This window comes from Narcine bancroftii, chromosome 7 (genome assembly GCF_036971445.1).
Source record: "Narcine bancroftii isolate sNarBan1 chromosome 7, sNarBan1.hap1, whole genome shotgun sequence".
Lineage (NCBI taxonomy): Eukaryota > Metazoa > Chordata > Chondrichthyes > Torpediniformes > Narcinidae > Narcine > Narcine bancroftii.
The window spans coordinates 24,048,372-24,289,843 of NC_091475.1; the positions used below are offsets into that span (position 1 = coordinate 24,048,372).

Consider the following 241,472-nt stretch of genomic DNA (forward strand, 5'->3'; position numbering starts at 1 on the left):
CGTGAAGGTGCAAGCAGAGCTGTTTGCCCAGCTGGAAAAACACAATTATGAGAAATGCCAATTTCTGAAGCCGACTATCACTATCAGATACCTTGGACACATTCTCACTGCTCTCGGCATTAAGCCATTACAGCACAAAGTAGAGGCAATCAAAAATAAGTGAAGACCAGATTGATATAATGTTGTTCCTTATCAACAGAGCCACACCGCTCCCTCTGCTTACCTGCCTATCCTTTGATACACAGTGTATCCTTGAACATTCAGCACGCAATGACATCCATCCTTTCGCCATGGTGGCTACAACAGCATACCTGCTGAAGTGTAGCTGTACTACAAGGTCATCGACTTTATTTTTTGCGCTGTGTGTGTTTAAATACAAAACCTTTTGCCCTTTATTTGTTACTTTTTGCCTCTGTGTCCCTGTTGCATTACAACTCATCTCACTGGCTGCAGCTTTGCCCTCTCCGCCTGTCCTTCGACACAAACTCCCTACCAGCTGTCCCTACTTGTGCACTAACCGCCTCTTCCTCTGCTTCCCACCCCCCTGCAAATCTAGTTTAAACCCCTGCCCAACAGCATTAGCAAATCTCCCTGCCAAAATATCAGTTCCTCTCACATTCAGGTGCAACCCGTCCCACATGTACAGGTAATCCCTTCCCCAGAAAAGGTTCCAATGATCCAAGAACTCAAAACCTCTCCCCCAGCACCATATCCTCAGCCACTCATTTGTCTGCACTATCTTCCTATTCTGATGTTCCCAAGCTCATGACGTTGGGAGTAATCCAGAGATGACCACTTTGGAGGTCCTGCTCCTTAGCCTCTTTCCTAACTCCCAAAACTTACTTTGTAGGACCTCTAACCAATTCCTGCCTATGTCAGTAGAATATGTACCATGACCTCTGCTGCTCACCCTTCCCTTATGTTAGGTCCAGGAAAAGATAGTGAATCCCAAGAACTTAAATTCTGAATATTCTGCACCTGCTCAGAGACATCCTGAACCCAAGCATCCGAGAGGCAACAGGCTATCTATCCCAGAGACTCTTTCGCAGCTGAAGAATCTCCTATGTTTCCCTGACTATTGAGTCCCCCATGATTTTCATTCTACCTGTCTTCACCCTTCCCTTCTATGGCTCAGAGCTGACCACAGTGCTATTGGCCTGGCAATGGCCTGGCCCAGATTAATCATGCCAAGCCCCATCTGTATTCAAAGGTGTATACTTGTTGCTGTGGGGAACAGTCATAGGGGAATCCTACATTGTCTACTTATTGTTCCCTTTCCTTTTCCTGACTGTCACCCAGTTACCTTCCAACTGCCTCCTGGTGTGATAGTGTCCTTGTAACTGCTGTCTATAACCCCCTCAGCCTTCTGAATGATTCGGAGTTTATCCAACTCCAGCTCCAATTCCCTAACCTGGTCTGTAAGGATCTGCAGTTGGATGCACTTCTCGCAGATGATCACCAGGGATACTGTTGGCTTCCCTGTCCATCCACATTCTGCAAGAGGAACATGTCCCTGCCCTGACTGACATTCTCGCTGTCTATGTAAGAGGAAGGAGTTAGGAAAATCTGTCCTTACCTTGTCTCAACTCTTATACCTCCACCTCAGACTCTGCTCACTGAAGCTTCTCAAACCAAAGTCTTAAATTCCCACTCCTACACTGAGCCGTTCCACAATGGTCACTCTTCTTAACCTGACCTTCCTTTTATTGGCTATAACTAATTAGCCAATGGAGACATTTAAGGACTTCTCTCTGCCGCTGCTTTCTAAATGCTTCTCCACTCGTTCACTGTCCTGATCTCGCTGAACGCTCCCTTTTAAACTCTTCTCTCCAAACTGTGTAACTCTCACTCTGTGAATTGATTAGTCCACCACTAATGCCAGTCAGTGCTTGCAGAGGTAGATTTTAGAGTTCTGATGGTGGTGACGGCTGCTGTAATCTCTCTAATGGTACACAACAACCACTCAACACTCAATGTCATCCAAACCAACGAGCTGATTGTTGACTTCAGGGAGGGAAAACCAGAGGTGATCCAGTGATCATTGGGGGATCAGAGGTGGAGAGGGTGAGCAAATTTAAGTTCTTGGGATTCACTATCTTTTCCTGGACCTAACATAACTAATGGGTGAATGACATCAAAAAGCCCTGGCAAATTTCTATATTTGTGTGGTGGAAAGTGAACTAACTGGTTGCCTGATGGTCTGGACTGGGAACCCTCGAGGTAAAGCCCTGCAAAAGGTAGTGGACACAGCCCAGGAAATCACAGGCAAGCTCCTTCCCACCATCAAGAACATCGACGGGAATGCTGCTGTCAGAAAGCAACAGCAATTATCAAGGATTCACACCACCCAGAGCATGCTCTGTTCTTGCTGCTGTCATCAGGAAAGAGGTGTAAGTGCCACAAGACTTGAAACATCAGGTTCAGGAACAGCTGCTACCCCTCCACCATCAGATTCCTCAACAACAAACTCAATCAGGGGCTCATTTAAGGACTCTTACTTGTGCACTTTATTAATTATTTTCCTCTCTGGATTGCAGTGTGTTTACATTTTCTTATTTATTTACAAGTGTACATTATATATAGTGTTTTTTATTTGCACTAACAAAAAGTAATTCTACCTCACCCACAGGACAAAAAAAGTATCTCAGGGTTGTATGTGTTAGAAATTAAAGTACCTTTAAAGAAATTGCTCGAGACAAAAATTGAGAACAAAGAACATTTATTACAACAACAATGCAAAGTTGGGTGCTTCCCCTTACCCTGGGAATACACACACACACTGGGGCTCACCCAACTTTTATACAGTTGATTTCAGTGTAGGAATACCCTCCCCCTTACATTCTTCTGCCTCCTGCTGGAGAGGTTTGGCATTAGGCAATCCTGCCTGCCTACGTGCAATTTCAGTATACTTGGAGAACCAGGGGGGGGTATCCTGTCGGTGTCCCTTCATGTCATTGTCCTTATTCACACCTTCCTGATTCTCGGGGCTACAGTCTCTTGATATGCAGAGTTGACTCATTCTATCTAGGGTTGGCTAATTTCATATGTATAAATCTGTGTATGGTTAGCTAATTAGAAATGTATGACTTGGTACTTCTGTCCAGGGCTAGGAGACCCTTATCTGATCCAGACTACCTCAACTTCCTACATTCTATTGTACCTTACCATTCCTTATCTTAGTCCTATGGTCTTGTCACAAAGACTAGAAGATTCTTATGTTAATCGTGCTGCCTCTGCTTTCCTGCATCCTAAGCCCCAAGCTTATCCTGTTTGAACTGGTTACAGCCATTTTACTGATGAACTTTAGTTTCTTCCATGTTCATAATTTTAGATCAATTTTCCCATCTCTCACATATGCGATGTTGTGTATGTAAATAAATTTGAAATCTGGGTACCAGCTATTAGAATTTGGAGAAGGTGCCGAGGGCGATGATGGGTACCTGATCATGTTGGTGCGCAGGTTGCATTGGACTCTGCATGGCTGCAGGGGCTGCAGCAGCGCTGGAGGAGAATCAGCAGACACTCCAGGACTCTGAAGGGACACTCTTTTGTATCTCTTTCTCTGACTGTAAGAGGTGCTTCAGGCAATTTCTGCTGATGGTGAATCTGTCTGCATTACAGAAGACAAAAACAAATTTCGTGTAATATTGCACTGACTTTGTTACATGTCAATAAAAGGAATCCTGAATCTTGAAAGTCTCCACAAACTCTCAGCATCTGTCTGCCGACCAAATGTAATTTTATCTAAATTACATCTGTTTTCTGACATGACAATGAAAGGACCTTGACTCTGTGCTCTGGCTGTGAGGGGGCCAGTGTGGACTCCCTGCTCCAGGGAGCTCACTGACACTCACCTGTGCCAGGTAGGGGCCCGGCTCGTGACGTCAGGACCCCGGAACCGCAAGGCAGTTTCCGCTTGCTACCCGGGCCACTGCTGCGGTGGACCGGATGTATGTGCCGGCAGGAGGGCGGAGGTGGTGGCTGTGACAAGCTCCTGCTGGTGAAGGAGGTCCAGTCCCAAATCCCCGGTGGTTCGGTCCCCTCGCCCGCTCCTCGGTCCGAACCCACTGGCGGCAGAACCCGGAGTGGCGACGGAGCAACTCCCCAACGGAACCTGCAGGCCCCAGGTCGAGAGGCGAGTCTCGAAGCAGGGAGGGAGGAGTGGTCAGGGGATCGTGGGGTGGGGGTGGGGGAGAGGGAGAAGGAGGGTGGAACGGAAAGGGGGGTGGACTGGGGGAGTGGAAGTAAAGGGGTGGGAGAGAAGGAGGGAGGGGTACGGTGGGAGGGGGATGGGAAAGAATGAGGGGAGAGAGGATGGAGTATGGGGGAAGTGAAGGGATGAGGAAGGAGACCGGGGAGGGGTATTGAGAGAAGGTGGGGATGGTGAGGAGAGAGGGAGAGTATGGTCATGTATCTGATAATCAGATGCCCAGAATCTGTGGAGAGAGAATTGAAGCTCAAAGGGTGGGTGAGGGGCAGTGAAGCTGCGTTTGGGAGAGGTGGGGGGGGGGGGGGGGGGGTCAGAGAGTGGAGGGAGATGCAACAGGGCACAGAGGAAGGAAGGGGTGAACAGATGTATGGAAAAAGAGGTTGAAGAGTTTGTATTTAGTGATCATTGCGGAGTGAATTGAGTTTCTCAGATGCAATCAGAGGACAAGATCATCCTAAATAAAGTCAGGGACCCTCTGGCAGAGCAACTGAGCTTTTGCTGCTGTCTCAGGTAGAGAATTGCAAATAATCACCACCACTCATTCTGAGGGGAAAAATAATCTTTTTGTCTTTGAGTGGCCAGGCTCTATTTTCTAAGACAGGTGATCCTGGTTCCAAGATGGAGACATTTTATCCATGGTGCTTCTTGTGATGGTTTTGTGTTTCCATGAGATCGTGTCTCATTCTGAATTCGAGAGGCTCCTGGCCTAATTTCTACTTTGTTGACAACCCCTCTATTTCAAGTTTTAATCTGGTGAAGCCCATTTATCAGCCCTTGGTCCATAAACTTCGATACCTTGTATTGAATTGCTTTACAGTCATGATTACTGATATATACTAAAAAGTGTGCTATAAAGGACCCAAGTTGATCTGGACAGCAATAATAAGTATATTTGCAGGGATTAATGTTACAATTGGCAAATAGTGCATGGTAGAGACCATAGAACACTGCAATACAAAAACAGGTCCTTCTAGCATGTGCTGAACTGTTATCCTGTCTGGTCCTACTGACCTGCACCCAATCCACAGCTCTCCATACCCCTCCCATCCATGTACCTGTCCAAATTTTTCTTCAGTTAAAATTGGGCCAACGTTTAGTTCAGCAGGCAGTTCATTCCACACTCTCACCGTTCTCTGTGTAAAGAAGTTCCCTTCCCCCAAATATTCCCTTTAAACTTTTCCCTTTTCACCCTTAACCCATGTTCTTTAGTTTTTAATCTCACTTAAACCTCGGTGGGAAAAAAGCCTGCTTGCATTTACTGTCTCTCTATACACATCATCAAATTCCCCCTCATTCTTTGCGCTCCATGGAATGAGGTTCTAACTTTTCCCTGAGTCCGTTCAAGATCCTTGTCAATCATCTCTGTACTCTTATCTTATCCTTTCTATAGTTGGGTAAGGTTAAAATGGTGCAAGGTCACCTTTTGCCAGTGAGATATCTATTTTATAGTCTGATAACACCAGGAAAGAAACTCTCCTTCAATCTGGATTTTCATGTTTTCAAATTTGTGCATCCTCCTTCTGGAAGAAGTGGGGGTGGGAGGGGGGGGGCTGTGGTGCGGGGAGGTGGGAAAGGTCCTTTTAATATGATGGCAATTTTCCTGAAATAGCAGGAGGTTCAGTCAGAGTCGGAGGTTGGTTTGCATAATGGCCTGATCCAAGTTCACAACCCTTCGCAGTTTTTTGTGGCCTTGGGTGGAGCAGTTCCCGCACCATGCAGTGATGCATCCAGACAGGACACTGAAATATCATGTGGTGCATCTGAGATATATACTTTGGAACATACTGAATTTCCTCAGGCTTCTGAGAGAAGTCGAGTGACTCGTGCATCCTTGTATCAGAATGAGAATTTATTGTCATGAATGTGCGTCATGAAATTTGTTGTTTTGTGACAGTATTACAGATGTAAAAATTGCTGTAAATTATATTTAAAAAAATAAATTAATTAATGCCAAATAAGAGAGAAGGTCTATGGTTCCTTGTTCATTCAAAAATCTAATGGCGGAGGGGAAGAAACTGTTTTTGTATCATTGTGTGTTCGTCTTCATGCTCCTGTACCTCCTTCCAGATGGTCGCAGTGGGAAGAGGGCATGGTCTGGTGGTGAGAGTCCTTACTTTCTTGAGACACCACCTCTTGTAGATGTCCTGGATGGAGTGAAGACTGGTACCCATGATGGCACTGGCTGAGTTCACAACTCTCTTTAGTCTTTTCCTGTCCTGAGCATTGGCACCTCCCTACCTGACAGCGATTCAACAGGTCAGAATGTTCTCCATGGCATACCTTTCGAAATGTGTAAGAGTCTTGCAATAGTGCCATGGTTAGACCAGAACAGGTTGATGAGATTTATTGTTCCTCTCCACTTCCTGTAGTCAATGAATCTTGTCAGATGCTTTCTCACTGTGAGAGTCTCTGCCTCCCCTCTGACACACTCTCAGGCAGGGCATTTGAAACTCCAACCTCTTCCTCAGATTGTGTTTAAACTTGCTCTTCATCTTAAACCTTTACCCTCTGGTTAGTCATCTTGTTTCCTCCCGTCCACCCGTATGCTTTTATAGTTTTGTACACTCCTGTCAATTGCTATTGCAGCCTCTTCCACTCCAAGGAAAAGCACACTAGCCTTTTTACTCTCTCATAACTGAGGCACACACCCCAGGCAACATCCTGGTGAATCCCCTCCAGAGCAACTGGATCCTCTCTCTATTGAGGCAACTGCAACTCTTCTCAATATTACAGATGTAACTTAACATCATTAATAAAGTTCTTCCGTAAGTTTTATATTCTTGTATTCTCCACCACAATTCATAAAAGTTCACATTCCATGTGCTGCCTTGTTGCCCTGTTATCTATGTTGCTACCATCAGGGAGTTTTGGACTTGGACAGGAATGTTCCTCATTCCCTCAGTACTCAGGGCTTTACCAATCCTGATATGACCTCCCAAAATACAACACTTTGTACTTCTTAGCATATGTGACAACAATCAGGCCAACTGTCAAAAACATTGTCCTGTTCTTACTCTCTTTCTATCGTTAACTAATTCTTGCTTTGTGTTTCCCCCAGACCCATATGCTTTACTTTTTGTGGTACTTTGCAAACCTGTGGTGAAACATGCAAACAAACCACATCAAATTTATCTATTTCAACAGTTTTATCACAAACACATTTTTTTGAAAATTTTATTTACAGTTTTACAGACTCGTATTAGCCAGGTGTTAAAGGGGAACAATCCTCCCCTTTTACACATTGTTTGCTGAGGCTTCCCCCCACCCCTTGCATCCTTCACTCTCCCTCCCACTTCAACCCAGGTAAATGCATAAAAATCAATTATTAAAAATAACAATACAAATTCATGAGGGGAAAAAAGAAAAAAAATGGGGGGGTGGTGGGGCGTGCCGGCAGGACTTCCAAATTGTCTCCTCATTCTCAGTATTTCAGGGTTTGCGTGATCTTGTTATTCCTATTGAGAAATCACTTGCGTTTTGTTGTGTCGCAAGTATGGCTGCCACACTTCAACGAATGTGTCACATCTCCCTTCTAAGTTGTAAGTCATTTTCTCCTGGGGAACACAGCTCTGCATCTCTGTGTTCCTTGCTCTGCTTAGTTGGGAGTCAGATTTCCAGGTAACCATTATGGATTTCCTAGCCACCGCCAAGGCAACCATCACAAATTGAATTTGATGTTTAAACAATCTTGAACTCACGTCCATAATATCCCTCAGCTCCTGCAGATACTCCACCCCTGTAATTTTTTTTCAAGATATCCCCTAATTCTACCCAGAAGGGTCTCGCCATGGCACATAGCCATGTTGAATGCACAGAAGTTCCTGTCTCTTCGCCACATCTAAAACACAATTCTGAGTGTTCTGGTTTGACCTTACGCAATTTTTGTGGCATAAGGTACAACTGGTGCAAAAGATTGTATTGCATCAGCCTATATCTGGCGTTAATAACCACCTTCATGCTGTCCTGGCAGAAGTTGGACCAGCATCGCTCAGGAATTGCTGTTCTCGATCTGACTCCCATCTTTACCTTGCTTTATGGAGACCCAGTTTTGGGTTCTCATTCTGGAACAGGAGATACATAGCTGAAATTAATTTATGTGTGATCCCCCTTCAAATTAGAGTCTCCATGTCATTACATAGCAGCAGGGCCATAGATGGCCCTAATTTGTTCCTCAAAAGAGATCTTAATTAAAGATAGTAGAAGAAAATCTTGTTTGATGAGTCAAATTTGCTTTTTAATTGCTTGAATGACATAAGCTTCCCCTTCTCATAACAGTCCTCAATACACCTGATCCCTTTCTGGCACCAGGTATCCATGATCTTGTTACCCATAGTTATAGGGGTAAATTTGTTCTGGGTTAGGGGTGTTTTAGGGGACAAGCCTACTTTTTAACCCAATAATCTGGTTTATTTTTTGCTCTGTTCGGAATGCTTTAGTATTGGGTTGTCTGTTTTTTGCATTATTAACGGTATCCAATTTGTAAATAATTTCTCCTGCTACCTCTTCCCCTATCACGTGTAGACCAATTTGTGCCCAGAAGGGTAAACCGTCCCCCTCAAAGAACGAGGCGATAAACCTTACCTGGGCCATCCAATGATATTTTTTAAAGTCCGGGAGCCTCATACCTTCCAGGCTATAGTCCCAAGTCAATTTTTCCATGGAGACTCAAGCTACTTTATTCTGCCACTGGAATTGTCTGACACATCAGTTAAGTGTCTTGAAAAAAACTCTGAGGCAGCAGTATGGGCAAAGATTGAAAGAGTTCTTGTAGCTTTGGCATCATGTTTATTTTAATGCAGTTAACCCTGCCCATCAATGTGATAGGCAGGTGCATCCACCTGTGTAGGTCCTCCTCAATATTTCCAAGTAGAGGGTGAAAATTCAATATATTCAGGTTTTGTACATTCTTATCTATTCATATTCCCAAATATTTCAATTGTAGCAACTTAAATTTACTCTCCTGCTGGCATTTCTCATACTTCCCTTTTGTTAGTGGCATTATGTCTCTCTTATTGTAATTAATTTTATATCCTGAGATTTTTCCATAGTCCTTCAGTATAGTCTGCAACCTGGCCAATAACCCTACTGGCTCTGTCAAATATATCAAAACATCATCCGCAAGCAAATTAATTTTGTGTTCTACCTGGCCCACTCTAAACCCTTTGATGCCTCGATCCCGCCAAGTGGCTTCCTCTTATGGTTCAACAGCCAATATGAATAGAGCAGGGGATAGTGGACAACCCTGTTTACTAGATCTGGTCAGTGGGAAGGCTGAAAATGTCTGTCCATTGGTGACAACTTTGGCCTTGGGTTTATGGTTCAGTGGTTGAAACCAATTAATGAATGAATGTCCAAACCCAAATTGTTCCAGCACTTTCACCAAAAAAAAATCCCATTCCAGTCTATCAAAGGCTTTCTCAGCATCATGTGACATGCTTATCCTTGGATCTGCCCTTGACTGTACCAGGTGCATTATATTAAGTAGCCTACTTATATTGTTTTCTGATCGTCTTTTCTGCACAAACCCATTTGGTCTGGATTTACTCATTTTATTAGATACCAAGCCAATCTATTTGCCAAAGCTTTAGCTATTATTTTATAATCTCTATTCAAAAATGAGATTGGTCTATAAGAGGACAGGTTTAGTGGGTCCTTATCCTTTTTATGAATTATTGTAATTATTCCCTTCAAAAAAGACTCCAGAAGGGTATGGGACTCAGCCACCTGTTCCACCACATCCATAAATGGTGGCATTAACAGGTCCTTGGATTCTAAATAAAACTCACGAGGGAACCCATCCTCCCTGGAGATCTGTTAGTCTGCAGCGAGCTCAATGCCTTTACTATTTCTTCCTCTGAGAAGGGAGTATCTAACCCTTGCCGTTGCTCAGATTTTAAGTTTGACAATTCCGAGTTGGACAAGAATTCCTCATTTAGCCTAGAATCCCATCTCTCCCTGTCTCCCTTGGATTTTCTTTGGGCAGGGGACAAAATATTAACATATTTCAAAGCCTCTCCAGCCTCAGTAAAACAAAAAATCCTCCTTCCGGAATACTTTCAGGGTTGCTGGATAAAATAAAGTTGATCTAATTCCCTTGTCTCTTAACATTTTCCTGACCGGATCAAATTCTTTATGTCTTTTAAGGAGCATCGTGGTGACGTCTGGAGAGAAGGAGGACTTTGTCCCCCCCCCCCCCTCATATTTCACAGGGCTGCCCCTCCCCCTTGCTCCCAGAGCAGGAGCCCGCAAGATTTTTTTTCCCTATCCTGGAATGTGGCCAATCTAATCAGGACAGATTGGGGTTTGTGTCCCAGACCCGACTTTAGAAAAGGAGAGCGACTAGTCCTTTCTATTTGGAGGGCTCACCCCAATATTTTTGGGATCCATTCCCTAAAGAATGTTATTGGATCCCTCCCTTCTTTCTCCTCTTTCACTCCTACAATTTTTGTTATTTCTTACTAAGATTCTCAAGGGTGTCTAGTCTATCTCATTTTTTTCTTTCTTCCCCCCCCCTTGCCCAGGTTTCCCTGTCATTTTCCAATCTCTCCATGTAATCTTCCATCTTTTCCACCCTTCCTAATAATTCTCCCATCGCTTTCCTAACTTCTCCCAGCTCCTTTGATGAATCTCTTAAAACTTTTGAAATTCTGTTTTCTGAGGCTTCTATTACTGTTTCCATCATCACTTCCATGTTTTTCATGTCCTTCTTTTCCTCTCTGTTCTGGTTTTTTTCCTCCTGTCTGTCTGCGAAGTCGGGTTCAACATTGCATCCACGCTGCTTCCCGTGCTGCTACTGCCTGATGCCGTCCCTGCTGGGTCGGGGTCAACCCCCACTGTTGCTAGAGCATCGCCATTGTGCCTGGGACTCTGCAGGCAAGGGAAGTCTGTGGTGCTATTTCCATTTTCTTGCTCACTGTTCTTTTGGTACTGAGCCATGAGCGCTCGTGCCTTCCTTCGCCCCTCTGTCGATCCCCATGCCAGTGGTGCCCTCGGCCCTCATCCCTCTCTGTGTGTGGGGCTCACCTAGTAGCGCAGGCATTGTTTTTTCTGTCGCAGTGCCTGCCCGCCCACTTGGTTCTGCTTCCTTTAGATCTCTGGGAGATGGATTCAGCGGCCCATCCGCCTGCAGAGCAGGTCATGACTCCATCATCTTCTTCTCCCTCGAGTACTTTGGGCGGCCTCCATCATTTTTGTCACCACGGGGCCATTGCATGGGATCATATTAAGGCATTAATTTCTTTACCATTTCTTCTTCCCCATCATTTTGGCAATTATTTAATTCTTTCTATATTTTCTTTTAAAATTGAGGTCTTTTTGGCCTTTCTAAAAACAAATTCACTAGGTTTTCCTTGGAGCTCCATTTTTCCACTCCTACTCCCTCTCCAACATTATATGACACCCCCCCCCCACCCTCCTTTTTAATGGATCTGTCAATTCTGACATGTCCCAATTCTGTGATCATTTTAAACATGGTCACATATCCATTTCTCTTTGGAGTGATGAAGAATGAACGGTCACTTTATAGAGGTCTACAAGATTATGAGAGGCATAGATAGGGAGGACAGCCAGTACCTTTTTTTACGAAGCCACAATAGCAAATACCAGAGGACATCTGTACAAGGTGAGGGGAGGATAATTTAGGGGAGACATCAGGGATAAGTTTGGTGGTGCCTGGAATGTCTTGACAGGGATGGTGGTGGAGGCTGGAACAGTTGGGACATTCCAACGAAATTCCAAAGAATTTTTGACAGGCATATGGATATAAGAAAAATAGAGGGTTATGGGTGTGATGGAGGGAAAAATTGGTTAGCACCATATGATGGGCCGAGGGGCCTATACTGTAATGGTCTACATGGTGGTGTTTTCTCTGTGATTAATGCCTATAATTTCCTATTTTATCAATTTCTCCAATTTTATTAAAAAACAAGGCTACTTTGCCTTTTTCTCCTCTGTTCTGATCATGAACATTCAATGCATCCACTCTCTCCACTGCTGTCACGTTCAAAACCCTGGAATGCAACTTCTGCAGATTTATTGTTCAGTTCTATTAACTTCAATGCACTTTTTCAATCCATGCTAGTGTTCCTCAGTTCCTTGCTTTCTCACTTCTGGATCTCCACTATTTGTTGGAGATTTTTTCTTGTCGTTTTCCCTGATGTTAGGTTCAATATAATTGTTTAATTCTTTGATGCTTCCTTTTTGTGCAAAATACCTTTTTCCATCTCAGTCTGTAAGGAACTGCATTAACATTTTAACTCATGTTTTCCATTTTAGTATGTACAGAAGTTGCTGATTTTACTTCTTGGTAGATTGTTTTTGTTCTCGACTTCCTCTTATCAGTGTGATGGTGGTCCTTAACGTGTCTGAAATGTTGCACGTCCTCAGTACTGGTGTTATTTATGGCAACTCATGAGCCCTTTTATCTAATGCTGTCGCTAACATTCGGCATTGAAGACCTTACACAGATTATTGGTGCTCTTGCCATTCTTTGTGGTGTTTAACAGCTATTGAGGGGTTGCAGCTGATGATCAGATGGAGGTTTCCTCAGGATCTGGTAGGTCTACCTTGCTGCTTGGGTTCGGTCTGTGACAGAGGGTTGAGGAGCATCGGTGGAAGGGTGTGACTGAGTAAAAGTGTCTGGCTAAACTTCACAGCTCTTTGGTTGGGACTCTTGTCCCCAGATGTCTGTGTCAGGGACTTTACAAGGTTGTCTGTGCTTGTTGTTCGTTTACCCTTTCTGTCTGAGGTCGAGATCAGCACTGGGCCATCAGTTTTTAACTGCATTGACAACTGGCATCAGGTGATATTGAATAGGTCATGTGGGGCCAATGGGGATTGAGACTGGCTGTGTTGAGGCATCTCCAGTGTAGTAAGCACCTCTGGGAACAGAGGTCATCAATGGTGGCTCGGACAGGAGCAGTGTCCATTACTTCTCCGTAGAGTGAGGACACGTTACATCCCTAATCCTGAGTCAGTCCTTAAAAGGAGGGGTGGGGGGGGGGAATGCATTGCAATCACTCCCTCCACCCCCCAGTAGCAGAAAACGGTCGACTTGGATGTGATGTAGTCACTTTGTAGTTTCTCAGTATGAGAGAGACATACCAATTAGAATCAGGCAAAGTTCAGCAGTGGTAATGCTGGTCGTATAAGAATTTTGTTGTCTCTAATTCCAGTGCAGCAGATGCAGAGAAGATAATTTAGACCTTGGACCATAATTAGAGTTTAAATATTTATGATGCCCTGCAATGTTGTACAGACACTAGGATTTCAGTGCTGTTGTGGCAATGAAGAGAGTTGTGCCAGTGAGACCTGATCCTGCAGCTGGGTTACATTTCACTTCAATGCTGGAGAAACTCAGCAGGTCAAACAGTATACTTTATATAGCAAAGAAAAAGATACATAACCAATGTTTCAGGCTTGAGCCCTTCATCAAGGTATGAGCTAATTTTTAAAATTTAATTTAAAAAAAATTTAGACATGCAACACAGTAACAGGCCCTATCGGCACAAGAGCCCATGCTGCCTTGTTAACCTTCAACCCTGGTACATTTCAAGCGGTGGGTGAAACTGGAGCCCCCGATGAAAACTCATGTAAGCATGAGGAGAACATACAAACTCTTTATAGAACAGTGCAGGATTCAAACCCCACGCTGTAAAGGTGTTGCACTAACTGCTACACCAACTGTGCCGTGTTAAAGTACACTGTTTGACCAGCAGAGATTCTCTAGCAGTGTGTTTTTACTTCAACCATGGTATCTATAGACATTTTTGTTTTACTTCCAAGTTTTAGTTCAGCTTTGCTCAGGAAATGGGTCAAGGGATCTGGTGCTGTGGCTTCAGTGAGGGCTGAAGGGGGAACAATACATTAGGCCCCTCCCTGTCAACCAGACCACCACTTGTGGCGGGAGGCGTCCACATGGTTGTTGGGGGTGGGGGGCGCGATAGCCCTGTAATTAAGTGAGGGGACAAGACAGCAGGAAGATGGGAATTTTCCACACTTGCGGTCTTGTGGGATGAAAGATCAATGCCTCAAGATTCGGGGAATGGATTCAGGATGGAGATGAGGAAGGGCTGTTTTTCCCAGAGAGCACTGAATCTGTGAAATCTCTGCCCAATGAAGCAGTACAGGCTGCCTCATTACATCCATTTAAGATACAGAGGGATATATTTTTTACATAAGAGGAAAATTAAGCATTAATTTAAAAAATTTTAATTTTAAATTTAGAATTACAGTAACAGGCCCTTCTGGCCCCCCTTAAATCAGAATCAGAATTTATTGTCATGAATAAGTAATAAATTAATTGTTTTGCTGCAGCTTCATAGTGGAAACGTTCATATAAACGTTCACCTGACAACAATAAATAAAAATAGTGCATGAAAAGTCAAAGTAGGGCAGTGTTTTTGGCTCATGGGATCAATCAGGAACCTGATGGCAGCTGGGAAATAGCTGTCCTTGTGCCACTGAGTGCTCGTCTTCAGGCTCCTGTACTTTTTTTCCCGATGGTAGCAGAGTGAAGAGGACATGACCTGGGTGGTGGTGGTCCTGGTGGATAGAGGCTGCTTTCTTATGACACCGCCTCTTGTAGATGTCCTCGATGGAGTGAAGTCTGGTGCCCATGATGTCACAGGCTGATGCCTCCATACAAGACAGTGATGCAACCAGCCAGAATACTGTCTATGGTAGTTTAGAAGTTTTCAAGAGTTTTTGGTGACATACCAAATCTCCTCAAACACTGAACAAAATATATCGTCTGGCGAGCCTTCTTTGTGATTGGATCAACATGAAGGTTCCATGACAGATCCTCAGAGATGTTGACACCCAGGAATTTGTAGTTCTTGACCCTCTCCACTACTGAACCCTTAATGAGGACTGGGTCATGTTCCTCTGACTTCCTCCTGAAGTCCACATTTATCTCCTTGATTTTGCTAATGGTGTGTGAAAAGTTGTTAGTGTGACACCATTCAACGAGCTGATCTATCTCCCACCCTTACGCTTTCTCGTTGTCGTCTGTGATTTTGCTGACAACTGTGGTGTCGTCAGCAAATTTGTAGATAGCATTGGAATTGTGCCTGGCTACACAGTGTCATGGCTGTATAGTGAGGAGAGCAGTGGGCTAAGCACGCATCCTTGAGGTGCATCTGCGTAGATAGTGGGGAAACGACTTTGTTTCAAATTCGTACTGACTGTGGTCTTCTGATGAGGTCAAGCATCCAGCTACAGGTGACTGCAGAGGCCCAGGGTTTACAATTAACATGTAGACACAGGGAGAATGTATAAACTCCTTACAGGTAGTGTCGTGTTTGAATCAAACCCTTATTACTGGTGGAGCTGGTTCAATGGGTTGGATGGCCTCCTCCTGCTCCTATATCTTGTGCTATCTAGGTACACATGACAAATCACTTCAGTGGAAGGTACAGGGTTGAGAGGTGCCATAGAGTATAAAGCTCAGCCTTGTCCTGCACTGTTGGATATCCTTGGGCAGGTCCACATACTCTGCCTTGGCCTTTTGTACGAGGGAGAGGTGCATTCCTGCTTGTAGTGCCAATCAAAGCAGCAAAACAGGAAGCAGTCTGACCCTGCTCCATCATGACTGCCTCAGCCATGTCTCCTTGCTTGCTCCCTTAACTCTCCTTGAGTCCCTGCCATGGCCTAGCCAAAATGTTGGTTATGTATTTTTACCTTTGCTATTTCAAGGACACTGCTTGACCTGCTGAGTTTCTCTGGCTTTGTGTTTCTACTTCAATCACAGTGTCTGCAGATTTTCATGTTTTACCACTAATAACTGGAGCTGTAAGTGTCTGCTGGCATGAAAGGCTATGTGCTGATCTCCCACTGCTGTTGATGTAAATTCAGGGGGACTGATCCAGGCCATGAGGCTGCTCACTGCTAATCTGTTTAATGGATTAGCTGGCAAGCAAGTGTAACGCACTTTTGAGTGAATTCTCATGACAGAAGGAGTTTTTGATTTCTTAAGTTGCAATGAGGCATTGCTGGGTTTAATCCTTGTATTAAATGAGGAATGTGAGAGGCCCTGTCCAGGCAAAGGAATGGCCTATTGAAGCCTGCTTCTGACTGAATAGTGGTGGGAACTGTGCTGCTCTCGGCTTTCTCTCCAAATACTTTGTCATAATCCACTGTGGATTTATTTGGCTTGTGAAGCCGTGACAGACCAGAGCCTTTGTTCTTTGGAGTGAGCGTGCTGAAGATGACGGGGAATCAGACAGCCTACCTTCTGTTCTTTGGAGTGTGCCTCACTCTCCTAGTGCTGGCTCTGGCATACTATACGTACTGGTAAGGCAATGCGGGCACTGGTCTGAATCTCCATTAACGTAGCTCATGCAAGTTCCAACATTCCTTCAGTCCAAATCACTACAGGTTTGTATAATGCGACCAGCACTGGTGGAGATGGGTCTGTCATTGTGTAACACTGGGATATAGTACTGGTAGGGACAGATCTGTAACTGTGTAACTCGGTGGGGATGGGTCTGTCATTGTGTAACACCGGGTTAAGTACTGGTGGGGACTGATCTGTCACTGTGTAAAATGGGTACAGTCCTGGTGGGGACTGATCTGTCTCTGTGTAACACCGGGGTACAGTACTGGTGGGGAAGGGTCTGTCACTATGTAACACCGGGGTACAGTACTGGTGGGGAAGGGTCTGTCACTGTGTAACACCGGGGTACAGTACTGGTGGGGACTGATCTGTCACTGTGTAACACCGGGGTACAGTACTGGTGGAGCGGGTCTGTCACTGTGTAACACCGGGGTACAGTACTGGTGGGGAAGGGTCTGTCACTGTGTAACACCGGGGTACAGTACTGGTGGGGACTGATCTGTCACTGTGTAACACCGGGGTACAGTACTGATGGGGACTGATCTGTCACTGTGTAACACCGGGGTACAGTACTGGTGGAGCGGGTCTGTCACTGTGTAACACCGGGGTACAGTACTGGTGGGGAAGGGTCTGTCACTGTGTAACACCAGGGTACAGTACTGGTGGGGAAGGGTCTGTCACTGTGTAACACCAGGGTACAGTACTGGTGGGGACTGATCTGTCACTGTGTAACACTGGGGTACAGTACAAGGCAAAATACAGACCCAGAATCTGCTCAATTTGATTCTCAATTGTCATTTTAAAAAACGGAGTGGAGTGAACTGTGTTGCAAAAAGAATGCTGAGCTATCATGTAAATTATTCTCCGGGATTGATTGTGGTGAGAGAAGTGATGTCACTAAAAATGTTGGGTTTGGAAAACTGTGTAGGCTTGAAAAGCATGCGTGGTTGATGGGTGGTCCTAATTTGTACCAGCTCCTCGAGTGGCCTGATCTGAGTGTGGAACATTGCCCTTTGCCCCACTGGTACATCCTGATCAACTGACTGTGAAAGTTTAGAGTGTTGGATTTGTCCCTGGGTGATCAGCTTATCCTGTGCAAAGGTCTCTTCCTTGTGCTAAGTGCCACAGAGTTCGAACTGACACTCCATGTCACCCTGTAAATGCTCTCTTTGCAACCAAAAATATATTTCTCTTGTGAATCATCTAATTCGACCAATGCCAATTACTCTTTGAATATTTTGCTGGGACTTGGGAACTCTGCTGTAGACTTCTGATCTCTGTGTTCGGCTGACTTCAGCTCCTGACTGATCTGTGAGCTGTGTCCTTGATGACTGCCTTACCCCGAGGATTGTGGTGTGGCAGCTAATCTTGCAAGGCTGAAGTGGGAGGGATAGACTACAAGGTTGCCACTCACCTGCTCTTCTGTGTAGCTGATGTGCTGACTCAGCAGAACCTGACCTGGCTGTGGGCTGTAAATCCACAGAAACCGTTACCCATATCTCTCTCTCTCTCTCTCTCTCTCTCTCTCTCTCACACAAACACATAATCAAACAGTGGATAAATGTGAATATAGTTTGTTTGTGCGTGTGTACATACATACCCCCCACACACAAGCAAATATATATATGCATTCATTCACACATCTTCACTTTCTCTCGAAACTCAGCAGGTCAAACAGTGTACTTCACCAGCAAAGATGCATAACCAATGTTTTGGACCTTTCAGGTGCCTGTCTACATTTTGCTCATGCAAATTAAGGACTCAGGCCTGAAACATTGGTTATGTATTTATCTTTGCTATATTAAGTACACTGTTTGACTTGCTGAGTTTCTCCAGCATTGCGATTTTACTTAAACACTGTCTGCAGACTTTCATGTTTTACTTGAGGTACTTTTGAAGTACAGTTACTGTTGTAATTCAGGAATTTTATTTTTTACTTTTTAAAATAAAATTAATTTTTAATTACACTTTTTAATAAATTCAATTTTTAATTTAAAAAATTTAAACATACACCATGATAACAGGCCATTGCAGCCCATGAGCCTGTGCAGTCCAATTGCATTCAATTAACCTACAACCCCTGGTACGTTTTGAATAGTGGGAAGAAACTGGAGCCCCTGGAAAAAACCCAACGCAGACAAAGGGAGAATGTACAACTCCATTACAGGCAGCACGGGGTAAGAATCCCAGTCGCTGCCGCTGCAACAGCATTGCGCTAACTGTGCCGCCCCATTGAACCATAGAACACTACAGTGCAGAAACAGGCTCATCTTGTCCATGCCGAGCTATTTATTCTGCCTCATTCCATCAACATGCAGGCGGATCATATCCTTCCATACCCTATCCATCCATGTACCTATCCAATCTTCTCGTGAATGTCAAAATCAAACTTGCATTTGTTGTCTCTGCTGGCAGCTCGATCCACACTCTCACCACCCTCTGAGTGAAGAAGTTCCTCCTCGTGTTCTTGTTAAATATTTCATCTTTCACCCTTAACCCATATCCTCTAATTCTTGTCTTGCCCAACCTCAGTCTAGTCTAACCTGTCTGAGCACAGCTTGTCCCTGGTTGGTTGCTTACCCCGCACCCACCCCCTCCACCCCCTAAAACAAAATCCAAAGCAATATATTATTGGGGGGAACGGCCGCAGGGGTGCCCTGCACTGACTGCCTCTTTCTGTCCCTTCTCCTGACAGTCACCCAGCTCACCATCTGTCTCGTGCATCTTGTGTGTGGCTGTCTTCCTTTAACTCCTGTCTTGCACGCTTCTTTCTCCTGAGTGATTCAGAGTTAATCCAATTCCCTAACAGCCTTGTGAGTGGGAAAGGGTGCTGAAGTAAATGGACTAGAGACTGGCAGAAGGAGTACAATTGGTAAGTGTGAGGTTATCCATTTTGGAAGGAAAATGGAAGATTAGATTATTATTTAAATGGCAAGTGATTGCAGCATACTGCTGTGCAGAAGGACTTGGGAGTCCTTGTGTATGAATGACAAAAGGTTTGCAGCTGGCTATCAAGAAGGTACCTTCATTGCTAGAGGGATTGAGTTTAGGAGCAGGGAGGTTCTGCTGCAACTGTACAAGGTGCTGTTGAGGCTGCATCGTGAGAACTGCATTCAGTTCTCGTCTCCTCACTTGAAGAGGATGTACTGACTTTGGAGGTGGTGCAGAGGAGGTTCACCAGGTTGATTCTAGAGATGGGGGTGGTTGGCCTGTGAGGAGAGATTGAATTGTCTGGAACTGTACTTGCTGGAGTTCAGAAGAAAGCCCTTAGAGAAACATATAAAATTATGAAAGGGATAAATAAGATAGAGATAAGTTTTTTTCTGCTGTTAGATGAGCCGAGAACTAGCCTGAAGATCTAAGGTAGTAGATTTAGGATGGAGATGAGGAGAAACTGCTTTCCCAGAAGATGGTGAATCTGTGGAATTTGCTGCCCATTGGAGTAGTGGAGGTGACCTCAGTAAATATATTGGACAAGGTTAGATAGATTTTTACATAGTAGGGGAATTAAGAGATATGCGGGAAAAGATAGGTGGAGATGACCCTGTCATCAGATCAGCCATGATCACATTGAACGGTGGAGCAGGCTCATTGGGCTGAATGGCTGACTTGTTCTTGTGTTCTTCGCATATGCAGGTGTAGTCATCAGGGACACTGGTAGCTTCCCTGATTTCCCACATTCTACAAGTAGAGTGTACCAGTGCCCTAGCTTCCATTCCCACTGCTCAATCTGGCAAAAAGACCTCACCTGCTATTACCTGTACCTTTTTATTGAAGCCTTTTTTTTCCCCCCTCTTTAGGGCTGCTGTCACTTGCTCAGTCTCTGCTCACCGGATCCTCAGGAGGCAAAGCCTCTGATTGTCCTCACTCACACTGGGGCCACACGGACAATGGTTGCTTCATTAGAGCTTCTCTTCCCTTTATTGGCTGCTGGCTCAGCCTCTCTCAGTTATCTTCCTCTGATTGCCAAGTCCCTGAAGTGTATATAAAATCATGAGGGGCAGAGGTTGACAAGGTGACTAGTCATAGGGTTAGAGTTTTAAAATTAGTGGGTGTCGATTGATGATGAGAGGAGAAAGATTTAAAAGGGAAGTGAGGGGCAAGTTTTTCATACAGATGGGGGTGGGTGTGTGGAACGAGCTGCCAGAGGAAGTGGTTGAGGTGGGGACAATTCCAAGACAAATGCATGGATAAGGAAGATAGAACAATGTCAGCTGGACGCATGTGACATTCAATAAGGTCATGACTGATCTTTAAATACAGCATTGCTTCCCTACTCTTAAAACAAAATTTAGGAGAGAAATAGGCCATTCAGCCCATTGAGTCTGCCCTGCCATTTCATCATGAGTTGATCCATTTTCCCACTGCCTGGCCGTCTCCCCATAACCTTTGCCTTAAATGCACCCAGTGACTGGCCTCCACAACCGCCTGTGACAACAAATTCCTCAGAGTCACTGCTCTTTGGGTGAAGAAATTCCTCCGCATCTCTGTTCTAAGCGGACGCCCGTCAAGCCATCTCATTCTCATGGTCAACGTGGGCTGACAGATAGAATAACTTGATGTGGTGGCCAGGAAGTTCCCAGATGCAGCAATGCAATAACTAGCAACAAATCTGGGTTGCTTTGTTGGGAGGGGTGGGAGGTCTTTTTTTTTCCTCTTTGCTTATAGTCATAGTGTTTTCATACTTACCTGGAGCTGGAAAGTGTGGAAACTGCAGACACTTGTGTGTTGGGGAACTCGACTGGAGGCTACAGCTCAAACACAGCTGGAAAAACTCAGCAAGTCAAAAGGTGTACTTTATATAGCAAAATAAAGATGCATAACTGATGAACATAATTCATCTAGGTGAAGGGCTCAAGCCCAAAGCGTAGGTTATGTATTTTTATCTTTGCTACATAAAGTACACCTTTTGACCAAATGAGTTTCTCCAGCTTTGTGTTTTTGTTTCATCCACGGTGCTTGGAGACATATGTGTTTTACTAAAGCTCATTACAAGAAGGATGTGGAAGCTATGGAAGGGATGCGGAGGGGATTTACCAGGATGTTGTCTGGATTGGAGAATGTGTCTTATGTGGCAAGGTTAGCAGAGCTGGGACTTTTCTTTTTGGAGTGAAGGATGAGAGGTACTTAACCGAGGTCTATAAGATTCTGAGAGGCATAGATAAGGTGATCAGCCAGTAACTTTTTCCCAGAGCAGGAATAGTAAAGCCAGAGGACATCTGTACAAAGTGAAGTGAGGGAAGTTTAGGGGAGACATCAGGGGTAATTTTCTTTTATCACAGAGTTGTGGGTGCCTGGAATGTGTTGCCAGGAATGGTGGTGGAGGCTGAAAATTAGGGGTACCTAAGAGATTCTAAGGCAGACATTTGGATGAAAGAAAAATTAGAGGGTTACACAGTAGGAAGGGTTTAGTACTTTTTTTAGGAGGAATATATAGGTCGACACAACATTGAGGGCTGAAGGGCCTGTGCTGTAATGTTCTAAAGCTGATCTGTCAATGGGCTACAATGCTGGGTGATATCTGTGTATGGATTCCTGATGCAAGAACGGCCACAATCTTGAGCTTGTTGCATTGTGACAGCTGAGCCAAGACATGGGGGAAGGAAGGGAGGGAGGGAGTTTATTTGTATTGGGTTGTTCCCTCCTGTACTCAGTGGTGACAGTCTTGTGATAAAGGACCTGCAACTATACGGGGACAGTTGTGTGTGTGTGTACTGAACAGCTGCCAGATCATCCTAATCCTCTGTTTGATGTCAAGCAAAGCTGTGGGTTTTACAATTTAAAAAAATATTATTTATTCATTACTGGCCACGGGTAGGCATTGTTTGATCAGGCTTGGGTTTGTGTCCAATCCCCAATTACCGACAGAGCAGTGGATGTGAGTTGCTTCCTTTTCCTGCAGCAGTCCTGGTGGGTGGGGGTTGTTCCTGGAATTTGAACAAGAGAATGAAGGACTGGAGCTGATAAGTCTGGGTGGCAACCACCAGTTCTTTGCTGCCTCATCAGTCATAGGACAACAGGCACCTGTTGTGAAATTCAAGATCCAGCCTGATCTCTGAGCTCATTTGTACTTTTCTCGTTCAACTCTCCACAACCCACAATTGCCTTCTGTGCTCCAGCGTTTTGATGAGTTCCTGTGCAGTTCATTTCTCTCCATCAGGTAAACTCACCAAATGATTCGAATGATTCCTGCATTCAATCACCAGGTATATCTTTCCTCATGGAGGGAGTGTGGCTCTGATACGAGGAGGAAGGAAAGAGGGTGGGGAGCTGGAGGAAGGGAGACTGGGTATGGGAAAAGAGAGAGACCAGGGGAAAGGAATTATTTGAAATGACTGGGGAAGGTGGTATTAGGCCGTCTGGGTCTCGTGTATTTTAAGCACTGTTGTTGTCCCTACCTCTGCCATCACTTCTGACATCCCCTTCCATATCCCCACCTCAGATCTTCTTGCATTTCTCCCCTCTTACCTTGGACCTGGATCTTCTGGAGCTCGTCTGTTCTACACTGGGTGGGGGGGGGGGGGGGAATACTCCAATCTATGCATGCCCTTATAATCTGATAAACCTCTGAAAGGTCACCCCTCTGCCTCCAGCGTTCCAGTCTATCCAAAAAAAAGTGCTGGAATTGCAGTGCTGCTGTTGATGTGGACCCGGGGAGAGGAGACACAGCACTACTGCGCATGGTCCTACTGCCTGGACCTAATTATGATAGAACCGTCCATAAATTTCCTGTTAAAGGAGCCAACAATGGTTTTTAAAAATCCTTCAAACACTGGTTTGCACTTGAGATGGTGGTGCATGCACTCAGCAGTGTACCATGAAGGGTTGCAGACTCTACAGGAGCTGCAAACCAGCTCAGGGCACCAGAAATAGGGAGAATACCTACCCCTCCCCCCACCAGTTGAGAAGAAGTATAGGAGACGACCCTACAGGATGGTGACCATGGTGGTGGTCCTGTGAGGAGCTCTGTGGCTGGAGGACCCACACAGGCTGCGTGTTGTGGTGACTTGCGGTCGAAGGGCCCTCAGAGGCTGTTGGCAACTTGCAGTCAAAGGACCCTCACAAGCTACGGGCTTCTGGAGACTGGCGCATGAGGATCAGGAATCAGAACCGGGATTCACGAGGGTGCTGAGGACAAGAATTAATTATGTATCTGTACTTCTAAATTTTTAAATTTAAATTTAATTTAAAAATTTTTTGACATACAGCACAGTAACAGGCCAGACAACAGAAGAATTGTATTCCTATTGCAACTTTCTCATCTGTCAGTATCTCCCAAACTGCCTTACAGCCAAAGAGGTACTTCTGAAGAAAAATCACAATGTTGGAGAAACTCAGCAGAAGTTATTTATGTGCTGCTTAACGTCCATGATACATTCTGTCAAATTGGGCGTTATGCAATGTGGATGTTGTGCGAACATCATATAACTGTATATACTTAGCAAAGCTATATGGAATACTGAACTTGCGCTAAATTAAACTGTTTAATCTATTTTCCACTTTAAAGCTTTTATGTAAACAGTTTCTTAGCCTGTATCACACACAATTTAACCAAGAGGATTAGGATCATCTACATCACTCTTCTCAACTTCCTCATAGTGTTCTACTGGAAGAGTTTCAGGTCGAATAACCTCCATAGATGAACCTTCACTCTATGATGCCTGAAGGACCTGGCTGAGGCTCTTCTTGGGGAGGTGGTGGCTTCTTCAGGAACATGTCCAGTGTTGTTTGTCTCGTTTGCTTTTTCTTTTCTTCATAAATTTCTTTATATGGAGCAAACAATCATGAGCCTTCGTCTCTATCAGTGAAAAGTGTTCAGTCTTTGGGTCCATCTCTTCAGCAAGCTGTTAAGGTCTGCAAAGAATTTGGCTAATCCCGTAACAGTGACCCTCTTCCGCACCTGTTTAAATCAATGCTTCTCCTTTGCCTCTTGCTGCTACTATCACTAGCTCTGGTTTTGCTGTGTTTTGGAGCCATGATAGAAAGTACAGTACCTACCTACATAAGCCATTGTATACTAAAGACACAAGTTGCATGAGAAGATGTTGTGTACGTCCGATTACGTCTGCTCCGTCCCATTCTCCGATCGGGATTTCTGAACCATCATAACTTTATGGGACTATGGATGTATTTGGGGTTGGATGTTGCCTGAATGGACGTTAAGTGGTGCATTCCTATACTTCAGAAGCAAAGATACATAACCAACATTTTGGACATGAGCCCTTCATCAAAATGTAGTCAGGTGCCCAAATTTAGATGTCTGCCTACATTTTGCTCATACCTAGAAGGGCTCAAGCCCGAAACATTGTTTATGTATCTGCTATATAAAATATGCTGACCTGCTGATATTCTCCAGCAGTATGTTCTTACTTGAAATATATCATATTGAATTTTATCATGTATCTCACTTTTTTTTAAAAATTTTTTATTTTTCACACCATAAACCACATTAACCATGATACATACTTTTTCCTTTTCAAATATATACAGTGCCATTTTCTCCCTATCTCACATTTTTAATGTATTACTATGTGACAATAAAAGGAACCTTTGAACCAATCTCTCCATCTTACCACAGCCCTCCTTTTACAGTCAATGCGCCTTCTGCATCTCTTCTATACTTTGTGGGAACTGTTCAACAATCAAAAGGATTGGAAGTACCCTATCAAAAGCCTCCACATACTTTCTGCAATGGGGTGACCAGAAAGGCATTCAGTACTCTAAGTGAGGCTTCGCTAAAACTTTGTAGAGCTGCATCACATCTTCTTTACTCCTTGCACTGCCCATTGAAGGCTGGCCTGCCATGCACCCTCTTTACCCCCTCCGCCACTGTCCTCTTACATAGTCATATTCAGGATCTTCAGTGCTGCTATCTGTTCCATTGGCTGTGCATTGATTAGAAGGGGAAAGGCAACGCTGTCTGATGAACTGTCACTTAACATTGAAGGCAGTGCCATTGACTCCTTTGCATTACTGTTTCTAAGCAAGTGATTGGCTGTAGAAATGTGCAAGCTGAGGCTCTTTTGCTGGTCATGTGTGCAGGCGGGCAGGAAGAGAGATTGAAGCTCACCCTGAAGTGAGTGGGTTATGGCTTTTAAATGCAATGAGTTAAAGTGTATATGAATGGCATCAGTCAATGTGTTCAACCAGGAACCTCCATTTATCAGACAGTAAGCTGTTAAAACAGGTGGTCACAGAGTTGGATGTATGTCTGTGTGCCAGCTGTATTCCTACAAAACTGTGAAACTATCCAGAGCATTTTGGCATTGATTTCACGAGGGAGGCCGTCCCTGCAGGTGCCAAACTAAGATGAAGTTCTTGGTTTCAGGAAGAGGCAGAGTCCATGTTGCGCTCCCCTTCAAATATCGAGTTTTACTTTTGTACCTGCATTGCTCAATTATCATTAGCTGCAAAGCTCAGATCTTGAAGTGAAAATTGCTGAAATTTGCAGCTTACAAAAGGAAATCAAGTTACTGAGCGAGGCAGGAACACTGTCTGGTGCTGTGCTGACTGCCTTTGCTCCTCCATATGACAGCAGGTCTGTTGTTTGGGAGTTGTGGCTGTCAGTCGGTGATTCAGCAGTCATATATATATACTTTGCTTCAAGGTGGGGGGGGGGGGGATTTTCCTTACTGTTTTGTGACATTATCTGTATATTTCTCTTTATAAGAGCTCACACTCAAACTGAGTGAAAATAACCAGGCATCAGTGTGAAGCTTTGTGTGTCAGAAAGGTAACCAACCCTCTGAATATCAATGTCCCAACACTTCCTCACACCCTGACCCCGCAAAGATTCTATTCCCTTCTCTCAATTTCTCCATTTCGGCTGCATCTGTTTCCAAGATGCGGTCTTCCAGTCCAGATCTTCTGAAATGTCTGCCTTCTTCCACAAACATGGTTTCCCCATCAACTCAGCCCTCACCTACATCTCCTTCATTTCCCACTCATCTGCCCTGGCCCCCTCTGCCCCCAGATGCATCAAACACAGAATCCTCTTTGTCCTCACCTACCAGCCCACCAGCCTCCACATCCAATACATTGTCCTTTGGAATTTCCGGCACTTACAATAGGATTCCACCACCAGTCACATCTTTCCCTCTCTGCCTTACGTAGGGACAGTCTCCTCATAATTCTCTCGTGCACTCATCCCTTCACCCCCCCCCCCAGCACCTTCCCCCGTGGATGCAGGAGGTGTCACACTCATGCCCATACCTCCTCCCTTCCCACATTCCGGGGCCCCAAACAGGCCTTTCAAGTAAACCTGGAGACAGGCAAAACATAGGTGAGACAATCTGCATCAGCCTTTGGGTTGAGTGACATGGACGGGAGCCAGGAGGCTCTGGCTGGTCTGTGGTACTGTATGTTCAGTGCTGTATTTGAGTGCTGTAATAAGCAGGTACAATTCATTTGCCCCCTTGTGAGGTGGCACAGTTAACATAGTGGTTAGCGCAAAACTGTTATAATACCAGCGATTGGGACCGAGGTTCAAATCCTACGCTGTCTGTAAGGAGTTTATACATTCTAACCCATGTCTGCATGGGTTTTCCCTGGGAGCTCCAGTTACCTCCCACCCTTCAAAATGTACTGGGGGTTGTAGGTCAGTTGGGTGTAATTGGTCCGCATGGGCTCATGGGCCAGAAAGGCCTGTAACTGTGCTGTATGTCTAAATTAAAATTTTTGTTTCTGGCACCCCATTCAGTGAGATCGTGGCTCTGTGACCATGACTCTATCTCTTTATTTGATGTTTATCAATGACCTGAGAGTGGTGAATGCACTGACTCACAGTTGCATTGCGAATCCGTATTTATGCTGAGAGTTTGTTCCAACTGAACTTTGTTCTGGTGTTGCTATCAAATACAGGGCTTAATGCAAGACTTGTCTAGAACAGACTTGCCAGGAGCCTGCACTTTTGTCAGTCCTGGCATCAGGAGGCAAGTTTTCACCCATTTATTTATCACATTTTATGTTTCTTGCAGAGGAATCTTTTCATTACATGCACAGATTATCTCGAATGTTGCAAGTGAACTCTGCTGAACCTCGGGGTAATTGTGAGGGCAGAGGGGCTACAGTGAGGATTCTGTAATTGCAAGTTTGTGAATACATAGTTCCTGTTAACCTTGCTTGTATTTTGGTAAGAACTTCTGGTCTTGAAGAATAACAATATTTCTTGCTCAGGCTTTAGTTGATAACAAATCCTAAATGCTGTGGTTTCTCGTAACTTTTCAACTCAAATTTTTTAAAAAAGTATCACTCATTTCTCCTGAATACCTCTGATCTTTTGGTGATCATTTTATATTTGGGGCTTCAAGTTCTTGTCTCCCTGACACCTACAAATCTATTTCCGTCCAGTCAAACATCTTCATGGTTTTCAGTATTGTGGGTCTATGCCTCTGCATGAGAAGGTGAAGACAGAAATCCTTACCCGAGTTTTTAAAAAAAAGGACCCTGTTTTGTATGTATCTGACCTGAATATGACCTGAGCTGTTGTGGCTAGGAGTTGGGAAATGAGAGCAAACTCATTTTTTTGGCTGGCGTTAAATCAATTGACCTCATCTGGTGTAAGTATTTCCTCTGGTGAACGAGAACATGGTGGGTCAGGTAGCATCTGTGGAAAGCAACATTTTGGGCTGGAACCCTTCATTATCTGATTTACTTTTGTTTGTCTGCAGATCTCTTGCTCCTCTTCATTATGTGTCCTGGAGATTTTCCACTCTTACCTCAATTGGTCTCTTGTTAGTTCTGACTCACTTTGTTTTCATCACAATCCTCACCTTGTCATTGTGTTCTGCGGTTTTCAAAATCGTGCTAAGAAGCCAACATTGCTCGACTAGAATGTGTGGTGCCATGGAAGGTTGTCCAAGGTTCCAACAGGATCTAAATCCAACTGGGGAAGTGGCCAAAGGAACGGCAGGTAGAGATTATCCTAGCCAGGAGCAAGGTGTTACACTTTGGGAAGTTAGTCCACATTGACCGGTAGGGAGATTCGTTGAGCAGAGAGATTTCGGGTACATAGTTCACTGAAAGCAGCAACACAAGTAGACAGGGTGGTGATGAAGGCGTATGGACCACTTGCCTTCATCAGCAGAGGTATTGAAGATAGGAGTTGGGCTGGTCATGTTGCAGCTTTCCAAATCACTGGTCAGTCAGCACCACAGGAAGCACGTGACTGAGGATGAGAGGGTGCAGAGAAGATTCACAAGGATGTTCCCAGGAGTTGGGCTACAAGGACCAAATCAGTTGGGACTGTCAAGTTCATGTTTATTATTATCATACATTTGTAAAGTACAACTGGACAAAACGGTGATCTTCAGTCCTCAGTGTAAAACCAGACACATATATATTGACATAGCGTGCATATTTACAAGCAATTTATAGTATATATATATATATATATATAATATATTGTGACAGATTATGTTGTGTTTTATATTGTATATAGATATGTTTTTGGGAGCTAAATTGTGGCAGGTTTTTTAATGTAGGTCACACTTCAAAACACATCTCATTTAAAATACTGGAGTTCTGTTCAAGCTAAATAAGCCTGCTCTGAGCACCTTTGCCAAAGCTTTGAGGAGTGCCTATAGAGACTTCACTAATGGATTATTGATTTGAAAAGCAACAGATGAAAGAACTCGGAGGATTAGGTCCGGAGCCACAGGCTGTCTGATGCAGTTTACTGTTCTAAGAGGATCATGTGGTTTTGCAAGCAGAGACAGGGGGAAAAAAACAGGTTTTTCTTTGTGTGAGAGAGAGGTAGAGAGAATTGAGTTCAGCAGCAGGAACTGGCAAGCTTGTGGAAAAACCCCATTTGGAAGATGGGTTGTGAGTTCTTAATTCAGCCTGGTCAAAGCCCTTGTGGTCCATACCTGAGGAGAAGACTGGCTGCCTAATGTTTTACTTGTGAAATAAAAGAAACAAAAAGGAACTCTTTGGTGACCTGAAAGAAAAAGGTTATCATCTGGAAAACCCTGATGGGACAAGTTTCTTTGGCAAGACAGTGAAGTGGCTGATTAGAAGGGATCAGTTTGTGTCCAGTGAACAACAAATCTCTCTCTAAAAACTGACAAGAACCTTCCTGAGTAGTAACCATTTATCTTTCAAGTATCAAAGCCTGGTGAAATTCATAAATGTTAAATTCTGTGCACTGTATAAGAATTGCCTGCAACCAGTAGACCTGGAGGAATGAGAAGTGAGATAGGAGTGTGAATCAAAGAACTTTTTTAAACTTACACACACATTACATAGATGTGTGCTTATAATTAGAAGGGGATTAAGTAAGTTAATAGTAATAAGATAAAGTTTGATCCTGTTTTCATATTTAAAAATAATTAAAGCAACTTTTGTTTAAATAACAATTTGTCTTGGTGAATTTCTGTTGCTGCTGGGTTTTGGGGTCCTCTGGGTTTGTAACTAGTTAAATAATAATAGAGTCAAGGAGGGATTTCTATGAGTAGTTCATCAGTCGTTCCACATTCTCGCTGCCCAGGGGAAGAAGCTGGTCCTCACCCTGATGGTGCTGGCTCTGATATTCCTTTACCTCTTCCCCGATGGGAGCAGCTGGAAGATGTGAGCGGGGTGGTAGGACTGTCCTCCCTGGACTGATGGAGGTTAAGAGCTGATACGATGAAGGTGTATAAAGTTGAAAGGCTTGGAGAGCCAATGTCTGTTTGGCAAGTAGGGATAGCTCAGTAGGGGGTGTGAAAAACTGTGATGGCACAAGTTTAAAGTGATGGGGAGGTGGAAAGGTTTCACCCAACAAATTGTTGGTGTCTGGAATGAGTTGGCAAAGGAGGTCATGGAAGCAGGAAAGACTTTGACTTGCCACCTGGACATTATTGAATGGGCAGGGCACTGAGGAATATGGAATCATTGCAGACCTGTGATATGCATGTATTGGCATGGTATAGGTGCAGAGCTGTTTCTCTGCTCATACAAACCCTCAGAGATTCTGCTATTTATTAAAAAATATTTATTTTAGACATGTATATATGTACTGCATTTATATCATTAGTGTGCGTGTTTACATGTTTTTTCACCAAGGACTGGAGAACGCTGTTTCATGGGGTTGTACTTGTATTAGAATGCTGTTTTGTTGGGCTGTACGGCATTAATATTGTCTTCTCCGGTTTCTGCTAACCTACTCACCATTCTCCCTCCTCTTTCCCTCAGCTCTCCACTCCCTTCCCTCTCCATTCACAGAGCCATCCCTCCTCCCCCTGCTTGCTGGTGCTGTGTCCTCCCTCCCTTCTCCTATTACCTCCTACCTTAGGGACTGTGCTCCCCCCACCCTCATCATTTTGTTTGGATACTTGTCAACATTTTTCCAGACCTTGATGAAGGGCTCAACCCCAAAATCTTGGTTATGTATCTTTATCTTTGCTACATAAAGGACACTGACTGACCTACTGAGTTTCTCTAGCACTGTTTCAATCAGAGTGTCTGCAGACTTTCATGTTTTACTTTTGTACTTGTATAATTGAATGGTAATAAAGTTGAACTGACTGGTGAATGGTTTGTCTTGTCCTTATTGAGGCCAGTCTGCCTGTCAGCGTGTAGTTGGACCGTGATGATGCAAAACTTGTAATTCATCAAATGGAGTGTGTTTCACCTCTGAATACCTCCTGGTCAGATCCTTTACACACATCTTAACTAACATCATCATCTTTTCAGAAGAAACAATTGGGGGAAGGTATCACTGTCTCTGGGAACAGACAGACCTTGTAATCCTGGTTCCTTTGTGAAAGCTGTGGTTTTTCATGTTCACAATTGACTGTGCTGCACAAGGACATGAGAAATGGGAGCAGGAGTCGGCCATCTGGCCTGTTGAGCCTGCTCTGCCGTTCCCTAAGATCATGGCTGATCTATCTGTAGGCTCAGCTCTTACCCATCTGTTCCCCAGTTCACAATTTCCCTATTCTTCAAAAATCTAACTGTTTTTGTAAGAATTTTGGTGCATCTGTGCAAAGTGATGTCACAGATGCATATCAATTCTCATACCCTTGATTACAGTTAATGAGGCGGCGTCTCATGCTTCATTGGGCAGAGAATTCCACACATTGCCTACTCCCTGGAGAAGCAGTTCCCCCTCATCTCTATCTTAAATTTATTCCCCTGAATCTTGAGGCGATATAGAGACAGGTACAATAACAACTGAAAGGCAGTCAGTTTGGTACATGGAGAGGGAAAAGTTGAGAAGGCTATAGGCCAAATGCAGGCCAATGAGACGAGCTCAGGTAGGTAACTTGGGCAGCATGGATGAGTGGGGCTGAAGGGCTTGGTTCTGTGCTATAATACTCTGACTGCAGTGATCACCATTTGCACCTGCAGGTTAACTATGTGTTTGCCCGGGTCCTGTTGCCCCAGAGTGCAGTGATCTGCACTCACTCCTCACTTGCCTCTCACTTGTTCCCCATTGCTCATGTCTCTCTCCTGAACCCTCTTCAAGTGGCAGGGAGATAGGTCACTCGAAGAGCTGTGGTGAGCCTGGTTCCTATCCTGTGAAGTTTGTTTCCTTTATGAATTATTGTGTTTTTTTTTCTCAAGTGTGCCAGAATATAGAACTCTACGTCACAGGAACAGGCCCTTTTGGCCCAAGTGTCTGAACTGAACATGATAGCCAAATGAAACTAAAACACTGCTTGCACCTGATGGATATCCACCCACCCCCTTCATGTTTGCGTATCAACCTATAACAGCCATTAGCAATCTTTTTTTTGGCTGTGGCACCCTTTGGACTCTGCTCAAAGTTTATGGGCCCCTTCCCTGTGAAGCAGTCAAGTTTAGTAGGTCTTCCAAACTTTCCTTCTACCACCTTAACAAAATGTATGAATTCAGTTCGTTAAGGCCCCCATTGAGAAAGGCTGATCCAGAATCATCTTAAATGCCACTTTGTATTTGCATCCACCAGCACCCCTGGTAGGCTGTTCCAGGCAGTACAAATCCACCCCCCCACCCCACCTTAATCACGTGTTCTCTGGTAAATGATGCTTTTACTTGGGGGGGAAAGGATTCTGATTGTCCATCCTATCTGTACCTGCCTTGATTTTATAAACTTATGTCTGGTTAATTATACTTCATTAATGTGTTAATTAATGGAAGAATGGTTAGAGCAACACTGTTACAGCACCAGCAAATGGGACCGGGGTTTGAATCCTGTGCTGTCTGTAAGGGGTTTTTTGTGTTCTCCCCGTGTCTGCGTGAATTTTCCCTGGGGGCTCTGGTTTCCTTCCACCATTTGAAACGTTCCGGGGTGTTGGTTAATTGGGTGTAATTTGGGTTACTGTGCTGTATATATGTCAAAATGTCTAATTATATTTGTATACTTTATTTACCTGTGTGAATGCAGCAAATAAAGGCTTTCATTCCATCTGGAGTTTGCATGCATTCAATTCAAAGCAAAAAATTAGACCTGAGAATTGCTAAGTAAGTGGTTGATATCAGGAATGTGATTCAAGGATCTGGGAATACATATACATATTTCCCTGAAAGTGGCATTACAGATGGATAGGGTTGTAAAGAGAGCTTTTGGCATATTGGCCTTCATAAATAAAACTATTGAGTATGGGAATTGGGATGTTATGGTAAAGTTGTTTAAGATATTGGTGAGACCAAATTTGGAGTATTGTGTACAGTTTTGCCAACTAACTACAGGAAAGTTATCAATAAGATTGAACAAGTACAGAGAAGATTTACTAGGATGTTGCCTGGACTTCAGGAAATTAGTTACGGGAAAGGTTAAACAGGTTAGGACTTTATTCCCTGGAGTGTAGAAGAATGAGGGGAGATTTGATAGAGGTATTTAAAATTATGAGGGGGAGAGACAGAGTAAATGTAGGTAGGCTTTTTCCACTGAGGGTAGGTGAAATACAAACCAAAGATAAAGGTGAAAAGGGAAAGGTTTGGGGGAACATGAAGGGGAACTTCTTCACACAGAGAAGGTGGTTGTGTAGAATGAGCTGCCAGCTGAAATGGTGAATGTGGGCTCAAATTTAACATTTAAGAAGAATTTGGGCAGGTACATGGATGGAAGAGATATGGAGGGCTATGGACTGGGTGCAGGTACCAGGCTAAAAAAAAGTGGCTTGGCATAGACTAGAAGGGCCAAAGTAACCAGTTTATGTGCTGTAGACTTCTATGGTTCTAATAGGACATTTACATTGCATTGGAAAGGATATTTGAACAGGAAATGTTTTGGGACTCAACAGAAAGCAGGAGAGTGTGACAAACTGGGTTCCTGCTTCAAAGGGCAGGCACAAAGCACTGAATGGCCTCCCAATGGAGAGTTGAGCAATTGTGTTGTGGGGACAGAATTGGTGATTTGTCCTCTTGTTCCAGGTCGGTTATCCTGAGCGAGGGGCCTTGTAAACGCTTCTGATCGGCCATGAGTGTGATTGCCTACCTGAAGACTCACTTCATTGTTCACCTTTTACTGGGGTTTGTTTTTGTGGTCAGTGGCTTCTGCATCAACTTCATCCAGCTCTGCACTGTCCCCATCTGGCTATTCAGCAAGCGGCTCTACCGGCATCTGAACTGCCGCCTCGCCTACTCTCTGTGGAGTCGTGAGTATACGTCGCTGCATCTGCTTGTGGGTTGAACAGCTGCTGAGATGTGATTTTGATTGGGAAGGTCTGGGAGGTCTCCAGCTCTTTGTCTCAATCTCACTGTTGTATTGTTGCCTTTGATACCACCACAACTCTCTGTTATGGATGTGCACTGTACAGAACACAGGAGACTGCAGAGGCTCTAATCTGGAGTAAATCACCGTCGAATGGAGAAACTCAGCAGGCTGAGCAGCATCAGATAGATTGGATGAGTATCTCCCACTGACTTTGATTGACCTGCTGAGTTCCTCTGGCAGCTTGTGTTTTCCGCACTCCATGGAGATTTGCTTTCGTCCTAATCCAGAGGTCCTCGATCTTTTACTAACCACAGAGCACCTATGGAATCCTATGCCATAGGTGCTCTGTGGTTAGTAAGGGATTACTTAAGATGGTAAGTCGGTGAAGAAAAAAATAAGATTGAGAGCCAGTGTCCTAATTCATCTTGGACTGACTATAAGAGGTGCTTCAGGCATTATCTGCAAATGGCGAATCTATCTGCAGACAAAAGGCAATTTTGTGTAATGTGACACTGTTTTGATTATATAACAATACATCGAATCTTGACCTGTCCTGAATCTGCATGGAATCTGTGAGGAGGGGAATGCCTTCCAAAGTGGGCAGAATGAATAAAGGCCAAATGGTGCTGGAAATCTGAAATAAAAACCAAGACTGTTAGAGAGAGCCAGCAGGTCAGGCAGCGCCTGCAGAGAGAGAAAAACAGTCAGTGACTCATTTTAATGAGCTCTCATCATATCTCTCTCTCTCTGACAATGCCACCTCACCTGCTGAGTGTGACCTGTTTTATTTGCCGACTTTTTCAAAAGCTGATGACCTTGATGAGCGAGCCCCTGCTGCAAGATCCCCACACTTTCCCCAGTTTAAGTGGTGATGCTTCGCTTCTTAAGCTTTGGGTGGGAAAAGGATTCCTGTTAGCAATTCATTCCTTGGGCTGGCTTGGTTCGGAGTAATTGGAAGATCTGTCCCTGCTGCAGCACACTTGTTAACCTCCCCTTCTCCGCTTTGTGTCTCTGTCTTTAGAGCTGGTCCTGCTGCTAGAATGGTGGTCCGGCACGGAGTGCACGCTTTTCACGGACCAGGCCACCGTGGACAGATTTGGCAAGGAGCATGTCATTGTCATCTTAAATCACAATTATGAGATAGACTTCCTATGTGGTTGGACCATGTGTGAGAGATACGGCATTCTGGGGGTCAGTAACCATTTGCCTCTGTGTCCTCAGTTTCAACTTGCAAAGCCTGCTGGATAATGATGCCTCTTCCTGCTGCAGGAATGATTCCTGCTCACCCTGACCTCTTGCCCACTGCGGCGTGTGCGCTTTCTTTTCGCTTGTGCATGATCGTGTCATTGTCACAGAAACAAGCCCGTTGTCCACACAGGCAAGTGTGAGGCATTGCACTTTGGTTGGTTAATCCAGGGCAGGAACCAGTAGAGGCTGTCTCATTGGATAGATTTTTGAATGGGAGGGGAATGAATCATTGAATAGATTTTTGAATGGGAGGGGAATGAAGGATTCTGGGGAACAGGCGGGCAAGTGGAGCTGAGTCCACAGGCAGATCAGCCACAATCGCATTCAATTGGTGAAGCGGGCTTGATGGGCCAGATGACTGACTCCTGCTCTGATTTCTTCTGTTCTTGTGCATGATTCACACAGCAAACAGTTGGGTCCTTGGGAACTTTGCAGAACCGAGAGTCTTGAGGGTACAAGGACATCATTCTGTGAAAGTAGCAACACAGGTAGATGGTGGTGAAGGCGTTTGATGCCAGTCAGGGCACCAAGGGCATGAGTGGGGAGGTGTTACAGTTGTGCAAAATGTTGGTGAGATCACACTCGGAGTATTATGCACAGTTTTGGTCACCAGCTGGAAGGAGTGCAGAACATTTGCAAGACTGGCTGGCCTGAATTATAAAGAGAGGCTTGGACTTTTCTCCCTGGAGTACAGGAGGCTGAGGGGGAACCTTCTGGAGGTTTCTAAAATCAGGAGGGGCATCGATCAGGCGAGGGAAATCTAAAACAAGAGAGCAGAGATTTAAGGGAAAAGAGAAATATTTAAAAGGAATCGGAGCGACACTTTCTTTACACAGAGGGTGGTGGGTATGTGGAATGAGCTGCCAGAGGAAGGGGTAGAGGCAGGAGGGGGTGTGGAATTCTAATTTTCAAAAGATAGACACATGCAGGAAAGGTTGAGGATATTGTCCAAAAACAGGCATCTAGTTTGGTTAGCATGGACTTGCTGCGCTGAAGGGTCTGTTTCTGTGCTGTAGAACTCTATAACCTATCTTCTCATCGTATATTCCTGCACTGGGTGTGTGACCTTCTGTGCCTTGTCGAGATACTTAAATGTGGTGAGTCTGCCTCCATCACCCCCCTCAAGCAATGTGATAAACTTCTTATCCTTTCTGAACCTCTTCCGCCTTACTCTAAACCTCTTGCCTCCGTCACAGGAAAAGGTTCTACAACAATCTACCTTAATCAATGTCCCTTATGCGTCTTTGGTATTCAGGGTTTTGGGTTGGGCTCTCAGCGGTGGGTTTTCAGGACTTTCAGCAGAATCTTGACATGCAGGTCAATGTAACTGAGTACATAGAGCAATAACTAATGCTGGGTTGATGCCAGGCTTTGTACACTGCCCACGTTTAGTGAACACGTTGATTGCACTTGCTGAGGTTGAGTGTTGGAGGTTGGCCTGGTGATATTGATGGGCTTTGGAGGGTTGGTGGGAGGGCTGGAGAATAAGGGGTGTGATCGATTCAAGCTGATCAGGTGCATGTACTTCATTTTTTTTAATTCCTGAGCTTAGAGTTCCAAAGTCCTGGCAAAGCAGGAGCTGCTCTACGTCCCTCTGATTGGCTGGACGTGGTATTTCCTGGAGATTGTTTTCTGTAAGCGCCGTTGGGACGAGGACAGAGACACTGTGACGAGGGGGCTGCTGGCTCTACGGGACTACCCAGAGTTCATGTGGGTGAGTATTGGCAAGTGGAGCAGGGAGTGATTGGGATGGACCACAGTCTTGGGGGCTTTCTTTTTTTAAAAATTTTGTCAAACAGCACAGTAACAGGCTCTTTCAGCCCACGTGTCTGTGCTGCCCAATTGCACCCAATTAACCTCCACCTCTGGTATGTTTTTGAAGGATGGGAGGAAACCAGAGCCCTCTGGAAAAATGCGCAGAAATTGGGAGAACTTACAAGCTCCTTACAGACAGCGCAGGATTCGTACCCCAGTCCCGATGGCTGGCACTGTAAAAGCAATGCACTAACTATCATGCCATTTGTCGAAGAAGCTCCCAAAAAAAACAATGGGAAGGGGGTTGTATTTAGATACAAGAAGGAGAAACATTTCTTTGCCTTTTACGATCATGTTAGCTCATGAAGGATCTGTGGAGATTGACTCCCTCTGTCCTCCGGATCTCTCATACCCTGCTGCTAATTTGTCTATTCACTCAGCTCATCACTGTACACCTCTGGATTAACAGAAAAGATATAATGAGATTGAAAGAGTGCAGAGGAGATTTACTCAGATGTTACTAGGACTTAAAGAACTGACTTACGGGGAAAGGTTAAACAGGTTAGAACTCTATGCCCTGGAGCTGAGGCAAATGAAGGGAGAATTGATAGAGGTAAACAAAGTTGTTCAGGATTTACTTTATTGTCACATAATCATACAATACAAGGGCCAAGTGGTCAGGGCTATTGGTGTCCCCATACCAGACTGTGATGCAGCCGGTCAGCACACTTTCCACCACACATCTGGAGAAATTTGCCAGGATTTCTTATGTCATACCAAACCTCCACAAACTCCTGAGGAAGTAGAGGCGCTGATGTGCTTTCTTCACAATGCCATTTGTGTGTTGGGACCAGGAAAGATCCTCCAAGATAGTGACATTCAAGAACTTATATTTCTCTGATCTCCCAATGATCTCTGGTTTTCCCTTCCTGAAGTCAACACTCAGCTCCTTGGATTTGGTGGCATTGAGTGCAAGGTTGTTATTGGTGCACCATTCAGCCAAGCTTTCATTCTCCATCCTGTATGCTGACTCATCGACTCTTTATTTTCAATCCACTACCGTGGTATTGTCGGCGAATTTGTAGATTATGTTATCGTACTGATCCACACGGTCTTCAGTGTTCAACGAGTAGAGCAGAGGGCTAAGAGAACAGCCCTGTGATGCTCCGGTATTGATGGAGATTGTAGAGGGGATGTTCTTACCAATCCTCACTGACTGTGGTCTGTAGGTGAGGGAATCAAGGATCCAAATACCCAGTGGAATATTGAGTCCTAGGCCTAGGAGTTGGGCACTGTACTTAGGTCGAAGGGCTTGTTGCTGTTCTGCAGTCTCTACACCTTCTCCAGTCAAGCCACAATGTTTCAGTGACATATAGTAAACCAGAACACACTTTAACCTAAAGATCCATAATCTCCTTCCCCTCGTGTTCAAGAATTCATCTAAAAAAGAGAAACATCACTCTGCTTTACAAGATCATATCAGCTCATGAAGGATCTATGGACGTAGACTCCCTCAGTTCTCCACATTACTTGTCTTCTTCTTTGGCTTGGCTTCGCAGACGAAGATTTATGGAGGGGGTAAAAAGTCCACGTCAGCTGCAGGCTCGTTTGTGGCTGACAAGTCCGATGCGGGACAGGCAGACACGATTGCAGCGGTTGCAAGGGAAAATTGGTTGGTTGGGGTTGGGTGTTGGGTTTTTCCTCCTTTGCCTTTTGTCAGTGAGGTGGGCTCTGCGGTCTTCTTCAAAGGAGGTTGCTGCCCGCCAAACTGTGAGGCGCCAAGATGCACGGTTTGAGGCGTTATCAGCCCACTGGCGGTGGTCAATGTGGCAGGCACCAAGAGATTTCTTTAGGCAGTCCTTGTACCTTTTCTTTGGTGCACCTCTGTCACGGTGGCCAGTGGAGAGCTCGCCATATAATACGATCTTGGGAAGGCGATGGTCCTCCATTCTGGAGACGTGACCTGTCCAGAGAAGAAACAAGCCTTCCGTCGCGCATGCAGCCATCTTCAGCGCAAACTCCGGGAGATCCAAAATGAGTGGTGGACTAGCCTCGCCAAACGAACACAGCTCAGCGCGGACATTGGCGACTTCAGGGGTTTCTACGAGGCTCTAAAGGCTGTGTACGGCCCCTCACCCCAAGTCCAAAGCCCGCTGCGCAGCTCAGACGGCAAAGTCCTCCTCAGCGACAAGATCTCCATCCTCAACCAATGGTCAGAACACTTCCAATCTCTTTTCAGTGCCAACCGCTCAGTCCAAGATTCCACCCTGCTCCAGCTCCCTCAACAGCCCCTAAGGCTAGAGCTGGATGAGGTTCCCACCCTGGATGAGACATATAAGGCAATCGAACAACTGAAAAGTGGCAAAGCAGCAGGTATGGATGGAATCCCCCCAGAAGTCTGGAAGGCTGGCGGCAAAACTCTGCATGCCAAACTGCATGAGTTTTTCAAGCTTTGTTGGGACCAAGGTAAACTGCCTCAGGATCTTCGTGATGCCACCATCATCACCCTGTACAAAAACAAAGGCGAGAAATCAGACTGCTCAAACTACAGGGGAATCACGTTGCTCTCCATTGCAGGCAAAATCTTCGCTAGGATTCTACTAAATAGAATAATACCTAGTGTCGCCGAGAATATTCTCCCAGAATCACAGTGCGGCTTTCGCGCAAACAGAGGAACCACTGACATGGTCTTTGCCCTCAGACAGCTCCAAGAAAAGTGCAGAGAACAAAACAAAGGACTCTACATCACCTTTGTTGACCTCACCAAAGCCTTCGACACCGTGAGCAGGAAAGGGCTTTGGCAAATACTAGAGCGCATCGGATGTCCCCCAAAGTTCCTCAACATGATTATCCAACTGCACGAAAACCAACAAGGTCGGGTCAGATACAGCAATGAGCTCTCTGAACCCTTCTCCATTAACAATGGCGTGAAGCAAGGCTGTGTTCTGGCACCAACCCTCTTTTCACATTACTTGTACCCTGCTGCTAATTGTCTATTCACTCAGTTCGCTGGACGCAACATTTAACACCTCTGGATTAACAGGAAAGATATTAATGAGATTGAACGAGTACAGAGGAGATTTACTCAGATGTTGCTGGGACTTAAAGAACTGAGTGACAGGGAAAGGTTAAACAGGAGAGGACTCTATTCCCTGGAGCCTTGGAAAATGAGGGGAGATTTGATGGAGGTATACAAATTATTTAAGATTCACTTTATTGTCATGTAATAGTACAAAACATTTAATATTATACAAAATTGCCTTCTGTCTGCTGTAATGCAATCAGAGACACTGAGTGTCACTTGGCACCCCTCACAATGAGAAAGAGAAGTGAAAGAGGGTCCCTTCAGAGACCCTGAATGCCAATGCATTCACCTCCAGCACTCCCACAGCCTCTGGAGGCGCACAGGCTCCTGTTCAATCCATTAGCAACCTGAGCTCCAGATCCAAGCCTCCAACGCAATTAGGAAGCCTTAGCGCTCAAGGCCCTTTGGGAGCCCTCCTTCCCCTCAACGACCTCTTGAATCCCAGAAAAGTTTTGGGGAACATTGGGGGAACTTCTTTACTCAGAGAACGGTGAGATTGTGGAATGAGCTTCCAGCTGAAGTGGTGAACGTGGGCTCAGTTTTAATATTAAAGAAAATTTTGGACAGGTTCATGGGTGGGCAGGCTATGGACTAGAAGCCATGTTTCTGTGCTGTTATTTTCTCTGGTTCAGCTCATCCCTTTCCTACCCCCCACCTGACCATCTGCATCATGCTGTAGTCCAAAGCTTCACTTGGACTCAGCCACACAGTCAATTCTTGCTTAATAATTTTTACTGAGAGCCAAGGATCAAACAGGGACCTCTGAGGAGCTCAAGTTGTCCAAGCATTTTGATCAAAAATCACCCTTTGGCTGTTAGATTCTGCTTCCTGCTGCCAAGCTGATTTAATTTCGATTTCAGAGTTATTGTCAGAATATGTACATAACATCACATATAACCGTGCGACTCTTTTTTCCTGTGGCCAAGCAGATTTACCACTTATTGGTAGTGCAAAAAAACTACACAATGTGCACATGTAAACAAATAAAGATCTGTAAACAAACTGTGCAATACCGAGAATTTTAAAAAATCAATTCAGTGCAAAAAGTAAGAGTCTTTAAATTAGTCCCTGATTTGAGTTTGTTGTTGAGGGACGTAGCACAGGAAACTGACCCTTTGGTATGCCACGTCCATACTGACCATTGGCCCCTCGACATCAACCCCATTTGCCCACATTTAGACCTAACTCTCGCCAATCTGAGTGTCTCTCTAAATGTCTCTCAAGTTTGATGACTACATTATTCCTCTGCTCTGGCAGAGAGTTCCAGATATCAAGCACAATGTATATATTAAAAAAGAAACTTGCCTCTCAGATCCCCTGTAAAACTTCTCCCTTCATCTTGTTTTGATCGCCCGACCATCACAGAATGACCTGTGCATTTCCTTTCATGCCTCTCCATCTCGTGGACTTCTCTCAGGTCATTCTCCGCTTTTTTCACCACCGGCGCAAGTCCAGACCATCCAGTCCTTTCTTGGAACTGAAGTCCTCCAAAACGGGTGAATCTTCTCTGCACTCTCTCCACCCCAACCACATCCTCTGGTCAGTGACCTAGCAATTCACCAAGTGTAGTCTCATCAGGGTTTTGTCGGGTGAACCCACAGCCTTGATTTTGAGCAGTCTGCCATATGGACTATATTTCAAACACACCACTCCCGTTGCCACTCTGGAGCTGGTGTCTAAGCTCTGGGCATGCAGAGAGCAGGCCTTTTACCCCTGTCCCTTTTCCATTTCAGTTCTTGCTGTACTGTGAAGGCACACGGTTTACGGAGAAGAAGCACCGGATCAGCATGGAGGTGGCTGCATCCAAGGGCTTGCCGAAGCTGAAACATCACCTGTTACCAAGGACCAAAGGCTTTACCACCACAGTGGAGTATCTCAGGGGGACAGGTGAGCTAAAGTTGGCGCACCACAGGCACTTGTTTCTCTCATAGCTAAGCCTCTACCCACTCCCCAGCCTTCTATCTCACACCAGCTTCCTGTCTCTTATGCAGAGGGGACTCTTTAAACCCTTTGCATCTTTGGCTGGGTCTTTAGTGAGCGTGTTGAGAAGCTGTGGCTTGGAGACACTCCCTGGGGAAGGCCACGTGTGACATCCCTTCAGAGTGAGAATGCTCCTTCTACCCCTATCTTTGCGGAGGGAACTATTACCTCAGGAAGCAGTCAAATGCACGCTCCAATTTAAAGACAATTAAACCTGTGTCTCTAGTAAAAACACAAAAATGCTGGAGAAATCTGGTGAAATTTATGTATACCGACCGTATATACTCATATAATCGTTGATACCGTGTAATAGTCGACCCCCCTTTTTTATGCCCCATCTGAGCTCCTGATGCCCTGACTGCGAACCCTCGCTCTGCCATCCTCCCATCCGAGCTCCCAAAATCCCAACCACAGATCTTCGACCCGGCTCCCTGCCCATCTGAGCTCTTGACACCCCGAATATTAACTCACCACCCGGTCCCAACTGAGTTCCCAATGCCTTGTATAACGCGGGTATTTACCACGGTCAATATTACCCATGTAAAAGTCGACCCTACCCCAACCCCCCCCCCAATATTTGACCTGAAAAATCAGACCAAAATTTTTGACGATTACACAAGAATATATGTTATCTTCACCTCCTATGGTCTCTGCAAGACTTGCTGAGTTCTTCCAGCATTTTTGTTTTTACTCCCATCCCAGCATCTGTAGACATTCGCGTTTCAAACCCTTGTCTGTTGGGGGATGCTTCCCTAGGCTTGCGGTCACCACTGCCTTTGACAAGTGGCTGCTCATGTCATTGGAAGTCTCTGGGGTTTGCTCTTCATCTGCCTTCTCCAGAACTGGAAGCCACCACCACCCCCCCCCCCCCCCCCCACCCCCTGCCCGAGTTTACACAGAATTTTCCGTCACTGTTGGCCATCATTTGCTCTGACCTTTGGCTTTGGCTCCCGGTGATCGCTGCAGTGTACTTGATCGCACCCTTGTCATGCCCCTGCTTTATGTTTCAGTTACCGCTGTTTATGATGTGACATTGAACTTTCGAGACCAGGAGAACCCGACGCTACTTGGAATTCTGCACGGCAAACAGTACCACGCAGACATGTGTGTCAGGTGAGTGGCAGATGTCACCTCATAATGCAGACACCTTTCATCGTACCCCTCCAGCTTGCTGAGACTGCGTATAGCGATTACTGATGAACAGCATGCTTTTCCACTGCATCCTGTGATCTAAAAGGTTCTGCTCAAAAGGTCTGTCAATTAAAACTTTCCAAGAGCTGAAGAATGCTGGATGGTATTAAATGTCCAGAGAGTGGCTAAGGACTGGGGAATAGACAAGTGGAAAACTGAGCATCCTGTGACCAACCATCCATTCCCACAGAGGTGTGTCTGTCCTCAGCTTCATCTGTGTTCCTCATAAACTTGAGGAACAATGCACCATATTTTTCATGGATCCCCTGAAGCCCAGTGGCCAGAACATCTTTTTTTTTTCTCTTCTTTTCCTACCCTTGTTCTTTTCTATTTCTTCCCCCACTTCCAGTGTTTTCTACCTCTACTTATTTTTCCACCTCTGCTCTGTGCTGGAGCCTCCATGTCGATGCAATTACGACACTCTGCTTTGCTAGGAGTTTGAGGAGATATGGTATGTCATCAAAGACTCTTGCAAATTACTGCAGGTGTACTGTGGAGAGCATTCTAACTGGTTGCATCACTGTCTGGTATGGAGGGGCCAATGCAGAGGACAGGAAAAAACTTCAGAGAGTTGTGAACTTGGCCAGCACCATCACAGACATCAGTCTCCACTTCATCGAGGACATCAACAAAAGAAAGCAGCCTCTATCCTCAAGGACCATCACCACCCAGGCCATGCCCTCTTCACACTGCTAGGATCAGGAAGCAGATACAGGAGCCTGAAGATGAACACCCAGCGGCACAAGGACGGCTTCTTCCCCTCTGCCATCAAATTTCTGAATGGACAATGAACCACAGACACAACTTCACTTTTTCTCTTATTTATTTTTAAATGTAATTTTATAGCAAAATTTGCACTGTGACTGCTGCCACAAAACAATGAATTTTGTGTCCTGTTCATGACAATAAATTCAGATTCTGTCCAATACCCTCCCCAGATTCCTTCCCCTTTCATGCACAAAACATCACCCTCTTACTTCTTTAGTCTGGATGAAGGTTCCTGACTCAGAACATTGACCAACCCTGCCCACGGATGCTGCCCGGCCTGCTAAGTCCCTCTAGCAGCTCGTCAATTGCTGCAGTTTTCTCTTTGGAAAATGGATGAGCTTGCTTTGGCAGACAATATGAAGAAAAATTGCAAGGGTTTCTTCAGGTATATTAAGAGCAAAAGGATAGTAAGGTACAAAATACGTAGCTTTGGAAGATCAGAATGATCAGCTTTGTATGGAGTCAAAAGAGATGGGGGAGATCTTAAATGGTTTTTTAAAAATCAGATTTCATTTAGGAAACTGGGACAGTCGAGGGAAGGAAGAAAAACAAGCAGTGAGGTCATGGAATTTATACAGATTAAAGAGGAGGAAGTGCTTGCTGTCTTAAAGCAAATTAAAGTGGTTAATCCTAGGGCCTGACAAGATATTCCCTTGGACCTTGAGGGAGGAAAGTGTAGAAATTGCAGGGGCTCTGGCAGAAATATTTAAAGTGTCCTTGGTTATAGATGTGGTGCCAGAGGATTGAAGGTAACTCAAGTTGTTCCGTTGTTTTAGAAAAGGTTCTAAAAGTAACTCTGGAAATTATAGGCTAGTCAATCAATTGTCAGTAGTAGGTAACTTATTGGAAGGTGTTCTAATAGATTGGATGTACAATTATTTGGATAGCCAGAATCTGATTACGGATACTCAACATGGCTTTGTGCATCATAGATAATATTTGGGTTTTTTGGGCAGGTTACCAGGAAAGTTGACGAAATAAAGGTTGTGGATGTTGTCCACATGGACAAGGTCCTGCATGGGAGGTGAGTCAGGAAGGTTCAGACACTAGGTATTCATGGTAAAATCGTGAACTAGATTTGATAATGTCAAGAGGGGAGAAGCTGGAAAGTAGTGGTGGATGATTACTTCTCAGACTGGAGGCCTGTGACTAGTGGTATGCCTCAGGGATCGGGACTACAATCTTTGTTGTTTGTCTATCAATGATCTGGATGATAATGTGGTAAATTAGATCAGAAAGTTTGCAGGTGACACTAAGATTGGAGGCGTTGTGGACAATGAAGAAGATTTTCAAAGCTTGCAGGGGAATCTGGACCAGCTGGAAAAATGTGCTAAAAAGTGGCAGGTGGAATTTAATGCCAACAAGTGTGAGGTGTTGCATTTTGAAAGAACAAACCAAGAAAGGACATGCATGGTAAATGGTAGGGCGCTGAGGAGTGCAGTAGAACAGAGGGGTGTGGGAATACAAATACGTAATTGTCTGATAATGCTGTCACAGGTGGATAGGGTTGTAAAGAGAGTTTTTGGCATATTGACCTTCATACATCAAAGTATTGAGTATAGGAATTGGTATGCTATGGTAAAGTTGTATAAGACATTGGTGAGGCCAAATTTGAAGTATTGTGTGCAGTTTTGGTCACTCAACTATAGGAAAGATATCAATAAGATAGAAAGAATGAAGAGAATTACTAGGATGTTGCCTGGACTTAGGAACTGAGTTAGAAGGAAAGGTGAAACAGGTTAAGACATCATTCCCTGGAGCATAGAAAAATAATGGGAGATTTGATAGGTATTTAATATTCTGAGGGGAAAAGACAAAGTAAATGTAGATAGGCTTTTTCCACTGAGGTACAAACCAGAGGACATGAGGTAAGGGTGAACGAGGTAACGTTTAGGGGGAATATAAGGGGGAACTTCCTCAGACAGAATGGTGGGGGTGTGGAACAAGCTGCCAGCTGAAGTGGCGAATGCAGGCTCAATTTTAACATTTAAGAAGAATTTGGAAAAGTATGGAGGGCGATGGATTGGGTGCAGGTCAGTGGGACTAGGCAAAAAAATGATTTGGCACAGACTAGAAGGACTGGAGAGGCCTGTTTCTGTGCTGTAATGTATGGATTCATGGCTAGCATAGTGCAATGGATCAAAGGGAACTGGTCAATCAGAAGGCGTCGTGCAGGGCAGATAGTGTCTCCTCTCTGATGCAGAATTCCAGCTCGAAACAGTGATTGCTCAAACTCTAGCACAGATGCTGCTCGGCCTGCTGAGTTCCTCCAGCACAGATTTTGGCTTCAAATTTTCCAGTCCCTGCCATGTCCCATGTAGCTCCTTGCTTTGAACTTGCGTGCTGCAGTGTGATTTTCTTTGGAAGACCTAGTCTCCTTTTGATGTCAGGACACACCTGAATTTTTCCTCTCCACCTTCAACACTAAGTTCGTTTATTTGTCAAACAATTACACGAGTAAAACCCAATGATCCACGGTGAAGAACAGGACAGAGATGGTACACATTATATATGTACATATATTAAAATAAATATTCTTAATAAATAGTAGAAGCTGTTCCTTGGCCAAGTGGGGTGCTTGATTTGATAATCCTGTATCTTGAAAGATACTGTGCAGGGTGCAAGGAGTCCTCACAGATTTTGTGCATCCTCTTCATGCAACGATCCTGGTAGATCATGTCGATGGCGGAGAGGAAGCCCCCAGTGATCCTCACTTCTGCTCTTATGGTCCTGTGGATTGACCTCTGATCTAATACTCAACACCAACCGTACCACACTGTGATGCAGCCAGCCAGAACACTCTTGATAGACCTCCTGTAGAAAGTTGACCAGAGGAAGCTGCAGAAAATGTCCTTGGATATTTTCTCCACCATAACCCACTCTTGCAGTGAATTGGTAACTGTTGTAATGAGTGTATGAATGTGATCAGATTTATTGTCAGAGTACATACATGACATCACATACAATCCTGAAATTATTTTTCCTGCAGTTTGTTTGCCACATTATTACCTCGTTCAGTGGGAAGAGTTCTTCTGAGAGCTCATTGTCTCTAACATTCACACAGCCATGTAAAGATCATGATTTACAGAGTGTGGGATTACAATGAAAAGAAAGATCAATTTGCACCAAGCAAGGGCAGCGTGAGAGCACTGTTGTTGCGTTCATTCAGGAGCCTGATGGCTGCGGGCTGGAACTGTCCTACCGTGCTAACGGGCTGGGAATCTGGTTAATGTGTCCTGCTGAGGTTTTCAGTAGCTGCAAGTCTTTCCTTTTATGCTTTGTGTGACAGGAGGTTTCCTCTGGAGGATATCCCTGAAGATGAGAAGGAATGTGCTGCTTGGCTTCATAAACTGTACCAGGAGAAGGTAATGACCAGCCTGGTCCTGCTCCCAGTGGCTCCCCAGGTGGTTTGGGTGTGAGTGCAGCTCTCAGCAACAGCAGAATCACAGCACGTGTGACCTCACTGGCCCTGTCCCTATCCCCAAGGCTCCCTGCCCTTTCAATGCAAACTCATGCCTCCCCCCCCCCCCCCCCCCCACCTTGCCCTGTCGCTGTGAATCCCTGTCCCCATGGCCCCACCCTGGCTTTCGACGTCCCATTGCTTCCTGGCCCTGTTTCCACAAACCCGTCACTACGGCCTCCTCTGGCTCTTTCACCAGGGTCCCATGGCCCCCTGCCCCTGACTCTGTGGTACCCCCACCTCAATCTTCCAAACTCCAGTGAGACTAGTCCCAACCTATTTAATCTCTCATGAGCTAACCCCTTTATCCCCAGAATCAACCTGCGAAGTCTCTGCGCTGCCTCCAAAGCCAGTATATCCTTCCTCTGGCAGCTCGAATGCAGCAGGGAGATTCCTCCCAGAGAGAGTGTGCATGAGAGAGATTTCGTAGAGATGATGCAAAATGATGGAGGAATTCAGCCAGTCAGGCAGCATCCATGGAAGATAGTCAATGCTTTGTCTGTAACCCTTTGCCAGAGTTTCTGGCCCAAAACATTGACGGTTTCCTTCTACAGGTGCTGCCTGACCTAATGAGTGCCTCCATCGTTTTGTGTTTCCCAGCATCTACAGTCTCCCTTAACCTCCCTCTGTCCTGTGACTGGAACCGCTGTATTTTTCCATAGAACATTACAGGACAGAAACAGGCACTTTGGTCCTTCTAGTCTGTGCCGAATAATTATTCTGCCTCATTCCACTGACCTGCATCCAGTCCATATCCTTCCATACCTCTCTCATCCATGTACCTGTCCAAACTCTTCTTAAATTTTAAAATTGAGTCTGCGTTCACTTCAGCTGGCAGCTCGTTCCACACCTCCACCACTCTGTTTGAAGAAATTCCCTCAAACGTTCCCCTTAAACTTTTCCCCTTTCACCCTTAACCCATATCCTCTGGTTTGTATCTCACCTACACTCAATGGAAAAGCCTGCTTACACTGACTCTATCTGAACCCATCATAATTTTGTATACCCTTCATTCTTCAATGCTCCAGGGGAAAAAAATCTTAACCTGTTTAACCTTTCCCTGTAACTCAGTACCTGAAGTCCAGGCAACATCCTAGTAAATTTCCTCTGAACTCTTTCAATCTTGTATCTTTCCACCCGAAATGTGAAGAGTGTTTTAGTATCAAAATGTTCCTGGCCCCTGAGCTATGTCTGCCTTATCCCTTACTGTTGTTGCGTGGGAATGAGATTTGCCTTCACAGGAACACTCCCCACCTCTCCCGTGCCTCTAAAACCATGTATAATTGGCATGTTGTTTTCCCCCGCTTGTGCAGGATGCTCTCCAGGACCAGTACGCCAAGGAAGGCACTTTCCCCGGGCAACAGATCAAACCTCACCGTCGGCCCTGGCCCTTCCTCAACTGGCTCTTCTGGGTGATTGTTTTGCTGACCCCGCTCTTTAGCTTCACGGTGGGAGTATTTGCCAGTGGCTCTCCGTTGCTGATAGGTTCCTTCCTGCTGTCTGTGGGTGTAGGTAAGCTTTCCGCCTCCTGAACCCTTCACAAGTAGGCGGAGGGTGGGGGGGGGGTGTTGCATAGAGAATGCTGGCTGCTGAGGGAGAAGGAGGGGAATTGAGGAGGCAGGAAGTAAAGCGTAACGTTATCCACTTTGGGGGGGGTGTGAAATAGTTGTTTAAACAGTGAGATTTTAAAATATTGCTGGAAAAAGTGATCTGGGTGGGAACCCTAAGCTCTCTAGTTGTGAACTTTCCTGCCCTGAGAAAGAGGAGGAGGATTGATGGCAGGGTTCAGAACCAGAAACTGTTTTGGGACGAGAAGCTGATCCTGTGTCAGCCGAGGCAGAGGGCACAGACTGGGATTGGCAACGGGAAGCCCTTGGAAAGTTGGTCAGTGGGAGCCAAGATGGGTGGAGCAAAAGCCATAAAGGTGCTTTATTGAAGAGCAAACAGACACAGCCAGTTGAATGCTCACCTCTTGTGGTTCCCCACATGCGACAGTGTGCAACAATCCCAGATTGAGTTCAAGAGCTGTGAGGTATCGTTGCTGCTCAACAAAACATTGGTTAGACCCCTCTTGGAATATTGTGTTCAGTTCTGGTCATCTCTTCACATGAAGGATGTGGATGCTATCAAGAGGGTGCATAGGAAATTTACCAGGATGGTGCCTGGAGTGGAGTGCATGCCTCATGATAGAACACTACAGCACAGTACAGGCTATTCAGGCCTCAATGTTGTGCTGACCCATATATTACCCACCAAATAAACTCTAAACCCTCCCTACCTCTATGTTTCTTCCATCCATGTGCCTGTCTTAAGAGTTTCTTAAATGCCCCTAATGTTTAAGCCTCCACCACCACCCCTGATGAGGCATTCCAGGCACCCGCAACTCTCTGTGTATGTGTATATATATATTATATATATCAAAAATTTACTCCTGATTTCTCCCCTTAGCTTCCCTCCCTTCTCTTTGTACAGATGTCCTCTGGTATTTGCTATTCCTGCCCTGGGGAAAAGGCTCTGGCTGTCCTCCCTTTCTGTGCCTCTCAGAATTTTGTAGTCCTCTGTTAAGTACCTCTCATCCTTTGTTCCAAAGAGAAAAGTCCCAGTTTTACTAACCTTGCCTCATCTCCAATCCAGGCAACATCCTGGTAAATCTCCTCTACACCCCTCCATAGCTTCCACATCCTTCCTATGATGAAGTTCTGAGTACCAAAAAGATCCAAAAACCAAACTTTCTTGCGGCGCCAACATGACGTCACAAGTTGAAAAATACTGATCACCCAATTTGCCCATGTGGGTCTCTGACACTCTGTTGGAGCCAATTTGGTAACAACAGAGCTCAGAACCGGTCGCAAAGACAGACACTGACAGCTGGATGTGGGCTCAGAGAAGCAGGCAGGAATCTCGAGCTATCAGTGAGTGACTAGAGGAAGTCAGCGAGTCAGGCAGGACATGGGGAAAAATTAGGTGCAAGGGTCAGCTCTTAAGCCAAAGGGCATGAACGCCGATTGTGTTTCAGGTTACTCCCTCCCCTCTCTCTTTCCATTTCCGCTGTACTAGTTTTACAAACTGCCTGCCGTTGTCTCCCAGCCAAAAGCAGTCGGAAGAATCCTTTGTTATGGCCTCCTGGGCAGGAGCGAGGACTGTAGTATCAAAACCTGCGGTGGTGGGGTGGTGTTGGGGTCCGATAATGGTTGATGGATACTCCTGTGCTGTTTTGGGGGTTTTTCAGTTTTGTTCTAATGACTGAAAAAAACCCCAAAAGCCAAACCAGTCTGGATCTGGAGAAATGTACTGTATTCCAAGTGTGGTCTCACCAGAAAGTTGGAGAGCTGCAACATCACCTCATGATTCCTGAACTCAATCCCCAGATTAATGAAGCCTAGGATAGGTTCAGTCTTTTCTTCTTGGTTTGACAGAGGATGAGGGGTGGGCGACTTCATAGAGGTATACAGGATGATAGGTATTGATCACGTGGATGGCTAGAGGCCTTTTCTCAGGGCTGAAATGGCTGACACATAGGGGCATAGATTTAAGGTGCTTGGGAGTAAGTACAGGGGGATGTAAGGGGTAAGTTCTTCACACAGAGAATGGTGGATGCATGGAATGCACTGCCAGCAATGGTGATGAGGGCAGGTACAATATGGTCTTTCAAGAGTCTATTTGAAAGGAACATGGAGCTGAGAAAAACGGGAAATTCTAGGCAGTTGTTATTAGGTCTGAACAAGGTCAACCAGCATCTATGGAGAGAAGTGGTCAGTCACTGTTTCAGGACTGGACCCTTTCTCGTTGGGCTGGCGTGAGGATGCTGATCTTCACCGTTGTATGTGATCAGTGTTACCTGCTCCAGACATTGAGGTGCACCTCTCCCTGCTGCTTGCTGACCCTGTCTGTCTCTTCAGCCGCCTTCACCCCTTCCTTTCCCTGTTTCTGCAGCCTCGTTCTGTGTGCGCCGGCTGATTGGAGTGACGGAGATTGGAAAGGGGTCAAGCTACGGAAATCAGGAATTCAAGAAGAGCATGTAGAAATGTTAACCGACCTGCAAGCTGCTTACCGAAATAACTCTGTGACACTCGGGTCGCCCTGTTCTCAACTGACAGCAACTAACTCGCCACAGGAGCCAAGAATGGGTCATTCAACCATCTGCCAACCAGCAGCGACCATGCTGAACCCACAGTCCACCCAGATCCAACCCCTTTACTATCAAATCCAAGCTCGCCCCTCCTTCCCAGTCCACTGAGGACTCCTCTCCCCTTCCCCAAGCCAGTCAACTCTGCAGCCCAGCCACCACCCAAGGGCTCTGTATGAGATGGCACTTTGTGATGAATGGTACTCACCATAAACAGGTTGATCTCTGCTGGGGAGTGCAGTGAGGAACACTCTTTACCTCTGTGCACCTTTCCCTTCCTTTCTCCTTAAACTGTGACCTCTCACTCACACGCCATTCCTCTCTAACCATCCTCATCTCTCTCTTGCACGAGCCCCTCCCTCTCTTGCCCGCTCCCCTTCCTCCTGCTCCTTTCCCCATCCCCTTTGATTTCTACCTGGACTCACTCGCAGACAGATCTACGGAGTTTCTTCAGCACCTGTGTATTAGCTTCAATCACAGCTTCTGCAGACTTTCTTGTTTCACTCAGAGATCTGAGGTTTAAACCTTTTGGTCTTCAATGGTGAAGAAGTTTGGTCTGATGTCGGAGCCTCTGTGTCTGCCACTCGTGACTATCATGGATCAGGCCAGCAGTGGTCTGTGTGTGTTAGCCCAACGAGTGGCAGCTATTTTCACACAGCACTGGGAGTGTGGGAACAGATGAAGGACTGGTATTCAATGGAAAGTATGAGCATGTAGTCGACTGCATCTTCAGCAAGTTCCCCCATTTAAACCTGTGGTTTAATTCCTCCCACCAGATTCAGCTTGAAAGGTCTGAACACTGCCGGAGAAATTGAAAACACAAATGCTGGAGGAACTCAGCTGGTCTTTTAGGGGGTAAAGATACATAACCAATATTTCATGCCTGAGCCCTTCAAGGTATGAGTAAAAATTGGGCAGGTGTCTGAATGAAAAGACTAGGGGGAGAAGGGAAAGGTGGAGGGAGGAGAACAGACCAACAGATGAAAGATGTTAATTGAATATGGAGAGGAAAGGTGAGAATTGATTAGGATGGGGGGGTGTTTATTCTATTCAAAGTCCTTTGTTAAGCATTCTCTCCATACCTTGAAGAAAGGCTCAGGCCCGAATTGACAGTTATATGTCTTTGACTCCCATGGACATTGCGAGATTGGCTGAGTTTCTCCAACATCTCAGTGTTTTTAACTGCAATCACAGCGTCTGCCAGACTTCAGTGTTCCACTCTTCTGGAGAGAAGTTTAGTTCCATGTGTGGCCCCAGTTCATCTTCATCTCCATCCCTGTATCGGCCAATAGACCTGCTCTGTGTCCGCTCCCATCTTCGGGATTTAGTGAGCATCCGTAAATGGAGAACTTTCAGAATGGTCTGCACCCTCCCGGTGAAGGCAGTGATTGGATCTCGCCATCTCTCCAGTGATCTGGGAGAGGAGCAGGCCACAGCTCCTAGGTCAAGCCACTGCCTGCACTCAAAGTACAGACACTGGCTTGGCCCCTGGCTCTGCTCCTCAGACAGCGTTAAGGGTGCAGCTTTCCCTGGGAACGCCCTCCCTGTCCATTCTCGCTTCCCCATCACTTAGTTTGCTCATGCTGGATGGACCTGGGAGAGTGTGATGGGACAGTGTAGAGCGAGCTTCACTCTGTATCTAACCCATGCTGTTCCTGTCCCCAGCAGAATATGATGTACAGTATATTCTAGAGCCTTTAATGAAGAGAGATGTATTCTGCACTGACAACCCTCCCCTTTGTGAATAGACAATTCACTTGAAATATTAGCATTATTTTTTTTATAATATGGTAATTCATTTCAATAAAGAGGTAATATAATGACTAAACAGGGTGTGGGTAGATTGATAAGGAGAGGCCACATTCTGCCTCAGAGAACTTTAATCCTTTGGGTTGAGGGAGGGTGGAGTTGTCTCCAGCCAGTAGTGGGCCTGGATTTGAATCACTCCAAACCTGCTTCCAGTGAACCCGGATTTAATGGCCTCTGTATGAGTGGCCAGCTGTAGCCCTGGCATGAGCCTGGCCTGTCTTGCTTGCCTCCATCTGCTGTCAGGTTTTGTGGAGGCTCACCGGAGAGGGGTTGGAGGGGTACAGATGTGTCCTTGTCCTGACACCCCTCCCTGCCTGGGGAGCAGTGATGAGGTTGGGGGCGGGGGGGGGGGGGGGGTGGGCAGGGAATGTCCCAGCTTGATAAAGGGTTTGGCCTTGCCTGCCTTTAAATAGGTGAAAGACCTGTTCTGAAGATCGGGAGAGTTCACCCCAGTGTTGGGGATTATATTTATCTGGTTGGTGACTGAAGTAGAAATATAATGCTGGAGAAACTCAGCAGGTCAGTGTACTTTATATAGCAGATACATAAACAATATTTCAGACTTGAGCCCTTCATCAAGGTATGAGCAGGCCACCTGCCTATATATTGCTCATTATCTTGAAGGGCTCATAGGGGGTATCTCTACCTTTGCTATATAAAGGATACTGTTTGACTAGTTTTTTTCCAGCATTGTGTTTTTGTGTCAACCAGTGTCTGCAGACTTTTGTGTTTTACTTCAATGTGACTGAAAACAGTTTTTCTAGGCAGTCTCTGTGAGATCTTGCTGTCCACACATTGGCTGCATCGTCATATGTAGCAGTGATGGGCTTTTATTGGCTGCTGGTGATCTTCAGGGAAAGTGAAAGAGGAGGCTGGCTGTGCTTGGCTCTGCCCCAGAATGAGGAGGGGGTGTTACTGGCCAGTTGGAAAATTGCCTGTAAAAATCTATGGGGCCGAGTGTGTTTCAGAGAGGTGTCGTTGCTGAATCTGGGTGGGGGAGGAGGTGGTTCTCACTGCCTTCTGAGACTGAGCTCCCCCCCTTCCCTTCCATCTTTCACACACTTCCACAGGACTTCAGGGAATACTGCATTTTGTCAACGATGAACCCATGTCCAATCCCAGGCCTGTGGGCATCGCTGTGTTGATCTTGCATTTCCGAATAAAGGAGTAAATGATTCCACTCTCCCCCCGACTCGCGTTTGGTGATGTGAGTGGGCAGGGTTTACTCCTCCACAAGGGTAAAGATTAAAACCCCTGGCAACCCTCTCATATACCGTGTACATCCCACTTTGCCCTTCAATTAAACTCCATCTGCCGACTCTGGGCCCAACCTTCCACCTTATCTGTGACTTGCTCTTAGACCAGCGTTTGTTATTCTTGGTGAAGGGGAACATTGGCTAGCCTTCTGATAGACGCTGCATGACCTGTTGTGTTTTTCCAGCACGTTTGTGCATTGAATGTTTGTGCATTGCACTTGTCCCCAGTGTATGCTGATTTTGTTTAATGAAGACGAGCCTTCTGTGCTTCTCTTCAGTGAAGGTTTGTTAATTTGGACGTGGTGTTCCGCACAGACGTGTGGGCTGCTCCAATGCTGTGCAAGCTTCCTCATTAACCACCTCCAAAATTCCGGGTCCTACCGCCTGCTGTCGTCACCAAGGTATTAATGTCCACCACGAACAACAAAGGTCCCTGCAATACTCTTGTCACACTCTCCCAGAGAGAAACGGTTCCCTCCTCCACACACCCCCTTCTACCCTCTATTCCAGATCCAATTTCCCACCTTGTCTTGGACACCAAGGATCCAACAGGACCTTGGGTCATGTCCACGTGGTCAATGCCTGCCACTATCTCCTCACCATTATTCTTCAAGCTATCTGTTGGATCGGTGGGGAAGTGTTTCCCTCCATCCCAAGTCAATCACTGCCTTCTCAGGAGGCAACAATTTCCCTGCCGCTCACATCAGGATCTCACCTGCAATTAGTTACCTGGCCTGTCTGTGCTGACCTTCGAGAAGAAAGGAGCCGTGCTTTGTCTGTGGTTAGTGAAGATTCTCAGCTGTGTCAGGCCCCCCCAGCTCTGACCTCCAGAGTCTGCTGCAGCAGCTTGGAATGCATCTCCGGGAAATAGGGGCAGGCCACTCAGCCCTTTGAGGAAGCCCTGCCATTCAACTTGATCAAAACTGGCTCAGATCTGTGACACTTCCCACAATATTCAATCCCTTGAACTTCCAAACACTAAATCGACCTAATGATCTGAGCGTAGAATAGTAGGAGCCCATCATCCCATGATGAAATGCTGACCTATATAAATTATTCCATAATTAATTGAATCCTTCACTCTCTCACAGATGTCCGACTCTGATTTCTGACAAGTTCAAAAAGCACTCAGCAATGTGACCTCTAAGAACCATATAACCGTTTACGGCGCGGAAACATGCCATATCGGCCCTTCAAGTCCGCACTGGTTCACTTGAACAACACCACTAGCTCAACCCTCCCGCTCTCTGCCCATCACCTCTTGTATAAATCTATGCCAGCTTCAATAATTGTGGTTTTTCTGATAGTCCCTTGCCATGGTGAATGGCAAGTAAGGAAGGGAGCAAACATTTTGGAGAATCATCAGAATGAGGCTGATTAAGTTGAAAGCACCCTCCTGAAGGAGGTAAAGGTGTGATCATGTGGGCTTCAGAGGATTGAAGGTGCACATGGGGCAGGAAGAGACAGTGTGGCGGAGTCCAGGGCAGGAGAACATCCCAGAATCAGAATCCATTCTGGAAGAAGCCCAGGATCAGGATGTGGAGTTCTGATTCCGGGGATTGTTGAGAACCCCTCCACACTGAACCAGGTCTTGGTGGGTGACTGAGTAAAGCTGAGTAAATGGCAATATCAAATGGTGGAACATTGCAGCAGAGAGGATTGGGAATTAAATATCCAAGGATATCAGGTAATTGGAAGGACAGGCAGGAAGGTAAGGGAGGTGAGGAAGCACTTTTAGTTAAGGATGTGATCAGGGCAATAGTGAGAGATAATACAAGTTCTAAGAGGCAAAATGTTGAGTCCATTTGTTAGAGATTAGGAACAGTGAATGATGGAGGGGGGGGGGAATCACGTGGGAGTTGTCTACAGGCCACCCAATAATATTTCAGTGGCACAGGCAATAAACCAAGGATGGAACAGCAGTTATCGTGGGGGCCTTTAACATGTACATAGATTGGGTGAATCAGGTTGGTCGAGGCAACCTTGAGGAGGACTTCATAGAATGTATCTGTGATAGCTTTCTTGAACATTATGTTACTGAACCGACAAGGGAACATGCTATCCTGGATCTGGTCCTGTGCAATGAGACAGGTAGAATAGGATCTTGTAGTTAGGGATCCTCTTGGAAAGAGTGATCACAGTATGATTGAGTTTATCATACAAATGGAAGGTACAATAAACCAGTCTAAACAAGTGTGTTATCCATAAACAAGGGAAACTACAAGGGGATGAGGGAGGAGTTGGCCAGTATAGACTAGGAACGCTGGTGATATGGAGGGATGGTTGAGGAACAGTAGAAAACTTTCGAAGAGATTTTTCATGGTTCTCAACAAAAGTATCCTCCAATTAAAAGCAAAGATAGTGAGGGTGGGGGCAGCCAGCCTTGGATAACTAAGGAGATCAAGGAAGGTGTCAAACTAAAAGCTCAAAAGTCACCAAGATCAGGGAGAAACTAGAAGATTAGGAAAACTTAAAGAAGCAACAAAGAACTACAAAGTGAGCAATAAAGGAAAGGAGGGATTATGAGAAAAGAGGAGCACAAAATATAAAAACAGTAAAAGTTTTTATAATTGTATAAAGCTCAAAGAATGGGAAAAGTGGTTCCTTGCAGGTGGAGAAGGGAATCTCGGTGAGGACCTGGATGTAATAGCTATCACCAATTAGGTTATACTAAGCAAACTTGTGGGTCTAAAGATAGATAAGTCCCCAAGTCCTGATGGAATGCATCCAAGCTACTGAAAGAAATGGCTGAAGTTAAAGTCAAGCCTTTGGTGAGAATTTACCAAAATTCTCTGGACTCTGGGCAGGTCCTGGTGGATTGAAAGATGGTGAATGTCACACCACTATTCAAAAAAAGGCTGTAGGCAAAAGGCAGGGAACTGCAGGTCAGTTAATTTAACATCTGTAGTTGGGAAAATGCTTGAAGCTATCATTAAAGAAGAAAAAGCAAGGTTTCTGGAGTGAAATGGATCCATCAGGCTGATACATCATGGATCACCAAAAGTAGGTCCTGTTTGACTAACTTACTGGAGTTCTGAGGATAAAACAAGCATGGTAGAGGGGAGCAGATAGACATTGTTTACCTGGATTTCCAGAAGCATTTAATAAGATGCTGCAAAATTGAATTTGAGAGCAGGGAGGATATATTGTGCAAGGTACTAGAGGTCTGTGTGCAGTTCTGGTCTCCTTACTTGAGGAAGGATGCACTGGCTTTGGAGGCAGTGCAGAGGAGGTCACCAGGTTGATTCCAGAGATGAAGGGGTTAATAGGGGATCACGTGGAAATGTATAAAATTATGAAAGGCATTGATAAGGTAAGTTTCCATTGGTGGAGGAACTAGGGAACGCAGCCTCAAGATTCAGGGAGGTAGATTTAGGACAGATATGAGGAGGAACTGCTTTTCTCGGAGGGTGGTGAATCTGGAATTCACTGCCCATTGAAACAGTGAAGGCAACCTCCGTAAATATATTTAAGACAAGATTGGATAGATTTCAACATAGTAGGGGAATTAAGGGATATGAGGAAAAGCCAGGTAGGTTGAAATGATCCAATCATCAGATCAGCCATGATCACATTGAATGGTGGAGCAGACTAGATGGCCAACTACAGCTATTTCTTTTGCACATGCCCTTCAGCCCACGATGTTGTGTTGACCTATGTACAACTACAACAACTGTAATTTTTCCAAACCTCATACCCATAACTCTCTCATCCACAAGAGTCATTTAAATGTCCATATTGTATCATCCACCACCAGCCCTGGCAATGCATTCCAGGCAGCCACTACTTTCTGTTAACCTCTGATGTCTACCCTGAACTTTCCTCCCCTCACATTATACACATCCTCAGCTGTTTGCTTGTTGATACCCTGGGAAAAAGGCACTGGCTGTCCACCACATCTATGCCTCTCATAATCTTGTAGACCTTGATTATGTCACCTTTCATCCTGTAATGAGAACTGAATGCAGATACTCTACCCTGGGGTCTGTACCCCAAGAGGGTCTGCACCTCTGGGAGAGTCACCCTCTCAGGTCTGTAGCCCAGGGAGAGTCAGCCCCTGTGTTGGTATTCTGACTGAGAGAGCCCATGAGCCAATGTAGGAGACTTGATTCAGGAGCCTTTGGTCTTGTTCTGAGGGTTAAGTCGGGTGATTTCGTTTTGGAGGGAAGAGTTGTGTTTAATACTGATGTCTCACACCGGAGTTGGCCCCCTCCCTCATGCTGAGCCGGATGCCCGTGGTCCCAGGAGGATGTCCATTACACCAGCAGCCACCAGTGTGGCCATTCCAGCCCTGAATCCAGCATCTTGACACTCCAGCACACTGCAGGGTAAGGAGAGAGTCCATGTTGAGTCCAGTAGGAGCTCCCACCATCCTACACTGCCGGATCCATTCCCTCTGGACACCCTCTCTCATATCAAGTCTGCTGCACAGGCATCCGCAATCATGGGACCTCCCCTCTCTCCCCCTCCCCAATTGTGGAACCCCCTCCCCAATTGTGGGATGCCCTCTCTCTCCCCCTCCCCAATCATGGGATGCCATCTCTCTCCCCCTCCCAAATCATAGGACCCTTTTTCTCCCCCTCCCCAATCGTGGGACTTCCTCTCTCTTCCCCCTCTCCAAACATGCAATGCCCTCTATCTCTCTCCCACCCCAAATTTGGGATGCCCTCTCTCTCTCTCTCTCCCCCCCTCCCCAATTGTGGGATGCCCTCTCTCTCCCCCCCTTCTCAATCATGGGACGCCCTCTCTACCCCCTCCCTAATCATGGGATGCCTTCTCTCTCCCCCCTCCCCAATCATGGGACGTCCTCTCTCTCCCCCCCTCCCCAATCGTGGGACACACTCTCTCTACCCATCCCCATTCTTAGGACACCCTCTCTCTCCCCCCTCCCCAAACATGTAATGCCCTCTATCTCTCCCCCCCCCCCACCCCAAATTTGGGACGCCCTCTCTCTCCCCTTCCCAATCGTGGGATGCCCTCTCTCTCCCCAATCCCAAATTGTGGGATGCCCTCTCTCTCCCCCTCCCCAATCATGGGATGCCATCTCTCTCCCTCCTCCCAAATCATGGGACCCTTTTTCTCCCCCTCCCCAATCGTGGGACTTCCTCTCTCTTCCCCCTCTCCAAACATGCAATGCCCTCTATCTCTCTCCCACCCCAAATTTGGGATGCCCTCTCTCTCTCTCTCCCTCCCCCCCTCCCCAATTGTGGGATGCCCTCTCTCTCCCCCCTTCTCAATCATGGGACGCCCTCTCTACCCCCTCCCTAATCATGGGATGCTTTCTCTCTCCCCCCTCCCCAATCATGGGACGTCCTCTCTCTCCCCCCCTCCCCAATCGTGGGATGCCCTCTCTCTCTCCCCCCTCCCCAATTGTGGGATGCCCTCTCTCTCTCCCCACTCCCAAATCATGGGACGTCCTCTCTCTCCCCCCTCCCCAATCATGGGATGCCATCTCTCTCCCCCCTCCCCAATCATGGGACCCTTTTTCTCCCCCCTCCCCAATCGTGGGACACCCTTTTTCTTCCCTCCCCAATCGTGGGACTCCCTCTCTGTCCCCCCTCCCCAAACGTGCAACGCCCTCTCTCTCTCCCCCCTCCCCAAATGTGGGACACCCTCTCTCTCCCCCCCTCCCCAATCATGGGACGCCCTCTCTCCACACCCATCCCAATCATGGGATGCACACCCTCTCCCCCTCCCCAATCGTGGAACCCCCTCCCCAATCATGGGACCCCCTCTCTCTCTCCCCCCTCCCCAATTGTGGGACACCCTCTCCACCCCCATCCCAATCGTGGGACGCCCTCTTTCTCCCCCTCCCCAATCGTGGGACCCCTCTCTTCCCCTCCCCAATCATGGGACCCACTCTCTCTCGCGCTCCCCAATCGGAAGCCCCCCTTTCCAATCTCTGCTCCGTCCTCTTCCCCAATTTCCTTCTCTCTCTCTCTCTCCCCACCTCTCCTCAATATATGGCCCCCTTCCTCAGCCTCTAGTCTTCCTCTCTTCCCTGGTTCTTTGTCAGAACCTTCCCTCACTTTATTCTCTCATTTACATCCAACTAACTATGCGCATGGTTCTGGGAGAGGGGGAGGAAGGAAGGAAGTGAGGTGAGGGGGGTGTGAGAGAGGAGGTAGTGAGGGGTTGAGAGGGAGGGGAGTAGGTGGAAGAGAGGATGAGGCAGAGTGAGGGATGAGTTGGGAAAGTGGGGGAAGGTGTGAGGGGATGAGGGGGAGTGAGGGATGAGATGTAAGGGAGGGGAGGGGGTATGAAGAAGGAAATGTGATCACCGTTCAGCCTGTCCAGGGTCTTGGCTCATTTCCCTTAGGGTGTGCCTGAAGCCTGGGTCACTGATCGCTTCTTTGATGTCCGGGTGCTCCGCAATGTGGTTCAGCTTCTCTGCGTCCTCACAGCTGATTCCCAGGGTCTGGTCAAAACCCTTTGCTGCAGTCTGGCTACTCTGTCTGTGAAGGAGTTCCCCTGGAGGGAGGGACAGAGGAACATCAGACAGTGGGATGGGGCAGATGGGGGCAAGGGAGGGTGGGAATGGGGTGCAGGGGTGGGGGAGGTGTGGATATGAGGGAATGGGGTGGTGGAGGTGAGATATGGGAGGATGGGGTTGGGTGGGTGGGGGTACGAGGGGAGGAGGTTAATTGGGTGTAATTTGGCGACATTGACTCGTGGCCCTGTTGCCGTGCTGTATGTTTAAAGTAAAATGAACTTTTCTGAACTCCAAGCAAAGCACGCTCAAGGTGGCACGGTGAGCACATTGCTCTTTCAGCATCACCAACTGGGGTTTGAATCTGTCTATAAGGAGTTTGTACGTTCTCCCTGTGATCTGAAGGGCTCCGATTTCCTCCCAACTTTCAAAATGTACCGGGGGTCTTGATTAGTTTGGGTGTAATTGGATGGCATGGGTTTAAATGTATGGAATCAGCTTCCACCTTGCAAGAAAAACATTTAAAACTTGTTACAGTGCTGTATGTCTAAGTTTAAATGAAAGCTTCTCCCAGTGTGAGAACAGAGCATTCCAGCTCACTATGATGAGCTGACATATGTAAACCGACTTCACAACAATTTAACCTTACCCTCCCTCACACCCAAAACCCTCCTTGGAGGGATCTTTAAAACCCTAGTCCTCAGTGGGTGCATCAAGGGAGTTGGTGTGCTGTCTGTAACTCATCCCATCTCCGGGGTTGGGGGCGGGGGAGGGGGGGGCGGAGGAGGGTGGTGGTGATGGGAGAGGGCAGAATCCAGGAGTTGGGGGAAGGTCTCATTGGAGTCAGCTCAGGTTGTGTGGCCTGGGCAAGGAGTCCTGTTTTAATGCTGGCAGGAGCTTTGTGTCTGAGCCAGAGAAGGGGTAGCCCAGGTTAAGTGGTCTGAATGGCTTTCTGTGTGTGACGACTTCTGGTGGGGTGAGGACAGGAAGGAGCTGCTCAAGCTCAGGTTCATGGGAGCCTGGGGAGGGGGTACACTGGGGTCTGGTGGCTGTTGCAGAAGAGGGAGGGACAGGCAGCTGAGGGTCCACCAGCCAGAGGATCGGCCTGGATACGAAGACCAGAGAGATGCCCAGGAATCAGCCTTTTGGCCTGCGAGTCTGTGATTTTGAAATCAAGCGGACACTCTGCTCCTTGCACCTAAAAGTTGTTCTTCCTCCGCCTTCACTTTTTGTTTGTAGAACCAGAGTACACCACACCACAGAAACAGGCCCTTCTGCCAAACTGGACTGTGCCAAACTATTATCCAGTGTAGTTCCATCAACCTGCACCCATTCCATACTCCTCCCATCCATGTCCCTGTCCAATCTTCTCTTGAATGTCCAAATCAAACCTACCACCTCTGCTGGTAGCGTGTTCCACACTCTCACCACCCTGAGTGAAGAAGTTTCTCCTGATGTCTCCCTGAAACCTTTCACCCTCATCTTCCTGTTCTTATCTCACCTCATCTGATAGGTCTGTCTGGAAGACTTGAACACTGTTGTATCTGCTTCCAGCACTCCCCCCCCCCCCCCCCCCAACCCGGCAGCCCATTCCAAACACTCACCGCCCTCTGGGTTTAAAGGAAAATTTGACCCACACCTTAAACTTCCTCTCCCTTTAACCTATGTCCCTTGGACAAGAGTGTGAAACTTTGACCCTGTGAGAAAGATATCTATCCTATCAAAGCCTCTTGTGATGTTATAAACCTCTCTGAGATCTGCCACACTGACCGATGATCTCCAGAAGGTCCTTGATGAAGATAATTTCCTCGTCATTTTCTTCAAAATGCTGCATGAATCTCTCGGGGTCCTCATGGAACCGCTTCAAGGTATGGGCAAAGTGGGGATTTCCCATCTGGCGGGAGAGACGGGGATGTTGGTTGAGCACAGCCTCCACATCTGGATGGCACCAGTCTGTAAGCAAGGACAGAGTGTGAATATCTGTTGGCCTAGCCTCCCTATGTGGAGGTCCCCTACCCAAACCCTCCACCCAGCACTGGGTCTCTTCCCCGTGGTCACTGCAAGGACACACCAAGATATTTTTGAAACTATACCTCAGTGGAGATGGTCAAGAATGTCAAATTCCTGGGTGTCCACATCTCCGAGGATCTGTGCTGGAGCCTCTGTGTCAATGCAATCACGAAGAAAGCTCACCAGCGGCTATACTTTGGGGATTTGAGAAGATTCAGTATGTCACCGAAGACTCAAACTTCTACAGGAGCATTCTGGCTGGTTGCATCACTGTCTGGTATGGAGATGCCATCACTCAGGACAAGAAAAAATTCTAGAGCAGGGGTGTCAAACTCAAATTCACGGAGGGCCAAAATTAAAAACTTGGACTAAGTTGAGGGCCGAACAAAATACTTATTGAAAATTTTCAACAACATCTGCATGTTTTCTCTTCTTTCAACCTATGTAATGTTAAACTTTAGGATATAACTTTAGGAGGATAATGTTACAGGTCAGGGAATAGGTAGCTCAAGTTCACCCTTTGCTTGACCTGAGGAAAACATATTTGGTCCCTGTGGAGATGTAGTCAGCATTCACGGGCTGTGTCTATTTTGGCCTGCATCAGGACTCAGCATTTCCTGCTCACTCCTCAGGTTCTAGGCCCCTATTCACCCTCGACCCACCATCCCTCTACCTGACCAGTCCTTTACCCAACCTCTACTCACCTCACTCCACTCGCTCTGCCTCTACCCACCCCATCAGATACACGCCCCTCTACTGCCTCTTCCCTCAACCTGTTCCTCCCTCTACCCGTCTCTCACCCTCTAATCACCCCTCCCTTACTCGCCCTGCCCCTCCCCTTTTACCTCTTCCCTATCCATCCCTCCTTCTACTCATCCCTCTCTGTAACTGCCCCTCGCACCACCATAACTTCCCCTGCCCATTACTCCTCACCTACACCCTCTGCCCACCCCTGCTTACCCACCCACTCAGGCCCAGTGCGCTGCCAATCAGCCTTTGTGGACAGCCACCATCTTTCTCTTCACATGCAGGGCCGAACCAGCCGTCCCTGGGGTCCGCGCGGGTGCAAGCGCTGAAGGCCGTGGTGACCGGGAGAAGTGCGCTCGCGCTGTGGAAGGGCCGTCCGGTGCCAGTTGCGCGGGGCTCGCACGGCCCAGGGGCCGTGCGCAGCCTGCCATTCCCGTCGTGCTGACAGGAAATCACAGGCGCTCGCCCATCCGCCGCACCGTTCGACAGGTGGGAGAAGTGACTGGTTGTGCGGGGAGCCTTCCAACCGGCTTGCCGGCTGATGACATCGACAGACTTCTCGTGTTACAATTTCTCGTGTTACAATGGGGAAGTGGGGGTGACATTACCAAAAAACAGCATCGGCTCTCGCTGCAGGGTGGGCCACCTCTAATACATTTTTGAAATGATCTTGCGGGCCAAATATAATTATTTCGCGGGCCAAATTTGGCCCGCAGGCCAGAGTTTGACATGTGTGCTCTAGAGGGTCGATAACTTGGACTGACATCACGGGCACCAGACCTCACTCCATTGAGGACATCTATAAGAGGTGGTGTCTTCATAGAGCAGCTTCGATCTTCAAGGACCCACCACCTAGGCTATGTCCTCTTCACTTTGCAGCCATCGGGAGAAAGGTATAGGAGCCTAAAGACAAGCACAGGACAGCTTCTTCCCCACTGCCATCGGATTCCTGAATGATCAATGAACCACAGTCATTGCTTTACTTTTCGCGCACTATTTTCATTTATTTTTGTAAACTGGTTTATATCAGTTGTTTTCAACTTTTTTCTTTCCACTCACATTCCACCTTAAGTAATCCCTATGCCATCGGTGCTCTGTGATTAGTTAGGGATTGCTTAAGGTGGTATGTGAGTGGGAAGGGAAGATTGAGAATCACTGCTCTAGACCCAATTGTTACTGAAATATTTTGTTTGAAAAAAATTGTCTTTGGTCCATTTCCTTTGGAGTTATGAAACCGTGCATATAACGAGTCAATTAGGTACAATTAAAACAGTGGTTTTCAAACCTTTTCTCCCCACTCACATATCACCTTATGTGATCCATTACTAATCACAAAGCCTCTATGGCATAGGGAATACTTGAAGAAAAAGGTTGAGAACCACTGGTTTATATAAATGTTTATATACAATTATACTGCTGCAAAACAACCTCCTAAACTCCAGGCGCTGAGACCACAGAAGGAACTGGGGAGAGGACTGGGGACAGGAACAGGAAACAGAGGGGAAACCCACCCATTGACTTCAGCTGATTCAAATGCTCCCACAAACATTGCTGCAGTTTGAGGACATTCTTGCATTTTAACTTGACCTTGCTGCTCTGACTCCCCTGGGGGCACTCACTATCCTCCTGTTGCCGAGGGGGTTGGATGAAAGTCCCAACCATTGCCAGTTTGTTAGCTGGCTCGAGGGCCTTTAAGATGGTGTCCAAGTGTAGGAGGGTGCTCGACCCGCGAAGGTACCCCGTACATATGCTGCGACCTGGAACCTTCGGTGAGGCTTGCGGCTTGGAACTCTGGAGCAGGAAGCCTCTGTGCAGGCCTCCGAAGGGCTGGGATCTTCCTCCACCACGGCCCCCTCGGGGGCTCTCCTGAGAAACAACAATGGTGGAAAGGTGAGTACATGCTGGAGCTCCAAGATAAATTGTTTTTAAATGAGTGAGACCACACAGAGAGAATCACTGAGGTTTCCCTCCCCCCACCCCTCACATCGACGTGATCACCTGGAATCGTTGTCTAAAGAGGATATGCAAAATCATTGAGGACCCCTTCCACCCTGTACATAGCATCTTTCAGCTGCTCCCTTTGGGAAGAAAAACAGTAAGAATGTTGAACGACCAAAGGAACTGCTCACACTAACCATCCAAGGCTCTCATATCCTTGAAACAATATTTATTTGTATATATGAATACTTGTCCTGCATGTATATTGTTTGGAAGTGTGTTGTGTCCAGACACTTATCTGCCTGTTTTGCACTGAGGACTGGAGAACACTGTTTTGTCAGGTTCTACTTGACCACAGTCTTCACCCTGAGGCCAGCTCTCATCAGCACCTGACAGGACAGATCTCACTGGAGAGGACACAGAGTTCCACCAGGACTGCACAGGTGTAGCTATGGGGAAGGGTTGTAGAGGCTGCAAAATTGGTATACAAAATTAAAAGGTGGCCTTTTACACTGAGGGTAGGTGAGATACAAATCAGAAGACGTGGGTTAAGGATTGAAGTGCCAATTAATGAAGAAATCGAAGGTTGTGTAGTTAACCAGGAATCATGGCTTTTATTAGTAGAAACTAAGTAGTTCAATAATGAATAATAATGGGTGCATACACAGTTATTGCCAAGGGGAGTGTCTTTAGTGGTAGAGATAATACACGTCCAATGTCAGTAAAGCAGTCTAAGCACAGTGAAAGACTGACTGCACAACACAGATTCATCACAAGGGTGAAAGGGGAAAGGTTTAGGTAGAACTTCACACAGAGAGTGATGGGTGTGTGGACAATCTGCCAGTAAAGTAGTGAATGTGGGCTCAATGTTAACATTTGAGAAGAATTTGGATGCGGATGGGAGAGGTGTGGAAGGCTATGGAGTGGGTGCAGGTTAATGGGGCTGGGCAGAATAATAGTTCAGCACAGACTAGAAGGGCCTGTTTCTGAGCTGTTGTGTTCTAATAAAATGAGGTGAACACCCCCTCCCCCATGAGAAGGAGAAGCAAAGGAGACAACCCTACAGGATGGTGTCCATGGCAGCGGACTAGTGAGGGGTTCAGCGGTTGAAGGACCCACACGGGCTGTGAGCGACTTGTGGTCGGGGGTTCCACATGGACAGTGAGCTGCTGGAGACTGGCTCATGGGAACCAGGTATTGGAATTGGATTCGAGAGGTTGCTGAGGGCAAGAACTGTTCCTGAGGCCCTTGGGCACTGAAGGCTTTCTAATCGTGTCGGAGGTTTGGATCTGTGGCTAGGGTCGCCAATAAATCGGAGGGGTTTGTGCAGCTGCAGAGGCTGGGGGAGCACTGGAGGTGAATCCACGGACACTCAGTGACTCTGGAGGGTCTCTCCTTTGCTTCTCTCTCTTTGACTCTAAGGGGCTCCAGGTGATACTAATGATAACTGCCAAATGGCAGGCAGAAGGCAATTTTGTGTAATATTACATGTTCTGTACTGTTACATGACAATAAAGGAACCTGGGATCATAAATGTTCTGTGGTTCACTGATATGTTATGGATCCAATTGTTTCACAGTCCCCAGGACTGAGACCAATGTGTGTAACTGGGTGTAACGTGGATGGGCATGGTGGTGGGGTACTTGGGGCTCCCAGTACACCCTCTCTGTTAACAGCCCATATGCAATCCCTGGGCACGCACACCCACCTGCATGGTCCTCTGCACTCCTGATTCGGGCAGCAGCTCCTGGGCATGTATTTCCCTGCAGGCATCCTGTACAGACAGAGCCAGGTGGAAGTCCGATTGCTGTGAGGTCCCAAGGTCTGAAATTACAAGGCACGGCATCAGGTGAAGCCCCAGGTGCAGAGTGAACACCAGCTCCAGCACACTGCCCAGACTCAGCTCCTCATGATGAGGGAGGGAACAGTTCACACAGGAGCAGGAGTCAGCCATTTGGCTCTGCCATCCAATTAGATCACAACTGATATGCCTGTCCCCCGGAACTGTTAATTCCACTACTTTGTAAAAATCTACCTAACTGTGACTTAAATAAGCTTAATGAGGCAGCCTCCACTACTTCCTTGGGCAGTGAAATCCACAGATTCACCGCTGTCTGGGAGAAGCAGTTCTTTTTCAACTCCATCCTAAATCTGTGGCATTCCAGTCTCATGTACCAGTGGAAACAACCAACCTGCATCTATCTTCTCTATTCATCTCATTATTGTATCTGTCTCTGTAAATTCCCTTCTCATTCCAACAGCTGTAATTAGTGTTGCTGAAAGAAACACAGGGACCAATTAAAAACCTCATCATATAGACCTATCTTCCTTTTGAATGCTGATTATAAGGTATTGGTGAAGGTGTTAGCCAATAGTCTGGCACAATATTTACCTAAATTTATACCTACAGATCAGATGGGATTTGTTAAAGGAAGATACTCTTCAAATAGGCTGGGTAAGCTCTTCAATTTAATACATGTGGCAAAATCAAAATGGAATTCCAGTATAACAGTCTCCTTCAACAGGGAAAAGGCATTTGACTGCTTAGAATAGTCTTTTTTATTTAAAACATTGCAGAAATTCTCTATCGTAAACCACAAGCCAAAATTATAACAAATAGTCGAATGTCAGCGATTTTCCATCTGAGTAGGCAGGGGTGCCCTCTGTCCCCAGTGCTTTTTATCCTTGCGATTGAACCACTGGCAGAGATTATAAGGAGAGATCAGGATATTAAAGGCTTTGAAAGTTGAACAAGAAGAACATCAACTCATCCCTATTTGTTGGTGATGTGCTACTTATTTATCTGACCCGGCTGAGTATTTGGAGAAATTACAAACAATTCAAGAAAAATATGGAAGGGTTTCAGGTTATAAAATTAATATGAATAAAATGAGATAATGCCATTGACGAACTTTGATTATGAAAGATAACAAATAGGAAGTTGATTTAAATGGAAAGTAGATGGAATTAAATACTTAGGAATAATGACTGACAATAACTTATGGAATTTGTACAAATTAAATTATGGATTACTTTGGTGGGAGAGTTAACTGTGTCAAAATGAAAGTGACGCCAATATTTTTTTTGCTGAAAAATGTCTTTAAATTATTAAATAATTGTATTAGATAATTCTTGGGGAATAATAAGAGGCCAAGAATTTTGCTGAAAAAATTAATGTTGATAAGTGTGAGGTGCTTCATTTTGGTAAGAAGAATCAGAATAGGACATACGTGGTAAATGGGAGAGCATTGATGAATACAGAAGAGCAGAAAGATTTAGGAGTAACGGTACATCGTTCCCTGAAGGCAGAAACTCACGTGAATAGGGTGGTGAAGAAGGCTTTTAGTATGCTGGCCTTTATCAATCATTGCATGGAATATAGGAGTTGGGAGGTGATGTTGAGATTGTAGAAGACGTTGGTGCGGCCTAATTTGGAGTTCTGTGTGCAGTTCTGGTCGCCTAATTATAGGAAGGATATAAACAGAGTGGAGAGAGTGCAGAGAAGGTTTACCAGAATGTTACCTGGGTTTAAGCATCTAGAATATAGGGAGAGATTGGACAGATTAGGTCTTTATTCTTTGGAGCGTAGAAGGTTGAGAGGGGATTTGATAGAAGTATTTAAGATTATGAAAGGGATAGACAGAGTGGATGTGGATAGACTATTTCCGTTAAGAGGAGGAAAGATTAAAACAAGAGGACATGAGTTAAGAATTAAGGGGCAGAGGTTTAGAGGTAACATGAGGGGGAACTTCTTTACTCAGAGAGTGGTAGCTGTGTGGAATGAGCTTCCGGGAGAAATAGTGGCGGCGGAGTCAATTGTATTATTTAAGAAAAGGTTGGACAGGTATATGGATGAGAAGAAGATGGAGGGTTATGGGCATTGTGCAGGGAGGTGGGACTAGAAAGGGGTGTTTGGTTTGGTGCGGACTAGAAGGGCCTAATGGCCTGTTTCTGTGCTGTAATTGTTATGTTATGTTATATGTTATGATTATAAGATAGGAGGACTTGGGCTACCAGATTTTAGAAAATATTATTTGTCAGCTCAAGCCAGATTTCTTCCATCTTTCTTTAAGGAAGGCAGCCCCCCCCCCCCCACCCCTCTTGGATTCAAATGGGATCATATTAAATGAAAGAAGGGGCAACAAAGGATTTTATTTATGTGGAGTGCTAAATCAATAACAAAAATGATGGATGATCCTATATTAATACATATGATTAGAGTATGGTAAGAAATCAATGAGTGTATGGGGGGGTAAAAAAGCAGGGACATCTTTAAGAGCATCATTATGTAAGATGGTTTTGTTGTCAATGAATTTAGGAAACAGAATATTAAACCTGGTATGACAAAGGAATAATATACTGTTATGGGCCCAGAGGGCCCCAAACCCCAGCAGCAAGAGAAATTCGCCAAGACAAAAGTTGCTTTTAATTATCTTTAAACATGAAAACAGGATCAAACTTTAACTTATCAATATTAACATAACAATCTAACAACCCCCTTCTAATTCTAAGTGCATGTGTATGTAATGTGTATACAAGTTCAGAAAAGTTATTTAATTCACAGTCCAATCTCACTTCTCCCTCCTCCAAGTTCACTGGTTGCAGGCAGTACACAGAATTTAACATTTATGAATTTCACCAGGCTTTGGCGCTTGAAAGGGTAAATGGTTACCACTCAGGAAGGTTCTTGTCAGTTTTCAGAGAGAGATTTGTAGCTCGTTGGGCACAAACTGATTTCTTCTACAGCCACCTCAGTGTCTTGCCAAAGGAACTTGCCCCATCAGGGTTTTCCAGATGATAACGTCTTTCTTTCAGGTCATCAAAGAGTTCCTTTTCTGTTTCCCTTATTTCAAGTGAAACATTATACAGCCAGTCATCTTCTCTTGTGTGGACTCTGCACTCAGACTGCGGCACCGGACCTAATCTTCTGAGTTTGTTTTTCTGTTGCTTTCCCCCCCCCCCCCCCCCCCCCCCCCCCCGAACAATAATCTATTACTCCACATCATCTCCAATTTACACCTACTTGTGAAGTCTTTATAGGCATTCTTCAAAGTTTTTGCAAAGTTACCCGAAGCCTGGACTGTGTGGCTTGAGGAGAGCTCTGGCATTTTAAATGAGATCTGTTTTGAAGTGTTTGTATGTGACCTTCACTAAAAAAAACCTGCCACAACTTAACTCCTTTAAAACATATCTATATACAATATAAAGTATAAAATAATCTGTCACAACTCATTGAAGTCTGCTATGCACATTTCATTCTTAAGTCTTTTGATCATCAGAAATATGGAGAAATAATAGGCAAACCATTTAGGACCGAGATGAGGAGGAATTTCTTTACCCAGAGGGTGGTGAATCTGTGGAATTCATTGCCACAGAGGGCAGTAGAGGCAGGTTCATTAAATATATTTAAGAGGGAATTAGATATATTTCTTCAGTATAAGGGTATTAAAGGTTACGGAGAGAAGGCGGGGACGGGGTACTGAACTTTAAGATCAGCCATGATCTCGTTGAATGGCGGAGCAGGCTCGATGGGTCGAATGACCTACTCCTGCTCCTATCTTCTATGTTTCTATGTGGCGGCTCACCACAAAGCAGGCAAACCGGCCTCGCTTGTAAGCCACACGGCGGGGCAGCCGGCCAAAATGGTGCCGTTGGGGGTTTCCCTTCCTTCCAGCACAGGGCTCAGAAACCCGCACTGGGGGACCACGTGACGCCTGGGTGATGTCAGCGCCCTCCAGCGTGGTTCTCAGCCAGGTCCGGGCTGGGAGTATAAGTGCACCCCAGCAGTCTGCAATAAACTAGTCTGCTCACTGAGCTCAACCCGTCTGGTTGTGTGTGTGTTATTGCAGGAGCAGTGTAGCTGCCACTACAGAGAAGCTAATGGTACTTTCTACTGTTTTCTCCAGCTAAGATGGGTTGGTCCAGTGTTGGTCCCACATGAAATTAGTGAAAAAGAGTGAACAGTCTGGCTGGGGTATACACGAAAAATTCCTAAAAAGATACTATGCTCTCCAGAGTGAAAGTGCAAAACCAGGTTCATAGAGGTCAAGAGAGAGATGGGAGTTAGACTTGTGAAGGCCAACACTCCATTTGTTTTCTTGACAACCTGAGGCACCTGCAAATCAACCTTTTGCAAATTGTGCAGAGAAGATTTACTAGAAGATTTATTGCTGGGACTTGAGGAACTGAGTTACAGAGAAATGATGAACAGGTTAGGACTTTACTCCCTGGAGCACAGAAGAATGAGGGGAGATTTGATAGAGGTATTTAAAATTATGAGGGGTATAGACAGAGTAAATGCAAGTTGGCTTTTTCCACTGAGGGTAGGTGAGATAAAACCAGAGAACATGGGATAAGAGTGAACGGGAAAAAGTTTAGGGGGAATGTGGGAGTGTGTTCAAATTTCCAAGTTAACTTTTCCAAAGCTACCATTGGCATTTTATCACGCCAAATATATTTTCTTACACTTTTATTTAATTCTTGAAAAAACTTCATTGGTATAGGAACGGGTAATGACTGAAATAAATATTGCAACCTTGGAAAATTATTCATCTGTATACAATTTACTCTTCCTATTAAAGTTATTGGTAAATCTTTCCATCTCTTTAAATCTTCATTTATTTTTTGTAATGGTAGATAATTCAATTCAAATAAATTATTTAAATTTCTATCAACATTAATTCCTAAATATTTAATTGCTTCCTTTTGCCACTTAAACATCATCACCTGCTTACTTAATGTATAGTCCCCATCATTCCTACATTGACTTTAAAACCATATTTTCCCAATCGTACATTTATTTTCTTCAATGATATTTCTGGTTCTGTAAGATAACATCACCTGCAAACAAGCTAATTTTATGCTCTCTATTTTCTATAATCAAACTCTTAATCTCATTATCTTTTCTTATCACTTCTGCCAATGGTTCTATAGCCAATGCAAATAAAAATGGTGATAATGGGCATCCAGGTCTAGATGACCTTTCTAACGGAAAAGGTTTAGACATTTGCTTATTCGTGACCACCCTAACTTTTGGATGATTATACAAAGCTCTTATCAAATTTATAAAATCATTTGGAATTACAAAAACATTTAATACTTTAACCCTGCCCCTATATCCCTTGATTCCCAGAACTCTTGCTGATCTTCAGCAATGTATTCCCAGCACCCACCACTCTCTGTGTAAAACTCTTACCTCTGACATCTCACCAAAACTTTCCTCCCTTCACCTTAAACAGATGGCCTCTGGTATTTGCTACTGTTGCCCGAGGGAAATGGTGCCACTCTCCACCCTATCTATGCCCCTTATACACAGTTATTATCACCTGCTCCTTCATCCACTACCCCTTCCTTATTCCTTATTCAGGCGCCTGCTGCTTTTTGCTCATACCTTGAAAAAGGACTTCTTGTCCTTACCTTCTTGTCGCTTACCTTCATCAGGAGGGGAGTGAGTGTCAGAATCACCTGTGTGGCAGTGAGCCAATGAGGTCTGTTATGAGCCCAGAGGACCTCAAAACCCAGCAGCAATAGATATTCACCACGACAAATGATTACTTAAACAAAAGTTGTTTTTAATTATCTTTAAACATGAAAACAGAATCAAATTTTAACTTATCACTATTAACTTAACCCCCCTTCTAATTCTTAGCACATGTGTATTTAATGTATGTAAATTTAAGAAAAGTTCTTTGGTTCACAGTCCAATCTCACTTCTCATTCTTCCAAGTTCACTGGTTGCAGGGAATTCTTATACTGTGCACAGAATTTAACATGGATAAAGTTCACCAGGCTTTGGTGCTCGAAAGGTAAATGTTTACCGCTCAGGAAGGTTCTTGTAGGTTTGCAGAGAGAGATGTGCTGGACACTTTTTTGGTAGGTGTTGTGTACCGCATTGACGATATAGCTTTCATTTTTATTCACTGGCCACGCTTCTCTTTCCACTTTGGCACTCTTTTTGTTTAATGGTTTATGTCCATTCTTGTTCACTGCATCCATGTTGCAGTTTGTTTCATCGATCAGCTCTTTTGCCTGCACTTTTACAGTTTCTGTAGCCCTACAGAGTTCTATGGCTTTTTCTAGGTCTAGATTTTTCTCTCTTAGCAGTCTTTCCCTTAGACTATTATCTAGAATACCATACACAAGTCTGTCTTTTGTCCGAGTCGGTCAGTCCACCAAATTCACACATTTTGCTTCTGTTTCTCAATTCAATCACATACTGATCAATACTTTCTTCTGGTTTCTGTACACATGTAAAACCTGAGCTGGCAGCCAAGTGTAATCAAACAGGAACAATGATCCTTAAGATATTGTTAGTGGCAATGCAAACCTGATCATTATCATTACACGGTTCATGATCCTCGAAGTGCACTTCTCTGCCCTCTGTGTGATGAGCCAGAAGATGAAATATAGTTTACCTGTGGTGCGTCTTCCAGAGCAGATTGTCTGTGAAGTGGAGGATGTCTTCGTGGATCCAGATGGTAATCTCCCATATGACATATTCTGCAGCGTACTCTGCCCTCTATGGAGACTTGTATTGGCCAATTACTAGCTGACGATCCAAGGCGATAGGCAACCATCACAGATGATGAGGAGGTGGTGCAGGGTAAAGGGAACAGATCCTGTCTATGGTGATTTGTGGAAACAGAGATTCAAGAGCATTTGGTCAGTGTCTTTCGAATGTCCACCCTTGATCAGTTGGTGGACCATGATGACCTCATTATGTTCGCGACCTCTACATTGAAGATAGAAGGATTGTCTTTTTAGTCAATAGGAGCAAATGGAACTGGAACAACTGCTTACTGTGCCTTGTGAAGAGCCAGTACCTTCTCAATCGAAGATTACGGAGTTGCAGCACGGCCATGATGGGTGAATGGCCTCTCCCTGCTCCGAGGACTACAGCTAATGGGTTAGTATGGCCACGATGGGCGAGTGGCCTCTTCTTGCATTGGGGACTGCACCAAATGGGTAAGCACCGCCATGATGGACGAGACGCCTCTCCCTACACCGGGATCTGCGGCGATGGGCAAGCACGGCCACGATGAGCGAGTGGCCTCTCCCAGCGGCCGCGCCGGCCCCCGGACCATTCAGCCGATAAAAATGAACAATGTACAGACGTCGCCTTTAAGACGGCCGTGACCGGAAGCGGAAGTGTTGCGTAGGGCGGATGGAGGCGGCCGAGGAGAAGCTGTTGCTGTTCACCATGGAGAACCGGCCGCTCGCCACCTGTGAGTGCGGGGAGGGAGCGCCCCGAGGAGAGGGGAGAAGGCCCCGGGGGAGGAATGCCCCACGAGAAGGAGGAGAGGTCCACTGGATGGAGGGGAGGGCCCCGAGGGAGGGAGGGAGGCCCCCCAAGAGGAGGGGAAGGGAGGCCCGCCAAGAGGAGGGGAAGGGAGGCCCGCCAAGAGGAGGGGAAGGGAGGCCCCCCAAGAGGAGGGGAAGGGAGGCCCCCCAAGAGGAGGGGAAGGGAGGCCCCCAAGAGGAGGGGAAGGGAGGCCCCCAAGAGGAGGGGAAGGGAGGCCCCCAAGAGGAGGGGAAGGGAGGCCCCCAAGAGGAGGGGAAGGGAGGCCCCCAAGAGGAGGGGAAGGGAGGCCCCCAAGAGGAGGGGAAGGGAGGCCCCCAAGAGGAGGGGAAGGGAGGCCCCCAAGAGGAGGGGAAGGGAGGCCCCCAAGAGGAGGGGAAGGGAGGCCCCAAGAGGAGGGGAAGGGAGGCCCCCAAGAGGAGGGGAAGGGAGGCCCCCAAGAGGAGGGGAAGGGAGGCCCCCAAGAGGAGGGGAAGGGAGGCCCCCAAGAGGAGGGGAAGGGAGGCCCCCAAGAGGAGGGGAAGGGAGGCCCCCAAGAGGAGGGGAAGGGAGGCCCCCAAGAGGAGGGGAAGGGAGGCCCCCAAGAGGAGGGGAAGGGAGGCCCCAAGAGGAGGGGAAGGGAGGCCCCCAAGAGGAGGGGAAGGGAGGCCCCCAAGAGGAGGGGAAGGGAGGCCCCCAAGAGGAGGGGAAGGGAGGCCCCCAAGAGGAGGCCCCCAAGAGGAGGCCCCCAAGAGGAGGCCCCCAAGAGGAGGGGAAGGGAGGCCCCCAAGAGGAGGGGAAGGGAGGCCCCCAAGAGGAGGGGAAGGGAGGCCCCCAAGAGGAGGGGAAGGGAGGCCCCCAAGAGGAGGGGAAGGGAGGCCCCCAAGAGGAGGGGAAGGGAGGCCCCCAAGAGGAGGGGAAGGGAGGCCCCCAAGAGGAGGGGAAGGGAGGCCCCCAAGAGGAGGGGAAGGGAGGCCCCCAAGAGGAGGGGAAGGGAGGCCCCCAAGAGGAGGGGAAGGGAGGCCCCCAAGAGGAGGGGAAGGGAGGCCCCCAAGAGGAGGGGAAGGGAGGCCCCCAAGAGGAGGGGAAGGGAGGCCCCCAAGAGGAGGGGAAGGGAGGCCCCCAAGAGGAGGGGAAGGGAGGCCCCCAAGAGGAGGGGAAGGGAGGCCCCCAAGAGGAGGGGAAGGGAGGCCCCCAAGAGGAGGGGAAGGGAGGCCCCCAAGAGGAGGGGAAGGGAGGCCCCCAAGAGGAGGGGAAGGGAGGCCCCCAAGAGGAGGGGAAGGGAGGCCCCCAAGAGGAGGGGAAGGGAGGCCCCCAAGAGGAGGGGAAGGGAGGCCCCCAAGAGGAGGGGAAGGGAGGCCCCCAAGAGGAGGGGAAGGGAGGCCCCCAAGAGGAGGGGAAGGGAGGCCCCCAAGAGGAGGGGAAGGGAGGCCCCCAAGAGGAGGGGAAGGGAGGCCCCCAAGAGGAGGGGAAGGGAGGCCCCCAAGAGGAGGGGAAGGGAGGCCCCCAAGAGGAGGGGAAGGGAGGCCCCCAAGAGGAGGGGAAGGGAGGCCCCCAAGAGGAGGGGAAGGGAGGCCCCCAAGAGGAGGGGAAGGGAGGCCCCCAAGAGGAGGGGAAGGGAGGCCCCCAAGAGGAGGGGAAGGGAGGCCCCCAAGAGGAGGGGAAGGGAGGCCCCCAAGAGGAGGGGAAGGGAGGCCCCCAAGAGGAGGGGAAGGGAGGCCCCCAAGAGGAGGGGAAGGGAGGCCCCCAAGAGGAGGGGAAGGGAGGCCCCCAAGAGGAGGGGAAGGGAGGCCCCCAAGAGGAGGGGAAGGGAGGCCCCCAAGAGGAGGGGAAGGGAGGCCCCCAAGAGGAGGGGAAGGGAGGCCCCCAAGAGGAGGGGAAGGGAGGCCCCCAAGAGGAGGGGAAGGGAGGCCCCCAAGAGGAGGGGAAGGGAGGCCCCCAAGAGGAGGGGAAGGGAGGCCCCCAAGAGGAGGGGAAGGGAGGCCCCCAAGAGGAGGGGAAGGGAGGCCCCCAAGAGGAGGGGAAGGGAGGCCCCCAAGAGGAGGGGAAGGGAGGCCCCCAAGAGGAGGGGAAGGGAGGCCCCCAAGAGGAGGGGAAGGGAGGCCCCCAAGAGGAGGGGAAGGGAGGCCCCCAAGAGGAGGGGAAGGGAGGCCCCCAAGAGGAGGGGAAGGGAGGCCCCCAAGAGGAGGGGAAGGGAGGCCCCCAAGAGGAGGGGAAGGGAGGCCCCCAAGAGGAGGGGAAGGGAGGCCCCCAAGAGGAGGGGAAGGGAGGCCCCCAAGAGGAGGGGAAGGGAGGCCCCCAAGAGGAGGGGAAGGGAGGCCCCCAAGAGGAGGGGAAGGGAGGCCCCCAAGAGGAGGGGAAGGGAGGCCCCCAAGAGGAGGGGAAGGGAGGCCCCCAAGAGGAGGGGAAGGGAGGCCCCCAAGAGGAGGGGAAGGGAGGCCCCCAAGAGGAGGGGAAGGGAGGCCCCCAAGAGGAGGGGAAGGGAGGCCCCCAAGAGGAGGGGAAGGGAGGCCCCCAAGAGGAGGGGAAGGGAGGCCCCCAAGAGGAGGGGAAGGGAGGCCCCCAAGAGGAGGGGAAGGGAGGCCCCCAAGAGGAGGGGAAGGGAGGCCCCCAAGAGGAGGGGAAGGGAGGCCCCCAAGAGGAGGGGAAGGGAGGCCCCCAAGAGGAGGGGAAGGGAGGCCCCCAAGAGGAGGGGAAGGGAGGCCCCCAAGAGGAGGGGAAGGGAGGCCCCCAAGAGGAGGGGAAGGGAGGCCCCCAAGAGGAGGGGAAGGGAGGCCCCCAAGAGGAGGGGAAGGGAGGCCCCCAAGAGGAGGGGAAGGGAGGCCCCCAAGAGGAGGGGAAGGGAGGCCCCCAAGAGGAGGGGAAGGGAGGCCCCCAAGAGGAGGGGAAGGGAGGCCCCCAAGAGGAGGGGAAGGGAGGCCCCCAAGAGGAGGGGAAGGGAGGCCCCCAAGAGGAGGGGAAGGGAGGCCCCCAAGAGGAGGGGAAGGGAGGCCCCCAAGAGGAGGGGAAGGGAGGCCCCCAAGAGGAGGGGAAGGGAGGCCCCCAAGAGGAGGGGAAGGGAGGCCCCCAAGAGGAGGGGAAGGGAGGCCCCCAAGAGGAGGGGAAGGGAGGCCCCCAAGAGGAGGGGAAGGGAGGCCCCCAAGAGGAGGGGAAGGGAGGCCCCCAAGAGGAGGGGAAGGGAGGCCCCCAAGAGGAGGGGAAGGGAGGCCCCCAAGAGGAGGGGAAGGGAGGCCCCCAAGAGGAGGGGAAGGGAGGCCCCCAAGAGGAGGGGAAGGGAGGCCCCCAAGAGGAGGGGAAGGGAGGCCCCCAAGAGGAGGGGAAGGGAGGCCCCCAAGAGGAGGGGAAGGGAGGCCCCCAAGAGGAGGGGAAGGGAGGCCCCCAAGAGGAGGGGAAGGGAGGCCCCCAAGAGGAGGGGAAGGGAGGCCCCCAAGAGGAGGGGAAGGGAGGCCCCCAAGAGGAGGGGAAGGGAGGCCCCCAAGAGGAGGGGAAGGGAGGCCCCCAAGAGGAGGGGAAGGGAGGCCCCCAAGAGGAGGGGAAGGGAGGCCCCCAAGAGGAGGGGAAGGGAGGCCCCCAAGAGGAGGGGAAGGGAGGCCCCCAAGAGGAGGGGAAGGGAGGCCCCCAAGAGGAGGGGAAGGGAGGCCCCCAAGAGGAGGGGAAGGGAGGCCCCCGAGGAGGGGAAGGGAGGCCCCCAAGAGGAGGGGAAGGGAGGCCCCCAAGAGGAGGGGAAGGGAGGCCCCCAAGAGGAGGGGAAGGGAGGCCCCCAAGAGGAGGGGAAGGGAGGCCCCCAAGAGGAGGGGAAGGGAGGCCCCCAAGAGGAGGGGAAGGGAGGCCCCCAAGAGGAGGGGAAGGGAGGCCCCCAAGAGGAGGGGAAGGGAGGCCTGTCACTGTATAATACTGGGGTACAGTACTGGTGGGGATGGTTTTGTCACTGTATAAGTCTGGGGTACAGTTTAAAACCCATCATGGGTTGGAATTCAGTGACCATTCGTGTGCTAGCATTGTCTTTGGCTTCCAATGAAAATTATCCTTGATCAATAGCTGGCAGAAAACTCAGTCTCTCGGGTAACCGTGATCCCTGCACGCTGTGAGTCGAACTATTTCCAGCAAGCACTCTAGAAACTGGAACATCCAGAGGTTGGATAACAGAGGCAACATCTGTATCCTCCCCCAGCTGATATGTTCTGCATTGACATTCTTGTTCTCTGGTGGCCTGATAAGCCTTGTTTGATTTCTCAATGCCAGACTCCACAGATGCTCCATTTCCTGTTACCAACAACTCTTCGACCAGCCATTCTCAATGTTTTTTTGGCTGTGGCCCCCTTGGGACTCTGCTCAAAATTTATGGGCCCACTTCCCTGTGAACCAGTCGTTCAGTTGGTTTCTTCTACTGACGAGAGAAAAAATATTTTGGTCTGTGGCCCCTTGAAATGTGCTGTAGCCTCTGTTGAGAATGACTGATTTTGAGTCTCATGCATGAACAAATCCATGGAGCAGTCGGTGTACATTTGGTGTGCAGACTGAATGGGTTTACAGTGTCATGGGCTCTGCCTGCAGCTCGGCTTCCTGACTGCCCACTCCCCATTTTGCTGATTCAGAGGTGAAAGGGGCTTTGAACTTCTCTTTAAATTCTGCAGTCAGAGAAGTGGTGGTTGTTGTCATTGCCAGCTGGATACTACAGCCCAGGTGCCTGGGCAGAGCAACCGAGAACGTAGTTCCTGCAGGAAACACTGGGATCGCATCATGTTCTTCATGTGCATTACTTTACATTTGCATTAACAATCAAGCCAGAATCCTTGATTCTGTATGTAACTGTATGTTACATCCAAGGCAGGGCATTCCAGCATTGTCCCCTGCCTCCTTCAGCCAGCTGCACAGCTGAGTGGAAAAAGCAAAGATAGCTTCTGCTTGCTGACTGTAAGGTGTTGGGGTCTGGAACAGTCTATAAATTTCTTTATTCCCACCACAACGACCGTTGAGCATTTGAAAAGGTACAAAAGTGGCATGGTTAGTGCAATGGTTATAGCATCAGTGACCTTGGGTTCGAATCCCATGCTGTCTATAAGGAGTTTGGCCTTCATAAATTGGAGTATTGAATTCAAGAGTAGGGAGGTTATGATGAAATTGTACAAGGCATTGGTGAGGCCATATTTGGAGTACTGTGTACAGTTTTGGTCACCAAATTATAGGAAAGATATAAACAAAATAGAGAGAGTGCAGAGAAGGTTCACGAGAATGTTGACAGCATTTCAAGGTTTGAGTTGCAGGGAAAGGTTGTGCAGACTGGGGCTTTTTTCTCTGGAGCGTAGAAGATTGAGAGGGGACTTGATAGAGGTGTTTAAGATTTTAAAAGGGACAGACAGAGTAAACATGGATAGGCTTTTTCAATTAAGAGTGGGGGAGATTCAAACTAGAGGGCATGGTTTAAGATTGAAGGGGGAAAATTATAAGGGGAACATGAGGGGAAATTTCTTTACGCAAAGGGTGGTAGGGATGTGGAATGAGCTTCCGACAGACGTGGTCGAGGCGGGATCATTGGTTACATTTAAGGAAAGACTGGATAGTTACATGGATAGGATAGAACTGGAGGGGTATGGACCGGGTGCTGGTCAGTGGGACTAGGAGGGTGGGGATTTGTTACGGCATGGACTAGTAGGGCCGAACTGGCCTGTTCTATGCTGGAAGTGGTTATATGGTTCTCCTCATGTCTGCATGGGTTTTCTCCGGGGTCTTTGGTTTCCTCTCACCATTTAAAACATATGGGGGTTGTATGTTAATTGGGTGGTACATGCTTGTGGGCCGGAAAGGCCTAATACCGTGCTGTATGTCTGAATTAATATAAAAAATGAAATTAATAAAAGCTGGGATCTGCTCCTGCGGCCCTCCCTTCCCCTCTGGTTAGTTTCCTCATCACGTAAAATCTGGCTCTTTCAGCAAGTGCTTGTTTTGACCTTTTCATTGCTTTGTTTATTCTGTCAAATTTGGGGCCTTCCAGTGAATCCTTCTGCTCTTTGGATAGCTGCCCCAGCCTCTCCAGTTCTGTTTCTCTTGTAAATCTTCTCTGCAGTCTTGGGCCTTCATATCCTGAGCTGTGTGATGTTTGGATTGATAAGGCAGAGATTTGTGGGGGTTGGAACAGTCTTGCTCCTGTGCTTCACGCTTTTACTGAAAATACTGTGATTACAAAATCCTCTCTTATTTCCCATCTCAAAATATTCTAGACCAGATTTTTGAATCCGAATCAGAATTTATTGTCATGAAATTTCTTGTTTTGTACACCTACTTCGAGCTTTCTCTCTCTCATTACATGGACAAAGTAACAGAATGGCAATGACACTGAGCTGGGCAGTGGGGTGAATGGTGAGGAAGATTCCAAGAGGCTACACACTACAGGTTGAACTTGAACAGGTTCAGAGAGTGTGTAAATGTATGGCAGATGCAGTGTAATGTAGATAAATATGAGGTACTCCTCTTTGGTGGTAAGAACAAGCAGGCATGTTATCTGAATGGTGAGATACGAGGAAAAGGGGAGATCTGGTGAGACTTGAGGGTCACGGAGCATCATTCATTGATGGATGGAATGCACCTACAGAAGGTGGTGAAGAAAGCTAACCTTGGCCTTTATAGAACATGGAGCAGTACAGGAGCAGGCCTTTTGCCCCACGAGTCTGTGCAGATCTACTTAATCCTCCCAAAAAATTCTAAACCCTTCCTACCATGTAACCTTCTATTTTTCTTTCATTCATGTACCTGTCTGAGTCTCTTAAATGCCCCTAATGTTTCCGGCTCCACCACCACCCCTGGCAAGGCAATCCAGACACCCACAACTCTCTGTGTATATATTAAAAAACTTACCCTTGATGTCTCCCCTAAACTTCCCTCCCCTCTCTTTGTATAGATGTCCTCTTGTGTTTGCTATTCCTGACCTAAGAAACAGGCACTGGCTGTCCACTTTATCTATGCCTCTCAGAATCTTGTAGATCTCTATTAAGTCTCCTCTCATCCTTCTTTGCTCCAAAGAGAAAAGTTCTGGCTCTGTTAACCTTGCCTCATAAGATATTTTCCAATCCAGGTAACATCCTGGTAAATTTCCTCTGCACCCCCTCCATAGCTTCCATATCCTTCCTATAATGAGGTGACCAGAACTGAACACAATATTCCAAGTGTGATTTCACCAGAGATTTGTAGAGTTGCAACATGACCTCTTGTCTCTTGAACTCAATCCCTGGCTAATGAATCCTAGTATCCTATAGGCCCTCTTACTACCCTATCAACCTGTGCAGCGACCTTGAGAGATGTATGGATTTGGACTCCAAGGTCCCTCTAAAAGTCGAACTAAAACTTTTGTGCGCACCTGACAGATACTCCTGCATCCCCTTCATAGCCACATCTACCCAGAAGTCTCTTCTTACACATGGCCATTGTATCTGCTTTCCACCACTACCCCTGGGATCCCCTTCCAGACCCACCACTCACTGGAGAAAATGCTTGCCCTGTACATCTTCCTTCAGTGTTCTTTCCCTCATCTTAAATCCGAGTCCTCTGGTGTGTGACCATTTTACCTTTGGGGGACTCTGATTGGCCACCCCATCACTGTGTGTCATGGTTTTACAGCACAGTTGGCGTAGCGGTTATCGCCACGCCTTTATAGCGCAAGCGATCAGGACAGGACCTGGGTTGGAATCCCACGCTGTCTGTAAGGAATTTGTACGTTCTCCCTGTGTCTGCATGGGTTTTCTCTGGGGGCTTCGGTTTCCTCCCACCCTTCAAAAACTTACCAGGGTGTAGGTTAATGTGGTGTAAACTGGGCGGCACATACTTGTAGGGCCGAATTGGCCTATTACAGTGCTGTGTGTCTAAATTAATTTTTTTTAAAATTACCCTCTATCAGGTCTCCCCTCAGCCTCCAATGCTCCAGAAGAAACAATCCAAGTTTGTCCAACTTCTCCCTTCTAAACCAGGCAGTATTCTAGTGAACCTCTCCTGTTTCCTTTCCAAAGCCTCCACATCCTTTCTGCAATTGGGTGACCAGAATTGCAGACAGTATTCCAAGTGCAACTTTGTCAGAGTATTGTATTGTTGCAATGTGACCTCCTACTTTTGTACTCAATACCCTGCTCAGTGAACCCAGGCACACTGTACGCCTTGTGCACTTATTGGCCCAGACCTTTGACGGCCCAAGGCCCAGTTCCAAAGGAACAGCTCTGGCTGACCCTTTGTTTTTCATGCCTCTCTCTCCCTTTGTCTGGCATCTGCCACTTCTATGCCCCGTACATCATGTGTCACCTTTCCCTAGTTCACCCCTCCCACCGTCCCCTCTGTTTCACCCCTCCTACCCTGCCCTCTTTGCATTAGCTTCTGTACTGCAGTCCTCCTGACTTTTTAAAGGTTTTCTGCCAATCTTTCTCTCCCACTGATACTGCTCGACCTACTGAGTTTCTCCAGTGTGTGTAGCTTCAGATTCCGACATCTGTCATCCCCTATGTGTCTCCAGCCTGTTTGCTTCCTCCTTACTGGAAAACGCCAGCTCTGCTTCCTATCCTTTATCTTTCTGCTAACAGGCTGATTTTTTTAAAACCTATTTTTAATGCCTTTCAGAAGTTCATACACTGATCATTCATCTCATCCTCATCAACCCTCTGCTACCCAGTCAAGGTTGCAAGCACACCTTTATCATATCAAACTAGCTCTCATTTATTCATCTGTAGTTATTGAATTGCCAATTAACATCACCCCTCTGAAGATTTGACGTTTAAAATTTATTGGACTACAATTCCTAGTTTTACTAATTTCTTGAAAAAAACATGAAAATCTGCAGACTCTGAGATTGCACTAAAAGCACACAGTAAATGCTGGAAGAACTCATTATCCATAGGAGGTAAAGCATTGACTGACTATTTCTCTCACGGATGCTTCCTGACCCTTTGAGTCCCTCCAGCAGTACATTGTTTGCTGGAGATTCCAGCATTTGGAGTTATTGTGCTTCACACATCACATTGTCTGCTTTTAATGCAGGACCAACTGATGCAGGCCAGTATTTAGCCTCAGGACTCTCTGCCAACCCCACTCGTCACCACCAACTCCAATTCCTCTTGTACTTCTCAGTTATCCAGATGTCCTCCAGAGTATTCCTGCTTTGTACTCTCCAGCTCTGGGAGTGAGTTCCGTATTCCCATACTCCCTGCAGAAGGTGGTTACTCTGAACCGTAGTGCAGTAATGAGTTATTAATCCAGCAGTCTTTCCCTGGGGGGTCAGTGACCACTGTCCAGATGATGCTGGCATTGGCATTTCACTTGAAGGCTTTTTCATGATCTTAAATAACTCTTACTTGGGTGGGAATTTCTGAATCATGAGTTATTGTTTGTGTTCAATGAGTGGCATGCATTAAATCAGTGCTCAGCATGTTAGACTAAATGAAATAGCAAGATGTGAGATTTATACATTTACCCTAGGGGAACATTTTATTCAAATTAAGGGTGCAGTTGAAAATATGAGAGTCTTACCTGCTCTACAATTGGGTGTCAGTCTGTTATGTAATAACAGATTAATTGAATATTGCAACACAGAATCAGGCCCTTTTGCCCTTCTAGTCTGTTCCAAACTGTTATTCTACCTAGTCCCACTGACTTGCACCTGTCCCTATCCCTCCATACCCTTCCCATCCATGTACCTGTCCAAATTTACCTTCTATGTTAAAATTGAGTCCACATTCACCATTTCAACTGGGGCAGCTTGTTCCGCACTCCCACCACTTCCTATGTGAAGAAATTCCCTCTAATTTTCTCCCTAAACTTTTCCCCTTTCCCCCTTAACCCATGACCTCTGATTTGGATCTCACCCACTCTCCGTGGATAAAAGCCTTCTTGCATTTACTCTGTCTCTACCCTTCATAATTTTAAATGCCTTGATTAAATCTCCCTCATTCTTCTACGCTCCAGGGATTAACACCCTAACCTGTTTAACCTTTCCCTGTATCTCAGTTCCTCAGGTCCCTGGCCACATCCAAGTAAATCTTCTCTGCACTCTTTCTATCTTATTGATATCTTTTCTGTAGTTAGGTGACAAAACTGTATACAAAAATAAATTGGTACTAATCCATTATCATGCAACAGAAAGTACAGGCTGTGGTGATTAAGGGTATAATAGTGCAGAGGTGAAGTTGCTGGATGAGTATCTGGAGCTTGGAGAATTGATCCAAGAATGTCAACCTGAATCCTAGGAATCTGGGGAGTGTATGGGCAGTGTAGTGCCACAACTCCTGTCTTCGGGTGCCCTTGGTGTGGTCTCCCTCCGATGCGATGCATTTCCTCTGGGTGCTCTATTCTCCCCCATGTCCCAAGGACATGCTGGTTGGAAGGTTGATTGATGTCTGTCAGTTAGCTCTCGGTTGGTGTAGAAGAGAGTATGAAATGAAACACTAAAGTCTGCAGATGCCGTGATTGCAGTAAAAACACAGAAATTCTGGAGGAACAGCAAGTCTCGCAATGTCCACAGCAGGTAAAGATATATAACCAACGTTTGAGGAAGGCCTCAAGCCTGAAATGCCGGTTTTCATCTCTACCTCCTGTGGACACTGCGAGACTAACTGAGTTCCTCCAGCATCTCTGTAGAATAGACTATGGGCATGTGAAAGAGAAATGGTCCTGGGGCGATGGGTGGGGAATGGGACTTTTGGAAATACTCCAAAAGCTTACAGATTTGATGGGCTGAATGTCTTCCTACCGTAAGAAAATGACAAAAAAATATTGAAAATGTGAGCCTCAGATTTTGCTTTTTCTCACTGTAAACATCAGCATGTGGAAACCCTCCACAGTTCTAAAGACCTCAGAATTATGTAGGTAGTAGATCTGATATCGAACATTACTGCACGGTACAGGCCCTTCAGCCCACAATTTTCTATTGACTCATATGTACCTACCAAATATAAATGATGTTGTGATCACCTAGTCCCTATTGTGGTGACTTGCATAGTGGCCCTGCTCCGGGTGAAACCATTGAAATTCATCCCAAGCACTTTCTCTTGTGCTTGCTTTTGCCCTTCTTCCTCCCTTCCCAACCTTCTCTCACCTGCTCCTGATGTACCTGTTCTTGCCATGTGTTTCCAAGGTGGGGTGGAGAGCGGGGAGAGCTGGGGAGACTGGATTCTGCCCGAAACTTGCTCACGTGCCTGTCAGATTTACCAGCGTCCTTCTCCTCATGCTTTCTCACAGGGCTGGAGCTGTGAGGTCAGCCTCATAGTTTCATTTCATGGTGGGTTCCTGTGGCCTTCAGTTGCCTTGGTGACGCAGATCTGTGATGTCACTGCCTTGGGGTGTCACAGCTCCTGATCTACTCAAACCTGAAGTAAAATTAAAATAGAAGTAAAAGCTAAGTGTTTCCAGCATTGTGTTTATACTCCACTCAACCTTTTTTAAATTTTTTATTTTTCACACCGTAAACCACATTGACCATGATACATACATTTTCCTTTTCAAATATATACAGTGTCATTTTCTCCCCCCCTCCCTCCTCCCATCCCACCCTCCCTACCTCCCCCCCCATCCATTTAAAGTACAAAATCTAAGATACATTAAACCAGTCAAACAATGTTGTCATTCAATAAAAATAAACAAGAAATTCCACTGAGTCAATTCTTTTCATTTCCTTCTCCTTTCGTTAATTTAGGTTACTCCACTCAACCTTGACCCTGCCAATGTTTGACAGATTACTGAGCCTGTTACCTGCACCTCTCCAATAACTTTCCTCTTAAACACAGTTGACACCATCTGTGAGTAGGCAGCTTGGCTCTGTTCTGGAAATACTGGAGCTCTGTTCCACTGTTCGGTGAGATCACGAGTGATCTCTGATATAAATCCACATGTTCATCTTTGCCCCCTATCCCTCAGTACTTTTGATAAACCACATTATTCTCAATCCGGAGATCAACAATTGACTTTTCGTGAATTACCATTGCTAATTCATGTGGATTTGGCTCTTGTCTTTACAGCCAGTGTCTTGGTCCTTCATCAGAAACCTTTCCCACCCCTTTCTACCACACTGTGTACTTTGAAAGTGTGGTTCACATCTCTCCTTCAGCTTCTAACTACAGTTTGTCTACTGCTAGTTAATCTGGGCTTTAAATTATTTATTGTCATGTAATAATACAAAAATGTAATGTACACAATATACACAAACTTCTGCCTGCCACAAGGCAAACAGTCAGTCACCTTTAGCATTGCCTGGTGCCCCTTACAGTAAGAGAGAAAGAAAAGCAAAAGAGAGTCTCTTCAGAGTTGCTGAGAGTCAGTGGATTTGCCTCTAGCTCTCCTGCAGCCCCTGCAGCTGCTTAGACTCTTGTTCGAACCATCGACAACCTGAGCTCCAGATCCCAACCTCCAACACAGGAAACCTTTGGCGTCCAAGGCCCTAAGGGAGCCCATCTTACCCATCACTCCCTCTTGAATCCTGGTTCTGATACTTGACTCCAATGAGCCAGTCTCCGGCAGCATATGTGAATCCTTCAACCATGTCTCCAGAAGCCCACCATCTGTGGGGATCCCTCAGCCGCTGAGCCCCTTGCTGGTCCATTGAACTTGCGCTGCTCTCCTGCAGGCTAATGCATCTTCCAGAGGTGTGATGTGTCTGAAGCAGCTGGCAGTGCTCCAAATGTGGCCTTGGCACAGCTGTAGCATAGTGGAAGTTTATTTGTTGCACAATATCTGTTACAATGAGAAGGGTTCTTGTGTGAGCATCTAACAGGTGATCTCTAACATTCACATAGCCATGTAAAGGGCACAATTTCTCGAGTGTGGGATTACAATGAAAAGGAAGATTGATTAGCACCAAGCAAGAACACTGTTGTGGGGTTCATTCAAGAACCTGACAGCTGAGGGAAGAAACTATTTAAGCCTGTTGGTGCACAGTTTCACACTTTTGAACCTTTTCCCTGATGGGATACCACAAGATATAGGAGTAGAAGTAGGCTATTCAGCTCTTCGAGTCTGCTGTGCCATTCCATCATGAGTTGATTCATTTTCCCACTCAACCCCACTCCCCTCCCTTCTCCCCATAACTTTTGATCCCCTGGCCATTTAGATACCCATTAATCTCTGCCTTAAATACACCCAACAACTTGGCCTCCACAATCACCCATGGTGGCAAATTCCAGAGGTTCACCACTCTCTGGCTAAAGAAATTCCTCCACATCTCCATTTTAAATGGGTGCCTTTCAATCCTGAAGTTGTGCCCTCTTGTCCTTAACTCCCCCACCATGGGAAACAACTTTTCCCCTTCTATTCTGATCAGACCTTTCAACATTCAAAATGCTTCAAAGAGATCCCCCGTCATTCACCTAAATTCCAAGTAGCACAGTCCAAGAGCTGTCAAACATTCTTCATAAGCTAATCCTTTCATTCCAGGATTTGTTCTTGTGAATCTTTTCCAATGCCAGCACATCTTAAATAAGGAGCTCCAAACTGTACCCATTACTCCAAGTGAGTCCTCACCAGTGCTTTATACAGCCTCAAGATCACATACCTGGTCTTCTAGATATGAATGCCAGCATTCTTCAACACCAACTCAACCTGGAAGTTAACCTTTAGGGAATCCTGAATGAGGAATCCCAAATTCCTTTGCCCCTCCAAATTTTGAATTTTCTCCTCATCCAAATAATAATCTGTGCTTTTATTCCTTCTACTAAAGTGAAGTCCATTTTCTGCCATTCTTCTCACTTATGATGTGATGCTTCCAGCAAAGTTGCATACAGTTGAAGTCATTGGCCAACTGGGACATTAGTGGCTTTCCATCGCTACTTGTCCATTGTATGAAGATGGCACAATTCAGCCAGATCCTTGTGGCACCACCGATCCTATCAACAAGCAGGTGATGGCAGTCTAAAATAAAACTAGAGACTGCTGGAAAGACACTGCAGGTCAAGCAGCAAACTTGGAGAGAGAAAAACACTCACTGCTTTAGATAAATGATTAGCTAAGGACTCAGCAGGTCAGACAACATCCAAGGAGAGAAATGTTCTGTCAATATTTTGGGTCAGGACCTTCTTGCTGCCTGCTCCACTGAGTTTCCCTAAATTTTCATTTGCTCGGGATTCCAGCATGTGCAGTTCCTGTGTTTATTTAATGTTTGGGTCTTTGACTCTTTGTTGGGACCATTTCAGTAATGCAGATGATGTGAAGGTAGGTGGAGGAGCAGGTAGTGTTGAATCACAGAGGCCGCTGAAGGACTTAGATTAGGAGAATGGGCAGAGAAGTGGCCAAATGAATTGCAGTGTGAATCCGATGATCTAAAATTGGATTCTTCGAATCCTCAGTTATCCAAATTTTTTTTAAAAATTAAAAAATTTCAGATAAATGAGGATATCCGAAATAAATCAGAAATCCTCATTTATTCAAAATTTTTTCGGAGCCTAATTGACCGGCGACGTTGAGCTCCCGGCACCGGAAGCAGTGGACTTTTGGCTCCCGAGCAGGAACGGGACTCTTGGGCTCCCAGTACAAGTGGGGCATTGCATAGGGAAGTGTTGGTGATCGGTGGTGGCCAGCATTATTTTGGTGAGAATTAAACATTAAACTGCCATTGTTGGCTTGACACTGTATATGGCTATACAAGCTTGTGTGAAAATATAAGTAAAATATTTTTAAAAAGCCTTGTGGCTTGCTGTTGTTTAAATACTGTTACAGGTGATTTGCTGTTGCTACTGAGCTGTTTTTAAAAAAATGACCAGTTCAGAAAAAAACTTTATTCAAAATAGGCCCAGTCCTGACCATTTTGGATAATTGGAGTTGTACTGTATAATGTCAGGAAGTGTATGGTCATGCACTTTGGTAGAAAAAAATAAACGGGCAGACTATTTTCTAAATAGGGAGAAAATTGAAAATTTCTTTGGATCCCTTTGGATCTGGGAGTTCTCGTGCAGGATAACCTGAAGGTAAACTTGCAAGTTGAGTTGGTGGTGAAGAAGGCAAATGCAATACTGGCGTTCATTTCAAGAGGAATAGAACATAAGAGCTGGGATGTGACGAGGCACTGGTATTGTGAGCAGTTTTGAGTCCCTCATTTAAGAAAGGATGTGTTGACGATGGAGAGGTTTCAGAGGAGGTTCACAAGGATGATTCAGGGAATAAAAGGGATATATGAGGAGTGTTTGACAGCTCTTGGTCTGTACTTGTAATTTTGGAGAATGGGGGGGGAATCTCATTGCAACATTTCGAATGTTGAAAGGCATGGACAGAGTAGATGTAGAAAGGTTGTTTTCCTTGGGGGGAGAGTTGAGGACAAGAGGGCACAGCTTCAGGATTGAAGGGCATCTACTTAGAACAGAGATATGGAGGAATTTCTTTAGAGGGTGGTGAATCTGTGTACTTTTTTGCCATAGGTGGTGATGGAGGCCAGGTCATTGGGAGTATTTAAGACAGATTATTCTTAATTATTCAGGACATCAAAGATCACAGGCAAAAGGCCGGGCAGTGGGGTTGAGTGGGGAAAATGGATCAACTAATGATTAAATGGTGGGGCAGACTCGATGGACTGAATGGCCTATTTCTGCTCCTGTCTTATGGTCTTATTCTGATTGCCATTGAGCTGAAACTGCCTCAAGTTTATTTGTCATCTGATTGTATCAAATCAGCCTGACGAAACGGTGTTTTCTGGATCATGATGCAAACAGACTTAACACACGTACAGAAAATTGATACATATACACAGTGCACATATACATGTTCAAATATTCTTAAAGACTATTCTTATTAAATAGTAGATTTATGAGAGCAGTCATTCAGCAGTCTCACTGCCTGTGGGAAGAAGTTGTTCCTCAGCCTGGTGGATCTGGCTCTGATCCTCCTGAATTTCTTTCCTGACTTGAGTCTCTGAAAGATGCTGCCTGCAGTGTGGTAGGGATCCTCACAGATTTTGTGAGCCCTCATTAAACCAACGATCCTGGTAAGTCACATCGATGGGATCCAGTGATCCTCTCCACCATTCTCATGGTCCTGTGGATTGACGTCCGATCTGATACTCTGCAACAACTGTACCACACTGTGATGCAGCCAGCCAGGACGCTCTTGATAGAGCTCCTGTAGAAGGTTGACCAGAAACCAGAGGTCGTGGGTTAAAAGTGGAAGGTGAAAAGTTTAGGGTGAACTTCTTCACAAAGAGAGTGATGGGAGTATGGAACGAGCTGCCAGTTGAGGTGGTGAATGTAGGCTCAATTTTAACATTTAAGAAAAATTTGGACAGGTACTTGGATTGAGAGGTATAGATGGCAATGGATGGATGCAGGTCAGTGGGATTAGGCAATAAAAAATGGTTTGGCATAGATTGTAATGCTTTTTTTTGAAAATTTTATTTTTAATTTGCATCAATATGTACATATGAATTTTTCATCATATAACAATACAATATAATAAATGATATATACATTTTTCTTTTTATCCTCCCTCCCTCCCTCCCTCCCCAAAGAAAAAGAAAAAAGAGAAAACACCTTAATTTATTGTTATTCACTATTCATATATTCCTAACATATTATTCTATCCTGTGCATATTAATTGGGAAGTGTTGGTGTTTTGGATGATGTGGATAGATTCTTACTAATGAAATCCGTATATGGTTTCCAAATCATATAAAAATTCTCAGGTTGATTCCTTAAATTATAAATCATCTTTTCCACTGATATACAAGTTTGAATTTCTGTATGCCATCTATCAAACCTCAAAAAATGACCTGATTTCCATGTTACTGCTATACATTTCCGTGCCACCGATATTGCTTTGGGATGTTCTATTGTTGACATAGAAGGTTGTCGCCTTAGTCTTCTCAGGAAGTGCAGTTGCTGTTGCACCTTCCTGACAAGTGAGAAGATCTTGTGTGTCCAGGATGGGTCACTTCTTGAGGTGGACTCCAAACACCTTGGTGTTCTCCACTCTCTCCACTACTGAGCTATTGATGTGTAGTAGAGGTTAGTTGTTATTGACCTAGCTTTAAAGTATCATCTTCCAAAAGCATGAGCTGCGATATTCCAAATTTCGATCTCTTTACTTTATGCAGCTTTAATTTGTTGATAAAACAGATAAACATTTTGCATAACTTGGCATTAAGACTTTCACAACAATGAATAACAAAGCATTTACTGTCTGATGATAGAGATATAAAACATATATATAAAAAAGCTCAAACTTTAAAGAGCATAACGATATAGATAAACAAATTCAAAGAGAAACACAGAAAATATTTAAAGAGATGCAAAAAAAATTCAAAGAAAATTCTCTTGTGCTCACGCCCTCTCCATCCTGAAGAGTAATGAGCAAGTCATTAGTCTGCATGGATATTATGACATATTACTTCATAGTCACTATGGTAATCCTACACACAATAGTCTCTTGAAGAGAAAGGCACAACATTTAACTAAGAACATTTACAGTTGTTCCTGGTCCTCCCGAGTTCAACAATCATACCCTTGTCTGGTCCATATTGAGGCTCAGGTTGTTATTCTCGCACCATATCATGAGAATATTGATCTCTGTAGGTTTGCTGATGAGGCCAACTACTGCCCCGTCATCGGCAAACTTGAAAACTGTTGACCCTCTTGAGCAGGAACGGTGGCTGTGCTGGAGTGGGTTTTTGCTGCTTCCGATGCAAGCAGGCACAGCTCACAGAAATCTGTGGGTTAACTCTTTATAAGATAGCAGCTACTTGAGAGAGCTCTTTCTCCTTCTTTCACCCTTGAAGCAGTCTCCTAGGGTCTCTGCTCAACAAAGGGATGTATCAAGTATTTATACATTTAAGCAAGTAAGAAAAAGATTATATCAGTCACAAATTCATGTGATCTCAAAGTAAAACATTAGTAGGCACTATGACCTCTGTGAGTTTCTAGGTTAGGATACAAAGTTAAAACATTGTTAGAACAAATTCTATTTCGACTAGCTCAGCCAAAAAGCCATTATTCTTATCTCTCCTCTCATTTCTGCACATTTTTTTTATGGGTACTACATTGAAGGCATGAGAACATCAACTCCCAGCCTTTCACATCTCCCCTGTACATTGAGTTAAAACAAATTTCTAAAAATCTGCTTAGAAAGCTTCCAAAGATTACAATGTCTAAGGATTATTATTTCATTTTACGACTTCAGTAGAGTTCCATTTCCCTCGGTGTTGGGGGACCTGATTTCACCAGGCAGCTCCTCACTGTGACGAGTCATATGGCTGACCCTCTGAAGATGGGCTGGGCACTGACACCATGTTTTCTCTCCAGGTGCAGGAGATCAAGCGCTCTTCTCTTCTGTGTACTCAATACTGATGCAGCAACTTCCACGGGAGCCCATGGAGTGGAGAAGGTACGGTTCCTGCGTGCAGGTGTGGTGGATGCTGGATAGTGTCAGTACTGGAATACAACACTCACCTGCTGCCAGCACTGAGTGTGTCAACCACCTACCTGCGCTTTCCTTGAACACTGCTCAGGTTTGCAACAACCTGGATGAGAAAAGATTACATTTTTAAATTTAATTTTTTTAAAATTTAGACATAAAGAACGGTAACAGGCCCAAATATCCCATTTAACCTGCAGCCCCCGCTACATTTTGAAGGGCGGAGGGAAACCTGAGCACCTGGAGGAAACCTATGCAGACACGGGGAGAACATACAAATTTCTTACAGACAGTGCAGGATTCGAACCCTGGTCCCAATCACTGGCGCTGTAATGGTGTCGTCCTAACCACTATCCCCACCGTGCCACCCTTGATAATGGTTCTTTCTCTGTCTACAAATTGGCACTCTATTCTGGCACACTGAGAATCAGTGTTGGGTAGTAATGTCACTGACCACATCCTGATAACACATTAAAACATGAACAGGCCTGCAGCCCAACACCTCCATGCTGGCTGTTGTCTGCCTGACCAGTCCCATTTGCCTGCGTTCGGCCCATAGCCTCTGCAATTTCCCTGATTTTACCACTTCCTCTGGCAAGTCATTCCATGATAATAGGTGCTTTCACATTGCCTCTTGAAAGCTGGTATTTAATTGGATTTTTACCGTTTCACCTGCCTGTATGAACAGGACCATCCTGTTTCATCCTGGCACTGCCCTCTATGAAAAAACATTACTCTTCAAGGACCCTGAATCTATCCCCTCTATGGCAAGTAAGACTGCCCTACCCTGGAAAAAACTGTGACCATTCACCTTATCTGTGCCCCTTGTGATTTTATAAACCTTCAGACAATCCACCCCCTTCGACTTCCTGGGCTCCAGAGATAAAATTTCAAGCTTATCATTCCTTGTTTTTAAATCAGCATGGCTAATGTATTTTGGGATAAGATGATTTAGGTGCCTAACAAATGTAAACTCAACAAGTTAGACCTAGGCCTGAGCACTTTTGAGTGTGTGATATGTGTTATTTACCATCTTGGCTGTGTGCTCATCATCATGTGAGATTCTAGTAAATTGACGTGTCAACAACCCGTGTTTAAAGCTCGGAGTGTTCACACTGAACCAAGAAAAGCCGGTTCAGTGCGATCTTTTACATAGAGACTCGGCAATCCATCGCAAAAGGAGTTGGGACCTGCAGCATTATAGCTTTGATGTCCCAGGAAGGTGGGTAAGCTTTTTACACAGGAGCCAATGCGAAATACATTGGCTCTGATACTACCTACCTTGGCGGGTAAGTGCCAGGATGAAACAGGATGGTCCTATTTACACAGACAGATGAAATGGTAAAAATCTAATTAAATACCAGCTTTCAAGGGGCAATGTGAAAGCACCTATTATGATATGGTCTGACAGATTGGCTCAGTGTCCAGGTGGGTGCGGGGTGCCAGTCATCTGACGTTGCTTTCTCATTCTCCAGGTCTTACGGTCGGCCACCCAAGATGATCCACCTGGAGGCAAATTTTGTTCAGTTTAAGGAAGAGCTGATACCCAAGGAGGGTAACCGAGCGCTGCTAACGTTCCCATTCCTGCACATCTTTTGGACGGACTGCTGTGTGAGTGTGACCACTGGTGTGTTGCTCCATCCACTGTCCCTGGACTCTGATCTCTGGTTCGGGACTTCTGCCATCCTTTGGCCACCGATGTTCTCCAAGCCTGACCCTCTTGAGCAAGGATTCATTCCACGTGAGGATGAACGTGCTCAATGGAACCCTAAACGCATAAGGTGTGGGGGGCATCAGGGCAAAAGGGTGATCTTCTGCTCCTTTGTACTGGGCTCAGTTGGGAGTTAATTCAGCCCTAACACCATCTCCAATAGGGAGCAGGCTGCATCTCCATGGTCACCTCACCCTTTGCTGCAATGTGGGGAGACAATCCATGCTATTACCAATTCATTTCACAATCTATGCTTTCAACAGGAGCATAGTTCCTTCTGCACTTCTATCGTCCTTCGCCACCTCTCCTTCTGAGGGGAACACAGTGTACCTAATGCCTTCCATGGAGACATTGAGAACCCTCCCAGGAACACAGAAGGTACCAAACACAGGCTTCTACCTCCCATCCATTGCAGACATCCATGTGAGGCCCTGCCTCAAGAAGGCAGCCAACATGAAAAAGGCCCCTCATCACCTTGGTCACAACCTCTTCTCACTGTTCCCTTCAGGCAGAAGGTATAGAAGCCTGAAGACTAGCACCTCCAGGTTGAAGAACAAGTTCTTTCCATTTGCTATCAGGCTCTTGTACCTCCCTGTCACACTAATCAACAAAAGGACTGTGCATTATTGCAACTCATTTTTTTCTTGCACTGGGATAATTGAATATTTATTATCGATTTGTGTTATGTTTTTATTTTCTCTTTTTTAATTCAAATTATGAATTCTATTGTCATTTTTTAACACAGTCCATCCAGCAAGAAAGAATTTGGTGCACATTATACACTGTGACTGACGATAAACCCATCAAGATGTAGCAGGACTGTAAGAGAGGTTTTTGAGTCATTTCCCCCCCCCCCTCACCCCACCCATCCCTCACCTCATTCCCCCTCCCCCCCCTTATAGCCAGGCTACTGATGTGCATCACTCATCAGTGATTGGCAGCAGTGTTTCCTTTCCTTCTGTCTGTAGGGAGTTGTTGTGACTGTTCACTGGATAACTTGGACCTGAGATGTCCTGGGGGATGTTCAGAAGATCACAAGACATAGGAAGAGCAGTAGGCCCATCGAGTCCGCCCCGCCATTCTAATTATGAGTTGTTCCATTCTCCCACTCAGCCCCACTCTCCGGATTTCTTCCTGTAACCCTTAATGCCCTGACGAATCAAATACCAGTCAATCTCTGCCTCAAATCCACCCAATGACCTTACTTCTACAGCCACCTGTGTCAACAAGTTCTACAAACTCACGACCCTCTGGCTAAATAAATTTTTCTGCATTTCTATGAAACTGACGCCCTTTTATCCTGAAATTATGGCCTCTTGTCCTAGCCTCCCCCACCATGAAAAACATCCTTGTCGTATCAAGCCTGTCCAGGCCTTTTAGCATTTGAAATGCCTCTATGAGATCTCCCCTCATCCCTCTACTCCAACGAGTACAGTCTAAGAGCCAACAATTGTTCCTCATATACTAACTCTTATCATTCTTGGTATCCAGGAATGCAGGCTGGTTCGAGACCAGAGAAGCCATCGTGGACTTGTGATTTGTTGATGTCCGATTTTCTTCTTTTGTATCTTCTAGGACACCGAGGTTTATAAATCTACAGCAAAGGATGAGATAACAAAATGGCAGAACATTCTGAAGGCCTACAGTAGCTCTGATTGGCTAATTGTGGTGGTGGAGAGTGATGCAAAGAAAAAGAACAAGACCAACATCCTCCCCAGGACGTCGATCGTTGACAAAATCAGGAATGACTTCTGCAACAAGCAGAGCGACAGGTACAGGGAGTGCACCTGCCCCGAGTCTGTTAATTCCTCAGCTGTTTTCACCACGAGAGTGGTTAGGTTGTCTCACAAGGAGAGAGTGACTTGGATTTCAAAAAAATTTAGACATTCAGCACAATAACAGGCCCTTCCGGTCCACGAACCTGCCCAGTAGACCTACAACCTGGGTAAGATTTGGAGGCTGGGAGGAAACAGGAGCGTCCAGGGGAAAACCCCACAGATGTGGGGAGAAAACTACACATCGTACAAGATCCGAACCTTGGTCACTGGCACGGTAACAGCGCTGCACTAACAGCTACGCTAACCACATTGTCCAGCTGCATATTCAACAGTGTTGTGAAGAACAAGAGGTTAACTCATTGAAACATAAAGAGTCACTGAGTAACACAGTATGGAAACAGGCTCTTTGGCCCAACTCATCCATGCTGACCAAGTTGTCTAACTTGTCTCATTTCCCTAGGTTGGCCCATATCCTCTAAATCCTTATCCATGAACTTGGCTAAATGTCTTTAAGCGTTGTTTTGTACTTGCCTCTACAACCTCTTCCAGCAGATCATTCCACGTACCAACCACCCTCCCAAAAAGATGGCCCCTTTAAAATGTTTTCTCTCTCACCTGAAGTCCATGCCCTCTAGTTTTAGACTTCCAAACCTGGGGAAAAAGACTGTCTTGTATGTGCTCCCTGTGATTTTGTATCCCTCTATAAGGTCCCTCTCAACCTCCCACACTCCTGGTTTAAACAAGGTGGATGCTAGAGACTGTTTCCTCAGGCTGGAGAGTCTAGAATGAGAGTATTTGTAGCAGGTGGTTATGTTGACAGATGCATTACTACTAGTTCATTAACGTAACCATGTGCTATAATAATTCTGCAGTCTGGAGGGTTGAGAGTATTTGTAGCAGGTGGTTATATTAACTGGTTTACATAAAGTCGGGAATAATTTTGAAAATCTTCAAAATTTCCCAGTTTTTGCAGTTGTAACTGGATTCCACACTGATCATTGGATATTAAGGAAATCAAGGGGATGGGGGAAGAGTGTGAATTAGACTGATGGGGCAGGCCAGACTGTTCCTGCTGGGGTTGGGGTTGGGGTTGGGGTTATGTGATGGTTGACTGTCTCAGGTCTGGAGATCATGTGGGCCATGGTTTCATTGTGAAGTCCTGGGCAGGAAAGAGTCCTTGTTGTGTTCTTTTTGAGGGATTTCACTCTGTGTGGAGCGGCTATGACCTTGTCCTTTTGTGCTTGCAGGTGTGTGGTGCTCTCTGATCCGCTGAAAGATTCTGCCCGGACCCAAGAGTCCTGGAATGCGTTCTTTGCCAAGCTCCGGACTTTGCTGCTCATGTCATTCACCAAGAACCTGGGCAAGTTTGAGGATGACATGAGGACTATGAGGGAGAAGAGGACTGAGGCAGGCTGGAGCTTCTCTGAATACTTCATGGTCCAGGTAAGACTGCTGCAAGTGTGGCAGCTCAGTTCTTCAAACATGTCATTAGGACAAACATGCTTAATTCACAAGATATAGGAGCAGAAGTAGGCCAATCGGCCCATCGAGTCTGCTCCACCATTCTATCATGAGCTGATCCATCTTCTCACTCAGTCCCACTCCTCCCCGTAACCTTTAATGCCCTGACTAATGAAACACTGTTTTATAGTATGACTGTGTAGATGTCTCTGGAATTTCCACCTAAAATATTGGTTGAGCCTTTGTACAAGAGCCCCCCCCCCCCCACCCCCCCCCCAAAAAAAATCTGGCACATACTGCTGACTAGTCGATATTTTAATAAAAATTATAATTTAAAGGTTGAAATATTATTTTGATTCTTTATTTATTTATTATTAAAAAAAAATAAACCATTGTCAGCTTCTGTAGCAGACTGTGTAAAACCTGTATCGAGCTGACAGCAGTCAGACCAGATTATGGACCCCATGGAGGAGTGCTGAGACTTGGCAAATAATTAATGGGGCATGCGTGAGATTGGGTCAGTGCTGGCAAGAAGATGGTAGTGTTGTGACTTCAAGGGAATAATGTTAGACCCCTGATTTCAAGGAGAAATTTTTTTTTTTGGATCGTCCTATACAACAGCACATACAGTACCTGTCAATCTCTGCCTTAAATACACACAACAACCTCCCCTCCACAGCCGCCTGTGGCAACAAATTCAACTGACTTGTGACCCTCTGGCTAAAGCACATTCCTTGCATCTCTGTTTTAAATTGACTGCCTTTTATCCTGAGTAATGCCTTCTTGTCCGATAATCCCCTACCATGGAAACAACCTTGTCACATCGACTCTGTCCAGGACAACCTTGCCCACATTGACTCAGACCAGGGTACCCTCGTTCACCCTCATTTCCAGCATGTGGGTGTCTGAGAAAGGCAGCTTTCACACCCATCCTTCAGTGCCCATGAGGAGGTGGTGGTGTGCCACTGCCTCGAACTGCAGCAGTCCTTCTGCTGAACGTGTCCCCACAGTGCTGTTGGGGAAGGAGTTCTTGACTCTGCACTTCTCAGAAAGATTCTGTTCCTGCTGAGATGGAAGTGTGTGTCTGATGATTTGATCCTGACCTCTGCTGTGTCTTTGAAGGAGGAGCTGGCTTTCGTTTTCGAGATGCTTCAGCAGTACGAGGACGCCCTGGTGCAGTACGACGAGCTCGACGCACTCTTCACTCAGTATGTGGTGAACTATGGCGCCGGAGGTAAGTGCTGCTCTTGCTCATCCTGGTTAGCGAAAGTGTGGAGTGGACTGCCTCCCCTGCCAGGCACAGAGGCTGGGTCAGTATCCCTGCAGCCGACAAGAGTGAGATGGGACAGGACAGAGGTACATAAAACTATGGAAGTAAAGCAAGAAGCCTGCAGACACCGTGGTTAAAGTAAAAACACATTGCTGGAGAAACTCAGCAGATCAAACAATTTACTTTAAATAGCAAAGATAAAGATATATAACCAATGTTTCGGGCTTGAGCCTTTCATCAAGGTATGAGCAAAATGTTGGCAGACACCTGAACAAAATGGTAGGGGACGAGGGGCTGGAGAAGGAGTACAGTCTACAGGCAGGAGGTAATGATGGCTCTGTGACTGGAGAGAGAAGGGGGTGGAGAGCTGGAGGAAAGGAGGTGGGGATAGGGAAGGGAGGGAGAACGGAGAGTAGGTTAACAGAAATTGGAGAAAAAGGTGCTTAAAACTATGATGGTTGCAGAAAGAGGATACTGCAGGAAACGTGAGAACAAAGAGGGGCTGGAGGGACTCAGTGAATCAGGCAGCACCTCCTTGTTCACTAAAGATCCCAACATCTGCAGTTGTCAGTTTTTCTCTGCAGGATACGTTTCCCTTATCAGAGTGAGATAAACTACAGAACACAGATTTAGGGGAAGGAGGAAGAGATTTAGAGGGGCGAGGGTACAACCTCAGAATACAAAAACATCCCATTAGTACTGAGACGAGGAGGAATTTCTTTACCCAGAGGGGTAAACCTGTGGGATTTGTTGCCGCAGATGGCTGTGGCCAATTCATTGGGTATATTTAAGATGGAGGTGGATAGGTTCTTGATCAGGAAGGGAATCAAGGGTTATGGGGAAGCAGGTAGGAGGATGGGGTTGAAAGGGATAGAAAAACAGCCTTGAAAGAATTGCGGGATGGACTTGATGAGCTAAATGGCCAAATTCTGCTGCATTGTCTGTGAATCTGAGGGGAACCTTCTTCACTCAGGGTGAGGAGTATCTGATTCCCGGCCGTGTAACATTTGCGACCCACGTTAGAAACCCTGGCTGTGTAATGCCCGCGATCTGCATTAGGATTCCCGGCCACGTAACGCTCATGACCCGTGTTAGAATCCCTGGCCGTATAACACTCGTGATCTGTGTTGCAGATGGAGCCAATTGGCTGACCTCGTTCTGTCAGCCGGTGCGGAGTTGGAATGGGCTGGTGCTCCGCAAGCCCATTGACATGGAGAAGAGGGAGTTAATCCAGAAGAGCCAAGCCACGCTGCTGGACCTGCGCAGCTATCTGTTCTCTCGGCAGTGCACGCTGCTCGTCTTGCTGCAGAGGCCGTGGGAGGTGGCCCAGCGCGCCCTGCAGCTGCTGCACAACTGCGTGCAGGAGCTGAAACTGTTGGAGGTAACGGATGCCGGGGCTTACTCATTCCAGCATGTGGGCTTCACAGGCTCTACCACTGTTTATTGCCCATCCCTGGTCATCCGTGGGAAGGTGGTGGTGAGCTGCCTTCTTGAACTGCTGCAGTCTTTCTATCAAAGGCACTGCTGCTGTTCTAGATGATCTCTTTCCAGGTCATAATGTTGTGTGGCTCAGAGGGCAACTTCCAGGAAATGGTGCCCCAGGCTTTTACTGCCATAGAACCATAGAACATTGCAGCACAGAAAACAGGCCGATTCAGCCCTTCTAGTTTGTGCCAAATAATATTTTGCCTAGTCCCACTGACCTGCACCCAGTCCATAGCCCTCCGTACCCTTCCTCCATATTCTTCTTAAATGTTAAAATTGAACTCATTCACACTTCAGCTGGCAGTTCGTTCCAGACTCCCAACACGTTCTTCCTAAACTTTTCTCATTTCACCCTTAACCTATGTCCTCTGGTTTGTATCTCACCTCATAATTTTAAATAACTCTATCAAATCTCCCCTCATTCTTCTACACTCCAGAGAATAAAGTCCTAACCTATTTAACCTTTCCCTGTAACTCAGTTCCTGAAGTTCAGGCAACATCCTAGTAAAAATTCTCTGCATTCTTTCTATCTCGCGAGCAGGGGTGGTGAGTTGGGTGGGGCTGTCATAGGAATCTACTCTGTGACACCATACTTAAACTCGATAAAGCCCATTGAATGTCTGCAGCATCCCAGAGAGATGTTAGATGGAAGAGAACCTGAGGGACTGTCAGACAGCACTTTGGGCTCACACTTGTGTGATCTCCCCTGTTCCATCCCACCCCCACCTTTTATTTCCCTAAATCTCCTAGTTTTCAGAAGAGGCAGGTAGATATTCTTGCCACATTTGGAAAGCACATGTTCTGTAACCTCTGGCCTAAGTTGAAAACTGGGGTTATGTTCACTCCATCATTTTCAGAATCATTATCTTTCTAATCTCGTCCATTCATTTCCATTTCCCTTCTCTTACATTCATCTTGTCCCAGATTCACCCACTGGGTTAGATACAGAGTGAAGCTCCCTCTACACTGACCCATCACACACTCCCACGGCAGGGACAGCACGGGTTAGATACAGAGTGGAGTGAAGCTCCCTCTGCACTGTCCCATCACACATTCCCACGGCAGGGACAGCACGGGTTAGATACAGAGTGAAGCTCCCTCTACACTGTCCCATCAAAAACTCCCAGGGCAGGGACAGAACGGGTTAGATACAGAGTGAAGCTCCCTCTACACTGTCTCATCACACACTCCCAGGGCAGGGACAGCACGGGTTAGATACAGAGTGAATCTCCCTCTACACTGTCCCATCACACACTCCCAGTGCAGGAACAGCACGGGTTAGATACAGAGTGAAGCTCCCTCTACACTGTCCCATCACACACTCCCAGGGCAGGGACAGCACGGTTAGATACAGAGTGAAGCTCCCTCTACACTCCCATCACACACTCCCAGGGCAGGGACAGCACGGGTTAGATACAGAGTGATGCTCCCTCTACACTGTCCCATCACATACTCCCAGGGCAGGGACAGCACGGGTTAGATACAGAGTGATGCTCCCTCTACACTGTCCCATCACACACTCCCAGGGCAGGGACAGCACAGTTAGATACAGAGTGAAGCTCCCTCTACACTGTCCCATCACACACTCCCAGGGCAGGGACAGCACGGGTTAGATACAGCGTGAAGCTCCCTCTACACTGTCCCATCACACACTCCCAGGGCAGGGACAGCACGGGTTAGATACAGCGTGAAGCTCCCTCTACACTGTCCCATCACACACTCCCAGGGCAGGGGCAGCACAGGTTAGATACAGAGAGAAGCTCCCTCTATACTGTCCCATCACACACTCCCAGGGCAGGGACAGCACGGGTTAGATATAGAGTGAATCTCCCTCTACACTGTCCCATCACACACTCCCAGGGCAGGAACAGCATGGGTTAGATACAGAGTGATGCTCCCTCTACACTGTCCTATCACACACTCCCAGGGCAGGGACAGCACGGGTTAGATACAGAGTGAAGCTCCCTCTACACTGTCCCATCACACACTCCCAGGGCAGGGACAGCATGGGTTAGATACAGAGAGAAGCTCCCTCTACACTGTCTCATTACACACTTCCACAGCAGGGACAGCATGGGTTAGATACAGAGAGAAGCTCCCTCTACACTGTCTCATCACACACTCCCACGGCAGGGACAGCACGGGTTAGATACAGAGAGAAGCTCTCTCTATACTGTCCCATTAAACACTCCCAGGTCAGGGACAGCACTGGTTAGATACAGAGAGAAGCTCCCTCTACACTGTCTCATTACACACTTCCACAGCAGGGACAGCACGGTTAGATACAGAGAGAAGCTCCCTCTATACTGTCCCATTAAACATTCCCAGGTCAGGGACAGCATGGGTTAGATACAGAGTGAAGCTCCCTCTACACTGTCCCATCACACACTCCCAGGGCAGGGACAGCACGGGTTAGATACAGAGAGAAGCTCCCTCTACACTGTCTCATTACACATTTCCACAGCAGGGACAGCACTGGTTAGATACAGAGAGAAGCTCCCTCTACACTGTCTCATTACACACTTCCACAGCAGGGACAGCACGGTTAGATACAGAGAGAAGCTCCCTCTATACTGTCCCATTAAACACTCCCAGGTCAGGGACAGCATGGGTTAGATGCAGAGTGATGCTCCCTCTACACCGTTCTCTCTCTCTCTCTCTCTCTCTCTCTCTCTCTCTCTCTCTCTCTCTCTCTCCTCTGTGAAAATCTGCCAAAGGAAGCAATAGAGGCTGCCTCATTAAATATATTTATGATACAGTAAGAGATTTCTGCATCTTTGGGGAAATTAAGGGTTATGGTCGGGGAAAGGTGGAGCTGAGTCCACAGCCAGATCAGCTGTGATCTCACTGAATATGGAAGCAGGTTCGATGGGCTGGATTGATGACTCCTGATTCTGATGTGTTCTCTTCATGAACGCTGCTGCTATTCGTCTCTCATACCTGCACCATTGGAGCATTCACAGACAGTGCAAAGGTGCCTCCTGCAGCAGGGTGAGGCCAGGGGGCCCACGCTCTGCTCTTCTTCATCCCATCCTCTGCTCCTCTTCCCAATCTCAGGCGGGACTACACTTACCCATCACTCACCCCGAGACAGTATTACATTTGAGATATCTAGTGTTGGTTCATATACACTGTCCTTGACTTAGTTCTGCTTGCCACTGTTTGTTCTGGTGTAGGTGTCGGTCCCTATTGGGGCACTGGATTGTTGGGTTTTCCTGAGCTGCCTGGAGGTCCTTCAAAGAATTGAAGGCTGTTGTGACCGAGCCCAGCTGGAAAATAATTGCTGCCACACTGTTGGACTTTGGTCATACGCCACAGAGAAGGTGAGTTGGTGTGAGATGCAAATTAATTATGTCTAATGGCCTTGGGGAAAAGGATGCAAGAACAATGTTGGTCAAAATTGTGTTCTAATAATATGACATCATTTATTAATTCAGGTATAGATTGGTACAATACAATTTTATGCACCAATTATACTTAACACCACAAAAAATTACACAGTTTAAAATCTGAAACTTTGGACTCATGTTTTAGGCGTGGTATTGGAACATTTATACATTCAACCTGGCTATGCGTGAAAGTAAGATCCTTTTGGTATGACGTGGCAGAAATTTTGACAAAAATTATAGAAGTGGATTTTCCATTGGGACCAGAGCTGTATTTATTGAGCAATCTTATGCAAAACTATCAAAATATTAAATACAGTTTGTGAGGATTCCACTGGTGGTGGCCAGGAGATGTATCACTGTTACATGGAAGTCCAATCCCCCCCTACTTATTACTTGCTGGAATATGGAAATACAAAGTTGTGCCCCCCTGGAAAATGTAACTTATAATCTTAGAAAGAAATAAGACGTGTTTGTTAAAATATGGCAACCTTATTTATACCATACTGGCTAAGGATATAATTAATTTTCCCAGAAAGGTTTAAATAATATAGTTAGGTAGGTTAATAGCATTGAATTCCTGATGATCAAGAGATGGACTAATTAATGACGGCAGTTTGAACACCCCTTCTTTTGGACAATTGTTTTTTTTAAATGTTAGCTGTTGTTGTGGGGGGGGGGCGAGAGATTTGGGTAATCATGTGAGACTCTAATTTAAAAATATTATTTATATGATGTTTGTAATAATTTTCTATATGAGTCTTGGAAAAATTAAAATATTTTTTTTAAAAATTAACCTACTCCCCTGGTATGTTTCGTATGGTGGGAAGAAACCGGAGCCCTCTGGGAAAACCCAGGCAGATGTGAAGAGAACATACAAACTCCTTACAGACAACGCAGGATTTGAAATCTGGTCCTGATCGCTGGTGCCAGCCTATGGATGCTGTGAGACTGGCTGAGCTCCTCCAGCATTTCTGTGTTTTTACCACAATCACAGTATCTGCACACTTTCATGTTTCACTCACAACTCTCTGTGACCTTTTCCAGTCCTGTGCATTGGCACCTCCATACCAGACAGTGAAGCAACCAGTCAGATTGCTCTCCATGAAGAGTCTTTGGTGACATACTGTATTTCCTCAAACTCCAAATAAAGAATAGCTGCTGGCAAGCCTTCTTTATGATTGCATCCACATGAAGGCCTCAGGCTAGATCGTCAGAGATGTTGACACCCGGGAATTTAAAGTTCTCCACCCTCTCCACTGCTGACCTCTCGAGGACTGGTTCGTGTTCTGATTACCCCCTCCTGAAGTCTATAATCAGTTTGTTAGTTTTGCTAATGTTGAGTGTAAGATTGTTGTTGTGACACCACTCAACCTGCTGACCAAGGGTTGATAGGATTAGAACAACACATTAGCAGAGATAGATGTTTGATTTAAGAGTTGTGGACAGTTGGGAAAAAGATAGACTGGAATGTGTGGGGTTCCATAGGGAATATCACAACTTGGAAAAGTGGGTGAAAGGACAGTCAAAGTTTATCAATGGTATCAGTCTTGCTGATTGGAAGCCCTGAAGAAAGTGGACTGTAAAGTGAGAATGAAGAGGTACGGATGGAGTGAGCAGGTAAGGAGGTTGCACATGGAGTGTAATGTCGTGAAGCCTGTGTATTCAGGGAGGAAGGATAGAAAAGCCAGTTTTAAACTGGGAATCTCATAAAATGCTGGTGCACAAGTATATTGATGTGCTGGTTCAGGAGGGTGAGCAAGGAGCGTCGCAGTCCTAAGCAGTCGGAATTCCTTGATGATATGTGTAGTGGATATCGGGGACCAAGTGGATGTACTCTTAGCTTGACAGAAGGCGTTTGATAAGATGCCGCACAAAGATGTTTGCAAAAGATGAGGAGCAATAGAGTTGGGGGTTTTGGATAGAGGATTGTTAACTCGGAGAAGGAGGGTAGTGGAGTGCTGCAGAGGTCTGTGTTGGGCCCACCACAATATAAATAAATGATTTGGAGGAGGGTCCAAATGTAGCATTATATCTGCTGATGACACAAAATTGAATGGAAAAGCACATTTTGTAATGGACACAGTCTGCAGAGTCATAGAGATGGGCTCAGTGAGTTTTGAAAGGGTTTTGGATATGGTAAATCATTGGTAAATGTGAGGTCATTTACTTTGGAAAGAAAATTTGGTGATTGGACTGTTGTTTAAGTGGTGAAAAATTGTACCAGGTTGCTGTATGGAGACCCGGGAATACTTGAACATGAATCACAAAAATGTTAGTTGCAGCAAATAAAATAGGATGTTGGCCTTCATTACTAAAGGGATCGATTTTAAGGGCAGGGAAGTTATGCTGCAACAGTACAAGGTCCTCTTGAGGCCACATCTGGAGTATTGTGTGCAGTTCTGGTTGCCTTACTTACCAATGTATACATGGATATCTTCAATATCTCACTCCAATAGGGTGTGGTACCCACCTGTTTTAAACAGACGTCAACATACCAGTGCCCAAGAAGAAGGTAGTAACCTGCTTTAATGACTATTGACCAGTAGCACTAGCATGAACAGTGATGAAGTGTTTTGAAAGGCTGGTGATGAATTGTATCAGCTCCTGTCTGAGCAGTGGCATGGTACATTGCAGTTCGCCTATCGTTGTTACATGTCTGTGGTGGATGCCATCTCACTGGCTCTACACAAAGCTCTGGAATACCTGGACTGTAAAGATGCATACATCAGGATGCTCTTTATTGACTACAATTTGGCATTTAACACCATCATCCCCTCAAAACAGATCAGCAAACTCCAAGATCTTGGAGTTAACACCCCACTGTGTAATTGGATCATGGATTTCCTCACCTCCAGACCACAATCAGTGAAGATTGGTAGAAACATCTCCACAATCTCCATCAGTACTGGAGCACCAAAGGCCTGTGTTCTTAGCCCCTTGTTCTACTCACTTTATACCTACGACTGTGTAGCTTGGTTCGACAACACCAATTACAAATTTTTGAATGATACCACGATAGTGGGTTGTATAAAGGAAGGGGATGAGTCAGCGTACAGGAGGGAGATCTTGGCTGGATGGTGCACCAACAACAACCTCACACTCAGTGTATCCAGATCTAAGGAGCTGATTGTTGACCAGGAAAGGAAGGCCAGAGGTATATAATTCAGTGATCATTGGGCAATCAGAGATGGAGAGGGTAAGCAATTTTAATTTCTTGGGAGTCACTATCTCAGAGTATCTTCCTGAACCCAATACACCAATGGCATCGTGAAGAAAGCATGTCAGCACCTCTACTTCCTCACAAGTTTGCAGAGGTTTGGTATGTCACCAGAAACCCCAGCAAATTTCTACAGAGGTGTTCTGGAAAGTGCTGACCAGCTGCATCACGGTCTGGTGTGGGAATTCCAATACCTCCTGAGCATAAAGCCCTGCAAAAGGTAGTGGACACAGCCCAAGACATCACAGACAAAACCCTCCCCACCATTGAGAATATCACAGGGAACGCTGCCGTCGGAGAGCAACAGCAATCATCAAAGACCCACACCACTCACCACACACTCTGTTCTCGCTGCTGTCATCAGGAAAGAGGTTTAGGTGCCAGAAGACTCGCACCACCAGGTTCAGGAACAGCTGCTACCCCTCCACCATCAGACTCCTCTACAACCAACTCAGAGACTCATTTAAGGACTCTTACTTGTGCATTTTATTGATTTTATTTTTTTAATTCTCTCTGTATTACAGTTTGTTGACATTTTACAGTTCTTTACATGTTTACACTTTGTACAGTTTTATTTTCCCACTACCAATTAGTCGTAATTCTTGTGCACCTGCAGGAAAAAGAATCTCAGCGCTGTGTGATGTTATGTATGTACTCTGACAATAATTCTGAAATATGAATTTTTCTTGAGGATGGATGTACTGGCATTGGAGGCGGTGCAGAGGAGGTTGACCAGATTGATTCCGGAGTTGAGGGGGTTAGCCCATGTGGAGAGATCGAGTTGTCTGGGACTACACTTGCTGGAATTTAGAAAGATGAAGGGGACCTTGAAGGAATAAAATGATGAATCGATGAGATAAAAGCAGGGAGGTTGTTTCTGCTGGTAGGTGAAACTATAACTTGGAGCAGAGCCTCAAGATTCAGGGGAGTAGATTTAGGATGGAGATGAGAAGGAACTGCTCCCAGAGAGCGGTGATTCTGTGGAATTCTCTGCTCAAGGAAGCAGTAGCGGTGACCTCAGTAAATATATTTTAAAATACATGTTTTCAAAATAAGGGAATTGAGGGTTATGGATAAAAAGCAGGATGGTGGAGCTGAGTCAACGACCACATCAGCTGTGATTTTAATAATTGGAGGAACGATCAAACAATTCACATGTAATTAAAGTGCATATTACAGATTTTCTTTAAGGGTAATTGTATACATTTTGGTTTGACCATGTGGAAATTGCAGCACTTTTTGTACATTATCACTTCATTTTAGGGCACCATAAGATTTGGACCATAGCAGTGGTATGTATATTCAAGTAGTCATGTTTCATACTTTGTTACATATCCCTTGCATCAATGACCGCTTGAAGTTTGTCATTCATTGATATCACCAATAAAATCTGGAAAGTGCACTTTAATTACATGTGAATTGTTTGGTTACAAATTTAAAACTGTGGAGCACAGGAGCAAATAAAGGAAAAATTAATGTCTGTCCCAAACATTATGGAGGGCACTGTATGTTCTTATTCAACTGTGTATTTTGGGGAGAAGGTTGCTATGGTGGACTGGATGCTGGAAAATCAAATAACTAATAATTTTTAATTTTACCCCTTAATAATGAAGCATGCCAGGTTGCCTGCAGGTTAAAGGGTATAAGGTTCTGCTGGCCTATCCATCCATGGCATGAGTACTAGGACATGCCTGCACTGGGCTGCAGTGAATGACTCCAGTGCCCTGTAATTGTCTGAGAAACCTCCTGCCTGGACCAGAAAGTGGAGGAGAGGGAAGTTAGGGAGTGCCAGACCTGTTGGTCAATGGAAGAATGCTGATATCTGTTGTTCAAGGATACAATTCTGAGGCAGGTGCATTGTAATGAAATGACACAATGGTCCGATGCTCTGCTTTGTCACCGTTATCCGAGTGTCCATGGGACGTGTTGGCTGCTGTGGAAGGGACCCTCTGCTCATCCATGGATGTATGGGTTGGTTAACTGGCTTTGGCCCTTCAGCCTGCCCTCCCTCTCAAAGCATTTCTTTGAACAGACCTAAGTGTCCTCCATAGTAGAGGTGGGCTCAGGGAATGGAGTTCCCACTTCTGGGGGAATGGGGTGGTTGGATCTGCTCAGAGAGTTGCTTGGTCAGATGGTGGAGTGCATCCATGCCATCGCTTGGTGTAATTCTTGCTCTTTTGACCCTCAGCTGAAGTCGCTCGGCTACCTGTGTGGGCTCGTCACCGAGAAAGGACCAGATTCCGAAGACCTGAACAGGACAGTGGACGTCTTGGCGGGACTGGGAGCAGAGAGACCCGAAACAGGTAATTGGGCCTTGGCCTGATCAACAGTGCAACAGCAGCTCCTGGTCACCTTCCTGGTTCTCTCCTCTTGTAGCATCTGCCTCCCTCTTCCTCCACTGCTCTCCCTTACTCTGTGAGCCCACATGTTGTTGCACTCAAAATATCTGTCACATTAAAGACAATGATGTGAGGCGCTGCCTCAAGAAAGCAGCCAACACCATAAAGGACCCCATCATCCTGGTCACAACCTCTTTTCGCTGTTACTTTCTGGCAGAAGGTATAGAAGCCTGAAGGATAGCACCTCTAGGTTCAAGAAGAGTTTCTTTCTAACAGCTATCGAGTTCTGGAACCTCCCCGCACCTCCCTCACCATAAACTACTCCAGGAAGACCGAGGTTCATCAACACTTTTGAGATGTCACTTTTTTTGCACATGAAAACTGAAGTTTTTAATTCACTTTTTAAAAATTTTACCTCTTTCTCTGACTTAGCATTTTGTAGTAATTTACATTATTGCAATTAGTGTATCTTATCTACCTGTGTGGCTGCAGCAAGTAAGAATTTTGGTGTATTTCTGCATTGTACTCATGTTTATGATAATAAACTCTTTACTAGTGAAGTTGGACATGTGATGTGTTTGGAACCAGGGTGAGATCACCAAGATCGATAGGGTTTTCAGTCTGGAAGTGTGTGCTTCTCCAGAGAAATAGTGCATCCAAACTGTGGCATGACACTGGGATGATGTGAGCTTTTTTATGAAAGGGGCAAGTCCTGTTTGCCTGGACGTCCATTTGGGCATCCTCCAACAGGATGATATTAAATTGAGTTCTCTGCTTTCTGTTCTCCCCATCTATACCTATGTCTCCATTTCTTTCTTTCTCTCTCTTCTCCCCCCCCTTTTTTTTTTCTATCTATATCCAGCACTACAGCACAGAAAACAGGCTCTTCGAACCTTCTTGTCTGTGACAAACTATTATTTTGCTAGTCCCACTGACCTGCACCCAGTCCATAGCCCATGTCTCCCATCTATGTACCTGTTCAAATTCTTCTTAAATGTTAAAATTGAGTCCACATTCACCACTTCAGGTGGCAGCTCGTTCTACACTCCCACCACTCTCTATACGAAGATGTTTCCCCCAAACATTTGCCCTTTCACACTTAAGCCATGTCCTCTGGTTTGTATTTCACCTACCCTCATTGGAAAAAGCCTACTTGCATTTACTCTATCTGTACCCCTCATAATTTTATATAACTCTATCAAATCTCCCTTCTGCCTCCTTTCCCCTAGCTCTGCTTCCACAGAGCCTGAAACAACACTCTCTCCCTCACCCCATCATTAATTCTTTAATACCTTGAGGAGTCACGTGATGGAGTAGTGGCCGGACGGTGAACTCCAGCCCTCTCCAGAAAAGTCGGAAAAAACAAAGGAAAACACAAAGGCACAAAAATAAAAATTAAAGTAAAGTGAGTATAAAGGTGGAAAGAAGATGGCGACGAAAAAAGAAAAATCAAAACCAACGGTAAGAAGAGAGGAAGAGAAGACAACGAAAGAAGAAGGAGAAGACCTTACCTGTTCGAAGAGGCCCGCAGTGGAGAGAGAAACCCGCTCCCTCAGGTCGGTAGAAAGTGGACTACAAAAATGGCTCGCTGAGCCAAGTAAAAGTGCGCAACCGCGCATGCAAAAGAACACACCGACGGGAGGGGTGACCAGCTGGGGAGTCGATCTCCACAGCCGGCAATGACAGCTGCAGAACACCTGCAGCAAGAGGAGAATATAGAAGACAACGAAAACAAGAAAGAAGAGAAGAAAAGGACAACAAAGAAACAACAGATGGCCAACCCAGAGGAAGAAGAAGAGGAAGAGTACAGTGAAATAGAAGAAGAAGGGAAAGGCAAGACAAAGGATATACTTTCTCTTATTAAAGAATACATGGAGTCATTTAAAGAATGGCAAGCACAAGAATTTAATGATTTAAGAAGAATAAACAATACAGAAGAGAAAATGAATAAAATAGATATGACCTTATCAGAAATGGGAAAAAAAATGGACAAGGTGGAAGAACGAGAAGCAGCAGTAGAAATGGAGGTAGAAGACTTAAAAAAGAAGTTAGAGGAATCTAATAAAAAAGTTAAAGAGACACAAGAACTGTTAGCTCAGAAAATAGATATAATGGAAAATTATAACAGAAGAAATAACATAAAGATAGTGGGCCTTAAGGAAGATGAAGAAGGCAAGAATATGAGAGAGTTTATAAAAGATTGGATCCCTAGGATCCTAGGATGTCCAGAACTACAGCAAGAAATGGAAATAGAAAGGGCACATAGAGCATTGGCCTTTAAACCACAACCACAACAAAAGCCAAGATCGATTTTAGTAAAATTCCTAAGATATACTACAAGAGAAAAGGTACTGGAGAAAACAATGGAAAAAGTAAGAGAGGGCAACAAGCCACTGGAGTACAAAGGGCAAAAAATCTTCATTTATCCAGATATAAGTTTTGAACTCCTGAAGAAGAGAAAGGAGTTCAATACAGCAAAGGCGATTTTATGGAAGAAAGGGTATAAATTTATACTAAAGCATCCAGCGGTATTGAAAATATTTATTCCAGGACAGCAAAACAGACTATTCTCGGATCCAGAGGAAGCACGAAAATTTGCAGAACAATTACAAAATAGACTGAGAGATGAAGACGTGTAACGAGAGTACAAAAGACTGCGAACTAAAAAGGCACATAAGTTTTGAACTCCTGAAGAAGAGGAAGGAGTTCAATACATCGAAAACGATCTTATGGAAAAAAACTATTCTCGGATCCAGAGGAAGCAAGGAAATTTGCAGAACAACCACAAAACAAACAGAGAGATGAAGACATGTAATAAGAGTAAAAATGACCACGATTTATATGTATGTGGGTAAAGAGGTATATGTGTGTATATGTATAATGTGCATACATGAATGTATCCGTATTTAGAGGAAAATATAGATAGTATAGACAAGAATTAATAAGGGAAGGAAATGGAATAGAGGGAATAAGGAGGGAATTAAAAGAGTGACCTTTGTTACATATGAAAAGTGAAATCTTTTCTGGGGGGGCTGGGTGGGGAGGAGTTACGGTCACTGCAAAATCAGCTGACGCTTGCGAGTGAATTCGCAAATCCAAATGGAGAGGGGAGATGTGGTTGTCCGATAAGGGATAAAGGACAACTCAGGAGGGGAAGGGGGGGATTGGGGCTAAAGAAGTTTTAAATAGGAGAATAAGGAAAATGTTTGATGTTTTAGGAATGTTGTCTTATAAAGGGTTCAAAACAAGAAAACAGAAATGGATAAGAAGGAAAGGTAATGATGGAGAAACGGAAAGGGAAGATAAACAAAGTATAATATGGCTACGTTGAACTATATGACTTTAAATATTAATGGAATACATAACCAAATTAAAAGGAAGAAACTGCTAAATTTACTGAAAAAAGAAAAAATTGATATAGCATTTGTGCAAGAAACACATTTAACTGAATTGGAGCACAAGAAATTAAAGAGAGATTGGGTAGGACACGTAACAGCAGCATCGTATAATTCAAAACCAAGAGGAGTAGCTATATTAATTAGTAAAAATGTGCCATTTAAAATAGAAGAGGAAATAATAGATCCAGCAGGGAGATATGTAATGATAAAATGTCAGATATATTCGGAGTTTTGGAATCTACTCAATGTATATTCACCTAACGAAGAAGATCAAAAGTTTATGCAAGATATCTTTTTGAAAATAGCAGACACGCAAGGGAACATATTAATAGGAGGGGACTTCAACCTGAATTTGGATTCAAATATGGACAAAACTGGGAAAAAAATTAACAGAAAGAACAAAGTAACCAAATTTATAATTAAATCGATGGAAGAAATGCAACTTTTGGATATATGGAGGAAACAACACCCAAAGGAAAAGGTGTATTCATATTACTCGGCTAGACATAAAACATACTCAAGAATAGACCTATTTCTGTTATCAGCTCGTATGCAAGATAGAGTGAAAAAAACAGAACATAAAGCTAGAATACTATCGGACCATTCACCCTTAATATTGACAGTAAAGTTAGAGGACATCCCTCCAAGAATGTATAGATGGAGATTAAACCCCATGTTACTTAAAAGGCAGGAGTTTAGAGAATTTATTGAAAAACAAATTAAAATGTATTTTGAAATAAATACGAAATCAGTGGAAGATAAGTTTATACTATGGGATGCAATGAAAGCATTCATTAGAGGGCAAATAATAAGTTATGTAACCAAGATGAAGAAGGACTATAATCAGGAAACAGAGCAGTTGGAAAGGGAAATAGTAAATATAGAAAAAGAATTAGCAATGAAGGAAGATACACTAAAAGAAGAGAATTGGCAGATAAAAAAATAAAATATGAAACACTACAAACATATAAGGTGGAGAAGAATATAATGAAGACAAAACAGAAATATTATGAACTAGGTGAAAAAACGCACAAAATCCTAGCATGTATCTTTCTCTGCTATATAAAGTTCACTGTTTGACCTGCTGAGTTTCCCCAGCATCGTATTTTTACACCACCCCTTACTCCCAGTCAATTCTCTCCTCTGTCCCATCCTGGTCTGTGCTCCTTCCCTTGCCCATTCTTCCCTTCTCCCCTTGACAATTCTTCCCTTCTCCCCTTGCCCATTCTTCCCTTCTCCCCTTGCCCATTCTTCCCTTCTCCCCTTGCCCATTCTTCCCTTCTCCCCTTGCCCATTCTTCCCTTCTCCCCTTGCCCATTCTTCCCTTCTCCCCTTGCCCATTCTTCCCTTCTCCCCTTGCCCATTCTTCCCTTCTCCCCTTGCCCATTCTTCCCTTCTCCCCTTGCCCATTCTTCCCTTCTCCCCTTGCCCATTCTTCCCTTCTCCCCTTGCCCATTCTTCCCTTCTCCCCTTGCCCATTCTTCCCTTCTCCCCTTGCCCATTCTTCCCTTCTCCCCTTGCCCATTCTTCCCTTCTCCCCTTGCCCATTCTTCCCTTCTCCCCTTGCCCATTCTTCCCTTCTCCCCTTGCCCATTCTTCCCTTCTCCCCTTGCCCATTCTTCCCTTCTCCCCTTGCCCATTCTTCCCTTCTCCCCTTGCCCATTCTTCCCTTCTCCCCTTGCCCATTCTTCCCTTCTCCCCTTGCCCATTCTTCCCTTCTCCCCTTGCCCATTCTTCCCTTCACCCCAAGCTTTTAATTCAGAGACCTGACTGATTTTTACTCACACTTTGAAGAAGGGCTCAAGCCTGAAACATCAGTTATATATACTTACCTCCTATGGACTCTGCAAGACCTGCTGAGTTTCTCCAGCATTTCTGTTCTTACTTTAATCTATCTGAGTGTTGTTGATTTACTCTCTGCTTGATCTCTTCCCTCTGGAGCGTTGGGTGGTGCAAATCCCTTTCAACCTTTCCTCATTAATGAGAGTTTATTTCAAATACTTAATCACAGGGTGCAGGGGCAACGGAAATTTCACTGCAGCTTCCCAGTCATGTCGACACATCACAGCAGTTTATGTCATTGACACAAGTTGCCACAAAGAGGAACAAAATAAATATCAAAGTAGGAAAATAAATATGTAATTTTCACAGTTGGCCACTGTGTTTTAACAAAAAAAGCTACACCATTTGTGCAGACAGATCTTTTGTTGGTTCAGAGTAGTTTAGGGTGAGGGTAGTACAGGGAGGTTTAAGAGCTTGCTAAGTGTTGGATAAAAATTGTTCTTGAACCTAGAAATGCTGCACTTTAGGGTTTTTTATCCTCTGCCCGAAAGTAGATTAATTTTATTGTCATGTAATAAAAACATTGTCACATCACATGAAATTGCCTTTAGTCTGCTGTCAGGCAGACAGATTCGCCAGCAGAAATTGTCTGTAGCACCCTTTACAGTCAGAGAAAGAGAAGCAAAAGAGAGTTCCCTCAGAGTCATTGAGTGTCCGTGGATTCACCTCCAGTGCTTAACGCAGCCTCACAGAGTCCAGTCCAAACCACTGGCAACTCAAGCTCCAGATCCAAACCTCAGGGCTCTCGGCACCCTCTCACATCCTGGTTCCAACTCCTGGTACCCCTTAAGCCAGTCTCCAGCAGTCCGCAACCTGGTGTAAATCCCTTGACCCCAATCGCCAGCTGCCCACAGCCTGCATGGGTTCCTAGACTTGAGTTTTCAACTGCCCACCTCCTGTGTGTTATTCAGCCGCAGCACCTCTCATTGGTCTGCCACTGTGGACACAATCTCATGGATCATCTCCTTTGCTTTTTCTCCTGCCTTGCGCTAGTCCTCCGCTTCCCCGGAGTCTGCAACAGCTCGTGGCTGCTGCCGATCCTAGACGTTGTCATCTTGGGCGCAAATCCTGAAGATGCAGGAATTCAATAAAACAACTGTCAGCTCCTTTAACAGGCCATTTAAAGCCTGTAAGGAGTTGACTGTAGTCAAACAGGGCGGTTGGACTCTGTGGGGGAGTGCTATGTCTCCCATATCTGCAGTTACGGCAGTGCCAACATTTTCTGTTGGTGAGAAGAGGTAGTGACAGGGGTGATGTCTAGGTTTTATACATCTCTTCATCAAATGTATTAAGTCTTCACACTTCAGTCAAGTTTCTGCTTGACAAACTGATGAAATGGGTTTGAATTCCACCCAGTGAAACACAAAAGTCTGCAGACACTGTGATTGTAGTAAAAAAACAGAAATATGGAGGAACTCAGCTGGTCTTGCAGCATCCATAGGAGGTAAAGACATAGAGAATTATCAACATATTAGGGTTGAGGTCATAGAGCATAAAGTTGGTTACACATCTTTACCTCCTTTGTGAGACCTGCTGAGTTCCTCCAACATTTTTGAATACCATCCAACTCTGCAGCTGTGGAATTTAAAATCTTCTTTAGTTGTCTAAATGTGGGTATTCAGTACTGAGGCGTTTGGATAGGCTTGGCTTGTTCCTGATAAAATTAGCGTAGCGGTTAGCGTAGCGGTGAGCAAAACACTATCATGGCACCAGCGACTGGTGTACAAATCTGGCACTGTCCGTAAGGAATTTGTATGTTCTCTCGATGCCTGTGAGGCTTATCCCCCAAGGGCTCCAGTTTCCTCTCACCCTTCAAAATGTACTGAGGCTTGGGGTGTCATGGGCTTGTGGTCTGGAAGGGCCTGTTTGTTACCGTGTTGTATGTCTAAATTTAATTTAATTTTAAAGTGAGAGGTATTCTGACTGTTTTTGCATATTTGTCACTTTTACCTGGTACAGCGAGAAGGGTTCTTTTGCGAGCAGACTAGATGGTTATCTCTCACATTTCGTGTAAAGCAGAAGAACAAGACCACAATTACAGAGTATCAATTTCAGGGTTGATGTGGAGTAGATGTTTCCACTTCTGAGAGACTTTGGGGCCTGAGGGGCAACTTTACCACTCCAAGGGGGTGGTCTGAATTTGGAATGAGTTGCCAAAGACAGTCAAAACCCATTTGGACAGATATAGGAAGGGTTTAGAAGGATGTGGACCAGATGCATGTCAACGGGACTAGCCCACAATGTCGACTTGGTCGGCATGGACAAGCAGGGCCTGTTCTGTGCTGAGCGACTCTGTGACTCCAATCTAGAACGAGGCTTGACTAGGGGAAAATATTGTCCATTTAGGTTCTCTCCCTCGAAGACCATAGGAAGCAGAGGGTGTATGCTTGAGGCAAATCTGAAGAGATTCTTCATGATCAAGTGAGTGAGTGGAATGGAGAGTGTTTTATCATCCCAGTGAGGGGGCTGCAATCCCGGGGGAGGGGGTGTATAATTCCGGGGAGCTGGCTCATGGAGGGACTTCATGCAATGGGCAGCTATTCTAACAGAAATTTTTCTGTTCACTTGCAGCCAACAGCCCACAGAGCCCCTACAAGACCCTGAATGAGGCGTTGTCATCTGTGGAGGCCTTTGAGAAGCACTACTTGGTAAAACTGTCCTCCGGGGCTCCCAGACATGGAGTTGACCAAGGCTCCCGGGGCTTGGGTTGCTGGGGGAGGGGGTGCTCCCGATTCACAGGTGAGGCATGCAGGGGGCTCCTGCATCCTGGTTCCTGCACTAGCATGTCAGAGAGGGGCTGCAGGGATCTCCTGACCCTGGCATGCAGGGGCTCCTGGTTGGGGAGGGGAGTTGTTTCCTGGTGATGGTGGAGCCCTGGGATTCTGGGTCTACGAGGATGCTCCTGATGGGGGTGTTCCCAGGTTGCAGGTGAGGGGGGGGAACAGGGGATTCTGACCCTGGGCTGCTGAGGTGACAATGCTGAGGTTGTGATCCACATATGAGGGTCCTGAGCCTGATTCAATGAGTGCTGATGTCACCAAAACCAAAAGCTGTTAGTTGACTTAAGGAAGGGAAAACCAGAGGTGTACGATCCAATGATCATTGAGGGAATCAAAGGTGGAGAGCACAAGCAAATTAGTTCTTGTAAGTCACTATCTCAGAGGATCTTTCCTGGACCCAACACACTAATGGCGTCGTGAAGAAAATATGTCAGTGTCTCTCCTCAAAAGTTTGTGGAGCTTTGTTATGACATAAGAAACCACGGCAAATTTATACAGACATGTGGTGGAAAGTGTACTGACTGGCTGCATCACAAAATGAGCGTAAAGCCCAAGACATCACTGGCAAAGCCCTTATCGCCATCGAGAATATCTACGGGGAATTGTGCTGTCGGATAACAGCAGCAATCTTCAAGCATCCACATGTTCTGTTCTCACCCCTGCCGTCTGACAAGACTCACATCACCAGGTTCAGGAACAGCTGCTCCCCCTCCACCATCAGACTCCTCAACAACAAACTCAATCAGGGACTCCTTTGGGGAGTCACGTGATGGAGTAGTGGTTGGTAGGAGAATACCAGCTCTCTCCAGAAAAGAAGGAAAAAAGTGAAGAAAAAGCAAAGCCCCAGAAACACAAATAACAACAAATAAAAAATAAAGGTGGAGAGAAAATGGCACCTAAGAAAGAAAAGCCAAAAGCAACGGGATGAAAAGAAGAAAGAAAGACACCGGAAGAGAAAGGTGAAGGCCTTACCTGCACAAAAAAACAGGGACCCGCCATGGAAAGAGGAGCCCGCTCCCCGAGGTTAGTGGAGACCCCGCAGGGTCGCGACCCATCGACTGCAGGACTGCAAAAATGGCTCACGGAGCCAAACAGGGGTACGCAACTGCACATGACAAAGAGAACACCAACGGGAGGGGGGACCAGCTGTGGAGTTTCACTCCACAGCACAAACAGGTGAGAGATGCCCGACAGCAGGGCTCCCAGCTGGAAGATAAAGAAAGCAACGGGAACGGGAGGGGTGAGAAAGAAAAAAGGAAACTAGAGACACAACAGATAACCAGCCCAGAAGAAGAGGACCAACATCAAGAAACCATAGAAAAAAAATACCCAACAAACTGAGACAAGCAGCTCAACAAGAAAGTCAGAAGAGACACAGATAAAAGGAAGAGAAATAGAAGACACAAACCCAAGAGCAGACACAGAAGGAGAACACCAAGCTCTGACAGAAGAATAGGAGGTAAAATGAATGGACAGTACATAGATAAAAAAAATTTTCAAGAACAAATGAAAGCATTAAAAGAATGGTTGACACTGGAATTTAGTGAAATGAAAAGAAAAATGAAAAGTACAGAAGAAAAAGTAAGTAGAATAGAGCTGGTCAGAACAGATATAGAGAAAGGATTAGAAAATGTGGAAGAACGTGTAATGGCAGTAGAAATGGGAGTGAACGACTTAAAAAGAAAATTTGAAGAAAGTGACAAAAAAGTTAAAGAAACACAGGAGTTGTTAGCTCAAAAGATGGATATAATGGAAAACTATAATAGGCGAAACAATAAAAAGATAGTGGGCCTTAAGGAAGATGAAGAAGGCAAAGATATGAAAGAATTTATAAAAGAATGGATCCCAAAAGTCCTGGGAATGCCAGAAATGCAGGAAGGAATGGAAATAGAAAGGGCACACAGAAAATTAGCCCTGAAACCACAGTCACAACAAAAACCAAGATCCATTTTAGTAAAATTTCTGAGATACACGACAAGAGAAAATACATTGGAGAAAGCAATGAATAAAATTAGAGAAAACAAAAAAACTGCTGGAATACAAAGGTCAAAAAATGTTTTCTACCCAGACTAAGTTTTGAGCTCCTAAAGAAGAGGAAGGAGTTTAACGCAGCAAAATCGATCCTATGGAAGAAAGGCTATAAATTTATTTTAAGATATCCAGCGGAGCTTAAAATAGTTATCCTGGGGCAGCAAAACAGTTTGTTCTCGGATCCGGAGAAAGCACGAGAATTTGCAGAACGCCCGCAAGACAGAAGAAGAGATGTAACAAGAACAAAGAACGACGACAAACTACATATAAAGAAGTAAAAATAATGTATAAATAAGAACTAAAGGAGGGAAAGGGAAGTAAGGGAGAAGGGGGGGGAAGAGGAGGGGTTAAAAAAACAATAATAAATTAAAAATAAAAAGATAAAGAGAAGAAAAGAGGGGGAGCTTTGTTGTAATGTGAAGATAAAAGTCTTTCTGGAGGGGGTTGGGTGGGAGAGAATAACAGTCACTGTGAAATCAGTTGACACTTGCGAATGGGTTCGCAGTCCGAATGGAAAGGGGAGTTGTGGTTGCCCGGCAAGGGACAAGGGGTGACTCAGAGGGGGGGGGGGGGGACACTTGGGGTTAAGGGAATTTTAGATGTGGGAATGGTTGAAATATTTTATGTTTTAGAAGTGTTGTCATACAGTGCGTTCAAAAAAAGAAAACTAAGAAATAGAAAAGGGGAAAGTTGGTGGTGAGGAAGCAGAAATGAGATGTTAACAAAGTATATGGCCATGTTGAACTATATGACTATAAATATTAACAGAATACATAACCAAATCAAAAGGAAGAGGCTATTAAATTAATTGAATAAAGAAAAAATAGATATAGCATTCGTGCAGGAAACGCATCTAACTGAAGTGGAACATAATAAATTAAGGAGAGACTGGGTAGGGCACGTAATGGCAGCATCATATAACTCAAAAGCCAGAGGTGTAGCTATATTAATCAATAAAAATGTACAATCAAAATAGAGGAGGAAATAATAGATCCAGCAGGGAGATATGTAATGTTAAAATGTCAGATATATTCAGAACTCTGGAATTTGGTAAATATATATGCACCTAAAGAATAGATCAAAAGTTTATGCAAGATTTTTTTTGAAGATTGTAGTTATGCAGGGGAATATATTGATAGGAGGGGACTTTAACCTTAATTTGGATTCAAAGATGGATAAAACTGGACAAAAGACTAGCAGAAAGAACAAAATAGCCAAATTTATGGTTAAATCAATGCAGGAAATGCAACTTTTGGATATATGGAGGAGACAACACCCAAAGGAGAAGGAATACTCATATTATTCGAGTAGACATAAAACATACTCAAGGATTGACTTGTTCCTGCTGTCAGCCCATATCCAAAGGAGAGTTAGGAAAACGGAATATAAAACTAGATTGTTATCTGATCACTCACCCCTGTTATTAGCAATAGAACTGGAGAACATCCCACCAGGAACATATCTTTTCTCTTTGGCTTGGCTTCGCGGACGAAGATTTATGGAGGGGGTAAAAAGTCCACGTCAGCTGCAGGCTCGTTTGTGGCTGACAAGTCCGATGCGGGACAGGCAGACACGGTTGCAGGGGAAAATTGGTTGGTTGGGGTTGGGTGTTGGGTTTTTCCTCCTTTGCCTTTTGTCAGTGAGGTGGGCTCACTCACCCCTGTTATTAGCAATAGAACTGGAGAACATCCCACCAGGAACATATAGATGGAGATTAAACTTCATGCTACTTAAAAGACAGGATTTTAGAGAATTTATTGAGCTCCAAATTAAAATGTACTTTAAAATAAATATGGAATCAGTGAAAGACAAATTTATATTATGGGATGCAATGAAAGCCTTCATCAGAGGGCAGATAATAAGTTATGTAACTAAGCTGAAGAAGGACTACAATTGGGAAATAGAATAGCTGAAAAGAGAAATAGTAAGTACAGAAAAAGAACTAGCAACAAGGGAAGATACAACAAAAAGAAGAGAATTGCCGAACAAAAAAATAAAATACGAAACACTACAAATGTATAAGGTGGAGAAGAACATAATGAAAATAAAGCAGAAGTATTACGAGCTAGGAGAAAAAAAATGCACAAAATACTGGCTTGGCAGCTTAAAACAGAACAAGCTAAAAGGATGGTATTGGCATCAAGGAAAAAGGACAAACAAATTACATATAACCCATCAGAGATCAATGAAAACTTTAAGGAATTCTACGAGCAATTATACCGAACTGAGAATGAAGGAAAAGAAGACAAAATAGATGAGTTTCTAACTAAAATTGAACTGCCAAAATTGCAAGAAGAGGAGCAAAACAAATTGATAAAACCATTTGAAATAGAGGAGATGCAAGATATATTAAAAAAGCTACCGAACAATAAAACGCCTGGGGAGGACGGACTCCCAATAGAATTCTATAAAACATTTAAAGAGTTACTAATTCCTCCTCTCCTGGAAGTAATGAACCAGATTGAAGAACCACAAAACATGCCAGATTCATGTAAAACAGCAGTGATTACAATAATGCCAAAGATGGGGAAAGATCCACTAACACCAGCATTGTATAGACCAATATCTCTACTTAACTCAGATTATAAGATAATAGCAAAACTATTAGCAAACAGATTGGCCGACTGTGTACCAAAAATAGTAAAACTCGATCAAACTGGATTTATTAAGAAAAGACGGACAATATCTGTAAGTTCATTAACTTAATCCATGCAGTACATGGAAATAAGACACGAACAGTGGTTGTTGCTTTAGACGCAGAGAAAGCCTTTGACAGGGTAGAATGGAATTATTTATTCAAAGTATTACAGAGGTTCAACCTACCAGAGAAATATATTAATTGGATTAAAGCATTATATAAGGGACAAGTGGCGAAGGTAACAGTCAATGGATATATATCGAACCAATTTAAATTAAGCAGGTCAACTCGGCAGGGATGTCCGCTATCTACCTCACTGTTCTCTTTAGCAATAGAACCATTGGCAGAATTGATAAGAACAAAAAATAAAATAAAAGGGATAAAAATAAAAGTGAAGGAATATAAAATCAGTCTATTTGCAGATGACATCATAGTATACTTAACAGAACCAGAATTATCAATAAAAGAATTACATAAGAAATTGAAGGAATATGGAGAAATATCGGGGTACAATATCAACGCAAATAAAAGTGAAGCGATGCCAATGAATAATGCGGATTTCACAAAGTTTAAAGCAGAATCACCATTTAAATGGCAAACACAAGCAATCCGATACCTAGGTATTGGACTAGATAATAATCTAGGCCATCTATACAAATTAAATTATCAGCCATTAATGAAGAAATTACAAGATGACTTAGAATATTGGAAAGATTTACCACTAACACTGATGGGAAGGGTAAATTGCATTAAAATGAATATCTTCCCAAGGATACAATACCTATTTCAATCGTTACCAATTTCCTTAACAGACAAATTCTTCAATGAGCTAAAGAAAATAATAAGGAAATTCTTATGGAAAGGGGGGAAACTGAGGATAGCGCTAGATAAATTAACAGAATGGTACATACAAGGTGGTTTGCAGCTACCAAACTTTAAAAATTATTATAGAGCAGCACAATTAAGATATCTATCAGATTTTTATCAAACAAGGGAAAAACGAGATTGGAGGATAGAGCTAGATAAAATAGGGGAGAAGGTACCAGAACATATACTTTATAAGTGGGATGAAAAACTGGTGCAATATAGAAGTTCCCCAGTACTGCACCATCTGCTCAACATTTGGAAGAAGATTCATGTAGAAAGGAAAAAAAACAAATTACCAACTACCAAAATTATTATTGACGTAAAATCAACTAATCCCTTTCACAATAGATAACCTTTCCTTTAGAGAATGGGAGAGAAAAGGGATTAAAAGATAGAAAATTGCTTTTTGGGAAATAATTTATCATTTGAACAAATGAAGTACAAATATGGAATAACTCATGGTACAATGTTTGCATACCACCAACTGAAAATCTACTTAAAGGACGAACTGGGAAGCAGATTGAGATTACCAGAAGGAAGCAGCTTTGAATATGTGATTACAGACACAATGATGATTAAAAGATTTATAACAAACATGTACATCAAACTGCAAGAGAAAGAAAATGATGAAATAAGCTATAAACCCAAACAAAAGTGGGAACAAGATCTAAACATAAAGATAAAAAATGAAATATGGAAAAAGCTATGCTCCGGAACTAAGAGAAATATAATAAACACGAGGTTAAGCATGATACAATATAATTGGTTACACAGACTATATATCATGCCCCAAAAGTTAAATAAATGGGATCCAACGTTATCAGATAGATGTTTTCGCTGTAAGAAGGAAATGGGAACAACAGTACATGCAATTTGGGCATGTGAGAAAGTGGAAAAGTTTTGGGAAGATCTAAATCAGGTATTAAATAAAATCACAAAAAGCAACGTACCAAAAAATCCAGAGATCTTTCTTCTAAGTAATATAAGAAGTAAAGAATTAGGCCTCAAACTGGATGAAGCACAAAAAAGATTCATTATGATAGCCTTAGCAGTAGCAAAAAAATGTATAATGTCAACTTGGAAGTCAGAAGAGAGCCTGAGAGTACAGCAGTGGTACATAGAAATGAATAAAGGTATTCCATTGGAAAAAATAACATATAATTTAAAAAATGAAGCCACATTATTTGAACAAATTTGGGAACCGTACATGGAACACAACAGAGAGGGCCTACCGCGGATCTCCACCCCCTAAAATGATAGAATGAGAAGAAGATGAAATGAACTGACCCAGTGTGTAAAAATAGATGACACAATTTTCTTGTTTATTTTAATTTTGTGATGACATTCTTTAATGGGTTTATTGTATTGTATATGTGGAACGTTTAATGGGTTTGGAGGGGTTTGGGAAGTTGGGAGGAAAGGAGGGGGGAGAAAGGGGAGACAATGACTTGTATTCAAGAGGGAAATGTATGTGTGTATTTTGGTTAATATGGTTCATAGTGTGAAAAATAAAAAAATTTAAAAAAAATTCAGGGACTCATTTAAGGACTTTAATGATTTTTTTTCTCTATTGCACAGTCAGTTTGTTTACATTTCTTTATTTGTTTACATGTTTATGTTAAGTACAGTGTTTTTGCATTACCAGTAAGTGGTAATTCTGCCTTGCCCGCAGGTTAAAGAATCTCAAGTTTGTACGTGATGTCATGTATGTACTCTGACAATAAATCTAAGTGAGCAGAACCTTTGGGTCCTGGCTAGCCAAGGGTGTCAGCCTCCACCTCCCCTGCACCCTGACCACCGGCACTCATCATTATGTGGGATTTCCTCTCAGAGGCTGGATCATTAGATCAATGAAAGTTGGGGAGAAATAAATATTTGTAAGATCAAGGAATGGAGGGTTATGGGGTACTGGCACAGGTGGAGATGAGGCCAATGAAGATGGGCCATGTTCAATGGCAGGGCAGGTCTGAGGGGCTGTGCCCACTTGTTCTTGTAACCTGGAGTCTGGGCATCTCATACCTACTGTGTTGTGGGTCGGAGAGGTTACACGCAGTGTGGGCTGAGCTTGCGTCTTTGCCAGCCAAAGGCTTCTTGCCCTTGCTCACAATTTTCTCAATTGCCTTGCAGGACCTGTCAGATGCTGCGATTGACATGTTCAAGACCATTGGCCGGTTCCGCTCTGCACAGTTATTGGGAAAGGACCTGGCTGATTTCTACATGTATGTACACAGACACTACTTGTTCCATTAACCTTTGTGTGAAGAAGGTCCTTTTGTAAATTTTTATCCCCTCATCTTAAACCTATGTCCTCTGGTTTTAGATTTCTTTACCCTGGGGGATAAAGACTGAGCATTTACCTTATCTATGTCCTGTGATTTTATAACCCTCAAAAGATCACCATTCTGCCTCTGATGCTCCTGTGTGAAAAGTCCCAGCCAATTCAGTCTCTCCCTATAACCCAGTAACGTTCTTGTAAATCTTTTCTGTACCCTTTCCAGATTCATGATCTCTTTCCTATATCTAGGGAAGGCTGACTTCCCAACTTTTATATTCCTGCTCTGACTGATGTTACTGCACTATCTGCTTGCATGGCCACTTTCAAGGAGCTATGGATGTGCACTCCAGGTTACCTCTGTACATTCCTGGTCCTGGGGGTGAAAAAAAAAACAAACTGGAGGAACTCAGCAAGTTGAGCAGTCTCCATGGGGTGTGCAAGGACTTAGTCGAGGTTTTGTATCAAGAGCCTGTCAATTGCAAACAAACCTTTTGTTTGTAATCTTCTCAAATACCTTGGAAAATCCATGTACATAACATCCACTGCATTATCTTTGTCGATTTTTTTTCCTAATTAAAAAAACCCAGTCAGATTTTTATTCAGTTGAGCAGGTTTTCCTTCACCAACTGGTTCTGCTTGAAAAATCAAACTTGTTCTTTTGCATGTTTACTGTAAAAAACAGAGCCGATTGCGACAGAATCTGATGTGTTTCTCTGTCTCCCCACATGAGCTGTGCCCCCAATTTTAGTGAGCTGCTAGTTGTTGTTTCAGGCAGAAAGGTGAACCAGAGAAAGCAGAGGGTTACCTGCAGGAGGCACTCAGCACCTATCTGTCAGAAGGCTGGCCTCTCCTCATTGCCCACACCAGGAAACAACTGGCGGAGTGTCAGAACCGACTTCAGCAAACGGAGAAGTATCCTTCAGCAACGTGTCCCCTGCCTGCGCACAACATCAACAACCATGGGTCCTTAATAAGACTAAGGGCAGAATTATGCTGTTTGGCCCATCATGGCTGATAAATTTTCCTCTTAACCCCATTCTCCCTCTTTCAACCGATAACCTTGGCATCCTTACTAACCTTATCAACCTCTGCTTTAAATCTTTCCAATGACCTGGCCCCCACAGCCATATGTGGCAGTGAATTCCACAGATTCACTAGCTTCTGGCTGAAGAAACTTCTTCTCTGTTTTTCTGCACAAGTGAGTCCCGTGGACTGTTTCTGCTCTGTTTTTGTCCACTATGCACAGTATTTGAACTTTTATCAACAATATCTCTGTACATGCTTTCTGTATATAGTCATCGGGTTACTCAGCACAGGGACACGTCCTTCAGCCCAACTGACCCAATTGTCTACCTGACCTTGTCCCATTTGCCTGCGTTTGGCCCGTATTCCCCCTAAACCTTTCCTCTCCGTGTCCCTGTCCACCACCCCCTGACAATGGAGCTTCTTCCCTCTCACTTTTCAACTCTGGTTCAAGTGGGGATAAATACTGACCATTCACTTTATCCACGCCCATCGCGGCTTTGTAAACATTTCAGTCTCTCCTCCACCTGTTGCACTGGAGGGAATGAAGACCCAGCCTATCCAGCCTCACCCCGTCACACAAACTATGCAGCCCTGCCAGCATCCTGGTAATTCTCCTCTTCACCCCTTCCACGTTACTGTTATGACTGGATTTATGATGGTATGAAGGTGAATGGAGAAATGAAATGAGGGAATCCCCTCAGCCTCCTTTGCTCCAGCAGCCCGTTCAGTCTTTCTGTATTTTTACTGATATGCCTCCTGTCTGCTGCAGGGGCTTGTTTCATTAGAAAGGGGATGTGAGGTATACATTTTCCTCCCCATAGAGAGCAGTTGGTATCTGGACTGAGCTGCTGGAGGAGGCGGTGGACATTTCAGGGCACGTTGATGTGTCCTGAATGAGCAGAAAACAGAGGAATGTGGAGTTAATGCAAGCAAGTGGGACGAGTAGCAAGTGTGTAGTGCAGTTAGCAAAGCAGTTAGCGCAATGCCTTTACAGTGCCAGTGACCATGTTTTGAACTTGGAGCTGTCTGTAAGGAGTTTGTACATTCACCCCATGTCTGAGTTGTTTTTCCCCGGGGGCTCTGGTTTCCTCTCACCCTTCGAAAACATTCGTGGTTAGTAGGTTAATTGGGCTGCATGGGCTCTTGGGGCGGAAGGGCCTGTTACTGCGCTGTATGTCTTTCTCATACAGTTGGATAAGATGGTGGAGTGTGCCGTCGGGTCTGTTGTGTTGTCCAACCCTGTGATGACGAGGCAAGGGTGGAGTGCTGTGTACCTTGCTAAAGCTGGGATTACCCTTAACCCAGCCTGCCAGCTACCTCCAGACGAGCAGTCTGTTGGCAGCAGACAGCTGCCTCCCTGACAGAGAGCGGACTCATTTCTGCCAAGAGATCCTGAGGCTGGCCAGGCAGTCGGCTGGTGACCAGGGTGAGCCTACCCTACTCCTGCGTCACACTGGGCAGCAATGGGGGAGGGGTGGGGGTCAAGGAGGTGTGGCGGGGTGGTTCAACTGGCAGCTGGTCTGCCAGCAGGTTGGGGATGTGACAGATGGGGTGGGGATGTGGTGGGGAGGCTGTGTGTGTTGTTGGGGTGGAGGGAGTGCATGTGCATGGCAGTGGTGGGGTTGGGGGGTGGGGGGTGCGCGCGGTGGGGGGATGTGTGGAGTGGTTGTGTGGGGGTGGGTGGGGGTGTGGAGTGGGGGAGGTGTGAGGGGGTGCAGAACCTCAGCCTTGTTCTGTCTCTGGATGATCAGGCTGGAGATGGTGGGAGAGTGTGATGTGGCTTTCAGTTCCAATGGGAGCAGGGCTGAGGTAAGGTTTGGATTTGGCTGTGCATGTGGTTCGTAGGGGTCTGGACTCTGATAGTGCTCTGTGCACTGGCTTCGCAGCAGTCAGTCTGCAGTGGGTGAAGGGTTTTGCTCTGTTTCCAGTGGAACAGCTGCTGCTGCCGATGCAGGGCTTTGCCCAGCTGAGGAGCTTGCGATTCGAACCAGCGGGGGCGGTGGTGCACGTAGGTGGGGACCTCACCTTGGAGCTGACCATATACAGCCTCATGCCCATCCCTGTACCCCTGGACTACTTCTCCATCCACCTGCACTTGGCCAGCAACAAGGACAATGTCAAGAGGAGCTCAGAGGTGGCAGGGAAGGGCCGGAATGCCACTGGGATCATTGTCTTCCCCAGCGAACCCACAGGCCCGTGCTGTCCCCGCACCAGTCAGCCGGGTATTGAACTGTACGAGCTTCATGACCGGAGTCCCTCGGACAACTCACTCAACTCCAGCGGGATTATCTGCAAGAATGTCCACCTCCTCCTGCGGAGGCAAGGAAGCAGCACATCCATTGAGCGCTCTGCAGGACTGGTCCTGGAAGACAGCGCCCACACCCTGCGCACCAGTGTGGTGCTGCTGCAGCCGGGACTCAACACTGTTCTCTTCAAGACCCAGGCCAGTGCTTACACAGAACCTTGACTGAATACTCCGTTAGCACTCACTTCCCTAGTCCAAGTGTGTGTGGCAGTGGCACATTAATGCCTTTTCCACTGGCACCTTATCCCAAGAATTAACTGGGACAGGGACCAGTGGAAAGTGTATATGTGGGACCTGTCCCCCAATGATGGTCGGTGTGTGTGGGACCCGTCCACCAATGAGGGTCGATGTGTCTGACACCCATCCCAAGTGAGGGACAGTGTGTGTGTGTGTGGGACCATCCCAAGTGAGGGTCAGTGTGTGTGGGACCATCCCAAGTGAGGGTCAGTGTGTGTGGGACCATCCCAAGCGAGGGTCAGTGTGTCGGACCTGTCCCCCCAGCGAGGGTCAGTGTGTCGGACCTGTCCCCCCAGTGAGGTCAGTGTATGTGGACCTTTTCCCCAGTGAGGTCAGTGTGTATGGGACCCGTCCCTCCCCATTGAGGGTCAGTGTGTGGGACCCGTCCCTCCCCATTGAGGGTCAGTGTGTGGGACCCGTCCCTCCCCATTGAGGGTCAGTGTGGGGGACCCGTCCCTCCCCATTGAGGGTCAGTGTGTGGGACCCGTCCCTCCCCATTGAGGGTCAGTGTGGGGGACCCGTCCCTCCCCATTGAGGGTCAGTGTGGGGGACCCGTCCCTCCCCATTGAGGGTCAGTGTGGGGGACCCGTCCCTCCCCATTGAGGGTCAGTGTGGGGGACCCGTCCCTCCCCATTGAGGGTCAGTGTGGGGGACCCGTCCCTCCCCATTGAGGGTCAGTGTGGGGGACCCGTCCCTCCCCATTGAGGGTCAGTGTGGGGGACCCGTCCCTCCCCATTGAGGGTCAGTGTGGGGGACCCGTCCCTCCCCATTGAGGGTCAGTGTGGGGGACCCGTCCCTCCCCATTGAGGGTCAGTGTGGGGGACCCGTCCCTCCCCATTGAGGGTCAGTGTGGGGGACCCGTCCCTCCCCATTGAGGGTCAGTGTGGGGGACCCGTCCCTCCCCATTGAGGGTCAGTGTGGGGGACCCGTCCCTCCCCATTGAGGGTCAGTGTGGGGGACCCGTCCCTCCCCATTGAGGGTCAGTGTGGGGGACCCGTCCCTCCCCATTGAGGGTCAGTGTGGGGGACCCGTCCCTCCCCATTGAGGGTCAGTGTGGGGGACCCGTCCCTCCCCATTGAGGGTCAGTGTGGGGGACCCGTCCCTCCCCATTGAGGGTCAGTGTGGGGGACCCGTCCCTCCCCATTGAGGGTCAGTGTGGGGGACCCGTCCCTCCCCATTGAGGGTCAGTGTGTGGGACCCGTCCCTCCCCATTGAGGGTCAGTGTGTGGGTGGGATCTGTCCCCCCATTGAGGGTTAGTGTGGATGGGACCTGTTTCTACCCCCCCACCTCCAGTGAGGTTCAGTGTGTGTGGGATCCGTCTCCTATTTGGGTTATTGAGTTCGGTTGAGAACAGTAAAGACCAGCTGTTTTGAATGAGTGTGTTATCTCTGTGATTTGTGTTGTTTTGTATCCAGGCTAAGGATACGGGCACCTACACACTGCGGCAGCTGTCTGCCTCTCTGGGCTGCGTCCAGTTCACCCTCTCTCACATCTACCCCATTGTTCAGTACGAGGTTTACTCACAGGAGCCACAACTCAAGGTGGAGCCCGTGACTGGTGAGTACCTGACCATAAACCTGGCTGGCAGTCCTGGTCAGTGGGGAGGGGAGAGGCATGTTTCAAAGTGGGTGTGGGGAGGTCTCTGTCCCTGCCCACCCTGGATCCTGTCCACTTTGGGACCTGCAGTGGAGATGTGCTGGGGATGCCACGCCACTTTCAGGCGATAGTTCCCAAAACTGCAGACTCCCTCTCTTTCCTAAAACTGCAGACTCTCCCAAAAATGAGTCAATTTTCTCTGATGCTGTGTTGTTTTATCACGGGGGGGGCGGGGGGGGGAGGGTTACAACCTTCCTTCAGTTTTGTGTATAGCATGAGTGATGGTTGGCCTGAAAGGGACCTCACTGGGCAGTCAGCCCGTCACTGGAATAGTTTCCCGGAGACTGTGTAGCCCTTTGAGCCAACACCACCATTCAATACAATCGTGGCTGATCGTTCGACCTCCGTACCCTCTTCCCTTTGATCTCTCTTGCCACATCCAACTGCCTTTTGGATATTTTGAGATCCAGAATTCTATCCGTGCTCTCTCTATTCCAGATAATCTCCTAGCTGGCATCTCTCAGCGGGTGAAGTTTACGATACACACAGGCCATTACACAGTGAGGAGTGGAGACGCACTGCAGCTGAGTATCACCGACACTCTGCCTATCCTTCACTCTGCAAGCACCACTGCTCTTGTATCCACCAACAGCGGGGGTAAGTTGGTCAGTGCCCGAAACACAGAGCTCCAAGGGGCACTGTTACAATCCTCACCGTTACTGGCCCAAGTGAAAATGGGAGGAGCTGTTGCCATCCATAAGATGTATGGGTAAATTATGTCTTGTTTGGGTGCCTGCACTGTTAGTTCAATGTTGCTTTCACACCGGTGATGGGCCAGGAGCACAGATTGACGATGCCGTACACCTTACCAACTCAAGCTGGACAACTTTCATGTAAGTGTCCGCACTAGGTCTCAACCTGGCTGGCAGGTGACTGGTGAGCTCTGTCCCCAGGTACAGCTCACTCAGTCACAGGGACTCCTGCTGGGGCTGGGCTGCAGAGGAAAAGGCAATCAATACAAAAGAATCGAGGCAAAACAAAAGTCTAGACACCAAGGTTGAAGTAAAAACACAATGCTGGAGAAACTCAGCAGGTCAAACAGTGTACATAAAGATACACAACCAACGTTTTAGGCTTAAGCCCTTCATCAAGGAGGATAATTGTCCACCAGTTCCCACTGTCTATCGGGGTAGCTGCATGGACTGTGGGTAAGGGGACCCAAACCTTCCTCCCCCCACTTCCCCATCAGTTCAGACACCCCCCCCACTTTGCAGAGAAACCAGTGTTTCCTCTTGCCCCAGAGCAATCAGAGGTGGTTCTGAATTGTGGCTTGATGTAGAGAGGCTGGAAACAGGACTCAGCCCCTATTGGATGTCGTGCACCGTGCCCAGCCCCTGCTGACTTTACTTGGTGGGAGAGGAGAATAGAGTGTGTCATGGAGGTAGGATGGGTCCTTTCATATGTTGGTAGCTTTCCCAAGGTAGCGGAGGGGAGGTTGGCTTAAGTGGTGGTCTGAGTTGTGTTCCCAGCATCTTCCTCCTCCCCAGACCTCATGGAGGGCATTCATCTTTCCAGTAATATCTCTCGTTTCCTCAGTCTGCCCTATAAGTGTTTGCTCTAAGGCAGAGGGAATATCACTCTGTATTTAACTTTTAGAGTATTCACAACAGGTTTTGTTTGAAACAGACAAACTGTCGGAGGCTCCGTTAACCATCCAGTCATCCGGCAAGATCACCAGCATCAGTCTGCCTTTGGCTCCTGCTTATCATCTCATTGAGTTTGACCTGCACGTCATCTGCCACATACCTTCCACACTGCCAACGCCCCCGGACTCCGAGAAACCCAGTGCTGATGTAAGGGGAGCCCGCAGAGGCCACGAGAAAGCTAAGCCAGAGGTCCCCTGCATGACTTCCATCGACCAGAAGGTGCGGAGACATTCCTGTGCCAGTGATGGGCTGGTAATACCTGTGGGCTTGCTAGCTGGGATGCCACAGTGGACGTTCACTTTTATTTGTCTCCTGTCTGGTATAGTGAGAACGGTTCTTTCCATGAGCAGTCTCGCAGGACAAATCTAATGTTCATGCAAAAGTACAACAAAGCATAACAAATAGTGTTCAGTGTCACAGTGAAATGAGTAAATCACACCAAGCAAGGGCAGTGTGAGAGCACTGTTGTGGGTTCATTCAGGAGCCTGATGGCTGCAGGGAACAAATTGTTTTCAAGCTTGTTGTGCACTTCCACACTTGAGCCTTCTCCCCAATGGGAGGAGGGAGTGTGTCCAGGATTTGATGGGTCCTTCAGTGTGTTAGATTCAAGATTTCTTTATTGCCATATAATTCAGGTTTAACCTCTATTATAATGCGCTCTGTGATCTGGAAACTCCCATGGTCTGGCACGTTTTGAATCTGCCGTTGTTAGTACAAACTCCTTACAGACAGCACGGGATTTGAACCCCGGTCCTGACCACTAGTGCTGTAAAGATTGAATCTGCCACAATCGGGACCAGGGTTAGTGTCCTGTGATGTCTGTAAGGAGATTGTGCTAATAGTGGCAGATTCAACCTTTACAGTACTAGTGATCGCGACTAGAATTCGAGTCCTGTGCTGTCTGCGAGGAGTTTGTACTAACTTCCTCATCACTGGTGCTGTAAAGATGTTGCGCTAACCGCTACCAAAGTATCATTTCCTGTTTTAAGCTTTGTTCTACCTTTGGTATGTTTACATCGGGGGTTACCTTAGGGGTCAATTTCTGTTCTCCGGCATTTTTAGTGGTCCGGCAATGGCCAGGGCCCAAAGTCGTGCGATTAAAGAGGTTCAACTTGTTGTGCTGAACCTGTAATATTACATAAGATTGTCTTCTGCCTGCTGTAAGGCAGACAAAGAAGTGCCATGAGTATTGCTTGGTGCCCCTTATAATAAGAGAGAAAGAGAAGCAAAAGAAAGTCACTTCAGAGTCGCTGAGTGTATGTGAATTTGACTCCAGCGCTCCCGTAGCCTCTGCAGCCACACAGACTCCTGTCTGATCTATTGGCAACCTGAGCTCTAGGTCCAAACCTCTGACACAATCAGGAAGCCTTCAGTCCCCGACATCCTTCGGGAGGCCTTTTTGCCCACAGTAACCTTTCAAATCCTGGCTCCGATACCTGGTTCTCATGAGCCCGCAGACTGTGTGGGTCCGATACCTGGTTCTCATGAGCCCGCAGACTGTGTGGGTCCCGGCACAAGATGTAAATGGAATCCATGGAGGAGAGGATTTGTGTGATGTTCTAAGCTGCATTCACCACCTTCTGTGGTCTTGAGCAGAGCTGCTCCTTTCCCTTGCTTTGATGCACCCTATTGGCACCCTGGGTGGTGACCCCCAGGGTGCCAATGGAGGACGCCTCACAGGGTGCCAATGGAGGATGTCACACAGGGTGCCAATGGAGGACGCCACACAGGGTGCCAATGGGTGACACCTTGCAAGGTGCTTCTGAATGACAGTATGCCGATGGGTGACACCACACAGGGTGCCAATGGAGGACGCCACACAGGGTGCCAATGGGTGACACCTTGCAGGGTGCTTCTGAATGACAGTATGCCGATGGGTGACACCACACTGGGTGCCAATGGGGGACAGGGTGCTGAATGGGGGGCACCAGTCAGTGCTGATGAGTGACACCACACAGGATGCTGCTGGGTGACTCCGCACACCCACCCTGTGCACAGTATGTGGACACTGCCACTTCAAGGGCACCCTCAGAGCACTGGGGGTGAAGAGGGTGGACTGGCTCCCTGTTCCAGCACATTGGTAACCTTTCCCTCTGCTTGAATCCAGATTTCGATCGACTGCCCCTGGTCTATTTACTCCACATTGATCTCTCTGACGTTCGAAATACCTTTCAGTGCCAGCCACTCACTGCTGTCGGCGGGGAGACGGTATGTCTGCTCCTCTCTCTGTTACTGTTGTCCAAGTGGAAAGCTGAGCTTCCCTGAAGGCACATGGCCAGGTTGCCTTCATCAGGTGGGGCATTGAGTACAAGACACCCATCATATCACTGTGTGTAATCCAGGTTACCCCATTATTGGAAGGATGTGGAGGCTTTGGAAAGGGGGACAAGAGAGGTTTACTAGTTGTTGCCTGCTGGATCGGAGGGTGTGCGTGTGGGGAGATTTTGGACAGACTTGGGTTGTTTTCTCTGGAATGTTGGGAAGCTAAGGAGAGACCTGATGGGTTTAGAAAATCATAAGGTATCGATAGAGTAGGTGGTCAGTCTTTTACATCATGGGGAAACATGGAATACTTGAGCACATAGGTTTAAGGGGGAGGGAGGGAGGGACACTTAAAGGAGATATCATGTCAGAAGTAGACCCATTAAGTCCGCCCCGCCATTCGATCTTGAGCTGATCTATCCACCCACTCAGCCCCACTCACCGGCTTTCTCTACATAACCCTTTTTTTTTTAAATTTTTTTTATTTTTCACACCATAAATCACATTATCCATGATATACACTATTTATTTTTCACACATATACAGTGACTTTTTCTCCCCCCCCCCCCCCTTCCTCCCAAGCCACCCCCCCACCCCCCCCTCTCATCCATTTTAGGTATACAATCTAGGTTGCATTAAGCCAGTCAGACAATGTTGTCATTCAACAAAATTACACCAGAAATTCTACTGAGTCCATTCTTTTCTTTCCTTCTCCTTCCATCAACTTAGGTAATGTTTGTCCCCGGTAGGTTTTCGCTATTGTATTTAATGTAAGGCTCCTATACTTGTTCGAATATTTCAATATTATTTCTTAACCTATATGTTATTTTTTCTAATGGAATACATTTATTCATTTAAATTTAGTAGTTTCTTCCTTTTAATTTGGTTATGTATTCCATTAATATTTAAAGTCATATAGTTCAGCGTAGCCCTTTTATATTTTGTTTATCTTCTCTTTCCGTTTTTCCATCATTACCTTTCCTCCTTTTCCATTTCTGTTTTCTTATTTTCAACTCTTTATAAGACAACATTCCTACAACATCCAACATTTTCCTTATTCTCCTATTTCTATCTTATTTATCCCCAATCTCCCCTTCACCTCCTGAGTTGTCCTTTATCCCTTGTCGGACAACCACACCTCCCCTCTCCATTTGGATTTGCGAATCCACTCGCAAGTGTCAACTGATTTTGCAGTGACCGCTATTTCCCCCCACCCCGCCCCCCCAGAAAAGATTTCACTTTTCATATGTCACAAAGGTCACTCTTTTAATTCCCTCCTTATTCTCTCTATTCCATTACCTTCCCTTATTAATTCTTGTCTATACTATCTATATTTTCCTCTAAGTACAGATACATTCACGTATGCTCATTGTCTCTATTCACTCTTATACCTCTTTACCCGCATACATATCAATCGTGATCATTTTTACTCTCATTACTCGTCTTCATCCCTCAGTCTATTTTTGTCTTTACCCACATACATATCAATCGTGATCATTTTAACTCTCATTACCCGTCTTCCTCCCTCAGTCTATTTTTGTAATTGTTCTGCAAATTTTCGTGCTTCTTCTGGATCCGAGAATAGTCTGTTTTGTTGTCCTGGAACAAATATTTTCAATGCCGCTGGATGCTTTAGTATAAATTTATACCCTTTCTTCCATAAAATCGCCTTTGCTGTATTGAACTCTTTTCTCTTCTTTAGGAGTTCAAAACTTATATCTGGATAAATGAAGATTTTTTGCCCTTTATACTCCAGTGGTTTGTTGCCCTCTCTTATTTTTTCCATTGTCTTCTCCAGTACCTTTTCTCTTGTAGTATATCTTAGGAATTTTACTACAATAGATCTTGGTTTTTGTTGTGGTTGTGGTTTAGAGGCCAATACTCTATGTGCCCTTTCTATTTCCATTTCTTGCTGTAGTTCTGGACATCCTAGGGTCTTAGGGATCCATTCTTTTATAAACTCCCTCATATTCTTGCCTTCTTCATCTTCCTTAAGGCCCACTATCTTTATGTTATTTCTTCTGTTATGGTTTTCCATTGTATCTATTTTTTGAGCTAGTAGTTCTTGTGTCTCTTTAGTTTTTTTATTAGATTTCTCCAATTTCTTTTTTAAGTCTTCTACCTCCATTTCTGCTGCTACTGCCCGCTCTTCCATCTTGTCCATTTTCTTTCCCATTTCTGTTAAGGTCATCTCCATTTTATTTATTTTCTCTTCTGTGTTGTTTATTCTTTTTCTTAAATCCTTAAATTCCTGTGTTTGCCATTCTTTAAATGACTCCATGTATCCTTTAATAAGAGCAAGTATATCCTTTATCTTGCCTTTCTTTTCTTCTTCTATTTCACTGTACTCTTCCTCTTCCTCTTCTTCTTCCTCTGGGTTGGCCATCTGTTGTTTCTTTGTTGCCCTTTCCTCCTCTTCTTTCTTGTTTCTATTGTCTTCTGTGGTCTCTTCTTGCTGCAGGTGTTCTGCAGCTGTTGTTGCCGGCTGTGGAGATCGACTCCCCAGCTGGTCCCCCCTCCCGTCGGTGTGTTTCTTTTCATTCGCATCGCGCATGCGCGATACTTCGCGCATGCGCAGTTGCGCACTTTTACTCGGCTCAGCGAGCCATTTTTGTAGTCCATTATTTACCGACCTGAGGGAGCGGGTTTCTCTCTCCGCAGCGGGCCTCTTCGGACAGGTAAGGCCTTCACCTTTTTCCTCTTTTGTCTCCTCTTCCTCTCTTCTTACCGTAGCTTTCGATTTTTCTTTTTTTGTCGCCATCTTCTTTCCACCTTTATACTCACTTTTCTGTAACTTTTATTTCTGTGCCTTTGTGTTTTCCTTTGTTTTTCCCGACTTTTCTGGAGAGGGCTGGAGTTCACCGTCCGGCCACTACTCCATCACGTGACTCCTCCTCCTCTACATAACCCTTGATGCCCTGACTAATCAAATACCTGCCAATCTCTGCCTTAAATACACCCAACGACCTCACTTCCACAACTTCCTGTGGCAACAAGTTCCACAAACTCATGACCCACTGGCTGAAGACATTTTTCTGCATCTCTGTAAAAAATGACGCCCTTTTATCCTAAGGTTGTGCCCTCTTTTCCTTGATTCCCCTACCATAGAAAACAACCTTGTCACATCTCCTGTGTCCAGGCCTTTCAGCATTTGAAATGCCTCCATGAAGTCCCCCCTCAACCTTCTGTACTCCAATGAGTACAGCCCAAGAGCTGACAATCGTTCCTTATAAACTAACCCTTTCATTCCTGGTACCATTCCAGTAAATCTTCTCTGAACTCTAAAGCAAATGAAGATTTACAAGACATGTTTTCCACAGTGATGGGTACCTCGAGTGGGCGGCCGGGAGAGGTGTGTAGCAGGCACGTGAATAGAGGAATAGGGGCCATGTACAGGGCTGCGCTGAACTGTGCCAGGGGTGCCATACCATGCCAATTTGTTCCAGATGAGAGGACTAGATCAGGTTAACCCAGAGTCAGAGAATCAGTGACCAGAGAAAATGGGTTAAATGTCAGGGCAATGGTGGAGGGGGGGGAGGGGAAGGTAACAGGAACCTGAGTGTTTTTTCCTCCAAGGTCGTGGGTGTTCGGAGCAGGTTGCCCGAGGAGGTGGTTATTTTAGGAAAATATTATGGATAGGATGGGTGAAGGGGATGTGCACCACATGCAGGCAGTTGGGACATTAAGGTGGGTGAGGACATTGGGCCATAGGGCCCGCTTCCACAGAAGAGGACTTATGCCGGATGGTTACACACTGCACCAGACTGTTACAGGTGTCCCCCCTGAGCCAGACGGTTACAGGTGTCCCCACCATGCCAGATGGTCATGGGTGTCCCCACTGTGATGTTTCTTTTAAGCAATAAAGAAACTTGGGTTCTTTTATATCATCTATACCTTATTAGCAACAGTACTCACTCACGACCTCAGGGAGCCATCCATTTTGAATCCACTCCTAGCTGCACCAACTTGTCTGACTCCCTTTAGTGGTCAGGATTATCACTAGCACTCATTACATCCCCTTTTCTTGAGATGTTTAATCTAACAAAATGTCACAGTATTTCAATTTAAAATTCAACACAAATCTAAACACAAACATCAGGAGCACAAACATTTTAAGTGCACTTCTGTTTCTTTTATAGATTCAGTCTGTCAGCTGCTTTGATAACGTGTGTGCATCTTCTTAACACAGGTGCTTGTGTTGGCTCTGCTGGTCCACTACTGTCTAGCACTTGTGGTCTTTCCTCTTTTGCTGTGCAGGTTGGATCCTTTGCATTTGTCTGTTCCTGCAATGTTTCTTGCATTTTCAGCAGGCTCTTTCAATTCCTCCTCAGTATTTGACCCTCCTCTGCTCTGACCGTGTAGGATCTTGGATTTTACTTCCTCCAGAACAGTGGCCTTTTTGTCCCAAGTGTTGGAATTTCTGAGTCTCACTGTATCATGTTGGGCCAGTGGCCCTAAGTTTCTTGCTGACTTGCCATAGTTTGTTTTCTGTCTCCATTGCAGATGCTTTTGTTTACGTTCGACATCTTCGTCATCTTTGTTCTTGTTTGAATCTGCAGAGTAGAAGCTCAGCGGATGACATGCCATGTTTAAGTGGAGAAGCTCTGTAACTCAGTAGAGCTAGATAAGGATCTGAGCCACTACCTTATGCTTTCTTGAGCAACTGTTTAACTATGTGAACTCCTTTCTCTGCTTATTGCAGTCTGGCTGACATTCACCTCTAGTCCATCCTTCATTCAAATTCTTGATGACCTTCTGTTGGACTGTGTCTTTTTCATCTGTGATCTGCTTGGATTTCATGTGAGTTGTGGGAAGAGATTCAGTGATCAGGTTCACATGGAGATTCACATCTCTCTCTGTGGCACTCTCATTGTGTGCTTCATTGTGTGCCGTTGCCCTGAATGACACATCAGCAAACACAATACCTTTCCCTGGTACACCCTCTTGACTAGGCTTAACTTTTCAAATGCTTTGTCACCCATCAGTGATTCATGACTGGGACTACTGTGAACCTTTCATCTTTAGTTTACATGTACCTTTCGTGTTGATGTTCTGTCCATTGTAGGCTTTGAGCTGTACAGGATTTGCATGGATGTATGGTTTTATCTTCATTCCCCTGACGTTGCACTCACAGATCAAATTGATCTTTGCCCTCTGTGTCCCGCTTGAAAGGAATATTCTATTTGTATGCACTGACACAGTCCACTTATCCAACTTGACTCTGTTCATGCTTGACTGTTCAGTATCTGTTGGTTTATATTCTTCTGCACTACCTTGGTAACAAAGAGTGCATCATCGAGAGCAGTTTCTTCTATAGTGTGTACGCTTTCATTTCTGTTTTATTTACCTTTAGAAAAACATCGCTTTGCACTTATTACAGACTTTTCCATAGGCGGGGCATTGTTTTCGTGCATGTTGAGTGCCACATCGTTTACATTTAAATGTCTCTCCACCTTTTTGTTGTTTCCTCTATCTCATTTTTTGTTGGTGTGTATGTTCAGACACTGTGGCTGTGACTTTGCTTTCATTTTCACTTTTTTTCACATGTTTCAAAGCTATTTCACTGGCGTGGCATATCTTCACAGCTCCAGTTAAGGTAAGCTCTGTCTCTCGCAGCAACCTCTCTCACTTTCTTATCAATAATCCCGAACACACTTTTATCATGGATCATTGAATCTTGCAGTGGTCTGAAATTGCAAGTTCTTGCTTTTAATTTCGTCCATTTTTATAAAGAAGTATTAAAGCTTTCTCCCTGCAGCTGCGTGGATAAGTGCAACACATACCTCTTGAATGTTTCATTTGTCTTTGAATACTTTATTTATAAATGTTTTAACCACAATAATAGTTACATTAAATTCAGTTCTAAATTATTTCAAAAGAAATTATATATGTGGGATATAACATCTCACCTACATTCCCAACCCCTCACCCCTAAACGAAAAGAAAGAAAAAAGGAGGGAAGAAAATCTGGAGAATGCCAAGAAAATAAAACAATTATACAATACAGTCTATTGGAGGTTACCAAGAAGTGAGGTCTTTAGAGAGCCAATCATACATGCAAACCAAAATTTTGTAAATATGAGCTCCATATTTTCCAAAATTATAAGTAATCTTCTCTAATGGTATCCAACTACAAAGTTCTGTATGCCATCTTTCCATACCTAAATTTATTTCTGACTTCCATAATATTATTATACATTTTCTAAAAACTGCTAAAGCAATTTACACAAATTCAATTTGATAAATAGTTAATTTTAATTTTAGTCTTATAACCTTAATATTACTCAATAAAAATAACATTGGATCCTGTGGGAATTTGACCCTTGTAATTTGTTCCAAACAATTACCTACTCCAAACCAAAATTGTTTAACTTTAGGAAATTGCCAAGTTGAATGTGGAAAAAAAAGTCTCAATCTCAGATCTACACCTCAAACATAAATCTGATATGGCAGGATTTAATCTATTTAATTTTTGTGGATTCAAATGTAATTGATGTTAAAAAATTATGTTGAACTAACCTATATCTTAAATTTATGTTTAGTCATTGTATTTTTACATTAACTCCATCCAATCCTTTTCACTTATTTGTGTATTTAAATCTTTTTCCCATCTTAATCTTGATTTATACACCCCAATTTTAGGGGCCTTAGATTGAAGTAAATTGTACATTACTGAAATAAATTATTTACAGTAGTGTTACAAATCAGTAATTCTAATTCACATTGATTAGGTAATGTCAAAGTAGGACCTATTTTGCCAGATAAACAAAGGCTTTAACTTGATAATAACAAAATAAAGTATTACTGGGTATGTTAAAAATTTTCCCTCATTCTTTTTAAATGTTATAAATTTCCCATCCTCAAAAAAATCTTCAATCCTTTTAATACCCTTGACTCCAAGTTATCCGTTGAAAAAGGAATAAACCTATTTTGACATAGGCAGTTTTTTTGATATTAAACCTTTCATACCAACTTCATTATCAATGTTGTTCTACAACCCAATCAAATGTTTCAAAATAAATGATTCCCCACTTCCAAATATCATTTTAGAATTCCATTTATAAATAAAATCCTGGGGATTCATATCCACTATTGCATTAAATTCAATAGAAGCCCAAGATGGAATATTAACTAATCAATACATTTATAAATATCATTTGAGCTGCTTTATAATAGTTCTTAAAATGAGGAAGACATAAAACCCCCTAATTCATACTTTCAAATCATTTTTTCCAAAGAGACCCATGGCATTTTATCTTTCCATAAAAAAATTCCTAATCGCCTTATTTAAGTCCTTTAAATTTTTTTGAAGGAATTTGGATGGAAATTGATTGAAAATGATATTGAATTCTAAGAAAAATGTTCATTTTAACACAATTTACTCTACCAACTAAAGTAATAGGTAAATGATTCCACTTCTTAAAATCTGCTGCAACAATTTTATTTAGCAAAGTTAAATAATTCAATTTATATCAATTTTTCCAAATCATTATCAATTCTTGTACCTAAATATTTAATAGCTATGTCTGGCCACTTAAATTCTGTGACTATTTTATAATCTGTATAATCACCCACAGCTAAGAGCATAATCTCACTTTTTTTCCCCAACTAACTTCATATCCAGAAACTTACCCATGTTCTTTCAATCTAATCTGTAATTGGGACAAAAAATTTATATGAACAGTTAAATAAACCAAAAACATCATTAGCAAATAAATTAATTTTATATTCTTCCTGATTCACTTTAATTCCCTTAATCTTAAAATCTTGTCTAATAAGTTCAGCTTAAAGTTCATTTGCTAAAATAAAAAAAGCTGGGGACAAAGGACAACCTTGTAAACTTGATCTAGTTAATGGAAAGAGGCAGATATTTGGACATTAGTAATAACTTTTGCCAAAGGATTTTTATATAAAGCTTAAACCCAATTTATAAACAGAACCAATGCCAAACTTCTCCAAAAATTTAAATTAAAAATTCCATTCTAATCTATCAAAAGCTTTTTCCGCATCTACAGTTACTGCTACACGACGATCACCTTTTTTCAGAATTAAATTAATTAATTAATCTGGCACTATTGTCTGCAGAATACCATTTTCTAATAAATCCTGTTTGATCCATAGGCAAACATTTAGACAATCTATTTGCTAAACATTTGCAACAATTTTATGATTACATTCAATAAAGATATTGGAGAATAAGATGCAGAGTTTAACAATCTTTATTTTTCTTTGGTATAACTGTAACTATCACTGTTGAAAATAATCCTGTAAAGAATGGGATTCCGTCTCCTGTTTTAACACCTCCATAAATGGAGGTATTAAAAGTTCCATAAATTTATTATAAAATTCAAATGAAAAACCATCTTTTACTGGAGATTTACTAATCGGTAATGAATTAAGAACTTCATTGATTTCTCTTATTGTAAAAGAAGCATTTAAATTTTTATAATCTTGATATGTCAAACTAGACAAATTTATGAGATAAAAATTTATCAATCTTAACTTCATCTTCAGTAAACTCTCATCTATATATATCAGAATAAAATAATTCAAATATATAATTAATTTATCTAGGATTATAAATAATCATCTTTGAACTCTTCCTGACAGTATTAATTATTCTAGAAGATTGCTCAGTTTTTAACTGCCAAGCTAAAACTTTGAGCTTTCTCCTAATTCATAATATCTTTGCTTAGTTCCAGCAATCAATTTTTCAGTCCTATACGTCTGAATTGCATTAAAATGAAACTTTATTAATACATTTTTTTTCTTTTTTCATCTGGTTTTTTGTAATACCTTTTCCAAATTGTGTATTTCCCTTTCTCTTTTGTGTAATCTTTCTTAATTTTCGATGTGAAAATTGTATGTTCTCTCAAATATGCCTTTAATTCATCCCATACAATAAATTTATTGAGAATGGAATTAATTTAATTCTAAAAACTCTTGAATATGCTTTCTTATAAAATCACAAAAATCTGTCCTTTTTAACAATATTGAATTTAATCACCATCTATAAATCATTTGTTCTTTTTCCAAAAATAAATGTAATTAAAAGTGGCAAATGATCAGATAAAATTCTAGCCCTGTAATCCACATTTATAACATTTCCTTGCAATTGCATCAAGATAAAAATAAATCTAAGAAAATTCCCTTTCTTTAGAGTTTAATTTCTTCCATATATCTATTAAATTCAAATCTTTCATAACATTCAAAATAGCCTTTGCTGCTTTAGCTCAAGAAACTGATTTGGTTGCTTTATCCAAAAGTGGATCCAAATAACAATTAAAATTGCCTCCAACCAATATTTTTTGGTGTGTCCTAGCTAAATACATAAATGAATCCCTAATAAATCCTTCATTATCTATTTTTGGTGCATAAATATTCATTAAAATTTGACAATTTACTAATACAAGCCTTCCCACAGGATCCGTAATCACTTTATAAATTTTAATAAGTAACTTTTTTAAAAATAAAATTGCCACACCCCTTGCTTTAGAGTTAAAAGTAAAAGCTACCACTTGTTTAACACAATCTCTTCAAATTTTGATGTTCTTTCTCAGATAGATGATCTTCCTGTAAAAAAGCAGTATCAACTTTTTTTCAAATAAGATTACACTCTCTTTCGTTTTATCGTATTATTAAGCCCATTAACATTATATCATAAAATTCAAAAGTTTTACTATTTGCCATTGTATTAAGTTCAGAAAATTCATAACTCCCCTCTGCCTCTCCTCTTGGGCCAACCACATCACAAAATCATTAACAACACTAACTACACCTGGCATCTCCATGAAGAAAAAGGAAGGAAATACAAAAAAGAGAAAAAATAATTTAAAAAACCCGCAAAAGAGTGCTGACAATTTAAATAGATGGAATGATTTACCTATTACTTTAATTGGAAGAGTGAATTGTATCAAAATGAATATTTTTCTGAGGATTCTATATCTTTTTCAACCTATCCCTTGTTTAGTACCTCAAAAATTTTTGAAAGACCTTAATTTAATTGTAAGAAAATTTTCATGGAAAGTGAAATTGAATAGGGTATCTTTGGAGAAATTAACTTGGAAATTTGAATTAGGTGGTTTACAACTTCTTCATTTTCAGAATAATTTTAAAGCTGCACAATTGAAATTTATTAATGTAATGATTGATTTGAATAAATCTTCTATTTGGGCCAATATAGAGTTAGATAAAATCGATGAGAAGTATATGGCCGAATTTATTTTTAAGTGGAATTCAAAATTGTTAACTGGTATAGATCCACCAATTTTGAAAAATTTAATTGAAATATGGAATAAAATTAATTATTAGATAGGTGGGAAGGGAAAGATTTCGGCGAAAATGCCTTTACATCAGAATAAACGTTTCCCCTTTACTATTAATAATCAGTTTTTAAAAATATGGAATCAAATGGGGATTTAAAAAGTTGAAGATTGTTTTGAAGCAGGAAAGTTTTTTTATCTTTCAATCGAATGAAGAAGTTTCAAGTTCCTGATAATACTTTTTTTCTGTTATTATCAGGTTAAAACTTTTTTGTTGGAAAAATTAGGCCATAGTTTAAAATTATGTAGGCAATCTGCTTTAGAATGGTTGCTTACTAAGGAAAAATCAAATAAATTTATCTCTGAGATGTATGTTATTGCAAAATAAAATGCTTAAAATTAATGTTCATAAATCAAGAATGAAATGGGAACTTGATTTAAATAGAAAGAGAGATGAAAATGTTTGGAGAAATTTGTGTAAAGATAGTATGACTAAGGTTATAAATGTAAGATAAAGACTGGTGCAATATAATTTTTTTACAACAATTGTATTTAACTCCTCCAAAATTAAAGAAATTCAAATTAAATTCTTCAGATTTATGTTTTAGATATGGACAAGAAATAGGCACTTTTTTTCATTCGACTTGGACTTGTTCTAAGGTTAAGAATTTTTGGTTACAAGTTAAATTGTTTTTGGAGCAAGGGTTAAAAGTAAGTTTACTGTTTGATCCAATGTTATTTTTATTAGGGGATATTAAGTTGATTGCTTTAGGATTGAGATTGACTATGTACCAGATTGAATTTTTACTTTTGGCTTTGGCTGTTTCTAAAAAATGTTTGGCTATTACATGGAAATCTGATTTAGTTTTTGGAATGCAGAAATGGCATATTGAAATGAAATCTTGTATTCCTTTAGAAAAGATCATGTATAATTTGAGGGATAAATATCAGTTTTTTTGTAAAAGTATGGAGCCCATATTTAAAAACTCTTAAAAATTGAATCTCCCCATCTGCTCCAGTGGATGTCTCAGTTTCCACAGCTAAAAATTGCCTTTAGTGATAATCTCCTTCCTTTCTTTCTTTGTGGGTGGGTAGGGGAGGAGGGAGGGTGTTAGTAGGGTGGATGAGGGAGGATGGGGAGGTTTCATTTAATTATTTAATGTTTGTATCCATATATTATAACTAATGTCACATTATTGAAAATTGTATATAAAATATTTTAAAAATACTGTTTTAAAAAAAAGTCAGTACTACTGTCCTCAGTCGTGCGGGAAGTGACTCTTGCCGCAAGGTGGCACACAGCTAGAGAAGGAGAAGGAAAGAACCCTGCCTCCCCTAGAGAGAGAGAAAAACAATTTTCGAATAGTCATCGTCATCTTCAGGTAAAGGTGACAGCTTCAAGATCTCTGTTAACGATCATGATCATCAAGGGAAGCAATTTCTTGCTGTAATATCTCCTTATCTGACATTTGCATCTTCTCAATCTGTGATCTGTCTGCTGTTAATAAATCAATTTGTTTATCCGTTTTATTATTTGGAAGAGAATTTGCAAATTCTAAGGCTTTCATCTCATTGTCGAAGAATTTTTGCCAGATTATTCCCCAGAAAAACTTAAAAGTATTGCATGGTGGCAAAAAGAAAACTTAAATCCCTTCTTCCAGACCACAGACTTTGCAGGATTAATTTCTTTTCACCATGTTCACACTAAGATCTGCATTAAAAAAAATCCTTTTAATCAACCATAATCAAAGGGCCATGAAATTGAAGACCTTTCTGAGCCACTACTCTCAAAATAGACTCCTTATTTCGATAATGAAGACATCTAATCAAAACTAAGCGTGGCAATTGACCTGGCAACGATTTCTTTCTAAGCACTCTATCTGCTTTATCCAATTCAAGACCATTTGGAAAATTTTCAGGTCTCAAAGTCTCCGGAATCCATTTTTGAAAAAATTGCTCTGCATTAGGACCATCAAAAACTTCTGGGAATCCAACAATCTTCACCTTATTTCTTCGACTATGATTCTCTTCTATGTCAATTGTTTGTAAAAGTTATTTTTTCTCCACACAATAACTGAATCTAAAAGCTTATTAACCACGTCTTTGTATTCATCCACTTCATCATGATATTCTTGTAAATTTTCTTTAACTTTTGAACTTGCATTTTAAGTTTACCAACCATTTTAACATATCTCTTTATCTCTTCCTTAATTATCTTCATTTCTTCTTTCACATATTCAAATTGAGTATTCACATCATATCTAATAGATCCATACTGTAAATCCATTTTCTGACTCATTGCTTGCAACTGATTCATCAATTGCTTGCTCATACTGTGCCCTTTAACTTCAGGTAACTACTTGCACAGCCTCTTCTTGAAATTGAGCCTGTTGGTATGAATCTTCTGTCTCCTACTCCAGTAGTGTTCTTTGATCTTCCTCTTCCTGCTCCACATCACTAATAGATGGAGAAAAAAAAGTTTTTCTTATTCTGCCTCTAAATGCAAATGGGGCAGGTCTTGAAATTCAACCTTAGTGAGAGTTGATTTTTCAGTCTCCCACTGCAATTCCAATCGATCCATTCTGCACATGCGCTCTTGTTCTTGCACATTTTGTAGTCTTCTTTGGGATGCTGGCACTATCTTCTTCAGCTTCTTGAAGAGACGGCCCGGGGTCACTTGAACTCTTGCTGCTGTCGTTCTCGTCAACCATGAAGGAGGACAAAATCTAGTCCGAGGCTACTAAGTCAAAGTAGGCCCAATTTTTAAAAAATCTTATGATTTCTTTTAAAATCAATTTTCTAGTTTTTGGAGGCTTTCTCTTTCTTGCAGCCATAGTCAAACTGTGCACTTTCATACATCCTTCACTCATGCCTTGCTCCCGGTCGGGTCCAATAGCTTGCAGATACAGCATAAATCATTGTTTGTACAACCTCCACTCATGGTCAACATTTCCAGTCCAATTTACAGCATCAGGAATTTTTATACTCTCCATGTTTTCTGCTGCTATCGATTGATTCTCACTCTACACACTTCTGGTACCATGGATGTTTCTTCCATTGTAATGAGTAAACGTGGGTTATTTTATAACAACTATACTTTATTAGCTACAGAACTCACTCATGGCCTCATTGAGGCATCCATCTTGAATCTACTCCTAGCTGCAACAACTAATCTCTGACTCTAGTGGTCAGGATTATCACTTACACTCTATCATTGCACCCACCACACTGGACGGTTACATGTGTTCCCACCGTGTTGAACTGTGGGTGTCTGCATGTGTACCAGAGAGCAGGTGTGAAAATCGTCAGCCACATTCCATGTGAGATGCTTCCCTCTCTTTTCCTCCATGCAGGAAGTATCTTCAGGTGTGTGTCCACAACCTGTCTGAAGTCGGCTTCCAGTTGTTTGACCCCCAGTTGATGGACATTGGCAACAGCTCCCACCTGAACTTTGTCTCACTGAACTCTGTCCAGCAGCAGGTAAGGTTGTGGAGTGACTGATGCATTGAGCCAGGGCCCAGGCGCTGAGTTCTAGCAGTTGTGTGGAACCTCGGACAGGACTGCAGATCTGTGGGGGTGGATGGTCTGACCCTTTCCCCAGCTATCTGCGTGACCCTCGATCACGATCTGCAGTCAATCCCACTTAAAGATGAGAGTTTGTTGTCATATACATAAGGCCAATGTAAATGTACCAGAACTTTTGACGTGCTGTAGCCACACAGAGACAATGATGGTTGTTTTACTGAAATTGCCTCATGATGCCGCAAGACAAAAAAAAGATAAATATAAAAGATAAATATTCATAGTTTGGAATTCGAATAAAATAAAAAAAATTGTTTCAATCCTGGGGATGCTGAAATCTGGAGCGATCTACTCTGGGGCAGTGGGGAGGGGTGATGGGAGATGGGTTGTACTGCTACTCTCTGCTCCTTCTCCCTGATCCTCACATGCTCCCTGTGTCCCTGCCACAGCACATATACAGCAGACAGGTCACCTTCTTCCTCTGGGAGCTGACGTGGAGTGAGGAGACAGGACCCAGTTTGCACTGTCAGTTCAGTGTTGCATTCACACCAGTCATGGGCCAGGAGCATGGATCCACGAGGCCATACACCTACCAGCTCAAGCTTGACAACTTCCAGGTAAGTATCCGCACCAGATCGCAACCCAGCTACAGGTGACCGGTGAGCTCAGTCCCCAAGTACAGCTCCCTCTGTCACTGAGGACTCTTGCTGGGACCGGGCTGCAGAGGAAGAAATAAAACACAATTCTGCAGAGACCATGGATGAAGTCCTTTATATAGCAAAGATACATTACCAACGTTTCAGTCTTGAGTCCTTCATCAAGGTACGACAATGTCGCCAGAGGCCCAAACAAAATGATGGGGGGGAGGAGCATGGTCTCACAGGCAGTATGTAATAGGTGGAGGAAGGAGGAAGGGCACAACAGCAAGCAGGGGGAGGAGGATGGCTCGGTGTATGATGAGAGAAGGGGCTGGAGAGTTGAAGGAAAGATGGGGAGGGGAAGGGAGAGAGAGCAGCGAGTGGGTTAACAGAAACTGGAGATGTTGCTGTTAATGCCATCTGGTTGGAGAGTGCCCAGTCGGAAAATTAAGTGTTGCTTCTACAATTTACAGGTGGTCTTGATTGGACAGTGCATGAGGCCATGGATAGATATGTGAGCATGGGAGTGGGGCACAGAACTGAAGTGATTGGCCAGTGGGAGTATCTGTCAGTGAAGCACCTTGACTCTGTCAGAGCGAGGGGTGCTCAGCAAAGTGATCTCCCAATCTGCGCCTAGTCTCTCTGATGTCGAGAAGTCCACATTGGGGGCATCGGATACAGTAGATGAATCTGACAATTTTGCTCATACCTTGATGAACAGCTCTTGCCCAAAATGTTAGTTATGTATCTTTTTTAAATCTTTGCTACTTAAAGGACACTTTTGGCCTACTGAGTTTCTCCTTTTAACTTTTTTAAAAGAATCAAAAGTGTTCACAATGCTCAGTGACCTGCTCTTTGCTGGTTGGCAGTGTGACCATAAAGGAGTAGAAATAGGATATTTAGCCCCACCATTTAAACATAAGTTGATCCATTTTTCCGCTCAGCCCCACTGTCCGGTCTTCTCCCCATAACCTTTGATGCCCTGGCTAATCAAGAACCTGTCCATCTCTGCCATAAATACACCCACTGACTTGGCCTCTACAATTGCCTGTGGCAACAAATTCCACAGATATACTCCCATCTGGCTAAAGAAATTACTCCACATTTCAGTTTGACACCCTTCAATCCTGAAGTTGTGTCCTCTTGTCCTAGACTCTCCCACCATGGGAAACAGCCTTTCAACGTTCTTAATGATTCACTGAGGTCCCCCCTCATTCTCTTAAAATCCAATGAGTACAAGGCAAAAACTGTCAATCGCTCCTCACATGATAACTCCCTTCTTTCCCAGAATCATCCTTGTGAAATTCCTCTGAACCCTTTACAACATCAGCACATCGTTTGTTGAATGAGGTACTCAAAACTGCTCATATTACTCCAACTTGAGGCCTCATCAGTACATTATAAAACCTCACCATCACATCCCTTCCTCTTGAAATGAATACCAGCATTGCATTTGCCTTCTTTACCACCGACTCAATCTCCAAGTTTACCTTCAGATTATCCTGCACGAGGACTCCCAGGTCCTCCACTTACCGCCTTTGTGACCAAACCTTTCCTTTCCCCTCTCCCGTTTGGACGCTTTCCATAATTTTTCCATACCTCGATGAAGGCTTCAAGCCTGAAACGTCAGTTATGTGTTTTACCTTTGCTATATAAAGGACTCTGACCAGCTGAGTTTCTCCAGCATTGTATTTACTTCAACCATGGTGTCTATAGATTTTCATGCTTTACTTTCCCTTTGCATCTGGGCATTTTCAATTTTCTCCCCATTTAGAAAATAGTCGGCCTGTTTATTTTTCCTACCAAAGTGCATGACTGTCCACTTTCTGACATTCTATTTCATTTGCCACATCTCTGCCCATTCTGCAAATCTCCCTAAGTTCTTCTGCAGTCTCCATGTTTCCTCCACACTACCTGCTTCTCTACCTACCTTTGATTTTTCTGCTAACTTGGCCACAAAGCCATTTATTCCATAATCTAAATCATTAATTTACATCATAAAAAGAATTCCCCAACACTGATCCCTGTGGAACACGACTTGCAACCAGCAGTCAGTCTGAATATGATCCTTGTACTCTGACTCTCTGCTTCCTGCCAATCAGCCAATGCTCTCCCCACAATAGTACATTTCCTGTAACACCACGGACTCTTATCTTGTTTAATAGCCTCATTGTCAAAGGGTTTCTGAGCAACCAAATTCATAGCATCCACTGTATCTCCCTTATCCAGGCTGCCTGTCACTTCTTCAAAGAATTTCAATAGGTTTGTCAAGCAAGATTTTCCCTCAAGGAAACCATTTCCTGTCACGTGCCTCCAAGTATTCCGTAACCTCATCCTTTGTTTTTTGAATATTTTTGACTTTTTACGGACTCAAAGTAACTTCAACAAGCAATACAATCTTTTCCAACATTCATAGAACATATATAGTCTGAGTTTTGTTTCTCCCCCCACCCCACCACCCCCAAACACATAACCTGACTGATTATACATTATACAAATGCAAGTGGGGTTCAGAGCCCCCACCAAAAACCTTTATATAAAAAAAAGGAACAACCTAATTAACTAAATAACCAATTAAGAAATAAAATTTAAAAATACTAAAAGAAAAATCAAACTGAAATTAAAAAAAATCTAAAAGGGTTAAAAAGAAAACACGCACGTCGCCTGTGCCACGTTCCATTTCCTGAACTCCAATCCTTTCCCTACCAAGACGTTTTTATTAATATTCATATTTCACGGGGTTGGGGAGCTAGTCAATCTACATGCCCATGTATTTCAGATATGGCTGCCACACTTTAACAAATGTGTCATGTTTTCTCCTTAGATTGTTAGTGATTTTCTCCAAGGGAATGCAATTCAGCATTTCCATATTCCATCATGTGGTATTTAGTTGGGAGTTGGACCTCCGCTGTATACTTCCTGGCTACTGAATTTGATATTTGGACAGCCTAAAAGTCACATTTCCAATATCTCCCAGAAGGTACAACTCTGGATCTTGTGGAAAACCCTCTTTTGTAATTTTTTTTTCAAATTATTTCCCCAGTTCTTCCCAGAAAGGTCTCACCTTTGTACATAGCCAAGTGGAGTAGACAAAGGTACCAATCTCCACACCACACCTAAAGCACCTTTCTGAAATTTCCGGCTTTGATTTGTGTAATTTTTGTGGTGTGAGGTACAGCTGGTACAAAAAGTTATATTGCACCAACCTGCTTCTCGTGATAATCACTCTTCATTGATTGTTTGAGCCCAAGTTCGACTCTCATCTCTCCCTTAACCTGTATAAGCCTGGCTTTGGGCTCTCACTTTGGAATATGTAATACATTTGAGAAATAAATGTACACATATTCTCTTGTTGAATTAGAATCTCCACATTACTAGTCCTAGGCAGGATCATAGACAGTCCTAATTTTTCCCTTAAAAAGATCTTATTTGCAGACTGCAGAAGAATGCCATAACCTCACCCTCCAACTCCAACATCTTCTCAACCACTGACATCAGGCTAATCATCTATCATTTACTTTCTGCTGCTTCCCTCCCTTCTTGAATAAAGGGGTGACATTTACGATTTTCTAGTCCTTAGGGACCACACCAGAATCACAGGGGTTGATGCCGGGCCGGCAACTGTTCACGGAATACTTGAACAGTTTGGAAGAGGTGATCGAGTACAGTGCATCATAGTTTGCTGATGACACTAAATTGAGTGGAAAAGCAAAATATACAAAGGATGTGGAGAGTCTGCAGAGGCATATACATGGGTTGAGTGGGCAAGGGACTGGCAGGTGGAGTACAATGTTGATCAATGTGAGGAAGGAAAAATGGAAGATAAGATTATTATTTAAATGGAAAGCGATTGCAGCATGCTGCTGTGTGGAAGGACTTGGGAGGGCTTGTGCATGAATCGCAAAGGGTTGGTTTGCAGCTGCAGCTGGCGATCAAGAAGGCAAATGGAATGTTGGCCTTCATTGCTAGAGGGATTGTATTTAGGAGCAGGGAGGTTATACTGTAACTATACAAAGTACTGGTGAGGCCGCATCTGTAGTACTGCAGACAGTACTGGTCTCCTTCATTGAGGAAGAATGTACTGGCTTTTGAGGTGATGTAGAGGACATTCACCAGGTTGATTCCAGAGATGAAGGAGTTAGCCGATGAGGAGAGATTGAGTCATCTGGGGCTGTACTTGCTGGAAATTCAGAAAAATGAGAGGGGAATCATTGAAACATAAAATTATGAAAGGGTTAGATAGGATGGCAACAGGGAAGTTGTTGTGCTGCTCGGTGAGACTAGAACTAGGGGACACAGCCCCAAGATTCGGAGAGTTGATTTAGGACAGAGATGAAGAGGAACTGCTTCTCCCAGAGAGTATAAATCTGTGGAATTCTCTGCTCAAGGACACAGTAGAGGCTGCCTCATTGAATGTATTTATAAGGCATATATTTTTGACAAACAGGGGAATTCAGGGTGATGGGGAACAAGCAGGTTGGTGGAGCAGAGAAGACTGCCAGATAAGCTATGATTACATTGAATGGCAGAGTAGGCTCGATGGGCCGGATGGCCGACTCGTGTTACATTCTTTCTCACTGCATGCCAGCTAACTACCACACAGCAATCCGCCTGGTCCCCACTGCACTGCATGCCAATCTACTGTGCCTGGGTCCACCCGGGACCATTCTCCTCACACTGAAAATTCTCAATCCTCTGTCCCCGAACAGACTTCCTGGCGCTGCTCTATCTGAACCTCCCTGTTCCCCACTGAAATGCTCTCTGTCCCAGAGCCCAGACTGCACTCACTTTCCATGCTGTCCCACCAGAGCCTGTACGACATCAAGGCAGAAATCCTGCCCCCTCTGGGGCTGGACATGTGCAAGATGGGGACCCTGTGCAACCTGGAGGTGTCTATCATGCGGCTTTCTGACCTCACTGAAGTGGATCGGGATGAAGCTCTCTCGGAGTCTGATGGCTACTGTACCACCAGGCTGATGTATGAAGGTCAGTCCCTCCCTCACCCATCTGTTTCTACCCCCCATGTTTTCTGTAACCCTCCTCCCTCCCAATGACCCAAATGGCATAGACATTCACTGCCTTTTGCAGCTTCAAGCTCCCATCCCATCCCTTGTGGTGAAACATCCAACGAGCCTGCTTCCTCTGACGTGGAATCCACATGCCACTCACCCATCGAGTCTCTGGGACATGCAGCAGAGAAAGACACTGGCATTCGGCAAGGCTCTGGGGTCAGTGGGATCTGCGACCATGTTAGCGTATCCTGCGAGGGAGGCCTCTGTGCCTGGTCCCTTAGCTCATGCAGCCTTGGGAGTGCATGATGCACTGGGCAATGTCGCTCTGCACCCCTGTTTCCTCCTGTGGAAACATTCTCTCTCCTCTCCCACTGATTGGCACCAGGAATATCCTTTGTACTCATAAAACATAGAACACTACAGCACAGTACAGGCCCTTCAACCCTCCATGTTTAAATAATAACCTCCTTTAAAAAAAACTAAACCCTCCCTACCCTGTATCCCTCTATTTTTCTTCCATCCATGTGCCTGTCTAAGGGTCTCTTAAAATGCCCCTATTGTTCCAGACTTCACCACCATCCCTGGCAAGGCATCTCAGGCACCCACTACTCTGTGTTTAAAAAAAACCTTACCCCCTGATGTCTTCCTAAACTTTCTTCACCTTGTACATATGTCCTCCGGTGTTTGCTATTCCTGCCCTGGGAAAAAGGCACTGGCTGTTCATCCTATCTATGCCTCTCATAATCTTGTAAACTTCTATTACGTCACCTCTCATCCTTCAACGCTCTGCTAACCTTGTCTCATCAGACATATTTCCAATCTAGGCAACATCTTGGTAAATTTCCTCTTCACCCTCTCGATAGCTTCCACATCCTGCCAATGAGGTGACCAGAACTGAATACAGTACTCCCAAACCTGGTCTCACCAGGGATTTGTACAGTTGCAACATGACCTCTCATACCTCAATGAGCGCGGGTGATTCACAGGTCCTAGAGCCTGCCCAATCTCTCTGGGTTCAGGGTTTAATCAGCCTGGGTTTCCCTTGCAGTCGTTGACGACAGCAGCAACTGGGCAGTGTGTGGCAAGAGTTCGGGGATGATCTCCATGCCAGTGGTTGCCCGTGCTACTCACAAAGTTCACATGGAGGTGATGCCTCTGTTTGCTGGATTCCTCCCATTCCCTGACATCAAACTCTTCAAGTATCTACCTTTCCAAGCTTGTCCGGCAGGACAGATGGACGTGGGTAAGTGAGAGAGCATGGGGAAGAATGTGGATCCAGGGAAGGGAGAAAAAAAAATCAACAGATGGTACATAGACCAAGATGAAGTTTGTTTTGCCAGCTAGCAGAGGACAAGTGAGCAGAGTTACAGAGAGATCTGTTGTATGGAGCATAATTTCACCATGAGGCTCAACAAGGAGTCTGTAGGAGATCTGGAACAACACACAAAGATGCTGCAGGAACTCACCAGGTCACACAGCATCCAGGGAAAGTTACACACAGCTGATGTTTTGAGGCCTGAGTCCTCAATCAGGGATGTCCAGGCAAGCGCCCAAATAAGGAGGCAGAGAGTGGCACAGGCTGACAGGTGATTGGTTAGTGCCAATGGGGGAAGAAAGAGCTGAGAGGTGATGGGGAGGGGGCAGAGGGCTGAAGAAGATGATCTCTGATAGGAGAGAGGAAGGGAAGGGGGTGGGGGCTGGAGGAGTGAAAGTGTGGGTGACTGGCAGGTGAAGGAGAAGGGAAGGCATCAGAGGGATGAGGCAAAGAGGAGGAAAAAGAAGAGGAGGGAGCTACTGGGAATTGGAAGTCGCTATTGATGCAGTCTGGTTGAAGACAAGATGGAAAATAAGGTGCTCCAGATTTGATCAGGAGTCTGATAGCAGGAAGGAAGTGGTCCTTAAATCTGGGGGTGTGTGAATCTTCTTCCTGCCAGGAGGTGGGTAAAAAGAATGTGGCTGGATTGGGCAAGGACTTACTGCTGAGGGAGGTCCATTATCTCCATGTCTTGGGGCAGCTGAGCATGGTGTCTGGGGTTGTGGAAGGACAGGGAGGTGTGACTTGCACAAGGGCAGCAAGAGAGGGTGAAATGGAGAGAGGGTGAGGGGTGGAAAGAGGGCCGTGGGAACGAGGACTGAGGGGGGTCCGCATCACATTCGCCAGGAGGCAACTGCAGAGGCAAAGGGATGGAGAGCAAGAGCTTTGGCACCAAGTGTGAGAGATATTCCTCAGCAGGAGGGTTGAAATGGTCTGTGGTGGGTGGGGATGGGGGGGGGTCACAGTCCTAGATTGTGGAACAGCATTGATTCATCACAATGTTGAAATCAAGGACACAATGTTGGAAGCTTTCAGCAAGACAGACAACATGTGGAGGGGAAGGGAGTCAATGTTTCAGGCTAATAATTTGTCATTGGAGTGGCTTTGACCAGGACAAAGGCAGGGTGTGACTGGGAGCACAGCCATCAGTTATAAACCCTGAAATCAGGTACCGGATATGGTCACAGGTTAAGTAATGCAGCATCCTGCACATACAGGAGGTTTCACAGTTCAGCAGTTGAAACAAAAGTACAACGATCTTTTACAAAAAAAGAGCAGCATGTACTTTGTGATGATCCGGGCCTGTTTCATTTCTGTTTGTTTGGAGGCGGGGGGGGGGGGGAGCTGGTGCAGGGCACAGGTACACAACTGTCCACACAGCACTCTCATGTTATGAGAATAGTACTGACTGGGAGGGAATCGTCTCTCACTGTAAAGCTGAGGTACAGTATTGGTGGGGACGGGTCTGTCACTGTGTAACACTGGTGTACAGTACTGGGTTGGAGGGCTCTGACACTGGTCCTGTTTACCGGTTCTGCTATGTAATGCCAGTGGACTGTTCCTGTTCCAGCAGCAGACAGCTGGATGGAGAACGACACGCTGTCCCTGGAGCGTCCGGCGGATGAGCAGACAGAGAGCAGCAGCCTGCGGAGCCGCGGCAGCACCCATTCATCGGGCAGTGGTGAGCACAAGGCGCTCCCCTTGCCGCGCCTCTCCCCATTCTGCACCGGCCAGGTGTACAACACCAGCACCTTCCGCCAGATCCTGGTCGTCCCCTGCCAGGATGACCACATGCTGGAGGTCAGCGTCACCTGACGCCTCACCAGGATGCCACATCTCCCAGCAATGCCAGACTCTGACCTTAGCATCTGCAGCCCCAAGGATGCACAGTTGCCGCTGTACCCGGGATCTTGTCTTCGTCTTTGGAAAGGTTTCAGCAAAACATTTTTTTTTAAATGATTCCAAATGAAATTGTTCTGATGTTCAAATCCCCATTATGACCAGATTCAAGAAAACACGAAAGTCAAACAGTGTCCTTTATATAGCAAAAGTACATAACCAAAGTTTCAGTTATGTACCTTTATCTTTGCTACATAAAGTACTCTGTTTGACTTGCTGACTGTCTCCACAATTGTTTTTACAAACTCCAAAGTGGTTCAGCTTCCCATCTCCCTGCCAACACTGCCACAGCTCCCCAGAGTTGTCCATTCCTCACTGGATTATTCCCATCTCTTTTGGGGCAACATGCCTCTTGCACGAGGAAGGAGGGAAGGCTCGGAACTCCGAACTAAACCTGTCTCACAGAACAAGATACATTGAACTGTACCCTTGCTTCCCCGTTCCTTACCCCCTCCTCCGGTTCTGGATTCAATGAGACTCAGGGCTTGGACTGTATAAATTTGTTAATTTTAATTTATTTACCATATTCTAATTTATCTGCCATCTTTAATTATTATAAATAGAAAATATATGTAGTAATATAAAGTTTGTGGAAGAAGCCAGCAGAGGAGGCTGACCAGACATCTGTGAAGCTTCCACTGTCCATCGTTCCCGCAACACAGGGTAGGTAAACAGCGAGTCTGCCCAGAGTGCGCCATGGTGAATGAAGTGCGATCCTGAGATTGTCCACCCTTGTATATTTCATCCCGACTTGAATCTGAAGTCAAATGGTATTCAATGAACTGTAAACATAACACTGGTGTGATTAAACTATGTGCAGAATGTGCCCTGTCTTCCTTCAATCTGCTGGTCCTGGGGGAAATTGGAGTCACAGAGAGACACAGCACTGGAGGGTAAAAGATTAATAGAAGTTCTATTTAAAAAAAACCCCGGGTTGAACTGACAAAATTATTTAAAAATATGGGAGGTATTGTTCAAGATTCCTATATTTAAATTTAGGCATACATCATGTAACAGGTCATGACAGCCTATGAGCCCGTGCAGCCCAATTACACCCAATTGACCTACACCCCCAGTACTTTTTGAATGGTTGGAGGAAATTGGAGCCCCCAGGGAAACCCATGCAGACACAGGAAGAACATACAAAAAACTCCTCACAGACAGCATGGGATTTGAATCTCAGTCATATTCACTGGTCCTGTAAAGGCATTGTGCTAACCCATGATGCCAACAGTGCTGCCCTGTTATTGTGCAGAACATGTAATATGAACAAAATTGCCTTCTGCCTGCTGTAAGGAGATAAAGAGTCACCATTGCTATTGTCCAGCGCCTAAAGCAGTATGAGAGAAAGAGAACCAAAGGAATGTGCATGGATTTGCCTTCAGCGCTCCTGCAGTTGCACAGACCCCTGTTTGATCTGTCACCAACCCATGTTCCTAATCCAAAACTCCGACACAATCAGGAAGCCTTCAGCACCTGAGGCCCTTCGGGATCCCTCCTTGACTGCACCACCTTATTGAATCCCAGTTCCGATACCTAGTTCTCATGCGCCAGTCTTCTGCAGTCCATGCAGATCCCCTGACCACAAGCCGCCTGCAGCCATTGTGGGTCCCTCAGACGCTAAGCCCCTTTCTGGTCCACTGTCGTGGTCTTGCAGGGTAGTCGCCTCTGCTTCTACTCAATGGGGGGTGGAGGGGGGAAATGTTCTCCTCATTTCTGGTGCACTGTGCTGTTGGTCCACTGCTCCCCTGGAGTCTGCAATCCTTTAAACCGCTGCCAAACACAGGCGTCACTATCTTGGGCAAGGACCTCCATGGTTGCAGGGTTTTACTCTTTAACAGGCTGTTTAAAGCCTGTACGGAGCTCCCTGCATTAGACCTGGTAGGTGAACCCTGTGGAGCAGCAGTGTCTCTGCTCTCCCAGGTTTGTGAGGGGAGACAGAATCTTTCTCCCAGGATAGAATTGTCACATACTGGAGGAAAATACATTTAAAATGAGGGAGTATGTGGGGGGTGGGAGTTTAATGGAGATGTGCAGCAAATATTTTACACAAAGTGCTGGGTGCCAGGGGTGGTGGTGGAACAGATGCAACAGTTGTATTGAAGAGGCTTCTCAATGGTCACACCACATCAGATGCAGTTTGAAGAGTTTTAGGTTGATTTGAACATCGTGTAGACAGAGCAAAGACACACAGGCTGAAGGTCCTATTCCTATGTTGGACTGTTCTAGATAAATCAGGCCCATGAGCCCCATGAGTGTGTGGGAACTGATCCGGCATTGACACCACATTAATTCAGAGCACAATCTTCTCGCAGGGTGACTCCTCCTCATTTCCGGAGTTCACCTGGTGACAGTCCTCTACACTGCCTTCAAAACCAGTACATCTTTCCTCAAGTGAGAGCAGAGATACTGGAGGCAGTGACTGGGGTTGTGTGTTCCAGTCACTGAACATAAGTCTGATGGGGAGAGAGAAAGCCAGGCTGCATGCGGTACCTCTCTGGTGAACTCGCCTTGATGCCTTCTCCCTGCCGTGCATTCTCAGCGGCTGCTGTGTCCATAGACAACGGAGCAGAATCAGGCCATTTGGCCATTCAAGTCTGCCATCTTTTCTTGTCATTCTCTCAGTTCCAGCATTTATTCTATGCCTCCCCACTCTGCAGATCAACAGGTTGCTCATTCCATCTCTGCCATGCAGCTGCCATGTTCCCACATTTTTAAAAACTCCCCAACCACACCCATCCATCTATACTGGATGCCAATGAATCTGCCTTTGCCCTGTTGCAGACCATTCCAGCAATCTGTGGGACCAGACTTCCTGTTGGGTGTGTGTGGAACGAACAAGTTTGATGGGTCCCAAGGGCAGCAAGTGTGAATACAGGTTAGTTAAACAGTGATCTTTATTTATACACCTTGGGAAGTAGCAACAGGGATAAAAGTCTCTTCCCCCCCCCCTCCCCACCGTGTCTCTCTCACAGGATTGTATGGCACACATCAGATGTAATAACTGTCTGATGTTCAAGCACCCATGGAGAGATAGCTTTGCAATCAAGTAATAAAATACGATACCTGCCACCCCATGGCTCTTAAATAAACTAATCTAGGGATATGGCCTACAATAATACAGCTCCCAATGCTTTGTCAGTACACACTTTACCACCGACTCTCCAGCGTTGCCCAATGTTCCCAACTTGGAGTGGAGCTCAAGTTTGTACCAGGGGAAGTAGAAAAGAGGCCATACGTGGTGGGCTTTATTAGAGCCATGGGCTGGAGAGTTCAGCCCAGGTATCGATGAGGTACAGGGGCCAAAGACCAGGTGTGTGCTAACCTGTGGGCAGAGCTTAACCTGGATTGGCAGGTTAGGTGACCTCCGACTAGGTATTCGCCGGTAGGGTCACTGATCCTCCATATTATGCTATCATGGACACTCCCTGTGTTCTCTCGAACCATTCTTAATCCAATGTCTCAGGTTTTTATTCAGGATGAGCCATTGAGCAGATGGAGGAATGCCCTTAAATTCAACAGTGTCACATAAACTGATCAGCATACTCCAAGACATAGGACAACACCCCACTGCGTAATTAGATCCTGGATTCCCTCACCTACAGACCACAATCAATGAAGATTGGTAAGAACATCCCTTCCATGATCACTATCAGTATCGGGTGCATTCTTAGCCCCCTGCTCTACTCACTTTATACCTACAACTGTGTGGTTCAGTACGACAATAACTTCATCTACAAATTCGCTGATGATACCACAGTAGTGGGTTGTATAAAGGAAGGGGATGAGAGCGTACAGGATGGAGATCTTGGCTGAATGGTGCACCAACAACAACCTTGTACTCAATGTCACCAAAACTAGGGAGCTGATTGTTGACCTGGAAAGGAAAACCAGATTTGTATGATCCAACAATCATTGTGAGATCAGAGATGGAGAGAGTGAGCAAATTTAAGTTCTTGGGAGTCACTATCTTGGACAATCTTTCCTGGACCCAACACACCAATGACATCGTGAAGAAAGCACGTCAGCACCTCTATTCGCTCAGGAGATTGCAGAGGTTTGGTATGACACCAGAAACCTTGGTAAATTTCTACAGATGTGTGATGAAAAGTGTGCTGACTGGCTGCATCATGGGGTCTGGTATGGGGACACCAGTACCCTTGAGTGCAAAGCCCTCCAAAAGATAGTGGATACAACCCAAAACATCACCACTATTGAGAACATCTGAAGGGAACACTGCCATCGAGGATCCACACCATTGAGCACATGCTCTGATCTCGCTGCTGCCATCAGGAATGAGGTATAGGTGCCACAAGACTCCTACCTCTCCACCATCAGACTCCTCAATAACAAAGATACTCATTTAAGGACTCTGCATATTTTTAATGAATGAATATTTATTTTCTGAATTGCACCAGTTTGCTTACATTTTTCTTTTGTATACACATCTTGAACAGTTTTTTGAACTACTGATAAGTAGAAATTCTGCCTGGCCCACAGGAAAGAGAATCTCAGGATTGTATGTGGTATCGTGCATGTGTTTTGGCAATAAATCTGAACTCAAGACAACAGCAACACGTACAATGGGCTGTTTTTAATTGGTTACAGTTTTCAACATCATCATTCAAGATTATTTTATTGTCATGTAATAAAAAAGAAAATGTAATATTATACAAAATCTCCTTGAGTCTATCATAAGGCAGACAAATATTTGCTATCAGCAAAAATTGTCTGGTGCCCCTTACAATCAGAGAAAGAGAAGCAAAAGACAGCCCCCCCCCCCCCCCCCCAGAGCACTTTGTGTCTGTGGATTCGCCTTCAGTGCTCCTGCAACCACACAACCTTCAGTCCAGAGCTCCAGATGCACATCTCTGACACGATCATGAAGCCTCCAGCACCCTCTCGCATCCCAGTTCTGATCCCTGGCACCCCTTCAGCCCGTCTTGAGTCAGTCTCCAGCAGTCCACAGTCTGGTGTGAATCTCTCAACTGCAGTCACCAGCAGCCCACAGCCTGTGTGGGTTCCTCACCTCAAGTTGTCAACAGCCCACTGCCCGTTTGTTCTCAGAGCCCCTCGCTGGTCCGCTGCTGTGGTCATCTTCCCATGGTATTTAAAATTCTGAGGGGGGATAGACAGAGTAAATGTAGATTGGCTTTTTACACTAAGGGTAGGTGAGATACAAACCAGAGGACACGAATTAAAGGTGAAAGGGGAAAAGTTTGTGGGGGGGGGGGGGGGTTAGTTCTTCACACAAAGAGTGGCAGGAGTGTGGAACAAACTCCCAGCAGAAGTGGAGAATGCGGGTGCAATTTGAAAATTTAAGAGGAATTTGGGCACATACATGGATAGGAGAGGTATGGAGGACTATGGACTGGGTACAGGTCAGTGGGGCAAGGCCAAAAAAATAGATTGGCACGGACTTGAAGGGTGTGTTTTTGTGCTGTAATGTCCTTTGGTCTTATGGCACATAAACAGCTTCCCCTCTGCCATCGATTTCTAATGGACAATGAACCACAGACACTACCTCACATTTTTTGGGAGTCTTTTGTATTATTTATTTATTTTAAAATGTAATGTTTGCCCTGTGATGTTGCCTGAAAAATATGTTCATGACAATAAATTCTGAATCTGAACTTATGAAGGGCAATATGCCAAAAGCATTGATTAAAACTCTATCCACCTTTGCATCCTTCGTCAGGTCCAGGAGCAGAGGCCGCTCGGCACATCTCAGGGAAGGGCAGAGAGCTCTTGCAGCGCTGGGACTGGGAAAGCGGGGCGGAAGTGGGAGTTCGGCGCTGGGAAGGTGGACTGGATTGAGGAGCGGAAGTAGATGTATGCGCTGGTTCTGGGAGAATGGGGCGGAAATACGTATCTGGCGCTGGGAAGGTGGACGGGAGTGCGGGGCGGAAGTGAGAGTCTGGGAGCAGCACGCGTGTGGGAGCCGGAATGAAGTTCTCTTACCGGGTGAGGTGGCCCGGAGCCTTGGGATTAGATCGTCCTCTTCCCCCACGCTCTTCTTGCCCCCGTCCTCTTTTCCCCCCCGTGTCCTCTCCCCCCTCCCTCCCCCCCGTGTCCTCTCCCCCCCTCCCTCCCCCCCGTGTCCTCTCCCCCCCTCCCTCCCCCCCGTGTCCTCTCCCCCGCTCCCTCCCCCCCCGTGTCCTCTCCCCCCCGTGTCCTCTCCCCCCGTGTCCTCTCCCCCCCCGTGTCCTCTCCCCCCCCCGTGTCCTCTCCCCCCCCGTGTCCTCTCCCCCCTCCCTCCCCCCCCCGTGTCCTCTCCCCCCTCCCTCCCCGCCGTGTCCTCTCCCCCCCCCGTGTCCTCTCTCCCCCTCCCTCCCCCCCCGTGTCCTCTCCCCCCCTCCCTCCCCCCCCCGTGTCCTCTCCCCCTCCCTCCCCCCCCCGTGTCCTCTCCCCCTCCCTCCCCCCCCGTGTCCTCTCCCCCTCCCTCCCCCCCCCGTGTCCTCTCCCCCTCCCTCCCCCCCCCGTGTCCCTCTCCCCCCTCCCTCCCCCCCCGTGTCCTCTCCCCCTCCCTCCCCCCCCCGTGTCCTCTCCCCCTCCCTCCCCCCCCCGTGTCCTCTCCCCCTCCCTCCCCCCCCCGTGTCCTCTCCCCCTCCCTCCCCCCCCGTGTCCTCTCCCCCTCCCTCCCCCCCCGTGTCCTCTCCCCCTCCCTCCCCCCCCGTGTCCTCTCCCCCTCCCTCCCCCCCCCGTGTCCTCTCCCCCTCCCTCCCCCCCCCGTGTCCTCTCCCCCTCCCTCCCCCCCCCGTGTCCTCTCCCACCTCCCTCCCCCCCCGTGTCCTCTCCCCCCCTCCCTCCCCCCCTGTGTCCTCTCCCCCCTCCCTCCCCCCCCGTGTCCTCTCCCCCCCTCCCTCCCCCCCCCGTGTCCTCTCCCCCCTCCCTCCCCCCCGTGTCCTCTCCCCCTCCCTCCCCCCCCGTGTCCTCTTCCCCCTCCCTCCCCCCGTGTCCTCTTCCCCCTCCCTCCCCCCCGTGTCCTCTTCCCCCTCCCTCCCCCCCGTGTCCTCTTCCCCCTCCCTCCCCCCCGTGTCCTCTTCCCCCTCCCTCCCCCCGTGTCCTCTTCCCCCTCCCTCCCCCCCGTGTCCTCTCCCCCTCCCTCCCCGCCGTGTCCTCTCCCCCTCCCTCCCCGCCGTGTCCTCTCCCCCCTCCTCCCCCCCGTGTCCTCTTCCCCCTCCCTCCCCCCCGTGTCCTCTCCCCCTCCCTCCCCGCCGTGTCCTCTCCCCCTCCCTCCCCGCCGTGTCCTCTCCCCCTCCCTCCCCGCCGTGTCCTCTCCCCCTCCCTCCCCGCCGTGTCCTCTCCCCCTCCCTCCCCGCCGTGTCCTCTCCCCCTCCATCCCCGCCGTGTCCTCTCCCCCCTCCCTCCCCGCCGTGTCCTTCCCCCCTCCCCCTCACCACTCCCCCTCACCACTCCCCCTCCCCCCTCCCCCCCTCCCACTCCCCCACTCCCCTCCCCCTCCCCCCCCACTCCCCCACCCCCCTCCCCCCTCCTCCTCTCCCCCTCCCCCCTCCTCCTCTCCCCCTCCTCCCCTCCCTCTCCCCCCTCCCCCCTCCTCCTATCCCCCTCCTCCCCTCCCCCTCCCCCCCCTCCCCCCTCCCCCCTCCCCTCCCCTCCCCCCTCCCCTCCCTCCCCCCCTCCCCCTCCCCTCCCCCTCCCCTCCCCCTCCCCCCTCCCCCCTCCCCCTCCCCCCTCCCCCTCCCCCCTCCCCCTCCCCCCTCCCCTCTCCCCCCTCCCCCCTCCCCTCTCCCCCCTCCCCTCTCCCCCCTCCCCTCTCCCCCCTCCCCTCTCCCCCTTCCCCTCTCCCCCCCTTCCCTCTCCCCCCTCCCCACCGTGTCCTCTCCCTTCTCCCCACTGAGTATCTGTGTTGTATTTGTCCTTCAGTTTTCGAATCTCCTGGGCACGGTGTACCGCCGTGGGAACCTGAACTTCTCTCTGGATGGGAGCTCGGTGCTCAGCCCGGTGGGGAACCGGATCTCCGTCTTTGACCTAAAGAAGTGAGTGTGTTTGACCTGAGCCTCTCACTGCGTCGGCACCTCCCACAGGGGAAGGAATTCATCAGCATTGCTGCTGATGTTCCAATGCAGGGCAGCTGGATACCAGGTCCCTCTCCCCGGAGGGTGTCCCAGGTCCTAAATAGTCAAATTGTAGTAAGTGGATGAGTACTTTCATCAAGATTCCTTTTATCGTCTAGTAACAATGCATAAAAATGTAACATACATGTTGTACTTTAACTTCTGCTTGCCGTAAGCATTGCTTGTTACCCCATACAATAGGAGAAAGAAAGTCCCTTCAGAGTCACTGAGTGTCCGTGAAGTTACCTTCAGTGCTCCCACAGCCTCTATAGCTGCCAAGATTCCTGTTCGATTCATCGGCAACCTGAGCTTCAGATCCAAGCATGTGACACAATCAGGAAGCTTTCAGTGCCCTATTCCCGGATCTGGTACCTGGTTCCCATGAGCCAGTCTCGAATCACCAAAGTGTTGGGGACTGCAGGGCAAGTGCTGGACAATGGGATTAGTGTCGACTGAAGGAGAATATGGAATTAAAAAATACAATGCTGGAGAAACTCAGCAGGACAAACAGTGTCCTATATATAGCAAAGATGAAGATACATCACCAGTATTTCATTCTTTTTTTAAAATTAAAAAAAAATTTTCTCACTATGAACCATATCAATCAAAATACATACAAACATTTCCCTATTAAATATACACAGTGGCATTTTCTCCCCTTACCTTCCCTCCCTCCTTCCCACCCATTAAACAATGTCATCACACAATGAAAATAAACAAGAAAATTGTGTCATCTACTTTTACACACAGGGTCAGTTCATTTCGTCGTCTTCTCATTCTGTCATTTAGGGGGTGGAGGTCCGCGGTAGGCCCTCTCTGTTGTGTTCCATGTATGGTTCCCAAATTTGTTCAAATTAATGTGACTTTACTTTTTAAATTATATGTTATTTTTCCCAATGGAATACATTTATTCATTTCCATCTACCATTGCTGTACTCTCAGGCTCTCTTCTGATTTCCAAGTGAATATTATACATTTTTTTGCTACTGCCAAGGCTATCATAATAAATCTTTTTTGCACTTCATCCAGTTTGAGGCCTAATTCTTTACCTCTTATATTACTTAGAAGAAAGATCTCTGGATTTTTGGTATGTTGCTTTTTGTGCAGTATTTCATACTGAGGACACCTTGATAAAGTTCACTGTTTGACCTGCTGAGTTTCGTGAACATTGTTTTTACTTCAGCCACAGTGTATGCAGACTTTTGTATTTTACTTGTGGAGCTTGATAGGTGGTCAGCATGTTAAAGTGGATTTATTGTCATATACAGTGTGCATATGCAGCAACATTTTTACTTGCTGCAGCCACACTGACATGCAAGATACAGAAGGTGATGTGACGTGATGTGTGGCAGGGATCAGTGCTGGGTCCACTGTTGTTTGTCATCTGTATTAACATTCTGAATGAGTAAGATTGCTGATGAATCAAAAATTGGCGGCAAAGTGGATAGAGAGATTCTTGTGTAAGATTGCAACGGGATCTGTCTCAACTGGATTTATTGTTGGAGTACATGCATTACATCACATACAACCCTGAGATTCTTTTCCCTGCAGGCCAGGCAGAATTACCATTTATTGACAGTACAAAAAAAAACTAACTTGCATCTTTTCTTGAGTACAAACCATGGCAGGACTGCACACTCCCCTGGGGAGTGTTGTAGAGTGGAAGGAATTAGGGGGACAGGCATAGAATTCCCTCAAGAGGCAACTCTGGTGAATAAGGTGGTGAGGAAGGGGTTTGGCATGATTGACTTCATTGGGTGGGATACTGAGGGTACGAGTTGGGTCTTCATGATGCACCTGCAGAAGGCTTTGGTGAGACCATACTTGGAGGACTGTGTACAGTTCTGGTTACCCAGCTAAGAGGAAGGATGAAAATAAGTTGTAAAAGACCAGGGATGGGAGGGGTCGGATCTTTATTCCTGAGAGGAGGCTGAGGGGTGTCCTTAGAGGTTTATACACAAGAAATAGGAGCAGGAGTCGGCCATCTGGCTCTTCGAGCCTGCTCTGCCATTTAATAAGATACACAGCTGATCTGATGATTGGCTCATCCTCACCTATCTGCCTTTTCCCCATATCCGTTAATTCCCCAACTTAATTCCCCAAAATTTATCCAACCTTGTAGACAACACTTTCCTTATTCAAATATATTCTAATTTGAAAGTATAATCTTCCAAAGCGTGAGCGACAAAATCCCAAATTTAGATCTCTTTAATCCAATAAATCAAACTGGCTGTTACTTTTTAAAAAAACTTTATTTAAAGATTTTATCACAGGAATAAAAAGAAAAATTACATTTAAAGAAAAGATATAAAATAAAATAATATAATTACAATACAACATTAATAACCTAACTTAATTCAACCTAACCCCCCCCCTACATATACAAGAACTAAAAAAAAATCTATATATTAAAAAACCCACCCTTCCCCTCCCCCAAAATAAAGAGTGAATTAGTAAAATTAATAATATGTGTTTAAAAAAAGCACTCACAAAGAAAAAGAAAAATATGACAAATAAAAATAATTAAAAAAAAAAGATTTATCAGATCTAAAATATCACATCTAGGAACATACTTAAATCAAACTTAATTGCATATACTGAACAAATGGAGTCCACTTCAACTTATAAAAAGACATCTTATCTTGAATTGAAAAAAGATATCCTTTCCATAATTAAACAAGACTTCATCTCTAAATACCACCTATCCAAAGTTAGTATATTTCTATCTTTCAAAGTAGACGCTATACATTTCTTGGCCACTGCTAAAGCTAAATAGATAAAAGAAATCTGATAATCATTTAATCCTAAATCAATTAATGATTGCATATTCCCTAATAAAAATATATCAGGATCTAAAACAACACAAATATTATATAATCTATTAAATATAGATTGAATACCTTTCCAAAACTGTTGCAATCGGTCACAGGACCAGACAGTATGTAAAAAAGTACTAGCTGTCTGGTCACAACGAAAACAACAGTCTGACTTACTAAGGCCAAATTTTTAAAATTTTTCTGGTGTTAGATATAATTGATGTATAAAATTATAATTAATCATCGATAATCTAGCATTAATCAATTTCCGAATACGGTTTTGACAAATTTCCATCCAAGCTTCTTCAGCTATTGTAGAACCTAAATCTTTTTCCCATTTCAACTTATCTTTATCCCAATCTTTCTTACTTTCATTTTCTTGTAAAATACAATACAAATCAGATATATACCCCTTTTCTGGTATTGAAAGTACATATTTCTCAAAACTAGTTTTGGGCAATAAAGTCATTTGGCGACCACATATTTGTTTTAGAAATGATCTTAACTGATTGTACACAAATACAGAATTTCCACTAATACCAAATTTCTTTTGTAATTCCTCAAAAGAACAAAAATGTCCTTCAAACTGTGGCTGTTACTTTACATAGTTCTAATTCGTTGATAGAACAGGTAAACATTTTGCATAGCTTCGCAGCAAAACTTTCATAACGGTGAATAACAAAGCATTTATATAAAGATAATTCCTTTAGACTCTACTTAAAAGTTGTCATAACAAAAGCATTAGCTAAAGACTGCTGTAAAACACAAAGATATAGAGAGATAAAAAAGTTTATCGAGAAACAAATTTAAAGAAAAATTTCTCGTGCTCATACTTCCTTCACATCTTGAAGAAAAAGAATAAGCAGTTAGTCTGGGTAGATATTATGTCATAATACATCGTAGTCATAGTTCTCTTAAAGAGACAGGCAAAATTAACTAAGAATCAAAAACACAAGGTTTTAACCTTTACAAACCTACTCTTAAATATATTTTCTGAGGTCACATCACTGCTTCAATGGGCAGTGAATTCCACCCTCTGAGAAAAGCAGTTCCTCCTCATCTCCATCCTAAATTTACTTCCCTGGATCTTGAGGCTATGTTCCCTCGTTCTGGTCTCCCCCACCAATGGAAACAACTTACCTTAGTGTATGCTTTCAGTCTTTTTCTCAGGGTAGATAATTCGAGAACTCAAGCGCATGGGTTTAAGGTGAGATAGGGGAGATTTAAGAGGGAGCTGAAGGTACATTTTTTCCCCCAGAGGGTAGTCTGTGTGTGGAGTGAGCTGCCAGAGAAAGCCACAGAACTGGGGACAAATCAAGTCATCACCTTTTTATTGTTCATACTTGATTGCATGGTGAAGACAAGATAGCGTTTCTCCAGGACCACGGAGCATATTTACATAAATATAAGTTGGAAGTGAAACACATTAAAGTATTAAGACATATACAGTAACAGTCCACGGTACACTATCTGCATCTTTTCTGGGAGTTCAGAAGCCTGATGGCTTGGGGGGGGGGAAGCTGTTGCCCAATCTGGTCGTAAGGGCCCGAGTGCTACAGTACCTCCTACTAGGTGGTAGAAGGGAGGACAGTTTACATGAGGGGTTTGTGGAGTCCTTCACAATGTTTATTGCCTTTCACTTGCATCAAGTGTTGTAAATGTCCTTCATGGTAGGAAGAGAGCCCCCAATGATCTTTTCAGGTGACTTCACTATCCCCTGCAGGGTCTTGCGGTCCAAGGTGGTACAGCTTCCAAACTAGGAGGTGATGCAGTTGCACAGGATGCTCTTGATACATCCTCTGTAGAAAGTAGTGAGGATGGAGGGTGGGAGACGAACTTTCCTCGGCCTTTGCGGGAAGTAGAGATGTTGCTGGGATTTCTTGGCTATGGAGCTTGTGTTAAGGGACCATGCGAGGTTCTCCGCCACAAGCACTCCAAGGAACTTGATACTCTTGATAACCTCAATGGCGGAGCCATCAATGGTCAGCGGACCGTGGGTCTCCCCGGGCTCTCTTTAAGTCGACAACCATCTCATTTGTTTTTTTAACGTTCAGATACAGGTTGTTGGCTGTACACCAGTCAGTTAGTGACTGCACCTCATCTCTGTACGCTGACTCATCATTCTTACTGATCAGGCCCATCATGGTTGTGTCATCAGCGAACTTAATGATGTGGTTCGAGTTGTGTTTAGTTGCACAGTCATGGGTCAACAGAGTGAACAGCAATGGACTAAGCACACAGCCTTGGCAGGGTCCCTGTGCTCAGTGTGAGGGTCTTGGAAGTGCTGTTACTGATCCGGACTGCCTGAGGTCTCCCAAACAGGAAGTTAGGAATCCAATTGCAGAGGGAGGTGTTTAGACCCAGCAGCTCAACTTCCTTATCAGGTACTGAGGTATGATTGTGTTGAATACTGAGTTGAAGGCGATGAACAGCATTCTAACATACGAGTCCTTGTTTTCCTGGTGGGTGAGGGCTAGATGAAGGTCTGTGGCGATGGTATAATCCGTAGAGTGGTTGGGCCTGTAGGCGAACTGCAGGGGGTCTAGTAACAGGGGCAGCAGGAGCTTGATGTGCTTCATGTTGATGGATGTGTGTGCGACAGGGCAGGACACAGATGACTTCTTCAGCATGGGGACAATGGTGGCAGCTTTGAAGCACTTTGGGACCACGGGGCTTCTCAGGAAGATGTTAAATATGTCAGAGAGAACATCCACTACCTGAACCGCCCGCGCATTCCCTGAGCACTCTGAATGGAATGTTATCCAGTCCAGCAGCTCTCTCTTCATGTCAGCTGCTGTAAGATACAGCACCTGGTCATTTGGAAGAGAGGTGGTCTTTGCTGCAACGTTGTTTTTCGCCTCAAAGCCCGCATAGAAACTGTTCAGTGCATCTGGGAGGGAGGCATTACCACCACAAGCAGATGGTGTGGCCTTGGATACCCTTCCACATGCGTCACTGTCCAAGAAGTGACTGAATGCACTGGGCATGTGCATGCTTTGCTTCCCTGATGAGAAATTAGGCTTTGGGGTGGAATAATGGTCAGGAAGTGTTTGGAAGGATATGGATCAAATGCAGGCGAGTGGGATTAGTCTAGTCTGAGTTGGGCCGAAGGGCCTGATGGACTGTGAGAGGAGTGAAACACAAAAGTCTGCAAACTCTGTGATTGTAGTAAAAATACACATAGATGCTGGAGGAACTCATCCAGTCTTTCAGCATCCATAGGAGACAAAGATATATTGCCGATGTTTTAGGCCTGAGCCCTTCAAGGAATAAACAGAATGAGCAAAAATCAGGAAATCACAGAATAGAGACAGTGCTGGCTGGGCAGGGGGGTCCAGGCCAACATAAGGTGTTCAGTGGATATGATAAGGAGAGAGGTGAGAATTGATTTTGTTTTTGTGAAAGGGAAAAGGGAGAGAGACAGAGCTAGGGGAAGGCATCAGGATAAGTGTGGGGGTGGGGAGGGTGTCATGAAAGCCAGAGAAGTCGATATTAATGCTATCCAGTTGCAGGATGCCCAGTAGGAAGATGAGGTGTTGTTCCTCCAATTTGAGGATGGTCTCAGTCTGGCAGAGAGTGATACCACAGACAGACATGTCAGCAAGGCAATGGGATGGGGAATTGAAATGGGTGGCAGCTGGGAGATCCACACTATTGTGGTGAACAGAGCTGAGGTGCTCAACAGAGTGATCTCCCAGTCTGTGCCCAGTCTGTCTGATGTAGAAGAGACCACAATGGGAGCACCAGATACAGTAGACAACCCCTGCAATTCACAAGTGAAATGTCGCTTCACTTGGAAGGACTTTTTGGGGCTCTGAATGGTGATGAAGGAGAAGGTGTGGGCGCAAGTGGAGCATCTCCTGCGGTCACAGGGGTAGGTCCCAAAGGGACGATTGGTGGGGAGGGAGGGGTGGATAAGGGAGTCACGGAGGGAGTGATCCCTGCAGAAGGTGGAGCGGAGGAAGGATGAGACTGGATGGTGGAGCTGTTGTCATCCTAGTGAAGGAGATGACAGTCTCCTCTTGACCACTTCACCTCAGTTGCTTGAAATCCAGGCACTGCAAACGGATGGGACTTGATGGAGAGGATGATTGAGGGAGGGAGGAGGTGGATGGGAGCCGGATACTGCTTGAGTGGAGAGGCTGAAACCAACTGGAAATGTCTCTGACCCCACTCCTCATTTTGTCTGCTGCAGCAACAAATCGGAGACACTGCCGTTTGCTTTGGGCCGGAACATTGCGTGTGTGGGACAGTCTCCTAATGGGAACCTGGCCATCCTCATTGATGAAGGTGAGGCTCTGCTCCCAGCCCTCCCTGTATCCGTGTACCTCCTTCTTGCACTTCTGACCCCTTTCCCTCACCCACTGACCTGCCTGTTACATTCAATCTCCAACCCCATCAATCCTCCCCCACCATGCCCCCTCTCCCCCCGCCGTGCCCCCTCTCCCCCGCCGTGCCCCCTCTCCCCCGCCGTGCCCCCTCTCCCCCGCCGTGCCCCCTCTCCCCCGCCGTGCCCCCTCTCCCCCGCCGTGCCCCCTCTCCCCCGCCGTGCCCCCCTCTCCCCCCCGCCGTGCCCCCTCTCCCCCGCGCGCCCCCCTCTCCCCCGCCGCCCCCCCTCTCCCCCGCCGCCCCCCCTCTCCCCCGCCGCCCCCCTCCCCTCTCCCCCGCCGCCCCCCCCTCTCCCCCGCCGCCCCCCCTCTCCCCCGCCGCCCCCCCCTCCCCCGCCGCCGCCCCCCTCTCCCCCGCCGCCCCCCCTCTCCCCCGCCGCCCCTCGCCCCCCTCTCCCCCGCCGCCCCCCCTCTCCCCCGCCGCCCCCCCCTCTCCCCCCGCCGCCCCCCCTCTCCCCCGCCGCCCCCCCTCTCCCCCGCCGCCCCCCCCTCTCCCCCGCCGCCCCCCCCTCTCCCCCCGCCGCCCCCCCCTCTCCCCCGCCGCCCCCCCTCTCCCCCGCCGCCCCCCCTCTCCCCCGCCGCCCCCCCCTCTCCCCCGCCGCCCCCCCCTCTCCCCCGCCGCCCCCCCTCTCCCCCGCCGCCCCCCCTCTCCCCCCGCCGCCCCCCTCTCCCCGCCGCCCCCCTCTCCCCCGCCGCCCCCCCTCTCCCCCGCCGCCCCCCCTCTCCCCCCGCCGCCCCCCTCTCCCCGCCGCCCCCCTCTCCCCCGCCGCCCCCCCTCTCCCCCGCCGCCCCCCTCTCCCCGCCGCCCCCCCTCTCCCCCGCCGCCCCCCCTCTCCCCCGCCGCCCCCCCTCTCCCCCGCCGCCCCCCCTCTCCCCCGCCGCCCCCCCTCTCCCCCGCCGCCCCCCCTCTCCCCCGCCGCCCCCCCCTCTCCCCCGCCGCCCCCCCTCTCCCCCCGCCGCCCCCCCTCTCCCCCGCCGCCCCCCCTCTCCCCCGCCGCCCCCCCTCTCCCCCGCCGCCCCCCCCTCTCCCCCGCCGCCGCCCCCCCTCTCCCCCGCCGCCCCCCCTCTCCCCCGCCGCCCCCCCTCTCCCCCGCCGCCCCCCCTCTCCCCCGCCGCCCCCCCTCTCCCCCGCCGCCCCCCCCTCTCCCCCGCCGCCCCCCCCTCTCCCCCGCCGCCCCCCCCTCTCCCCCGCGCCCCCCCCTCTCCCCCGCCGCCCCCCCTCTCCCCGCCGCCCCCCCTCTCCCCGCCGCCCCCCCCCGCCGCCCCCCCTCTCCCCCGCCGCCGCCCCCTCCTCCCGCCCGCCGCCCCCCCTCTCCCCCGCCTCGCCCTCCTCCTTCCCCTACGCTCCCCACTCCACCAGCCCCCCACTACCTCCCATCATCCCCCTCCTGTACTGACTCCTACCTGTGTCTCCCACAGTTGGAGCAGCCGTGCTCGGTTAGCCTACTCCGAAAAGCGCGTAGCTATTCATCCATCGTGCACATTCTCTCCCGAGTGGCAGTCAGCTCACACTACCCCACCTTCATCCAGTGGTAGAGCTCAAGGCCCCAGGCTGTGACTGCGCGCTGTCTGTGTCCCAGTCTGGGTCTCTGGCTGACCAGGTTCCTTTGTGAAACATAAAAGTCTGCAGATGCTATGATTACAGTAACAATGCAGATACGCTGGAGGAGTTCAGCAGGTCTCGCAACATCCGAAGGAGGTAAAGGTATATAACCAATGTTTCAGCTTTATCCCTTCCTCAAGGAATGAGTATAAAGGAGCAGGCACATGAATTAAAAGGCTGGGGTTAAGGTAAGAAACGAGAGGGGGAAGGAGCACAGATCAACTCCTTTGCTCTGCTCCTCCTGTCATTTACTTACACTCTGTCCACAGGGCCATCTTGGAATTTGAGAGTTGGCACGTTCTGAGGCGGGGATAAAACGGTGGTCAGGCTGTAGTTGGTGTACCATGGATGATTCTGTTTGTCAGCAGCGATGTGGCAGCAACATTGAGAGTACAGAAGAGAATCATGGGCTCCTTGGCTGCTGGAAATCAACGGATGATGTGTGACCTGCTGAGTTTCCACACCAACTCTGTGTACTTCCTTCTCCAATCAGAGAGTGGCACATCTCCCTGTGACCTTTCCATAATCACCACAGCTTTCTCTTCCACCCTCCCACCTGTACCTGCATGTTATCTCTTACCTGTTGGCCTCACCTTTCCCTCACTTTTGATTCAAGCATCTGCCTGATTTTTGACATTCCTGCTGAAGGACTTAGGCCTGAAATATCGACTGCCTTTTACCTCCCATGTTACCTGCTGGGTTTCCCCAGCACTCCTGAGCATTGCACTCTACCTCAGAATATGAAGGTTTTGTGTTCACCTTGAATCTGGGGGTACATGATCTCACCCTGATGGGAGTGGGGGGGGTGGTGAGGAGAGTGTGGCCAGGGTGGGATAAGTCTTTCAGCTGCTTTTCCATGGCAGCAGGTGGTGTGGAAAGTTTCGATGGAAGGGAGACTTCAAGATGCTTGGACTACAGTCCTAGGGAGGGTGCTGAGGCGGCTTATTCTATGACTGTCTGTGCAACACAGACCTGTTGCACAGGTGTTTCTATGAGATGTGGGGCAACGATTTAGAATGAGTGTTTGAATCGCCAAGCTGAGGAAGGCCAGGGTGTGAACATTGGCTTCCTGCTGTGTGATCAAGATCGCAGGCCTCGGGCTGAGTGAGGTCATGGTTGTCCCTCCCTGTTCCACAGGCGGTTTGTGGTGTCGAAAGAGAACGTCGTACTGATGTACCATGCTCCTGGGAAGGACTGCCAGTTCAACCCCTTCGTTCTAGACAAGACCTACTATGGCCCCTATGATGAGACTACCTGCATCGACTGGACCGCTGACTCGAAGTAATTAGACAAGACCTACTATGGCCCCTATGATGAGACTACCTGCATCGACTGGACCGCTGACTCGAAGTAAGGCGAAGCGGAATCATTCACCGCTGGCCCAGTCGATGCTGAGTTGGGGAGGGAGAGAGATCACGGCTTGTTCAGTGGTGGGTGGGTGAGAAATACAGATCGGAGGGAAAGGCCCCTCACCCACTGGCGCTCCTCCTCCCTCACCCCCCGTGGTCCAGCTTCCTGTCCCTCCCCCCTTCCTCAGCACTACCCTTTTTGCTTTGTGGCGGTAGATCAATACTGTCCCTTTACAATTCTTAATTCAGAAGTTACAATTCTACATTAGACTACAATTCAGGTGATTCACACAAAACATACTTTACAAACTGAAAGTCGAGGTGTATTGCTCCCCACCATTGCCTCTATGCATTTTCCAACTATGCATTCTCATCTTCCAGTGATGTGTGAAAGAATTTCTGGCCACAGGGGTCATTGAAGTCGCAGGCCCAGCACGACTCCTGTGGGGCCCAGCACGACTCCTGTGGGGCCCAGCACGACTCCTGTGGGGCCCAGCACGACTCCTGTGGGGCCCAGCACGACTCCTGTGGGGCCCAGCACGACTCCTGTGGGGCCCAGCACGACTCCTGTGGGGCCCAGCACGACTCCTGTGGGGCCCAGCACGACTCCTGTGGGGCCCAGCACGACTCCTGTGGGGCCCAGCACGACTCCTGTGGGGCCCAGCACGACTCCTGTGGGGCCCAGCACGACTCCTGTGGGGCCCAGCACGACTCCTGTGGGGCCCAGCACGACTCCTGTGGGGCCCAGCACGACTCCTGTGGGGCCCAGCACGACTCCTGTGGGGCCCAGCACGACTCCTGTGGGGCCCAGCACGACTCCTGTGGGGCCCAGCACGACTCCTGTGGGGCCCAGCACGACTCCTGTGGGGCCCAGCACGACTCCTGTGGGGCCCAGCACGACTCCTGTGGGGCCCAGCACGACTCCTGTGGGGCCCAGCACGACTCCTGTGGGGCCCAGCACGACTCCTGTGGGGCCCAGCACGACTCCTGTGGGGCCCAGCACGACTCCTGTGGGGCCCAGCACGACTCCTGTGGGGCCCAGCACGACTCCTGTGGGGCCCAGCACGACTCCTGTGGGGCCCAGCACGACTCCTGTGGGGCCCAGCACGACTCCTGTGGGGCCCAGCACGACTCCTGTGGGGCCCAGCACGACTCCTGTGGGGCCCAGCACGACTCCTGTGGGGCCCAGCACGACTCCTGTGGGGCCCAGCACGACTCCTGTGGGGCCCAGCACGACTCCTGTGGGGCCCAGCACGACTCCTGTGGGGCCCAGCACGACTCCTGTGGGGCCCAGCACGACTCCTGTGGGGCCCAGCACGACTCCTGTGGGGCCCAGCACGACTCCTGTGGGGCCCAGCACGACTCCTGTGGGGCCCAGCACGACTCCTGTGGGGCCCAGCACGACTCCTGTGGGGCCCAGCACGACTCCTGTGGGGCCCAGCACGACTCCTGTGGGGCCCAGCACGACTCCTGTGGGGCCCAGCACGACTCCTGTGGGGCCCAGCACGACTCCTGTGGGGCCCAGCACGACTCCTGTGGGGCCCAGCACGACTCCTGTGGGGCCCAGCACGACTCCTGTGGGGCCCAGCACGACTCCTGTGGGGCCCAGCACGACTCCTGTGGGGCCCAGCACGACTCCTGTGGGGCCCAGCACGACTCCTGTGGGGCCCAGCACGACTCCTGTGGGGCCCAGCACGACTCCTGTGGGGCCCAGCACGACTCCTGTGGGGCCCAGCACGACTCCTGTGGGGCCCAGCACGACTCCTGTGGGGCCCAGCACGACTCCTGTGGGGCCCAGCACGACTCCTGTGGGGCCCAGCACGACTCCTGTGGGGCCCAGCACGACTCCTGTGGGGCCCAGCACGACTCCTGTGGGGCCCAGCACGACTCCTGTGGGGCCAGCACGACTCCTGTGGGGCCCAGCACGACTCCTGTGGGGCCCAGCACGACTCCTGTGGGGCCCAGCACGACTCCTGTGGGGCCCAGCACGACTCCTGTGGGGCCCAGCACGACTCCTGTGGGGCCCAGCACGACTCCTGTGGGGCCCAGCACGACTCCTGTGGGGCCCAGCACGACTCCTGTGGGGCCCAGCACGACTCCTGTGGGGCCCAGCACGACTCCTGTGGGGCCCAGCACGACTCCTGTGGGGCCCAGCACGACTCCTGTGGGGCCCAGCACGACTCCTGTGGGGCCCAGCACGACTCCTGTGGGGCCCAGCACGACTCCTGTGGGGCCCAGCACGACTCCTGTGGGGCCCAGCACGACTCCTGTGGGGCCCAGCACGACTCCTGTGGGGCCCAGCACGACTCCTGTGGGGCCCAGCACGACTCCTGTGGGGCCCAGCACGACTCCTGTGGGGCCCAGCACGACTCCTGTGGGGCCCAGCACGACTCCTGTGGGGCCCAGCACGACTCCTGTGGGGCCCAGCACGACTCCTGTGGGGCCCAGCACGACTCCTGTGGGGCCCAGCACGACTCCTGTGGGGCCCAGCACGACTCCTGTGGGGCCCAGCACGACTCCTGTGGGGCCCAGCACGACTCCTGTGGGGCCCAGCACGACTCCTGTGGGGCCCAGCACGACTCCTGTGGGGCCCAGCACGACTCCTGTGGGGCCCAGCACGACTCCTGTGGGGCCCAGCACGACTCCTGTGGGGCCCAGCACGACTCCTGTGGGGCCCAGCACGACTCCTGTGGGGCCCAGCACGACTCCTGTGGGGCCCAGCACGACTCCTGTGGGGCCCAGCACGACTCCTGTGGGGCCCAGCACGACTCCTGTGGGGCCCAGCACGACTCCTGTGGGGCCCAGCACGGACTCCTGTGGGGCCCAGCACGACTCCTGTGGGGCCCAGCACGACTCCTGTGGGGCCCAGCACGACTCCTGTGGGGCCCAGCACGACTCCTGTGGGGCCCAGCACGACTCCTGTGGGGCCCAGCACGACTCCTGTGGGGCCCAGCACGACTCCTGTGGGGCCCAGCACGACTCCTGTGGGGCCCAGCACGACTCCTGTGGGGCCCAGCACGACTCCTGTGGGGCCCAGCACGACTCCTGTGGGGCCCAGGTCTTTCGGAAAAAGAGTCTGGCATATTTATCAAAAACAAAGTAGATCACTGTATAAAAAAATAGTCCACAACAGGAGAGTGCAAGTCTCAGGTTGATTGAAGACCAACTAACTCAGTCCTCCTCGGAGCACACCATCCCGTATTCCCCACATTGAATTGAGAGTCTGAGATGTGAGTCCTTCATCTGGCCGATGAGATAGCGGAGTGATGAACGGAAATCCCTGAACGCTTTGTGAACTGTCTCCCTGGCAATTCCCCAAACATCTCGAAGGTGATGCTGAAACACCCAGGCCTTTGAGAAGCCATTGAAAAGTTATCAACGACCAACTGCCGAGCTTATCAGTGATGAACCAGCAGTGGAGTCACCGATGTTAAACTTTTAACAAGCAAATTAGATAAAAGTTGGTAGTTCTGCGGTAGAGAAATCCATCCTGGCAAACTGCCAGCTAATTGCTGGAATTGCATAGATGGAGACAGCAGAGCTTACTCACAAGCAGCAGACTTCTGAATAAGGTATCTGCCCGAGTACTTCCACACAACACGCACACAAATCCTCTTTCTATTCAAATCCCATTTTAATTATTTTAACTTTCTCCGTCTTCCTGGCTGTGCGGACCATGACTTCTGCACTGCCCCTCCCACAGTGTGTTCTCCTTCATTACTGCCCCTTCCTCGGACATGCCCAGGATAGTTGTGGTGTCCATGGGCCTGTGTTTCTTCTGGTATCCCCCCATGGGGGACCCTGGTCGTCAGGATGCCCTCCACCTTGTCAACCTCAGAGCTCTGACTGCCGGTTCCATAGGTGTTTTGCGGTGGGCAGCAAAGACAGCAGTACCTGGGTGTTTGGAGCGGAGCGCTGGACCAACCTCATTTATTACTCTCTCGGGGGCCACAAGGATGCCATAGTTGGCTGCTTCTTTGAAGCTGACAGCCTGGATGTAAGTTTTCCCACCTCCTACTTCCCAGGCACACTGTCCCCCACCCCACCTCTGTCCCCCACCCCACCTCTGTCCCCCCACCCCACCTCTGTCCCCCACCCCACCTCTGTCCCCCACCCCACCTCTGTCCCCACCCCCACCTCTGTCCCCCACCCCACCTCTGTCCCCCACCCCACCTCTGTCCCCCACCCCACCTCTGTCCCCCACCCCACCTCTGTCCCCCACCCCACCTCTGTCCCCCACCCCACCTCTGTCCCCCACCCCACCTCTGTCCCCCTCCGTCCCCCCCACCACCTCTGTCCTCCCCCCATGTCCCATCCTTCCTCCTTGCCCCAAACCGTCTTCTCTCCCAACCCCGTCTCCCCCTGCCTCAGCCCCCTCCCTGGCCCTCTGTGAACCCCTGACAGACTTTTTGTGCCATAGATCTATACGCTGAGCCAGGATGCCACGCTGTGTATGTGGCAGTGCGACACAGAGCCACAGGGGCTCATCCCACCTGTCCTCAAGGCCAAGGGAGAGATGATCGGGGCCAATGACGACAGCGACCCACAGCGGAAGGCCGAAGAGGTCCATGGAAAGGTGGGCCCGGAGCAAGAACGAGCTGGCAAGGTCAAATACACCCGCATCGCCAAGTGAGGGACTTCCCGGCACCGTTTCTCTGAGTGTCCACTCTGTTCAAGCCACACCCTGCTCCCCTTCCCCCCCGCTCCCCCTTCCCCCCCGCTCCCCATCCCCCCCGCTCCCCTTCCCCCCCGCTCCCCTTCCCCCCCGCTCCCCTTCCCCCCTGCTCCCCTTCCCCCCCGCTCCCCTTCCCCCCCGCTCCCCTTCCCCCCGCTCCCCTTCCCCCCCGCTCCCCTTCCCCCCCGCTCCCCTTCCCCCCCGCTCCCTCCCCCCCGCTCCCCTTCCCCCCCGCTCCCCTTCCCCCCCGCTCCCCTTCCCCCCCGCTCCCCTTCCCCCCCGCTCCCCTTCCCCCCCGCTCCCCTTCCCCCCCGCTCCCCTTCCCCCCGCTCCCCTTCCCCCCCGCTCCCTTACCCCCCGCTCCCCTTCCCCACCGCTCCCCTTCCCCCTCGCTCCCCTTCCCCCCCGCTCCCCTTCCCCTACGCTCCCCTTCCCCGCTCCCCTCCCCCCCGCTCCCCTCCCCCCCGCTCCCCTCCCCCCCGCTCCCCTCCCCCCGCTCCCCTCCCCCCGCTCCCCTCCCCCCGCTCCCCTCCCCCCGCTCCCCTCCCCCCGCTCCCCGCTCCCCTCCCCCCCGCTCCCCTCCCCCCCGCTCCCCTCCCCCCCGCTCCCTCCCCCCCGCTCCCCTCCCCCCGCTCCCCTCCCCCCGCTCCCCTCCCCCCGCTCCCCTCCCCCCGCTCCCCTCCCCCCGCTCCCCGCTCCCCTCCCCCCCGCTCCCCTCCCCCCCGCTCCCCTCCCCCCCGCTCCCCTCCCCCCCGCTCCCCTCCCCCCCGCTCCCCTCCCCCCCGCTCCCCTCCCCCCGCTCCCCTCCCCCCCGCTCCCCTCCCCCGCTCCCCTCCCCCCCGCTCCCCTCCCCCCCGCTCCCCTCCCCCCGCTCCCCTCCCCCCCGCTCCCCTCCCCCCCGCTCCCCTCCCCCCCGCTCCCCTCCCCCCCGCTCCCCTCCCCCCCGCTCCCCTCCCCCCCGCTCCCCTCCCCCCGCTCCCCTCCCCCCCGCTCCCCTCCCCCCCGCTCCCCTCCCCCCCGCTCCCCTCCCCCCCGCTCCCCTCCCCCCCGCTCCCCTCCCCCCCGCTCCCCTCCCCCCCGCTCCCCTCCCCCCCGCTCCCTTTTCCCCGCTCCCTTTTCCCGCTCCCTTTTCCCCCGCCTCCCTTTTCCCCGCTCCCTTTTCCCCGCTCCCTTCCCCCCCGCTCCCCTTCCCCCGCTCCCCTTCCCCCCGCTCCCCTTCCCCCCGCTCCCCTTCCCCCCGCTCCCCTTCCCCCCGCTCCCCTTCCCCCGCTCCCCTTCCCCCCGCTCCCCTTCCCCCCGCTCCCCTTCCCCCCGCTCCCCTTCCCCCCGCTCCCCTTCCCCCGCCTCCCCTTCCCCCCGCTCCCCTTCCCCCCGCTCCCCTTCCCCCCGCTCCCCTTCCCCCCGCTCTCCCTTCCCCCCGCTCCCCTTCCCCCCGCTCCCCTTCCCCCCGCTCCCCTTCCCCCCGCTCCCCTTCCCCCCGCTCCCCTTCCCCCCGCTCCCCTTCCCCCCGCTCCCCTTCCCCCCGCTCCCCTTCCCCCCGCTCCCCTTCCCCCCGCTCCCCTTCCCCCCCGCTCCCCTTCCCCCCGCTCCCCTTCCCCCCCGCTCCCCTTCCCCCCGCTCCCCTTCCCCCCGCTCCCCTTCCCCCCGCTCCCCTCCCCCCGCTCCCCTTCCCCTACGCTCCCTTCCCCCGCTCCCCTCCCCCCCGCTCCCCTCCCCCCCCGCTCCCCTCACCCCCCGCTCCCCTCCCCCGCTCCCCTCCCCCCCGCTCCCCTCCCCCCCGCTCCCCTCCCCCCCGCTCCCCCTCCCCCCCGCTCCCCTCCCCCCGCTCCCCTCCCCCCGCTCCCCTCCCCCCGCTCCCCTCCCCCCGCTCCCCTCCCCCCGCTCCCCTCCCCCCGCTCCCCTCCCCCCGCTCCCCTCCCCCCCGCTCCCCTCCCCCCCGCTCCCCTCCCCCCCGCTCCCCTCCCCCCCGCTCCCCTCCCCCCGCTCCCTCCCCCCGCTCCCCTCCCCCCCGCTCCCCTCCCCCCGCTCCCCTCCCCCCCGCTCCCCTCCCCCCCGCTCCCCTCCCCCCCGCTCCCCTCCCCCCCGCTCCCCTCCCCCCCGCTCCCCTCCCCCCCGCTCCCCTCCCCCCCGCTCCCCTCCCCCCCGCTCCCCTCCCCCCCCGCTCCCCTCCCCCCCGCTCCCCTCCCCCCCCGCTCCCCTCCCCCCCGCTCCCTCCCCCCCGCTCCCCCTCCCCCCCCGCTCCCCTCCCCCCCGCTCCCCTCCCCCCCGCTCCCCTCCCCCCGCTCCCCTCCCCCCGCCTCCCCTCCCCCCCCGCTCCCCTCCCCCCCGCTCCCCTCCCCCCCGCTCCCCTCCCCCCCGCTCCCCTCCCCCCCGCTCCCCTCCCCCCCGCTTCCCCCTCCCCCCCGCTCCCTTTTCCCCCGCTCCCTTTTCCCCGCTCCCTTTTCCCCGCTCCCTTTTCCCCGCTCCCTTTTCCCAGCTCCCTTTTCCCCGCTCCCTTCCCCCCCGCTCCCCTTCCCCCGCTCCCCTTCCCCCGCTCCCCCTTCCCCCCGCTCCCCTTCCCCCCGCTCCCCTTCCCCCGCTCCCCTTCCCCCCGCTCCCCTTCCCCCCGCTCCCCTTCCCCCCGCTCCCCTTCCCCCCGCTCCCCTTCCCCCCGCTCCCCTTCCCCCCGCTCCCCTTCCCCCCGCTCCCCTTCCCCCCGCTCCCCTTCCCCCCGCTCCCCTTCCCCCCGCTCCCCTTCCCCCCCCGCTCCCCTTCCCCCCGCTCCCCTTCCCCCCGCTCCCTTCCCCCCGCTCCCCTTCCCCCCGCTCCCCTTCCCCCGCTCCCCTTCCCCCCGCTCCCCTTCCCCCCGCTCCCTTCCCCCCGCTCCCCTTCCCCCCGCTCCCCTTCCCCCCGCTCCCCTTCCCCCCGCTCCCCTTCCCCCCGCTCCCCTTCCCCCCGCTCCCCTTCCCCCGCTCCCCTCCCCCCCGCTCCCCTCCCCCCCGCTCCCCTCCCCCCCGCTCCCCTCCCCCCCGCTTCCCTTCCCCCCGCTCCCCTTCCCCCGCTCCCCTTCCCCCGCTCCCCTTCCCCCCGCTCCCCTTCCCCCCGCTCCCCTTCCCCCCGCTCCCCTTCCCCCGCTCCCCTTCCCCCCGCTCCCCTTCCCCCCGCTCCCCTTCCCCCGCTCCCCTTCCCCCGCTCCCCTTCCCCCCCGCTCCCCTTCCCCCCGCTCCCCTTCCCCCCGCTCCCCTTCCCCCCGCTCCCCTTCCCCCGCTCCCCTTCCCCCCGTTCCCCTTCCCCCCGCTCCCCTTCCCCCCGCTCCCCTTCCCCCCGCTCCCCTCCCCCTGCTCCCCTCCCCCCCGCTCCCCTCCCCCCCGCTCCCCTCCCCCCCGCTCCCCTTCCCCCCGCTCCCCTTCCCCCCGCTCCCCTTCCCCCGCTCCCCTTCCCCCCGCTCCCCTTCCCCCCGCTCCCCTTCCCCCCGCTCCCCTTCCCCCCGCTCCCCTTCCCCCCGCTCCCCTTCCCCCCGCTCCCCTTCCCCCCGCTCCCCCTTTCCCCCCGTCACTACTCCTCTTTCCTCTTCCCTGCAAATCCTCCCACTGCCCCTCTGCCACCCGCCGCCTCTTACTTCCTCGCTCCCCCAGCCCCACCTTCCCACTGAACACCACCATTTACTCATCTCTCGGCAGGTATTTCTTCAACAAGGAGAATGACTTCAATGACCTCACGGCTGCAGCCTACCACCGCACGACCCACCTCCTCGTCACCGGCTTTGCCTCTGGTATCTTCCACCTCCATGAACTGCCTGAGTTCAACTTGATCCACTCCCTCAGGTAGGCAGAAGGGAAGGAGTGCCATGCGGATGGGCCCTGAGATCATAAGGTAGAGGAGCGAAGTAGACCAGTCAGCCCATTGAGTCTGCCCTGCCATTCTCATATTGAGATGATCCATCCTCCCACTCAGCCCCACTCCCTGGCTTTCTCCCCATAATCCCTTGATGTCCTGACTAATCAAATATCTGTCAATTTTTGCCTTAAGTACACCCAAAAACCTTGCTTCCACAGCTGACTCTAGTAATATTCCACAGACTCTCAACCCTCTGCCTAAAGAAGTATTTCTACATCTCTTTTTTAAATTGAATCCCTTTTATCTTGAAGTTGTGGCATTCTGTCCTGGACTCCCCTATCATGGGAAACCACTTTGCCACATCTACTCTATCCGGGCCTTTCAGCATTTAGAATGCGTCTCTGAGGTCCCCCCTCATTTTTCTGTACTCTGAGTACAGTTCAAAAGCCTACAAGTGTTCCTCATCTACTAAACTTTTAATTCCAGGAATCATTCTAGTAAATCTTCTCTGAACACTCTCCAATGCCAGCACATCCTTTCTCAAAGATGGCACCCAAAACTACACTGTAATCCAAGTGAGGTCTCACCAGTGCCATCACATCCCTGCTCTTCCTCTCGAAAGGAATCCCATCATTGCATTCATCTTCTTCACCACTGACTCAACCTGGAGGTTAACCTTTAGGGTATCCTGCATGAGGACTCTCAAGTCCCTTTGCACCTCTGAATTTTGAATTTTCTATCCATCTGCCCATCTATTTCTTGTACCAAAGTTCATGATTGTACACTTCCCAACATTGTATTTCATCTGGCCACCTCTTTGCCCGTTCTCCTAATCTATCCAAGTCTCTGCAGCCTTTCCGTGTCCTCAGCACCACGAGCTCTGCCACCTATTTGGTGTCATCTGCAAATTTAGACACAAAGCTATATATTCCAATATATTAATATGCAATGTAAAAAGAAGTAGCCCTAACACTGACCCCTGTAGAACACCACTAGTAAAAGGCAACCAACCTGAACAGATCCCCTTATTCCCACTTTCTATTTCCTGCTTATTAACCAATGCCCTACCCATGCTAGTATCCTTCCAGTAATTCCATGAGCTCTCATTTTGTTAAGCAGCCTTATACATGGCACCTTGTCAAAGGCCTTTCGAAAGTCCAAATACCCAACATCAACTGCTTTTCCCTTTCTATCTTGTGATCTCAAAAAAATTGCAATGCATGATAGTCCTTTAAGGAATCCATGCGGAGATGAGTGATCTTTTCATGCTTCTGCCATTAGTGTCCTTTAACATTCCTTACCCCACCCAATAAGGACTCTAACTCTTCTGATCCTATGTCCTTTCTTTCCAATGATTAATATTGTTGCTTTCTAGCAGAGCCCCGCTGCCTTCTCCTACCTACCTGCCTCTCCTTGTGATATACTGTTTATCCTTGCATGTTCAGCTCTCAATGACATCCATTCTTTAGCCACAACATCGTACCCTTCAATCCATAACTGTACTGCAAGATCATTGACCTTGTTTCTAATGTTGCATTACCTTAAGACCAATTTTTGCATGTACTGTGTCTTGCCATCCCTCCAGCTATTATTTTGTCTCATTGCCTGCCTGTCATCATTGATGCACACTATCTTCACTTTACTACTGTTTCCCTCTTCAGGTGCAGCACTCTGGTTCCATCCCCTTGCCAAATTAGTTTAAACTCTCCCAAACAACCCTCCCAAAAGAGATCCAAGAATCTGAAGCCCTGCCCCCTGCACCAGTTTCTCAGCCACCCATTGTTCTGCCTGATCTCCCTATTCTTGCTCTCACTAGCTCACGGCACAGGCAGAAACCCTGAGACTACCACTCCGGAGGTCCTGCTTCTCAGCTTCCTCCCTAATTCCCTCTTAAGAACCTTCATTGGTACCAACATGTACCAAGACTTCTGCTGTTCGCCCTCTCCCCTCAGAATGCTCTGGACTCAATCGGAGACATTCCGTACCCTGGCACCAGGGAGGCAACACACTATTCAGGTGCCTATCAGGCTCACAGAATCTCCTGTCTGTTCTCACAATGGAACCTCCTGTCACTATTGCATACCTTTTCGTCCTCTTCACTATAGAGCCGTGCTCAGTGTTTGAGACCCAGTCCCTATAGTCTTCCTCTGTCAGGTCATCCCCCTTTGGGATGGCATAGTTAGCAATGTCTTTACAGTGCAAGCAATCGGACTGGGGTTCGAATCCCACACTGTCTGTAAGGAGTTTGTATGTTTTCTCTGTGTCTGTGTGGGTTTCTCCGGTGGCTCCTGTTTCCTCCCACCACTCAAAACATTCTGGGGGTTGGAGATTAATTGGGTGTAAATGGGCAGTATGGGCTCGTGGGTTGAAAGTACTTGTTTCCATGCTGAATGTCTGAATTTAAATTTTTAAATTGAAATTTAAAAATATTATCCAAAAGGATAAACCAGTGGGGGTGGTTCCTGGGGATGGGTGGGGTTGCTTGCAACCCTAGGGGATGACTGAGCCAAGCTGAGCCAGCTCCTGACCCTGCCATCTCTCTGTCTCCCCCTCCAGTATATCGAACCAGAGAATCAAGTCCATCTCCATCAACAGCTCCGGGGACTGGATTGCGTTCGGGTGTGCAGGTGAGGTGTGTGGGTGGTGTACCCTCCATGACACCCCACTCTCCAGGTTCCCCCTTTCCCCTTGTGCATTGGGTGGGGAAAAAGTGGATGGGAACACAGCGTGGGGGGGGTGGGTTGGAAGAGGGAGTCCACCTGTTCAAGAGTGGGGTTTGTGTGGATGGTAATGCAGCATGTTGGGGGTGTGGTGAGGAATACCCATTCCTCTCGGGTATTCCAGGTGAAGGAGGGGGAACCTGGAGGGGTTCAGAAGAATGTGGATAAAAATGAGGCCAATGAGATGTTCGGATCACCCACAGCCAACATGGGTCGAAGGGCCATTCCTGTGTTTCTCAGAACTGTGATTCCATGGACCCCTGCGGGGGAGGGTGTAGTATCCCAGTGGGGGAGGGGGGAGAATGATGGATTCTTGCTGGGGAGAGAGGGTGGACCCCTGCAGGAATGGGGGGGCCTGAGCCTCATGGGGAGGGAAAGTCTGACGCCCTCCCCTACTCCAAAAAAAAGTCCAGTGGGTCTGGACTCCCCAAGAGTAGAGGGATTGAATCTTGACCCGTGTCATGTGTTGCAGGCCTGGGCCAGCTCCTTGTGCAGGAGTGGGGACTGAGTGCCACTGAGAGAAGGAAGGTGGGAGTGAGACTGAATATCTCCAGGGGTAGGGGACTGACCCTCCCCAACCCTTCAGCTCTGGGGTAAGGGGACTGAGCCCTGATCCGTCTCATTTGTTGCAGGCCTGGGCCAGCTCCTGGTGTGGGAGTGGCAGAGTGAAAGCTATGTGCTGAAGCAGCAGGGACATTTCAACAACATGGTCACCCTGTCCTACTCCCCCGACGGGCAGTACCTAGTCACGGGAGGAGACGACGGGAAGGTGAGTAGCCCTGCACACTTCCCAATGTGTTCGTTTGGTGTTGTGGGGGCTGCTCTCACTGTGGGCTTAGGATAGGGTTACGGATCGAGCAGGGACCAGGGCTGAGGTGGGGACAACGGAGAAACACATGTTGCACAGGGTGTGGTTCAGGGAGGGACGTGGGACAAACACAGGCCATGCCCAGGTGGATGGCATTGACGATGGGCCAAAGGACCAGCTTCCTGAATGTAAAATGGTGCCGTTGGGAAGGATAGAAGCAGAGGGTGACTGAGGGATAACAGCTGGTTTTGTTCATGGGGCGGAGATTTGAGGGGTTTGGGGAGGTGGTTGGGTTGGGGAGGAGGTGGGCTGTGGTGGGGGTTTGGGAAGAAGATGGGCTGTGGTGGGGGTTTGGGAAGGAAGTGGAATGTGGTGGGGTTTGGGGAAGAGTTGGGGGTGGGTGATCTCGGCATATGGGGCATCCTGCCACAGTGGTGCTGTCCCGGTAAAGGTGATACCAGTACAGTAAGCCTGCATGGTGATTGTGCCGATACTGGACTTGGGAAAGTATTGGGTTCATAGAGAAATGGGACTGGGCACAAGTGTTACAATCAAAGATAATTTTGTTGAACACAAATGGGAAGACGCCAAACAATACTTCATTACTCTATTACTAAACAACTGTATAGACATTCACATTGGACTCAGGTTGAACTCCGATACCAGTGGCTGCCTATCTTCAACACGCTCCCGCATGTGTACACACTTTACAGAGAGGTACTTTTAAACTTGCTTCCGATTCCCTGTACCAACGGAGGTGCAGGTTTCTGCAAGCACTGATCTATTGCAGTACAATGGCTCAGCTTAAAGTGTAGTGCACACCTTACCCACGACTCCTCCAGTGATGTTCACTGTAGTGACCTGGTGTGGAGCGATGTCTGGAGCTTGTACCACAAGGCAGAGAAATCTGGTGTGCATCCATGTTTTATACTGTTCTGAGTTGGGCGTCTGGCCAACGACGGCATTGAGTCATTTAAACGAACCAACGGCAAGGGCCAGAGTCCAATCTTGATTGGCAGGTGATGACTTCCAAATAAGTTTCAGACAGGGAGGCCATGTGTTCCTCCACAATCCACATATAACAGCCGACCTCTTCCCCGGTAGGTGAAGGTATGGAACACCAGCAGCGGTTTCTGCATCGTCACCTTCACTGAACACACCAGCTGTGTCACCGAGGTTACATTCAACTCCACTGGCTATGTCGTGGTCAGCGCCTCCCTGGATGGGACAGTGCGTGCGTTTGACCTTCACCGGTGAGTGGCTACTCTAGCTCCCTGCCCTCCACACACATCCCCTGTCCTCGTTTCTCCAGTCCCCTGCCCTCGTTACCCCAATTGCCTGCCCTTCACGCCCCCTGCCCTCCATGCCCTCTGCCCTCGTTACACTGACCCTGGGGGACTCAGTGGCCAGGCAGTGCCCATGGGGAAGGATGTTCAGTCAGTGATCCTGGCTGGGACCTGCAACAGTGATAGACCACCTAGCCCCATGGACGCTACCTGTCCCACAGACAATCTGCAGCTTCTGTGTGTACTCAGGGTTTTGGCAACATGTCTTTTCTTCTTTGACATCTGTGTTGACTTTGCCAAATCCTCATGATTATTCCCTCCCCAAACCCCACCCTCTGTGTGCCAATCCCCCACAACATCCCACCGTGCTCCTGTTACAGGTATCGGAACTTTCGCACATTCACATCGCCGCGCCTTGCCCAGTTCTTCTGCATGGCCCTGGATTCGAGTGGTGAGATTGTGTGTGCCGGCTCACAGGATTCCTTCGAAGTGTTTGTCTGGTCGATGCAGAGCGGCCGGTTGCTGGATGTACGTGAGGGGGGCGGGAGGGTGGGCCCTGAGGGGAGGGGGAGGGGCATGGGGGGGAGAAGAGTGGCAGGGGAGGGGCTTGCGGGGAGGGAACTGACATGGGGAAGGGCGTGGAAAGGCACAGTGAACGGAGGTGCAGGGAGGGGCGAGGGGAGGGAGAGCAGGAGGGGATAGGCAAAGAGAGGGGAGCAGTAGGGACCTGAGGAGGGGGGTGGGGTGGGGCAGCGGGAGGAAAGGGGTGCAGGGAGGGTAGATGCGTGGTGAGGGGAGGGGCAGGGTAGGGACCTGGCAAGGGGAGGGTAGATGGAAGAGGAGGGGGCGTGGGGATGAGAGGGGAGGGGCGTAGGGAGAGGGTGCAGGGGAAGCATGAGGAGAGAGTAGATGCACAGTAAAGGGAGAGGGGAAGGGCACAGCAGTAAGCCACCTCACCCCCTGTTCCCCTTGGGTTTACAGGTGCTGGCAGGGCATGAGGGGCCAGTGAGCAGTCTGAGTTTCAACCCGACCCAAGCCACTCTGGCCAGTGCCTCCTGGGATAAAACAGTGAAGCTGTGGGATATGGCGGACAGCTGGAACACCAGGGAAACTCTGCGGCTCAATTCCGATGGTGAGCCTCCTATCTAGATGAAGGTGGGGGGGGGCCCTCCGAGAAATATTCCAAATGCTGAAAGGCCTGGATAGAGTAGAGGTGGCAAGGCTGTTTCCCATGGTAGGTGATTCAAGGGCAAGAGAGTACAACTTTAGGATAAAAGGGGATCGATTTAAAACAGAAATGCGGAAAAAAATTCTTTAGCCAGAGGGTTGAGAGTCTGGAACTTGATGGAAGTGAGGTCATTGGGTGCATTTAAGACAGAGATTGACAGGTATTTGATCAGTCAGGGCATTGAAGGGTTACGGGGAGAAAGCTGGGGAGTGGGTTGAGTGGGTGGATCACCTCATGAATAGAAAGTTGCAATAGATTGGCCTCTCTGCTCTGAAATCTTGTGATTTTACTGCCATGTGGTGTGGACGGAGGGTCACAGTTGGTGGACAGTGATCCCGAAGAGAGTATGTATGCTAGAAACAGGAGTGTCTATTCAAACCAATATTCCTTTCCTGCGCTATTCTCCAATTGCACCTCCCTCCAGAATGGTGTATTCCCGAATTAGGGACCCAAGATCGATTGGGTACCTTTTGGTTAGTGCAGCCCTGCTGGTCTGCACGACTTGTTTTGTGGGCTACAAATCTGTATCGTTTTATATCAGCAAGCAAGAAGAGGTGCAGAAAAGATTCATAAGGATGTTGCTGGCACTTAAGGGCTTGGGTTGTAAGCAGAGGCTGGATAGGCTCAGAATTTTCTCCCTTGAATGTAGGATGCTAAGAATCTTAATAGAGATTGGTGGAGCATGAATGGGATAAATAGACAGATCCCTTTTCCCAGGATAGGGAAGTGTAAAACTAGAGGGCAGGGTTAATGTAGTGGTTAGCTCAATACCTTTACAGTGCCAGCAAGCAGGAACGGGGTTTGTACTTTCTTCCTGTGACTCTGGTTTCCTCCCATTGAGGGGGGTGGGATATAGTCGAGATTGGGTATGGGGGGGTTAGGGTTAGGTCCTGGGGGGGGTGGAGTTGGCGTCAGTCCCAGCCCTCTCTGACTAGTTGATGTGCCCCCAGCACTGGCAGTGACCTTCCGGCCGGACGGGAAGGAGCTGGCGGTGGTCACACTGGACGGGCAGATCTCCCTATGGGACCACCGCACTGCTGTGCAAACTGGATCCATCGAGGGGCGGCATGACCTGCAGATGGGCCGCAGGGAGCAGGACAAGGTGACCGCCAGGCACTCCGCCAAGGCCAGGTACGGGGGAAATGGGGGAGGGGGGTCATACAGGGAAATCACAGAGGGATGTGAAGGTTCACCACCAGGACTTCACCAAGGCCATGTATAGGAGGGGAAGGTGAGGGAGGAGAAAAAGGGAGGGCTGAGGGAGGAGATGAGGCAAGGGGTCCAGGGGAGATGTGAGAGGAGTGGTGAGGGAGGAGAAGGGGAAAGGGTGACCTGGGGAGGAGTGAGGGGAGGAGATGAGGGGAGAGATGTCTTGTGGAAGCGTGAGGAGAGGGTTGTGGGAAGCATTGAGGGGAGGGGTGAGGGAGGTGAGTGAGGCAGTGTGAGGGCATGAGGGAGATGGTGGAGGGGAGTGGTGGGAGCTGGTGGGGGGATGAGGGGAGTGTTGGGGGGGGGTGAGTGAGCCGCTGTGTAACGTGGTTACCCCCCATCCCTAAAAACAGGTCGTACTCGGCACTGTGTTATTCTGCTGATGGGGCGGTGATCCTGGCGGGCGGATACTCGCGCTATGTCTGTATCTACCACGTGCAGCAGCAGTTGCTGCTCAACAAGTTCCTCATCTCCTGCAACCTGTCCCTAGATGCCATGGAGGTAAGTACACTCTGCGGGTGTGGGGGTAGGGGTCTGCAGTGGGCAGGGGGTCCCTAGTGACTGGGGGGAGAGGTACTCAGTAGAACGGTGGCAGGGACTCGACAGTAATTCGGGTGTAGGGAGGGTCCACCGTCTTTGGGGTGTAGAGATCTGCAGTGACCGAGGGTGTTGGGTGATTGCAGTCCCCATGGGGGCGGGTCAACAGAGACCAGCCAAGGGAACGGGTTTCATACATACTGACCCTCATGGGGGGGGGGGGTGGTTTGTGTCCCACGCACACTGACCCTCACTGGGGGAACATGTCCCACACATAATAACCCTCGATGGGGGATGGGTCCCAGACATACAGACCCTCACTGGGCAATGGGTCCCACACACACTCTGACTCTCATTGGGTGATGAGTACCCCCCCATCCCCACCCCCAAACCCCCCCACACATACACACACACACTGTCCCTCATTGGGGGATGGGTCCCAAAGACACTGACGCTTGGCGGGGGATGGGTCCCACACACTGACTCTTACTGGGGGAATTGGTCCCACATACACTGATGTCCCAAACATTTTGATCCTCAATGGGGGACGGTCCCACACAAACTGACCCTCACTGGGGGTTAATCCCACACACACTTAACCTCATTGGGGGACACATGGTCCCACACAAACTGACCTACTGTGTCCATTGTGCCAAGGATTTAGCGGCTGGGTTGTGTTAACACATTGCTCCCATGCCGTTCAGTGTAATACCTGGTTCTGTTGCAGGAATTCCTGGATCGGCGCAAGATGACTGAGTTTGGAAGTTTGGCGCTGATTGATGAGGGTGCCTCTGAGGATGGGGTAGCCATCCAGCTGCCAGGAGTGAGGAAGGGTAAGGCAGGGAGGGAGATGATTCTCTGTCCCATACGGTGACTGCTTGCTGTCACATGGAGCAGGTACACAGTGCAATGGTATTCTGTCTATCGCCACCACCTGAGTATGGCAGCGGTGATCTGTGTTGTAAGGGAATTATCTGAATGTCCTTCAGGACAGCACTCTCCTGTCCCATCCATTCTGCAGGTACCTGACTGGACTTATCTGCCCTCAGATCAACCAGCAGAGGAACCAGGGGTTGTGTCACCCTAGCAAGGAGGGCGGACCTTTCCATTGATGGACCAGAGGAAGCAATGGTCAGCACCCTCAGGGTCTGTCATCACTCTCACCCTCCTCACTGGGATTGCAAGGCCATGGTCTCCTGGGCAGTTGATCGCCAATGGGGCTATTTCTCTGAAGCTGATTCCAATGACTCCATGTTCACTTGAAATAATGATGCAGACATCTCATAGGTAGGACAGCAAGTAAAACCGAGAACAGAGAGAAGGCAGAATCATTTTGCCATTGTCAGGTTCACTCGAGAGGCTGATAGCAGCTGGTTGTGAGAAGGATCCCAGGAATGAGGGTTAACGTGTTTGATGGCTCTGGGCTTGGGAGTTCAGTATGAGGGGATTCTCATTGAAATTAATGTTTAAATTTTGATATTCAAACATACAGCACAGTAACGGGCCATTTCGGCCCATGAGCCCTTCCCACCCAATTGAACTACACCATTACATTTTTGAACGGTGGGAGAAAATTGAAGCCCCCGGGAAAACTCACGCAAACACGGGAAAAACATACAAACTCCTTACAGACAGCATGAAATTTGAAACCAGGTCACTGGCGCTGTAAAGGCATTGTGCTAATTGTTACGCCAACTGTTAAAGCACTGGGTTGAGTGGATGTTGAGAAGACGTTTTTAGGAGTGGGAGAGTCTGGGACCAGAGGGAAAAGCCTCAGAATAAAAAGACATCCCTTTAGAATAGAGATGGGGAGGAATTTCTTTGGCTAGAGGGTGGTGAATCTGGAATTGAATGCTACAGGGGCTATGGAGGCAGGTCATTGAGTTGATTTAAACTGGAGGTTAATGATTTCTTGATTAGTAAGAGTGTCAAAGGTAACAGAGTGCAATTGGTACTGAGCAAAGGCAGCACAGTTTTACTGGTGTCAGGTTCATTCAGGAGACTGAAGGTAGCAGGAAACTTCCCTTGAATCTGGGGATACATGATCTCGATGTATGAACTGTGTTTCCGCACCATGTAACAGTACTGGGAATTGGACCCCCGCTATGGCCACATTAAACCCACATACTTCTGTTTTCCTGCCATCAGGTGACATGAGTTTGCGCCACTTCAAGCCAGAAATTCGTGTGACATGTTTGCGCTTCTCTCCAACGGGTAAGGATCATAACATCAGAACCATATGCATGATGTTCAGCTTGGTGTGTCTGCTCTGCTGACAGAACTGCCTCTTTGCACACCCCCAGGGCAGGGACAGCACAGGTTAGATACAGAGTGAAGCTCCCTCTACATTGTCCCATCACACACTCCTAGGGCAGGGACAGCATGGGTTAAATACAGAGAGAAGCTCCCTTTACACTGTCCCATCATACACTCCCAAGGCAGGGACAGCAGAGGTTAGATACAGAATAAAGCTCCCTCTACATTGTCCCATCACACACTCCTAGGGTAGGGACAGCAAGGGTTAAATACAGAGGGAAGCTCCCTCACTGTGGTCCTATCACACACTCCCAGGGCAGGGATAGCATGGGTTAAATACAGAGTGAAGCTCCCTCTACACTGTCCCTTCACACACTCCCAGGGCAGGGACAGCATGGGTTATATATAGAGAGAAGCTCCTTCTACACTGTCCCATTACACAGTCCCAGGGCAGGGACAGCAAGGGTTAAATACAGAGGGAAACTTCCTCTACACTGTCCCACACACTCCCAGGGCAGGGACAGCACGGGGTAGATCCAGAATGAAGCTTCCTCTACACTGTTCCATTACACACTACCAGGGCAGGGAGAGTGTGGGGTAGATCCAGAGTGAAGCTTCCTCTACACTGTCCCATTACACACTACCAGGGCAGGGACAGCATGGGCTAGATCCAGAGTGAAGCTCCCTCTACACTGTCCCACACACTCCCAGGGCAGTGACAGCATGGGTTAAATACAGAGTAAAGCTTCCTCTACACTGTCCCATTAGACACTACCAGGGCAGGGACAGCATGGGCTAGATTCAGAGTGAAGCTCCCTCTACACTGTCCCACACACTCCCAGGGCAGGGACAGCATGGGTTAAATACAGAGTGAAGCTTCCTCTACACTGTCCCATTACACACTACCAGGGCAGGGTGAGTGTGGGGTAGATCCAGAGTGAAGCTTCCTCTACACTGTCCCATTACACACTACCAGGGCAGGGAGAGTATGGGGTAGATCCAGAGTGAAGCTCCCTCTACACTGACCCTTCACACACTCCCAGGGCAGGGACAGCACGGGGTAGATCCAGAATGAAGCTCCCTCTGCACTGTCCCTTCACACAATCCTAGATCAGGAGTTAGACACGAAGCTCCTTCTCTTGCCTGCAGGTAGGTGTTGGGCTGCCACGAGTACAGAGGGCCTGCTGATCTTCTCTCTGGATGGCGGGGTGGTATTTGATCCATTTGATCTGGATGAGGAAGTGACTCCGAGCAGCGTGCGGCGGGTGCTGAAGCGAGGGGACTTCACTGTGGCCATCATGATGGCATTCCGCCTGAACGAGGAGAAGTTGACGTTGGAGGTACTGGAGAACATTCCTCACGCAGAAAGTGAGTATCCAGGATCGTACCATTCCTGGGGTAGTCCAGAGATGGGGTCCTGGGTGAGAGCCTGGCCACTGGAGAGATGCTCCTCTTGTGACGGAGAGCTGTCATGGTCCTGTTGCTGAAGAAGGGAGACCTCCGCCTGTTGAAGAACTGGTGGCTGGTCTCTCTCCTGTACAGGGACTACAAGATCTTTGCCTGTGCATTGGCCAACCATCTGGGCTCTGTGCTGGGCGGGTTCTTCACCCTTACTAGTCATACACCATACACTCTCTCAGACTGGTCCATTCAGGACAATATCCATCTGGTCTTGGACCTGATCCATCTGTCCCAGGAAACAGGTATATCAGCAGCCTTTCTCTCCCTAGATCAAGAGAAGGTGTTTGTCAGAGTGGACCACAGCTACTTAGTGGGTACTCTGAAGGCTTTTCGGTTTGGACCACATTTGTAGCCCGATTCGTCTCTTGTATTCTGCTGCGGATTACCTCATCGAAGTGAGCGGATCCTTCCACAGGAGAGTACGTCAGGGATGCCCATGTCTGACCAGTTGTACACCATCTGCGTGGAACCATTCCTGAATTACTGGGACCTACTGAAAGTCTAGAACATGGTTGCCTCCACTGGGACCCCCGCCACCAGTGGAGTTGCTCATTGGACCCAGACCCCAGGTTCTCACCCAGGAACCTGCTCCACACAATCTGAGCCATCTCTCGTCAACACTCTCTGCCATTCCAAGGGCCAGGGAGTAAGTTCCTGTACAGGTTACTGCTCTACACCTTCCACTTCCTGGTCCTCGTACACCACACAGACTTGCCCTATCACATGGTGTTACAATCTGCCAATGGGGGGGGGGGGGGCAGGGGTCCCAGTGGCAGTCGCTCTTTGCAGGGATCAAACCTTGGTATATTGGGAACCTGGGGTGGAGGCTATTACACCAAACGGTGCCCTGCAACAAGTTTCTGAATCAGTACACTGATCTCCCAGTTGCGTGCCCCTCCTGTGGGCTGACGTGTGAGGTTGCAGTCTCTCTTTGCCTTTCTGAAGAGGCTGCTCCTCACATTCTGGTGACATTTCAACCCTACCCTCTTTATCTTTGGCCTCCCAGTGAAGAAAGGGGCAGGAAGGGAGGGGGAATCTCCTGGTTGCCTTATTCTTGGGCCTGGCCAAACTCTCCATCTGTGGCTCCTAGAAGCAAGCGGCTCAGGGCTCCTCCCCCAGTGATATGCTGGGCATCTTCCAGGGATACGTCCATGCCCAGATGTCATTAGAAGGGGACCATGCGTTGTCCTGGGGATCCATTGGCAGGGTTTCGGGAGCGCTGGGCACCATGGGGTGTACACTTCCTCCTCGACGAGGACAGTAACATTTTAATATAATTGTATAGTTATCTTGTTTTATGTCTAGTAATTTGATGACTTTGGTGTATTTGTGTAATGAGCAATGATGTACGTGTGGAATAAAGAATACTTTTGGGGGGGAAAAAAAGGGCAGGAGTTGCTGGAACTGAGGGAGGGCCAGAACTGAAGGGGGGATGTACTCAGGGAGGGGGCAGGATTGAATCCCTTGCCAAGCTGCTCCACGGTAACCTAGACTACTCTCCCCAGTTGCCGTGGTGAGCTCGACCCTGCCTCTTGTGTATGTAGAGAAGATGCTGGGATTTATCGCCTCGGTGCTGGAGACATCTCGTCACCTGGAGTTCTTCCTGAGCTGGGCTGAGCAGCTCCTGACTCTGCACGGACAGACGCTGAAGGCCAGGTAAGTGCGGACCTTCTGACTCATCAGCTGCTCCTGCCGTTTAATGTCTGGTGGCAGAGACCACACTGCCCGCTCGAGCTGCTTCCTCAGCCTACGCTGGTCCCCTCGAACGGCAGAGACCAGGGTTTGATCCTGGCTTCTGGTGCGGTTTGTGTGGAGTTTGCATGTTTTCCTTGTGACGACGTGTGATTTCCCCTGGATGCTCCAGTTTCTTCCCACATCACAATGACGTGAGGGTCAATGAGTTCATTGGTTGCTATAAATCTTCCCCCAGTGAGTGATGGTATCTGAGGGGAGTTGATGGGGAGATTTTGGTCTCTGAATTATAGGAAGGATATAAATAAGGTTGAGAAGGTTTACAAAAATGTTGCCTGGATTGCAGTATCTTGAATATGGAGAAAGATTGAGTAGTCTACGACTTTATTCATTGGAGCGTAGAAGGTTGAGAGGGGATTTGATAGAGGTATTTAAAATTATGAAGGGAATAGATAGAGTAGATGTGAACAGGCACTTTCCCCTGAGGGGAGGGGAGATTGGAACGAGGGGTCATAAGTTAAGGGTTTGGGGCAAAACTTTAGGAGTAATATAAGAGGATGCTTCACTCAGAGTGTGGTGGCTGACTGCAAAACGTAGTTGCGTCAGGGTCAATTCTGTCATTTAAGAGGAGGTTAGATTAGTACATGGATGTGAGGGGGTTGGAGGGTTATGGGCAAGGGAGTGGGTAGGTGGAACGAGTGGAGTTTCACGTAAATTGGTGCGGACTAGAAGGGCCGATATGTCCTGCTTCCATACTGTAAAATGTTATATGGTTATAGGTACCATTAGAGTAAAGAATAGGTTCGGTGCACCGAAGGGTCTATCTCTGACCATGGGAGTGGGAGTCCATGTTCATTTCTCTTGTAGCTCTTGTGCTGGAGTATTGAGGAAGGGTTTGGCCTGTGGGGGAAGTACACACAGTTGGCTGTCCAACATGCTGGGTGCATGACCCGATGGTGACTTGGGAGACTAAAGAAGGTGTAAAGTGACTCTGTTGGAGTGCACTGTATAGTAGGGGTAACTTGTTTCAAGGTGAGAACTGTGCATGATAAGCCAAGGTAAGGAATTGGAGCAGGAGTTGGATGAACTCTGAATCAGGGGATGGGGGTGATAGACAGCAGTTACAGGGACACTGTCACACCTAGGAGGCAGGTGAAGCGTAAATGGATGACAGCCAGGTGCAGGAACAGGCAGGTTGAATTTAAATTTAGACATACAGGTCATGCAGCATCCACAGGAAGTAAAGGGTAACCAATGTTTTGGGCCTGGGACCCTTGTCAGGGATTGCTCACCCTTTACTTCCTGTGGATGCAACATGTCCTGCTGAGTTTTTCCAGCACGTTTGTGTGTTGCACTTGACCCCAGCATCTACAGGCTTCCTTGTTTAATTCCTCTCTCTTTTGCTCTTTCTGTTTTAGACTTCCCTATAAGGCACAGTTTCCTTACCCTCTTTTGACAATGCTTCTTCTTTGAAATGAAACAACCTTGCATCTGTTGAATTATCCCAGTAACTCCTGCCATTGATGATCTGCTGTCTTCCCTGCAAGGTTTCCCTTCCAGTCACCTTTGGTCAACTTCTCTTCTATGATTCTATAGTCGCCTTTACTCATCCGGAACACTGACACATCCCTCACAAACTGCAGAGGGAATTCTGTTTTGATCACTGCCTTATCACATCTGGCTCAAAGCATTTAAATTTAAATTTTTTAATTTTCTTAAATTTTAGACATACAGCACGGTAACAGACCCTTCCAGCCCACAACCTGTGCTGCTCAATTAAACCCAATTAACCTACACCCCAGTACATTTCAAATGGTGGGAGGAAACCGGAGTCCCTGGGAAAACCCATGCAGACATGAGGAAAATGTACAAACTCTTTACTGACAGCTTGGGATTTGAACCCTGGTCCCGATCACTGGCGCTGTAACAGCATCGTGCTAAAGGCTATGCCAACCATGCTGCTCCATTTGGGGTATTCTGTTCGGAAGTACGGGTGTCAGAGGGACTCCTGAGCCAGGTCTGGAGATGGCTGGAGATCTAAGACTTGGGGTGTGGACCTACCCAGGGAGGCCAGTCTCCGTCCCTGTGGGTCCACTTCAGTCCAGCACGCTGCTATCAGTGGCTTCACTTCAGACTGAGTTTGAACCTTGGTGTTTGTGTGGGCTCCTAGTGATGCTGACACACTTCAACATGACAATTTATGGGCCTGGGCCCTTCAGGGGGAACGTATGGTCATAAGACTTCCTGGAGGGAACCTTGTTCCCTGCTGCCCGTGGTGGTGATGTGTCTTGCCCTGGAGCCCAGAACTATTATGTTGGACACAGACACTTAGATTAGTTCCCATGGTCCCACGGTCTCTGTTCCCACAGTGTCCTCGAGGCTGAGTGTAACACCTGTGAAAGGTTGTGGCAGGGGGATGGACAGGTCACAGGTGGGTGGGGGTGATAGGTGAGGGGTGTGTGATGGGTGGGGGTGGGTGAGGCATGTTGGGATGGGTGAGGGGTGATGGGCTGTTGAGTGGGTGAGGGGTATAGAATGGGTGGGGGGTGGGTGCAGGGTGTCAGCTGGGTGGGGGTTTGGTGAGGGGTGCGAACCTTGGGCGTTGATGGGTGACTGAGTGTCTTGGCAGGTCGGTGGAGCTGCTGCCCGTCATTCAGTCTCTGCAGAAAAGCATCCAGCGGCACTTCGACACCGTGTCCAAGCTGTGAGTGTGTCCTCGTCCCAGCACCTGATCCACGCCCGTCCCCAACCCCCTCCCCTTGCCCAGCCCCTGCCCCAATGCCTCCTCCCCAATCCTGTCCACTGCAGCTGCCCCCACCCCACCTTCTTGGAGCCTCTAGCCTGCTGTGGATGTTTGAAGATCTGGGGAACAGTGGGAGCAGCATTGGGGAGGGATGGGGATGGGGCTGGGATGGGAGGGTGGGGGCTGGGGGCTATGGTGGGGGTTGGTAAGTGGCAGTTGGTTCCCTGAACCTGAGGCAACCTGTCAGTGACCCAAGGGGAATGGTCTGTCTGTGACCCGGGTGCAGTCTGTCCGTGGCCCAGGGGATGCTCTCTCCAAGACCTGGGGGAGGGATTATTCTGTCAGTGACCCAGGGGACGGTAGGGCACAGGACTGACTCTGTCCCCAATGCCATAGGCCGGCCTCGTCAGCCTGGATCCGAGAGTGGAGCATGGTACATTCCTGTTAGGGAACTGACGGAGAGGAGGGACGCCTAAAGCATCTTTTGTGTCCCGAATTTTCCAGAGAACCCTTCCCCTCAAAGCATGCTCCTCCCACAGTACCCACTTCTCCCACTGCACAAAGCTCCCTCCCTATTGCCTGTCTGAACAGAACCCCCCCCCCCCCGCTACTGGGGACAGTGTTACACTGCCTGTTTAAGAAGGGGTTTGACCTGGGCATCTGCGAGGTGTTGGTGACCTCAAATGGCCCTAACCCTGTGAGGGAATGTGATATGAGCTTTCCCCTGGAAGTTGCAGTGTGCTCCCCCCTAGAAGTTACTGGGTGCTTTCCCCTCCAACATGTGTGATCCCATTCTCTGTGTTCCGTAGATGTGACTGGAACCGTTACAACATGAAGTATGCCTTGGCTCTGTCCACACAACGGGGTGTGAAGCGTGCCTCAGAACTGGGTGATGACAGTGGAGACTCGGACGTGTCCGACAGTGCTGCTGATGAACTAATGGAGGGGAGTGAATGAGAGCTCTCCCTGCAGCTCGTCCATCCCATCGGCTGCTGGGACTGTGTCTGTTCTCAGACCCTCAACCCTTAACCCCCTGAACACATTCTCCCACCATTCCCCCTTCCCCACACTGTCTTTTCCCCTCCCCTAAGCGCTCTCCCACTCCCCCCAGGCGCTCTCCCACTCCCCCCAGGCGCTCTCCCACTCCCCCCAGGCGCTCTCCCACTCCCCCCAGGCGCTCTCCCACTCCCTCCAGGCGCTCTCCCACTCCCCCCAGGCGCTCTCCCACTCCCCCCAGGCGCTCTCCCACTCCCCCCAGGCGCTCTCCCACTCCCCCCAGGCGCTCTCCCACTCCCCCCAGGCGCTCTCCCACTCCCCCCAGGCGCTCTCCCACTCCCCCCAGGCGCTCTCCCACTCCCCCCAGGCGCTCTCCCACTCCCCCCAGGCGCTCTCCCACTCCCCCCAGGCGTTCTCCCACTTCCCCAACACCCTCACCCCACACCCTTCTGGGACAGGGTGCCAGTTGAAAAGGGGCTCCTCTCTCCCACTTAACGCCCCACACACCCTCTCTTCACCCCTTCACACCCTCTTCTCCCCTCACACCCTCACCCCCCCTCACACCCTCGCCCCCCCACACCCTCGCCCCCCCACACCCTCGCCCCCCTCACACCCTCGCCCCCCTCACACCCTCATCCCCCTCACACCCTCGCCCCCTCACACCCTCGCCCCCTCGCCCCCTCACACCCTCGCCCCCTCACACCCTCGCCCCCTCACACCCTCGCCCCCTCACACCCTCGCCCCCTCACACCCTCGCCCCCTCACACCCTCGCCCCCTCACACCCTCGCCCCCTCACACCCTCGCCCCCTCACACCCTCGCCCCCTCACACCCTCGCCCCCTCACACCCTCGCCCCCTCCCATGGCCTCGTCCACTCTCCCACGCCCTCGTCCCCTCTCCCACGCCCTCGTCCCCCCTCCCACGCCCTCGTCCCCCCTCCCACGCCCTCGTCCCCCCTCCCACGCCCTCGTCCCCCCTCCCACGCCCTCGTCCCCCCTCCCACGCCCTCGTCCCCCCTCCCACGCCCTCGTCCCCCCTCCCACGCCCTCGTCCCCCCTCCCACGCCCTCGTCCCCCCTCCCACGCCCTCGTCCCCCCTCCCACGCCCTCGTCCCCCCTCCCACGCCCTCGTCCCCCCTCCCACGCCCTCGTCCCCCCTCCCACGCCCTCGTCCCCCCTCCCACGCCCTCGTCCCCCCTCCCACGCCCTCGTCCCCCCTCCCACGCCCTCGTCCCCCCTCCCACGCCCTCGTCCCCCCTCCCACGCCCTCGTCCCCCCTCCCACGCCCTCGTCCCCCCTCCCACGCCCTCGTCCCCCCTCCCACGCCCTCGTCCCCCCTCCCACGCCCTCGTCCCCCCTCCCACGCCCTCGTCCCCCCTCCCACGCCCTCGTCCCCCCTCCCACGCCCTCGTCCCCCCTCCCACGCCCTCGTCCCCCCTCCCACGCCCTCGTCCCCCCTCCCACGCCCTCGTCCCCCCTCCCACGCCCTCGTCCCCCCTCCCACATCCTCTCCTCCCCCTTCCACACACTCTCACCCTCTCCCCTCCTCCCGTACCCTCTTTCCCTGACCTGGAAATGTGTAATGGAACAGTGTGGAGGGAGCTTCTCTATCTAACCCATGCTGTCCCTGGTCTGGGGGTGCAGAGGAAACTCTGGGTGAAATTCATTCCCCAATGATATTTTGTTGGATGTCAGTCAATCCCAGGATTGAATTCTTTCCTGTATTGGAAAATGTACTGAAATATTTTACCAGTGGGTATTGAGACTTTTCTGAATGTAAATGATGTGTGATAAATCTATGATACTTCTGTGGATGTTTTTTGATATAAATTATGTTGGTATGATGATATTTTGTGATGTGTTTTATTGGGTTGATAAGGGAGAGGCTTTTGTTAAAAAGAGGCAAACAGGGAGCTTTGACTGAAGGGGAACATGGTTCCCCTGGCGGAGATGGGGTCCCTTGGCAGAGGTGCTGGGGGCCCCAGCGGAATGTGAATGCACACTGGCAGAGGCAGGAAGACCTCTGAACATGGCCCCATCAGTGACACTGATGAGTTCTACTCTCTACTCGCCATTCAGGGCCACCAGAGCATTTCCCTGGTGCCCAGAGGCTTGGAGCTCATGGTCCAGTTCCAGTAAGCAGGCCGAGTATTGGGAAGGTGGAGGGGGTCATGGAGCAGGGCAGTGCTGGGATTATTGTCTGAAAAGAGTGTGCAAAATCACTGCGGTCCCCTTCCACGCTGCACACAGTATCTTTCAGCTACTCCCATCAGAGAAGAGATTCAGGAGTATCAGAGCCATCACCACCAGGCGGAGGAACAGATTCCTACAGGGAGCAAGAATGCTGAACGACTAAAGAAACTGCTCACACTAATATCCTAGACTCTCATTTGTACAAAGCAATATTTATTTATTTGTACAGATGAAATACTTGTCCTGCATATGTATTGCCTGTCTGTATGTGTGTTATGTATGGTTGCGTGTCTGCATGTTATGTTCTGAGGACCGGAGAATGCTGTTTCGTTGTGTTGTACAATCAGATGACTGTAAACTTGACTTTATCTCCCTCAGTGTTCAACGCCATAATTCCACAAGATTCATAGCCAAGCTAACAGACCAGGGTCTCCATCTGTCTCTCTGCAACTAGAACCTCGACTTCATCACCAGACCTCATCAATATGGATCGGCAACATCACCTCCTCCTTGCTGACCATCAACAAAGGGACACACCAAAGCTATGTGCTTTGTTCCCAGCTCTGCTCCCTGTCCACCTGTGCCTGTGCCGCCAAGTTCAACTTCAACTATAAGTTTACTAACGATACTGCTTCTGTTACCCGAATAACTGGAAATGATGAGTCAAAATACAGAATGGTAATTGAAATCCTGGTTGGGTGGTGTCAGGAGAACATGACCCAGAAGTGGAGGTCAAGAACTTCAAATTCCTGAGTGTCAAGATCTGAGGATCTGTCCTGGAGCCTCCATGTTGATGCAATCACGAAGAAGGCTCACCAGTGTCTATACTTAGTGAGGAGTTTGAGGAGATTCAGTATGTCACCAAAGACTCTCGAAACCTGCAGGTATACTTTGGAGAACATTCTGGCTGATTGCATCACAGCCTGGTATGGAGGAGCCAGCTCTCAGGAGAAGAATGAACTCTAGTGGGTTAACTTGGCCTGTGATATCACAGAGACCAGACTTTACTCCATTGAGGACATCAACATGATGCGGTGTATTTAAAAAAAAGCATCTAGCCTCAAAGACCCCCACCACCCAGGCCATGCCCTCTTTACTCTGCTACCATTGGGAGGAAAAGGTACAGGGGCCCAAAGCCGAGCACTCAGTGGCACAAGGACAACTTCAGATTCCTGAATAATCAATGAACCACAGACACAGAACTATCACTTCTTTATGCACCCATTTATTTATTGTTAAATTTAATTTTTAGCAATGTTTGCACTGTGATGCTACTGCAAAACAATTCCGACTTGTTCATGACAATTCTAATTCCGTCAATTATCCTCGGTTTCGCCCCCATCTGGGTCCCTGTCAATCATCCGTTGGTCCCGTGCCATCCCATGCCCTGTCAATCATCCATTAGTCTCGCGGCATCTAATGCTCCGTTAATTCCGCCCCCATCCTCGTGCCAATGCATTATTGCTCCGCTCCAATCCCATACACAGCCCGTCATCTTCGGTCCCGCCCCTTCCCCGTGCTGCCCTCGCTCCCACCCTCCCTCCCAGCATGCACCACGGTAGCGCTATGTTGCTGCGACCTCTCGCCGTATTGCTACGAAGTCGCGGGTTCAGTTCGGGCACCCGCGGGCCGCCCGGCTCCAGGGTAGCGGTGGTGAGTGTCGGGTCTCCCCGGGGCGGCCTGGACTTACCCCACTCCGGCCGGGTCCTGTCCCGTCGCCTCCCAGCGCCGTTTCTCTCACACACCCCCCCCCCCCCACCATGGTTCTCCCGCACCGTCGCCCCCGTTCCCCCAGTGTCCGAACCCTGCCCGCCCCCCCGTAGCCGCCCTGGCCGAGTCCTTGTGGCTGAGACGTGCGGAATATGCCGGACTAGGGGGTGTTGGTGGAGCTGGAGCCTATCAGCGCCCTGCTGCAGCCCGGGAAGTGTGTGGGAGGCGGGGGGGTTGGGGGGGGGGGGAGTGGTGGGGAGGCGGGGGTGGGGGGTGGTGATGTGGTATGTAAAACTAAGCGGTGTATTGGTGATGTGTCACATCAAACACCTTGCAATCAATGTTAGCAAAACCAAGGAGGTAGGTGATTGTAGAAGGAAGTCAGGAGAACGCAATCTAATCCTAATCCAGGGCTCAACAGTGGAGAAAGTCAAAAATTGTGTATCAACATCTCTGTCCTGGAGCTTCCATGTTGATGGAATCACTAGGAAGACTCACCAGTTGCTATACTTTATGAGGAGATTGGTATGTTACCAAGACTTAAACTTCTACAGGTGTACCGTGGAGAGCATTCTGCCTGGTTTCATCACTGGTTTGGAGATGCCATCACTTAGGACAAGAAAAAAACTCCAGAGGGTCATTAACTTAGCTTGTGACTTCACTCCACTGAGACATCTACAAGAGGCAATGTCTTAAGAAAGTAGCCTCTAACCTCAAGGACCCTCACTCCCCAGGCCATGCCCTCTTCACTCTGCTACCATCAGGAAGGAGGTACAGGAGCCTGAAGATGAGCACTCAGTGGCACAAGGAGAGTTTCTTCCCCACTGCCATCAGATTCCTGAATGATCAATGAACCACAGACACAGCCTTACTTTAACATTTTTGTGCACTATTTTTAAATTTATTTTTATAAGGTGGTTTATATGAATTTTGCTGCTGCAAAACAATGAATTTTGTGACTTTTTCATGACAAGCCAGGGACTGATTATGGATAATCAACTTGGCTTTGTGTGTGGTAGGTCATATTTAAGCAATCTTACAGACTTTTTGGAGGAGGTTATCAGGAAGGTTGAGGAAGGATATGCTGTGGATGTTGTCTACGTGGACTTTAGTAAAGAACATGACAAGATCCCACATGAGAGCAAATTTCAGATTTATTGTCAAAAGTACCTATATGACATCACATACAACCCTGAGATTTTTTTTTCCTGATGGTGAGGCAGAATTACCACTTATTGGTAGTGCAAAAAAAACTGTACTCAATGTACACATGTTTTTAAAAAATTAAAATACAAACTGTACAATACAGAGAGAGAAAAAATTAATAAAGTAGGGAAAAAAGTCATTGATTGAATTTGTTGTTGAGGAGTCTGTTAGTGGAGGAGTAGCAGCTGTTTCTGAACTTGGTGGTGCGAGACTTGTGGCACCTAGACCTCTTTCCTGATGGCAGCAGTGAGAACAGAGCATGAGGTGGATGGTGTGGATCAATGATGACTGCCGCTGCTTTCCGACAGCAGCATTCTCCATGGATGTTCTTGATGTTAGGGAGGGATATGCCTGTGATGTCTTGCACTGTGTCCACTACCTTTTGCAGAGAAGCATTGGTGTCCCCATACCAGACCATGATGCAGCGAGTCAGAACCCTTTCCACCACACATCTATGGAAATTTGCCAGGGTTTCTGATGTCATACCAAATCTATGCAAACTCCAGAGAAAGTAGAGGTGCTGATATGCTTTCTTCACAATGCCATTAGTGTGTTAGATCAAGCCCAGACCACCAACCTGGCCTGTTGGGTTGGATGTTGATCTGTCAGACCATCGTTGTAACCATGCAGCATGTGCCTACTCAAACCCCTGAAAAGGCTGAGCACCTTGTAATATATCTCTGAAGGGCAAAGTCAGAACATAATTCATGAGGGTGAACCCTCACAAGGCGTCAGGCCCTGATGGCGTACCTGGCAGGGTACTAAAAATCTGTGCCAACCAATTAGCCAGAGTGTTCACGGACATTTTCAACCTTTCATTTCTGCAGTCAGAGGTTCCCACCTGCTTCAAAAGGACATCAATCAATGCCAGTACCCAAGAAGAGTAGTGTGAGCTGCCTCAACGACAAATGCCCAGTAGTACTAACTTTTGTGAAGAAATGCTTTGAGAGGCTGGTAGTTGCCAGAATTAACAAGTACTTAAGCAAAGACTTAGAGCCACTGCAATTTGTCTATCGTCACAATTGTTCCACAGCAGATGCAATGTCGCTGACTCTCCACTCAGCTCTGGATCACATCAAAAACAGCAATTCATACATACAGCTGCTCTTCATTGACTACAGCTCAATCTTCAATACCATTATTCCCTCAGTGCTGGTCAAGAAGCTACAAACTGTAGACCTCTGTGCCCTCCCTCTACAAATGGATCCTTGACTTCCTCAGCAGAAGACCACAGTCAGTAGGAATTGGAAACAATATCTCCTCCTCAGTGACTATCAACACAGGTCACCCCGAGATGTGTGCTGAGCCCATTGCTCAGGCTAGGCACAATTTCAATGCTGTCTGAAAGTTTGCCGGTGACACCACAGTTGTCAACAGAATCACAAGAAGCAATGAGGAAATGTACATGAGGGAAATAGATCAGCTCGTTGAATGGTGTAACGACAGCAACCTTGTGCTCAACGTCAGCAAAACCAAGGAGATAATTGTGGACTTCAGAAGGAAGTCAGGGGAACATGACCTCATTCTCATCGAGGGTTCACTAGTCAAATTCCTGGGTGTCATCATCTCCAAGGATCTGTCCTTGAGCCTCCATGTTGATGCAATCGCAAAGAAGCAGCTAATCTTTGTGAGGTTTCTGAGGAGATTTGGTATGTCATTGAAAACTCTGGAAAACTTCTGCAGATGTTATCATGGAGACTATTCTGGCTGGTAAGGAGACAACAGCTCTCAGGAAAAGAATAAACTCCAGAGGGTTGTAAACTCAGTCTGTGACATCACAGACACTAAACTTTACTCCATCGAGGACAATGTTGTCATTCAATAAAAATAAACAAGAAATTCCACTGAGTCAATTCTTTTCATTTCCTTCTCCTTTCGTTGATTTAGGTGGTAGATGTCCCCGGTAGGTTTTCTCTATTGTGTTTCATGTATGGCTCCCATATTTGTTCAAATATTTCAATATTATTTCTTAAATTATATGTTATTTTTTCTAATGGAATACATTTATTCATTTCTACATACCATTGTTGTATTCTCAAATTACCTTCCAATTTCCAGGTTGACATAATACATTTTTTTTCTATGGCTAGAGCTATCTTAACAAATCTTTTTTGTTCACCATCCAAATGAAGTCCAAATTCTTTATTTTTTATGTTACTTAGGAGGAAGATCTCTGGGTTTTTTGGTATATTGTTTTCTGTAATTTTATTTAATATCTGGTTTAGATCTTCCCAAAATTTTTCTACTTTCTCACATGTCCAAATTGCATGAATTGTTCCCATTTCTTTTTTACAACAAAAACATCTGTCAGATACTGTTGGGTCCCATTTATTTAACTTTTGAGGTGTAATGTATAGCCTGTGTATCCAGTTATATTGTATCATATGTAACCTCGTATTTATTGTATTTCTCATCGTTCCAGAGCATAACTTCTCCCATGTTTCCTTCTTTATCTTTATATTTATATCTTGTTCTCATTTTTGTTTCGTTTTACCATTTGTTTCCTCATTCTCCTTTTCTTGCAGTTTAATATACATATTTGTTATAAATCTTTTGATTGTCATTGTATCTGTAATCACATATTCAAAGTTACTTCCCTCTGGTAACCTCAGACTACTTCCTAATTTGTCCTTCAAGTAGGATCTCAATTGGTAATATGCCAACACTGTATCTTGATTTATATTATATTTATCCTTCATTTGTTCAAAGGATAATAATCTATATCCTGAAAAACAATTTTCTATTCTTTTGATCCTTTTTTTCTCCCATTCTCTAAAGGAAAGATTATCTATTGTAAAAGGGAGTAACTGATTTTGCGTCATTATTAGTTATGGTAATTGGTAATTTGTTTTATTCCTTTCTACATGAATCTTCTTCCAAATATTGAGCAGATGATGTAATACTGGAGAACTCCTATGTTGTACCAATTTTTCATCCCATTTATACAATATATGTTCAGGTATCTTTTCCCCTATTTTATCTAGTTCTAATTTAGTCCAATCTGGCTTTTCCCTTGTTTGATAAAAATCTGATAGGTATCTTAATTGTGCGGCTCCATAATAATTTTTAAAGTTTGGCAATTGTAAGCCTCCTTGTTTATACCATTCTGTTAATTTATCTAGTGCTATCCTCGGTTTCCCCCCTTTCCATAAAAATTTCCTTATTATTTTCTTTAACTCCTTGAAGAATTTCTCTGTCAAGTGTATTGGCAATGCCTGAAATAGGTATAATATCCTTGGGAAAATGTTCATTTTAATACAGTTTATCCTTCCTATTAGTGTTAGTGGTAAATCTTTCCAATGCTCTAAATCGGAGTTTATATAGTTGGCCGAGATTTTTATTTATTTGTATATCTAGGTATCTTATTGCTTGCATTTGCCATCTGAATGGTGATTCCTTAAATTTTGAGAAATCCGCATTATTCATTGGCATTGCTTCACTTTTATTTACGTTAATCTTGTAACCCGACACTTCTCCATATTCCTTCAATTTCTTATATAATTCTTTTATTGATAGTTCTGGTTCTGTTAAGTATACTATAACATCGTCCACAAATAGACTGATTTTATATTCCTTATCTTTTATTTTTATCCCTTTTATATTATTTTCTGTTCTTATCAATTCTGCTAGTGGTTCTATAGATAACGCGAACAATAAGGGTGATAGTGGGCATCCCTGACTTGTTGATGTGCTTAAATTAAATTGCTTTGATATGTATCCATTTACTGTCACTTTCGCTAATGGCCCCTTATATAATGCTTTAATCCAATTAATATACTTCTCTGGTAAACTGAATTTTTGCAATACTTTGAATAAATAATTCCATTCTACTCTGTCAAAGGCCTTCTCTGCGTCTAAAGCAACTGCTACTGTTGGCGCTTTACTCCCTTCTACTGCATGAATTAAGTTAATAAATTTACAAATATTGTCTGTTGTGCGTCTTTGTTTAATAAATCCAGTTCGGTCTAGATTTACCATTTTCGGTACATACTCTGCTAATCTGTTTGCTAATAGTTTAGCTATTATCTTATAATCTGTGTTAAGTAATGATATTGGTCTATATGACGCTGGTGCGAGTGGATCTTTCCCTTGCTTTGGTATTACTGTAATTATTGCTGTTTTACATGAATCTGGTAAGCTTTGTGTTTTGTCATTCTGGTTGATTACTTCCAGGAGGGGAGGAATTAATAAATCTTTAAATGTTTTATAGAATTCTATTGGGAATCCATCCTCTCCTGGTGTTTTATTATTTGGTAGTTTTTTTTATTATCTCTTGTATTTCTACTATTTCAAATGGTTCTGTTAATTTATTTTGTTCCTCTATTTGTAATTTTGGTAGTTCAATTTTAGTTAAAAATTCATCTACTTTGCCTTCTTTCCCCTCGTTTTCAGTTTGGTATAATTATTCATAGAATTCTCTAAAGTTTTCATTAATCTCCGTTGGATTATATGTGATTTGTTTGTCTTTTTTCCTTGATGCCAATACCATTTTCTTAGCTTGTTCTGTCTTAAGCTGCCATGCTAGAATTTTATGCGTTTTTTCCCCTAGTTCATAATATTTCTGTTTTATCTTCATTATGTTCTTCTCCACCTTATATGTTTGTAGTGTTTCTTATTTTATTTTTTTATCTGCCAATTCTCTTCTTTTAGTTGTATCTTCCTTCATTGCTAATTCTTTTCTATATTTACTATTTCCCTTTCCAACTGCTCTGTTTCCTGATTGTAGTCCTTCTTCATCTTGGTTACATAACTTATTATTTGCACTCTAATGAACGCTTTCATTGCATCCCATAGTATAAACTTATCTTTCACTGATTCTGTATTTATTTCAAAGTACATTTTAATTTGTCTTTCAATTAATTCTCTAAAATCCTGCCTTTTAAGTAGCATGGAGTTTAATCTCCATCTATACATTCTTGGAGGGATGTCCTCTAACTCTATTGTCAATATCAAGGGTGAATGGTCCGATAATATTCTAGCTTTATATTCTGTTTTTCTTACTCTATCTTGCATACGAGCTGATAACAGAAATAGGTCTATTCTTGAGTATGATTTATGTCTACCCGAATAATATGAATATTCCTTTTCCTTTGGGTGTTGTTTCCTCCATATATCCAAAAGTTGCATTTCTTCCATCGATTTAATTATAAATTTGGTTACTTTGTTCTTTCTGTTAATTTTTTTCCCAGTTTTGTCCATATTTGAATCCAAATTAAGGTTGAAATCCCCTCCTATTAATATGTTCCCTTGCGTATCTGCTATCTTCAAAAAAATATCTTGAGGAGGAGTCACGTGATGGAGTAGTGGCCGGACGGTGAACTCCAGCCCTCTCCAGAAAAGTCGGGAAAAACAAGAGAAAACACAAAGGCACAGAAATAAAAGTTACAGAAAAGTGAGTATAAAGGTGGAAAGAAGATGGCGACAAAAAAAGAAAAGTCGAAAGCAACGGTAAGAAGAGAGGAAGAGAAGACAAAGGAGGAAAAAGGTGAAGGCCTTACCTGTCCGAAGAGGCCCGCTGCGGAGAGAGAAACCCGCTCCCTCAGGTCGGTAAATAATGGACTACAAAAATGGCTCGCAGAGCCGAACAAAAGTGCGCAACCGCGCATGCGCGAAGTTTCGCGCATGCGCGATGCGAATGAAAAAAAACACACCGACGGGAGGGGGGACCAGCTGGGGAGTCGATCTCCACAGCCGGCAACGACAGCTGCAGAACACCTGCAGCAAGAAGAGACCACAGAAGACAATAGAAACAAGATAGAAGAGGAGGAAAGGGCACCAAAGAAACAACAGATGGTCAACCCAGAGGAAGAAGAAGAGGAAGAGTATGGTGAAATAGAAGAAGAAAAGAGAGGCAAGGTAAAGGATATACTTGCTCTTATTAGAGGATACATGGAATCATTTAAAGAATGGCAAACACAGGAATTTAAGGATTTAAGAAAAAGAATAAACAACACAGAGGAGAAAATAATTAAAATGGAGATGACCTTAACAGAAATGGGAAAAAAAATGGACAAGATGGAAGAGCGGGCAGTAGCAGCAGAAATGGAGGTAGAAGACTTAAAAAAGAAATTGGAGAAATCTAATAAAAAAACTAAAGAGACACAAGAACTACTAGCTCAAAAAATAGATACAATGGAAAACCATAACAGAAGAAATAACATAAAGATAGTGGGCCTTAAGGAAGATGAAGAAGGCAAGAATATGAGGGAGTTTATAAAAGAGTGGATCCCTAAGACCCTAGGATGTCCAGAACTACAGCATGAAATGGAAATAGAAAGGGCACATAGAGTATTGGCCTCTAAACCACAACCACAACAAAAACCAAGATCTATTGTAGTAAAATTCCTAAGATATACTACAAGAGAAAAGGTACTGGAGAAGACAATGGAAAAAGTAAGAGAGGGCAACAAACCACTGGAGTATAAAGGGCAAAAAATCTTCATTTATCCAGATATAAGTTTTGAACTCCTAAAGAAGAGAAAAGAGTTCAATACAGCAAAGGCGATTTTATGGAAGAAAGGGTATAAATTTATACTAAAGCATCCAGCGGTATTGAAAATATTTATTCCAGGACAACAAAACAGACTATTCGCGGATCCAGAAGAAGCACGAAAATTTGCAGAACAATTACAAAAATAGACTGAGGGAGGAAGACGGGTAATGAGAGTTAAAATGATCACGACTGATATGTATGTGGGTAAAGACAAAAATAGACTGAGGGATGAAGACGGGTAATGAGAGTAAAAATGATCACGATTGATATGTATGCAGGTAAAGAGGTATAAGAGTGAATAGAGACAATGAGCATACATGAATGTATCTGTACTTAGAGGAAAATATGGATAGTATAGACAAGAATTAATAAGGGAAGGTAATGGAATAGAGAGAATAAGGAGGGAATTAAAAGAGGGACCTTTGTGACATATGAAAAGTGAAATCTTTTCTGGGGGAGGCGGGGTGGGGGGAAATAGCGGTCACTGCAAAATCATTTGACGCTTGCGAGTGGATTCGCAAATCCAAATGGAGAGGGGAGATGTGGTTGTCCGACAAGGGATAAAGGACAACTCAGGAGGTGAAGGGGAGATTGGGGATAAATAAGATAGAAATAGGAGAATAAGGAAAATGTTAGATGTTGTAGGAATGTTGTCTTATAAAGAGTTGAAAATAAGAAAACAGAAATGGAAAAGGAGGAAAGGTAATGATGGAAAAACGGAAAGAGAAGATAAACAAAATATAAAAGGGCTACGCTGAACTATATGTCTTTAAATATTAATGGAATACATAACCAAATTAAAAGGAAGAAACTACCAAATTTAAATGAATAAATGTATTCCATTAGAAAAAATAACATATTGGTTAAGAAATAACATTGAAATATTCGAACAAGTATAGGAGCCTTACATTAAATACAATAGCGAAAACCTACCGGGGACAAACATTACCTAAGTTGATGGAAGGAGAAGGAAAGAAAAGAATGGACTCAGTAGAATTTCTGGTGTAATTTTGTTGAATGACAACATTGTCTGACTGGCTTAATGCAACCTAGATTGTATACCTAAAATGGATGAGAGGGGGGGGTGGGGGGGTGGTTTGGGAAGAAAGGGGGGGGGGGGAGAAAAAGTCACTGTATATGTGTGAAAAGAAATAGTGTATATCATGGCTAATGTGATTTATGGTGTGAAAAATAAAAAAATTTAAAAAAAAAAAAAAAAATATCTTGCATAAACTTTTGATCTTCTTCGTTAGGTGAATATACATTGAGTAGATTCCAAAACTCCTAATATATCTTACATTTTATCATTACATATCTCCCTGCTGGATCTATTATTTCCTCTTCTATTTTAATTGGTATATTTTTACTGATTAATATAGCTACTCCTCTTGCTTTTGAATTATACGACGCTGCTGTTACGTGTCCTACCCAATCTCTCTTTAATTTCTTGTGCTCCAATTCAGTTAAATGTGTTTCTTGCACAAATGCTATATCAATTTTTTCTTTTTTCAGTAAATTTAGCAGTTTCTTCCTTTTGATTTGGTTATGTATTCCATTAATATTTAAAGTCATATAGTTCAACGTAGCCATTTCATACTTTGTTTATCTTCCCTTTCTGTTTCTCCATCATCACCTTTCCTTCTTATCCATTTCTGCTTTCTTGTTTTGAACACTTTATAAGACAACATTTCTAAAACATCAAACATTTTCCTTATTTTCCTACTTAAAACTTCTTTAACCCCATTCTCCCCTCCCCCTCCTGAGTTGCCCTTTATCCCTTGCCGAGCAACAACATCTCTCCTCTCCATTTGGATTTGCGAATTCACTCGCAAGCGTCAACTGATTTAGCAGTGACCGTAACTCCTCCCCACCCAGCCCCCCCCCCCCCCCCCCCCGGAAAAGATTTCAATTTTCATATATAACAAAGGTCACTCTTTTAATTCCCTCCTTATTCCCTCTATTCCCTTTCATTCCCTTATTAATTCTTAACTATACTCTATATATTTTCCTCTAAATACGGATACACTCATGTATACACATATATACATACACATCTATATATATATATATATATATATATAGACACACACACACACACACATATAGTTCGTGGTCATTTTTACTCTCATTACATGTCTTCATCTCTCTGCTTGTTTTGTGGTTGTTCTGCAAATTTTCGTGCTTCCTCTGGATCTTTGTTGCCCTGGAATAACTATTTTAAGTACCTCTGGGTGCTTTAACATAAATTTATATCCTTTTTTCCATAAGATCGTTTTTGCTGTATTGAACTCCTTCCTCTTCTTCAGGAGTTCAAAACTTATGTCTGGATAGAAAAAAATTTTTTGACCTTTGTATTCCAGTGGCTCTTTGTCTTCTCTTATTTTCTTCATTGCTTTCTCCAATATATTTTCTCTTGTTGTATATCTTAAAAATTTTACTAAAATGGATCTTGGTTTTTGCTGCGGTTGTGGTTTCGGGGCTAATGTTCTATGTGCCCTCTCTATTTCCATTTCTTCCTGTAATTCTGGTCTTCCTAGGACCCTGGGGATCCAATCTTTTATAAATTCTCTCATATTCTTGCCTTCTTCATCTTCCTTAAGGCCCACTATCTTTATATTATTTCTTCTATTATAGTTTTCCATTATATCTATCTTCTGAGCTAACAGCTCATGTGCCTCTTTAACTTTTTTATTAGATTCTTCTAATTTCTCTTTTAAGTCCTCTACTTCCATTTCTACGATTATTTCTCGTTCTTCCACATTATCCACTCTTTTTCCTATCTTTGATATGACCATTTCTATTTTATTCATTTTTTCTTCTGCACTCTTAATCCTTCTTATCTCATTAAATTCTTGTAATTGCCATTCTTTCACTGATACCATATATTCTTTAAAAAAAGATATATCCATTGTCTTGCCTTTCTCTTCTTCTTCCATTTCTTTCTGTTCTTCTTCTTCTTCCTCTGGGTTGACCATCTGTTGTTTCCTTGTTTTCTTTTTACCCTCTTCTTTCTTGTTGTCGTTATTGTCTGTGTTCTGCACCTGCTGCTGTGCTGCAGGTGTCTCTCTCAGCTGTGGAGATCGACTCCGCAGCTGTTCCCCCCTCCCGTCAGTGTGGTTTTTTTTCATGCGCGGTTGAGCACTTTTACTCGGCTCTGCGTGCCATTTTTGTAGTCCCGAGCCCGGGACTTCCACTGACCTGAGGGAGCGGGTTCTCTCTCCGCGGCGGGCCTCCTCGGACAGGTAAGGCCTTTACCTTCTTCTTCCGACGTTCTTTCATCTTCTCTTCTTCCCGTTGTTTTTGACTTTTCTCTCTTCGCTGCCATTTTCTTCTCACCTTTATTTTTACTTTGTTTTAATTTTTACTCTTGTACCTTTGTGTTTTGTGCGATTTTTTTTTTCAACTTTTCTGGAGAGGGCTGGAATTCCCTGACCGGCCACTACTCCATCACGTGACTCCTCCACAAAACAATAACATGACAATAAATTCTGATTCTGATATTAGTGGATGGTGTTTGATGTGCAGATGGAAAATTGTATCCACAAGGACTAGTTATTTCTGACAGTACTATTCCAGCCATTTCATTTGCTGCAAGGTCGGTGAGTGAGCAGAAGGATACCCGTTTAGTTAGTGCACTCCTTGCCTGCCACAGACCTAGTCTGGCCATTACATCCTTCAGTCCTTGACCAGGGGTGCCACTGAGCTGATGCGGGTGCAATTAGGGTTTAAGCTACCTACCTCAACCTTTTTTGACTGTCGTCCCCACCCCCCCTCCCCACTTAGAACTCTGTACAAAGTTTATCAGACCCCTTCTCTGTGAAACATTCATGATTCGTTGATTTCTTCTGCACTTCTGACGACATAAACATATGATTTCAGTTGATGCCCCCCTCCTCCTTAAATGTGCTTTGGTCCCCGGGGGAGGGGGTGTGGTGATGTATGTCCCTGGTTGACAATGGCTGTATTAAAAGCAATTGAAAAGGGACATGAATAGGAAAGGTTAGAAGGATATTTGCTAACCCAGGCATTGGGTTTAGCTTTGTGGTGAATGTCTGCCAAGCTGCCTGTCTCCCCTCTGGCGAGCCTTGCTGTACTAACATTGGCTGTGCATTATCTCTACTGTTAAGGACACTCCCCTTGGGTATAACTCTGTATGCACCTATTGTCTTTCATTATTATACCATGAGTTTCTGCTAATAAAAGCTATGATTATTGTTTGACCACATCGTCTTTGTCTACTTCATCATCTGGCACTTCATGCTTAGCCAGGCATTGGTGCATATTCGACAAGATGGGGCGAAGGGCCTGTTTTTGTGCTGTATGCCACTTCTAGTGATGGACTGTAAAGTTCCCCAGCTGTTAGACTCTTTTAAATATCATCCAACGTGGATGAACACAGACTTAGCAGCTGAGGGGAAGACACTGAGAGACTCCCAGACTAGATGGAATGCACCTTTGGGTTCTGAAAGAAGTAGCTATAGATATTTCAGAGGCGTTAATAATTCTTTTCCCTGAATTAATAGATTCTGGAATGGTTCCAGAGGATTGAAAAATTGCAAAGGTCACTCTGCTATGAGGTTACAGAGCATAACAAGGCCGACCAAACTCAGCATGGTTTCCTTACGGGAAAATCTTGCCTAACAAACCTACTGCGCTCTTTTGAGGAATCCACAAGAAGGCTGGATAAAGGATATGCACTGAATGTTTGATATTTGGACTTTTCAATGGCTTTTGATAAAGTGTTGTATATGAGGCTGCTTAACAAAATGAGAGGCCATGTGATTACAGGAGAGATACTAGCATGAGTAGAGCATTGGATGATCAGCAGGAAACAGAGACTGGAAATAAAGGGAACCTATTCTGGTTGGCTTCCAGTTAGTGTTCAGCAGTAGTTGGTGTTCGGACCACTTCTTTTTGCGTTGGATTATGGAATAAATGGCTTTGGGCCTAAGCTTGCACATGATACAAAGATATGTGAAGGGGTAGGTAGTGAGGAAGAATCAGAGAGGTTGGAGAGAGACTTGAGGAGAATGGGCAAAGAAGTGGTAAATGAAATACAATGTTGGTCAAAGTAAAAGGGCAGACGATTATTTGGATGGGGAGAAAATTCAAATTTTGTAGATACAAATAGACTTGGGGCCCTAAAAGTTAACCTCCAGGTTGAATTGGTGGTGAAGAAGGTGAATGAAATGGCATTCATATCCATAGGAATAGGATACAAGAGCAGGAATGTGATGTCAAGGCTTTATAAGGTACTGGTGAGGCCTCACTTGGAGCACGGGGCACAGTTTTGGCCTCCTTATTTCAGAAAGGATGTGCTGGCATTGGAGAGGGTTCAGGGAAGATTCACAAGAATGATTCCTGGAATGAATGGATTAGCATACGAGGAATGTTTGTCTGCTCTTGGACTTAACTCCTTGGAGTTCAGAAGAATAAAGAGAGATCTCATGGAAGCATTTTGAATGTTGAAAGGCCTAGACAGAGTAGATGTGATAAAGTTGTTTCCGATGGTAGGGGAGTCAAGGCCAAGAGGCCACAACTTCAGGATTGAAGGGCACCCATTAAAAACAGGTGCAGAAGAATTTCTTTAGTCAAGAGAGTGGTGAAGCTCTGGAATTTGCTACCATGGGCAGCTGTGGAGGCCTGGTCGTTGGGTGTATTTAAGGCAGAGATAGGAATCTGAATAGTTAGGGTATCAAAAGTTAAGGTGAGGAGCAGGGCTGAGTGGAAAAATGGAACAACTCACGATGGAATGGATTCAATGGGCCAAATAACTTCTGCTCCTATATCTTATGGTCTTCTGGTGGTTTCCTTGCCCATGTTTGGCTTGTGGAATTGTTCAGAATCTCCATTTCCCTATGACAGTTTTGTACTCTTGTCTTGTGCAGGTGTTGTCAGGCTGCGGAGTGTTTGATGGCACCGAGATCCACGAGGCCTCGGCGTAAGTTATTTTGTGCCTAAATGTATGTTCCATGGGAGTGTGTCATGGGATGATGTGAAGGGAGCTTCACTCTTTCCATGGGTGGGTGTGAAGGGACAACGTGGAGGGAGTTTCTCTGTTCATGGGAGGGTCTGGTGGGATGATGTAGAGAGAGTTCCTCTCCATCTGTGGGGAGTGTGTCATGGGATGGTGTGGAAGTTGTTGATCCGTGGGAGTATGTGACAATACAGTATTGGTGGGAGTTTCTCTCTATCCATGGGAGGATGTGATGGGACAGTGAGGAGGGAGTTTCTCTCTGTGGTAGTATGTAATGGGACAATGTAGAGAGAGTTCCTCTCCATCTGTGGGAATGTGATGGGATGGTGTGGAAGGTGTTCCTCTGTCTGTGGGAGTGTGTAACGGGATGGTGTGGAGGGAGTTTCTATCTATCACTGGAAGTGCGTGATGGAATGGTGTGGAAGGAGTTTTTCTCTGTCCCTGGGAGTGTGCGATGAGACAGTATGGAGGGAGTTTCTCTCTGGCTCTGGGAATGTATGATGTGACGGTGCAGAGAGTTACTCTCTTCATGGGAATGAGTGATGGAACAATGAGGATGGAGTTTCTCGTTGTCCCTTGGGGTGAGTAGACATATTTTCTCTCAGTCCCTAGGGTTGTGTGACAGGACAGTGTGGAGGGAGTTTCTCTGTTCGTGGGAGTATGTGATGGGATGGTGTGGAGAGAGTTTCTCTCCGTCTGTGAGAGTGTGTGATGGGACATTGTGGAGAGATTTTCTCTCTGTCCGTGGGAGTATGTAATGCGACGGTGTGGAAGGAGTTGTGGTACCACATGGCTATCTGATGCCATCTGTCAGTTGAGTATTCATTCTGCTTTACTCCAACACAGGATTCTCGTCCATCTCAGCCGGAGGGGTGCTGACTACCAGCTTTATGCCCCAGATGTCTCCCAGATGCATGTCATCGACCACGTGAAGGGGGAACCGGTTGCAGAGACACGGTGAGCGCGTTGTCCCACAGGGAATAGAGATGGTGCTGGTAGTGGTTTAACATGGGGTGAATCTCAGTTCCCAGTTTACCCAATTGTCTTTTCAACTTGCACTTCCTGGAATATGTCCAAGTTACGGCTCATAGGCCAAACAGCCGACAACTAGTCACATCACTCCCTCATTGAGGCACTTTTTTTAAACATACAAACTTTATTCAAACTACAATACAAGCACAAAACACACATGGAGCTGCAACTAAAACCAAAAAACACCATAACAAGTGGCAACAAAACTGAGAAGCAGTAATTATGACCACCTCAGCACATCAAATTGAAACACGATTTTTGACATCAACCACATGCATGATCCCCTGGGGGGCCCACTGTTCCATGATCTTAGCCACCATGTGTTCCTGCTCCAAAACCGCACGGGCCTGGGCATATCCTTGAAAGGTGGGCAAGCAGTCAGCTCTCCCCACACCCTCAACTGCCTGCTGCCTTGACCCGTGAATGGCCAGGGACACCTCTTTAATGGACCGTAAGAAAAAGTCTTCCCATGAATTTTATCAACTGTATCAATATCCTCATTCCCACCCAGAGTTTGAGACTGAGCTTTTAAACTGCCTTACAGACTGATGGATGGAAGTATATTACATTGTATGGGATTGTCCAAAATTATTAATCTGAAAGGAGGCACCCTTGCAGGAGCCCTGCCTCCAGAAGCTGCAACTGCTGCGTAGGTCCAAGGGTCTGCCATATTAGAGCTGCAGCTCGCCATGATGGAAGTACTGCACAGCCAGTAATTATTGCACCTGCTGATATGAAACACTGTCCTACTAGCAGAGCACACAACGAGTTTTCCAAGAGAGCAGTGCAGGGAAGGGCGTATGGTGGAAGTTTCCACAGGAACATCTGTGTACTGACAACTGCAGCGCTGTTCTTCCCGATCACAGGGAGTTAGTCATCCAGGTCAGCCCGATTCTTTCCAGCCTGACGAGTCCCAGAAGCTATCGATAATCTTCATCCCCCAGTCGTCTTGAATGGAAATCTCAGTTGGGAGTGGGCATTCTGATGATAACGACCCAACTCTCTCTGAAGTCTAGAAATGGCTTTGGCAATCTGCCAGCCAATGCTGCTCTCACAGCGCTCAAGCACAGTCAAAGACTACAGTGCAAAATCTTTCTTCCTCCAAAAATGACCACCACTGGGATGAGACCTGCACTTTCCAGCGATTTCTGCAGTTTTTAAAAATGTAAATTCTTAGTCGACGATAGAGCTGACGCAGTACTGCTGCTCCAACACTGCTCCTCCCACAGTGTGACTCTTTCAATACTGCCCCTCTCAGTGCTGTCCCTCCCTCAGTGTGCTGCCTCAGAAGGGCTGTGAGTGTCCAGGGTGACCCATGGGCTGCCCTCTGCAGTTTATTTTCTGATTATTGTACCCCTCTGTTGGCAGAAACGTGCTGGTGGAGTCGGCGAGGATTGCTCGTGGTCAAATTAAGGACCTGTGTGGTCTGCGAGCAGATGAGCACGATGCCGTCATCTTCCCCGGCGGGTTCGGAGCCGCCAAGAATCTGTGAGTAATGAAGCAGGTACCCAGTGGCGGTGAGACTCATGGTGGGGTGGTGTGGGGGGTAGGGAGGTTTGTCTGGTCACCACACACCAACCGCTCTCTCGCTGCAAAAACATAATGCTGGAGAAACTCAGCAGGTTAAATAGTGTCCATTATATAATATACATAATCAATGTTTTGGGATTGAGCCCTTCAACAAGGTATGAAAAAATGTAGGTTAGCGCCTGAACCAAAAATAACCTTGATGAAGGGCTCAAGTCCAGAACGTTGGTTATGTATCTTTATCATCATTTGACCTACTGAGATTTCCTAGTATTGTGTTTTACTTCAACCACAGTATCTTTAGACTTTCTTGTTTCTGCATTTCAGAAAACCCGATTTAAGCCCACCCAAATTGTGCTGCCGTATCCACCCCCACCCTCTTCCAATCGTGCTGCCGAACTCCCCCCTCACCCGCCTGTCTCGAGCTGCCGGTCTCTCGCCCGCCCCACTCGCGCTGCCGGTCTCTCGCCCGCCCCACTCGCGCTGCCGGTCTCTCGCCCGCCCCACTCGCGCTGCCGGTCTCTCGCCCCCCCCACTCGCGCTGCCAGTCTCTCGCCCACCTGACTCGCGCTGCCGGTTTCTCTTCCCACTTGCCGGATTTTGGAGCTTTCTGGATTTTAGATGTCCGGATAAAGGATTGTGTACCTGTGCTCCCTTTCTGTATCCTCCTTATGAGCGTTTGTTGGCTGCTGCACTCTGCTTGGCTCAGCAGGAACCAGCTGAGTTCAATTGGTCAGATATCCACTATCACCTTCAGTTCTTCTAATAATCCAGCCTTTGATTTCCAAATTCTGTAGATATGCCACCTTCTGAAGATGAGAAATTCCAGCCCCTGATTTGGTAGATCTGCGCCCTTGTTCATGATTCTCCCACTAGTGAAAACACCCCAACATTCGGGATGCAGGAGAGTCTGCAGCTGCTGGACTCTGGAGCAGCACATAGTGTGCTGAAGGAAGTCAGCAGGTTGATCACCATCCATGGGGGGAGAGAATGGTCCACATTACGTCTCTCAGACAAGGGGTTCTGACCAAAAACCTCTCTCTTTCTCATTGATGTTGCTCAACCTGGTGAGTTCCTCAGGAAAGTGGGTTTCACTATCTGAATCTCGCTGAGGGTCTTGTATGTCCGACGAAGGTCACACACATTCACGTCTCCGCTGAATACAATGAACCCAAACTGTCATGCTTTGGTGAAAGGATTGCCAGTGATTGTTGAAACACCCTGGGGAACCTTTGCACTGCCTCCAGTGCTTCCCGTCCTGTGCAGGGGACCAGAGCTGTGTGCAGTGTCCAGGCGACACCTCATCAACAACCTATACAATTGTACAGAACCTCCTTCTTCCCAACTCCCATCCCTTCACACACTGCTTGACTGCCCGGTGGGGGGTTACTGTGGGAGGAGCATTACTGAGGGGAGCCACCCTGTGGGAGGGCCATTACTAATGGAGTCAAATGTGGGAGAGACAGTACTGAATGACAGGGTCACGCTATGGGAGGGGCTGTACTGAGGGGAGTCATGCTGTGGGAGGGGCAGTAGGGGAGGGTCTCACTGGGAGGGACAGTACAGAGGGGGTGTAACTGTGGGCGTGTCAGTCTTGCTCTGTTCAAAAGTGTGAGTCATGGTGCTTGTGTCATCCCCACAGCTCAACCTTTGCCACCAAAGGGAAGGATTGCGAAGTGAATGCAGACATCAAACGTGTTCTGATGGAGTTCCACAAGGCACGGAAACCCATTGGGTCAGTTCCCCGAGAGGTTGAGTGACGAAGTGAGGAAGTCTCGTAAGAAGCAGGATAAAGCTGGTCGGCCCTTGTTCCTGCCTTGCAGTCATTAATCGTGACTGATTCTTTACCCCAGTGCCACTCTCCTGCTTGTCGATTCACAATATACATTAACAATCTGCAAGAGGGGACAGAGTTCAGTGTATTTAAGTTTGCTGATGACACTACATTGAGTGGAAAAGCAAATTGTGCAGAGGATACAGAGAGAAGTAGATCGGTTGTGAGTGGGCGAGGGTCTGGCAGATGGAGTAGAATTGGTAAATGTGAGGTTTTCCACTCACCGTGGAAGGAAAAATGGAAGTTCTGATTATTATTTAAATGGCAAGCTGCCATACAAGACTTGGGAGTCCTTGTGCAGGAATTGCAAAAGGTTGGTTTGCAGGTGCAGTCGGCGATCAAGAAGGCAAATGGAATGTTGGCTTTCATCGCTAAAGGGATGGAATTTAAGAGCAGGGAGGTTATGATACAAGGTACTGGTGAGGCCGCATCTGGAGTACTGCATGCGATTCTGGTCTCCTTGAGGAAGGATGTACTGGCTTTGGAGGTGGTGCAGAGGAGGTTCACCAGGTTCATTTCAGAGATGAGGAGAGATTGAGTCATCTGGGACTGTATTCACTGGAATTTAGAAGAATGAGAAGGGATCTTATGGAAATGTATAAAATTATGAAAGACATAGATAAGTTAGAGGTAGGTAAGGTTTCCATAAGTGGAGGAGACTAGAAATAGTCTCAAGATCCAGATTTAGGACAGAGATGACGAGGAACTGCTTTTCCCAGAGGGTGGGGAATCTGTGGAATTCACTGTTTAAAGCAGTGGAGTCTACTCAGTAAATATATTTAAAGACAAGGTTGGGTAGATTTGTTGGCCTCCGGGGTTTTACTTGCTGGGCTGCTTGTCGCAGTTACTAACCTACCCGTCTCTCTCTCCCCCCCCCCCCACCCCACCCCCCCACGGCAGATCTGGTTCTACTTCCCTCCAGGTTATGAGGTAGTTTGTGGACTTTAGTGTCAGACAATGTTTGCAATTTCCACAGTCTGTCCCCCACTAGAAGAGTATGAGCCTGGGCTCAACTTTGTAGGATCACTCCTACCACCCATGGGTCTTTGTATTGTCTGTAATCTTATGCCAGGGCCCCGGTCCGGGCGAAGGGTAGACGGCGGCGGCCCCGATACGGGCAGGAGCAAGGGGGAGACGGCGGCCCCAGTCCGGGCACAGGGAGAGCAGCAGCGGCCCCGGCCCCGGTCCGGGCGAAGGGTAGACGGCGGCGGCCCCGATACGGGCAGGAACAAGGGGGAGACGGCGGCCCCGGCCTCGGTCGAGTGAGACAGGCGGAGGCCCCGGTCCGGACAGGGAATGGGAGGCGGCGGCCCCAGTCCAGGCACAGGGAGAGCAGCAGCGGCCCCGGCCCCGGTCCGGGCGAAGGGTAGACGGCGGCGGCCTCGATCCGGGCAGGAGCAAGGGGGAGACGGCGGCCCCGGCCTCGGTCGAGTGGGGCAGGGGGAGGCCCCGATCCGGGCAGAGAGTGGGAGGCGGTGGCCCCAGTCCAGGCACAGGGTGAGCTGCGGCGGCCTCGGCCCCGGTCCGGGCAGTATGGACCGACTTAGGAGGGGAGGCAGGCCCCTCCAGCCCGGGTAAGAAACCTGCATAGGAGAAGGCCACTCCGATATAAAACCTACGACCCAAGGACCTCGCTGCCACGTCCCAGCTTGCTTGGCCACGGCACACGAACCATGGGTGTAAAGGGTGGGGCCAGTACTGCGCGCACTGCACTCCACCTAAAAGCTCCTTTGCGCAGGCCCGAGGACAGGTCCACGTCAAATTTTCCCCTGCAACCGCTGCAATCGTGTCTGCCTGTCCCGCATCGGACTTGTCAGCCACAAACGAGCCTGCAGCTGACGTGGACTTTTTACCCCCTCCATAAATCTTCGTCCGCGAAGCCAAGCCAAAGAAGAGGGAAATTAAGGGATGTGGGGAAAAGGCAGGTAGGTGGAGATGAGCCAATCATCAGATCAGCCTCGATCACATTGAATGGCAGAGCAGGCTGGATGGCTGGCTCCTGTTTCTTGCGTTCCCTTAAACTTGCTGATCAATGGATCCAGCTTTGGCCATCCTCGTGGCTTCCTTGAACCAGGCAATCAATTGTGTGTGCGTGCCCCCTGGCAGGTGGTCGGGTGTGTGTAGATGCACCCTGACAGGTGATCGGGTGTGTGTGAGACTGCCCCCTGCCAGGTGATTAGATATGTGTGGATGCCCCCAACAGGTGATCAGGTGTGTGTGGGGAGTCTCCTGACCATGGACTCGTTGGTCCCTGCTCCAGGTTGTGCTGCATTGCCCCTGTGCTGGCTGCCAGGGTGCTTCCTGGGGTTGAGGTCACGGTGGGCCATGAGGAGGAAGAAGGGGGAAGGTGGCCCTACGCTGGCACAGCAGCTGCCATCACGGTGATGGGTGCAAAGCACTGCGTTACCGATGTTGATATATCCTTTCTTCTGGCGGCATGAGGCCGGTGGGGAGAGGTGTGGGCGTTGGGTTCTGGTGATAGTGGGATGTCCTCCAGTGTCAACACTCCCTTGGTTGGGATATCCCAAATGACAGAGTTCCCCGGGACATGACCTCCTGGTGTCGGAGTTTTCCAGGAGGGACCTGGTGCCTGAGTTCCCCGGTATCTGATCTCCTGGTGTTGGCGTTCCCTGGATATTTGGGTTCCCCCTTGTGTGTGTTTCCTGTGTTCTGTCGGGTGATGTTACTGTGTTTTCTCCTTAACCTGTCTTCACCAAGCTCATGTGGATTGTGAGAATAAGATCGTGACAACTCCGGCCTTTATGTGTGAAACTAAACTGCATCAGATCTTCGATGGAATCGGGCAGATGGTGCAGAGTGTCCTGAAACTGACAGCAAACTAAGGAAGAGGGGTTGTCTATGGCTGTGTGCGTGGTGAGTGTGTAAGACTGTGTTTGTGTGTGTGTTAGTATGCCTGTGTGTGTTGGTGTGCCTGTGTGTTAGTGTTTCTGTGTATGTGATTGAGTGTGTTAGTGTTTCTGTGTATGTGATTGTGTTAATGAGCCTGTGTATGTGATTGAGTGTGTTAGTGTGCCTGTGTATGTGTGTGCGTCCGCGCATCTGTGTGTGAGTGTGCCCTGGTGTCTCTTATGAATGGCATAGCAGTTGCTTGGAGAGCTTCACGGCTGGTCGCAGTAATGAATGCTGTGTTACTGGTCATTTCCCATGTACCTGTGTGATCTGTTCATGTTGTTGCCTTAATTATATCAGCTCATATAGTAGCGAACATAATTGGTGAATTATGTGATTAGGTTCCATTAAACGTGATCATCTTGCGATGTGATCTCTGTTCTGGGATAGGGTGAGCAGGCAGGGTTCACCCGGGTCTCCACTGTGCTTAGTTGTGGGGAGTGCTGAGGCCACAGTGAATCTATCACCAACAGCTCACTCTTTACCTCCTTTCCTTCCCCACTCTCTAACCACTCTGGTCTCGCCCTTTCTGTACCATTTCTCCTGCTTCCTTTACTCTCCTACCCATATCATAACACCTATTCTCCAACCCCCCCCCATCTGATGAAGGCTAATCTGGTCCCTGTAGGCAGGCTGATGATACAGTTGGTACTGGATCTCTCCCACGTGACTCCCAGGAGCTGGAGGAGACTGGATCACTGCATCAATCAGGGAAGCTTCACAGCCTCTGCTCAAATCTGCTGTTGAATTGTCTCCCTTTTTATTTTGCCTTCACAAGGACCTGACCCTAATGCTGTGATTTGGGCAGCATGGTTGGCGTGTGATTAGCCCAATGCCATTACAGCGCCAGCTATTGGGACTGGGGTTTGAATTCTGTGCTATCTGAAAGGAGATTGTATGTTCTTCCTGTGTCTATGTGGGTTTTTCCTGGGGGCTCAGATTTCCTCCCACCGTTCAAAACGTACTGGGGGGTGAAGGTTAATTAGGCGGCATGGAGCTGTGGGCCAAAAAGGCCTGTTACCATGCTGAACTTTAAAAATTTAGTATTTAAACTGACAACAAAATGTACTGTCTCTGCAGTTCATGCCCCGGGGACAGGAACAAATTATCCAGAGTGCCCACATGTTGCAGCAAGGCCGCAGCTTCTGGTAATCTTCAGGGTAAGATCACCAATCATTATCCAGCAGTCTCAGCCTGCAGGAAGGAGCTGGTGTAGCTTGGCCTCTGGATGTTAGAAACCCAAAGTGGTTTGTAGAAGATGGGCATGGTGCTCTCAGTCTGGATGTTGGTCTGGCGATGGGGAGGCAGCAGCCAGCCAGGGGCACCTTCAGCTGAGGTGTATCCTGAGACCTCATTCCCCAGCTGCTGTTGGACACCGGGTGGCCCTCCCTCCCTCCCAGTCCTGTCTCCCTTCCCTGTCTCCTTTCGCACAAACGTGATAAATTCTTACTTTGCCATTTTGGTGTGTTTTTACTACAATCACAATGTCTGCAGACTTTTGTTTTACCCCGAGGAGTTGGGAGGTCATGTTATTGTGTAAGTCGTTGGAAAGGCCCCATTTGGAATATTGTGTTCAGTTTTGGTCACTGCTATAGGAAAAATGTCAAGCTGGAGAGGGTGCAGAGAAGATTTATGGTGTTGCCAGAACTCTCGGCCCTGAGCTACAGGGAGAGGTGGTGCAGGCTGGGGGTTTATTCCTTGGAGCGTAGGAAGATGAAGGGTGATCTCATAGAGGTGAACAAAATCAAGAGAGGGATAAATCTGGTGAATGCAGATATAAAGGAATAGGCTTAAGGTGAGAGGGGAGAGATTTAACAGGAACCTGAGGGGTAAATTTTTTTACACAAGAGTGTGGTGGGTGTGTGGAATGGGCCGCCAGGGGAGATAGTTGAGGCAAGTACTGTGGCAAAAATATATTTGGACAGAAACATGGATAGGATGGGTTTGGAGAGGAATATGGGCCAAATGCAGGCAGGTGGGACATTTTGGTCACCTTGGGTAAATTGGGCAGAAGGGCCTCTTTCATGTTGTGTCACAGTTCCAGTTGAGACTGCAGACACTGGAATCTTAAGCAAAACAAGGATGGATAGATATTTACCTAATGGGGAATTAAGGGATATGGGGAAAAGGCAGGTAGATGGAGATGAAGCCATGATTTCATTGGAGATGAAGGTGGGGATCAGATAAGCCATGATCTCATTGAATGGCGGAGCAGGCTCAATGGGGCGGATGGCCGACTCTTGCTCACATTTCTTATGTTTTAAATTAAATTTGGAATGTTTTAAATTAAATTTAGAATTAAAGCATGGTAACAGGCCATTTCGGCCCACGATCCATGCCGCCCAATTAACTCCTTACGGAACAAACTCCATGATCTTATGAACTCAACAGGTCAAGCAGCAAAGTGGAAGAAATGGAATGATTGACGTTGTGGCCTGAAACCCTTCCTCAGGATACGTTTTCCATCAGTTTGTTCCCATTGATACTACTTGACCTGTTGAGTTTCCCCCACCAGTTTGTATTTGGCAAATGATCCTTTATGTTATCACATATAACATGATTAAATGGTGGGGCAGACTTGATGGGCTGAATGGCCTATTTCTGCTCCAGTGTGTTCTGGACTACCTTCCTATTGCTGTGGCAGCTCAAATTCTATACACACCACCCTCATCACAACAACTCCTTTTCAAATCTTTCACCCCTCTGCTTGAGCTATGCACTTAAGTCTAGATACACTTAACCTGGGAAAAACACTGACCATTCACGTTCACCATGTTCTCAACATTGTATAAACCTTGAGAAGGTCACACCTCAGTCTCCAATGCAACAGGAAGAGATTTACCTCATAGATGCAAAGGGATCAATTCCTACCCCCCCCCCCCCCCCCACCTCTCCTGAGGGGATTTGACTGGGTTGATGTTGAGATGTTTGCACTAGATGAAGAGAGGTCAGTTATAAAGCAATCCCATTTATATCAAGCACGAGGCTGCTAAGTCTCTGGGTCTCTGGAAATTTGCCTCCTCAGTTGGGGGTGGGGGGGGGTTGGTGGGGTGCAGATTGTGAAGGTTGGACCATTGAGATTGTGTACTGAGAAGGATAACCACCATGTCCTACCATACCACCTGCTCCTAATGCGGCAACTTTGTACTTGCTTTAAATGACCTATTAAAGGAGGAAACAGTGCAAGTGAAATGTTGCAATCATGGGTCTGTGCCCAAGGTGAAGAGCCTGCACTCAGCAATACCACGAGGGGTTGCAGACTCCAGGGGAGTAACGGACTGGCACAGGGTACCAGAAATGGGGAGAACACTCCCCCGCTCCCCCCACTTTGAGGAGGAGGAGCAGAGGAGACCACTCCACTGAACGGTGAACACAGCGGCTGAGGGGCCCACACAGGCTGTGGACAGCTTGCAGTCGGGGGACCAACACAGGCTGTGGGCTGCTGGAGACTAGATCACGGGAACCAGATATTGGAACTGGGATTCGAGAGGGTGCTGAGGGGAAGAAGGTTTCCCAAAGTCTGCAGCTTTAGAGGTTGCGGGAGTGCTGGAAGCGAATCCACGGGCACTCAACGACTCTGAAAGGACTCTTGCATTTTTTTTCCTTTTAGGGTCGTCGAGCAATGCTCAGTGATGAGTGGAACCAAGAATGAATATTTCCACATTTTAATCAGGCCCATAATTCCTGACCTACCATCCAATCTACCAACCTACCGTCCTAGTCCATCCCTGCTCTGCCTTTGTTCAGCTGAATATTCCTAATGAAGTCTTCAGGCCCGAAACATTTGACTGCCTCTTTCTCGGGATACTGTGTGCTACTGAGATTGGGTATTGCATTGCTACTTTAAAAACAAAATGCTGGGAACAGCAACCCAGGCAGCTTCTGTGGGGAGAGAATCAGAGTGAATATTTTGTGATGGAGACCTCAGTTCCATTCAAAATCCTGGAAACGTTGACTCTGTTTCTCTGCAGAGGCTGCCTAGGCTGCTGAGTGTTTCCAGTATCTTCTGTTTTGGTCTGAGATTTCCAGCAACTGAAGCTTTTCTGATTTCTGTGTGTTGTTAATTTAACTGCCCAACTCTTCCCAATCTTGCATCCAGTGCTCTAATCTCTCCCTGGCCTCTGTGCACGCACCCCTGTCACCTGTTGGTCACTGTTCCACCTTCTGCTGGCTGTCATTTACCAGTGTCTCTATAAATCTGTAGTGTCTTTGTCAGCCTTCTGTTTCTGATGGGAGCTATTTCTCCTTTACAATATTGAGCAACTTTCTTTCAAGATTCCGTTTTATTGATATCTTGCCTTCCTCTGTCTGAATTGTGTTGATTGTTCTGGAAGTGTCCTCCACCCTCACCTGCTAGGATAAGACTTTATGCATCTTCTTCCCCAGCTCATAGTACTGCTATCTAGATCTAAGAATCAACATTTCCATCCTATATGTTTGCAGTGTATTGTATTCATGTTTCTTATTCTCCAAGTATTTATACTTTTCTTCCATGCCCACCCTCAGATGGTTCTTTTCCATTTATGTTATCTCCAATTCCAAATCATTTACCTTTTTCATATACTCTTTTTGACATTCTCTGTGTACCCAATTATCTGGCCCCTTAAGGCTTCAATGTGTCCCATATCAGAAAGTTATCTTCAGTAGAGGGGCAGTTTGTCTCACAGAAAAAATCTACGTGAGCTCTCACAAAGCTACAAAATTCCAGTTTTCCCAACGTTTTCAGGAGCCATTTAAATGCTGGGGCCTGTTTATCCAGCATTAAAATCAATACCACCAAGGGGGAATGGTCCGACAGCAGCCACGCCTTGTACTTAGCTTCCACTATCCTACCCTCCAGTTGGGGTGGTGGCAAGAAAAAAATCAATCCAAGTGTAAGTCATGTTGCCACGAATAAAAAGAGCAATTCGACACTCTCGGATTCAGCTTCTCTAGACCTCTATAAGATTCATCTCCTTCATGAAGACCAGGATGGAGTTGTACAAGCCAAAATAAATAAATGATGTATTTAAGGGATTCTATAACAACTTTATAAATCTGAATCGGGGAGACCCTGCCAAAATAGACAAATTCTTGTGCCTATTGGTCTTGTCAAATTTAGGATGGGAGGAACAAAAGGGGCTGAATGCCATGTTTATTAAGGATGAAATGGAACGGGTTCTGAGGGGGGATGGCTTTTTTCTCCTTATGAAGGTGGTGGATCAAGCAGTAGAGATGCATACCCTCCCGGAATCTTTCTCCACGACGATCATTATGGTAATACCAAAAAAAGACAGGGATCACCCTGAAACCTGCCTCATATAGGCCCATTTTGTTGCTGTATGCAGATTACAAAATTATTGCAAAAGCATTGGAGAACAGGCTGGCGAAATACCTGTTGAAGTTGAACCCAGATCAGGTGGATTTTGTAGAAAAGAGGCAATTGGTGAATAACATAGCTAGACTGCTAAGTGTTGTACATCTAGCACAGACAAGGGTGGACCTGGATGTGGAAAAGGCCTTTGATAGATTGGAGTGGGATTTTCTGTTTAAGGTGCTGGAGAAATTCGGACTGGGACAAATATTTTTCAATTGAGTCAAAATTATTTCAAATGGGCAGATATCTCTGGTGTTTTCCTTGAACAGGTCAAGTATATAGAGTTGCCCTTTGCCCTGGCGCTATTCATACTAGCTATGGAGCCGCTGCCGGTGGCCATTTGGCAGGATCTAGACATAAGGGGCTTCAAGATAGGCCAGGTGGAACACAAAATCAGCCTTTTTGCTGATGATGCATCAGTATATTTGACAAATCCTGGGGGGGGGGGGGGGGGGGGGGTGGTTCATTGGCCAAGCTGAGGACAATACTAGAAGATTATGGGAAGGTTTTGGGGTAGAAAGTAAATTTGGATAAGAATGAGGTTATGCCTGACAAATGGGGATTACAATCTGTATCAGCGTAACAATGAGTTTGAGTGGCCGAAGGAAGACATAAAGGGGTGGGGGGGGGGTCAAAGTATATAAGGATATATATAATTTGTATATGCTTAATTATATCCCTTTGCTCCAGAAGATTGAGGAAGACCTGGTCAGATGGAGGACTCTGTCCATTACATTGATTGGCAGAGCCAATTGTGTCAAAATGAAGGTGATACCAAGGCTCCAATATCTTTTCCATTATCTATTGCATTGCTTGGGGTTTTTTTAAAGCTGTTTAACGAATGTGTCAGGAAGTTTCTGTGGAATGGGAAAGTGGCTACAATCTCCATGGAAAAGTTAATATGGAATTATAAATCGGGGGGGGGGGGGGTGGGGGGGTGTTTAAAATTACCTGGCTTTAATAAGTATTATTGGGCATCCCAAACGAGATTTATAGCCTTGACCTTTGAGGGACAGGGTGGCCCAGCCTGGACGCACATTGGGCTGCATTGTTTGGTGAAGAGATAGCTGAAGATTTTATTTATAAAATAGGATGTAGTTACTCTCAAGGAAACTGGATAACTCCATCCTAAAATACACTTCAGATATGGAAAAGGATAAAACAAGGTATTGGATGGAAGGTGGATGGATTGGATGGAAGGTGGGATATCCTCCCTTCCATTACCCTTGACTCTGGGTAATAAGATCTTGGACACCCGGTGCCAGAGTGGGATCAGGTGTGTTGAGGATTGTTATGAAAGGGGGCAGCTGTTGTCATTTGAGCAATTGAGAAACAAGTATAATTTGTCCAACAGGACATTCTTCTGCTAACTGTAAATAAGATCTTTTTTGAGGGAAAAATTGGGACCAATGACCCTGTCTGAATGTAGTGACATGGGGTTTCTAATATGAAGGGGAATGTGTGTAAATTTATTTCTAAGATGTATTACATATTCCAAAGTGAGGGCCAAAAACTGAGGGAGAGATGGGAGTCAGACTTGTGTACAACATATAAAGAAGAGTGGTGGCAAGACCCATGTCTGGATATTGTGATGGGGATTGTCAATGCCAGATACAGGATGGTGCAGTATAACCTGCACCAGTTGTACCTTGCACCTCAGAATCTACACAGATCAAAGTCTGAGATTTCAGAAATGTGTTTTAGATATGGTATGGAGATGGGAACTTTTGTCAACTCTACCTGGCTGTGCTCAAAGATAGATCTTTTTGGGAAGACCTAGGGGTTAAAAAAAATCAGTGGATTTTCCACAGAATCTGGAGCTGTTCCTCTTGGGGGATTTTGGAAAAGTGCAGTTTAGACCGACTAAATTCCAAATTTTGTTTGTGAAGGTTGCTTTGATGGTAGCCAGGAAGTGTATAGTGGTTTCGTGGAAGTCCGTCTGCCAGCTAAATATCACCCAATGGTATATGGAAATGCAGAATTGCTAATCATCTATAACCTATGGAGGAAGCATGACACATTCGGTAGAGTATGGCAATCTTACTTGCAGTACATTGGTTCTCAGATAGATTCTTTTGAGTTTCTTTTTTTTTCAATGTTTACTTTGAATGGTGTTACCATTGTGATTTCCTTTCATCATGGGTCTCGAAAGGGGTCGTGTGCCCCACGGTGATTGGGATCGAGATATATTTTTGAAATGCATTTGTTGGGGGAGGGGGTAGCAACAAGTATGCATATGCACATGGAAGGCTTTATTGGATTTTGTAAGTCTGAAAACTAAAATTTTCAAAAAAAAGATTACTTTTATTGTCATACAAAAAATGTAATAGAACAGTACAAGTCCTTTAGCCCTTGATGTTGTGCCGACCCATATATTCCGTTTAAAAAAAAAGTACTCAACCCTCCCAACTACGTAACCCTCTTTTTATTCCATTCATGTGCCTGTTTACGAGTCTCTTAAATGCGCCCAATGATTCAGCCACTACCACCATCCCTGGCAAGGCATTTCAGGCACCCACAACTCTGTTTAAAAAAAACTTGCCCTGATTTTTCCTCTAAACTTTTCTCCCTTCACTTTGTACGCATGTCCTCTGGTGTTTGTTATTCCTGCCCTGGGAAAAAGGCACTGGCTGTCCACCTGATTTATGCCTCTCATAATCTTGTAAACCTCTTTTATGTCTCCTCTCATCCTTTTACCTTCCAAAGAGAAAAGTCCCAGCTCTGCTAACCTTACTTCCATATCCTTCCTATGATGAGGTGACCAGAACTGAACACAATACTTCAAGTGAGGTCTCACCAGAGATTTGTAAAATTACATACACAATTACACAAAATTTTCTTTTTGCCTGCTGCAACGCAGATAGAAAATCACCATCCGGCTTGTCCAGCACCCCTCACAGTAAGAGAAGCAAGATCATTTAAAAAAATCTGTCAAGCTCTGGAAAGTTGTGTGTAAGTATAACATCCCATTAGAATTTGCTATGTCAACAATGCTCTTGAGAAATTCCATTGTTTGCTTGTCATGGGTAATGACTATGCCAGGCCACTAGGTGACATCAGCACCAAGGTGTGCCCTTGGCTAAGCAGGGCCTGAATTAAACATCACGCACCTCCTAATGAACAAATACTAAATCAAATAATCTGATAATTATATTGTGAGGAGAGGTATGCCTTTCCCAAAAGCCCTTTACAATAAAATGGCTGGCTGTGGTCGCTGGGCATATCTGAGGCAAGAAGTGGAGTCCTATTAAATGAACATCATCCTTGCTTCTCATTTCATCTCCCCACCCTTCACGTCAATAGGGGGATGGGGTGGCAGCAGATGGAAACACACCAATCTATGTGTTGAGACATTGCTTTCTTTGGTTGTGTACATGGAAATTGTATAATTATGAAGCTTTAAAAGTTTTTGTTATTTTTCTCAGTTTGTGGGGATTTGTGTCCTTTTGACAGGGATGAACTCAGCATTGAGAATGTCGAGCTCCCTGTTTCTGGAGGGATTTGCTGGCTCCCAGCTCCCCAGGAGGAAGCTAGCTTTGGGATTCTCTCTCTGCTCAATGCTTTGCTAGCTGATGGTGTTGACGGTCTCAGGCCCTGAGGGCAGGAGGGATGAGGGAAAGTTTCCCTGCTGTGGTGGGAGGTCTGGCCTTGCTGAACGGACTTCTTGGTGCTGAGGTTGCTGCAGAGAGCAGATTCCTCAGCACAGAGCATTTCAGTTCGGAGGACAGACTGCAGAGATTGGGTTTATTTTCCTTAGCGTGAAGGACGTTGGAGAGTGTGGGGTACTGAGAGAGGTGCACAGAATTATGAGGGGTATTGACTGGATGGGAGTCCTTGCTGGCACTCAACAGCCCTCTGCAACAGGATTCTGAAGAATGAGAGGGGATGGTATGGAAACAAAAAATTATGAAAGGCATAGGTAAGATAGAGGTAGGTAAGTTGTTTCCATTGGTAGAAGACTCGAAGTAGGGGACACAGCCTCAAGATCCAAGGTAGTAGATTTAGGACAGAGATGAGGATAAACTCTTTTCCAGAGGGTGGTGAATCTATGGAATTCACTGCCCATTGAAGCAGTAGAGGTGAACTCAGTAAATATATTTAATGCAGATAAATGTGAAGTGTTACATTTTGGTAGAGCTGATCAAGATAGGATATATATGGTAAATGGGAGGGAATTGAAGAGTGCAGTAGAACAGAGAAATCTAGGAATAATGGTACATAGTTCCCAGAAGGTGAACTCACATGTGGATAGGGTGGTAAAGAAAACTTTTGGTATGTTGGCCTTTATAAATCAGAGCATTGAGTATAAGAACTGGGATGTTATGTTAGAATTGTACAAAGAATTGGTGAGGCCAAATTTGGAGTATTGTATATAGTTTTGGTCACCAAAGTAAAGGAAAGGTATCAACAATTTGGAGAGAGTGCAGAGATGATTTACTAGAAAATTTCTGGGGTTACAGGATCTAAGTTATAGGGAAGAGTTAAATAAAGTTAGGTCTTTATTCTTTGGAGCGTAGAAGGTTGAGAGGGGATTTGATTGAGGTATTTAAAATTATTAGGGGTATAGATAGAGTTGATGTGGATAGGCTTTTCTCTAAGAAAGGGGGAGATACAAGCAAGAGGATATGAGCTGAGAGGGAGCAAAAGTTTAGAGGAAACATGAGGGGGGACTTCTTTACTCAGTAATGAGTGTGTGGAACAAGCTTCCGGACAAAGTGATGGAGGCAGGCTTGATATGAGCATTTAAGGAGAAGTTGGTTATGTATATGGGCAGGAAAGTAATGGACAGATGGGGTCAGTGGGGTTAGGTGGGAGAAAGTGTTCGGCATAGACTACAAGAGCCAAGTTGGCCTGTTTCTGTACTGTAATTGTTATATGGTTATAAGACAAGGTTGGATTGATTTTTACAAGGTTGAGGAGTTAAGGGATATGGGGAAAAGGCAGGTAAGTGGAGATGAGCCTATCATCAGATCAGCCATGATCTCACATCGAGCAGGGCTCGATGTGCTGGATGGCCGACCCCTGCTCCTGTTCCTTATGTTCTTATTTTGATCTTCTTGACTGAATGATCAGTTAGTCTGGGTTGGAATCAAGTCCTGAAGTCCCTTTACACTGAGCACCATCACTCAGGGCTGTGGCCTCAGCCTGCTACTGTTCACGCCCTCCCAATGCTTCAGACCCTCTCTGACATACCGTTCCAGTGCATCAAGTGTGTTCTTTCACAGAGCTGAGGCAGTCTGTGGACAACGGATTCAGACCCCCCAGGTCACTGCATGGAGACAGTACATGGTGTTTCCACACAGCCATAGTTCCATTGAGTGCTCGAGGCACTTTGTTGAGCGGAAAGGCCCCATCTTTTGGGCTTTACTCAGCAATAGGTGGATGGAAACTCAAAGCAGGTTAGCAGAGCTCCTTGCTCCCTTCCCTGTCCTATCATCTAATCTCACACCTTCCCCCACGATACACTCTGATCTCCTTTCTCCCTTCCCAAAGTCTGATCAACCCCCTGTCCCACTGAGCGAAACAGAGGCAGGACTTAGCGACTGGTGAGTGTAAGGAGCTGAACTTTGCTTTGCAGGGTGTTGAAAAGGGAAGGTGAACGAAACAGAGCCTACTGTTCGTGGTGATTAAAAGCACAAGGAAAGGTAGGAGCTCCTTTACATTTCTCCATTGGCTATTTAGCTCCAGCCAATCAAAAAAGGGGAACCTCAGCAGAGTGCCTCAGCGTAGGAGTGGGACTGAGGCTTTGACTCGAGAGCATTCAGTGAGGAGGCACTGGTGAGGAGCAGGTAAGGCTTTTGCAGTGGTTATGTAAAGGTCACCAAATTACAGCTAATTAAAGTAGATGTGCATTATCATGTAGGAGCAGGTGGTCCCCATTGTGGTTCCTAATGACTACATCTGAGGCAAGTGTTGGTTGCTCAATGAATTCAGGCTCAAAACTGCTTCAAACACTGTGACGCATGAGGGAGGGGGAGAGGTACTTGGACAGTTTCAGGAGACAGTCACATCCATTAGAATAGCTGCCTCAAATATGGCCTAGGGTCAGTGAACAGAGGGTGTGACTGCAAGTGAGGCAGGTAGTGGGATCCAAGAGTCAGTGCTGGAGGATCCTCAGCCCTTGGTCTTGTCTCGTCTGAGATTCTTGCTCCTTATGTGGATAAAAGTGGGGTCATCTAGAAGGATGGGCAACCTGATTATGTCACCGTGGTTCAGGAAGCCATTCAAAGGGGGGGGGGGAGGGGGGAGAGAGAAGAGAAATCTAATATAGTTAGGGGAACAGACAAAGTTTTTGGTTGTAGGGATAGAGGTCGGGTTGTATGCCTGGTGCCTGGGGTTTGGGACATCTTATCTGATGCAGAGGAATTTGAAGTCGGAGGGGTAAGATTGTTGTCATGGTCCATGTGGGTCCCATGATGTAGGTAGATTCAGGAAAGATGTTCTGCCAAGGGAATTTGAGGAGCTTGGGATCAAATTACAAAGCAGAACCAAAAAGATGATCATCTCTACATCACTGCCTGAGCCATGTGCAAATTGGCACAGGATCCAGAAGCTTGGAGAGTTAAATGTGTAGCGCAAGGATTGGTGGGGGGGGGGGGGTGGGGGGAGAAGTGGGCTCTAATTAATGGGAAATTGGCACCAGTACTGGGGAAAGAAGGAACTGTTCAAAGGGGGTGGACTCCATCTGAACCACGATGGGACCTGGATCCTGGCGAATTGCATAATGAGGACTATGGACAGGGCTTTAAACTCAATAGAAGGGAAGGGGTGGGTTCAACAGATTGGAGAGGGGTGGATAAAGTAAAAGCATAAGTTAAAAAAGAAAAAAACTATTAAAGGGGATAAACATGGAAAAGGGACAAATATGATCAGATTTTAAAAGCACAATGGGTGTAAGGGCACATTATCTGAATGCCTGTAGTGTTTGAAACCGGGTCAGTACAAAGGGATATGATCTATTTGGCCATTACAGATACATGATTGCAGGGATGAGAGGACTGGAAATTAAATATCCAAGGATATCAGATAATAGGAAGGTAGGGGAGGGGAGGTAGTGCTTTTGTTAAGGATGAGATTAGGTGAATAGTAAGATGATGTAAGATCTAAGGAGCAAAATGTTGAATTCATCTGGGTAGAGATTAGGAATAGTAAAGAGAAAAAAAAATCACTGGTGGGAGTTGTTTATTGGCCACCCAATAATGACATGGCAGTGACACAGTGAATAAACTAAGAAATATCAGAGGCACATAAAGGAGTTATCATGGGGGACTTTAACATGCACATGGATTGGGTGAATCAGGTTGGTCGAGGAAACCTTGAGGAGGACTTCATAGAATGCACATGGGATGAATTTTTTGAACAGCATGTTACTGAACCTCCAAGGGAAGATGCTATCTTGAATCTGTTCCTGTGCAATGAGACTGGTAAAATTAGCAATCTTGCAGTTAGGGATCCACATGGAAAGAGAGATCACAGTATGAATGAGTTTCTCATATAAATGGAGGGTACAATTAGTTTGGTCTAAAACAAGTGTGTTATGCCTAAGCAAAAGAAACTACAAGTGGATGAGGGAGGAGATGGCCAGGATAGACTGGGAATGGCGGTGATATGGAGGGACATTTGAGGAACAGTGGAAGACTATCAGAGATTCTTCATGGTACTCAACAAGTTTTTTCCAGTTAGGGCAAAATGTTTAGCATAGCGATTAGTGCAACACTGCAGCACCGGCGATTGGGACCCGGGTTTGAATCCTCACTGCCTGAAAGGAGTTTGTATATACTCTTTATGTCTGCATGGGTTTCCCTCTGGAGCTCTGGTTTCCTCCCACCCTTTGAAATATAATGGGGGTTGTAGGTCAATTAGGTGTAATTGGGCGGCTTGTGGGACGAAAGTGCCTGTTACCATGCTGTATATTTTTTTAAAAAAGCAAGGATAGTGAGGGTGGGGGCAGCCAGCCTTGGATAACTGAGGAAATAAAGGAGGTATTCAAAATAAAAGCTCATGCTTACAAAATTGCCAAGATCAGGGAGAAACTAGAAGATTGGGAAAAATCTAAAAAGCAACGAAGGACTACAAAGCGAGCAATAAAGAAAGGGAGGGGCGACTATGAGAAAAGATGAGCACAAAATATATAAACAGACAGTAGAAGTTTTTATAATTATAAAATTAGAGGGCATGGTAGGTGTAGCGGTTAGGACTACGCCTTTGCAGCGCCAGTGACCAGGACAAGAGTTCAAATCCTGTGCTGTCTGTAAGGAGTTTGTACGTTCTCCCCGTGTCTGCGTGGATTTTCCCCGGGGGCTCCAGTTTCCTCCCACCAGCGAAAAGTACCGAGGGTCTAGGTTAATTGGGTATAAGTTCGGCGGCATGGACTTGTGGGCTGAAATGGCCTGTTACCAAGCTGTATGTATATATTTAAAGATCAAAAGGGTGGATAAAGTGAAGGTTGGTCCCTTGGAGATCAAGAAGGGACAATGAGGAAATGCTGAGGGTTTAAATAACTTGTGTCGGTCTTCATGGTGAAAGAAAGGTCTACCATTGCCAAAGACAGATGTATGGATGTGATGGGAAGTGAGGACCTGGATGTAATAGCTATCACTAAAGAGGTTGTACTCAGAAAGCTTGAGGGTCTAAAGATAAGTTCCCTGGTTCTGAAGGAATGCATCCCAGGGTACTGAAAGAAATGGCAGAAGTTATAGACAGAGCTTTGGTTCTGCCTAATTACTCTCAATTGACCTACAACCCTGGTATGTATCGAAGGGTAGGAGGAAACCAGAGCCCCCGATGACTCTGGACATGTCCTGGTGGATTGGAAGATGGTGAATGTCACACCACTATTCAAAAAAGGCTTTAGCTAAAAAGGCAAGAAACTATAGGCCAGTTTAACATCTGTAGCTGGGGGAATGCTTGAAGTTATCAGTAAAGAAGAAATAGGGAGGCATCTGGAGTGAAATGGATCCATCAGGAAAAGGTAAGTCCTGTTTGACAAACTTTCTGGAGTTCTTTGAGGATATAACTAGTGTGATAAATAGAGGAAGCAGATGGACGTTGTTTACCTGGATTTTCTGAAGGTGTTACTTAAAGTGACGGATAAAAGACTTGTACAGAAAATAAGGATGCATGGAGTTGGGGTGAAAGCATGGATAGAGGATAGGTTAACCAAAAGAAAGCAGAGAATTGAGGTACAGGGGTGTTTTTCTGGTTGACCATAAGTGGTGATCAAAGTGCTGGAGGAATCAGTGCTGGCCTGCAACTTTTCATTAATGAACTGGAAGAGAGGACAGAGTTCAGTGTTTCAAAGTTTGCTGATGACACTACATTGAGTGGAAAAGCAAATTGTGCAGAGGATACAGAGAGAAGTAGATCGGTTGTGAGTGGGCGAGGGTCTGGCAGATGGAGTAGAATTGGTAAATGTGAGGTTTTCCACTCACCGTGGAAGGAAAAATGGAAGTTCTGATTATTATTTAAATGGAAAGTGATTGCAGCATGCTGCCATGCAAGACTTGGGAGTGCTTGTGCATGAATCACAAAAGGTTGGTTTGCAGGTGCTGTTGGTTATCAAGATCTTGTAGCCACTGGCAGGGGGGCTTCAGGAAGACAAATGGAGTGTTGGCCTCCATTGCTAGAAGGATGGAATTTAAAAGCAGGGAAGTTATGCTGCAGACTAGAAGGGGCCTGTTTCTGTGCTGCATTCTTCTATGGTTCAGGCTCTAACTGTGC

The 241,472-nt window shown here is 47.1% G+C and overlaps 5 protein-coding genes and 1 long non-coding RNA gene across 13 annotated transcripts; 4 read left to right on the top strand and 2 right to left on the bottom strand.

Moving 5' to 3' along the window:
* Positions 1-3,931: 3,931 nt before the first annotated feature.
* LOC138738599 (1-acyl-sn-glycerol-3-phosphate acyltransferase gamma-like) lies at positions 3,932-54,768 on the top strand. Of its 5 annotated transcripts, none has more exons than XM_069889130.1 (9): positions 3,932-4,135; positions 33,879-34,102; positions 35,183-35,352; positions 36,962-37,123; positions 41,983-42,136; positions 43,240-43,342; positions 47,478-47,553; positions 48,962-49,160; positions 51,582-54,768. In XM_069889130.1, exons 2-9 carry the CDS (start codon positions 33,925-33,927, stop codon positions 51,668-51,670), a joined length of 1,131 nt encoding a protein of 376 aa, XP_069745231.1. In that variant the 5' UTR covers positions 3,932-4,135; positions 33,879-33,924; the 3' UTR covers positions 51,671-54,768. The 5 variants fall into 5 exon arrangements, with proteins under 5 accessions (XP_069745231.1, XP_069745233.1, XP_069745235.1 ...); XM_069889132.1 differs by having other exon boundaries at positions 3,932-4,127; XM_069889134.1 differs by lacking the exon at positions 3,932-4,135 and adding an exon at positions 22,527-22,750.
* A 4,180-nt stretch (positions 54,769-58,948) lies between these two features.
* Positions 58,949-86,533, bottom strand: LOC138738600 (uncharacterized). Of its 2 annotated transcripts, none has more exons than XM_069889136.1 (6): positions 86,307-86,533; positions 67,673-67,788; positions 65,646-65,892; positions 63,040-63,222; positions 61,121-61,310; positions 58,949-59,160 (listed from the first exon to the last, which is right to left on the bottom strand). In XM_069889136.1, the coding sequence occupies exons 1-6, from the start codon at positions 86,332-86,334 to the stop codon at positions 59,055-59,057; spliced, it is 870 nt and encodes a 289-aa protein (XP_069745237.1). In that variant the 5' UTR covers positions 86,335-86,533; the 3' UTR covers positions 58,949-59,054. The 2 variants fall into 2 exon arrangements, with proteins under 2 accessions (XP_069745237.1, XP_069745236.1); XM_069889135.1 differs by having other exon boundaries at positions 65,538-65,892; positions 86,307-86,531.
* On the bottom strand, positions 73,515-75,340 carry LOC138738601 (uncharacterized). Its single transcript, XR_011341616.1, has 2 exons — positions 74,787-75,340; positions 73,515-74,695 (listed from the first exon to the last, which is right to left on the bottom strand). It is a non-coding gene; the product is annotated as an uncharacterized lncRNA (long non-coding RNA).
* On the top strand, positions 75,111-158,678 carry trappc10 (trafficking protein particle complex subunit 10). Of its 3 annotated transcripts, none has more exons than XM_069889126.1 (23): positions 75,111-75,188; positions 93,481-93,562; positions 95,068-95,203; positions 96,879-97,075; positions 98,329-98,524; positions 99,665-99,776; positions 100,946-101,193; positions 104,474-104,620; positions 110,092-110,206; positions 118,054-118,130; positions 125,926-126,017; positions 126,845-126,985; positions 128,413-128,525; positions 129,028-129,542; positions 131,058-131,199; positions 131,737-131,895; positions 132,925-133,163; positions 135,052-135,152; positions 148,822-148,948; positions 149,440-149,607; positions 154,437-154,614; positions 155,689-155,883; positions 157,526-158,678. In XM_069889126.1, the coding sequence occupies exons 1-23, from the start codon at positions 75,128-75,130 to the stop codon at positions 157,768-157,770; spliced, it is 3,786 nt and encodes a 1,261-aa protein (XP_069745227.1). In that variant the 5' UTR covers positions 75,111-75,127; the 3' UTR covers positions 157,771-158,678. The 3 variants fall into 3 exon arrangements, with proteins under 3 accessions (XP_069745227.1, XP_069745228.1, XP_069745230.1); XM_069889127.1 differs by having other exon boundaries at positions 157,529-158,678; XM_069889129.1 differs by lacking the exon at positions 155,689-155,883.
* Positions 158,679-162,650: 3,972 nt separating this feature from the next.
* Positions 162,651-201,710, top strand: pwp2h (PWP2 small subunit processome component). Its single transcript, XM_069892431.1, has 22 exons — positions 162,651-162,960; positions 163,553-163,818; positions 165,742-165,854; positions 172,944-173,220; positions 174,556-174,668; positions 175,877-176,020; positions 179,950-180,085; positions 180,509-180,717; positions 184,423-184,566; positions 187,136-187,206; positions 187,932-188,068; positions 189,212-189,360; positions 189,774-189,921; positions 190,375-190,525; positions 191,572-191,752; positions 192,184-192,331; positions 193,095-193,200; positions 194,516-194,581; positions 195,773-195,991; positions 197,590-197,740; positions 200,406-200,480; positions 201,329-201,710. Exons 2-22 carry the CDS (start codon positions 163,801-163,803, stop codon positions 201,474-201,476), a joined length of 2,904 nt encoding a protein of 967 aa, XP_069748532.1. The 5' UTR covers positions 162,651-162,960; positions 163,553-163,800; the 3' UTR covers positions 201,477-201,710.
* A 3,535-nt stretch (positions 201,711-205,245) lies between these two features.
* gatd3 (glutamine amidotransferase class 1 domain containing 3) lies at positions 205,246-226,761 on the top strand. Its single transcript, XM_069889166.1, has 7 exons — positions 205,246-205,360; positions 219,005-219,057; positions 219,940-220,050; positions 221,494-221,613; positions 223,295-223,387; positions 225,747-225,903; positions 226,201-226,761. Exons 1-7 carry the CDS (start codon positions 205,256-205,258, stop codon positions 226,327-226,329), a joined length of 768 nt encoding a protein of 255 aa, XP_069745267.1. The 5' UTR covers positions 205,246-205,255; the 3' UTR covers positions 226,330-226,761.
* The last annotated feature ends 14,711 nt before the right edge of the window (positions 226,762-241,472 follow it).

What these genes read in the sequence shown, in the direction of transcription:
- LOC138738599 (XM_069889130.1), top strand. Translation starts at nt 33,925, where the DNA reads ATGAGTGTGATTGCCTACCTGAAGACTCACTTCATTGTTCACCTTTTA. An exon ending in GGAGTATCTCAGGGGGACAG is followed by an intron (nt 42,137 to 43,239) that starts GTGAGCTAAAGT and finishes TTTATGTTTCAG; the next exon opens with TTACCGCTGTTTATGATGTG. An exon ending in CACGCAGACATGTGTGTCAG is followed by an intron (nt 43,343 to 47,477) that starts GTGAGTGGCAGA and finishes TTTGTGTGACAG; the next exon opens with GAGGTTTCCTCTGGAGGATA.
- trappc10 (XM_069889126.1), top strand. Translation starts at nt 75,128, where the DNA reads ATGGAGGCGGCCGAGGAGAAGCTGTTGCTGTTCACCATGGAGAACCGG. An exon ending in TCTTTTGGACGGACTGCTGT is followed by an intron (nt 95,204 to 96,878) that starts GTGAGTGTGACC and finishes TGTATCTTCTAG; the next exon opens with GACACCGAGGTTTATAAATC. An exon ending in TCAAGCTTGACAACTTCCAG is followed by an intron (nt 149,608 to 154,436) that starts GTAAGTATCCGC and finishes CTGTCCCACCAG; the next exon opens with AGCCTGTACGACATCAAGGC.
- LOC138738600 (XM_069889135.1), bottom strand. Translation starts at nt 86,334, where the DNA reads ATGGCAAGAACAGGTACATCAGGAGCAG. An exon ending in GGACCTTCTGGAGATCATCG is followed by an intron (nt 61,311 to 63,039) that starts GTCAGTGTGGCA and finishes CCCTCCCTCCAG; the next exon opens with GGGAACTCCTTCACAGACAG. An exon ending in GACCCTGGACAGGCTGAACG is followed by an intron (nt 59,161 to 61,120) that starts GTGATCACATTT and finishes CTTACCCTGCAG; the next exon opens with TGTGCTGGAGTGTCAAGATG.
- gatd3 (XM_069889166.1), top strand. Translation starts at nt 205,256, where the DNA reads ATGCACCACGGTAGCGCTATGTTGCTGCGACCTCTCGCCGTATTGCTA. An exon ending in CCGGCTCCAGGGTAGCGGTG is followed by an intron (nt 205,361 to 219,004) that starts GTGAGTGTCGGG and finishes TGTCTTGTGCAG; the next exon opens with GTGTTGTCAGGCTGCGGAGT. An exon ending in GAACCGGTTGCAGAGACACG is followed by an intron (nt 220,051 to 221,493) that starts GTGAGCGCGTTG and finishes CTCTGTTGGCAG; the next exon opens with AAACGTGCTGGTGGAGTCGG.
- pwp2h (XM_069892431.1), top strand. An exon ending in TGTCCCTAGATGCCATGGAG is followed by an intron (nt 192,332 to 193,094) that starts GTAAGTACACTC and finishes GTTCTGTTGCAG; the next exon opens with GAATTCCTGGATCGGCGCAA. An exon ending in TTCGACACCGTGTCCAAGCT is followed by an intron (nt 200,481 to 201,328) that starts GTGAGTGTGTCC and finishes TGTGTTCCGTAG; the next exon opens with ATGTGACTGGAACCGTTACA.